Genomic DNA, 288,358 nt, shown 5'->3' on the forward strand with positions numbered 1-288,358 from the left:
CTTTGTAGCCATGAAGATATGTAGGAAATAGATATCCTGACAGTCATACAGCACTGTGAGTGTACTTAATGGCCCCAAATTTGAGTTAGTTCAATTCCACTCTTACTTAAAATAACGACTTACACAGAGTCCTCACTACGAGCCCTTCCTGTCTGAGTACCCCACTGCCACAGGGCAGATGCAGAGACACGGAGTCCTCACCACGAGCTCTCCCTGTCTGAGTACCCCACTGCCACGGGGCGGATGCAGAGGTACTTCCTCTGAGAAGCACAGCAGGGATGCTTCCCACCCTAAACCTCAACCATTATACTGTATTTGAAAAGGTCACAGACCTGGTCAGTCGTCCTCATCAGCTTAGACCACAAAACCCAATACGGACAGAACCGCCATATACGGACTGCCCATGCATGCTTCAGCACTGCCAGGGCGAACATTTCCTTTTCATACATAAGGAATAGCTCTAGCTTTATTTTTATGTGTATTGTATGCCAAATTCTCAAAGAACCTAGCAAAATCCCAGTTTTTCAATACCAAAAATCATCATCTCTTCTGATATGTCCAGATGGATTTCTGATACACCAAGAGCTTATGTTGCTAACTCTGCTCTCGGTTCAGGCAAAGCTGTCACTTCCTTCCGCAGAAGTCTTAGTGGAAACGAGTCTGAGTGATGGAGTGAGACTACATCCAATTGATCCTTACATAAGCTCCAGTGAACATACGCATCATCTGGTAATGTCTTACATTGATATTTAAAAGGTTCTTATTGCTGGGGAGACCCAAACCTTCACACCTCAGGATATACAACAGAAACTCTTTTTACCTTTAACTTGTTCTGCTTCTGTGTGAGAAAGGACGTGTTTTGATGCTTCAGCCTTAACGACAAAAATTATAGTGGATAATTACAAACAAATAATGCACACCAAAGCTCTATTTAATTTTTCTTTTATCAGGAAGCTAGCATTTCACTCTAATGTGCATTCTCATTTAAGCAACATTTTATTTTTCATTACTTCCCGAATTTATTAAATAAAAGGTCGTAAACAATATGAAGATCTTAGCTACACCTGGGATCACCAAGACTACTGAAATAGGCAGACAGTCAAACCACCATTACAAAATTACATTTTAGCTAACTTAATTCTATAGACAAAGTCTAATGGCTCACAGATTTTTCCCCATAGGCCAGCTTTAGTAGCATCCCGTGATAGAATCAGCTGTGGAGATATGTCATGTGTACATGGATTGTTTAGCCTTTCTTTTCCTCCACATTTCTGACCCTAAAAAATGCCAAACTAAATACTTTTCTAAGTAAAGTGGCTCTTACAGTTTCTCGGGTTTTTAAGTGTATATAAAGTTACAGTGATTATGAATTCACAGTCAAAATTTTTATACTATAAAACTCATTGTTGATGAATCTCGAATAAAAACTGAAAATTTCCCTCATCCCATGAATTAAACGTTTTAATTCATCATTAAATCAAATTTTCTGTCAGGACCAGCTAGCATGCCTTATCCATCAACATTTTTCTTAGATTTCCCAAATATTATTTCCAACATACTAAATACAAGCCAGCTGTTATTAAAAAGCAAACTTGATATTTTCTGGAAATAAGAAAGTATTGATAAGGTTTAATCAGCAACTATTCAAAACACTAAATAAACAATTCTCAGGTTATACTGTACCACACCTTCTCCATTTCTTCAGCGAGATTAGGAAAGGACACCAGGGACCACATCTCTGTTTCCTTCGGCTCGGTCGAGTCTAATCCTAGGTACTCTTCAATAAGAGGCAATGCTGTAAATGACTTAAAGAGCTCTGCTGAGAATGCTGGCACGCCTGGGACACGATCGTGACCCTCTAAGGGGCCTACAGCAGGAGCGCTAGGCTGTGTCTTCTCCAAGCTTTAGAGGTACAAAATGTCTAGTGTTAGATGAGGTGGGAAACACTGGGTTTGCAACTGAAGAGACATTTGATTGACAAGGATATCAGGTAAGCAATTATAACGCGTCAAGTGATCAAAGGTGATTCGGATGCAAAACTGATGGCCCACGAGTTGAAGATGGTAATGCATCTTGAGAGATGTGAAGTGGAGACATGAGACGTGCATTTAAAATACTGCAGTAGTCATTCATTATGATAAGAGGGCATACAGCAAGCATCACTGGCTAGGCAAATTGAACGTATGAGAGTCTGGAGCCTTCTGTTTAGTCATATTTACATGAAAAAAAAAACAGCCTCAGAATTTCATTTCAGAATGGAATAGTAACCTCTCCAGAGAAGTTTTGACAATAAAACTTTTTGGTTTTGCTTTTTTTAAAACAACAACAACAACAAAAAACCAAGCCAACTCCAAGTTCAGAGTAAGTTTCCTTTGAGGTAAGGGTTGCAGTGTAAACTGAGGCACAGGCTTTGACAGTGTCCATGTTGCACAGGCACAGCATTTCTATAGCTCATTTAGTGCTGGAAGGACAAATCACTTCCTGGCTGACACCTGTGTTATTCCCCCATGTTGGGACATTGCAACATCTTCACATCGAGTTACCAAGTGATGCTTGCCATCATAGGCACACCATGGACAAAAGCTCCTACTACATGAGCCAACCAGGCAAAACAGAAAACTTCCCTACTTTTTTATTCTCAAGATCCTTCTTTAAAAAAAGGAAAAAAAAGATCCTTCTTAGGATAACTTGCTTAACTTTGTTTTCACACTTTCAAGACACACTCCAGCCATGACCCTCCTCTTTAGGGTAAAAACAAAACTCTCACAGGTGTTTTTGTATACACTCAATTGTAAATTATCAACTCAAATATAGAAGAGCAAATTTGATATTATCTATTGTGATTCAAGATGTATAATAATACAATCTTATGGAAGAAAAATCTAAGCTTCAAAGTGTATAATATATTACAACCTAAGGTATTCTAAAAATGAAATTTATAGAAAATATAAATGTTGAAAATATAAAACTCAATATTTAGAGTTGTCCACGTGTGTGTGTGCACATATACACACATGTGGGCATGTGCGTGGAGGCCAGAGGACAACTATGGTTGACATACTCATAATTGATTCCTACCTCATTTGAAACAGGGTATTTGTGGGCCCAGAGCTCACCAATTAAGCAATTAAGCTAGGTTGGCTAGAAAGAGAGACCAAAGGCCAGTTTCTTTTGCCTCTCCAGTGCTAAGATTTCAGATGTATACCACCATGCCCTGATTCTGTCTTTGTCGCTTCTGAGGACCAAATTCAGGTTTTCCCACTTGCAAGATAAGCACGTTACTAACGGAATATTTCCTTAGTTCTAGTACAAACATTAATAGTTTAAAAATTACAAATGTCATTGGTCAAAATCTTCAGAGTAATGTGTTCTACAACAATTAATTATTCAATTAAAGAGAAGCTCAGAAGGTTTAGTAGTCCACATTATTATAAGACTGCAAAAGCCATAGTTTAAAGATACTTGGATTAATTTTCCTGGAGAAAATATGAGTGGTGGATCACTAAAAAAAGCCTGTGTGTGATAGTTCACACAGGAAGTGTTGACTGTGTACCTAGCTCCACCATTTTAATGATAGACATCATTAAAAATAGAACTTGAGCTATAAGAAAATTATATAAGACAAATCCAAACTATTCTAATAGTGGGAAAATTACTCTTTAGTGTAAATGATCAACAGGGTTTCTCTTCAGTCGTTTCTCTTCACCACTTTATAGCTTGGCCAAGACATGGTCTTCTGTGAATGCCTACAATATTGGACTTGACTGCTTTTCCCATGCACCTTTCCCAGCTCAAGAGTTCTAGAAGTACCTATTTTTTTTATGAACGTATAAATTACTATGTGGACAAGCTCCTTCCCCTCCTATACTTCCTATTATTCATCAGCGGCCCCTAGTAGAAACATATACTGTTGAGATCTATGAGAGCCTAGGGTACTCCATGTGTTTGGCTACTACTTTGTATAAAGTCCTCGATGAAGCTTATTATATAAAGATGTGGTATAGGACTCATTTGGTTATTACTGTTTTTGAACACAGAAGTTTTATGCCACTCTCAAGATGGGAAATGATTCATGTGAAGTCTTATACCACACAAGTGAGTTGCTATGGCCTGTATCTCAGTGACTGTGTTGTAGATAGTTTCAAAAGCTCCACAAAGGACAAATTACTTTGTCAAAGTGGAACCGAAAATTACATAACCACAGATATATGGGACAGAATAACCCGGGAATAACAAAATGGCCATGGAGGTAGAAAGGTTTCTTGAAAACATTGGAGCAGAAGATTTGATAGAGATGTATTCACAAATTGATCGTCAATTCCCAAGTTACAGGCTATTATATAATGTAAAGACCCTTCACTAGGTTGAACTCCAGAGTGACCAGGGTTTGGGTGTGCGGGGAAATCACTATATTAGGAATAAAGAGTTTTATTTGTCTTTTCCCCTTGCTTCAACCACACTGCAAAGTGAGTACAACATATTATTTATTTAAAACATAGACATCATTCTTGCATTAGGATAGCTCTCCTAAATAAACCATTCAATAAAATGGAGTGTCTGCATTATATACCCATGGAGCATTAACAGATGTGTTTGTCAGGCATGCATATTTCTGAGTCTGGGGAATGGTTGGAGAGTATGTCAAGGGAGACAGCAAATATGTTTCTCTTCCAGATAGGGAGCAGACACCCAGAGCAGCTCTCTGTGACTCGTTAAGGATATGGGATCTAGTCTATGTAGCTCCCATGATACTGGATTTCCACCTTCACCTACCACATCTGGTGAACCTGCTAACTGATATCTTCTCTTCTATTGGCCAATACTTAGAAACCAGTTTGTTCAAAGCCAGGTGATGGGGAGAATTATGGTAATGAGAGCCAAGCACAATGGCAAGACACAGCAGAGGCAGTTAGTTCTTCATCTCTGGGTGGCATGGGTGACTCTCTTACTTCCCCTTTCATGACTCGGAAGAGATGACTCCTCAGGAATTCTAGGTGGGATCATGTGTGTGCTGCTCCACCTTCATGCGAATTTTTATAACGAGGCCATTGCCCTGACCAGAAAGTTCTTCCATGTATGTGGTTGACTGGGTATTCCCTATTATCTTCCAATTCCCCTATCATTTGGTAATGGTATGTGAAGAGGGTATGTGAAGAGGGGTTCCCTTTTTGGAACATTTTCAGGGATGAACCCAACTGTGCCACTTTATGTACACATCTCCATAGAATGGTATCTTCCTTCAGGATATTTTACCTCCACTGTTTCTTATAGATTTCTTCTAGAAAACCTCTCTTATGTCTAAGTCACTAGTTATAGACTAAGGCCAATGCAAAGGGCAACAGTTAACTGAATGAATTAGGAAGTCTTCTCTGGAGTCCATAATGGGAATATAAACTTTCACTTGCAGAATTGTAACCAAATAAAATCACTTTGGTTTATTGCATAGTTAGATCTAAATCATCCTTCCCCATGACACATGTCTGGACCGTTGGTGCCCAGATGGTGGATGGTTTGGGATATGAGGTCTGACTGAAGGCAGTGGGTCACTGAAGCTGAGTTTACAGGCCCAGTCAACATGACAGTTCCTGCTGTGACACTGTGGGCTCTGGCGGGCTCTTCCTCCTTTGGGCTGCTTCTTGTGTTTGGTAATAGCGATGAGAATAGTACAGATAGGGATTTTAAAAAATTGTTTTCCCTGTCTTTTCTATTCGATTCTAAAGTCATTGTGTGCATTTGTTTTATTTTGTTTTCCAGACCCTCTCCTGTTTGTATGTAGACATAAGAAAAGGGGTCTATCTGCCTTTGCTGCATATGAATGTCATAACTAGAGAATGACTGGCATTTGGAAGTGGCAAAAATATGTGTTGAGCAAGTGATAAATGAATGAAATAAACTTAGCAGCTAATAATTTATGGAAGAAAACCAGCATAGATTAACACTTTTTCATTCTTGTCATCTTGTGATTTATAATAGGCCTCTGTAGTATTGGGGAGAAAAACTTTCCATGAAAATATTCTGAATAATGAAGGTTGGATGTATAACTCTTAAAAATGAAACACCAAGAAATAGTTTACATTTTCATGCCTTGAAGGTTAAGTTTCAATGTGAAACACTTTATAAAATCTAACAATGCATATGTGTGAGGCAATAAACTATTAAAATCTGTTGTCTGATTAAATATTTATCACTAGCTCATTGCCTAAGCCAAAATAAACTGCTAATCATGCCACATGCAGAAGAATGTTCTTTATTGTAAGCAATGCCATATGTCTGCGGAGGTGGGGTCTCCTTTCGCTCCCATCCACTCTCGGAAGGTCGGGGGGCTTCCAAAGTATTTCACAAATTCTATTTGGATCTAAGGAGCAACCCAAAATGAAGGCTGGTGAATCATACTGTGTGCCATGTGCTTAACAGTTTGAATTTTAAACATATTTAGCAATACTTAAAATACATCTGTTAATAGGCAATTCTATAAGGTATACCAAGCCAAAATGTCATAGTTCTTAGTATTGCCTTTAGCCTATACTCCAAACAGTACAAATCTCTGGGTTTCTCCTTGAGCACTGTAACGGCGTAAATGAATGCAGACAGATTATATATATATATATATATATATATATATATATATATATATATATATATATCTTTAATGGAGAAATAGACTTACAGAACCACCATTCCCGCGGAGACCAGGAAAGCAGAAGCAGCGGCTGGGAGTAAGCTTGCCAAATTTATAGGCAAACATTAGCCCGAGGCGAACACCCCCTAAGGGGCGGGACTTATCCCTACAGAGCACCTTATGCAGAGTCTAAACAGGCTCATGTAGGTCTCACGATCTATCCATATGGGGACATCTTTTATCATATTGCCCTGTAAAGACCAACCCATTGCTTCTGAAATTAAATGCTGTATAATTCTCGGCCTAGTCAAAGGTGGTGCATGGTCTTTAGTGTGCTACACCACATTCAGCTTCTTCTGCGTGGGTCACATCTAACCTGTTCTACTGCTCAGACAGTGAGGGCAATAGTTATTGTTTGTCACCCTTCTGCATCCCTTACACTCCAGCCGAGATTTTGCACAGCATGAGAGTTCCCACAGCAACAATAAACTGAATGGAAATGAATAAAGTAATCTTCTGGGTGCAATGGGCTCTTCCCTGGTAATATGCTTCATATTACCTGCCAGTCCAGTGATCTGCCGTTTCATTCACTAGTCTCCATGGTGAGTCTCAAATCTGACTCACTGATAAAGGTGAATGGGGTGTAACATCTCCTGAGGAATTATTTAAAGGTGTACAGCAGGTGATAAGATTTGCTTTTAAAATTTATTTATTTATTTGAGGCAGGATCTCATTCTGTAGCACTGATGTCTTGGAAATCCCTCTATTGACCAGCCTACCCTTGACCTCACAAGGTCTTTTGGCTTCTCCTTTCTGAGAGCTGGGATTAAAGGCATGCACCATTAAGGCCAGCCTGAGACTGCTTTCTTAATGCCTCCATTGAGATTGCTATAAGATATGGTTTTAAAGTCCATGGCTCTGTTTTCTGAGATGTGGGTTTGTCAACAGCAATATTAAAACAAGTTGAATCAATGCTCATCACTTCCTTCTCAAACAGTACAGAACTTCCAAAGCCTACTCGTCATCGCGTTATTTTAGAGAAGCCATAGAATTATGCCGTACTCCCGACCGCCCCAGCCTGAGTATGACAGCATCCTGCTTGGTTTCTCTTTCCACACAGTTCTTGAGATGGTTAAGCTTCCACCGGGAGTCTAATTATTAGTACTTTTTCTTATGATCTCACTATGTTTATGATGCTGGCTACGCATTTTAAAATCCAAACAGACAAATCAGAAGTCCTTCCCATAGTAAGGTGGCAAAGGGGAAGGGAAAGCAATGTCTAGTGTTTGCTGGAATAGAAAAAGGCACATACTTTGAAGATATATAAAAAAAACATTAAAAAAGGGGCCCAATGCCTGCTAATTGGCTTGGGCCTGTGACCGAGGAAATCTAAAGATGGTAAGAAAGCATAGAAGCACACACTTCCAAGCATTCTCTTCTATTTTCTGCAAGGTGATCAAAGTAAAAACTTTATGTACAAGGCTTTGTATAATTAAGGAATAAATAAATAAACACTTGCAATTTATTTGTACTCAGTAAAAACCTAACTCCCCCAACAGAATGTGCTGTGTGGTAAGAATCCTTGCCTAAGGAACACTGTCCCCGACTGAGCAGGTTTGGTAGTAATCACAGCATGCTAACCAAAGAGACTCAAGGGGGAAAGCTGTATGGTTTCCTTGGGTGACTCGAGCAGGCAGCAAAACGTGAATGGCTGGGACAACGAAAGACAGAGTTGGGTTGAGTTGTTCATAGATCTAGGTCACGTAGTTGATAACTAAATTCAAAGTAAGAGTCAGTTCATTGTTCTAGAAATCCAATCATGCTTTAAACCAGTTCCTTAATATAAAGTTATCCTAAAATTTTGAGTTTTTGGTTGCTCCTAACCTCCATTTTTTGACATCTAAGGTTTCAAACATTTTGTATGTGAAGTTAGTTGTCCAAAGTAATGGCACAGAGCAAGTGATGGTATAAAGACTTGGTTTGCTATTTTAATGCTTACATATATAAACTGATGAAATTGTGAAAAGACAGAACAAACAAGAAATGTTTTACCTTTCATCTACTCACCTTTTGCTTTTCTCAGGTGGCACCTGGAATAAAACAAAATTAAATTTATGTGTAAAAATATGTGTAGGCAATGTTTACAATGAATCGCTTAGAAAAAAATACTCAAAATAATTTTCCTGCCCCTCCCTGTCATTGACACAGATCAAAGTAGCCTTGGCTAGCCTGGAGCTTACTATGCAACCCAGGCTGGTCTTGAATTCATAGAGATCTGCCTGCCTTGGCCTCCCAAATTATGAGATTAAAGGCACTCATCACAATGCATCAAAACAGTTTTCTAATATGACAATCATATAAGGCATATGCTACAAAGGCTGAGAAATTATATTCTGGTATTAGAAGAGATTATGGAAAAACTATCACTGAAACATTTCTTAATTAAGAGCCAATAGTGGTTTTTAAATAATAATATTAGTAGATGAAATTTTTTAAAAGTATCCTTTGCAATATTATTTTAAATGAATGTGCTTTTGTTTATTGTAGTAATGCACTAACATGATGGTCCTTTTAGAATTTCTGTATTTTAAGTGGCCATTGAGTATGCCTACTAGAATACTGATTGAGGTGTTCGATCAGAGTGTAACCTGTGGCCTAACAAATGTGATTTTATTAATAGAAGAATTCCTTTGGGCAAAGTAACGGGCATTTTTCTGTCACATAGACGTTGACACTGGGTTCCATGCCAGGCCTGAAGATCAACTAGTTTTGCTTCTTTCATATGGACATCTTTGCCCACCTGCAGCAAGACTTCTGGAAGTTCATCAAACGGATTCCCTTGTCTTCTTAGACATTTTGCTAGTCTGCATCTCTAAGCTTCCTACAGCTTAAATGTGGCGAGCGGAAAGTTCCTCGGGCCAGCCCTGAGCAGCGAGGCTGAGGGTGGTACCGGCTGCCACTTGCACGATGGTGAAGATTCTATGCGCCAGGACACATGAATGCCCACAGAGAGCTCTCCAACAGATGCTGCCCCTGGTCTGCCCTCAGTGATGAACTGGTATGGTAGAGCCATTTCATGTTTTGTGTCTGTCACAAGAATCAAGCAGCACGCTAATATATCACAATTGATTTTAGTGCAGCCATGCAGAGAATGGTGGCTGAGATAAAAAGCATCAGAAACACATGCAGCAATGCTCAGAAAATACATAAGCAGTTCATGAACATTATGTCATTTTATACTAATTCTTTAAAGTGCTACCATATCCATTGTGGTATCCATTAAAGACTGACAGATGTGCTCAGCTCCTGACAGAAATAATAACAATTTTGTCCTCTTACTAATTTAAGCAATATTGCAAGCCAGCCACTCTTTTTCCCCTCATATTTAAGATCACAGGACAGAAGACAGCACTCAGTAGCAGAGGTGCAATATTTTTCTTTTGTTATTGTTTGGCTTTATATTTTTATCTCCTGACACAGGAGATGACAAGGTATTTACGCGAAATCCAGATCCCAGAACTGATACCCAGTCTCCCACAGCAGACACAGAACTTACTCTGGACAGTAACCATGCCACAGCCAGCCAGGAGTGCTGGCATACCAAGAGAGGGACAAGAACAGAAACAGGGGTAAACTTACTTACCATATACGCAAGGGACTTTAAAACCATGGGCTTAATAAAGGAGAATTATCCACATGTCTTAGCAACTTATCATTTGTTTGCTTTAAAAATACAGGTATTTATACATCACTCCTTTGCCTAAAATCTTTCCATGGTTCTTTCTGTCTTGAGTATCGAAAGCCAAACTGCTCCATTTAGTGCCCAGTTCAGGATGGTCACAATCTCACTCAATCTACTTTTAGCAAACAACCTCTCAAACGCTGGCCACACGCTCATTCCAGTGAAGGACTTCTCTTATGTATGGCCTCGCCCTAACCAAAAGTTCCCTAGGAAACTAAGCCTTTCTGAGGCAGGGGATGTAGTGAGGTGGAGAACTTGTCATTTCCAAGATCAAGCATGACTTGGTGTCTCATCTCTCCCTGACCTTGATTCTGTGTGGCTGTTTCCCTAGCTTCAGGATAGCCTTCTGTGATGGTTTCCTGACCCCATCACAGCCTTCCGGGGTGTGCAGACTGGGAGAGTTAATACCATTTGGGAAAGACAATAGCTTTACAGCTTTATAATTAAAATTAAAAGTTATTTTAAAAAAAATCACCTCTGAGGGCAAGCTTTAATTCCCATGCATTTCTCTAAGTTGTTGGTGTTATAGGATGTAATTATGTAAGAAAAATAAAAACCTGTAGGGGGTGTATGATATTAGAATGGCATACTACAAGCAGGGAAATTAATACCATAGTGTCAAGGAGGGAGTGTTGAAAATCAATTTATTTCTTCTTAAATGAAAACTCAAGGCTTTTTAACTAGAAAGAATAAAACAAAAAGCATAAAATCTCATCACAGAAAGAAAACTCAGTTAATATTTTGAGGTATGAACTTCGAAATGATGTTTAAATATAGCTAGAGTGTACGTGATGCATTCTTGCCTTTTTTTTTTTTAAGGCAAGGCACTGATCCTTAAGACCACAGCCTACCCAGGCCTGAAGTGATAACAAGTACATCCTACTCTATGTGGATCCTAAGGCCAGAGCAGTCAAAGCTGATACTGTGAGTGCCCCCACCCCTAAAGAGACCAAGATCTAGAAGGCCCAGCTAAGGCACACATTTGACCCACAAATCTGAGAGAATCGTGTGTGCTGTCTGGGCCAGGAAGTCCTGTGGGAACTTATTACACAGACAAAGATAACTAATTGGAATGCTACTTTTCATTCTTCACCTGTTTGTTTTTTTAAAAAAAGATTTATTTATTTATTTATTTATTTATTTATTTATTTATTATGTATAAAGTATTCCTCCTGCATGTATGCCTGCTGGCCAGAAGAGGGCACACAGATCTCACTATGGATGGTTGTGAGCCACTATGTGGTTGCTGGGAATTAAACTGGGGTCCTCTGGAAGGGCAGCCTCTGCTCTTAACCCCTCAGTCATCTTCCCTTCTTTTTGTAACAGAAAGATTTTAGAAAACAAGGGAGAAACAAGCAGAAGTGGCAAATTGGGAAAAGCCTAAACATTAGAACACCAACTGTTTCCCACTGACTTCGAGAGAACTTGTTGGCCACGGTGGAAGATGCATGTCAGTGTGCACATGTGAGCGTCGTCATGAGAGCACGCACGAAGACCTGCAGGCTGATCAAGGAAGAGGCTTAGTTCCCAGGAAAGGATTGGGTCCAACAGACCCAGAACAAAGTTCAAGAAAGCATTTCTGGGTCAGGGTTGTGTGTGGGGGGTGAGTTTCTGAATCCACAGTGCAAGAGAAACAAAATAATCTTTAGAATTTTCCTCTATGATTTTGCATTTATATTGAATCTTATCCATTTTAAGCTTGTTATCTTTTTTCTTTAAAACCCTATTTCTTCCTGTTCTCAAATAAATGCTTAAATCATCATCCAAAATTGTTAACTTATAGTTGGTATTTCAGATGGCAATGAATCCATATATCTAAAGAGTAAAAGTAAGAAATCCAAATAAATAAAAGCAATTTATGCAAGTAAAGTACAAAAGGATATGAAAATAGACTTCTTGTAGACTACATACCGACTGCTTAGTTCAGTTTCTCCCTCACCTGGTCATAGTCCTGCTGTTGTCTACCAAGCTGGGCATCTTTCTCCATTGATTGGGAATATTTGGAATCCTCACGCGTACCCTTCGATCTACTAACACCCCATTCCACTTTCGTTTTACTCCTCTCGTCTTTAAGCATCTCCATCTCATGCTGTAGGACGTATTCGAGTTGGTTCTTGTGTTTTTCAGCTTCCTGTTGGTGAGAAAGCAGTTTTGCCATTGGTCCAGCTTCACTTACATCTCCTCGCCAAAGGGCATCGTTCAGGAATCTATGCTCACTGCCACTAATGTTTTCTCTAGTTGACCCGAGGAAGCTGAGTTAAACAACCAGGGGTAATGTGGCAGCTTTACAATTAGCATCAATAGAGCTATGAGGAGGCTGGGAAAAAAGAACAGTAATTTAAAAAAGCTTCCACTTTTATTAAAACAAAGCCCAGGCATTTTTCCAGGTTTTGATTTTAAGGTCATGATGAACAGCAGCAACCAGAAAGTCCTCAACATGGGGGTGCTTTCAGTGTCAAGGATCAGAATTTATTCTACAAAGGAAAAGATGAAAAAGAAAAGTCCTCCCCACATAGAAAAGCCACTCAACATTTATATGGACTCACTGGTAAGTATATGGATATACATTTTGATTTTATGTATACTGTATTATGCTATGCACATATAGTATTTTCATTAAAATGTTGTTTTTTTTACAACAAAATATATTTTCACCAGAACAGATAATAGAATATATTTGGCAACATGCTGTTATTTAATTTGTAAATACCTTACCAGTGCTTTGGTCAATTCAAATCTTTTCCTATTAAAATTCCTTATACCTTAATTGGAATTTTCTGTACATTTTTTCTTTAGAATAAACTTTTAGAAGTGAACTTAATAAATGAAATGGCTTCATTTCCCCCAAGACGTTCACCATTTGTTTCTTTCAAAGAAGTAACAATTCGGCAGATGCAGCGGAGAGGCTCGGCAATCAGGAATAGGCTTTGGGGGACCAGTGCGGCGGCAGACGCAAGCGGCCAGACAGGTGCGCAATAATGAGAGCAGATCGCCCTACTACAATTAAATCAAAGAGGTAGGCCTTTTGTTGGTGAGGTCACTGGCAAACGGGGTCCTGTTCCTGAAGACCCTTCGGAGGGGTGAGAGGGTTCTTGGCCTGCAACAGGAACCAGGAAACAGAGCGAGGGCATTTTGTAAGCAGAGCCCTTGGCCAGCAGGGAAACCTGATCCAGTTTTAAAAGACCCATTAGATAGGATCAATAGGAGGAGATGGGCAGGCGCCAAGGCAAGAATTCACCCAATAATCTGAAAAACAACATGAAAACACCAGAACCCAATGATCTTACAACAAAAGGATTTGAACACCCTAACACAGAAGAAGTGGAAAAAATTGACTTTATGAAAGCAATAGAGTCCCTTAAACAACATGTAAAAAACACCCTTATAGAAATGGATGAGAAGTATAACATAAAGTTTAAAGAAATGAGTAAAAAAATACAAGATACCCTGGGAAACCAAGAAAAAAACAATCAAACAGGTAATGGAAACAGTTCAAGAATTGAAAACTGAAATGAAGGCAAGGAAGAAAACACAAACTGAGGACCAGCTGGATATGGAAAATCTAGGTCAACGAGCAGAGTCTACAGAAACAAGCATAATCAATAGAATACAAGAGATAGAAGAAAGAATCTCAGATTCTGAGGACACCATAGAGAAAATAAACGCACAGATCAAAGAAAATAGCAAAGCCAACAAATTCTCAACACAAAACATTCAGGAAATATGGGACACAATAAAAAGACCAAACCTAAGAATAATAGGAATAGAAGAAGGAGAAGAGTCACAGCTCAAAGGCCCAGAAAATACTTTTAACAAAATTATGGAAGAAAACTTTCCCAACATAAAGAAAGATATTCATTTAAATATTCAAGAAGCATACAGAACACCAAACAGACTGGATTAAAGAAAAACATCTCCTCACCATATAATAATCAAAACACAAAATATACAGGTTAAAGAAAAAATATTAAGAGCTGCAAAGGAAAAAGGGCAAGTAACTTATAAAGGTAAACCGATCCGACTTACACCTGACTTCTCTATGGAAATCATGAAATAAAGAAGGTCCTGGATAGATGTACTGCAGAAGCTAAGAGACCATGGATGCAAACCCAAACTACTATACCCAGCCAAGCTATCGTTCACTATCAATGGAGAAAACAAGACATTCCAGGATAAGAATAAATTTAAACAATATGTAGCCACAAATCCAGCCCTACAGAAAGTAATAGAAGGAAAATTGCAACCCAAGGAATCCAACATTGCCAACACTGCCTACAATAACTCAGGCATCTAGCGACCCTTCACCAGCACATCTCAAAGAAGGGAGACACACAAACTCTACCAAAAACAATAAGAATAACTGGAGTAAACAACCACTGGTCATTAATATAACTTAATATTAATGGGCTCAATTCACCTATAAAAAGGCACAGGCTAAGAGATTGGCTAGGAAAACAGGATCCAACATTCTGCTGTTTGCAAGAAACACATCTCAAACACAAAGACAGGCATCTACTCAGAGTAAAGGGTTGGGAAAAGGTCTTTCAAGCAAATGGTCCTAAGAAAAAAGCAGGTGTGGCCATACTAATTTCTAACAAAACTGACTTCAAACTAAAATCAATCAGGAGAGATCGAGATGGACACTTTATACTCATAAACAGCAGAATGTTGGATCCTGTTTTCGTATCCAATCTCTTAGCCTGTGCCTTTTTATAGGTGAGTTGAGTCCATTGACATTAAGTGATATTAATGACCAGTGGTTGTTAACTCCGGTCATTTTTTTTAGTAGTAGAGTTTGTGTGTTTCCCTTCTTTGATTTGTGTTGATGAAGGGTCTCTAGATGTCTGAGTTATTGTGGTCATTGTTGGACTCCTTGGTTAGTGATTTTCCTTCAATTACTTTCTGTAAGGCTGGATTTGTGGCTGCGTATTGTTTAAATTTGTTTTTATCCTGGAAAATTTTATTTTCTCCATTTATAGTGAACGAAAGCTTGGCTGGGTATAGTAATCTGGGCTTGCATCCATGGTCTCTCAGTTTCTGCAGTACATCTATCCAGGACCTTCTGGCTTTCATGGTTTCCATGGAGAAGTCAGGTGTAAGTCTGATAGGTTTACCTTTGTAAGTAATTTGGCCTTTTTCCTTTGCCGCTCTTAATATTTTTTCCTTATTCTATATGCTTTGTGTTTTGATAATTATATGGCGAGGGGATGTTAAACTTTCGTTATTTGCAGATGATATGATAGTGTACATAAGCGACACCCAAAACTCCACCAAAGAACTTTTACAGCTGATAAACAGCTTTAGTAATGTGGCAGGATACAAGATCAACTCCAAAAAATCAGTCGCCCTCTTATACACAAAGGATATGGAAGCAGAGAGGGAAATCAGAGAAGCTTCACCTTTCACGATAGCCACAAACAGCATAAAATATCTTGGGGTAACTCTAACCAAGGAAGTGAAAGATCTATTTGACATGAACTTTAAGGCATTGAAGAAAGAAACTGAGGAGTATACCAGAAAATGGAAGGACCTCCCTTGCTCTTGGATTGGGAGGATCAACATAGTAAAAATGGCAATTCTACCAAAGGCAATTTATAGATTCAATGCAATCCCCATCAAGGTCCCATCAAAATTCTTCACAGATCTTGAGAGGACAATAATCAACTTTATATGGAAAAACAAAAAACCCAGGATAGCCAAAACAATCCTATACAATAAAGGATTGTCTGGAGGCATTACCATCCCTGACTTCAAACTCTATTACAGAGCTACAGTGATGAAAACAGTGTGGTACTGGCATAAAAACAGAGAAGTCGACCAATGGAATCGTATAGAAGACCCGAATTTTAACCCACAAACCTATGAACACCTCATTTTTGATAAAGGAGGCAAAAGTATACAATGGAAGACAAAAAGCATCTTCAACAAATGGTGCTGTTGAACCTGTAGAAGAATGAAAATAGACCCATATCTATCACCATGCACAAAACTCAAGTCCAAATGGATTAAAGACCTCACTATCAGTCAGAACACACTGAACCTGATAGAAGAGAAAGTGGGAAGTACCCTACATCAGATGGGCACAGGAGATCGCTTCCTATGTGTAACCCCAACAGCTCAGACATTAAGGGCAACATTGAATAAATGGGACCTACTAAAACTGAGAAGCTTCTGTAAAGCAAAGGACACTGTCACCAAGACAAAAAGGCAACCTACTGACTGGGAAAAGATCTTCACCAACCCCACAACAGACAAAGGTCTGATCTCCAAAATATATAGAGAACTCAGGAAACTAGACTTTAAAATGCTAATTAACCCAATTAAAAAATGGGGCACTGATCTGAACAGAGAATTCTCAGCAGAGGAAGTTCAAATGGCCAAAAGACACTTAAGGTCATGCTCAACCTCCTTAGCGATCAGGGAAATGCAAATCAAAACAACCTTGAGATATCATCTTACACCTGTCAGAATGGCTAAAATAAAAAACTCCAATGATAGCCTTTGCTGGAGAGGCTGTGGAGGAAGGGGTGCCCTCATCCATTGCTGGTGGGAATGCAATCTTGTGCAGCCACTTTGGAAATCAGTGTTTCGGTTTCTCAGGAAATTTGGGATCAACCTACCCCTGGACCCAGCAATACCACTCCTGGGAATATACCCAAGAGATGCCCTATATATGACAAGAGCATTTGCTCAACTATGTTCATAGCAGTATTATTTGTAATAGCCAAAAACCTGGAAACAACCTAGATGCCCTTCAATGGAAGAATGGATGAAGAAAGTGTGGAATATCTACACATTAGAGTACTATGCTGCGGTAAAAAACAATGACTTCTCGAATTTTGCATGCAAATGGATGGAAATAGAAAACACTATACTGAGTGAGGTAACCCAGACCCAAAAAGATGAATATGGGATGTACTCACTCATAATTGGTTTCTAGCCATAAACAAGGGACACGGAGCCTACAATTGGTGATCCTAAAGAAGCTAAGTAAGAAGGTGAACCAAAGGAAAAACATATAGTTATCCTCTTGGCTATGGGAAGTAGACAAAGTTGCCGGGGAGAAAATTGAGATCTTGGAGGTGGGGTGGGATGGGGGTAATGGGAGATGGGGAGAGAAAAGGGAGAAGGGGAGGAAGGGGGAACTTGGAGAAAAAGGAGGATTGGGATAAAGGAAGGTTGGATAGGGGAGCACGGAAGCACAACTCTTAGTTAAGGGAGCCACCTTAGGGTTGGCAAGAGATTTGAACCTAGAGTGGCTCCCAGGTGCCCAAGCCGAGGTCCCCAGTTAATTCCTTGGGCAGCTGAGGATAGGGAACCTGAAATGACCCTATCCCATAGCAATACTGATGAATATCTTGCATATCATCATAGAACCTTCATCTGGTGATGGATGGAGATAGAGACAGAGACCCACACTGGAGCACTGGACTGAGCTCCCAAGGTCCCAATGAGGAGCAGAAGGAGGGAGAACAAGAGCAAAGAAGTTGGGACCACGAGGGGTGCACCCACCCACTGAGACAGTGGGGCTGATCTATTGGGAGCTCACCAAGGCCAGCTGGACTGTGACTGAAAAAGCATGGGATAAAACTGGACTCTCTGAACATGGTGAGCAATGAGAGCTGATGAGACGCCAAGGACAATGGCAAGGGGTTTAGATCCTACGTAATGTGCTGGCTTTGTGGGAGCCCACCCAGTTTGGATGTTCACCTTCCTAGATATGGACGGAGGGGGAGGACCTAGGACTTCCCACAGGACATGGAACCCTGACTGCTCTTTGGACTGGAGAGGGAGGGGGAAAGGAGTGGGGGGACGGGGAGAAGGGTGGGAGGAGGGGGAGAAGGGTGGGAGGACGGGGAGGGAAATGGGAGGCTGGGAGGAGGTGGAAACTTTTGTTTTCTCATTTTCTCAATAAAAAAAAAGAAAAAAAAAGAAGGTGAACCCAAAGAAAAACATATAGGCATCCTCCTGGATATTAACCTTCATCAGGCGATGAAAGGAGACAGAGACAGAGACCCACATTGGGGCACCGGACTGAAATCCCAAGGTCCAAATCAGGAGAAGAAGGAGAGAGAGCATGAGCAAGGAACTCAGGACCGCGAGGGGTGCACCCACACACTGAGACAATGGGGATGTTCTATCGGGAACTCACCAAGCCCAGCTGGCCTGGGTCTGAAAAAGCATGGGATAAAACCGGACTTGCTGAACATAGCAGACAATGAGGACTACTGAGAACTCAAGAACAATGGCAATGGGTTTTTGATCCTACTGCACGTACTGGCTTTGGGGGAGCCTAGGCAGTTTGGATGCTCACCTTACTAGACCTGGATGGAGGTGGGCGGTCCTTGGACTTCCCACAGGTCAGGGAACCCTGATTGCTCTTCGAGCTGATGAGGGAGGGGAACTTGGTAGGGGGAGGGGGAGGGAAATGGGAGGAGGTGGCGGGGAGGAGGCAGAAATCCTTAATAAATAAATAAGTTTAAAAAAAAAAGAAGTAACAATTCATGCTGATACAACAGAAACACGGGAAAGATTATTTCTTTTGGCACAGATTAGGTATCTCTGTTCCTTACTTCCTAACAGAACTGCAGGTGGGTAGTGCCGCTTGGGAAAGTGAGATTCAATGATTAGCACCTAACTTTACAACCTACAGTAGCTGTCTTAGGCTCAGCAGTAACCACATCTGCACACACCTGCACATTTCTTTATGCTTATGTGAGAAACATGATGCACAGAAATAATGGTAGCATGAAACTTTCAAGCTGGGAAACTTATGTTTTTTCTCTCTTCATCTATGATCCTTCATAAAAAAAACCCAACTATCTGTACTTTTATTAAATGTTGTCCTAAATCATACTAATTTTTTGTATTACATTTTCTGAATGATGTAGTTCAATAAGTATTTTAGATAAAAATCTATTGATTTTTTTATTATTTCATTATAAAACCTAGTCTCTTTGTTATTAGATACCCTTAAAATTATACAATAAATGAATTTTGTATTTTGATTAAAAAGTTATATAGAATATAGTTATGTGTGTAGCTATTTATATTCTTTCTATGTCCACTTATAGCTGTTTATATATAATTTCAATTTTTCCCTTGGCTAGAATCGAGAAAGAGCAGAAATAGACAATATTCTCATCTCATTACCTTTAATTGGAACCAGGAGTCAGTTCTTCATTCCATTCTTGCCCGTGTGTATGGGCATCTGAGTGTGGGTATGTGCATGTTTGTGTGCAATTTCCTGTGCAGCCCAGTAGAGGGTATCAGATCTGCTGGGGCTGGCTAAAGGCTGTTGTGAGCCATCAGACATGGGCTGGGAACCAGCCTCCAGTACTCAGCAAGAGCAGCATACACTTTTAATTGTGAGCCCTCTCTCCTCTTCTGACAAGAACTTACAAGTAAGTTGCATATTGGCAGTTTGAAAGAGACTTTTTTCTTCATGGGAAAGGGCTTATTTTCCTTCTGAATTGCTGCTTTAGATAAGAATGAACATTGTGTCCTAAATATATTCGCATGCATAAATGACTGTGTGCACCGATGTATTGTGCATATGTGTATGTGCGTGTGTAGTGTGTAAATATAAACTCAGCATGCGTATATATGCATATGCATGTATACAGGATGCACACTTGGTTTTTAAGTCCCACGTTTAGAAAGCTCCTGCTGCGCATCCTCTGGGCTCGCTGTCACTCAGAGGTACTCCCCTCACCTGCAAAGCCCATTTCAGTTGCTCCTGAAGGGCTTTCTTCTCCATCTTCAGCTCTTCTGCTTCTTTCTAGGAAGTAAAAAGAATGACATTCACTCTGGTGCTTTTCAGATTTACTTTCTGTGGTTATGACATGTCTCAAGTTCACTGATTGCCAGTAGGATGGTTTGAACACATCTCGCTAGAAAGCTCTCCTATGCAGTGGTGGATACCACCTGACGCTGTATCTTCCTGTTGATTTCTCAAATGCATGCTAACCTCGAATCTGTAGATTACAACTACTGTAGTTGAAACATTTCCCATTTTCTCCAGGTCTGGCATATTTCCATGGAAATGCTTGAAATGTGACCAGACCAAGAATCTCCAGTTTTAAATTATAGTCCAGGTTTAGCAGAAATAAGTACATCACACATTCAGAAACCCTACGGTGGATATTGTTGAGAACTGTATCTAAAGCCCTGTGTGTGCCTCTTGTGTGTCACGTCAAGCTCCTTGAGGACAATCTAGGCGGCATCTAACCACTGTGCACTCTGCACAAAAGAGAATCACCAACACTGATGTGCGAACAAGAGTAAGTGGTCCATGGAGGGAAAGGAGGCCTGGGTAGGATTCATGCCTTCATGGCCTTTGGTATGGGAGTAAGGCCTACTTGAGTTGTATAAGGTACCCCAGGACTTATAGAAAGCCTTTGTCTTTACAGCTTAAAAACAAGGGCAAAGTTTGGGACAATCCCAACTGTGAAAGACTCAGTGGAAGTCATACAAAGGAGAAAACTGAAGACAAGGGTCCAATAATTTTGCATACAATCTGTCCATCCCTTTTTCTACCCTCTCAACCACACACACACACACACAAAAGACTCAAAACAACCTGAAAAAAAACCCAAAGAATTATATGTCTGGATAGACATATAATTTCTACTCACACTGAATCATGTTCATCAAAAGGACATAGCAGATCTCAGAGTTTCAACACACATTACTCACAATCAATAGTGGACTCACTATTAAGAGAAAAGAAACCAAAAAGAGACCCCAGGACAGTCCTGACTTTAGGATTAGCACAGAACACTTTTAAAGCAGCCATCACGACAGTGCCCAATATGTCTATGAAGGAATTGACACAATAAATGGCCAAATGGCAGCAATGGTAGCATTCACAGTTAATCATGGTTTAAAAACTGAATGTGTGGACAGAACAGCAAGTTGGCTACGACATTGAAAGAGTGAAACCATGTAGACATACCAATGTAAAATATGTAAATACAGAGATAAACCTTTAACAAATGTTTGAGGAGCATATAGAGTGATGTCGGATTTCTGTCACCCAACTGTATCTCTGTACAGGGACAGAAAGAGGTAGAAATGGGTTTGAACCCTTGGCAAATGTTACATCCTCAAGATGGTGTGACAATAACAGTCATGGCCCCACGCAACAAAAATGTTACATCCTCAAGATGGTGTGATAATAACAGTCATGGCCCCACGCAACAAAACCAAGCTGCTGAAAACAATGAAACAGTGACAATAAGAAAGGAAAACACAAACAAACACAAGGCAGGAAATAGACAATGTGAAGGCTGCCTTTTGACAGAAACACTAACATCAAATAAAAATAAAACACTGGGGCTGGAGAGATGGCTCAGTGGTTAAGAGCACTGACTGCTCTCCATGAGGACCTGGGTTCAGTTCACAGCACCCACATGCCCGACACCCACAGCAAAATACAAATGCACATAAAATAAATAAACTTTAAAAAAATAAATAAAAACATCTTAAAAGGGTAAAACAAATACCTGTACATCTCCTTTAATGAAGCAATTGCTTTAATAAAAAGTTTAAAATCTGTATTATTATTCTTATTGAAATCTGAGTGGAAATAACATCTACTAAAACAAAACCATGTAGCAATGGAGGCACAGAGCAAACAAACCTCCCACCACCAATCAGGGATCGCAAGGAAATGGAGACTAGAAACATATGGCAATGAGGCCAGAAATCAAGTCAGGCTTTTAATGTGACTCAGACACCCTCAGAGGAGACTAGAGCTCCAAAAGGGCAAGTGAGCCTCCAAAGTGGGTTCTTAAGAGGCAAAACAGAAGTGACAGGCAGAAGATAATTTTATATGACTTAAATATATAAATTCAGAGAGGGTGTATCTTACTTGGATTAGAACCAGATCAAGTTCTCTGTTTGAAGACTTCCTGTAATTAAAAATATTTAAAAAAATGTATCAAGATATTTGAAAACACACCACTGCTTTGCTTTCCCTAGGACTTTAGACCATTTAAAATCTTAAAAGAAATACATGCCTTTAACAGACACACACACACACATACACAGAGAGAGAGAGAGAGAGAGAATACTCTTGTTCATATCACAGTGTATGCTTGGGGATCAACATTTTTTTAAAGAAAGTAAGAGTTTCTTTTATTTCTAAAGAGTCAGTTCTTCGCTTTTACCTTGTGTTTGGGTCAGGGTCTCTTGTTTCTTCCTTTGCACCGCATATACGGCCTGCTCCTGTCTCCCATCTCCCCCATGAGAGCGCTGGGATTATACACATGCAGTCATGCAGCTTTTTATGTGGGCCCCAGGAATCAAACTCAGGTTGTTGGGCCTATGTAGCAAGTGCTCTTACCTGCTGAGCCATCTCCTCCACCCCTCACACATTAAACTAATCATTAAATCCATGAGACTCAAGTAGTAAATAAAGTAATAACTGTCCTGAAACCAACTTTTCAATGGTACGATCAGAACATGACGTGGCTAAGATTTTGAAAGTGCACTAAATATTTATCTTCCCTGGCCACGATCCTTCAAAGGACAAATTTTGTGTCTAATAGTTTCTTTCCAGAAACTAACACTCTCTGCAAACACTGAATTCATTAAAAAACTTTATTGCAAATAAGGTATACCAAGAAAATTTAAATTACAATCGCCAATTTATAATACATTCACTTAGAAGAACCATGTTACAATAATCCACTCATAAAAATAGGTAATTTTTTTTTATGAAACTGAACATAATTAAAACCTGCCGTGGAAGGAACCGATAACACGTCTCCACGCCTCACCTTTCTGAATCTTTCTCTTTTTTCTTTTCTGACCTTGTGGATCTCTTGGTTCGATCTTCTTTACCTGATGGCTTTGCTTTCTGCACAGTTTTGAACAAGTCAAAGTTAAAATAGTGCATGGGAGTATGTGCTGCTGAGCTTTCCCCTTCACCCTGAGTGAAACCATCTGAACAGAAACAGAGCAAAGTTAATGATATACCTACTGTTCGTATTTGTACTTAACAGAAGAGATAAGGCGGGGCTACTTGCGCATGCCCACACGTGTGCAGGTCAAGGGTCCTCTACTGCTCTCTAGCTTCGCTTTTGAGATGCAGTCTCTCATTGAACATGGAGTTCACCATTTCAGCTGGACTGGCTGGACAGTAAGCTCCTGGAATCTGGCCATTTCTATGCCCCGGTGCTGGGGCTACAGATACACACCACTGCGCCCAGTCTTTGACGTGGGTGCTAGGGATCCACATTCAGCTCATCATGCCTGCGCAGTAAGCTCACTACCGATCCCAGTATCCTTTGGATCCATACATTTGAGTTTTCCAGTTCTGCTATGGTGTGGCCTATGGCTCCTGAAAGTCACCTCATCTGCCATACTTGCAGTAGAGCCAACAGGACATGGAGAAATGTTAGGAGGACATCATACAAAAGACCATTAGTGATACATTTAAAAACTAAGGTAAATGACTCAGAATACACAAGTTTATGGAGAAGACACTGTCCCATGTCCTGAATGTTTCGAAGTTGAACCTGAAGGGAAACAAGGTTATCTAAAACTGCAAAGAAACATGAAAAACCAGGCATAGTTTATGTGAGACTTTGTATCTTTAGAATCATTGAGCTGGCAAAGCTGCCTTCAACTGGTGTTTAGTCTGACGAAATGACACACACGCAGAAGTGAAATTCAAATTATACTAAATTGTGCAACATACTTGGTACAAATTTGTGTCTTAAAACCATCAGTATATCATAGCTGAACATGTGTTAAAGAATTTCCGAGACAGGATCTAAGTTTTCTAGACTGGACATGGGCCCATGATCCTCCTGCCTCAGCTTTCAAATGATAAAATTGCAAGTGAACATCAGCATGCCTGGGCAAAATATTCTTGAATTACTCTGAAGGACCAGACTACTTTATATATGGGTGTAGAGAAAGAATTTTTATCAAGTATTAAAATTATATATAATAAAGACAAATGAAAGCAGCATATGGTTATATTAAAAATTCCAGTGTATACAAATATACTATCATGGTAAACCTATCATAAGATAAACATAGGTGAAATAATTCTTCATAAATAAAAAGTTACAGCCAGGAAGTAGTGGTATACACCTTTAATTTCATTATTCAATATCAGAGGCAGGCAGATCTCTGTGAGTTCAAGTCCAGCTAGGGTTACACAGAGAAACCTTGCCTCAAAAAATTCTGAAAATCACTAACAAATTTATGAAGTTAAATATTTTCCATAGAAATGTCCTTCATGAAATTGAAGAGGATATCAGAAACAAAGAACTCCCACATTCACGGATTGGTAGAATTAACATAGTAAAAGTGGCCATCCTACCAAAAGTGGTCTACAGATACAACACAATTCCCTTCAAAATTCCAACACAATTCTTTACAGACCTAGAAAGAACAATACTTGACTTCATATGGAAAAATAAAAAACCCAAGATAGCTAAAACTATCAGGTATCATCATCCCTGATTGAAAGCTGTACTACAGAGCTATAGTAATAAATACTGTATGATATTGGCATAAAAACAGACACATTGATTAATGGAATTGGATTGAATTCCCAGACTAAACCCACACACCTGTGGACACTTGATTTTTGATAAAGAAGCCAGAAATACATAAAAGAAAAAATAATCTTCAACAAACAGTACTGATCTAACTGGATGTCTGTGTATAGAAGAATGCAAATAGAATCATATTTAACACGCTGCACCACACTCAAGTCCAAGTAGATCAAAGACCTCAACATACAACCAGATACACTGAACCTGGTAGAAAAGAGAGTAGGGAATATCCTTGAACACACTGGAACAGCAGACAACTTCCTAAACAACACTTATAGCACAGGCACTAAGATCAACAATTAGTAAATAGGAACTCATGACACTGAACAGCTTTTGCAAGGCAGTGGACACCGCCAATAGGATGAAATGACAGCCCACAGAATGGGAAACATTGCACCAACTCCACATTTGAGAGAGACTTCATAAACAACTGAAGAAACTAGACATTGACAAACCAAATCATCCAATTAAATATGGGATACAGAACTAAACAGAATTCTCAGTAGAAGACTCTCAGATGGCCGAGAACCACTTAAAGAAATGTTCAACACCCTTAGCCACCAGTGAAATGCAAATCAAAACTCTTTTGAGATTTCATCTTATACCTGTCAGAATGGCTAAGATCAGTAACGTAAGTGAGAGCTCATCCTGGAGAAGACGTAGATCAAGGGGGAACACTCCTCCACTGCTGGTAGGAGTGTAGACTCATCCAGCTACTACAGAAGTCAATATGGTGGTTCCTCAGAAAATTGGAAATCTAGGTACCCCGAGATCCCGATATACCACTTTTGGGTATGTACCCAAAAGATACTCCATCCTACCACAAGGACACTCATTCAGTTATGCTTACAATAGCTTTTATCATCATAACCAGAATCTGGAAACAACCTAGATGTACTTCAACTAAAGAATGGAAAAAGAAAATGTAGTACATTTACACAACGGAGTATTACTCAGCCATTCAATGAAACGACATCATGAAATTTGCGGGCAAATGGATGCAACTAAAAAGAAAATCATCTGGAACAAGGCAACCCAGACCCAGAAAGACAAACATGAGACGTACACACTCATAAGTGGATATTAACTGTTAAATAAAGGATAATCACGCTACAATCCACAGATTCAGAGAGGCCAAGAAATAGAATAGACTTTTGTGAGCAGACTGGGAGTGAGTGGGGATTGGAACAGGAGGGATCAAGTGGGAGAAGAAAGGACTGAAGGAGGGAGTATGATGAGAGACGGGAATAGGAGGATATTTAGGGGACAACGTGGAAACTAAGGGCAGTGGAAGTTTCCTGCAAACAATGAGGGTGATCCTAATGAAGGGTCCGAGTAATGGAGGGTATTGAGCCTGATCAGTCATCTGTAACCAGGCAAGGCTTCCAGTGTTGAGACTGGAACACCAATGCAGTCACAAAACTTATGACCTACAACCTGCCTGAAAGATATGCTGGGACAATGGTGGCTCAGAGCTTGCAGGAGTGACCAATCAGTGATTGGTTTAATTTGGGAGCCCATGCCAGACCCAGCCTGGATGGCCAGGAACTAGAAGCAGGATAGCCCAGATTCCTAGGGTAGAACCAAAAAAAGTCAATGAAATGATTCCTAATGATATTCTGCTATACACATAGGTAGGTGCCTAGCTAGCCCAATTGTCATCAGAGAGGCTTCTTCCTGTAGCTGACAGGGGCAGATGCAGAGTCCCACAGCCTAACATTAGGCAGAACTCAGGGAAACCCACAGAAGAGGGATGGGAAGGCTTATCAGAGCTTAAGGGGTCAAGGACACCATGAGAAAACAGCTCACAGAATCGTGAAGTAGGTGATCACAGAGACTGAAGCAGCAATCTTGGAGCTGCATGAGTCTGCACTAGGTCCTCTGAATATATACTATGGTTGTTCTTGTAGTTTGGGGTGCTTGTGGGGGGGGGGTTCTGACTCTGTTTGCATGTTCTCGGGACCTTTTCCTCCCACTAGGCTGCCTCATCCAACTTTGAGATGAGGACTTGTGCCTAGTCTTATTGCATCTTGTTATGCTATGCTTGGTTGATATCCCTGGGAGGCCTGCTGTTTTCTAGAGGGAAATGGAGGGGCACTAGATCTGGGGGAGAGAAGAGGCAGTGGTGGGAAGTGGAGGGGGGGAGAGGGAAAGGAGGCAGCAGTGGGGATGTATTGTATTAGAGAAGAATATTTAAAAAGAAAAAAATGGTTAAAATGAAAAAAAATGTCTTTCACAATAACTGAGCTGTTTCTGTTTTCGTAGCATCCTTATGGATCTGATAGCTAATACTGAAATTTAGAGTATTAATTTGGGTTTTTAAATCAGCTTCTAAAAATTATGACTATTAGAAACACGTCATAAAAGAAGTAAATGTCACTTTGAGTCCCATGTCTACGGGACTAGGTCTTCTTGGGCATGGCATTTTTATCACTCGTGTGCACCAACCTCCGACTCTCTCATCCTCTGTATTTCACTCTCCAGCAGGGTTTTCTCCAATAATAACATCTGAAAATCAGTTTCCATCTGTTTATATTTCTAAAGATAAATGAAATAGATCTAATTAAAATCAAGCATCTCAGTAAGACTTATTTCAATACCTAGTTATTAATGTAATCCTAACTTTATTGAAGCAAGAAAGAAAAGGAGCCACTAGCATTAATTTCTAAGTTGCCATTGTGACTGATCTGCCTAGAGAAATAGAAGACTCCAGGTTAGTGTTTCAGGAATGCTTCTGAGTGGCAATGATGAATAACAAGTAAAAAGAGCATGCAATGCCTTCTAGTTCAGGAGCTCAGAGAAGCTGGGGGAACTGAGTGAACGCTAACCTCTAATTACAACAGAAAATGGTTGTTTGTGGAGTCTCTTCAAAAATCAAGGACAAAGTACAATATTAAATTAAAAATGTTCTACTTACATTCTCAGCTATACTCTGATCATTTAAAGCTCTGAAAAACAAAAGTAACTATGCTATAATAAATACGTACAAATGTTTTAGTTATGAAGCACAGTAGATTTTTAACAGACTCTCTTGTCTCTTCTCACAACCTCTTCTCGTGCTGTAGCCAACATCTAGACTCCTGCCAGGATCTTCCCTTCACGCATCCACACACACAACTATTTGGGCGGCCGTCACCACACCACACCCCAAAATCCCACATCCTCTTTCTGAGTCAGACTGATGAGTATCTTCCCCATCCCACCGGACCTCGCGTGGATCCCAGCGCTCTGGCCTACTCTGGCCAGCCTTGGAACTATGAAACTGAGAGGAAAGCTGTACAAGTAGAACAGATCAAGTGGAAGACAGAATATCAGGTTTCAGAGACAAAATAGAGGGTCTTGACCAAACAAAAGAGGAACCTGAAAATTTAAACAAAAATAAAATGTAGGAAATGAACACACAGGAAATGTTGGACACTATGGAAAAAAACTACCTCTAAAATATAGTTATACAAGAGGGGGAAAGAATTCCAAATCAATGACATAGAAACCAAAGTCACAGAAAACTCCCCTCAACTCAAGAATGTCTCACCCATACAGATATAAGAAGCACACAGAACACCAAACAGACCAGAAAAGAAAATCCCCATGGCATATCATAGCTAAAACACTAATTATATTCTGAAAATATTTACTGTGACATGCTGTATAATTCAAGGAAATTGTTTAGAAAAACGTATCACCTAATGTCAAACTAACCCATGTTGAGAATTGGTGATTGTATCAGAACTATCTCACAGTAACTAAGATGACTCACTCAGCCAGTCCATTTCTGCACCCTGACCCCGGGAGTGTGATTTTCTTCTCAAAAGCCCCCATGCATCATACAATGCAAAATGTTTATCTGTACACACACCTGCACACAAACACACAACCATGGCTAGTAATTTACACTCAAAATAGTTTTTATTTACTTTGTCCCCCTGTTTTTACCTTTTCCTAGTTTGGAAATATTTAATCAGAACAGAAATGTGTGCACTATATAATACCTAGGAAGGGAAATCCAACATTTATACTCGAGTGGAGAGACTTACAGTATCAGAAGCTTCTGTAAGGGTCTTCTCATAAGCTTATTCTTCCCAGAATTCCATCGTCCTGATTTATACTTATTGCTAGTGTTTCTACTTATACACAGTGTAGGTTAGCGTCATGTGATTACTGAAATCTGCGTCATTGTGTTTAAAACTCCAAGGCTACAGAAAAGCAGCCAGGAGCTACAATGAACTTTTCCACACTTCATTTAAATTTCTACATTTTAGTGTTTTGATATGTTTCCTTTGTGTCTTAATCTCCATGTATGTATATATGACATGTATGTACATGTACATATGTGTGTATATACTTGCTGAACCATTAAAATAAACTCTAGTTTTAAAAAACCACTAAGGATAACATAACAAAAGCTACAAGAGAAAAACACACATCATATATCTATCAGGAAAACTATCAGAATGACGATTTCTCAATGGAAACTTTGAAAACATGGACAGCCTGGAGCAATGTATTTCATGTACTAAAAGACTCTGATAGCCAACCTAAAATAATATATCCAGCCAAAATATATGATATGACTAAAGGATAAATAAAAATTTTCAGGAGATAAGCAACCTACAATAATTATAAACAACCCAACAATCCTAAGGAAAATACAGGAAACATTATTTTGGGCTGAAGAGAAGAGTGAATACAGCATATGACAAGAAGAACAAAGCCATAATTACTAAAATGGCTACGAACACATCAAAAAATTCTCATAATCCCTAGCAATTAAGGGAATGCAAATAAACAACATCGATATTTTATTTTACCTGAGTCAGAATGACAAAGATCAATGGAACAACAGGCCACAAATGCTGGAGGGGATGCCAAGGGCATGGGGCAACCCTCATTCACTGCTAGTACGACTGCAAACTAGTGCAGCCCCCATGGAAATCGGTGTGACCCAGCTACACCACCCCTTGGCCCGTGGTCAAAGGATGCTATGTCATATTTCACAGATACTTGCTCAGCCGTGTTCATTGCTTCTCTACTCACAATAGCTAGGAGATATAAAAACTTTAGTGTCCTACACCTGATGAATGGTATATACAGGAGAAGGTGGGGTGGGGTATAGGGGAATATAGGATACAAGGGATCTGATCGTGGAAATGGGAAAAGGGAGTTCCTTAGGGAGGAAGAGGGAAGTAAATACAGAAGAACATGGGAGGAAGGTAAAGGGTGAATGGTCAGATATAGTTGATCTGATAGAGAAAAGCAATAAGATCAGGCTCTTTTATGGAAGAGGGAGGCAGGTGAATATAGGGGATAAATGTAGTTATGTAAAATAACAATGCTGATGTTGAAAAGAGCCACAAGGAAACACACTATTAACTGCTTACCTTAAAAACTGTAGTGCATATAACACAGTGTATAAATATACATATGTCATTTCCATAAACTTTTCTCATGGGGCAGATGGCACTTCCTCCAAGAGTAAAAGACCATCTAACAATTAACCCCGATACCAGACATGAGAAGACTTATTTTGGAGTTGTTGGCCAGGACTAAGGGACTCCCCAGCATATAACCTTCTCTTGTTGCCCTTGTCGCTTCTCAGAGGGACAATGTAAATTTCCGTTGCTGAGGATACCATGTACTTTAGAAACAAGGCTCAGAGACCCCTGAGATGGGACTGACCTGAATAACCCCTCCCTGAGGACTACCTTTCATGGTAACAAAAGGCACCGTGTGCTTACAAAGGTGAGAAGCAACCAACAATTCCACCCAGTTATGATGTCCAATAACCACATTAATGACCAGCATAGCATGATGAAGTGGTCACATAGGTATCTAGTTGGTTACCAATGGTTTTCTAACTGGACTTAAGACCCACTCAGGATGAGAGAAACCATGCCTGGTACTGGAAAACTAGCTAAATACTCAGTGCTAAGTGAGGCAGTGGTGGCGCATGACTTTAATCCCAGCACTTGGGAGGTAGAGGCAGGCTGATCTCTGTGAGTTCAAGGCCAACCTGGTCTACAAGAGCTAGTTCCAGGACAGGCTCCAAAGCCACAGAAAAAGCCTGTCTTGAAAAACAAAACAACAACAAAAATACTCAGTTCTAGTGAAATCACGGTTATTGGAAAAGAATTTACAATCACTAACTTACTAACCCAGCATTATCCCTAACAACAAGCTATAAACATTTGTATTTATACCACAGATAAGTGTACTCTTCACCCATCATCGAGGAAATTTCTCTTTGCAACCAACAGAGACTATGACAGAAAACCACAGCCAATCAAAATGCAGAGTTGTGGAATTCCTGTCCCAAAGGCTTCATGTACAAAGCACTCTAAAAGTTAAGACTCAGGGACCATTTGGGAAGAAGATGTGGAAAGATCATAAGAGCCAGAGGGTCAGGGAGTTTTCTGTGAGATCATACTTCTCAATAACATCAGAAGCTACACTTGTGAAGTCTCACCAACAGGACAGCCAGACATGGAGTGAACAAGGAGGACACCAATGAACAGGTCAAACTGGTTGGGGAAAAGCCAAGAAGCTCTGTATGTATTAAAGAGTAATTGCTGCTTACTCTGCTCCTCATTCCTTGACAATCATTATTTCACACGCTATAAATGTGACCACCCTAGGTAGCTCCTGTAGGGGAACCATATGCTTTTTGTCTCTTTGTGGCTGGCTTGTTTGATTCAGCAAAATGTGCCCATGTTTTAGTCACATGTGACACCTGTCCATACTTCTTTAAAGACCAATGATCCATTGTGACACATTTTGTTTTTCCAGTCACCCATTGTTGGAAATTTTTGTTTGGATGCTATTAACAGTGCTGAATCAAAAACATGTATATGTGTCTCTTCAAGACCTCAGTGGCATTTTTTAATGTATTCCCAGGAATGGAATTGTTAGATAATGTTTCATTTATACTCACTTCATTTTTTGAGGAATCAGCATATTGTTTTTTTCCATAGCATATTTTTATAACCTGTGTGTTTGTAATTTGAAAATATAAAATTCTACCTATGCATAATTAAAATTATATGCATGCATGTATACATATATATACATATATAGATACATACATACATTTAAGAGGCAGCTTTCGATGAAGACCTTATTTCTTATCCCCAATGCTTCTATTCTATGAACTCAATTTTATAAGGAAAAAAATTATTCTCAAAACTTACCTCTCTAACATATTTGTCTGATTTTCAAACATTTTCATCATCACATTCATCCGTTTAGTCACTGAATAAGGAGCTTCTATTACAAAAAAAACATAAAGGTGTTGTAGCGGCTGAAGTTATACGATCAACCAATTCAGTGATACAGATGGGAAACTAAACCACCATAAGGAGGTGACATGATACTTCCAGCTGCATTTACCTTATTTCATCCTACACATCATCTCTGGCTTCCAAAGGGAAATAGTTATATTACAGGACATACTCAGAGGCAAAACACACACACACGACCTGAAGATAAGCAATTATGAGCACAGAATTCAGATACAGTGGGCATTTTTAAGTTATAGGGCAAGAATTTCAAACAACTAATTAGCAGTATTTATTACCTAGGGAAAAATTGGCAACATACAAGAGCAGATGGCAATATAAGCAGAAACTCTAATAAGTACAAAGAAGTCTTCAAGTTCTACAACAATGAAACAAAGAGTGCCTTGTGACTGATTCGGGCAGTAAATAAAAACAAACAACACAGGAAAATCTCTGCTACTCTTCTAGGAGCACTTGCATTGTGCCAATCACACCAATGTTGTTGTGGGATTTCCCTCTGTATGCTGTGAATATGTTTCATTACTAGTGGTTAATAAAGCAGCTGCTTTGGCCTTTGGCAGGGCAGAATACAGCAAGGTGGGAAATCCAATCAGAGACAGAGGAGGAAAGAAGACAGAGTCAAAGAGACACTATGTAGCTGCCAAAGGAGAAAGACACCAGAACCTTACTGGTAAGCCACAGCCTCGTGGTGCTACATAGACTAATAGAAATGGGTTAATTTAAGATGTAAGAGCTACCTAGGGATATGTCTGAGCCATTGGCCAAACAGTGTTATAATTAATATAGTTTTTTGTGATTATTTGGGTCTGGGTGGCCAAAAAACAAACAACAACAAAAAAAAAACAGTCTCCACTTACAATGTGCTTTAATCTGTGAGGGCTCCTTTAATCATGATAATAATCAAGAAATATTCTACTGTTGTCTAATAAATATGCCTAATCTATATGGCTACTGTCAGGAAAAATGTTATTAAATACTTGGAATACTTTGGAAAACAATCTTCACATTTTTAGATAATTATTAAGGGTGTTTTGCAAACCACTAGAGCAACTCTCTTGAAAAGTCAGCGAGCACAGATGGTGACTGCACAGAGAGAACCAAGAGGTGAGTGACCAGCCCCTCAGTTGGATGATCATTTAAACATACCTATCCACAAATCCAGCCTTACAGAAAGTCCTAGAAGGAAAACTTCAATTAAAGGAAGCTAGTGCACTCACAAAAACACAGGCAACAGATAAGCTCACACCAGCAAACCTCAGAGAAGGGAAACACGCAAACACTACTACCGAAAAATATAGGAATAAACAATCACTGGTCATTAATATCTCTTAATATCAATGGACTCAATCCGCCTATAAAAAGACATAGGCTAACAGAATTGATATGAAAACAGTATCCACCCTTCTGCTGCATACAAGAAATACATCTCAAAGGGGTGGAAATTTTTCCAATCAAATAGACCTAAGAAACCTATCCTAATATCTAACAAAATCAACTTCAAACTAAAATCAATCAAAAGATATGGAGAAGGACACTTTAAACTCATACCAGGAAAAACTCATCACTTTTGCACAGACAACAGAAAGAGCTTCAAGAATTCTGAGCTGCTGTTTGAGGCCAACCTGGGATACATCAGACCCTTTCTTAAGCAAACAAACAAACAAACAAAACCTGATGAAATCTTGAAAGCAGCAAGAATACAGAGGTTTCTTACTATGATAGTCTGAATGAGAATGTCCCCCACAGGCTCATGCACAAAAATGCTTGGTCCCAGTGGGTGAGGATAACTGGGAAGGCTATGCAGTCTTTTGGAGATGTTAGCATGATGGTGCTCAGATGAATGGCCACTTACCTGGCTCAGTTTCAGAAGCAACTTGAGGTTCGTAAGCTGGGTGAGATTTTATGAATTCTGAAAGAGATATACATATCTGCCATTATTCATTTCATATAGCCATCCTATGCATCCATTGGGTTGACAGTCTACATGTTTAATTTTAATGATTTGCCCAAGGGGAAGACGGAACAACTCCATGGGAACAACAGCAAAATCATAACATTCATCTTTTAAGAATATTTATTTTTACTTTATGTGTTCGAGTGTTTTGCCTGATAATGTGTATCTGCATCATATGTGTACAATGCGTGCAGACACCAGAAGAGACAAGCAAATTCCCTGGAACTGGAGTTACAGAAAGGTGTGAGCTGCTACGTGGGTGTCAATCAAACTTGGTTTCTCTGCAAGAGCAGCCAGTGCTCTTAATGAGCCATCTTTTAACTTGGCATTAATCATTTACATTTCCAAAATCCAAACTGTAATAAGAGTTGTATTGAAATAGAAAACTCCCTACTGAACAGTGTATTCCGTTTGCCATTGTGTATTTTTTAATTGCAAAAATTAAGCTTCTAGTATCAAAGTGCTAATATAGTTGGGAAACTGAATAAATTTTAAGCATTCATAAATATTACCTTCGATTTGCTTCTCTATAGCTTCGTGACTTTTCCTTGAATCTGGTAGCATGTCTTTTTCCCTGCCAAGAGTACCAATAAATAAAACTTGTTATACACATCAAGAGTTGTTACACTGCCCAAGGAACTATATTTAACAGATTAGACATATGATGTCAAGCTAACCTATCATTTATCCTTCATTCATAGTTACTAAGATAAATAAATTATAAAGCCATCCTATGCTATAATGGCCAAATTCTGTGAATTGTGCATTCCAGGATATAGTTATATACACTAGTAACATTTAGAACTAAAGTAACAAAACTCAATCTGTAGAAACTGGAGCTCTCTTTTTGCTAATTCTCACTTGGTACCATGCTAAGAGCACAAGGCTGAGAGTGAGACAATCTTCTCCAAACCTCTATGTGGCCTGGAGCCAGTTGCTCTGCCTCTCTCCTTAGATTCTTTATCTGTTAAAACTTACATATGCTAATTCCTTTCTCATAAAGTAGCTATGAGGCTTCCAGGAGAAACTAGAAAAGCACCTTGTGCAAAGAAGACATTTAAAGGTCAAACATAAACACATTCAGAAGCATTCCTGACAGCAAACAGCTCAGGAATGTACAGAAGCCTCCTTACAATACCAGGGTAATAACAGGTCACACAGAAAGCACATGGAGAGACCGCATATGCAGTATTGGTCTCTTCCGACTATGAGAAGTTTTTCTTTTAGCAATATGAAACTGCTTTGTATATACTTGAAAACTAGTGGGTGAAAGTACAATTCTAAACCTGGTTTTAAAGTTAAAAAAAAAGTTGGGTTTGCTACTAGGACTCACTCAATCAAATTCAGACATGTGAGACCCAGAAACACAATGTTCGATCTCACCTGTAATTTCTGGCTCCAAATACTCAGATGTGAGCATATGACATGGAGTCGTGACTAAGAGTAGCAAAGTATAAAGGGACTATAGGCATGGGGGAGGGGCATGAGAAAGGATAGCAGTGTATGGGAGATATGAAATGGGAAATAAAAAAAAAGCATGGAGGGGTTCAACTAGAGAGGAGGGCTGGGAGGTCAATACAGAAAGAGAAAGACAGAGGGGGAACAAATAACACCAAGATTGCTGGATAAAGCCTCAAGAAACCCCATTGCTTATATTTACTTAAATTATACACAATACTGTAGGGTTAAGACAACCCCTCTTGGGGGCGGGGTTTGCCTTGGGCGAATGCCTGCCAATAAATGGACGCGCAGGGAGGCCGCTCGCTCTCTTTTCCTCCCTACCTGTACTACGCTGGAACTTTGGTTCTGTAAGTTTATCATTAAAGTGGTAAATATTCTTTGATATCTGCATTGCATTTATTTTGCGCGGGTACACAATACATATTAGTGTCTATCTATCTACCTATCTATGTATCTATCTATGTATCTATCTACGTATCTACGTATCTATGTATCTATGTATCTATGTATCTATGTATCTATCTATGTATCTATCTATGTATCTATCTATGTATCTATCTATGTATCTATCTATGTATCTATCTATCTATCTATCTATCTATCTATCTATCTATCTATCTATCTATCTATCTATCTATCTATCTTCTTACCTACCTACCAATCTACCTAACACCAAGGAAGTTACACCAATTGGATGACAATGATCCCCATAAAACCCCAAAACTAACAAAGACACCAGTACCAGGAGTGAGAAACTGTCTACTGAATGGTTGATCAGGGTATCTTGAGTGGCTCCTAAAATAATACAGACTATCTATAAACCTTGGTTGCTTCTTAGGAGTTGAGGGTAGAACCCTGAAGAAACTGTATACTTTGGACATGCAGTCAGATGATTTGAGCTGTATCTGACCTGACGGCTTCCTTCCTGCAGTCTAGCTTCTACAGTGCCAAAAGATACTTTGCAGGCTGCCAAACAAGGGAAGAAATTAAACAGTCTGGCCCAGTTGAACTGTGACGATGAACAACGTGGCAAGATCTCCGTATGGTGAAATAGTGGCAATCCCATGTTGTTGGTAGCCAGCCGCTGTCTAACTTAACATAAGGCCCACTCAACAGGAAGGAAATCATGTCTAGTACTGGAAACATAGCTAGTGAGATCATGGACCTCAAAAAAGAATCTACCATCACCAACTTGCTAAGCCTGCATAATACCTAACTATACTCTAAGTCTTATCCTTAATTTCATAGTTAAGTATAACTACGCTTCTCATCAAATTGAAGGCCGTCCTAGAAATCCTCAAGTGGACAGAATACACAGGCCTACAAAGCATGCGGCACCTAGCCCCGACAGATATTTCTACATCGTAGCACCTGCATTGACTTTTCAGAGAATATTTCAGAAAAGGGGATGGAAAGGTTGTAAGAGCCAAAAGACCAGGAAGTCTGGTGTCAAACAGTCTCTCCTAGAAATGCCCGTGCAAACAAGACAAGAGAACACTGGCAGTGTTGATGAAGGTGAAAGTTTTTGCAGAGTCCCACCCCTAGACAAAGAATTACAGACAGTTATTGACTGCTGGGAAATGAATAAGCCTGTCTCAGAGATGATCCCTCTTTATGCGCTGTCCAATGCAAAATGGTCAGGCCTGAAACCATCATACACAAGCAACAAACTCGGCAGGTTGTAATTATGTATTTGTGCATACCTATAATGCATATATACATAGGTGTATGCAATGATAATAAAGAAAAGGGGTTATCAATTTGAGGGATCATGGGAGGGCACCTGGGAAGGGCTGGAGGGAGGAAAGGGGGGTATGATATGATTCTATTTCAACTAGAATATATTTTAAAAGCATTCAGAAACATGTTTACAATCCAGATGTCTTAAAGAGACTACTACCCAGAAGAAATTTTAAATAATAGTTATACATGGCTGTTGAGTAGTTAAAGCATGTTTCGTATGACCCAGAAGCCAATACTAAATCAAATGTGAATAGCCACATGTGACTAATGTCTACTGCACCGAATAACACCATCTCAGACTATTAAAATTTCAAGTCAGATGCCGGGCGGTGGTGGCACACATTTTTAATCCCAGCATTTGGGAGGCAGAGGCAGGTGGATTTCTATGAGTTCGAGGCTAGCCTGGTCTACAAGAGCTAGTTCCAGGACAAGCACCAAAATTGCACAGAGAAACCCTGTCTCGAAAACAAAAACAAAACAAAATAAAACCTTTCAAAATCAGAAAATGTAACTAAACATTCATATATCATTTAGAAGGTTTTTTTTTAAAAGGAGGAACATTGAGTTAGTCTACATCCAATGCTAATTACTGAGTTTAATTCAATTAATCCTTATATTTCACTTACCCATGTTTAGACAGCAGGGATCCCTTGCGCCCTTTCAAGCGAGTTTTCAGATCTTCAAATTTATGTACCAGTTTTACTATTTGTGTGATGTTCAAGTTGAACGTATTTTCATCTGATGGGAGATGTCCTTCTAAAATGCTTTGGTCTGTACCTATCTGAAGTAACAAAATCGGCCAGTTACTAAAGACCCGCTTAATCTCATATTTCAAAAGTATTTCGTTATTTCCTTCATCAATCTGAATAACTTGCATTTAATCTCATCATTGGCCATATCCAAACACTAGTAGAGTAGCTACAAATGCAACGAAGGGGCCCTTCACCATCAGTAGAACTACAGCTCACTCAGGATATATATAAAAATCCAATAACAAATGCAACTCAAGAATATTTAAAAGAACAATTTAAAAGAATATTTAAAATACACCTATTTTTTCTAAGAATACTCTGCTGTAATAAATTATAGACAATGATAAAGCCATGACCCTCCACTACCAAATCCCAGATGTCACTGTGCTTTCATTTTGCATGGGAAAACATTTAGAAACCTTTGGATGTCTCAAGCTTGTGGGAATAAAAACAAAGAGACGTTTCTGAGTGATGATGACATTTTCTGTCTTCCCCTTTAGTTTTATATCCCAAATAACCAGCCCCCATCTCTCTTTAAAAGAGTGTTGAACTAGAGAGGATGATAAGCATAGCGAATGGGTGAAGAAAAATTCTGAACAATCCCTGAAGCTACCTGGGAAGTAATTCTTTCATGCTAGGGGAATACACATAATCTCTTCCAAAAGAGAATTAAAAGTCCTTGAAGACAGAGACCAGTTGCTCTCAATCTAGTGGTTAAAGTATTTGAAAATCTAAAATGCAAAGGATATCATTTTAAAACATTTAAAAAGTCAACATGTGTATATTATGCATATTTTTTTAAGCAGAGGAGAGATTTTTAAGTTGATAAATTCCTATCACTTTTATGTAAATCAAAAAGGAAAAGAGAGTGAAATTTTCATTGCTCTTTAGGAGAAAGAATGATCCAATAATTCCTGTTCTGTCCTGGACTCATGCAGAAAAGTCACATGCAAATTACTGACAAACATCTTCACTAGCAATTATTTTTCAGCATAAATTAAAATATTACTTTAGAATTAATGATTATTGAAATATTTGATGTATATGTTACTTTAGACAGATTTTCAAATGGCTCAAATACTAATGTAACCAATAGTTAAGAAATTTTATATTTTACCTCCTCTATTTGGTTGACTTGTTGCTGAAACCACTTCATAAAAAAGGAATAAAAAGGAGAGAGTTAATATATGTGTCTATGAGCCTGAATCTGCCAAGCACCATTGTTGACACTCTCACACACACACACATCATACAGGGTTCAGAATGGGGTTAGAGCAACGTACAAATGCAAATAGAGACTTAGAAATATCTAGCAGCAACCATGGAAGCCTGCAACTGCAAAACCTAGATCGTCTTTGCTTCCTATGCATTCTTTGTAGTTTAAGCTGTAATGAATTGAAACACATACCTTGAAAAGAGACTCCAAAATCTGGAAAACAAAGTTTTTGTTAGTATATTTAAAGATAAAGTAACTATCATGCAACTCTTAAAATCTTAAATTTTAAATTTGCTAAAATAACTACAAATCTACAGTTTCAAAGCTATAATAATTTTGTAGATATGGCGTGTAGTCCATTGCATACATAACTATTACTTCTATTACTCCATATAATTTTGGAGTCAATTATTCACATCTAATATTTTGTTTGTGAAATATAGTATCCAGAAGAGAGTCATATCTGTGTTATATGTTCTACAAGGGGTGATTAACTTATTTTAACAAAAATGGTTATGGAGATGTGCAACTTCAGAGGGAAATCACCTTGGGCTATCTTAGTTCCTAATAGCCATTTATTGTCTACCTCTGTGTATGACCTAGTACTCTTGTGACTTCTAGACCAATTAGTTTCCAGTGTACAGACAGATCCACAGGTTCCCTCAGCTGAATGGCTAGGAATGCATGAGCTGGCAACCGAGTCCCACAGCAAGGATTTCCCCACTGTTGAACAACCTGCCTACCTGATGTTCCTAAAAAAGTATTTTAAAAAAATGCTTGATTTATAATTATTTTTGTTCTCATAATTTATGCCAAGACAGTTTATATTTTGAGGAGATTGTTAATATTGCTTCCCTGTTTTCTTTCTCTGTTTGCTTGTCATTTGTCAACAGTTAGGCTACTGCGTTTTGTGCCTAAATTTTGTGTCCACTTATTTTACTGAATATATTTATGAGTAGAGTTTTTTGTTTGGTGGAATTGTTAGGGTCTTTTATATAGAGAATCATATCATCTGCAAATAAGGATATTTTGACTTCTTCCTTTCCACCCCAGGTGACTGAATCAGGTAATTAGTGGGGCCAGCAATCAGCTGCTGACTTTAAGTGACAACTTTTTGTTGTTGTTGTTGTTGTTGTTTTGAGACAGGGTTTCTCTGTGTAACAGCCCTAGCTGTTCTGGAATTAGCTCTTGTAGACCAGGCTGGTCTCATACTCACAGAGATCCATCCACCTGCCTCTGTCTCCTGAGTGCTGGGATTAAAGGTGCATGCCACCACCGCCCAGGACACGACTACTTTTCATGCTGAAGTCTGAGGTGAACTAAATTGTGATTAATGGAGCTGGAGTGTAAAGCAAGTATATTAAATGCTTCCTGATGAGAGGATTGCATGCTTGTCTTGATTACTGTTAAAACTGCTGTGGCAAAACATAATGGCAAAGGTAACTTATAAAAGAAAATGTTAGAGGGAGGCCGGAGGACACCCAGCGCAGCCGGCGGGGACCAACTGGGACTGGCTGGGACCTGAGCAGCAGCAGAGGACACAGGCTGCTGGCGGCAGGAACCGTCCCAGCAGCAGAAGCAAGCTGCAGGGACCACGCGCAACACCGAGAACAGATCGCCCCACTACAATTAAACCAAAGAGGTTAAAGAAAGAATACTAAGAGCTGCAAAGGAAAAAGGCCAAGTAACTTATAAAGGTAAACCGATCAGACTTACACCTGATTTCTCTATGGAAACAATGAAAGCCAGAAGGTCCTGGATAGAAGTACTGCAGAAGCTAAGAGACCATGGATGCAAGCCCAGATTACTATACCCAGCCAAGCTTTCATTCACTATAAATGGAGAAATCAAGACATTCCAGGATAAGAACAAATTTAAACAATACATAGCCACGAATGGAGCCCTACAGAAAGTAATAGAAGGAAAACCGCAACCCAAGGAATCCAACATTGCCAACACTGCCTACAATAACTGAGGCATCTAGCGACCCTTCACTAGCACAACTCAAAGAAGGGAGACACACAAATTCTACTTCCAAAAACAATAAGAATATCCGGCGTAAACAACCACTGGTCATTAATATCACTTAATATTAATGGGCTCAATTCACCTATAAAAAGGCACAGGCTAAAAGATTGGCTAGGAAAACAGGATCCAACATTCTGCTGTTTGCAAGAAACACATCTCAAACACAAAGACAGGCATCTACTCAGAGTAAAGGGTTGGGAAAAGGTCTTTCAAGCAAATGGTCCTAAGAAAAAAGCAGGTGTGGCCATATTAATTTCTAACAAAACTGACTTCAAACTAAAATCAATCAGAAGAGATCGAGATGGACACTTTATACTCATAACAGGAACAATTTGTCAGGATGACGTCTCAATCCTGAATATTTACGCCCCTAATAGAAAAGCACCCACGTATGTAAAAGAAATATTACTAAAACTCAAGGCAGACATCAAACCACACACACTAGTAGTAGGAGACTTCAATACACCTCTCTCAGCAATGGAAAGGTCAATCAGACAGAAACCTAATAGAGAAGTAAGAGAACTACTGGAGGTAATGAAGCAAATGGACTTAACAGACATCTATAGAACATTCCACCCAAATAGGAAAGAATATACCTTCTTCTCTGCAGCCCATGGAACCTTCTCGAAAATTGACCACATACTCGGAAACAAAGGAAACCTCCACAGATACAAAAAAATATCAGTGTCCACCTGTGTCTTATCAGATCATCACGGATTAAAGTTAGAATTCAACAACAATCCTACCTCCAGAAAGCCGACAAACACATGGAAACTGAACAGTCAACTACTGAACCACACCTGGGTCAAGGAAGAAATCAAGAAAGAAATTAAAGTCTTCCTTGACTTTAATGAAAATAAAGGGACAACATACTCAAACCTATGGGACACTATGAAAGCCGTGCTAAGAGGAAAGTTCATAGCACTAAGTGCCCACTTAAAGAAAACAGAGAAAGCATACATTGGAGACTTAACAGCACACCTGAAAGCTTTAGAAAAAAAAGAAGCAGACACGCCCAGGAGGAGTAGAAGACTGGAAATAATCAAACTGAGGGCGGAAATCAACAAAATAGAAACGCAGAAAACAGTCCAAAGAATCAATGAAACAAAAAGTTGGTTCTTGGAGAAAATCAACAAGATCGACAAACCCCTATCCAAACTAATTAAACGACAGAGAGAGAACACACAAATAAATAAGATCAGAAATGAAAAGGGGGACATAACCACAGACACAGAGGAAATTCAGAGACTCATTAGATCTTACTACAAAAGCCTGTATGCCACAAAACTAGAAAATGCAAAAGAAATGGACAATTTTTAGATAAGTGCCACATACCAAAGCTAAACCAAAACCAGGTGAACGATCTAAATAGACCTGTTAGTCGCGAAGAACTAGAAGCCGTTATCAATAATCTACCTTCCAAAAAAAGCCCAGGACCAGATGGTTTCAATGCAGAATTCTACCAGAACTTCCAAGAAGAGCTAATACCTATACTCCTTAATGTATTTCACAATATAGAAACAGAAGAGTCATTGCCAAATTCCTTTTATGAAGCTACAGTTACCCTGATACCAAAACCACACAAAGACCCAACCAAGAAAGAAAATTACAGGCCTATCTCACTCATGAATATCGACGCAAAAATTCTCAATAAAATACTGGCAAACCGAATCCAAGAACACATTAGAAAAATTATCCATTATGATCAAGTAGGCTTCATCCCAGAGATGCAGGGCTGGTTCAACATACACAAATCTATCAATGTAATCCATCATATAAATAAACTGAAAGAAAAAAACCATATGATCATTTCATTAGATGCTGAAAAAGCATTTGACAAAATTCAACACCCCTTTATGATAAAAGTCTTGGAGAGATTAGGGATACAAGGATCATACCTAAATATAATAAAAGCTATTTACAGCAAGCCGTCAGCTAACATTAAATTAAATGGAGAAAAACTCAAAGCCATCCCACTAAAATCAGGAACATGACAAGGATGACCACTCTCTCCATACCTCTTCAATATAGTGCTTCAAGTTCTAGCAATAGCAATAAGACAACATAAAGGGATCAAGGGGATTCGTATCGGAAAAGAATAAGTTAAGCTCTCGTTATTTGCAGATGATATGATAGTATACATAAGCGACCCCAAAAACTCTACCAAAGAGCTCCTACAGCTAATAAACACCTTTAGTAATGTGGCAGGATACAAGATCAACTCCAAAAAATCAGTGGCCTTCCTATACACTAAGGATAAGGAAACAGAGAGGGAAATTAGAGAAGCATCACCTTTCACGATAGCCACAAATAGCATAAAATATCTTGGGGTAACTCTGACCAAGGATGTGAAAGTTCTATTTGACAAGAACTTTAAGTCTTTGAAGAAAGAAATTGAAGAGGACACCAGAAAATGGAAAGATCTTCCTTGCTCCTGGATTGGGAGGATCAACATAGTAAAAATGGCAATTCTACCAAAAGCAATCTATAGATTCAATGCAATCCCCATCAAAATCCCATCAAAATTCTTCACAGATCTGGAGAAGACAATAATCAACTTTATATGGAAAAACAAAAAACCCAGGATAGCCAAAACAATCTTATACAACAAAGGAGCGTCTGGAGGCATTACCATCCCTGATTTCAAACTCTACTACAGAGCTACAGTATTGAAAACAGCTTGGTATTGGCATAAAAACAGAGAAGTTGACCAATGGAATCGAATAGAAGACCCTGACATTAACCCACAAACCTATGAACACCTGATTTTCGATAAAGGAGCTAAAAGTATACAATGAAAAAAAGAGCATCTTCAACAAATTGTGCTGGCAAAACTGGATGTCAACCTGTAGAAGAATGAAAATAGATCCATATCTATCACCATGCACAAAACTCAAGTCCAAATGGATTAAAGACCTCAATATCAGTCTGAACACACTGAACCTGATAGAAGAGAAAGTGGGAAGTACTCTACGACACATGGGCACAGGAGACCACTTCTTACGTATAACCCCAGCAGCACAGACATTAAGGACCTCATTGAATAAATGGGACCTCCTGAGACTGAGAAGCTTCTGTAAAGCAAAGGACACTGTTGCTAAGACACAAAGGCAACCCACTAACTGGGAGAAGATCCTCACCAACCCCGCAACTGACAAAGGTCTGATCTCCAAAATATATAAAGATCTCAAGAAACTAGACCGTAAAAGGCTAATCAACCCAATTATAAAATGGGGCATTGAGCTGAACAGAGAATTCTCAACAGAAGAACTTCAAATGGTCAAAAGACACTTAAGGTCCTGCTCAATTTCCTTAGCGATCAGGGAAATGCAAATCAAGACAACTTTTAGATACCATCTTACACCTGTCAGAATGGCTAAAATAAAAAACACCAATGATAGCCTTTGTTGGAGAGGTTGTGGAGAAAGGGGTACACTCATCCATTGCTGGTGGGAATGCAAACTTGTGCAACCACTTTGTAAAGCAGTATGGCGGTTTCTCAGGAAATTCGGGATCAACTTACCCCTGGACCCAGCAATACCACTCTTGGGAATATACCCAAGAGAGGCCTTATCATACAACAAAAGTATATGCTCTACGATGTTCATAGCAGCATTGTTTGTGATAGCCAGAACCTGGAAACAACCTAGATGCCCTTCAATGGAAGAATGGGTGAAGAAAGTATGGAATATATACATATTAGAGTACTACTCAGCAATAAAAAACAAGGACTTCTTGAAATTTGCATGCAAATGGATGGAAATAGAAAACACTATCCTGAGTGAGGTAACCCAGACCCAAAAAGAGGAACATGGGATGTACTCACTCATATTTGGTTTCTAGCCATAAACCAAGGACATTGAGCCTATAATTAGTGATCCTAGAGAAGCTAAATAAGGAGAACCCAAAGAAAAACATATAGGCATCCTCCTGAATATTAACCTTCAGCAAGTGATGAAAGGAGACAGAGACAGAGACCCACATTGGAGCACAGAACTGAAATCTCAAGGTCCAAATCAGGAGCAGAAGGAGAGAGAGCACGAGCAAGGAACTCATGACCGCAAGGGGTGCACCCACACACTGAGACAATGGGGATGTTCTACTGGGAACTCACCAAGACCATCTGGCCTGGGTCTGGAAAAGCCTGGGATAAAACCGGACTCTCTGAACATAGCGGACAATGAGGACTACTGAGAACTCAAGAACAATGGCAATGGGTTTCTGATCCTACTGCACGCACTGGCTTTGTGGGAGCCTAGGCAGTTTGGATGCTCACCTTACTAGACCTGGATGGAGGTGGGGGTTCCTTGGACTTCCCACAGGACAGGGAACCCTGATTGCTTTTCAGGCTGGGGGGGGGACTTAATTGGGAGAGGGGGATGGAAATGGGAGGCGGTGGCGGGGAAGAGACAGAAATCTTTAATAAATAAATAAATTTAAAAAAAATAAAGAAAGTGTTAGAGTCCATGACGATGGAGCAAAGGCGCCGTGGCAGGAGCAGGCTGGAGCTCACACCTTGATCTGAAGTATCAGGCAGAGAAAGCACACTGGGGATGGCCTGAGCTTTTAAAGTTTCAAAGCCACCCCTGTGACACACTTCCTCCAACAAGGCCATACCTCCCAAACAGTTCCACCAACTGGGGACCAGTTTTTAAAATATGATCTATGCAGGCTTCTCTCTCTCATTCAAATGCCCACATTCTACCCTATGGCTACCCTAAAGATGTGTGACCATATCATAACGCAAAATATACTGAGTCCAACTTCAAAAGGCTCTGTCATTTTTCAGTCTCCACACTGTTTCAAAGTCCAACGTTCAGAATCTGTTTTCAGTCTCAAGTCATTCATTTAACTGTTAAAATCAAGATGCACAAGACATACTTTCAACACCCAATGACACAGAACATACATTACTATTACAAAAAGGAAGGAACCCAGTCACTGGACCAAAGCAAGGCAGACACATAGCTGGGCCAAGTCCAAATCCCGTAGCCAAGCTCTGTGTTTGCGCTCCAGCATTCTACCTCTGCTTCCTGCAAGATACATCTTCTCTCTTGGGCTGTTCCACCACCCTAATACAGTCCCCTTGGCCAATATCCTAGGGCTATGGCACCTCTAACATCTTGATGGAGGGGTTGTGCCCCAACACAACCCAGGCTTCCTTGTCACAGCTTCACACAGGGCCTCTCAGGGTCTTTTGCCCTCTCAAGGCCTTCAGGCAGGAAAGTTTGCACCTCAGGCCTTTCTTCAATGTCCATATCACTTTTAGTTGAGACTTTGGTTCCAGCATTAAATTTTCTGAAGCATCTTTTCTCTTGAAACTGTACATTTGTATTGCTTTCTGCTCTTTTTCATTGTAGACCTGCATAAGAATGATTATTAGTAACTATGGGGCAAAGTCATTTATAGGGTGCCTTGAAATCTCTCTCACCAAAGAAAAAAAATTAATTACTTTTTTTTTAATTTTAGGAAACATAATTTTTGAAAATTTTATTTTCATTTTACATTCCAAGTACAGTTTACCCTCCCACCCCTCGTTCTGTCTCCCCTCACCTCTTCCAGCCCATCCACCCCCCATCTATTCCTCCCAATGGGTAAGGGCTCCCATGTGGTATGGGAAGTCCTTCTGTATTTATTGGTTAATGAATAAATAAGCTGCTACAGCCCCTTTGGATATCAGTATGGCAATTTCTCAGAAAATTAGGAAACAATCTTCCTCAAGACCCAGCAATACCACTTTTTGGGTATCTATCCAAAGGATGCTCAATCACACCACAGGAACATGTGCTCAACTATATCATAGCAGCATTGTTTGTCATAACCAGAACTTGCAAACAACCTAAATGCCCCTTGACTGAGTACACAATGGAGCACTACACAGCAGAAAAAGATAACGGCATCTTGAAATTTGCTAGCAAATGGATGGAGCTAGAAACATCATATTGAGTGAGGTAACCCAGACCCAAAAGACAATGATCATATGTACTCAATAATAAGTGGGTTTTAAACATAAAGCAAAGAAAACCAGCCTACAAATAACAATACCAGAGAGCCTAGACAACACTGAGGACCCTACGAGAGACACACATGAATCTAATCTACATGGGAAGTAGAAATAGACAAGATCTCTGGAGTAAATTGAGAGCATGGGGACCATGGGAGAGGGCAGAAGGGGAAGGGTGAGACAAGGAGGAGAGCAGAGAAAAATTTAGAGCTCAATAAAATCAATAAAAAAAAGAAAGCTGGGGGCTCATATATTGACCCAAAAGCAGAAGGCAGGGAAAACACACTGGACATGGTGGGGCCTTTGAAGCCCCAAAGTTTAGCCCATTACACACTTTCGCTAACAAGGTTACACAACTTCCCAAACAGTTACACTCACTGGGAACCAAGTATTCAACCACAGTATATATGAACAACTTTCATTCAAAACACCACAATGTTTAAAGCTGAATTTTCAAAAATGACCTTCAGAAGGTCATGATCTAGGCAAGCACAGTGACTGTAAACACTGTGTGTTTCAACAGCAATGCTTGCAGAGCCAGAGAGATATAGGGCACCACCTGAAGCAAATGTGCCGTCAATGGAGGGATTTAATACAAATGTTGGCTTTAAGACAACCAACATTTCATTCTTGTCTAGTATGTGACATGGTTCAGTCACATTTCTTGGCTTCTACAAACTACTAAAAGAATACAATGTGGGAGTTTTTCTGATATATTTATGAGCTCTTTGTGTTTTTTCATCTTTGAAATACCTTTGTATGTCAGTGACCTATCTTTCACTTTTTGATCCATATTCATAATAATCATGATAGTCTCTTGTCACCTGGACATAATCCAAATGTTTTGCTTGGATGACTTTTTCCTGTCCTTTTCTCTTTGTGGATTTTTTTTAATATAAGAGATTCAGGGTCTAATTTTAATATCGTTGAGTTTATCAGTCTTTCCTAACATGACTTGCATTTCCTTCTAATTATGATTTATATTTTGATGAACCTGGAGCTTAGTGATGGTTTAAACTGGCTGATCAGCGAGCTCCATGGATCCATCCATCTTTATCCCTCATGCCAGTATAAGGGTTACAGACGTATATCAGCCAGCTTTTATGTGGATGCTGGGGTCTATCTCAGGTTCTCATGCTTGGACTCTCAGGCAGGCGCTTTACCAATGGAGCTGTCTCTCTACCCTCTGGGTTCTCTACTGTTTTACATGTCTATTGGTCCACCTTCATCTAATAAAATATTGTTTGGATTACTGAACACTTTGAGAAAGATTTTGAAATATTCTTCTCTGAAATGAGAACTGAATGTAAAAATAATGCTAGAAACATTTAAAAAGGGAAATATTTAATTGGAAAACACAAACAAAAAGTAGTAAGAACATTTGTACAAGATAAAGTAACGTGCAAAAGAGAAGCACAACGTGGAAGAATTAACCATCAAAATAAAATAGTCGTAAGGAATTATAAACAGACGGACAGAGAGGGAGGAAAGGGAAGATGGAGAAACAGCAAAGACAAATGGTTTCGGTTACACATTACAAATCAAGTTGGACATACATATATAGTATAGTAAGGAATATAAAATACACGATATTATATATTATTAACTATATAATGTATATAGAAAAAAAACTAAATATTGCCCCTCACCTATAAATACTGAGTCTATTTTTCAAGCAACACAAGAAAACATCATAAAATAATCAGCTTTAGCCTGCCCCAGTGTCTTGAAAATGTAATCATGATCATGGTGTGTTTTAAAACTCACAGTGAGCAAAACATCATTTCACTTAAGATTTAAAACAATATTTTTATTTTCAATAGGTGTTTTGTCTGCAAGTTCACTCATATAAATTACATGTGTGCCCTGTACCCGCAGAGGTCAGAACCCGTGGGTGTTGGGTCTCCTGGAACTAGAGTTACATAGGGTTGTGAGCCACCAGGTAGTATTAGGAACCAAATACGGGTAATTCGCAAGAGCAACAAGTGTTCTTCACCACTGAGATGTCTATCTAGCCACACATTATTTCATTTTTGAAATATTATATATGAAATAATGATGGAGGAAGGTCATTGGTTAAATAAAAAGAAACTGCTTAGCTCTCATTGGTTAGAAGATAGGTGGGAGGAGTAAACAGAACAGAACGCTGGGAGGAAGAGGAAGTGAGCTCAGACTCCACAGCTCTCCTCTCGGGAGCAGACGCCTCAGAGAGACGCCATGCTCCCAGCTCCCAGGCAGACGCATGCGATGAAGACCTAGAATCTTCCCGGTAAGACCGGTGCTCACCGATTATTAGAGGTAGGTTGATCGGGATATCAGAATTAGCCAGTAAGGGCTAGAGCTAAAGGGCCAAGCAGTGATTAAAAGAATACAGTGTCCGTGTAATTATTTCGGGGCAAAAGCTAGCCGAGCAGGCGGCTGGGGTGTTGGGGACGCAGCCCCGCCGCCCTTATTACTACAAAATAAAGATAATATATAAGGAGAAATAATAATATATAAAGAAAATCAGGGAGTCAGGCAAAGTTGTGCTAATAGTAGTTTTTTTTCATAGTATTCTTTACATATGGGGAAAGAATCCCCATGGTGATACTTGGTTTTCGTTCTTTTCAAACCTGTCTTTGGTTTGAAATTAACATTAATTAGAACATGATTTTGAAAATGCAAACTTATTTTTTAAATGAGAATAAAATATAGAGATCACATTTGAAAGCACATATGACCATATTGCTACTTTATTTAAAGAAAAATGCACAGATATACACGGCCTACATTGAGAATAAACAAATATAAAAAAGATTTTCTAATGACCCCCGTCATCCTCCAAAAGATTGATTCCAGACTAATATGGCTGACTGTAAATCACATTACAGTTTCTACCACCAAAGCAAGTTCCCATAGTTTACACTGGACACCGACTTGGAATACATACGTTATGTTCTTCCTTAACTGCTTCCTCCATCTGAGCTGCAAACTGTGAACAGTACTGCAAGAATGCATTCATATCATCACCAACCTTCCAAAAACAACCACAAAACAGGGTTACTGTCAGTTTTAGAAACCACTTGTATACCCACTTGCTTCTTAATGTGTTTTGAAAGCATTTTAATTTCCATCCCTTCAAACATGGGTGGCAAAAATCCATGTTTCAAATGTTAGCCCAGAAAAACCCTCCTAGAAATAAAACATGAAAGAAAGTACATCCTAGGGAGTGATGAAACACAACACGCTCTTGTTTTTCTGTTGGCTTAGTAGCTGCACCTGAATCTACTGATATTTTCACCATCATCTGAGGGCAACAGCCCCTTTCACACCCCTACTCACAGCAGTCAGTATTGGCGGCTTAGACCATGGTCTCATGGGATTTCTGGTCCCATTGGCTCCAGTTAACACCTGCTAGGCTGCAATTGAGGCTGCCAAACCTAGGTTTTAACTAAGTTTTTATTGTTCTATTTACCAAAAAAGACATGGGAGTCAGATGTTGGGGTGAAAACCTGCTAGGTCAGAGAAGCCAAGAACCAACCAGCTGAATTTCCTCCTTAGCTGGAGACCCAGCAAGAGAAGTGTCTCTCCATTCATCCCAATCAAAAAGATTGTGAATCTCTAAGGCCCTCCCTACTCCTTCCTGTGCCCCCCCCTTTCCTGGGTTCTCTGTACTTTCGATGGCTAATTCTTGTCAACTAGTCATTGACTCCACCTTCTGATCCAAGGTAAATTTCATTAACATAGTTTCACAATGCGATCAAATATCCCACGACAACATCAAGGAAGCTTCTTTTTGTAGCCAATAGGAGACCACCATAGAAACTCACAACTGTCCAGAATGCAAAAACAATTGACCATGGTGTGCTCATCCCCAGTAAATACATCCACAGCACAGCCCACACGGCATAACAATTGATAAATAACAATTAAAAAATGCAGGTGCAAACACATGGGTTGAGTCAAACAAATGTGACCGGCAAGACGGCTCTGCAGTAAAGAGTTTCCGGTGCTCTTGCAAAAGAGCAGAATTCAGGGCTCACAAAGCCCTGCCACTTTTCTCGACTCCAGAGGCACTACCGCTGCATGTGCTCATTCACACATACAGAAAGGCACACGTGCACATAAATACAATTTAGAAGAGACCTTAAAAAGTTAAAACAAGCAAAAAATGAAACTAAACCAAAACAAAAACAACCCACTGAAATGAGAACCACGCTGTTACGTTAATAGCTACATTATAACAAAATGTACAACAAAGATATTTTCTAGGTCTCAAAAACTTTGGGGTTTTTTTCCACTTTAAAAACTAGCAAAGAAGGTATTTTTAATTTCATTTTATTATTTATCTGCGAGGGAAGGGGGTTAAGAGTGACTCATGTTTGCCTGCCACAGAAAACCTGTGGAGGTCAGAGTACAACCTGCAAGAGTTGGCCCTCCCCCTCAGCAAGAGTTGGCCCTCCCCCTCAGCCACCTAGGTCTCAAGGATTAAACTCAAGTTTGTCAGGCTTGGTGGTAGGCACCTTTAGTCACTGCCCCATTTGGCTGGTGCAAGAATACTGTCTTATAGTCAGTACAAGCAAAGTAACCAAGCTCATATTTAAAACTCACCACAGAGGCAAGATTGTAAAAAGCAGACTATAGACAGACAGTGAAGACAGGAGTTGGCAGAGGCTGGAAACACTAACACACGTCTATCAAGTGTGGCAAGAGGATCTCTGTATGGATAGAGTTCATTCAGACAGCGTGTGTTTATTCCAAAGGCAAGGGTTAACCCTTTCAACATTGAATTTATTTCCTTAGCTTATGTAACACGTACAGATAAAGATACGCCTTCCTCTTTAGGTTTCGTCAGTGTTTTTTCTTCATCTTCATCCACAGTTCCATATGTATTTTCCAAAGCAGTAACAACCTTAGAGAAATGCAAATCAGGTTGAATTTGTTGTTGTCAAAAATGCTAAAGTCATCACACCATGATTGTATAGATGTCACTTGACAGCCAGTGGCAGGAGGCTCCACGTTCTACCTTTTGACTCATCACGTATCATTAAGACGATGCCTGCTCAACAGTGCTTAATCCTATTCCCTAGCCATGGGGACAACTCAAAACTCTTCCTTCTCTATGTGAAAAAGTAGCAAAAAGAAAAAAATTATTCACATGCCTGTGAATAGCTGAAGAAAGCAGAGTTTTCCTCAAAGTCTGATTATCTTTTGAATATTGCATTTAAAGAAAAAGAAATATAAAGAGCAGAAAGCAATAAACTTTAAAAGACATTCTCCAAGATGACACACTGACCAGGTATCTTGGAAGCATGATGAACTCTAATTTTTACATTGGTGTCTTCCTTGTTCTCATTTAAAAGAGGATTTACAATTTGACTGACAATCATTATGTAAAAAGGAACTTAGAGAAACATTAAGTACTATGATTTCTGAGGTGCAGACAAGAATGACCGCAGCTGGCATGAGATCTCAAAATGCCTATACAGACAAAGCCCTGCTTGTGAAGAGTGTAGCAGGTTAGCTAGGAATTTTGCTTTTAGGAAGACAGTGTGTTCTATGCTAAACTGCTTTCCTTGAAATTCTGATACATGCTCGATAGAGAATAAGTCCTCAACCCTCTGTGTGCTGTGTTTCTAATGATATCTTCTGTTCCCCATCTACTTAACTTATCACGATTCATTTCCAGAGGAACTAAGCATGTCTCACTCATAGCCCTGGCCCTGTTCTTTCTAATCTCCCTCCTACATGCTGAATGTAATAAATCTTATCATTGATATAATGATATACAGAGTCCATCATAACTGATTCTATTCTTACACAACAGCAATCCCCCCACTAGTGACCATCTTGGGAATTACCTCAATAGGACACACAACGAATCTTACCATCTTCAGGTGTTTGTTAATCCTCCTGACCATTTCATCTTCTGCTATTAATTCCTTTGTCTTACTTGATGGTATTGGCAAGGCATAACGTACAACTGATTCTCCTGTGGGTGGAGACCTTAGGACCATTGGTTCGATCTTATCATATTGTGACTTGGCATTATGTTTTTCTTTTGGCTTAGGCGATGAGTTGAGTAGTCCTTTTTTATAAGGTAATTCTGGAACACTTGTCAATTTCTTATTAATGGTTGATAGGGGCTGTGCCCGTTTCATTTTTGTGGCTGATTTAGCGTCCAAATTACATGTGAAAAATTCAGTACCTCCCTGTGAACAAAACATTAAGAGTTTCAAAGAAAAAAATCCTACTCCATTCACTTAATTAACCAAGAAAATTAAGCTATTCTAATGAAATTCATGTACAATGCATGTTTTATCATTATGGTACGGTAGCAGGCTCCTCAGATGACATTGTTACAGACTGTGGACAGTTCTGGACAGGCTCATGTACTGGGCGCTGGTTTCCCTATTGTGTGAGGTACTTTAAGAGGTGTGGCCTAGCTAAAGGGCACTGACAAGCGAATGCTGACTTTGAAGGTTTACACCTGCTCCCCAATTTCCTGTTTTCTGCTTCTCGTGACCAACCTCATCCTCTACATGTTTTCCCATTGTAAAACTTTGCTTTTCATAGTCTCAAAAGCATGGAGTCAAGTGGCTATAGAATGAACCTTCTGAATCTGTGGGCCAAGGAAGTAATGAGTCATAGAAATGCAAAAACGACATCCACCAGGCCTCTTCTGGGAGGAGCTGCCGTGATATGTTTGGCTACTTTTAATGGCAAGTGAAATAAAACAATGGAAATATTTAAACTCAAGCATGCAACCTAACCATGAAAGAGGCATTATTAAGCTAAAAATGCACCCTTTACACACACCATCCTTCCCATTTTGCATGTGATTAAACTTGAGCTCCGAGAAGCTGGTCACAGGACAACTCAAAAACCTAGGAAGTGTTATAGTTGGAATTTCAATAAAGACCAATTTTTCTGTATATCTTACTTCTTTTCTACCCTACTTGCTCCAAGTGTTACCATTTATTTGTCTTTAAACTTTACAGTATTTTGTATGAGTGAGTGATGAAGTAAGTGAAAAAATTTCAGATTTGAAATTGCAGCAGGATTATCAATGACTCCAGAGAGGGTCAATCTAAAAATCAACTTGGGATTACAAAATAGAGGGGCTAGCCTGACCACAAGCCATGAGAAATTTCGAAAAGTGACCCAAATCTGATTTGTATACGGGAGATCTAGGAAGACAGAAGGCAACAGAGGTAGCAAGACAATGTTCTCAGCGGAACTACAATTCTGCTCTTATTTTCCCTATAAGTCATGTCTCAGTTTTTACCATTCTTCCCAGAGCTACACTGTGGTAAGGAAATACTGTCTAGATAGGCCACACTCTCATTCTCATGCCTCTTTCTTCTCTGAAACCTGTTTAAGACGCAGACCATTGTCTCTCCCAAAGAATGTAAAAACATACCAGATCACAGAGACTGTGGGTAGAGTGGCAAATTGGCTTCATGGCCTGGCACTGCCCATAGGCTGGTGCCCCTGCTGTGGGATGAACTGTCACCCAGAAGACATACCGAAGTTTTAACCCCTGAAAACCCTTAATATGACATCATTTGAAAAGAGGGTCTTTTCAGACATGAAGTTTAGGCGATGTGAACTGGATGAGGTCACTAAACCTAGTGACTGGTCTCAGGGTAAGAAAGGCATGTAGCAAGAGAGGCATATATCAGCAGGGTAACAGGGGTGTCCCTGCAAACTGAGGCGTGTGGAGGATTGCTACCTGCTACTAGAATCTAAATAAGCAATAACGTTTCTTCTTGAGACTCTTCTCTTACACACAAGTTGATTTCAATTCTAGTTAGCTTGTGGTTATAGCTGCCCCACGTCTTTGTCCGAGTTGCTACAATGAAATATCATAAACTAAATGACTTACAAACAATACATGTTTGTCACAGTTATGAAGGCTGGCAAGTCCAATGTCGTGTCACCAGCAGATCTGGTGTCAGATAAACCCCAAACAACAAACTATTGATCCATCTGTCTTCTCTTGATGGTTGACCAGCCAGGAACTTCCCTAGACCTCATTTATACAGTCCCTAGTTCCATTCGTGAACACATTGACCTGATGACCCCATCCATCACCTTTCAAAACTACTAGCTCCTCAGACTATCATCACCTTGGAGGTCAGGATCTCAACACAACAATTCCAGGAGAGAAGGCAACAAACCTTTAGACCATGAGGAAAGTCCAGCACTGAGTGAGAAATATACACATGCATACATGGATCCACATGCATACTCTCCTTGTATTTCCTGAGAAATACATAGAGATTAGATATTAAGACTTTTAACAGTTTCTTAATAACAAACCATCAGGCAAAGTAGCTATTTCACCCTGAGTGCATATAAGCTAACAAGATAAGACAATTTGACATGAGAAAAACACAATCATCAGAGAAGTAAAACCACAGACAGAAAAATGCATCATGTATGAAGATCATACCAGAGAGATAGAAAAATGCTTAACACGGAGAAAGAATACAGGCACTAGAAACAGGGGTAGGTGGTGTTTTAGAAGACCCAGATGGAAATAGTACTGACCACACCGCTGCAGAACGGGTTTGTAGGATGGATGACCAGACCGAGGTGACAGGATAGAGAGCACCATTCAAAAGCAAAGCTACGCAGAGAGAAAGTAGAGAGACGAAGGGTAGGTTGAACAGATGTGCTGAACTTCGCAAATGCCGACAGACAGAGAAGAGAAAGAGAAAGCATAGAGGAAGAAATACTCCAACAAATAATAAAGATCAATTTCTCAGACCTAAAGAGTACCAGAAGGTACAGATCAAAATATTCTCAGAATGCTCATAGGAAACAAACAAAAACACAAAACACATCAGAAAGAAACATAAGCATCTAAAAGGGAAAAATAAAACTTTCAGAGAGAACATGAAACCTAAAAAGGAGGGAAAAATGAATGATACCATTTAATATTTCTCCTCACAAGATTATATATTTTATCAAAATTTCAAACTCATTAAGGATTAAAAAAAACACACAGTTCAAAAAATCAATCAGCAAAAGGAATGAGCTGGGACTAAAGCTATGACCTGGGGCTAGAGTCCAAGTCCCCTGCCACCACCAGCTCAGTCAGAGTAAGTGGTGAAAGAAGACGACCAAGTGGCCTGCGTGGGTCACTGAGCAGTTTCTCATGGCCAGGATGCCTCAAACCAGGAGTGTGGTAGTCACTCCTTATCATCAGGAGTTCAGACCTGTCTAGCGAGGCTAGCCAGGTTCAGGATGGTTCATTTCAGTTGGGTCCTCCAGACTGAGCACTCTTTGAACTTAGGAGATTGGCCACAGAAAGATGATCAGCTCAAATCCTAACCAGTTTCCTCACCCTGTCCTCAGCATTTTCTAGGCACTCATGCAGTGAGGTGTAGTAACTGGGAGCTCTCTCCTGCCACTTGTCAAGCCAGGGAATAGGGAGTTCCCTGCCTGCTCTGCCACAACTCCTCTTGCCCATTCAAAAGCAAGCCTCTTGCCTCTCTCCATGGGAAGTCCCGTCTACATTTCAAAGTGCGTCCTTCCCCAGATCCTGTCCATTCCAGGAAGATGAGACTTTCATTCTTGATTTAGGTCTTTGCTCCTTAGTGGACAACAGTCAATCCTATCCTTTTAATCTCGCACTAAGTGTGTGATCCATTTGGATCGCCAGCTTCTTGACCATCTCCGTGTGATTTCCCCACCCATCTGAGGTCCAGCTTCACTCCAGCTCCCAGGATCCAGTTCAGGATTTTCCCTGCTGGAAGGCAGATCCAAGAAGGCATCTGGTGTGGGAGGTCCTTCTGTCCATGTGTTGCTTTTATTGATTAATGAATAAAGAAACTGGCTTGGCCTATAGCAAGGGAGAAGGAAGGTAGAGTTGGGGAGAATCCATGGAGCTGCTGCCAGAGACAGACCTGCTGAAACTTTGCTGGTAGGTCATGACCTCGTGGTGATGCACAGATTAATAGAAATGGGTTAAATTAATATGCAAGAGTTACCCAATAAGAAGCTAGAGCTAATGGGCCAAGCAGTGATTTAATTAATACAGTTTCTGTGTGATTATTTTGGTTCTGGGTGGCCGGAATGAACAAACAGCCTCTTCCAACAGGCATCTCTACTCACCTTGAACAGGAAGACAAACAAACAAAAATAAAAAACCACAAAGAGCTCACTGCAATCAGTTTGCTGGCAAGAGAGCTGGAGAAGCCCAAGAAAGGCTCAAGCGCCAGGTCTTTCTTTAACACTGAGCCTCCGGACTTAGACTCCGGTACAACTCAGAGGAGCAAGAGGATTCCATGTGATGAGAAACCATTCTTTGTATCAAGCAGGCTTACTTACTGTGCTGCTGCAAGATCTGTTATCCCCTCTGAGCTTTCGTCATCTTGGAGGCAGGGCCTGGACTGTATGTTGTTTTGGCTTGATGGGAACACACTTTACTCTCAAGGAGGATCTGGATTCCCTCAAAGAGGAAGAGTTAGAGCAACAAAATCTAATCAGAAAGGCTCACTCCAGGAAATGCCCAAACCAAATGAAGGACTTGAGCAAAGAAAAACAACTACTTGAGAACGTAAATGAGGACGTGGGCTCTATTCCAGCCTGGACCGACATTGCAGAGTGGAGTAAACAGATCTGTCTGCTGACTTCTGAGGTAAACACCTCGAAACCAGAACCCTCTTAGCTGTGTACTTCACTTGCCTACCACTGTGAGGGACTTCAGAAGAGCGCTGCTCCCACTGGCAACATCTTAAACAGTGTTCATGTTACCATGGAGGCAATCCTGAATGCACAGAATGGAATTACGGCAGAGTGATGTGGAGAGTAATTGAAGTAAACAGATTATCCCATCACCATCAGTCACACCAAAATTTGGCAATAAAACCCCAGGTGACAAGCTAGGTTTGGCCTGGGAGCTGTAAATAATTCTGGGTGGAATTCGCTAGCTCTAGGATTAGATTCGTTGGCTTTTGATTCTTTGTTCCCATTCATTTAATCCCAGTCTGGGAATCACAGAAGTCTTGTTGGGGTTTTTCTCAAATCTCTTTTGGGATTTGATAAGTGTAAGAAGTATTCAGTGGAGAACTACATTTTCCCTTTGAGTGGGTTCCAGTGGTTCTCAACCTTCCTAATGCTGTGACCTTTTAGTACAGTTAGTTCCTCATGTTGTGGGGACCCCCAATGATAAAATTATTCTTGTTGCTACTTCATAACTGTAATTTTGCTACTGTTATGAATTACAAACTAAATATCTACTATGCAGGGCATCTCACATGTGACCCTGTGAAACGTTGAGACTCATTGTGCTGGATTGTTTGCCTACTCCAACTGCACAGAAAGAACGAGAGAAAGCCGTCATGACACAAATGTTTGGTCCAATATCCTGACAGATATGAATGCTGTCTAGTAGTTTTAAGCCTTTCAAGACTGCCATCTTTCTTTATCAGACATTCAATTTGGCTGATTTTCATTAATTTGATGTTTTTCCATGAGAGTGTTTACATTTCTCCTTCTATTTTTTTTTTTGCCTTAATACTGTCTTTGTCTACTGTACTATTTCACTTTGCTGGGGGTTAAAGAATACTTTAAAGTCATCTGGGCACTTTAGGATACATGATGACTCATACTTTTCTGATGCTTTCTACATGACATTCCCATCCTTAATATATGTGTGTGTGTATACCATTTTAGATGTAACAACCAAATAAAGCTCTAACAGTGGACTGAGAATGAAAATAAACAAGTTAAATGTACAAAGATTAGACTAACCATAGTGGCAAATACATGTGATTCCTGTATTCGGAAGGCCGAGGTGGGGGGAATCATGAGTTGGAGGCCACCCTGGGTTACAAACAGTAAAGCAAAACAGTAAAGATGAAGAGGAGGAGGAAGGGGAGGCTGAGGGGAGGGGAGCAGCAGCAGCTGCTGCACAAAAGCTGACACAGATTTACAGCATTTACACTCTGGAACACGTGAGAGTCAATGTTCACACCAGTTTCTAAAAGTGAAAATAACTAGTATAAGGCTAGCAAAATTGGACTCGGTGGTTTTCTATGAAGAGGACACGAGTTAGGGGGTTAGGGAAGGGGAGTTGTATCTGGGAGAAGTTAAAGGGTTGAATATGATCAAAAGGCACTGCATAAAATTCTCAAAAATTAATGCTAATAAAACAACAAAATAAAGAGAAAATTTTATATTAAACATATGTGCAAAATAAAAGGAGAAAATATAAGGATCTATTGGCTAGAACAAAACAAATATGATTCAGGTTTGGGTACCCACTATCTAATATTAAGAAGGTCATTCAACATATTTATAAAAGTGTGGTAAGATTTTTAACTTGTCAGAAATTCTGGAAAAGTTCTTTGTATCTTGCTTACACATTCGTGTGAAATATCACCATCGGTGAACATAGTAAACTATCTTAGCAACTAGAACACGAAATAACAAAAAAATAGCAATGGCATTCAGCTGGACAACATGCAGAGAGTGAGAAACCCTGGGACCTTCATCTTTAATGGGATGTCTCAATCAAATCCCTCCCCTCAGGGCTCAGGGAATCCTACAGAAGAGGAAGCAGAAAGACTTTAAGATCCAGAGGGCATGGAGAACACCGAGAAAACAAGACTTTCTAAACACAGTAGGACTCATGCACATATGAATTCATACAGGTTGAGGCAGCATGCACAAACCTGAGTGTGTCTATGCTAGACGGGACCAGGGCTAACGGTGGATACGAGCCACCTTCACAAATCCAGAAGCTCTCCCTAATTGATAATTGTGCACACATGAAAAACTACTGTTCTCACATAGACTCTCGCCGAGTACACAAACCACTCAAGGGCAGGCCCAATACTAGCAGTAAATGGCCAGTCCAAGAATTCAATGACAGTTTTGGAGGTTCTTTGTCTCATAACATTTTTTGCTCTCTCTCTCTCTCTCTCTCTCTCTCTCTCTCTCTCTCTGTCTCTCTCTCTCTGTCTCTCTGTCTCTCTCTGTCTCTGTCTCTCTGTCTCTCTCTCTCTTTTAGAGATCCTTTGAGTATATACCATGTTTCCAGGTTAGTGTTTTTATGGGATTTCTCTAAGTGTGAATATGTATGTTTCTGTATCAATGCTTTTCTAATGCTTTTTCTTAGGTTCTTTTCTTTTATTAGGCTCTTTTTCTTGTTTGTCCTATTCTACTTATCTTAATTATTCTACTTAATTATATATCTTTTGTAGATGCCTGTTTGTTTCCTAATGAGAGAGAGCAAGAAAGGATGAGGATTTGGGTGGGTGGGAGGTGGGAAGATCTGGGAGGAGTTTGGGGACGGAAAACCATAATCACAGTAAATTGTATGAAGCAAGACCTATTTTCATTAAAATATTAGTGATGGCATAAAATAAACCATTTTAATAATGGTTTTAAAGACCCAATTTCTCAAATACATTGGACATGGTTTCTAATGTCATTGACAAGTGCTTATTGATACAATTGTGGATTTAAAAGGGTCTGCCCTTTCTGAATAGAAATAGAGGAGGAGTGGGTGGATGGAATAGGGATGGGGTGAGAGGAGACAAGGGAGACTGTGGTCAGGATATTAAAACATAAATAAAAATGAAATAGTTTTACTTGCAAGCTTTAATTAGCACTTAAGCCAGCAGCAGACATTTCTGGTAAAAGTCTAAGAGGCTTCTTATAAAAAATTTCACTATGCACATCCAGAGACAGGGATGTAAATTTCAAATATGTGTGAGCACAAACATGGAAGTCCATTGTCTGGAACATGAAAGACTCCAATGCCTACTTGACTTAACTTTCCTAGAGAGCTGTCCGGGAGAAAGTAGAGGGTATAGGAATACAGACACTCTAGAGAAACTTAGCTGTAATGGGACTAAATGCTCTATTCCTAGAGGGAAGAAATGTGGTCAAGGGGAGTTTCCTAATGAGGAGAAGTAAAAGTTTCATCTTGTGAGAGGCTGAAATGTATTCTTATCCAAACGTATCCAGAACCTGTACGTGTGACCGGAAGGTCTACTTGTAGACGTCATCAGTTCGGGTTCATGTTAGACCTGAAGAGACCTCAACTCAAGGGCTTTCTTACACAGAGTGAACACACAATATAAGCACATAAAGAAGAGAATATCCCTGCATGTGGTACAGATACTGGAGCGATATGTCTCCAAGACAAGGGCAGTGATGGCTGCGAACAAGCTCAGAGGTGAGCGGAGCTATACAGTCTCCTTAAGACTCCCCCAGGAGCAACCTGCCCTGGAACCACCTTGACTTTGAGCTTCTAGCTCCAGAACCAGGGCATGATCATCTTTCATTTCAAGCCACAAAATCAGTCCTGCCTTGTTACACTAGCCTCAGACAACACACACACACACACACACACACACACACACACACACACACACAGCGATGGGAATGAACCAATGGGAAACAGGGTCCAAGTGGCAGAGATCCAGCTGCGGAACAAATGCCCTTGAGAAACAAGAAGGGGTCTTAAAGATGGCAACGTGCTTTAGGCAGATATGAAAAAAAAAACTTTCATGGACCAAACATGTGGGTTACTTTAAGTAATAAGTAACAAAAAGGTCACAACACTTAGTGTTCAGAGACAGGCCCTAACAAATGCATCCATGAAGTTCCAATAAATAAAATATGGAGCCCTCCAACAGTCTAGGAGGCGGTTCGGATGTCACCATTTATTCGCTTGTCATTTCCCACCATTATTAACAGTTATTTGGTGATTTATTTCACCAGGTTAATTTTAAGCCTAAAATATTGAGCACAAAAATGTGACTGGGTCGGTAGGGCCATTTTGGGAAAACAATGAACTGTGTTTGATTTGGCAGCCCGAGGAACCAGTGGCTCTGGTGACGGTTGTACATCAGGATGCACTTGCCGTAGTGCCTAACCCGCCCCTCTCTATTTCAAGAAGGCAGCACCTCCCACCGGCTCCCTTTTTAGAGGAGTGTTACCTGCTGATGCTGTTGTGAGTTGTCTTTCTGGGTGGCTTGGCTTCGAGGAGGCAGGCTGTAAGGTGAGAATCTATTTGCCTGAGAAAGTTGTAAAGTCCGAGTCTCCTAGACTTCTTTGGAAGAAGCCAGTAAACTCTCCAGACAACAGCACTGCCCCAATACAAACAGACATTTGTGCTGAAAGGGAAAGGCGGGCCTTTGCGCCCAGGGTGGTAACAACCAACCGCAGGGCGCGAGCCTCGCCTACCACGATCCTTTGCGAACGACTACGGGGCGTGGCACGTGACCCTTGGCTCCTCAGGCACTCTCATGTGTCCACAAAACGCAGCAATGACCTCAGGGCGCAAGTCAGCTCTGCTTCTTAAGCAGCTACAAGAAGTCCTGTAGGTACCAGAGATCATGGGCTCCTAGAACACCTATGCCACACTTTTTTTTTTAACACATATGTTTAAAAAGCAAACAGATGCGGGCGGTGATGGCGCACGCCTTTAATCCCAGCTTTTAGGGGGCAGAGGCAGGCAGATCTGGGTCAGTTCGAGGCCAGCTTGGTCTACAAGAGCTAGTTCCAAGACCGGCTCCAAAGCTACGGAGAAACTCTGTCTCAAAAAACCAAGAAAAAAGAAACGGAGGGGAAAAAAGAAGCCAACAGAAAGCTTGCAGTGCCCTGCTAGCAAACAAGGAGCAGTGGCTTTTCCAGAAAGGAAGAGGAGAGTGACAGTTATAGATTTTCACAGAAAATAAAACAAAGACATAAAAACCAAAGTAAATAAAATGCTTTGGGATGCTAAGGGAGAGGTGTGTCTTTAAGCAATTTCTTGCTCTAATGACTGACATTAGGAGTAGCCCTGAGGTTGCAATGTCATGAGAGTGCTCTAGGTACGTACATTTAATGGTCACTTATTTTCTGGGAATGAAGAGAGGGTTTTGTTTATGTGCAATAGCAAATGAACAGAGCCGGGATTCCTTTGGAATATGCGGTCTGAGGTACCAGCAGGGTCACTGGCTTGGATGATGTGCTGATAAATATCTGTTGCTGCATAAATAAGCAGATATTTATGTCTGCTAAAGTATGTTAGATAAAGAAATACTCAGCTTATTGAAGCTTTTTCCCTGTGTAGAAAGTTTTTACTCTCCAGGAACCTTTGGAAGATCCACAGATGAGTACTGATTGGCAGTCACAAATGTAGCTCTATAGCAGGTTTATCTATTGCTATACAGCTTAGCATATCTGATGATAAACATCACTTGCAAAGCATACTATGAAACACATGAGTTTCTGGGTTTAAAGTCTGGTGGTGAGGGACAGTTAACTTGGCTTTTCTGTGCCTCATTCTGTGGGTGTTAATATGAGAAAGGATGAAAGGAGTTGAATCTGTGTTAGAATAATGTCTAGCAACTGTATAGCAGGTTCTGAGAACGTGAACTCCGGGCATCATTAAGGAAGTCTTTGCCTTGTTAGAACTTCAGCTGTATTTCCTAAAAGAATTTTTTTTTCACAAAAACTTGATTTTGTTGAAAATGACATTAATAAAACATGCTGGCATATTTCCCTCTACTAAATAATGAAAATAGCATAGTTTTTCCTTCTATTTTGACTTATAGAAATTTGTTAGACTCTGGTGGGTGTGATGGTCATACCTTATATTTAAGCTTTCAGAAGGCTGAAACAGGAGAATTTCTATGAGTTTGAGGCTAGCCTTGGCTACATACCAAGTCCAAAGCTAGCATTGGGTAAAGAGATAACCTAATCTCAAAAGACCAAGCCAAGTTTTAAAATTGTCAGCGATGTTAATGGCGATAGTATTTGTTCTGACAGCAGATCTTCACCTCTTGCTCTGCCTCCAAATCCAGTCCTGGAGCAAAGTAACAATGGCACCGTTGTGCAAATTCTAATTGGTTTCAATAATAAAAACCCTGAGGCGGATATGGGGAAAATGTGAAAAGATCAGAGAAACAGAAATGCCAGCCACGACTTCTTACCTCTACCTCAGACCAAAACAATGATTAAGTCTCTACAAATACTCAGACTGAATTCCATGAACTCCTGTATCCTCCTTCATGGATATTTCTCTCTGACTTTCTAACTCCACCTACCTAATATTGGGATTGAAGATGGTAGCTAACACCGCATGGCTCTTTCCTTTTTAGACTTGATCAATTGTGTGCAACCCAGAATGGCCTGGAACTAATAGAGGTATGTTTCCCTCTATCCCCCAAGTGCTTGGATTAAAGGTGTGTGCTGGCCACACTACCCCTCTATGGCTAACTATTTTTGCCATATCACATTTCGCCTTTCTTGTCTAAAATAAAAAGACTATAAGTAAAACAAGGAAAATATATACAATAAGTATAATAAATATATACAATTAATGCAGGTAATACCTACATCAACAATGGCTAGTCCATTAGCATTTAACAAATTCAAAGAAAATATTTCATTACCTAACATATTTTAGCAAGTTCAAAGTTTTTATTTAGCAAGTCCTAATGCAGTTTTGATTCTAACTTGCATTACCATCCAAAACTGTCTTTTGATGTCTCTCAACCCTGTCTTTACACCTCTTTAGTGAGTTTCTTTTCTGAGTCTGGTACACAAGGAAAACTGGAACTATAACCATCTAGTCTTCAACTCCCTCAGCAACCCAAGAAGGAAACAATATTAACTGTGTAAGCAGGAATTGAAAGCAAGTGTCTTTCAAAAAATGTGAGAAATAATGAGACAAAATTTACTGGTCCTACTGGAGTTAGCACCAAACCCTGTGTCATGGCTACCCTGACCAGGCATTCTCACCCACTCATATTATTAACCCAATTAAAAGAACCAGGTAGTACTAGGTGGTGGTGGTATATGCATTTAATTATACCACTTGGCAGACAGATGCTGCTATATCTCTGTAAATTCAAGGCCAGCCTGGTTCGCAGACCTACCTCTATGAAAGCCAAGACTACACAAAGAAATCCTGTCTTGAAATCTCACCAAAAAAGATCCAAGTGAGTTGTCTCTATTATCCTTACCTAATATTTGGGTATACTGGAGACAAACTGGGCAAATCTCTCTGATGTTCTACAAAAACCCAGGCTGTATGGTGAGTTCTAGGCCAGTGAGAGTTCCATAGTGAAAATATTTTATTAAAAAAGAAAACAATAGCCGGGCGGTGGTGGCGCACGCCTTTAATCCCAGCACTTGGGAGGCAGAGGCAGGCGGATCTTTGTGAGTTTGAGACCAGCCTGGTCTACAAGAGCTAGTTCCAGGACAGTCTCCAAAACCACAGAGAAACCCTGTCTTGAAAAACCAAAAAAAAAAAGAAAGAAAGAAAGAAAACAATAAAAATGAAAATGAACAAAGTACTAATTAAAATTGTTTCTATTACTAATCATTTTTATTTAGCTTTTTTCCTAACCATTAGCAATAACTACTTATAACCAATAACCCAAAAAATGACAAATAATCATAACCCACGGAAATTCTAGAAGCCATCCACCTCACCTCTTGAGTATTATGGTGTTATCTTATATATTTACTTCTTGATGTGTGGTGGTGATGGCATCTTCAGGGGATCCTGAAAAGAAAATGTTGGTTAATTGTCAAGTCCTGGAGAGGCAGCTTGTTGCCCAGTCTCTTCATAGTGAGAAAGTATAGGGCTTCTCTCAAGTCATGACCGCAGTAGTCAGTGAGGCTGGGTCATTTCAGCTAGCCATCTTGAAATTGTCCTGAGCAGTTTGTAGTCCAAAGGTGACCTTTAGCCGGTGTTTCTCAGCTTAGGGGTATTATCATAGTCCTGGAGGAATCTTCCTTGTGCGGCCCACATCATCATTTTGGAGATGTCAAAGTTAGTTATTAGGCATAGCTACGGTTGACTGCAGAAAATGAATGGAGGCTCAAACTCGAAATCATTTCCAGGAAGCAAGAGGAAGCCTTTCCTAGAATTAGTTAGTACTCCATATGACCATTAATAGTGGTGTTTGGTTGTATAAAGTACAAGTAGGACATTTCCTTATAATTTACTTGGTTTGTTGCCACATGATATAAAAGACTTTTTTAACTTTCCCATTGAAATATTTTCAAGACAGTCTGTGGGCTCCATCACATTTCCTATAATATCTAATAAATTTCACCATTACCTTTTGTTACAGGACCTGGAAGACCCAAATGGGATGACTCTTTTTCCTTATTACTTCTTGTAACTGAATAAATGATAGATAATGCAAAATCTGTATCATTTGGCATTAATTTAGCAGTTTTAATATGCAAAACAACTTTCTATTTATTGTAAATCAGTAACTATATTGAGAGGTTCTTTCTATAAAATCCATTAATATCCTCGTAATAGCATATAATTCTGACTTTTGGACAGAATTGTAATGTAGTAGGGAGCGGGACCTCCTGTTTGTCCTGCCTGGCTAGGTTACACCCAAAATAATCACACAGAAATTGTATTAATTAAATTACTGCCTAGCCCATTAGCTCTAGCCTCTTATTGGCTAACTCTCACATCTTGATTAACTCATTTCTATTAAATCTGTGTATCACCACGTGACTGTGGCTTACTGGCAATATTCTAACCTACGTCCATATCAGGCCGGAGATTCATGGCATCTGCATGACTCTGCTCTTCTTCCCAGCATTCAGTTCTGTCTTTCCCGCCTACCTAAGTTTCTGCCCTATCAAAAGGCCAAGGCAGTCTCTTTATTCAACCAATAAAAGCAACACATCCTACACAATGTAAGGTGTTTGAACCACCTTACTTAAACTTTCTGATTTATACCTTGTCTTTCCTGACCTATTTACACCAGTATAGTCTTTTCCCACAATCAAATTAGCAGAGAAGTTATAATGTCCTGGTGTCTAGTGCTTCTCTAGTTGTCAACCAAAGGGAGAGAAATTAATGTCTCTTAAAATTTCCTTATTCCTGCCAGGAATGCAGATACCAGATGGAGTTGGTAGTCTTGTGTATGTGTTACTTTTATTGGTTAACAAAGAAGCTGCTTTCAACAAATGGCTTAACAGAATACAGCCAGACTAGAAGAGATGTATGGAGGGAGTAGGAAGAGTCAATGAGAAGCCATGGAGGTGCCAGAGGAGGAAGATGAGAGTTGCCAGCCAGAACCTTGCTGGTAGGCCATGAACCTCATAGTAAAATATAAAATCATAGATGTTGTGCTTTCCTGTCGCTTTAAGGGACAAGCCACATCCCCTCCCATTACCTCTGACCTGCCCGCCGCCATCTTGGGCCCTTCCTTTTCTGCTTCCTTGACGTGCGTGCTCTTTATTATAAGGAAGACCTGGGAATGTTATGGTTTTGGTCCCTTTAAGAGACAAGCCACACCCATTCCCCTCCCCATCCGCTGAGGCAGGCTGATCTTCAGCTTCCGGCCTGAGCTCGCTCTCTTTTCCATCTTCCTCTCGGAGAGGCAGCTTCGCTTCTGCCTCTCTCCCCACTTCTCGGCTTCCCCCCTTCTCTGTCTCTTTCTCCTCTTCTCTCTCTCTCCCCCTCTCTCTCTGTCCCCCTCTTCACCCTTCCTCCTCCATAACTCCCTGAATAAACATTCAACCTCACCCTGCATGTCGTGTCTATCCATGTTTCTGTCTTCTGCCCGCCCGCCATGTGTCTCCCTGCCTGGAACCAGCCATTGCTCAGGGACCAGCAGCCGTCTCTGCCTGGGGCCCACTGCCTGCTGCCACATGGCCCGCCACCACTGCTCTGAGACCAGCAGCCATCTCTGCCTGGGACTGGCTGCTCCCAGGGCCCACTGTCTGCCGCCACATGGCCCGCCACCACCACCACTCAGGCCACCGCTCTGGGACCGGCAGCCATTTCTGCCTGGGACTGGCTGCTCCCAGGCCTGCTGCCTGCCACCACATGGCCTGCCTCCACCATTTGGGACCTACAGCATTTCTGCTGCCTACTGCCGTGGGGATCCTGCAGCATTTTTTTTAAAAAAAGAACAACAATAGATATAAGAGTTAGCTAGCAGTACACTTAAGTTATTGGTCAAGCAGTCATTTAAATAATACAGTTTCTGTTAGATTATTTCTGGAGTCTGGCCAGCCAGGAAATGAACAGCACCCTCAGACTACAACCAGGGATTGATGGGGTAAAGACTTAGGAGCTTTAAGTTTCGAAGTCAGGCTATGCCTACATATGTGAAAGGAAGTATCCTGAGTATATATAGATTGGAGGGGAAAGGTATCATTTTTGAGAAGACATGGTATTCCTGAAGCTGTGTTCTGATGGGGAATATGTCTGCCCATAGGATGTGCCTATCCCATTCTCCAAGTCCAAACAGCTGCATTTTGTTGCACTCTGTTAAGTGAGCTTCGCAGCAGAGATGTCCATTGTTGCTCTGCTCCACTCTCCTAGTGTTTCAAGGGAGAGGGCTGCTTGTTTGTCCAGGCTGCTCAGCTAGCTTAGGCCCGAAATAACCACACAGAAATTGTATTAATTAAATCACTGCTTGGCCCATTATCTCTAGCCTCTTATTGGCTAACTCTCTTCTTCCCAGCATTCAGTTCTGTCTTCTCTACCTATCTATGTTCTGCCCTACCAGGAGCCCAAAGCAGTTTCTTTATTAAACAATGAAAGCAACACAAAGACAGAAGGACCTCCTACATCACACTAGGGATTTTCCCAGCGGTGATGTCCATTTCATCTCAGCTTTGGACCAAATTGTTACTTCTCTGTTTTCACTCTCCTAATGGGGAACACCTATAGAAACCATCTGTTCTGGGCCAAGCAAAATGTCGGTACTTCTGCTCTACTCCCCTGATGGAGTTTCTGAGCAGAGGTGTCCCTTTATCTGTGCTGTGTTCTACTAGTATGTTTCTAAGCAGAGATACTTCTCTGTTCCAGCAAAAGAAAATCTTCATCCAAAACTCATCCAAAAGATTTACTTGGGAGGAAGAAATCCAGGAGATTACCTGTGTCTCCCAGAGTGGAAAAGGACAGTAGTCAACTGAACAGGCACAAGTTTTATATGGGGTTTCTTAGGATTGGAGTTTTTCCAAGGATATTTTTATGGTTGGAATTGCTCAGAAATTCATTGGTTTTCCTGCTTGGAAATTGGTTGAGTTCCCACTCAGTTGCTCAGAGATAGAGAGCATTTCTTTAACTCTGATTCCATGGCCAAAGTGTGGGTTTTTCACTGATTTTGGTTTTTAGCATTGCCATCTGCTTCTTTAACTGACCCTTTCATGTAAAGCATAGGGCTTCATAAATTAATTTTTTTCTATGAATTTCTGGGGTAAACTATAAAGTTTAAACAGATTTTTGCCATTGTCAATTTCTTTCAAATTCTTTTCAATTATTTTTTCAAAATAATATTGTGTAACTGAATGCAAGTGTGTGGTATAAAGATCTTACCAAATACTTTAAAATTATGAGATGTCAGTAATGGCTGGGCAGAAGTAGCACATGCCTTTATCCCTGCACTCAGGAAGAAGAGCTAGGTGAGTCCCTGTGAGTTCGAGGCTAGCTTGGTCTACAAGAGTTAGTTCCAGGACAGCTAGGATTGTTAAACAGGGAAACCCTGTCTCGAAAAAGCAAAAGCAAACCAAGAAAAAGATCTCAGTATTTTTAATACGTATTCAAAGACAATTGTCATATGCAGTCTTTCAAATATTTATTGCACACAAAAAGTTTTACTCTTGTGTAAAGTGCATAACTTTACCACAATGGCTATATTTTTAGGTTTTTCTCTGCAGTATTTCTTTTTGCCATGATTTCAAATTTACTGATAAATGAAAAGGGTTTGCCACACTGATTACATTCATAGGGTTTCTCTCCAGTATGTGTTGTGTTCTTCCTATATTTAAAGATGACTCTTATGTACAAAGGCTTTAACCCATTGATTACATTTAAAGGTTTTTCTTTCTGCTATGTGTTTTTTTGGGGGGGTATTTTTCCCCATGATATTTATTGAGCTCTACATTTTTCTCTGCTCCCCTCCCTGCCTCCCCTCCCTCCCCCCTTCAACCCTCCCCCAAGGTCCCCATGCTCCCAATTTACTCAGGAGATCTTGTCTTTTTATACTTTCTACTTCCCATGTAGATCAGATCTATGCGAGTCTTTCTGTGTCTGGGTTACCTCACTCAAAATAATGTTTTCTAATTCCATCCATTTTCCTGCAAAATTCAAGCTGGCATTATTTTTTCTGCTGTGTAGTACTCCATTGTGTAAATGTACCACATTTTTTAAAATTCATTCTTCGATCGAGGGGCATTTAGGTTATTTCCAGGTTCTGGCTATGACAAAGCTGCTATGAACATAGTTGAGCACATGTCCTTGTGGGACAATTGAGCATCCTTTAGATATATAACCAAAAGTGGTATTACTGGGTCTTGAAGAAGGTTGTTTCCTAATTTTCTGAGAAATAGCCACACTGACGTCCAAACAGGTTGTACCAGCTTGCATTCCCACCAGCAATGCAGAAGTGTTCCCTTTCCCCCACAACCTCTCTAGCATAAGATGTCATTAGTGTTTTTGATCTTGGCCATTCTTACAGGAGTAAGATGTATTCTCAGAGTTGTTTTGATTTGCATTTCTCTGATGATTAAGGATGTTGAACATTTCCTTAAGTGTCTTCCAGCCATTTTAGATTCCTCTGTTGATAGTTCTCTGTTTAGCTCTGTACTCCATTTTTTTTATTGGATTAAGTGATCTTTTGATGTCCAATTTCTTTTCTTTGTATTTTGGAGATCAGACCCCTGTCTGACGCAGGGTTAGTGAAGATCTTTTCCCATTCCGTAGGCTGTCATTTTGTCTTGTTGACCACGTATTTGTTTTACAGAACCTTTCAGTTTCAGGAGGTCCCATTTATTAATTGTTTCTCTCAGTGTCTGTGCTGCTGGGGTTATATTTAGGAAGTGGTTCCCTGTGCCATTGCATTCAAGTGTCCTTCCCACTTTCTCTTCTATAAGGTTCGGAGTGGCTGGCTTTATGTTGAGGTCTTTGATCCATTTGGAATTGAGTTTTGTGCATGGTGACAGACATAGGTCTATTTTCATTCTTCTATATGTTGATATCCAGTTATGCTAGCACCACTTGTTAAATATGCTTTCTTTTTTTCATTTGATATTTTTTTGCTTCTTTATCAAAGATCAGGTGTTCAAAGATGTGTGGATTTATATCCAGGTCTTCTGTTCAGTTCCATTGATCCGCCTGTCTGTTCTTATGCCAATACCAGGCTGTTTTCAGGACTGTAGCTCTGTAGTAGAGTTTGAAGTCAGGGATTGTGATGCCTTCAGAAATTCTTTTATTGTACAGGATTGTTTTGGCTATCCTGGTATTTTTTTTGCTTTTCCATATGAAGTTGAGTACCATTCTTTCTTGGTCTTTGAAGAATTTTGCTGGGATTTTGATGGGCATTGTGTTGAATCTCTAGATTGCTTTTGGTAAGATTGCCATTTTTATTACGTTAATTCTGCCTTCCCAAGAGCGTGGGAGATCCTTCCTCTTTCTGGTGTCTTCTCCCACTTCTTTCTTCAAGTTGTTGTCTTGTTCTTGTCATACAAGTCTTCCACTTGTTTGGTTAGAGATACTCCGAGATATTTTATGCTATTTGTGCCTATTGGGAGCATGTTGATTCTCTGATTTCTTCCGCAGCCCTTTTATCATCTGTGTACAGGAGGGCTACTGTTTTTTTGAGTTAATCTTATATCCTCCTACATTGCTGAAAGTGTTTATGAGTTGTAGAAGTTCCTGGGTAGAATTTTTGGGATTACTTATGTAAACTATCATATCATCAGCAGTGAGAGTTTGACTTCTTCTTTTCCAATTTGTATCCTCTTGACCTCACTTTGGTGTCTTATTGCTCTAACCAGGACCTCAAGAACTATATTGAATAGATTTGGAGAGAGTGGACAACCTTATCTTGTTCCTGATTTCAGTGGAATCACTGGGAGTTTCTTTCCATTTAGTTTGATGTTAGCTGTTGGCTTGCTGTATATTGTCTTTATTATGTTTAGGTATGTTCCTTGTATCCCTGCTCTCTCCAAGATCTTATCATGGAGTGATGTTGCATTTTTTTCAAAAGCTTTTTCGGCATCTAATGAGATGATCATGAGGTTTTTATTTTTCAGCATGTTTACATGGTGGATTACGTTGACAGATTTTTGTATGTTGAACCATCTCTGAATCTGTGGGATGAAGCCGACTTGATCATAATGGATGTTGGTTCTGATGTGTTCTTGGATTCGATTTGCCAGTATTTTATTTAGTATTTTTGCATCAATGCTCATGAGTGAGATTGGTTTGTAATTCTCTTTCTTAGTAATGTCTTTCTGTGGTTTGGTTATCAGGGAAATTGTAGCCTCATAAAAAGAGTTTGGCAATGTTCCCTCTCTTTCTATTGTGTGGAATAATTTGAGGAGTATCGGTATTAGATCTTCTTTGAAAGTCTTGTAGAATTCTAAGCTGAAACCATCTGATCCTGGGCTTTTATTGGTTGGGAGACATTTGATGACTATTTCTATTTCTTCAGCAGTTATAAGTCTGTTTAATTTTCTTATATGGTCTTGATTTAATTTTGGTAAGTGATATTTATCCAGAAAGTTGTCCATTTCCTTTAAGTTTTCCAATTTTGTGGAGTACAGGTTTTCAAAATATGACCTAATGATTCTCTGTATTTGCTCCTTTGTCTGTTGTTATGTCCCACCCTTCATTTCTGATTTTGTTAATTTTGATATTCTCTCTCTGCCTTTTGGTTAGTTTGGATAAAGGCTTGTCTATTTTGTTGATTTTCTCAAAGAACCAATTCTTTGTCTCATTCTTTGTAGTGTTTTATTTGTTTCTATTTTGTTGATTTTGGCTCTCAATTCGATTATTTCCTGCTGTCTAGTTCTCTTAGGTTAGTTTGCTTCTTTTTGTTCTAAACTTTTCAAATGTTCTGTTAATTCACTAATGTGGGATTTTTCCAGCTTCTTTATGTAGGCGTTTACTGCTATGAACTTGCCTCTTAACAATGCTTTCATTGTGTCCCATACATTTGGGTACGTTGTGTGGTCATTTTCATTGAAATTTTGGAAGTGTTTAATTTCCTCCTTTATTTCTTCCTTGACTCATTGATGATTCAGGTGAGCATTGTTTAATTTCCATGTGTTTGTGGGTTTTCTGGAATCAGTATTGTTGTGTACTTCTAGTATTAAACCATGGTGATCTGATAAGGTACATTGGGTTATTTCATTTTTTTGTATTTGTTGAGGTTTGTTTTGTTACTGTGTATATGGGCAATTTTTGAGAAGGTTCTATGAGGTGCTGAGAAGAAGGTATATATCCTTTTTTGTTTGGATGGAATATTCTATAGATGTCTGTTAAGTCCATTTGAGTCATAATAACTGTTAGTTCTCTTATTTCTCTGTTCATTTTTTGTCTGATTGACCTGTCCAATGGTGGGAGGGGAGTGTTGATGTCTCCCATTATTAGTGTGTGGGGTTTAATATATGATTTAAGCTTTAGAAGTGTTTCTTTGACATATGAGAGTACCCTTGTATTTGGGGGCATAGATGTTCAGTATTGAAATTTCCTCTTGATGGATTTTTCCTGTGACTAATATAAAATGACTTTCTTTGTCTCTTTTGACTGATTTTAGCTTGAAGTCTACTTTGTTAGATATTAGGATAGCTACACCCGCTTGTTTCTTAGGTCCATTTGATTGGTATATTTTTCCCAACCCTTTATTCTGAGATGATGTCTGTCTTTGAAGGTGAGATGCATTTCTTGAATGCAGAAGAAGGATGGGTTCTGTTTTTGTAACACATCTGTTAGTCTGTTCCTTTTTATATGTGAGTTGAGTCCATTTACATTAAGGGATATTAATGACCAGTGGTTGCTATCTCCTGTTAATTTAGTTTTCATCGTTGGTGATATTAATTTGTCCATTTTTTTTCTTCTTTGGGATTTGCCATTATGAGATCATCAATTGTCAGGGTTTTTGTTGGTGTAGCAATCTTCCTTGGGTTGGAGTTTTCCTTCTAGTATTTTGTGTAGGGCTGGGTTTGTGGCTAGGTATTGGTGAAATCTAGATTTGTCATAGAATATCTTGTTTTTTCCTTCTATAGTGATCGACAGTTTTGCTGTGTATAGCAGTCTGGGCTGGCATGCAGTGGTCTCTTAATGTCTGCATTATGCTTGACCATAACCTTCTGGCTTTGTCTCCAATGAGAAGTCATGTATAATTCTGATAGGTCTATCTTTATATGTTACTTGGCCTTTTACCTTTGCAGCTCTTAATATTCTTTCTTTACTCTGTATGTTTAATGTTTTAATCATTATGTGGCAAGAGAACTTTTTTTGGGATACAGTCTATTTTGTGTTATGTAAGCTTCTTGTATCTTCATAGGCATATCTTTCTTTAGGTAGGGAAAGTTTTCTTCTATGATTTTGTTAAATAAATTTTCTGTGCCTTTGAGTTGAACTTCTCCTTCTTGTATACCTATTATTCTAAGATTTGGCCCTTTCATGGTGTCCCATATTTCCTGGATATTTTGGGTTAAGCTTTTGTTAGATTTAATGTTTTCTTTAACTGATGAGTCTATTTCCTCTATTATATCTTCAGCGTTGGAGATTCTCTCTTCCATTTCTTGTATTCTGCTGTTCATGGTTTTGTTTGTGGTTCCTGATCTTTTTCTCATGATTTCTGTTTTTATAATACCTTCAGCTTGTGGGGGTTTTTTTTTATTGTTTCTATTTCAGTTTTCAACTTCTGGAAAGTTTCTTTTATATGTTTAATTTCTTTTTCTTGGTTTTCTTTAAGTGATTTGCTGATATCTTCCAATTTTTTGTTTGTCTTTTCCTCCATTTCTTTAAGAGATTTCTCATTTCTTCTTTAAGAGTTTCAAATATTCTCTTGAAGTTATTTTTTAGGTCATTTTCTTCTGGTTCATCCATATTTGCTTGCTCAGGTTTTGCTGTTGTGAGGTCTTTAGGTTTTACTGGTATTGTTTTGCTTTTTGTGCTGTAGCATGTGATCTTACCTTTTCTACTCATCTTTTCCTTTAATTGGTGTGGCTGGAGCTGCCTGATGTTCTGTTGAATAATCTTCTAGGTGCCAGTGAATCCAAAGCTCAGATAGTTGTTCCTCATGGTACAGCCAGGGTCACAGTTTTAGTTATCGCATTGGTTACTCCTGTTCTTGGAGATAGCTCAGAGCTCCTGTGCTTTGCTCTGCTCCCTTAGAGTTTGCTGTCTCAGGCCTACTTTGGCCTAGGTTGCTGGCATTGATGTGTTTCTGGATCCCCTCCTGCAGAAGTCCCTGGCTTGGAGTTGGACCTATTCTGGTAGAGCTCATTGATTCTGGATTTGGTCGCTTGCTCAGTTCTCATCTGCCAGTGTTCTGGGACTGGGTTGGCTCCCAGGACTGAATTTCCTCCTGGCTTCTGCTACTGGTGGAGCTTGTTTTCTCAGGCCCTCTCTGTCCTAGGTGTCTCATTCAGTCCCACTACTGTGGAATTTGTGGCCCAAGATGGAGTTCCTTGCCTCAGGGCAGCTTTGGTCTAGGTTGTCTGCTTTGACCTGTATCTGTAAATCCTGGTCTGGTTTCTCTCCTGCAGAAGTCCCTGGTTTGGAGTTGGACCTGGAAAGGTTTCTGGTTCTGGCCTACTGCTTCAGATGTCCCAGGCTCGGGTGTGCCTAAACCTGCAGAGGACCTGCTTACTTCCTCAGAGGTCCCAGACTCACAATCGGACCTGCAGAGGTTCCAGGTTTCTAACTATTTCCTTTGATGTCCCAGACCAATGCCCTAATGCATAAATGTCCTGGCTCAGGCATACTCTCCGTGAGGTCACGGACTCATGCCTGGTCCTGCCGAGATTTCTGATTCCTGCCTATACCCTCAGAGGATCCATGTTCACTTACACCCAGACTGGCAGAGGTCCTGGCTCAGGCCTAGTTCCTAAAAAGTCCTAGACTTATACCCCCAGAATGTGTTCTTTCATGGCGCTGGAGATGACTCTGTTGTGCAAAGGCTTTACCACACCGATTGCATACAAAGGGTTTCTCTCCAGTATGTGTTCTTTTATGAATTTTAAAATAATTGTGATAGGCAAAGGCTTTCCCACATAGATTACATTCATAAGGTTTTTCTCCAGTATGTATTCCTTTAAAATGCACTTGAAGACTGGAATGACATGTAAAGGCTTTACCACATTGATTACATTCATAAGGTTTTTCTCCAGTATGTGTTCTTTTATGTATTTGAAGACCACTACATCGTGTAAAGGTTTTACCACATTGATTACATTCATAGGGTTTCTCTCCAGTATGTGTTCTTTTGTGTATTTGAAAATTTCTGTAATGTGCAAAGGCTTTACCACATTGATTGCACTCATATGGTTTCTCTCCAGTATGTGATTTTTTATGCCCTTGAAGATGACCACGTTGTGTAAAAGCTTTACCACACTGATTACATTCATAAGGTTTCTCTCCAGTATGTGTTCTTTTATGTATTTGAAGAGAACTGTGATGTGCAAAGGTTTTACCACATTGATCACATTCATAGGTTTTGTCTTCCATATGAGTTCTTTTCTGTATTTGAAGACTACCATGTCGTGCAAAGGCTTTACCACATGGATTACATTCATGTTGTTTCTCTACAGTATGTGTCACTTTAAGATGCATCTGAAGACTGGCATGATGTGCAAAGGCTTTACCACACAGATCACATTCATAAGGTTTCTCTCCAGTATGTATTCTTTTATGTATTTGAAGATAACTGCATTGTGCAAAGGCTTTGCCACACTGATTACATTCATAAGGTTTCTCTCCAGTATGTGTTCTTTTATGCATTTGAAGAGAACTGCATTGTGTAAAAGCTTTACCACAGTGATTACATTCATAGGGCTTTTCTCCAGTATGTGTTCTTTTATGTGTTTGAAGATTACCATGTACTGCAAAGGCTTTACCACATTGATTACATTCATAAGGTTTTTCTCCAGTATGTATTCTTTTATGTCTTTGAAGATGACTGTGTTGTGTAAAGGCTTTACCACATTGATTGCATTCATAGGGTTTCTCTCCAGTATGTGTTCTTCTATGCATTTGAAGATTACGGTGATGTGCAAAGCTTTTACCACATTGATTACATTCATAGGGTTTCTCTCCACTATGACTTCTTTTGTGGCTGCAAAGATAATTGGCACATGTAAAAGCTTTACAACATTTAATACACTGTTGAATCTTTATATGTGTATGAATTAATTTCATGATTTAGTTAAATTGTGAAAAGAATTAAGTTCTTATGGTTTTATTACTGTGTTTGTATTAATGTTGCTCCCCTTTTTAGGGGTTGTTTTGCATTGCTGAAGAGACATCTGATAGTAGGAACCTCTATTACTTGGATTACATTTACAGAATCTTTTTTCTTTCTTTCTTTCTTTCTTTCTTTCTTTCTTTCTTTCTTTCTTTCTTTCTTTCTGTCTGTCTGTCTGTCTTTCTTTCTTTTTTTTTTTTGGTTTTTGGAGACAGGATTTCTCTGTAGCTTTGGTGCCTGTCCCGGAACTAGCTCTTGTAGACCAGGCTGGCCTCGAACTCCCAGAGATCTGCCTGCCTTTGCCTCCAGAGTGCTGGGATTAAAGGCGTGCGCCACCACTGCCCGGCCCAGAATCTTTTTTCCTATATGAGGTTTTTTACATATTTGAAGAGACCTGGAAAAATTCAGGCATTCATATGTGGTATGTTATGTCTGCTAATATCCCTATGGTAATGCGACTTGTATATAGAATAATATATGATGTACCAAGTAATGAATGAATAACAAATAGAAGATTTACACGTTGAATAGCATAGTTTGAATTTCTATTCCTCATAGACATGTAGTATAGGTATTAAGTTCTCAGCAATGACTGCCCCTTGACTCTTGACCCTAACTGACCCATAACTAAATTTAGTACAGTCACAGCAAGCATATGGGTAACACTAGCTTAACTATGCACCATTTGCTTATTAGAAAGTTTTGGAGATGTGCTTATCACATCTTCAACATATATACCTTTCTAAATATGGGTGGTAAGAAACTTAATAGATTGGCAGTTCTATAGCATAGCTCTCATGGAGTTGGGATTCAAAGGGTGAAATCTGTTAAGGCATTTTCTTTCTTGTCTTGTGAGTGCCTTACAAATGAAATTCACCTATCTATGACTAAGAAGTATGGTTTTGTGATAATTTAATAATCATCAATGCACATGAACTTGTGCTTTTTTATATTTGCTTTTGTTTAAGACATCTAGAAGGCATTACAATTTCTTCAGAGGCACATTTGTGCCAGGTTGCACATGATAATTACCTTCCATGAATTCTGAAACTTTGACAACGTTCTTCAATATTATGGTCTTCCCAACTGTATCCTAAAAAATAGTACCAGAAAATATATGGTATATTATTGAAAACTGTACACAATTCAAATTACTACCTTCAGTAAACCTTAGAAACATGCCCGATTTACTTACCTCACTCTTCTTTCCCAATCAGATTGTAGAAGAGCTCAAAAAATGAGGAAAAGCTGTCCCCTTATTTAAAACCTTGAAGGAAGATTTAGTCTTACCTATAGTAATGAGGTTCCTGTAGGTCTCCAGCATCACCTCTTTGTAGAGATTCCTCTGGGAAGGATCCAGCAACTTCCACTCTTCCCAAGTGAAGTCAACATGCACATCATCATAGGTCACTGCATTCTGAAATGTCCATACATGTGTACAACAGGGAGCATGATACTAACAACATGGTAAACGTAGACTTCTCTGACTGTATAGTCATAAGACTCTGGTGGTACCCACACTTATTCCATGACACAGACATTATAATATAATACCCAATATTTTTTTGGAAGGAAACAGAATAGGAGGTTCAACTCTATCATAACTGTACCCTGTAAATGGAATATCACATTGCAAGAGAAATCCCTATTAAAAACATAGAGAGAAAAGTAAACAGATTGACAGTACACATTTGAGAAATTGTATAAAACTTGCAAACTACCAAAAACACAAATGAGATGGCTAGCTTAGCTGTATGTATAGGCTCACACGTTTAACCCCTGCACTCAGAAGTCAGAGGCATGGATATCTGCCTCACAGTTAAATTTCAGCTTAGGCTATGCAGTCAGTTCATGTACAGCCAGAAATACATACTAAGATCCTGTCTCTCATGAAAAAAATCAGTCAAAGAAACAAAAGATAGAAAAAAACTCAGACGTTTTTACTGATGTTTCTACAAAGAGTTCTGTATTTATTTTCCAGAAACCTGAAATGCCCCAATTTAAAGTGTAATATCAATAATAATTTACTAAATGGCACTGTGAGTTTAAATAGCCATGAAGGGACAGGTGAAACATGAGTAATTTAAATGTTGATCATAAATGGTCAACATAGGGAAGAAGAAATGGATCAGTAGTAGAGAGCTCTTGGTGACCTTGAGGTGGCCTCAATAGACAGTACTTATTTAGAGGATCACAACTATCTATTATTTCAAGTTCAGAGTTTCTGAGACCATCTTTTGACCACTGAGGAGGTACCCACATGGTGCATATCCATACATAGAGGTAAAATATTTATATTCATTAACCATTTCAAAACATATTCATCAGGGAGGAAGAAGGTGATACGCTTGCAGTCCAATGACTCAGAAGGCTGAGGCAATATTAATGTTATGAATACACACCACCTTGGTAAACAAAATGATACCTTCTGCCAAATTTGAAAATTCAAGATATGAGCGATGTTCAAAAGAACATGATTGACGTGGACAGATACCTACATTCAAGCTCCAACATACAATGAAATAAAAAGAATAAGGCCAGGAATACAGGCCCACTTTTATTTTATTGTATTTTTTAATTTATTTATTTATTAAATATTTCTGCCTCCTCCCTGACACCACCTCCCATTTCCCTCCCCCTCCCCTGATCAAGTCCCCCTCCCTCATCAGCTCGAAGAGCAATCAGGGTTCCCTGACCTGTGGGAAGTCCAAGGACCGCCCACCTCCATCCAGGTCTAGTAAGGTGAGCATCCAAACTGCCTAGGCTCCCCCAAAGCCAGTGCGTGCAGTACAATGAGGACTACTGAGAACTCAGGCCCACTTTTAATATCAGCAATTTGAAAGCCAGAGTCAAGGGGATCTCTGAGTTACATGCAAATCTCTTGTACAGAGTTGCTTTTAGGACAGTCAGCGCTACACAGACAAAAGGGTGGCAAACCAGCCCAGCAATGAATAGCAATTGCTTCTACTGTATCTTTTATATGATTTATAGGAACTAAACTGAATCAATGAGTCACACCATGCTGACTGGTGGTAGCAGAAAGTTAAAAGCATTCTAATAAAGTATTTCTGAAAAACAATCCACATCTCCTCTTTCTACAACTTTGTAAACTTTTAATAACATAACACAAACCTCAAAGTGGAATGCAATATTCAGAACCTCTAAAAACCAGACCTTCTTTTTCAAATCCATTTTCCTACCATGCACCACAACAATGCCTGTATGGGCACACTGGACAGTGGATATTATAAGCATCATATCCTCCAGGTCAAGGTTGCAGAGCCTTCCCTTCCCCAGGAAATCCCACCCAGGTCATCACAAGGACTAACAAAACCACAGTCTGGCTCATGGTCCATTCAAGTCCCAGCAGAAATGACAGCTCAACTGACCTGCTCTGAGCACCCCACACTCAACATGCAAGGCTTTGGTCTTCCTTACAACTCCCTACAGCTGAAGCAAAGGATTCTGAAAAGAACCTGCAAGCTAGTACATCTGTTCCTATGGCTTGCCAGAGTCCCTCATTATTTAGGGCCCCCCAGCTGAGCCTGATAATATAATAAGCAGTTGCATGAAGGAAAAACGAATTTCATTTCATTCTATTTCAGCTGGACCTCAGCATATAATAAACAGTAGAGATCAAGTGACTCAGGCAGCATAGGCCTCTGCCCTTCCAACCCAGCAGTCAGGGTCATAGTCTGGAAAGTTGGAATTTTAGTACACATTCTTCTATGCTCCCAGAGCACTTCCTGTTCCTTGTCCAGGGCACAGGGTCCTTTGGGCATACATTCCCTTACACACTCAATGTCCAGTGCAGCCAACCCTTTGCTTCTTAGTTTTGAAGTTCAGCAGCCAAACAGGCCACATTTAATCAGTGAGTGTTGTTAAAGCAAAAAAGAGGCCAAGGGTTAGATAACAATGAGAAGCCATGGTAGGACTTGGAGGCAAGAAAGAGACTCCGCATATGATGTAGATTTCATGTCAAATAATTATTTTGAAAAGTTGGAACAGGCTTTAGGGCCATAAGCTCCAGAGAAGAGGGATTTGAACGAGAGCACACCAAGGACTACTGTCACCTTCCTGTCAACCTGTACATCTTGAACCTCAAAAACAACACTCCTGTAAGGCAGGCCCACAACTTTTTATAAAGATCTTCTATTTTGGTTGAACTAATGTAACTCCAGTAATTTGGTTACATGGTAAGGTCAGTCCTTTATCCAGATTCTTGATTGCCCAGGTCTGTGGAGCTGAAGAAATGGCCACTCAGGACATTTCTGGAGCATCTAAAATCGATTACCTGACTCCACACTGCTAACATCAGTTACTGCCAAAGGATCAAAGCTCTTGCCCTCTTTCCTGCCATTTCCTCTCTGTGCAGTGCCTACATCAGATTCAAAGTTGGTGAGTGAACGCAATTCTGGCACAGGCCATTCTTCATTTGTAACTCCCCAGGAAAAGTCAGAGAGATTGGAGGACAGTCATTCACTGTTCTCTTTAGACAGGTCAAGGCTCAGCCTGTGAGGAGTTGTCGGACTGTCTTCCTAGCACTGGGCAGCAGAGGCAGGATTAGGTGAGCAATGCAATTCTCAACTTCATAGCTCCAGGCAAGCTGGGCTACAGAAGATATTGCTCTAAACACATGAAAATAGTGCTTGAGAAAAAAAAGGAATGAAATTATTAATAATCAAGAAACATTGGAGAACAGAAACAAATAGAGACGAGAGCACTAATGAACATAAAGAAAATATTAAAACATGATAACAATAAGTGACTTTTTAAAAAGATAAAAATAACGTACTTTTAAGATTTAAAAAATTAACTATATTTGTTGTTCTTAATTTCTGCCTGGCTGCAGGTTAGAGGGCAAAAACGGTTACGCGAGGAAAAGACAGTCACGCGGCGGTCCCACGTGGGTGCACTTTAATGGGGGAGGGGTAACAGGCAGGTGAGGGTGTGCCAACACAATAGGAAAGGCGGGGGGGGGGGGGAGAAAGGAGAAGAGAGAAGAAGAAGAGAGAGTGGGGTCGTAGGACCCTCGCTTTTTAACGAGGAATACAAAGGCTTCTGGGAAATGTCCGTATCCAGGAGAACGCTGGGAACTGTAGTTCGGCAAAAGAACAACAATATTGACTTTGAAAAAGAGTAGGTTCTTCTCTAGTCGAGGGAAGGCCATTGATAAGAGATTGATTGATTTTGAATATATGCACATGTTGGCAGCTAATATCTCTAACCTGACTCACAGAGTAACAACAATTTCCTGATTTGCAAACATCTAATTTGATGTAAATGTGTGAAGGAGGAGTGGTCAGTAAAGTTTCCTAATTGCAAATTCAGTTATTCTTGGCTTCAAGATAACTTTCTCACATTGTACACCCACCAATCCGGTCTGACTTGAACCACCTGACATGAATTAATACATGCTGGGAAATTACAGCTGAACTCCTCCTTCCACAATGAGGTCCTTTTTTCATAATGGTGACTCCAGCAGCAGGATTGCCCGCCCTGCTTCACTTCTGTGATGTACACCATAAACTATTCCTGCTATTCTGGTCTGGAGGCAGAAGCCATGTTCCACATGCAAATCCTTTTCCTGTAACTGCAATGGACAGCCGACCACACGACTCAATAAATAATTTTAAATCTCTGAGGTGGTACAGTCATTCAATTTACAAATGTTACAGGTGTAATATAGAGAACAACAAGGTCATGCCCTGAAGTACAATAGTCTCAAATCAAGGCCACCTGAGTCAAAAGAAAAGAGCTTGTCTCAGAAACACCTTCCTAAGAGACTGGAAATGCAGATGCTCTAGAATTACTATGTCTTCCCAGGGAGAAATCACTACCCACATTTAGGATAATAATAATAATAATAATAAAACTCTTTATGAGAGCATTCATCTCTCTCTCTGTTTAATCCTCAAAGAGTAGGCAGCCTAGAAAGAATTTGCATTTTGCATATACTATCATCTTTAAGTTTCTTTTAGGGTCATGCACTTTCAACAATTTAAATACAGACAGGAGACTGCAAGTCTAGACACTTAGGCAGGTGGGAGACTTACACTGATGGGGAAAGCCTTGTTAACCAATAATCTTTAAGAGATGGAACCTAGTTTAGGTCTGGCTTTCCGGGACAGGGAGATAAAAACCTGTGTACCACCCAGGTGTGCTCTCTGTGTAGCTTCCCCCACAGTTGTGCAGAGCCTGGATCTTCCATTCCTGTGGCGTGAGTTTTCCCCTAATAATAAATAAAATATATCTGTCTAACTTTAAGCTACTGTGGTTATTTCCATATCTACATAACTTCTACAGGCGGTGCCCAACGTGCTGGATATAAAAATCCCGGTCCTGATGTGTGGGCGCAGGCGGCCCAGTCCCGCTGGAAGCGCATTCTTGCAGGCTGCGGTGTGTGAATGATGGTGCAAGAGCAGTGGCCACTAGTCCCGTAGTCGCACACCACGGAAATTCAGACAGGACACAGGCTTTCCCAGGGCCCCTGAGTGCCCGCAGCAAACCCAGCTTTTTCTGCACTTGCAGAGGCCAAGGGAAAAAAGGCCGAGGAGCTAACGCCCAGAGCTGCCCTCCGCGCATGCGACCGCTCTGCGTCCCCTTCTTGGTCCTAGAGCAGCTGTGGCCCCGGGCTGCCAGTGAGCAGATCAGGTTCGGCTTTAGGTGGGCTCAGCAGTCGAGATGCCCTGGAGACCCAGCCTTCGCTGGTCTGAGCCAGCTGATCGCTGTTTCAAACAACTTGTCTGCTTTTGCTATTCTAGTGCTTGTGTGGTCGCTGACCAGTCAGGGACCTCCGCGGAGCTCACAGTCTGTGATTCGCACTAAGTAATTGTTTTTAATTTGAGCATATTTCAGAATTTAGCGTCAGATTCAGATTCAAGCCAGCCACACAACTGCAAGTGTGCAGCGACACCTACTGGCAGGTAATGGTTATTGCACCTAATCCAGCTAACTAAACCACAGGTAAGATTTAATACTCAAAATATAAATCATAAATTTATAATTTAAAAGGGCAAAATTACGAACAATTCAACCATACAGGGTTTCAATAGACTTTTTACTTATATCATGCATGAGGTTTTGCAAGACTTACATGATTTCCCTCCTACACCACTGTACCTGATTCTGGGGATTAGTTTTGTCTTCCATATTCTTTCCTTAAAAATATGGTTTGATAATAGCGCCAAGAATGAGGCACTTTTAGAAATGGTAAAGTCCTTGCAGACTGATACCACTCTTCTAAAAGAGAAAATCACTACTACGGAGAAGGATAATGTTGAGACATTGTCTGAGAGAATTCGTACTCTTGAATGTATTAATTGGACTCTCTAAAGGATTATGATTGACTGATAGAACGTCTCTCCAGGAAGGTAATATGCATTCTATAAAACTTATGTCCAAGGATGAGACATTATTTCTACTGGACAGATTTCACACCTTGGAATCCTCAATGAGGGCATTAGAACAGAACACTGGATGGAAGATCCAAATTTTTACAAAGGCAGTGGTGAATAGATTTGAAAAGATTGAGGAATTTATCAAATTTGATGACCAGGGACAAAAGGTACAAAGGCAAAATTGAGCCTCATCAGTGTGTAAAAACCTCCAGGATACCTTACCCAGAGTTCTGCCTGCCTTTCCGATAATAGCATCAGAAAGAGCATCTGGCACAAAATGCCCCAAGTTAGTCAAAGAATATACACGAGAATCCATACATATGACTGATCTAAAGGAAATTAAACAAGCAATTGTAGCTTACGGACTACATTCGTCCTTTGTTAGAGAAATGGTCAAAATGTGGGCTTCCAGTAGCAAAGCAAGGCCACAAGTTCTGGACTCAGTTATCTTAGCAGTCCTAGACAGTGGGCCGCAGTTGCTCTGGAGGTGCTGTTTTAGGGAAAAGGCAAAAATTTTAGAGCAACAACAATAAAAAAAGAAAAGAAAAAGGACTTGAGATTTCCCTGAATCAAATTCTGGGCGACGGACTTTACTCTGATCGTCAGGATCAAGCTCTTTATGATAAACACACCTTGTCCCTATGTAGCACAGCAGCTTTTTAATGCTTGGGACAGGATTCAGGAACTAGGAAAGAGTTTAATCATACCTTAGGGTTAAACAGGGCCAGAGAGAACCTTTTAGTGAATTTTTACAAAGATTAACTAAGGCTGTGCAAATAGGGGTAACTGCCCCAGAAGCTAGACATACAATAATTGAATCTTTGGCATATGAGAATTCCAACTTAGAATGAAAAAGGATCCTTGGGCCTTTAAAGATCAGATCAGCACCCATGGATGAATGGGTCTTGCATACAATAAATGTCAAGACACTTGACTATCATTTGGTAAGCATGGGTAATTTCAATGACCTGAAATCCCAACGTTCTCCTGCACTCCAAAGTTCTTCTAATGATTCATGTGCAGACTATGCTGTTTCCTGGGTGCTTTTCTACTTCTCTCGTGACCTTCACACGTAAGATCAATATGACTATGAACGTTATGATTAAATCGGTATTCACTATGTCTGAGTGGATATGCCATGCACACACTCTCACACAGCGCCCCACATTACAAAGCTGTTAGAACATAAGATGTAATTTTCAGCCTCCTTACACATTAGCCCAGAAAGTCTCAATGCGTACCCTTGCTGACTTGCACGTATGTCCCAACATTCCCGTTGTTAGAAGCAGGTCCGGGAGTCACAAGAAAATGGGGCAATACAAAAGTTTTAACTTCTGCAAAATGGTTTATAGTGGTAAGTGAAGTGGATGTGCTAGTAGGTTTTCATTCCTAACACAAAGGGGTCTCGGGCCCTACTTTGAGAAGTCAGAGCCTGGTTTCCCATGCGTATAAGACTGGCTAACTTAAAGCAGTGCAGTTGATAAGCAATGTGAAGCTTTGGGGAACAGAATACAACCTGGAGCACATACTTTAAAAAAAATGCTAACAGGGAAAGGGATTTTTGCCAGATGGCATCCTCACAAATCTCTTTAAAGATGGAACTCCTTTTGTCTCATTTAACCCTTTGAAAGAAAAGATAGTACAATCCATTTACATTTCACACGGGGAAAGTCAGTACAGCCTTAATAAAGAACATTATTTTGTCTTGGTGCTATCTACCCACCCTCCCTAGGGCTGCAATTCTCTAGAACTTCCCTTTAATATTTCCTCTCTCATCTGATCAACACCACCACTCTGCAGCCATTCATTTCCCAAGATATTTTGCCACTCATTCCAACAAATGACATTATTATTACAGCTCAGAGCATGGAGCCTCCCCACGCCTTATAGAGCAGCAATGTATGAACACTCCCATGCGGTGGATGAACTGCACAGGCTTAAAAAAGAGTAGGTGTGAACAATATAAGGCCTTTAAGAAGACGGGTCTAGATTGCTAACGCTAGGTGAGCATCAGTTTCCTCGTTTTTCCTGTTAGTACCTGGATGACCACGCATATTCCTCCCTCCGTTGACTCCTTCACTAAGATCTTGAACTCCTGATAATCCAGTCTTCTCTGCCCTGCTGCGATTACAGGCATGAGTCACACGCCTGGTTTATGTGGGGTAGGGGGACGTTAAAAGAGCCCCAGCTCCCCTTCACTAAAAAAGGATTGAGAATGTTGTTCTCCTCACCTTAAATTCTTTCCAACATTTATCTTGGTTCACGGCGCCAACCCAAGCACAAAATCCATGCATCTGAAACGTAAAACAAGTGTAATCCAAAACGCAGAACACTGCAGCTAATTCGTCCCGATTCGTTAGCCTCTATTCCCAGGCTTATTCTCAAGTGCTCCTCGAGCCTGACAGAACAGGGTGCGCTCCCAACTCAACCCGGAGCTGATTCCAGTATCAGCGACACTCTTGAAATCATCAACCTTCCTCAGACAAGAGGCTGTGCTAAGGCTCCGTGAGGTGGGCGCCCCCTCGTGGCGGCGCCACTAACTACCTCCTGCCGGGACGACTTGGAAGGGGAGGAGCGGAAAGCAGCGCTGCGGTCTTGGCGGCGCCCGTCAGTCCTCATCTTCCGGCGACGAAAATCTTCTTCCAGAGCAGAGGGGAGAGGCGGGGCCGCGGCTAGGGGGCGGGGCCCATCAGAGAGGTGGGGCGGGGCCTGACGGACGCGGGCGGGCGTGAGGCGGGGCCGCGCGCATGGGCGGAGCTGGACGGACGCGGGCGGGCGTGGGGCGGGGCCGCGCGAATGTCGGCTTGCGCGCCGCCTTTCGCCTCTGGCCGCTGGGGGCGCTCCCGCTCCTGCCGCCCTCCTCGGCTATTCCGCGCGTGCTCGCGTGTCCTCGGCGTGAACCGGAACCTCTTGCCGGAGTCGCGGCTGCGAGCCGGGCGCCGAACGAGAGCGCTGTGGGAGGCGGCCTGCGCGGCGCCGCCCGCCATGGCAGCGGCGGGCTGAGCTCTGCCCTGGGCCGCAGTCGCGGACTCAGGCTTCTCTGCCGCGAACCAGGGGCTGAGGCCATAGCAGCGGTAGCCGCCCGCTTGTCGTCGCCGCCCATGGCGAGGCCCCGCCGCCGCCGTCGCTGCTGACCCGGGGCCGGCGCGGCTTCCGTCCTCCGCGGGGCGCGGGCGGCCTGCCTTTGCGCCCGCGACCGCGCCCGCGCCCCGGGGCTACCAGCCGGGCGCTCGACGATGGGGAACACAACCTCGTGCTGCGTGTCGTCCAGCCCCAAGCTCAGGAGGAATGCGCACTCGCGGCTGGAGTCCTACCGGCCCGACACGGACCTCAGCCGTGAGGACACGGGCTGCAACCTGCAGCACATCAGCGACAGGGAAAACATCGACGGTGAGCGGCGCCGCCTCTCCCTCCCCTCCCGAGCGCGGCTTGGAGTCTTGCGGATCCGCTGCCCGGGGCTACTAGGCCCACAGGGAGCGTGGAAACTTTGCTAGCCAAAGGCCTCCAGGCGTGTGGCATGCGTGTACAGGGGCGCGTCTGTATGCATGTGCGTGTGCTGCCTGCCAGGAGGTGACAGGGGAGGCCTCAGGCCGGGTGCTTTTGGAATGTTGCCAGAGTCGTTACGTTTGGGGTGACGGTGATATTTGTCCTTTCCGAGAGGAAGGGAATTGTCACACTGGTGACAGTTTTACCTGGAAGTCTTTACCTGGAGTTGGCCTGTGTTCTATTCCACCCCTGTTCCCTCGAAAACTAATCCAGGCCCAAGGGAGTATACTTGTGACTGTAGATACACAAATGTATACATATGTATGGTAAGTGTACATACAGGCCCCCCCCCCACACACACACACATAAATACTGTATGGGAATGGTTGCAGGGCTGAGGTAAAAGGTTCACCTCAGAATGTTTTTTTAAAAATTATTACCAGGTAGCTGTGGGTTAAGTGATCTAGTTTTTGCATGGGCTAGAATTACAGTCATATGAATTTCAGATTCATCTGGGTGACTTGGATTGTTTATTTTGAAAAAGTATGTATATTTGAAAAAAGTTAAAGGAGTCATTACTACACCTAGTAATGTTTTATCTTAACTGATTTTGCAGTAGCCTTCTGAGTACTGTGTTTCATCATCAAGCTCTAAGTAGTTTGTGCTTGGGGCATAAAATACAGTTTATGTGATTCCCAACTCAAAAGATTAGAATTTGGAAATATATCATTGTACCTTTTTTTAAAACCAAAATCCTCACAGCGTTTATCTAGTTAAACTCACCTGAAATCTTTCTTACGAGAATGAATTAACAACTGGTATTGATTTATTCTTGTCCTCTTTGAAGAGTGGATTGTGCCTTGTAATGTGAAAAGCTACATTTAAATGCTAAAGAAAAGAATTTTGCTATTTTGTGTTAGGATGGCAGCTTTATTAAATGAGTATCATAAGGATACTCATACAGTTTATAATAAATTCTGGTACTACATGATTTTTCTAGTGTTATTTAAGATTTGTTTTTATGTGTATGTGTGTATCGTCATTTGAGATCAGAGGAAGATGTCGTATCTCCTTGATGTGGCGTTACAGGTGGTTGTGAACTTAGGTGCTGGGAACCTATCTCAGATTTTCTGGATGAACAAGAAGCAGTCTTAATCAGAGACATCTCTCTAGCGCTCTATGTGTGTCCATTAGCTTGATCTTCTCTTTAGCTGACTAACATTTACACGTGTTAAGACATGTGGAAAAATATTAAAGTTAGAACTCCTAAACACCACAGTAAAACTGTATTTTAAAGGAAGGAGTGAAGAAATGGATGAGTTCATTGTAGAAGGCTGGTACCAGTCCTGTACATGATTGACAAGTAAAAACACATGGAAGACTTTAATAGCTAAGTCTACAGGATTCCTTTAGGCCCTTTTCATGCAAGTATGTAATGTACTTTGAGTTTATCCTCTATCCTTCACTGCCCTCACATTTCTCATACCTCCCCTTTATTCCCAAACAGCTTTGCTTCTGCTTTCATACCATTTCACATACAGCATTTTATATATCCATTAAATCTGGGACCCATAAGGGAGAGAAATCATGCAGTATTTGCCCTTCTGAGACTGACTTAATTTGCTTTATATAATTATCTCCAGTTGTACCCATTTTACTTAGAATGACATAATTTCATCCTCATGGCAGAATGAATCCATTGTATATAAGCCATATTTTCTTTTTCCATTTCTCGGTTGATGGACAGTGGTGCAGTAAACATTGATATGCAAGTATTTCTCTGTTTTTTGTTGTTGTTATTGTTTTTAACTTTTAGACAATTACCCAGGAGTGGTATAGCTGAGTCATGAGGAATATTTTAGCTTTTTAACACGTTCTGGACTCGTTTCCAGTCTCACCAGGACTGTATAAGGGTGTCCCTTTTGTCTTCATTCTCATCAGCATTTGTTACTTTTTGTTTTAAAAATACCATTCTAAATGAAGTGAGATAAAAATCTCACTGTAGTGTTTAATTTGTGTTTCTTCATGGCTAGTGATGGTAGATATTTTATATCATTTAAATGTTCACTTATTCGTTTAATTACCTATGAGGCAAGATCTCTCTATGTGGAACTTGGTGTGTATATCAGACTGGACTTGGTTGCTCTTACAGAGATCCACCTGCTTCTGCTCCAAATGTTGGAATTAAAGATGTGCTCTGTCATTCTGGGGTCCATACATTTGTTGCCAGTCTGTGATTAGGTAGTTTAGTTTTTTGATCACACTGGTGATCGGGTTTTTGAGTTCTTTTTGTATTCTAGATTTTAACCCTCTGTCAGGTGCATAGTGGTAAAGATTTCTCCTATTCTGTAAGCTGTCTCTTCATGCAGTTATTTTCTTGAGTGTGCACAGATTCATGAAAACTCATTTATCATTGTTGGCACTATTTCTTGAGAGCCTGGAGTTTAGTAATATTTACTTATGCTGGTACCTTAAATGTTTCTTCTGCTTTGTCCTTATTAGTTTTAGGGCTTCAGGTCTTACATTAAGGTCTTTGATCTGTTTAGAGTTGGTTTTTGTATATGGTGAGAGACACTGTTCAAGTTTTATTCTAGTTTGGCCAACAGTATTTGTTGAGGAGGCTATTTGCTCAAATGTGCTTTTTTTCTGATTTTGTAAAAAATCCTGTAGCTGTCTGGGTTTGTAACTGGGTCTCCTGTGCTGCCATTGATTTGTCTCTGCTCTAGTACTATTATTATGATGCTTTTTGTTTTCTTTTTGAGATAGAGTCTTAACTTTGTAGCTCTGGCTGGGCTGGAACTAGTTAAGTAGATTAGGCTGGCCTCAAACTCAGAGATCTAGCTGCCTCTACCCTTGAGTGTTTGGATCAAAAGTGTGTGCCAGTGATGTCTTTATTACCATGTCTCTGTTGTAGTGCAACTTGAAATCAGGTGTGATAACTTCCAGCATTCTTTTTTTGCTCAGGATTGCTTTACGGATTGGGCTTTGGTGTTTCTCTGTGAATTTTCAGCCCCCACTTCCTCCACCATTTGTAAAGAAGAATGGTGTCAAAATTTTGATGAGAATTGCATCTATTGTGTAGATTGTTTTTGATAGTATAGCTTATTTTCATAATATATATTGTTCATATTATGAGCATGGAATGGTTTTCCATCTTATAGTATCTTTGATTTATTTCTTTAGCATTTTAAAGTTTTCACTGTAGAAATTTTTTACTTCCTTGGATAGCTTTATTACAAGGCTTTGGTTTGTTTTTGATGTAATTGTGAATGGGATTATTTTTCTGATTTTTTTTCTCAACGTGTTCATTATTGGTATCTAGGAAAGCTACTGATTTTTATATATTGATTTTGTATCCTGTCTCTTTGCTCTAATAGTTTTCTGGTGGTCTTTAGGGTCTCTTATGTATAGATTATATTATCCGTAAATAAGGTTACTCTGACTTTTTTCCCTGCTTCTATCTTTTTTATTTTCCTTTCATCATATTGTCCTACATAAAACTAAAGACGTAATGTTGAGTAAGAGTGGAGATGGGACATCTTTGTCTTATTTTATTGGAAATGCTTTCAATTTCCCATTAGTATGATGTTAGGTATAGGTTTGTTATATGTGCCTTTTATTATGTTGATACATTCTTTGTATTCCTAGTTTCTCCAACACTTGAATTATGAAGGGTATCTTGTTGAAAGCCTTTTCTGCACCTATTAAGATAATCATGTGCTTTCTGTCTACGAACTAGTTTGTGTGATGCATTGCACAAATCGTTTTTAAAATCATAAATGATATTTTTGATATGTTCTTGAATTCTGTTTGCAGAAGTATTTTTCCTATATGGTGTACACCAATATTTGGTAGAGGTTTTCTGTTTTAAACGAGAGCAGAAAGAACCCATAAAAAGAGAAAAAAAGCCGGGTGGTGGTGGCGCACACCTTTAATCCCAGCACTCGGGAGGCAGAGGCAGGCGGATCTCTGTGAGTTCGAGGCCAGCCTGGTCTACAAGAGCTAGTTCCAGGACAGGAACCAAAAAGGTACGGAGAAACCCTGTCTCGAAAATCCAAAAAAGAAAGACTGACATTTCAGAGAGCCAAGTTGAATATTATGGACTGTAGTAAGGAAATGGAAATAAAGTGGTTGCAATCAGCTATTTAGCACTAGGGCAGTGTCTTAGCTGGGGTTGCTAGTGCTGTGATGAAACACCAAAACCCAAAGCAGCTTAGCAAGGAAAGGGTTCATTTGGCTTCCACATCCAGTCCATGGAGGGAGGCCGAGGCAGGAGCTGATTCAGAGGCCATGGAGGGGTGCTGCTTCCTGGCTTACTCCTCATGACTTGCCTAGATTCCTTCCTGATAGAAAGCAGGCCCACTAGTCCAGAGGTGGCCCCACCCACAGTGGACTGCACCTTCCCATATCAGTCACTAATTAAGAAATGCCAACAGGCTTGACTTATGGAGGCGTTTTCTCAATTGAAGTTCTGTCCTCTTAGATGACACTAGCTCGTATCAAGTTGATATAAAAAAACAACTGGTGCAGCACGGGCTTACAGAAGAATTTTGCCAATGAAGAATGAGGTGGTATAGTGTGTTCTTTTGTTTGAAAGATATCTAAGTTTCATTTGTTAGGCATTTTTTAGAAAAATCTTTGGAAGACTACAAACTTGCTCTGCACACTTACGGTAATTTAGAGCATAAAGCTGTTAGTAAGCTCTCTAATGGAGGCTGTAGTGGCCTCTAGTCCATCTTCTATGGCCATGCTAGTTTACATGTATACTAATTTGTTGTTTAAATAGTATTCTGTCTCCCAGATTCGAGAGATACATCTAGGATTTATCTAACCAGAAGTCTTCAGTATTGGTATCATTTAGAGCAGAAATGTAGGCCTATTCATTAGTATGAATAGGTTTATTTAAAGGTTTCCAAGTAACTCTAAGATGCAGCTGGGCTGACTGACAGTGCAACCTGCTGTTCTAGGGTTATTTTGGTAGCAAATCACATAATAGCAACAGATTTAAGGAAAAGTGTGTATAGATACACTTGTGAGTCTTTACGTACCTGTGTCTGACTATCTCAATTTCTCTGCTACAGTTGGTTTTTGGTGTCTTTGAATTCCATATATATATTTAACTGCTGACCACAAATACTTTTAAACACTTGTGTGTGTACTGAATACATGTAAACTTGTTTTGTATTTGTTCTCTGCACAGGCTAATAACTATTTAAAGAGCAGTTACGTTCAGTATTGTAAGTAATCTAGAGAGGATCTGGGTGTACAAAAGGATGTGCGGCAGCTGTGTGCAAACACTTGCTGTTCTCTAGGAGAGACTTGACTCAGACTCTAGTATCTGATAGGATCCTGGAACAGGTGCCTGCAGTTACTGAAAGATAGCTGTATATTGTTAAATTATTAGTAAGTTTAAAAAATTGCATCTCAAGAGTTCTCTAGTGTGCCATTACTATCTTATATTTTGAAAACTGTCTTTGTCAACTACGAGTATTGAAGCTTATAGTTTATTCATGACTCTTCCCGAATATCTGAGTTTCTCTAAATGGCAGGTATATGCATTTTTCTACCACATCACAAACAGAGAAATGACCAGCATTTGTTCCTGCTGCCATTTAAAGAAACTTGTTTAGCCCTTTTTTACTAGTGTTAGATTATTTGTGGTTTTGAAAGTTGTGCTTGGTTTAACCCACTCCCACTCCCTAAGAGTTATTTTTCATGAAGTCATTCTGATGTCTAGAAACAAGACATATCACTCATATTCCTGTACCTAACACTGCTCAGAGTGTAAATGTAAGGGTAGATATAGTCTTAACGGTTATAAAGGGTGAATAAGACAAGATATAGGAGATGAGGAAGGATGGAGAATGCTGGTAAAGAACACATGGGTCATGGCAGGATATAAAGCTGTTTTTCTAGTTTTAACTGTCTTGAATCCTCTTCACATACAAACACACACACACTTATAGTGGATAAGTATATAAAAATGTAATTCATAGTACACATATAAGATGTAAAGCAAAGCTCCACAGCTTCAGAATAGCTATTGTAACTATATAGAATTTCTCTGAAATATATGAACTTTGGATCTGGGTAAGCACTTGCTTGAGTGGCTGCTAGTTCCCTGATTTCTTCCTTCCTTCCTTCAGTGCTTTACAATAAAGAGGTTTGTATAAAAATAAAATGAACGGGCAGTGGTGGTGCATACCTTTAATCCCAGCACTTGGGAGACAGAGGCAGGTGGATCTCTGTGAATTCGAGGCCAGTCTGGTCTACAAGAGCTAGTTCCAGAACAGGCCCCAAAGCTACAGAGAAACCCTATCTCGAAAAACAAACAAACAAACAGAACAAAAAAGAAAACCTAGATATTTGTATTTCAGAATATTGTGAAGCATCGAGTTTGTTTTGAAATTGTTAAACTATAGGAAAGCAAAAACTTAACTCGTTTTCATAGTGAAGATCAATTAAATGACTTCTACATGAAAGTGAAAGATCTTTATAAGCTGAAAAATGTACTAAATTAACAATAGTTACTTTTTATTTCACATTATACTCTGATAATTTTGAAATTTGTTTTAGGTAAATACAGTTGTACATAACAATCTTAAAATCTGTTCTTTAAGAACTACTATTTAAAAGAAAGTCAATTTAAAATATTTAAGTTTTACTTAAAGCCAGAAAGGCAGTAAAGTCAGTAAGGATTAAAATGATGCTAAAGTGGTTAATAAACTGAAAGTGCTTATGAGTGTGCCATTATGAACATGACACCATTATCTTATTTTTCTTGTGTTAAATGTAAAATGTGCTCCAAGAGCTACAACCAGCTGTTCTTACTATCCCTAGGCAGAGGACCTTGAAACCCAGAACCAAAGCTTACTTTGGGTACATCACGGGTGACAGGGAAAGAGTCACAGCACCGTTCTTTTGCCTGTAGCAGGCTGAGGAGCTCACCAAAGCTTTTAGTGCCTTCAACGTAGCTAGACTGGAATTTGTGAAAGAATTTTAGGACTAGGCAAGAAGCAGGGTAGAGGTCTTATTAAAGGTATTTTATAACATTTAAGCATGAGGATTAAGAAAAAGATGCACATAGAAAGTGAAGAGCGTGGGTGGGCTTTTAAAAGAATAGTCAAATTTCACTGTCTTTACAATGGTTATATATAGGACTTTGGTGTTTTTGAGATTATGATCTTCAAGGAATGGCTAAGGAATCTAAGTGATTCCTTAGGTTTTGTCGAGGGAACTTGACAGGACTAGGTAAATCTGTAGATGCAGCTATGCAGGAACTTAGGATGTCTTCACTAGAAACAAAGGTCAGTAGTCCTGTTTGAACTGCCCAGGGGTATGAAGCTCTACTCAAGGTCATAAACTGTCAAGCCATCAGTCTGGGTTATTGCTATTTTAATGTTAAATTAAGTGTTAATTTATTATATATTAAAATATCTATATACAAAAGAGTATTAATCCCAGGGTAGCAGCAGATGTAAATTTGGTAAAATTCTTGTTACTCAGGTGACAAGAGGTTTGGACTGTGAGGCATTTCTTTAACTTCCAATGCCCCCATAATTTAATTTCCCATGTCCTTTTGTTGTGCCTCAGATAGAACTGGATAGGGTGAGGTTAAAGGCAGCTGTATGACTTCTGAGTGGGAAACTAGTTGGCTTTGGAGTTGGACATAAAAATACCACTCTTGCTCTTTCTAATGTCCCAGTGTGATGAACAATGTAGTCAGCAGGCTTGAAAAAAATTTCCCAGGTACCAATAGGGGGTGGAGTCTACCTAGGCACACTGTGCTACCACAGCCTGTTCAGTCAGATAGAAGCTGAAACCAAGGTTTTATTTTGAGAAAATTATTCTTCAGAGAATGGGGTTTTGAGGGGTGTATAAATACCCTATGTACTAAATGTTTTGCTGTCCTTGGCGGTGAGCATTGGGTGTAAAGAGAAGTTCTATCAGTATTGATCAGGTTGTTAGGGATCTTCTAATATTTCTTCTAGGAGTGAGTCTGACTAGGTCTACAGTTTAATAAAGCTCAGAAAATAAACTACCCTTTCTGAGCTCCCTAAACCACTTGTGTCTGTTGCTGTAGTTCTCTCCCTTTGGAGAAAAGAGGCATGCCATGACAAAACCTGAGCAGTGTGTTTGTCTGACAACTGACAGACGGGCAAGAAGCCCTCACAAGATTCTGCCTGTTAATATCTCAGTAACTTTGACAAGCAAAACCTATTGTTTTATTTGGTGGTTCTGCGTCTTTCCCTAGTTTTTGGTTTCCTGTTAGTGCCTGTAACCAGTGGCTTTAGATTCTCACTGCCATAGCTCTGACATAATAGACCATATCCATTAACCAGGAGCCAGAATCAATTTTTCCTTCTGTAAGTTGGTATAATCAGGTACTCTGACAATAAAAGTAACCCAAGCACATACAAGGGTGACTGAGGGTGAGCCCTTCAGAGCACATCTGGCTTTTTTTTTTTTAATCTTCTTTTTATTTTCCAACATGATCTGGAGTATTGTTTTTGAGTGAACTTGAAGTACAAATGATCCTAGCTCCTTGAATAAAAGGTCTGTCTAGTCTATCTCAAGTGAAGTGTGTTCTTTAGCTTTTTCATGTGGTTTTCAAATGCAGATAATCAAGGTTGTACAAGATGAAAATACGACACTTTATGCTGCAGATATAATGTATGCCTAGCATATTTTAGGAACTGGGAAACATGGGATGTTATGGGATATTTTAAGTTCTTATTTTAAATGTAGGATGCCATTGGGACAAGATTAATAAAAGTGTTTCTCAACTACCTGTGTTTATCAGAGTTCTAGAGGACTAGAATCTATAGGACATATTTATTAAAAGAGGATTATTGAATTGGCTTCTTTCTGTGATCCAGTCTGGTAGTTTAACAGTGACTATCTTTAAAATACCATACCATTATTCTAACAACTAACTGTTTCCAGGTGTTGGGAGCATGATGAGCCCATTGCTACACTTCTCTAGTTATAAAGTGAGTTCCTTGGTCAGAAGCAATGTGTGGAGTATCCTGACAGTGGATAAGACATTGTGTAAGTCCATGGATAGTAGTTTTTGCAAAAGTGTTATGTGCATAACCAGAAAAAGTATTCATTCTAGTAGGGACAAAGCCTTGCCTTTTTCACGGTTGAAGTGGTCCAGTGGAATCAGTTTGCTTCCATGTTTTGGCTGGTCACTCTGGAGAATGGTGTCATGGTGGGTTCAGCCATCAGCTTCTCTGGCTGGGAGATCGGCACTCACAGCAACTATAGTGGATCAGTCTTCTTGAATAGAAATCCATGCCTATAACTATCACCATGGGTACTTGTCATGGGCCCACTGGTAATGACGGGATAGCCAGAAAAAGAGGAAATTGTCCACAAATGGAGCATTCTGTTTATTCAACTACAAGTTGTAACATGAAGGGTCTGCTTGTTGGGGTTTCTGTCCCGCCCAGTACCCCACAGCCGGCAAGTCCCAAAGAAAATCACACACAGGTCTATGTAAGTTATAAACTGATTGGCCCATTAGCTCAGTCTTCTTATTAGCTCTTGTAGCTTATATTAACCCATTATTCTGATCTAGGTTAGCCATGTGTCTCAGTACCTTTCACAGCGGGGCAGATCACATGTTGCCTCTTCGAAGTCTGGGCAGGAGTGGTAGCAATGGTCTTCCTCTTTCCTAGCATTCTCCTTTTCTCATAGCCCCGCCTCTACTTCCTGTCTGGTTGACCCGCCTATACTTCCTGCGTGGCCAATCAGCATTTATTTAAAACATGATTGACAGAATACAGACAATTCTCCCACACCAACAAGTTACCTTTTGATGATGAGAATTTACATGAAGCATAACTGTCTTCATGTCCTTTGTCCACTTGGACCTGCCCACATAGCTCTTCCCAAATATCTTTCTTGTCAGTTTTGCAATTATTCTTCTAAGTTCCTGACCATTTGGTTAAATCGTTGAGGGCTCCACACATGTCTGAGGCAATGTTACTGTACCTGTCCACTATCTTCTCTGGGCTTGGGTATGTGCTGGGCCTCAGCAGTCTGCTAAGAAGTGGTTGACTCCAACTCATCAACCTCCATCCCAACAGTAAAGCTTTTTAACCAATTCCCATATTGTTTTTCTTTTTCGTATTTTAACAGAGTTTTTTCTTAAGAGGACTGGCCTTAAACCAAGACTAACCATCACAGTGTCTTCCAGAACTTCTAGGTTAACAGGTTTAATAACTAATAACTAGGCTATTAAATATTAATGATACTTACAGTGACGTTGAAATCATAATGTCCTAAGAAAAGCCAGTGTTGTGAAGCCATTTTTGCTATACACTTCGGTAACTCACTCAGTTTAGTCATTCTGTATTAGGAGCACTCACTGTGACATAAAGGGATCGTGTTGTATTATTGCTTCTTAGTGTATAAAGATCTAGTAATCTCATATTATTTTAAATGCTTGGCATATTTTAGCTTTGGTTCTCTTGCTTTATTCTATTAAGTGTTTATACATAACATTTCTTGTTTTTTCATTTGAAAATGATGATAATATTGACATTGGGGTCAGTGTGGGTAGGTTGGCTATCCCTACAAAGGAGAATGTAAAATTGTATTTTTAAATCTTTTATCAGAGTTGAAAAATAATGAGTTCTTCAGTTGGAATTCTCGCAATGGATAAAGATGTTAATGCAAGTAGGATGCTAATAGTGTGAGGAGCTAGATAAGATGAGGCTGCTAGTTGAGTTTAGACAAATTGTTATGTTCCTTGTGTGGACATGGTTCTAGTATGTTGTCTCAGTTTCTGTTCTGTTGCTGTAGTAACACACCATACCTGCTGTAGGTAGCTTACAGAGGTGCTCCCACTGAGAAGTATTAAGGGCTTGGTGCCTCCATGGAATTTATGGGTTCTTTTTTCTGTGGGTTCACAAACAATATTCATTTAAATTTTAAATTCCAGGCTTTCTGCTGGAGGTTAGGAACACAATGATCAGTTTCGCCAGAACCTTGTCCTTAAGAACCTAGTCCTCTTCTGCATATGCAAATGAGCATTTACTGTTCTGTGTACAAAGGAAGGAGGAGGGTTGAGTGGTATGGTAAGGGAAAGTTTACGGGCAGTAGGATGAGTAGCAGTTTTAGGAAACCAGTAAATGTGCCTCAGAAAGAGTCGTTGTAGGTAGTCAGGTAGGTTAGATTTGCTAGTGACTCAGTCTCCACATTTCTTGCAAAATGAATTTGGCTCATTCAAAGGATATTTGGTAGAGATTTCATAATGACTGGTGTACATCAGAAACTTGTTTCTTGTATATCTTTCATATATTTTAGATTTTGAAAAGTGATCAAAGTGTCTTGTGGAACATAGTATAGTTCTCTTTAGAAATAACAATGAATATGGTATATTTTGTTGAGAATGAGAAAGTGGCTTTCATGGAATCAGAGAGTTCCTAGCTGCAGGATCCTAGAAACCCTGTTTACATGGAAGACAGCTGAGCTCTTAGTTGCTCCTCAGCACATCACAGAACAGTGTCAGCTGTGTGTCAGGACTCCAAAGCATAAGATTCCCATCTGAAACTTTCATTGAACCCTGCTGCTGCTCTTCTGATCAGTTTGCGCAGTATGACTATAGATCGCAAAGAAAAAAGTGACCCATCGTCTCACAGCTTTAAAAACAAAACAAAACAAAAAACGCACATTAGTTTGAATAAGAATTACTGCCTAGAGAATTGTGTTAGTTTTCAAACTGTATGGCAGCGTGGCATCACCTGATCCTTATAATCTGCCAGGTTTTATAGTTTAGGACCTTGGGTACAGCATATTTTGAATATAAAAAGTTAGGTCTGCTGTCACCTGGACTCATTCTTGTCCCAGGGGCTTAATTCTTTGTTTCCACTTTTCCTCACAGGGCTGTACCTACCGCCAGTGCTCACCAGTGGTTGGATAAAGCATCACTTCCTGCCACATTGGCCTCTGCAGCTAATAATAAAGTGTCTTTCACTCAAAATTATCTCAGGAAAAGCAAGAGAGGTCCCCAAGATGGAAACCATAATATTAGTTTGGTGAACTAATATTTGTTCACATGTGACCAAAGTCCACCACACTCAGGAAATGATACCATATAAAAGTCTGAACACCAGAAGATATATTGTTGTCAACTTTGGAGACTGCCTATGACAAACATTAATTAAAATTCTCAGTTACATTTATCAGAAGTCTGTTGAAATTGACTTGGATAATTCATTTGGCAGAGTGCCTTGCCCAGCATTTACTGGGTTTTAGTCTCCAACCCATATAATGTAGTGGTGTCATGGTACAAGCCTGTAATTCCAACTCCCAGGGGTGGAGGAGGAGGATTAGAAGGAATTCAAGATCATCTTCTACTGGGTAGATTTGAGGCTAGCCTGGGCTACCTTGACTTAAAAACCAACTACTAAAAACTGGCTGGAGTACTTGGGCTGAGGAATTGGGAAGAGAAAACTTACTGTGTATGAGGGCTTTCTATAGAGTTTAAGGGCAAAATATACTGAGTTTCACAAGGATCTGGAATTAGGACTTGGTTGAAGTGATTATTTCCTTCATTAGTCTTTCCCTAATGTCACAGATTTGTTTCTCAAATTCTTTATAAAATAGTTCCCTTTCTCTCTCTCTCTCTCTCTCTCTCTCTCTCTCTCTCTCTCTCTCTCTCTCTTTTTCCTTCTCTCTCTCTGTATGTAATTATCTTCTTCATTAGCCTTTCCCTATGTCACAGATTTATTTCTCATAAAACAGTTCCTTTTCTTTGTGTGTGTATGTATGTATATATATGTGTGTGTGTATATATATGTATGTGTGTATATATATATATATATATAAAATTTGCCACCCATCAATCCTTGCCTTTAGAACTACTAAAAGACTAAGGAGTCTTGTTTCCAGTAGAGAGTAAGGAGTTGACTCAGAACATTCAATGGATGGCTTCTCTGGAATAAAGGATCAAATGAGTGGAGGTACTGCGCTTACTGACTTGTGTTTCTTGACCTTGGCCCTTTAAGGAATACGTAAAGAAACACAGACTTGCTTTAGCTTTCAGTTTGGATTTGTCTGATGTTTCTTCTGGATTGACTTTAGGCCATGCATTTTGTCAGTGATATGGCAGGAGTCACATATCAATCACATCAATAGACTATGTTCCCTGTTAGTGCTCCCTTGTTTTGTGGACTTAGACCCCTGACCAGACTGAGGATCTGTCTGTCTTCCAAGCAGATAGGAGGTAAACCCGGCTTGACCTCCTAAAAGATCCAGGCTCTTGTATTCCAGAAGCATCAACCAGTGTTTTCCTACACAGACAGTTGGGACTTGTGACTTCTCATAGTATGTTAATTAATTCAGGGGATGCAAATCAGTGGTAGAGCAGTTCCAGCTGCCTTCTACTCTGTCAGCTCTGACTGTCAGTCGTCTTCATGATTCGAATCAGCCCTACAACTGACTGATAGGATCTGGTTATTATCGGAGACTTTTCTTGATCTCCCGCTGCCCCACCCTCCCCATTTGGATGCCATTTGTGGTCTAAAGGGAAATTTCCCATGTTTCTCAGATGTCTCTCACTGGCCTAGAGCTCACCAACAAAGTTGGCAAGGCAGTGAACACCAGATATATGTCTGTCTCCTCTTGCCCAGTGCTAGGATTACAAACCACCATGCCTGTTTTGCCCCCTCCCCCCCAAGGTCCCAAGGTCTTCATGGTTGTACTTTAGTGACTGAACAGTCTCCCTAGGCCTCTCTACTATACTTCTTTGTAGATGTCTATTTTTTATTTGTTACTTGTTTACATTTTTGTGGTAAAACATACTATAAAAATGACCACTTAAGTATATTGTTCAGTGGTAGTAAATACATTCATACTGTTTTTTGCCAATTACACCAGCCATGGCTAGAGTGTTTCATTCACCCAAACTTTCACTCTTGTTCAGTTACAGAGCATGGCTCTTCATTCCTCCATTTCCCAGCCCCTATTTGATTTTTATTACTCTGTCTACTTCAAGTAAGTGGGACCTGAAGTATTTGTCCTCTTGTAACAGGCTCAGGTTTAATGTTGTCTGGATTCATCCATTTTGTAGTGTGGTCAGGATAACTTCCCTTTTCAAGGCTGATACATCTCATTGTCTGTGCCACATTTGGTTAATCATTAGCTTGTCATGGACATCCAGATTGCTTCTATCATTCAGCTATTCAGATAGTGTTGCCATAAACAAGATATGTAGATACAACTGTTTGAGCCCTTGCTTTTGATTCTTTGGGGTATATACTCAGAAGTGGAATTTTGCTAGAACTGCTATACTTTGAAACTTTGAATCTTTGGCAAATTTGTAAGAATAAAATTGATCAAGAAGCTGGATCACTGTACCATGTACCATAAATACCAAAATAGATGAGAGCAATTTCCAAAGTCATTCATTTTTTAAAATATTGCTTACCACCTTGCTTATGGAGCTGCATATTGAATGGAAAATTGAGAAAAGAATGTAGAAAGGGATTATTTATATTTCTATCTTACAGAGTAGTGCTTGTTTTTGATATTTTAAAGTAGTATCTTAGTTGACTATGAATATCCTAGTGGGATATCTCCATATGATTATATACAATGTATAACTTGAAGTATGTTTTTATCAGAGAGCAAATTTATTTATTCACTGATTGAATTTTCTCCTCAAATGTATAAAAGTTTTCACATTTATACATGTGGATATAAATGGGACAATACTATGACTATGTACTTCCCTTTTTTTTCTTATTATTAAAGGAAGACCTCTAAGTGCTGTGGAATAAACCTCTTGTACACTATAAAGATTTGTCACTTGAATTGGTTTAACAAAATGCTGATTGGCCAATAGTCAGGCAGGAAGTATAGATGGGTCAACCAAACTAAGGATGATGGGAAGGAGAAGGGCAGAGTCAGAGGTTACCAGCCAGACTTGGAGAGAGCAAGATGGGCACACTGCCATACTGAGAAAAGGTAACACCATGTAAGTCAGAAATATGGGTTAACTTAGCTGGTTAATAATAAGCCTGAGCTATTGGTCGAGCATTTGTAAGTAGTATTAAGCCACTGCATGGTAATTTGGAAAGTGGCTGTCCAGTATTTGTGACCGAGTAACTCCAAAACAGGAAGCTTCCACCTACATCTGAGTGATTATATAAAACATTATTATTAAATATTGTTAATAGCAAGATGTATCAGTTATATAATTATTTTATTTTTGTGATTTTATTTTATTTAGACAGGGTCTCTTGAAGTCCAGGCAAGTCATTAATTTTGTTGTATAGTTGATGGTTACATTGAACTTCTTTTATTCTTGCTTCTGCCTCCCAAGTGCTAGAATCACAGATTTGCACCACCACAGCTGGCTTTTGCAGTTCTGCTGATGAAGCTCAGGCCTTTGTATATACTAGGCAGAAGCACTATGGACTGAGCTGTATCCACAGTACCCATACTTGAAATCGTGAGTGTATTGATCATACTAGACTTGAGTCATTTGATTTAAATTTTTGGTAAGTGCTTTAAAAAAACAAACAGAAAAACCTTTGGTAAATAGTAATATAGTATCTTGTTTGCATTGTTTTGAGGGCCTTTCCTTAGGATATGTTCCTAAAAGTAAGTTTGCTTTCAGGGCTGAGCATTTGGTCAACCGACTGGTGTGTTCTTCCTGGAGAAGACTATATCTTTTGCTCTCAGCATTTGTTAGTATTCTGTGTTTCTTTATGTAGGGTTCAGGCCATGAGGTCTTTCTCCTTTGCACATGTCTCTTGTTTTCCTTGTTCAGCTCTTGTTTAGGTAGTCAGGTTGGTGAGATGATGGGTGTAGCTTCTGACATTACTAGAAAACACTGCAATTTAAAGATACCATTGTCTTAAAAACTAAGGTTTGAGGCTAGAGAGATAGCTCAGTGTCTAAGAGCACTAGTTACTCATGATCTGGGATCAGTTCCCAGCATCCACACCACATGGTGACTCACAGCCATCTTTAACTCATTTTCAGGGGATCCAGTACCTTCTTCTTTGTTACTATGCACATACATGGTTTGCATACATACTTACAGGTAAAAATCCATACACATTAAAAATAAATTTGAACTAACAAAGTTTTGGGGGCTAGTGAAATGGTTCAGCAGGTACTTGTAGTCAAACTTTATGATCTAAATTGGAGATTCACACGGTGAAAAAAGAGAACCAGCATTCACACACACGCATGCACGCACGCACGCACACACAGCTGAGGTTTTTGTCACAATAAAAGTGGTGTAAGTCTATTCTGGGCAATGTTCCTGAGTGAGAATTTGAAATGTGACTCCCTAGATCCAATGCTTTTTTAAGTTGAAGACCTCCTTGTGGGTGCTTTGTAAGCTACTCAGTTAGGGGATGTTTAATTAGTAGTAGGATTAAGTGAATGTATTTGCATCGTTGTTGAACTTGGACATTGGAACTTTGGAAGATGGAAAATCTCAAGTGAACGATTTCTATCATTGGGTTTTTTTTCCTGTCAATCAGCACTGTCTCAAGTGTACCTGTAGGAGGTAATTCCACTGAGCAGGTAGGTGAAGTGTATGAAGTATAAATAAATAACCACCACTGGAAGACATTTGAAGTTGAGAACCTAGGAAAATAATGAACTTCACTGTCAGCTAGTGGAGAATGTTTGCACAGGTTCACTTTCAAATGTTTATGACAGGAAGACTTTTTTCCCCCCTTTTCCCTTTCTTATTTTGAAAGAGTTTACCTGTGGCCCAGGCCCACCTGGAAATTACTATGTATTTCATGCTTGCCTTTGTCTTCTGGGTGCTGGAATTCCAGTTATGAGCCCTCATATCTGGAGAAACTTTTGTTTTTCCTATTAAAAAAAAACTTGCCTTATTTTATATGAAGCTTTAGCATCTTATAGTCAAACAAAACTTAGGTTCATAGATTCTGTGTTTGTCAAATTTGAAAAGGTATTTTGTGTTTTTGCTACCAAATGAAAGCAATGCTGATCATAAAAATAAAAAATACAGGGCTAAAAAGACTCTTTTATGTCTATGTTGCTACTACAGGAGTACCTGCTACAGGATTACTTACTGCAAGTGGAGATGATTTTGCTTAATTTTCCTGGGTTATAAGATTGCTTTTGTTTTCTGTTGTCTCTTACGAATTAAAATTGTCATTTGAAATGTACTACTAGGTAACTAGGAAGTGATTAGAGGTCTAAATCAGTGGATTCTGTTATGTACACTTGGTGCTACATCTTTGCTTTGTTGTTTAGGAAAACATTTAATATTAGAATTGTCAAGTTAGAGGCTTAGCGTGCATTTATTTAGATGTAGGATTTTTGTGGTTCATCTAGCACATTCTAGAAAGGAGGCCCTTCAGCCTCACCTGGAACATACTGTTAGCCCAGCTCAAGATCCTCCTGGCTTGGCATCCATAGTTGCTGGAATTATACATACAGTCCACCATGCTAGAGTGACAGACTTGGAGTCTCAATACCCTTCTCTTTGCCCTTGCCATACTGCTCAGTCATGGAGATTTTGCTTTGAGTAAGTGGTGTGGTTAAGTTGGAATTTGTTGTTTGCTTATTTGCTTTTGAGACAATATGTGCTATGTAATCCAGGCTTTTCTAGACCTTGCATTCCTCCTGTCCCAGCCTCCTGAGTGTTAACATTATAGGCACATACCACTGTACCTGATTCAGCTGTCATTTTAAGGTGATTTTCTGGGTGCTTCTGAGTAGGATATTTTGCAGGAATTGGCAGGGAGATGTAGGGGTCCACTGAAAGCCTAGGGTCTAACCTTGAGTTCACTTGTAGATTAGAATCCTTGCTTCACCATGCAAAAACCTGTTATAGTTAGGGTTTCTGTTGCTGTGATAAAACACCATGATTGTGCTATTAAATATCACCTTTCTACCAAATACCATACAACTTTTGTTTAAGACAAGGAGTTCAAGTCTTTTTATCTTCCCCATCCTGTAAGATTTTATACAAATAATTTAATTCCCCACCCACCCGACACACACTTAGTAAAACCTTTGTTTAGAAAGGCTCCCTGCTGCGTTCTAAGAATTTGATGGCCTGGAACAGTGGCCCTCTGCCCTTTCTCCTTTTTAGCTGGAACTTTTCTGTCCTGCCCACCAGTCCCTCAGCAGCTTATAAAATAATCACCCAGAGGCTTAATATTAATTGGCTGGTGGCTCAGGCTTATTACTAGCTATCTCTTACATTTAAATTAACCCATTTCTATTAATCTATATATTGCCATATGACTGACATTACCTCATTTTCTACATGTTTTGCTTCCTGGCGGCTGCTAGCATATTCTCTCAACTCTGCCTTGTTTCTCCCCGTATCTCTGCTTGGATTTCCTGCCTACTTATATCCTACCCTACCTTAGGCCAAACCAGCTTTATTCTTCAACCAATAAAAGCAACACATATTCACAGCGTACAGAAGGACATCCCACATCACTCATTGATTCCTGTGTGCCAATTTTATTTTAAGACTTGTCCTCATTTTAAGCACACAGCTGAAGGGCTTTGAGTTTAGGAGTGGGGGCACTTTCCTTAATATGTGTTCCTCTGTGGGCTTGAGGCTGTGCCTTGTGTCCAGAGACCTAGGTCCACACCCACATTCTCAGGAAGCTTTTGGCATTAACCAGATGACTGCCTTTCAGGCACAGCTTCAGTTAAGAATAGTCACCTCTAAGAACTCACATGTACACAGTTTGATTGCATGATAGAGAACAGCTGTGTGATACAGGTGTTCTACTCAAATTGGAATGGTACTAATCTAGTTATTTATGTCTTCCATTACTAGAAATAGGTAATGTTTGTGTATATGGACACCTGTGTTTGAGATGAGATTGTGTGGAAGAGATCGACATATGGTATTATTCTGCAGATAGTATATCAATCCTATTGAGTAAGAATAAGACCAGTACCACAATTTTTTGAGTCACTTTTGAAGCAAACTTAATTGAATACTGGCCAGGACTATGGACACTGGTCAGGTCCATACCAGGATTCTCAGAGTATGGCCACGAATTACATTAGTCAGAGACTTATAAAGGCAAAACCCACAAGACTGCAAAGTTCCTGCCTGTGTAACTCCTGTCTGTGTTTGATCAAGCACATCCTGTGCAGTTGGGGCACCCAAGCTTGTTTACAGAAATGAGAACATACGGCTTGTTTTCTATATGAACAGAGCCCCCAGCATTCCAGGATGTCCTTGGGCAAGTGGGGCTTATAGGTTAGAGGCTTTTTGTTCTATAGATCTCTTAAACAAAGTTACTTAAACTTAAAACACTGACTTTAGCCATTACAATTGTCCCACCTTTTTGTTTGTTTGATTTGTTTTTGATACAGAGCCAGTTGGGCCTGGAGTTCACCAAGTAGATTAAGTGTCTCTTCACATCAAGAGAAAAGTAACTAATACAAAGTTGAGGGAAATTTGTTATCTTGAAGAGAGACTTAAAACCCTTGTAGCTTTATTGAAGATGATGATGGAACGAGCAGAAGCTTAATTCTTGTCCCTTTTCTCCCTCCGTATATTTTGAACAAGGTTACACTGTGTAGCTCTGACTCAGGCTAGGTTTCTAACTCTGCCTGTCTCTGCTTTCCAAGTGCTAGGATTTAAGGCATACACAACTTTTTTGGCTTCTTGCTTACCACTTTTGAAGTGAATCACAAACAAATAATTAGTCTTTTACCTTAACCCAGACTCAGAGGTGAGTATACAAACCAATTTTGCCAAGTGTACAGCTTCTTATTAAGAAAAAGAACACACTTCTTGAAGAAGGCTGTGTGCTGCTAGCAGCTCCCATACCTCCAGCACTCATCCAGTGGCAACACTGATTGGGCATTGGTCAGCGGCTTGACAGACCTGGTCAGTGCCTGCTGAGGCTCCCATTTGAATTCTGGGACACTTGGTCCCAAGTCTGAAACTGGTAGCCCCATGTTTCCAGAAATAGGTGTGAAGGCATTCACTGTATTTTCCAACTCGTGTATTGCATTTGGGTGTGTAGGCACCTGCCATTGTTGCCAGCCTGGTGACACCACAGGTTTTATCTGGTTACATGAGGAAGCAGCCACACACAGGGTACAGGCCACAAGATAGGTAGTCCAAGTCAGTGTAAGGAGCTGCAGAAAGCTGGAAAACAACTGTAAACAGAATTAAAAAAAAAAAGACTTTAGCAGAAAACAAGAAGTTGAGGAACAGAGCTTGGAAACAGAAAAATGTAATTCTAAATGTTTTTGCACTAAAGTTGTAAATGATTTTTATATGATTCTTAAGTTAAAAAAGACAGTATAGGAAAAAGGTTGAAGAAACCACTTCAAAATAGAAGTTAAAAGAATGTAATTGTACTATCTTGCCCAGGTGCGTAAAGGAAATCTGACTTTTACGCATTGAAATAGTACAGAACAGCAAAGGAAGGAATCTCCTTTCTGTTCTGTCCTTTAGGAGGATTGAGCTGGAAGGGTGTATGAGAACCACTGGCTAGAGAACAGGTCCAGGTGGAGCCGTGTACAGGTGTCCACTCAGACGTCCATCAGCCATTGCCAGTTTGTATCTTAGCTGGAACCCAGACTGGGGAAAACTGCTTTTAAAATTCCTTGTGTTGTAGATGCTAAGAGAAAGAACACACAATCACAGAAACACTACAGACTAATGAGAAACTGTCAATGGTGGTGTATTTGTTATTTCTACTCTGTTGCTGGTAAAGAATAATGGTGGTGCACAAGGAAACACAGACAAAACCAAAGTCACGCAGCAAGGCAATCTCTTTTTGTAATAAGGTTAGTGGGCTAAAGAACATGCATCATCCCTGACACAGCTGATGACTGTGTCTCATCCCACCAGTAGGTACCTGATTTTACAGTCCTATGCTTCTGGCTAATAGGTGTGAAGTGGGGCGGAGGGTGTGGTAGAGTTTAGGGATGTCTAGGGCTTGGGTAGGCAGACATGTTACCCAAGATGGAGGAGGTTCAGGGAATAGGGGCCCTTTTGGCTAACTGCCTTTGATTTGGGGTGGATGGCATTTCTCACACTGAGCAAGTCCCTGAAGGAAGCAATTTCAGGGAATAATGGTTTATTTTAGCTAAGTTTGAGAGGTTACAGACCAACATGGTGGAAGAGACATGGTTATCAGAGAATGCCTGGTCTGCTGGCAACTTTGGCTACAGGAACTTGAGGTGGCTAGTTACTTCACTTTGGCAGACAGTACACAGAGAGCCCAGCCCACAACCACATGCTAATAACGTGTAGCCCTGCTCTCTAAATCTCAGTATCAGCCAACTATGCTTTTTGTCTAAATAGTTTCTAAATCAGTGTTGCCAACAGGAGACAATGACTTCAAATGCATGAGCTTGAGGGAGTCAGTTTATATTCAGACCATTACACATAGGGAAGAAATGTCACAAGATAAGACAAGAGAGCTTCTGTGTCAGCAGTCTGCTTGTGAAGTTCAGGAAATGTGGACTTCCTGAAAGCTGGTGTCATTTCTGTAGAAGAGATTCTAGGGTAAAATAATACTCAGTTTTGAGAGGATTATTAGAAAGGAGAGCTGTAAAATGTTGGGGAGCTCTGTCAGAATCCCTGAATTCTCTTTCTGAGAAATGTGGTGCACACATTTACATTTCTGCTGACTCCAGGTGACAGTAGTCTGGCTGATCCGAAGTAGTCTGCTGGTGTCTCATAGTACTGGACTCGGGGAAAATGATGAAGCTGGTTGGAAATATTAATGTGTTGGGTGGTCCCTGAGTGATGAAAGTGTAGCCATTGTGCTGCCACCCTTCTAACCTGGACAGATTGTCCTTGATGTTTGCTAGAGTATTCTGCCCTTGACGTGCTTGTGAATGATTCCTTGAAGGACTAGGATAGAAAATGTACCTCTCAGATCTGCAGCTGTACAAAATTAAGAGCCAGAGTTTATATTGTTCAATATAAAAAATACGTGGAACACATGTATGGGCAGTTCATAGAGAAGGCAGGACAAAAGTCCTAAGGGCTCAGGGATTGTTTGAAGAAATTATATAGTGTTGAGGAAACAAGCAGCTCGCACCACAAAGGAATAAAAGATGATGTTTATTCTGTAGAAAAACAGAAAACACAAAATGGGTGTAACTCTGCTGTACGACTTAGATGCTAGCCGATAACATTAACCCTTTGATTGAGAGAAAGTAGGTTTTAAGAATGCTGGTTCCAGGCTTTGTCTATTAGTCCCAGGGTATTAGGTTTGGCAGGGATTTGATCATAAGGTGAAGTATTGGATGGGTAATAACTATTTAGGGGGGGTTAAAGATAGCCCAAGATTATAACTGGACTATGGACCTGCAGTGTCATGAAGGCTTTATAGATGGCAGAATAAAAGAAAGCCATAAAGCAAAGCTCTTAATTTTTTTCCTTAAAAAAGTTTAGTGTTCACTCAGCTTGAACAGAATGTGTTTGGATGGATGTATAACAGAGGTCGACTTTGCTTTTTGAGACAGGTCTCTCATTAGACTCATTAATTATGCTAGGATAACTGGACAGAGAGCTCCACGGATCTGCCTGTCTTACCTCCCAGCACTAGTGTGCTGGGCTTTTTACAGGGGTTCAGAGAATCAAATTCAGGTTGTCATAGTTGCCCAGCAGCCACTTTACTAACTGAGCCATCTCCCCACCTCAAGGAACTTTTCAAATACATTGGAAACTAAAGCAAAGTGGAAAAATCTCTGTTGTGTGGTGACATGCTTAGCTTCTGGGTTTGTAGAAGCTAATGTTTTCTTAATATCTCACAGAACTTGGGGTCAGAAGGATCCAGTGCTTACTTGTTGCTGGAGGGCTGTAGTTGCTGCTGCTTTTGATGCCTTTGGTGCCGTGCTTGTTTCATCCAACTAAGCCCACGAGAGAGTGTGTTGGCTAGATGGGATTCACTATCAGTACAGTGGCACACATGCCCTGTTTTGACTCGAAACAAGTCACAAGTTGACACATGGTGGTTGCCTCTAACTATAAATGCCAGGAGGAAGGAAAGTTGCTTGGGCCTGCATCAGAATATTCCACCCTGGTATAATCCGACTCTGGATTTGTAATCCTGAGAATTGGCAGCCTGCCTTCTGCTTCTTTGGTAGAAAGGAATCTTTCAGTTCTCTGTCAGAAGAGTTCTTTGCAGGGTGATGTGAACTGAACTCTGGATGTGCAGCTCCACAATATCCGTACGCTGAAGGGAGTAGAGGAGGAGCACAGCCCAAGACTAATGCTGCTGCCTAGGCTACACAAACTGAGGAACCAGGACAAAGCTGGGCATTCTTGCCAGAGAGGAACATTTTAGAGACCCTGGAATTTGGCAAAACACATTGTCTTGCAGGGAGTGGGAGGGTAGCAGTTTTGCCTCAAAGTCAGGAGGGAGAGGTGCAGTTGGAATGGTAGATCACACGCCTGCAAAGGAAAGGGGGTGCTTTCAGCCAGAAGGACGTGTTTAGAATTGCTTCCATGGAGTTCCCTGGGGACTGGTGAGGTAAATAGCTGAGACGCTAAGAGGATCCATCAGTTTTTGTTTGGACCTGCCTCATTATCTGTTGACCTAGACAAGGAAAGAAGTAGTGCCCAGGTGGCAAATCTGCTGATTTGTTTTTATACCTGTCACCTCCTCGGGTGTGAATGTAGTGGGAAAGTAGAACACTCAGTGTTTTACAGAACCCCATACAGGAACAGGTACGCTCACTTCCAGTTAGCATTGTAGGCCAACTTCATCTTTCATAACTGAAATAGTGGGCCTCAACCTTCCTGTGAGCCAATCAGGCATAATGCTCTCTCAAGTAGCTTACATTTGCTTCAACCATGGCAGATTTGAGCAGGTGAATTAGAGTGGGTGGGCACAGGTGAAGGCCCAGAGCTATCTGCCTCCATGACCCTGTTGCCCTAGAGCTCACTGGGACTTAAATAAATATCACATTCTAGGAAATTCTAGGAAACTGAGAGAAAAGGCACAGCCTATGTCCAGCAAGAAGTCCCTCCTGGCCCTGTGCCGGGAGTTAGCCAGTCATCAGTGCTGACAGGCTTGGCTTTTGAGTTAACAAGAGCTTACTTCTTGCTTAAAAATTCAGTGAAGGTTCTATGGCCCTCTTCATGTAATGCCTGCCTTTTTCAGGGCCACCTCTGCAAGAGTGATGGCAGAGGCCTGCTTAACTGCCTTACTGAGAAGTGAGTCAGTTGCTTCTGCTTCTCAGTGATCTGACCAGCCTTAAGTCCCCTATCCTGTGTGATCTCTCCTGTCATGATGTATCCTAGAGTCATCTCTGGGTTGGAATAGAAAGGTGTTCTAGCCTACCAGAGCCTCTGGGAGTGAGAGGATGTTGACTCCACAAGCCTTGTGGCTCAGGACATGGGCTGCAGCACTTGCTAAGTTATCTGGGAAAACAAAAGTTACCATCGATGTTCCTTACACTGAACGATTCGGGCTTTTTGACTATGCTCTAACACTTTGGTGTTGATCTCCTGGGGCTCCTTTAATAGATTTGAGGGATCCTTTAATTGTGTTGGTTTATTTTTAAAACTCTCATGTTTAGTAATAATGAAACAGCCAGTTATTGTGGCTGACCACTGTGCACCGAGCAAGAATTGTCCTTCTCACTCCATGCTCTATGAGTCTCTTACCATGTCTCTGGGCCAGTGAAAAGGAAGCTACCAGGAATAGTTCACCTGTCCAGCAATCTTTTCTCTTTGCTCAACAGCTGTTTGTAAAAAGCATTCTGCAAGCTGCTGTTATGACATTCAGTTAATAACCATTTCCAGTCAACTTAAAAGGCTTTAAGCCCATGGCCTTTGGTGCATGTCTCCTTTAAAAGCTCTAGGCTGTGGCACTTACCATATCAAGTGTGGTTTGTGCTGCAAAGAAGTACAACCTCTGAGCTTTAGTGTTTCTGCAGGCCGAGTTGACACCAGAGCCATGGGTACACTCTTGTGTAACAGCACTTGTGGACCTTTGTGGCAGGAAGTCAAGAAAAGGGAAACCGTTTTGTGGCCTAGGTAGGGGTCCCTACCAGTCATACCCATTCAGAATGTTCCGGTACTAGGTTTGCAGTTGGGAAAGGAACAGTGCAGAAATCAAGGAGTCCTTTTGGCTTGCCTACTTATATCAGCCAAGGTAAGCTCTTTGTTCCACATAACTCTTTGGCCAGGAGTAATAGAAGTGCCCAAGATGGAGTATATTATTATTTGATGCCAAGTTGTCAGCCAGTTTTCATTTCAAGTTCAGAGAGCCAGGTGCAAAGGGTAGAATTAAACTTAAGATTACTCTTGTGGATTTTGCTTAAACTCCATTTGGCTATGGTTAGTCTGTGACTATTAAATCTGAATTTTTAATAATTGGTGAAGGCGTTTGTTTAAAAACTCAGAGAACTAACGGTAACTTTGTCAAATGTTCACTGTGCATTCGTGTTAGTGGTCACAGCCCCATAAGAATCAGTGATAAGGGATAAGTGATACTAGACTGCCATAGTAACTCAGAGGGCAAGCACAGTGGAGGTGGGGCGTCTGGAATCTGAAGCCTTTGCTTGCTTACTGAATGCAGGCAGTTGATGATGTCTGTTTCTTCCTCTACAGAAGAGGGATGCTGAGAGTGCAGTGCCTCTTGCCACATGCTTAGGGTTAGTGTCATAGTCCATATGCTGTGCTATGATTTTGAAATTCTTGGTGGACAAGTAGGTGAGAAGTGAGCCCAGTGTCTAATGTGATCATTATGCTGAGTAATTCAGACCTTGCTCTGTGAACAGAGGAATGGTGAGAATGTCACATGACTAGTAGATCTGTTAGTCGAGACTTGAGGTAGCAGGAGAGTCCTGGCAGGAAGGCAGGCTGCTGAGGAACTCACAGTGTGGTTATGGTGCACACCAGTGCATTTGGATTTTCAGATAAGGAGTGGATGACAAGGAAAACCTTCAGCTATCCCTAAATTGAAAGCTACCTGGAATCTTAAATTCTTTTAATTAGTCCTAGCGAAAATACTCAGTATTAGAAAAGGAATATTCAACGTTGTATGTAAATTACAGAAGGTTTCACTGAAGCTATTTCATTTCCTGTAGAAGTCTACATCACGTTTCTCATCTCATTTTTCCCTAAGAGGAAGCAGTAATGCCAAGCGATTCCTTCTCTATGTTTGACAAGCAGAGTGTTTATATAAAGTCCCAGTGTTTCAGTGCACACAGGGATGCTGGGCTGTAGAAACATAGTGCTCCTGGACCCACTCTTATCCTTTTCTATGGTTCCCTTTGTTTCTTGAAGCCCTGGAGGCTGCCATGAACTTTTTGTACCTCTGACTTGGTGTATATAGCGTTTTGGTGACTACCAGTCTTCTTGTGTATCTTCAATATGAGAACTTTAAAATAGGTTTTGATAAGTCCCACTTGTGGTGCAGGTAATTGGCAGAGTGGGAAGCTGAGGATCAGCTTCTTCTCTGGGAGGCTCTCAATCCCCCACCCCCACCTCACTTTAGTCTTATTAGAAAATGACAAGCTCTTCTAAAAAGTCAGAGAAGGAACTTTTCTAGTGTTTTGCTTTGTTTTTCTTGTGCTTAAGACATACACAGATGCTTTGTTTAGCAGTTTTGCCTGTTAAACCTAAGTGAAATGTGAATAGAGACTCATTTCCAACTGCAAACTCGAAGAGTTCATGGAAACAAGTCTGTATTCTTATTTCAACTTTTTACTTGAACTGTTTGTTTGGCTGAGGTGAAAGTGCCATTTGTAGCAAGTCTGATAGAGTCATGGTTGGAGTGTAAATTTGCATGTTTCCATTTATTTCTTAATAACAAACCCTTTCTGACTGAAGGCAGTGCTACTCTTCTCTGAGGCTAGCTCTTAGGTCCAGGGTGAGGAACCGCCAGAGGCCTGGGGATTGCAGCACACAAGGAAGAACAGCTGCCATTCCATGGCTCATGTTTCATGACCTCTTTCATACCTTCTCTTCTCCATACTGTCAGGTGGGTCAAAAGTAGTGTTATACTTAACAAACATGGATGTTTTGCACCAGCTCAGTGAACCTCAGCATCCTGTGTTATTCTGTGTGATTCTGGCTTAACTGCCCCTGCATATTCAACACTGTATTGCTCAGAACTTGGAGAACACTACTGGTCAGCCATCCTTACTTCTCTATTCAGAGCACATTGAGTTCCTTTGCATCCACTTGCATTTAGAAGAGGTGGTGATTTCTGTTGGTCCGTTGGTATTTTTTTCAAAAATGTCCTGACCATCTATCTTTTTGTCTGACATTCTGTCACCTAGACTCTGTGAACCAGGAGCCTTCCCCAAGCCATCCACTGCTCTCCTTTGGGATGCCCATTTTAACAGCTCATCCTGTTAGTTTTCCATTCTTCCCTAGTACATGGAACCAGGCCTATTGAGTCTGAATCACAGCACAGCATTCTCTCCTGATATTATTCCTCACAGTCCACATGGGCAGTTACCTTTGTAGGTCAAGCATTGTTGTTCTCAGTCTCCAGTGGGGTGGAGTTTTTGTTTTATTTTGCAAATGCTGTAAATGGACTCCCCAAGGTCTCCTGAATGATAGGAAAGTGCTTTTGCTCCTGATCCAATGAATGTTTTCTCAGCTAGTATACCTGGCCTTTATGTGATATGAACACCCATGTTGTTCCCATTTTGCAGATAGAGAGCCAAAATAATAGATAACTGCCTTGGGTCTTAGGGTTGTGAGTAAGGAAGTGGGGGATGTCTAGGTGGAAACTCAGAAAATCTGCCAAGCACTGGGAATGTAGCTCAGTAGATAACATTCAGGAAACCCTGGGTTCCGTCTCCAGCAGCACATAAACTGGGATGGTGGTTCATGCCTATAATTCTAGGTTGATGCAGGAGGGTCAGAAGTTTGAGGCCAGTATGGGCTATGTGAGACCCTGTCTCCAAAATCAACCATCATTTCTGCCTCAGAGCCTATTTTTTAAGCAATTTTGTATTTTTACAAAATTGACCTGGGGTACTTGCTGTCTGGGATCTTTTCCATGTAGTCTAGTTGCTCTAGAACGAGTTAACCCTTTACAGGAAATTTAGCCGCTATTTTATTTTATTATTGTGCATATGGGAGTACTGCTGCCCCGTGGACCAGTCAACAGCAGCACAGGACTCAAGGGAATCCACAGAGTCTGTACTTTGACTTTTTTGTCTCTGGGTAGGAGAAAGGACACATTTTTCTTGATGATTTCCTTCTTTATTCGTCTTCCATATTCTCCATTATGTGTTCTCTTATCTATCCAGAAGTGTCCCTTCTGTCTTTTGTTGGTTTCCTTCTCCTCTCTTAATGCTTTCCTCCTAACTCTCAATCTTGATGCTTTCCTTCTCCCCACACCCATTCACACCATGCCAGATACCAGAGAAAGGTGGCAGTGACAGGCACAGCAGAAGAAAAGACATTCTGGAGTCTGGAGTCTTGTGGCCTTATCTATCTGAGATTTAAACATTAGGAATTCAGTTCCTGGTGGGCTAGAACTTCAATTGCTACATGGCCACTGGCATGGGAGGAAGGGTTGTGCATATGCACATTTGTGTGCGTGAATGCATGCGTGTGTTCGTGTATATTTGTGTTTCCTCACATGTGTGTGCATGCTTGTGTGGTGGGGAATCAGAGGACAACTTGTAAAATCAGTTCTTTCCTCCATGTAGGTTCCATGGATATTAAACTCAGGTGTTAGGCTTGGTGGTGAGCTGCTTTACCCACTTATCCAACAGGTCCTCAGCTTCAATTTTATCTAGACATTTGTGGTTCTTGAGGCAAATATTGGGCTTGCAGTTAAATGTTGCGTACTGGCTTGATCATACTTGATTGCAAGCTCTGTAACCTCTGACTCGGGGCCCTTGTCTTGTAGCACTTCTTCAGTTATAGGCTTTTATCAGAGTTAAGTGGAAGTAGCATGATGCATGACACATAAAACATCAAAAAATGGTAGAAATAAGAACTAAAATCTCTTATTAACTTAAAAAAGTACCTATGTATATTATTAGTCAATTGTGGTATATAATTGATAGGGTCAAGAAGAGAAGATTCTTTCAAGCATCATTCTTTGTGGGGGGGAGTCAGAATTTATCAATTTACCTTTTACCCTTAAGCTTTGCCATTCAAGAAAAATGTTTTGGAACTTGTGGGCTAGCTCTTAGTTAAGTGCTTAGTGTCCTTGGGGCTATTGGCTGGATCCCAGCACCCCTGCAGCCAAACCAGAGCAACAGAAAGTCTTTTAGTTATCTACACAAGTGATAATATCTCTCTCAACTGTACACTTTCTTGCTTATTTTTTCTCTAAAATATAAATGATGGTATATCTTGCCTTTAATACCAGCACTCAGGAGACAGAGGTTAGGGGATCTCTAATGCCTAGTCTGCATTGGGAGTTTCAGGTCATCCACATAGAGCTACACAGTGAGATGCTGTCTTAAAAAAAAAAGGAAACAAATATTGTTTAGGTAAAGGCCCTTCTAAGACACTAAAAAATTTTTTGAAATTACTGAATCAGTTGAATTATAAGTTGAGAGTGTTTTGTATGCTTTTCTCCACTTATGCAATAACCAGCTCTCCTTGAATGGCTTAGCTTTTGTTGGTAGTCATTTTTTATAGTGATTCTCTTCTGGAAGGAGCTTGTGTGGGGAGATGTGCATGGAAATGCTGTTATAAGCAGCAGGTTATTTTAGCGTACTGTAGTTGACAATTTATTTGAACACACACCTGTTTTGTTGAATGGTGGCAAATGCCCCAGTTTGGTTTGTATAACTGAGTATCTTTTGGGGGACTTGAGAGCAACAAGAACTTTGGTCTACCTTATAACTGCTTAGGTAAATGATTAAAAACAGCAGAATTCTTCCATAGCCACAGTTTGAAACTTGCTTTTTCTGAACTCCAGTAAGGCTACAGTGAACCAGAGTTCACGTATTCTTCTCTTAGTGGAAATCACGTAATAGACCATTAAGAGGGAGTCCTTCAGATAGCGTCTGGCTTGCTCCCTTCTTTATGGAAATGGGACAGGATGGATATGTTCAGCAAATTCCCATGCCTGTAATAAGGACAGAAGATCAAAGACTGCCTGTGATGTCACATTGCTGGGCTGCTTCTCCTGTCTGCCAGAAGGGTTGCTTTCCAGCTTCCTATGGAAACTATTCCCAGGTCACCACTGGTACTCTGTTCTGGAGCTTTGCACAGTAGCCTATGGTGTTGTAGTTAGACCACTTGTTGCTACTTGCTGCCTCTGAGATCCATGCTCACATCCCCGTTTTTAGGCACACAGCCAGTCTATGTTGCCATTAAACAAGTTGTAGCACTCTACTCACAAACCCTGTAGTAGTTGAAGCGGCGGGCTGCATCCCCGGCACCCGGCCGCCCCCACGGCTAGCTTTACCCGAAATAATTACACCGAAACTGTATTCTTTTAAACACCGCTTGGCCCATTATATCTAGCCTTTTCTCGGCTAACTCTCGCATCTAGACTAGCCCATTTCTAATATCCGTGTAGCTCACGAGCTGGCTTACCAGTAATGATCTTAACCTGCAGCTGCCTGGAGTGGGAGAATCATGGCTACTCTCTGACTCAGCTTCTTTCTCCCAGCCTTCTGTTCTGTTTACTCCTCCCACCTATGTTTTAACCTATGAGGGCCAGCCAAGCAGTTTCTTTATTGCTTAACTAATGAAATGAACAGATTGATATATGACACTCCGCCATCAAAACCCCATTTAAATGCTTAGCCTCCTAAAAGAGCCAGAGGTCATGCTGGCAGCACAGCCCAGAAAAGCCAGCATTTCAAAACACTGCGGCTTTTTTTCTGCTACCACTGAATCAGGAAAAGCTATCTTAAAGGAGTTGTGGCACACTGCCAACAAGCAGAGCCCAGTCGGGGGGAAAATGCAGCTAAACTTTGTTTTTTAGTCTCCAGAATTCCTTTCCAAGCTTTCTTAGATTTTATGTGGATTTTAGTTGGCCATGTGGGTACCAATTTGTTGTAGGGAGACCATTTGTTGGTTCCCTCCTGCTCAGCAGCTCAGCCCTGAAATAACCACACAGATTCTGTATTAATTAAATCACTGCTTGGCCCATTAGCTCTGGCTTTTTATTGGCTAACTCTTACGTATTAATTTAACCCATTTTTATTAATCTGTGTATTGCCATTTAGGCCTAAGTAGCCTGGGGGAGTGGTCAGCCCTTGGCAGGCTGAAAGTTGGAGTCCAAGCCAGGGCAACTGCCAGGCCAGGGGCTTCCAGTCATTCCAGACTTCTTGGATATAGGGCTGTTAGAATGCTGAGGTGATGCCCCCAGCTTAATATTATAGTGTTTAGCAAGTTTAAGTGTTAACACTGCCACTTTGAGCAGGTTGCAGATTTGTGGTAGCCCTCCATAGATCAGTTGAAACGTGTGGGGTCTGGGGAGGAGATGACTCAGTGTGTGAGAGAGTATATGAGAGACTCTACAAGACTGCAGTTCAAATCCCCAGCATTCACATCAAAAAGCACTGGGGAATGTAGGCAGGAATCCTCTAATGAAGTCAGCCAGCTTCTGATTCAGTGAGAGACTCCTATCTCAAGTCAGTATGGTGTGATGAGGTACCTCTCCGAAATCTTTTTGAGATTTTACTGCTGCCAGCTGGGGAGGAACCCAGCCCTATAAACACTTGTTCTGGATTGCAATTCAGAGCTCTGAGGAACTCCAAATAGATCTACACATATCTTGCTGTTAAAATTTTGTGCAAAGGAAAGTTTAAGTAGAAGTTAAAATAGAGTTCTTAGAAGAGCAGTGCCTTTCTGTTGTAAGAGGCCACTTGTTTGTTCCCGGCTGCTCAGCCCTGAAATAATCACAGAAACCAAATTATTTGCAATACTGTTTGGGCAATAGCTTAAGCATATTTCTGGCTAACTCATATCTTAAATTAACACATTTTTATTCATCTATGTATCACCATCAGGCTGTGGCTTACTGGGTAAAGTTTGGACTCCAGCGGGGCTACATGGCTTCTCCTCTCCCTGCCTCCTTTCGCCCAGCATTCAGTTTAGTTTTTCCATTTGGATTTATAAAAAATCCGGTTTTTACTTTTGAGTGTTTAGAATTTTAGGATTATTTAGTAAGAGACTCTTAAATAAATAACATGCTCTTCATAGAAAAGGAATGGAATTCCGTTGTTTTCTTACACTAGTTTTGAAAAATCTAAATACAGTTGCTTCCTATTTCTCATGGTATTTCTTACCAGCATTAGAAGAGCTGATAGTTAGCAGCTGGGGAAGGGTGGGTCCATTCTGAAATCAGCTTGCCCTGATCTCAGCACCCCCTTTCCTGTAGACTGCTTAAAAATTAATTTACTGTAGACATTGTGTTTTTCCTGGGGAATGGCATCTGTACTCCATATATTCCAGAAGATCTTATACATACATATCAGTTTTGGCTTTGTCCTTGCCTCCAGTCCTGAGGTCAGACTTTCTGGAAAGGTTCACCTGGTCTGTTTCAGCTACTCAACTCTGATAGAAGCAACCATAGAAAGAGGGACAGGAGAAAAGGAACCTGCCTGCTTGTTAAGTGTCATTTACAAAACCAGTGGGATTCAACTCCTGCTCCAGACCTTCCTCCTCACTTTACCTATTGATGACTTGCTCCTAGGACCCCAGAACGAGCTTTGAAATTTCTTCAGCACAGGTTTCAGTTGTAACAACAGAGCCTTTTAAACACAGAGGTATTATAACAATTGAGGACCAGCCATTGTCTCTGAATAGATAGATGTAGACTTGACAAAACCACAGCACAATTAATAAAGCCTGGAGTAGACTCCAAGGATGCAGACACATAAGTAGTACTGCTGTCCCTAGATGTCTTCACCCCTATTCATCTTGCCACCCTTTGTGACCGATCCTCTTTACTAATGCTATTAGTGCTTCCTCATCTCACGGATTACCTCAGAGACAGAGATATAGAGTCCATATGGCACTGCTATTTTAAGGCTTCTCTTTCCCCCCACATCTCAGTCTTAACAGTGCTCCTATGCAGCGGTTCAGGGTGGGTCCTCTTATTCCTATTGAGTTTCAAAGGCACTGAGGCTTTGGCAGTTTGTGTGATTTTTGTCTTCAGCAGAGTAATGAAGAGATCATCCTGTATCCTAGCACTTCTGGTCATGCAGGTCCTTTAAGGAGCTAGAATGGTTCCAGGGTGTCTCTGCGGTATTGACAGGTGCTGGGTTGCTTGTTGAGAATACAGCCTTGTTTTATCATGTTGTAGAATGAAGCCATTGTAAGCCAGGAACAAGTTGCCTTTTACACTGTTGTTAGCAGCCTTATTTGGAGATATTTTCAGTTTGGAAGAGACAGTGACAAGACTGACAAGAGCTTTCCCAGATGTTTGGCATCACAGAGTGACAGAGTTTCTTCTGTGTGTCTGTCTACACTGAGTGCACTTCTTGTTTTCTTAATTTCAGTGCTGTTTGAATTTGGCCTTAGTGTAGCATTAGACTTCCCAGTGAAAAGGCCAGAGTGTCTTAGTTTGGCAAACTATTTACCTTTTCCCCCCTCTTGAATAAAATGTGTAAAGAAAGAAAGCAAGCCTTGTAATCTGTAAGAGAATTCCAGTACAGTAAAAACATTTCCATTTATAGGTTAGGTAAGGTGAGAAAGTGTTAAAGAGTTGGATATACTGTTAATAGTTGAGAGGTTCAGGGAAAGCATATGGAGTACTGTATCGGTGAACTGCAAGTTAATTGATCTGCACACCACCTATCTGCAGGCCTGTCTCCCTCTCCTCCAGGGCTGTTGCTGTTATTAATTCCAGGACTGTATTAAAGAGTAGTGGCGAGAGGACGCATCCCTGCAGCACTTCTAGGATTGTCTTAAACTGATCACTTAGTTCTCCATAGACTTTGACTGATTCAAAGGTATCTTTATAAACATTATCTGGTATCCTTATAATTTTCTCTGGGTACCTGTAGAACCTCATTGTTTTCCAAAGTCCTTTCCTCCAAATGCTATCAAATGCATTCTTGAAGTCAATATAACAGACATATAGGTCTTTTCCAAATTCTTCATATTTTTCTGCCAGTTGCCTCAAAGTGAAGATCTGATCAATTATGTTCCTCTTAGCTCTGAATCTGCCCTGGGCCTCTGCTAGGATTTCTTCTGTTCTGCCCTTGATTCTTTGCAGAATAATGGAGGAGAAGATCTTGCTGCTATGGCACAACAAACTAATGCCCTTGTAATTTGAGCAATAAAGATTGTCCTTCTTGTGTATGGGAATTACGACTGAGTGCTTCCATTCTGTGGAAATCACTTCATGTTCCCATATCTTTCTGAAGAGTCTGAGAAGTGCTTCAGCCCCTGAGCCTATTGTAGCTGCCTCCAGCTCCTCCACTGTGATGTCATCCACCCCCGGGACCTTTCTGTGTTTTGTTCTCTTGATAGCTTCCTCTATCTTGATCCTGTCAATATTTAATATTTCCTTATTGTTTCTGGTGTTGGAGTGGCTGCCGAAGGTCATTGTATAGGGTGTCAAAGTATTGTCTCCATCTTTGCTTTATTTTCAACACTTCTGCTGAAAGTCTAAATGAGCTGCAGGCCATGGTAAATAGAGTGGTGGAAGTCAGTGAAAACCTTTGTATGAAAGTGAACATCAAGAAGACTGAGATATAACATATGGGAAGGGCGCACAAAGATTTTAACATGCCTCATCCTCCTTTGCTGTGACTGTCACATCACAGCCCACCTTAGCCTTTCTTAAGTTCCCTCTTAACACTGAGTGGCTGCAACTTCTTCATTCAGCTGGGTAGAGGTGATTCCTGGCCAGTTACCTGTAACACAGTGAGCGTTGTGGCCAGACCTAAGAATTATTATGTATCTTGAAAAGTGACATGTGACAGTCTTGTTTGGTTTTCACCTTTCATAGAAAAGTTCTGAAATACAATTCTTGAAGTAAAAACAGAGTTCCAGTCTGCCTCTGGGCCTCTGGGGAAAGCAGAAGAATGATGGTACACAGGGCCAGCTGCATGTGGAGACTGTGTGTCCCTGCAGTACCCTGAGCTCTCCTACTGCACGTGCACCTTGCTGGTGAGGAGACTAATTTTGGTGGTTGCATGCCAGCCTCCACTGACCATAGAGAAAAGGTCAGTGCCACATCTCTTTAGGAGAACCAGCAATGCTGGAGACAAGGCCCTGGGGGATAAGGCCAGTTCCCCCAGGCCATTGTAAAATAAAATTTTAGCATTATGTTTATAAAGCGTGCTCATTCAGGATAGCAAAAATTGCTCATTTTTACTTTATTTAGAGGAAACCAGGTAATCCTATGAATTGGGTGTTTTCTATGTTTCTGCATATTCTCTAATGTGTCATAATGCCCTGACTGGTGACATAGGTATGTCTGTTTCTATGTCAATATGGCACTCTTGATGGATTTTGGTAGTGCGTAGACATAAACATTGTCTAGGTCGACTGAAACTTAGCATGCATGTGCACTTCTTGGAAGTCCTTTCAGTCAGTGGTGACCCCATTCTTAGTTCTAAGGCAAAGAACCCCTCAAGGACATTCTCTAGGATATAAAAACAAGTTCTCCATTTGACAAGGCCTGGCAGTCCTGTGGTTCTGGCTACCCCTGGGGAAGTATTAGCTGTTTGCTTGTTTTTTTCTGGCAACCCCTCTCTTCTGCTGTATTTTAATGGTAAAGGAGAGGTTTTGATAGTGTCTGGCAGTCATTTGTGTGGCACCTTTGTGTAAACAGTCCTGCCCCTTCTGTTCTCGTTGACAGCTTTCTGTGGTGACTTTGTATGAAGCTTTCTGAAAGTTATTTGTTGTGACTAGGAGTACATATTTGCTGTCTCTCTGTTATGTAGAAGTCCTCATAATATAAACATTAAGCGACACATGTTTGTTACCACCCTCTGCTTTTTTAAACAGTAGCAAGATCCTAACTTGAACAGGAAACCTCCCAGACTACCTTACATCGGGGCTCTATTTAGTTCAGGTTGAAGCAAGTTTGAGAGATTGTGTGAGGTCAGCTGGGGTTTTGGGGACGCAGCCCTGCCACCCCTGTTACTACAATTGTGTCTTCCTTTCCTGTCTTTTTCCCATCGAGCCTCCCTTATGGCATTTACTTGTGAAACTCCAGTGAACTGCAACAGAAGTTAGAGTACCCAAAAGACCATATTGCTTAAGAGTCTAGAGTTGCTTTTGTTTCTTTTACTTGCTTTCATGTGTGTGTGAGCACACTTGTATATGCAGCTGTGCATGTGCATGGGCCTATTGTCTGGGCAGGTGCAAATGTGTGTGCATGCCCATGGTGCCCTGTTCTGTGATCAGTTACACCTTGTTCTTGGAGACAGGATCCTTCAATCAAACCTGTAGCTCACTGATAAACCCTGTCTCCTCCTCCAGAGGCTAAAATTACAGCCGAGTCACCATGCCTGTTCAGCATTTAGGTGGGTTCTGAGAGTTCAAACTATAGCCCTCTTGATTGCCTAGCAAGCACTTTAACTATAAAGACACCTATCTTCTCAGATTTTGTTTCTTTAATCAAATTTGGTGAGCAGTTAGAAACGGCTCATGTGTAAGAACTTGCCTCCCGTTCTTGTTTGCCCAGAACATGTCAGTGCCCGTGTGAATAAGCATTTAGTGTTGTCTCCATCATCTCTTTGACCATCCTGTTTTTCTTTTCTTTCACCTTTAGCTCATTGGCTGTAAAAGCTAAAAACGGGCACTATTTTTATTGGTGTTGATTGGGTTCATGGAAATTTTGTTGGAGTAATTTAATCACAAATAGTTTCTTTCTGGTACTATAAGTGGAGCTGAATACTGTTCAGGCTTTCCAGAAATATTTTCTTCTCTTTCCTGACTGAATTTTATTCTTTTACTTGGATTACCCATTTCTACCCTCTAGAGTAAGACTGTTCTTTTATTATTAACTTTAGACTGGGGAAGTTCATTAGTGGAATACTAAGTTGTTGAGCTAAATGGAGGAGCCTCTGATCCTCAGAGATTGTTCTAAGGCTGGGGCTGCAAAACCAAATGCCCATAGGAATGGGAAGGCAGAAGAGTGACTGTGGAACAAGGGTCTTGTAGTCCCTGTCACATCTGAAAAGTCTAATGCCACCAGATGGTTTGATTCCCCCCCCTTCTCTCTGTGTCTCTCCGTGTGTGTGTCTATGTGCATACGTGTATGTGTGCTCAAGCAATCTTATGATTGCTATATGTTGACATAATTTTTCTTTTCAAGTATGGATCAGATAGTACACCTGCCATGCCCACATCAGAAACCCACATGACCCATATACAGTTTGTCTTTCAAACACTACCTTTCAGCATGATGGTATCAGTGACCTGAGATGACCTCAGATCTCATTTGCTCACTTCTGATGAGCACATTCCCTGACAAAGGTATAGAGCTTACTCAGAATTGTGTGTTATAGTCTTCCCTACCCTTTGGTGACCTCTCTCAGTGCAGAGCAGACTTTTCAAAGGATAGTGGAGTTTCAGGATGCTAGATCTCCTGTGGAACATCTCAGATTGTGCTCCTCTACCCCCAGCCCTGCATACACCAGAGTTTTCAACAGCAGTGTTCTTAACGGAACCAGAAGAATCTACTAAAACAGAAACTGGCTTCCACTGTCATTGAATGTGCTAGCAGTTTAAGATTGAGAAGTTGAAAGCTAATCATTATTCTGCCCAGTTATCGACTTGTTATTTACTTAATTTCTCTTTCTTTCTTTAAAGATTTGAATATGGAATTCAATCCTTCAGACCATCCTCGGGCCAGCACAATATTCCTCAGCAAATCTCAGACAGATGGTAAGTTACTAATTCATTTGCCTTTAAAAATACGGTTAGCCTAAATAGGAACATTGCTGGGATTTGATTTTTCAGTGTATGATAGAGTTCCCTTTAGTGGTCCTGAAGTAGTGTCTGGTGATTCCCTTTGTTTATTCTTTAGTAATGAGTTACAGTTTTAGAATTTTTCATTTGAAATAATTGTCTTCCTTTTGCCAATTAGCTGGGTTGTCTCTGCATATATTCCACATCAAGATTCGAGTCAGAAATTTCCCTTTAGGTCCTAAAGTTTAGGACATGATATTTATATAAGTTCTCAAAGATCAGATGTGTTCACTAGTTAGATAATAAGTAAAATAAAACAAAAATCTAAACAATTGAAAGCCAATTAACTGTCTCAGTCTTGTCACTCAAGAGTTCAAGTGAACCTACATGTGACATAATAGATATATTTATTTATTTACTTATTTATCTGTTGATCTATTTATTTATTTAAGCCAAACTTTGAGTAGTCAACTTATTCTAAAATTGTTAGAACTCTTGCACTCTATCCCAGGTATGTATAGGATTTCTCCTACACTGTGACATTGTCTCTTCTAGTTTACCTAACTGTTCTGGCTTCAAAAGAGAGAGAAGATAAATGCAGATTCAATCTTCATAAATCTTTTTGGACACCTATAGAGTAAGGCATAATGACAAAGTGACCATGGTATGTCTGGCAAAGAGGAAAACTTGCAGAGCTACCCTTGACTCTGGACAGATTGATGGCTCTAATTTAGATCTTGAAGAGACTACAGAGAAGACAAGTATGTCTGTGACAGTAGTGGATGGTAAGAATTGAAAGTGGTGAGCAGTGGTTGGTGCCAGCCTTGGCAGGATACAGTGCTGATGCAGTATGGATGGTTTTCTAGCAGGCCACTTGAAGTCTTTGGCACAGCTGTTGTTGTTGTTTTTTGTTTGTTTGTTTTAAAGTCTCCAAGAGTAAGAAAAGAAAAATCAGTAAGCACCAGACACTTGTGATTAAAATAAAGCCCAACCAAAACTTTTCCTGTGATAAAGGGAAGCTGCTGAGAGGCATGTGAGATATTACAAGCAAAAACAAAGTGGGTGTATGGGTGGGCCTTTGGTGAAAATGGAGATAAAAACTTGATCTTCCTCAAATGCTTAGACAGTGGGGTGAAACAACAGTTATGAAGCTGCCCGGCTCAGTTCAAGTTCTTCCTGTTGAGCTCAGCTGTCTTCCAAACCATGTCCTAGAATTGGCAGAGCGGGGTTGGGGAGGTGGGGGTGGGGTGTCTTGATTGTCCTAGCACAAGGAAATGACCTAACAGAGGAAGGGTTATTCCAGAAATAGGTTAAGGTCAATCTCCTTTCTTCTAGAGTCCCTCTTCCTTCCTTCCTTCCTTTTTTTTTTTTAATAGAACTTCAGATCCTTGTATATTGCTTCAGTTTCTCCTCACTACTAGGGCTTTCCACTCTGCATGTAGACATAATTGAGTTTCATATTACAAACAAAAGAAAAAGTTACCTCTTCCAGTAAGTATACCTCTCTGCTTTTTCCGTTCAGACTGCTGCCTGTGCCTGAGATTCAGGGGGACATTAAACTCCTTTGCCCCTTAGTGCTCAACTTCTTCCTTTCTACAGACAGAGTCATTTGCTGAAGACATTTCTGTGTAATCACTGGTTTTACAAAGTAGCTTTTTAATGCACGTAATAATCTTGGCAACTTTAATGACTTATTTTTGAGTGAAGCAATTGTAAGGGATTTGGTTATTTTATGAACTGACTTTGAACAACTTAGTGCAGAAAACTTAAGGCTACCATTACTCCTCTATTCATAAATGCCAGTCAGGACAGTTGCCCCACATGCTGCCCGACTGTATTGACCTGCTTCCTCCTTAGTTCTCTCTGGGAACCTCCCTCTCTTGAATTTCTGAGTGACTGAGAGAGAATGGTCCTGATGGGAGCCTTTGTTGGTCACAGATATTTATTTATATTATGATTTATAATAGTAGCAAAGTTACAGTTATGAAGTAGCTTTGAAATAATTTTATGGTTGGGAGTCAATACAACATGAGGAACTGTATTAAAGGGTCAAAATGTAAGGAAGATTGAGAACCACTATGCACAGGGCCAGCATATTATGCAGCCTGTATTCAAAGTTGCTGCCTCTCCTCAGCCCTTAATCATACCACTAATTTATAGCCACTTTAGCTCTGAATACCTGAGCTGAAGGACTTTCACTTACTTCCAGCCCTGAGTTACTGTGTCAATATAATTTTTCTAATTTATTTATTCCTTAGCAGTTTTACATATACACACACTCAGTGCACTTAAATTGTCTTCCCCGCTCCATACTTTTTTTTATTTTTTTCCAGATCTTTGTCATGTTGTTCAGGTGGACTTCTAAATCTTGGGCTCTGGTGTTTCTCCCTCTTTGCCTACTAAGTAACTGAAATTGTGGGCAAATGCCACTGGCCCTGGCTTTTTTTTTTTAATTTGATTTCATCTTCATTTAAAACTTCTAAAAGTTGTTGGTATCCATTAGTGTACATCGTTTCGGGGAACAGCATATTTGCCTCTGTGCTATGTACTGGTCAACCTAGGAGTTGTAAGCTGCTAGACATCATCTTACTTCCTTTTTTTTTTGGTCTTAAGAACACTGGCAATCCTCTCTTCTGGCTGTTTTTAATTATACAATACATAATCACTAACTGTATAACAGTTTTTACTAACCATAGTCTCTAACCTGTATTTTTTTTAACTAACCATAATTGCTTATCTGTATAACAGAACAACAGACTTGACCATTTCTGTCTTTGTACCAATAATTGATAACACTCTGTCCCATCTCCCATGTTCCCAGGCCTGTAACTACTGCTGTATGCCCCACTTCTATGAGCAGCTTTTTGAGATTCCATGTATCAAGAGGTCACCCATGTTTTTGTCTTTCTGTGATGACCTTTTATTTCACATTAGATCTCAGATCATTCAGAGTAAACTTTTAGGTTTGTGTTTTTGAGACAAGGTCTCCTTTAGAAATAAACGAAGATCTGCTTACAGTCCAGGCTCCCTTCCTGCAGCCTCAGGAATGACCTCACCAGGATGCCTTGCCCAGTGCTGGGAAGTGTGGCTGACATCCTCCTTCAGTACACTTTGTGTCCTGGTCATTGTGTTCTTGACCCTTGGTCAGGTTCCTAGCTCAACACGGAGGAAGTTTGGTGTACATGCCAAACTAGGACTCACTAGTTCTATTTTGATGTGGGGCTTTTGGTTGCCTGTGTCTGTCTACCTCCCTCCCTCCTCAGGTGCTAAGATTAAAAGCATGTAGTCCCACTCCCGGCAATACTAGCTGCATTTTATCTTAAGTGAAATATCCACTCCTCTACTTTGTGTGCTAAACTCAAATTTGTTCTCTGAAAAAGTACCCAGAACTTTTAATTAGGCTATTTAAAGCCTGCTCTATGCCATTCTCAGAGAAACAAAACTTTGAATTTGAGCCAGGTTTGTTTTTGTTTCTGTTTTGTTTCTTTTGAGACAGGGTCTTTTTCTGTAGCCCCAGCTATTCTGAAACTTGCTCTGTTGTCCAGGCTAGCCTTGAACTCACAGGGATAGAGTGCTAGGATTAAAATTATGTATCATCACTCTTGGCTTCTTTCTGGGTTTTGTTTTGGGTTTGTTTGTTTGTTTGTTTGTTTGAAACAGTCTCAGTGGGTAGCACTGACTAGCCTGTAACTCACTATGTAGCTTCCAAGTTGAGTTCTGTGCAAGGCATGAGATAAGGATCTAATTTCATTCTACAGATGTCTAAACAGTTCAGCCAGCACCATTTATTGAAACTGCTGTTTTTCTCCAATGTTTAGTTTTGACCTGTTTATCACAAATCAGGTGTCTATATGAGTATGGGTTTATATATGGGTGTCCAGTTCTAGTCTATGCCTGTTTATATGAAAGTACCATACTGGTTTTATTACTATAGCTCTGTAATATACTCAAAATCTGGGATGATGATACCTCTACTAGTGTTTTCATAATTCAGGAGCCTTTGGGCTATTTTGAGTCTTTTGTGTTTTCATATTTTAAGGTTTCCTTTTCAGTTTCTGTGAAGAATTGCATTATTTTGAGGCAGGCTTTTACAATATAGCTCTGGCTGACTTCCAGCTCAAGAGATTCACCTGCCTCTGACTCTAGAGTGCTCTGATTAAAGGCATGCACCACCATGCCTGACCGTTCATTGGAGTTTTGGTGGGGATTGTATTGGATATGTTACGGTGTAAATATATAATTTGCTTTTGGTAGGAATGCTATTTTCATAATATTGATCCAATACATGAGCATGGGAGGTCTTTCTGTCTTCTGTTATCTTCAGTTTCTTTCTTTAATGTTTTCATTCACAAGTGTTAAAGAACGAGGTCTCTTTGCTTGCTAAGCCAGGACTCTAGCCCAGCTAGATGTGAGGCACCAAAGATAGATTTCTAGGGAAAAGCAAATGTTTCCTTATGAATCCGAGGTGTATGTGAAGGGTGGGAAACTCCAAGGCTCTGCAACTTTTTAGCGAGAGGCCTTTGATGGTACAGACTTTAGGAGAAACACTTGCTCAGACCACAAGCTGAATTTGCACTGCCTTGAGTTAGTGCCTTCTTTTTGCAGAAACTTGTCCTTCATATCCTCTACAAGGAACTGCTTGGCGAGTTGATGAACTTATGTGAGCCCTGAAGAGCTAGTCTTTAGAAAGGACAACACAAGATTTGGTGACAGTTTATTACAAGGTCTCTGTGTTCTCTGACACCCTTCTGGCTTCTGAGGCTGAAGGGTGTCTGTTGTGACAAAAACTGAGGTTAAAGCCACATACAGTGCAGGCCAGAATGTGCAGACAACAAGGGTGGACACAATATCATTTAATATGGGAAGGTTCACCTGCCTTCCTGAGGGGGAAGCTACAAGTGCCCTTGGAGCCTCCTAAACAAGCTCAGGCCTGTTTCCAGTACCTGTGGCAGGGAGCAAGTGTCTTCCAGTGCAGAGCACGTTGGTTCCACATCACTTGGTCTCCTGTTAGGGATGTCATTGTGGTTACTAATAATTCATTCATATAATGTGGATCCATAACGATCCATTTGGGTTAGAAGTAAATAATTCTCTTAATTATCTTAAACTATTGGATGCATGTAATTTTCGTGAGATTTACTAATACTTCATTTAGGTAATGAAATTTCCTACTCTTCTGTTGACTTCTGTTTATGGTATTGTTTAGGTAGCTGCATATTGACCTCTGTCAGTCAAGTTTAGATCTGCATTTGTGTAGCTTTATTTACACTTAAATTTGGTAAATGAATAACTGAGTTACCTTGGTTGACAGAGAACGATAGGACCATGGCAAATAGGCCCATTCCTCAGCAACCTACAGGGATTGACATGCAAGCATGTAACATTTTTGTCCTGTCTTTTGTCTTCACAGTGAGAGAAAAACGCAAGAGTCTCTTCATTAACCATGTAAGTGAAACTGTCTCCCTGTTTCCTAACGATTGTCTAGACTTCGGTAGGTGAAGAGGCCTTATGTGTTGTGTGGTACTTAGAAGACTATGAGGAGTGATGAAATGCTGATTTGCCAGGCATTGCTTGGGGTTCATTCTCACAGCCATGTCTCCAGATTCCCTGGGACTGGGGGAAGGGAGTGTGCCTGTGGGTAGGACCACAGGGCCACCACAACATCACACAGGTCCAAGCAAAGCAACGGCTTATCGTTTCGAACCTTTCCTTTTTGCTCACACTGAATTCCTGTTTTTTGGGGTTTTGTTTTTAAATTTTGTAGTGCAGTTCCCTTTGAATAAATACATAATTACTTTTAAGAGCAGCTGTCTACTTCCTTTCTCTCTTCTACATAATTGCTGTTTGTGGAACAGGGCCGCACATTGTGTGTGTGTGTGTGTGTGTGTGTGTGTAGTACTCAGAAACAGTTTATATGTGTGGAGTAACTAAACTTGACCCTTTAACTTTAAAAGCATTTTCAAAATTTCCATCTAACAAAATTTCCTTCTAATGCCTTGGCCATTCTGGGCAGTGTATCTCCCCATGGTGGCTGCACAGGATTGGTAACAGGTTCATCTTACCTTCTCCAGCCTTTCCCCACTGCTCCCTGGTAAACTCTGTAGCAGACAAGTTATAACCACACCTCTCGTCTAAACATGTGTCTTGTTCTTTAAGGAAAAAAACTGCTTCTACAAGGTAAGGAGTAAGATAGTTATTTGAACTGCCAGAGTAAATGTGCTGTATACTCTCACTGAAAACTGCAGTATGAGTCTGACATTACAGAGGTTTGGCTCAGGGTTGGTAGACTGCATTTCAGAATTGTAGACTTTGTCTTAGGTAATGATAAAGCTGTGTATTTGAGACTCAAGGCCATTAAAAGGACACATGCTGAGCCCATAAGGAACTGGTGATTCCTCCGCAGCAATCACATTTAATGCATACATATCATTTCCTAGAGGTCAGAGGGTCCATAGGTTCATGTAATTGGAGGCTATGCATTGATTTCCTGGCTGCCCAGATCCGAATAAACACACAGAAACTATATTAATTACCACACTCTTTGGCCAGCGATTCGGGCGTATTTCTAGCTAGCTTTTATATCTTAAACTAATCCATTTTTTTATTATTTTATATTTTACCATCAGACTCATGATTTGTTACCTCTTGCTTCCTGTGCTGTTACATGGCATCTGCCTCCTTTGGCAGCTACATGGTGTCTCCCTGAGTCCCGCCTTCTTTCTCCTTGTATTGTTTAGTTTCCCCCTCCTCCAACACCTCTCCATCTCACCCTCACCCCCTGCCTAGCTCTAGTCTGCCCTGCCATAGACCAAAGCAGCCTCTTTATTCATAGCGTACAGGGGGGAATCCCCCATCAAGATCCTGCCAGGTTTGTTTGTTTGCTTGTTTTATTTTTCTTGCCAAGCTATGTGGATCTGGGTGCTAGGTTGTACGCCCCAACTCATGCTTTTCTATGTGATTTGTCCAGCAGTAGTACAGTGAAGTCAGACAGAGGTTGATCTCTCACATGTCCTTGACCCAAGTAAAGAAAGTCATGTGCTGGGTTTCTTTGTAACAGATGACCTGGATGGAACATGTGATCTTTCACATTGTTTGATTTCTCCCTTGGGTTTCTGAAGAACCTGTGTGGTGTACATTGCTCAGGCATTCTACAAAGAGGATGCTGTTATTCTAGAAATGGTGCTGTAGATGAGCCAGTGAAGAGGAATTGGCAAGGTTCCCTCTGCTTCTAGCTAACTAATAGCAACTGTAGGTGCCTTGGTTACTGTTCTCATTGCTGTGATCAAATACTTGACAAACACAACATAAGGGGAAAAGGATGATCTTGTTTGACAGTGTGAGGGTTCAGCCCATGGTGATGGGAATGTCATGGGAGCAGGAACTTAAGGGAGCTCATTACATTATATTTGCAGTCAGGAAACAGAGAGAAATGGGAGTTGGTGCTCAGCTCACTTTTTCTTCCTTCTATAGCCTGTATCTACACCCCTTGAAATAGTGCAACCCTTGTTGAAAGTGTTATCGTCCCACTTCAGTTACTTAGTCTTGAAAAACTCAGACATGCCCAGAGGCTTGTCTCCTAGGAGATCTTAGATCCTGTCAAGTTGACAATCTCTGTTAACCACCATAGCAGGGAATGGGACCTCCTCCGTATGGGAAGGTTCTTCTGGCTCCTACCTGGAATGCCTCCTGTGAGAATGGAACCACAGGTTGGACAAGGACCAAGAGAGGGTTAAAGGATTAAAATGTCACTACTTCTAAAGATTTACTACAGTGGGACTAGAGTAGTCTGACAGTCCCAAAAGCAATGAAACCACGTGATGTAGAAAGATTAATATTCTAATCAACATTTTTATTTTAGATATGATTAGAATGATCAATTAAAAACGTAATAAGTTATGAAAAATTTAAAACCTTTTCTAAAGGTCTTTATTTAAAATGTCTTTTTTTTATAAATTTGCTGTAGTTTTGTTTTTGCTTTCCTTGAAAGTCAACTACTTCAATATATTTTTAAATAAAATGTGAAAAATCTTCAATGATAAATTACAATGTTGTAGATAATTGTAGTTGGGAATCTTCCAACATCCAAGGAAAATTCATACCGTTTGTGTTCGCCTCATTTTTCTATGACATCCTCCTGCCTCCTAGCAACAGCATATGTAATGTGAATGAATTATTCTAAGATATTTAGTGAAGTTTGGGGAAGTGAGAAGAAGACATTTATAGTGTACAAAGACTATTGCACAGCAGTTCTATATCTTAAGTTACTGAAGTAAAGGGGGAAGTGGGGCAGCCTGTAATATGTTTTTAAAACTCTGAACTTTACTTCTAAGAGATTTGTTTTTATTGGGAGAGAAATATATCAGACAGCTAATGTGATGACATCAATGCAGTATTCTTGGAGTATGCTAAAGAAGATTCAGTGAAATTTCAATTATATAAAGATTTTAGAATCCACTAAGATGAAGGAATGCCAATTAGTTAGAAGTAGTTTCAAATTGAGAGAAAGATTAGAAAATAAAAAAGGAAGGAATGCTGCCAAGCTCTCTTTACAAACCGAATATTACAACAAAAAGATAATGTTACAACAAAAGAAAGAGAATTATTATACAGTTTCCTTGATGGATATCTATGTACAAAAATACTCAATTAAAACATTTGTAAACTGAATTCAAGAACTCTTGAATTATACACCGTGATCATGTTGGTGTCATTCCAGATATTCAGAGATGTTTCAAACGTACACAAATCAATAAATCAGTACATCACATAGATGAACTCAACAGACAACACACAGTCATCTCAGTATATTCAGAAAGCTTGTTTGGTTGTTTTACAAAATCTAACATCCTTCATGATAAAAGGCCCAAGGGACAAGGAGTAAAGAAACATCTAGACATAATTTTAAAAAACAATCTTATACACAAATCCATGCCTAACATTATGTTAAGTAGGGAAAAATAAAGTATATCCACTAAAGTCAGGAACAAGATAAAGGGTTTCTATTTGTCCACTGTTTCTAGTTTTTGTTTTCTCAGTATAGTCCTTCAGTTCTTAGTTACAACACTGAGACAAGAGAAAGAAAAGAAAGAATAGAAATAAGCAAAGTGGGAGTGCCCTTATTTGCAAGTAACAGACGTCCATATACCAGATACCTTAAAGACCACTAGGAAATTCTTAGCAGAGTGGTAAAATCACCATTAAAAAAAGAACCTTCCTACAGTCTAAAGACATTATTTTTTAAAATAATAATAAACCTTTTCACAGTTCAAAAAAATCTTAGAGTACACATCTATAATTAAAACTTAAAAACACTGAAGAAGGAAAATTAAAGACACTAGAAAGTGCAGAGCCATGGCTGTCCTCAATGAGAGAGTCCTGTAACTGAAGTTCTAGCCTTTTATGTGGAACATTGGACACAAATTCTTGGGTCCTCTGCTTTTCTCATTGCTCAGGACTAGGGTGGAGAAGTGGGGTAGTCTGACTCAAGGACACAGGATGTCAGTTGTTCTTCATGCAGACCAGTAGGGCTCTATGTAGTATTTCACCAGCTGCATGGTGACAGCTCATGTTTATGTTCCTGCCTCAGTTTGGCTCTTAGTTGCTCAGTTTGCTTGAGGAGGGATTTTCAGGTAGAAACTGATAGGGAAGAAAGTATATAAGACCATAACCATAGTGCCCTTCATTATTGAAAGGCTTTGGTCCTGCATTTTTGTCTGTATTTTGGCTACAAAGTTAATTTTCCAGTCTTATCTCTCCAGCTGTGTGGGCTAGTTTTATGTCAACTTGACATAGGCTAGAGTCATTTGAAAGGAAGATACTTCATTTGGCAAAATACCTCCACAAAATCCAGCTGTAAAGTATTTTCTTAATTAGTGATTGATGAGAGAAGGACCAGCCCATTGTGGGTGGTCCCATCCCTGGGTTGGTGGTCCTGGGTTCTAGAAGAAAGGAGACTGAGCAAGCCTGTAAGCTGCACTCCTCCATGACCGCTGCATCATCTCCTACCTCCAGGTTCCTGCCCTGTGTGAGTTGCTGTCCTGACTTCCTTTGATGATGAACATTGATATGGAAGTAAAAGCCAAATAAACCCTTTCCTTCCCAAGTTCCTTTGGTTGTGGTGTTTCTTCACAGCAATAGTAATCCTATTAAGATAAGGAAAGCCCTTTCTTCCTAAATGTGTCCATCTGTCTGTTCATTTGCTTAACTATTTGTTCATCTATCTTCAGCATGGATTCATAAGTTTGTTTTTCACTAACACAGAGTTCATTCTTGTGCTTAATTATTTTGTTCTTCAGGTTGACCTAGAGTTGGCAGTTAACACCCAATTTTGAGTCTTTCTGAAGAGTCCAACAGTATAAGGACTATACCTAAATAAACGTCCATATTGTATTGCCCTCCAGCATTTAAAACTGAGTGTGTCTCTGATCCTACCATGCTCTGAAAATCATAACCTAAAACACATGTGATCTGTTTCATTAGAAGACTGCAGCCAGTTGTAGAAAAATGCTATTTTAGATACAAGCTTCCTTTTCTTATGGCTGTAGAGAACTCAAGTAGCAGAATACCCCAGTGGATACTTGAGAATCCTCCTGAGTATATTGTGTCCAGTACCATTGGGATGCCTCTTCCCCACATCATGCCAGTCCTTGTCTGTGTCTTTGGATATTATCTCACTTTTAATACTTATTTTCTTTGGTCCTATCAAGCCCTGAGGTGCAAGACTTTCATTCTCACCAAAAATAGGATCCTAAAACAAGGATTCTGTTGATAGTAACTTAACTGTGTCCTGAACGTAGATGACCACACATCCTTAAAGGCAAGCCTGGGCCCAAGATGGCCATGTATGGCCTAAGCCAGGACAAGATACTCCAGGATAGTAGGGTGAGCTAAGGTGTCTCTTGCAAACAGCTTATGAGAGTTTTTACATGGTTGCACTATGGAGAGATATTGTTAATCATCACTGGCCCCTGGTCTAGCTGCCACTCCTCTTTAGGAACTTGAGCATCTCAATTTAGTAACTATGACTCCTTGGGGGTCTTCCCATACTGAATGTGCTGCCCTTCCTTTCTGGATGGCACAGGCTTGTCTATGAGATCCGAGGTGCCAGTTTGTTACCCTCACACAGTTGGCTCACACACGATCCTGCATTTATCATGGGGAGGCAGACTTCTGTGCTTGGTGGGAGGGCTGTGAACAATGCCAGCCTAAGAAATTGAGCAACTTCTCATCTGGTGACTCAAGAAACCCTGAGTCTGGGCACTAGACGAGTACAGCTGAGTGGATGCAGGTGATGTCAAAGCGTGGTTAGTGTTTTTTAGGTGAGGACACGGTCCCGAAGGGTATAGTATCAAGAAGGCAACCTGAGGAACAGTTCTAAGGGGCAAACCAAACAGGGAAGGAAAATGCCTTCACGGTACATGTGTGCAGTGTTAGACAGGTGACGGGCCCTCCCTCTGATCTGGTAAGTGTGACAGTGGTGAGATACATAGGATGAAGGGTTGGGGTCACTGTGGAAGGTACAGTGAGACTCACCCCTATACACTTTGTGTGTGTGTGTGTGTGTGTGTGTGTGTGTGTGTGTGTGTGTGCGCGCACACACACACACGCATGCTTGTGTAGGCATGCTTGTTTCTTGGACTTAACAGTCATCAGTGTTGGGATTACTAAACTGATAATCTCAGTATCTAAAACTGAAGTTAATAACTGTATTTAGCCTTTTCAGCATGCAGTCCAACAGGTTTTATGTATTAGTGGACCTTGGTGTAAACAGTAAATTATTTTGTACTATGTGCACTCTGTAGAAAGATTGACTTGTTTCAGTATTAGCTCTGCAGTGACCTTGTTTAACATACTCATAATTTACTTTGTAAAATACACATTATTTGAAAGAAAAGTGCTCTTACTGCATTGGAAATAATCCATTCTGGGCTTTTTCCTGATAGGTTTTCACCTGGCTTCTCTTCTAAGCAGAAGTACCATTAGCTAGAAAGTGTCTCCTCTGTCGCTGACTGGGAGTTCTCAGCTGTCTGTGCCATGAAGCCTCTTTTCAAGTAAAGCACTATCATAGGCGTTTTCTTCTGCGTTGTAGGAAGTTGTAAACTTCCGACATCGAAGGCATTCTTGGCATTTTTAAAAACATAGTACTGTGTATAGAAGCAGAGCCTTCTCCATGCCATCCCTCCCCTAACACGAACTTATCAAATACTTCTCATAGTGACCATATGAGGCTCTGTCTGCTATTCTTGCTGCTCTATAAACAAGTTAATACAGCTAGGAAGAGGAAGGCAAAGTAACCAACAGACAGGTGGTTAGTTACCTGGGGCAGACTCAGACTTGGGTTAGAGCTTCTGTGTCCCTCTGTTGTCTTACTTTTAAACATGTATTTTATTCCCATGTGTGAGGATGGTGTCCATGGTTACGTATTTCCATTATTCTCACCTCACAGTCTTCCCCTCCAACTATTCCCTCTCAACTTCATGACATTGTCTTCTTAATTATTTCTCTTTTCTCTCTCCCTTCTTTCTCTCACAGACATATACACACAGAGAGTGTATGATAGAAACATACACTTATATATAAATACAGTCTGCTGAGTCTACTTAGTGTTGCTCATATGTATATGTGTTTAGGGCTGACCACTTGGAATAGGATAACCTGTCATGGAACTTAGCCCTAGAAAAGATTGACTCTCCCTCACTGAGCATTAATTGCCTTTAGCTCTTCATCTAGAGGTAGAACCTTGTGAGATTTATCCCCATCTACCTTGGAATATCAGCTAGTTATATCATTGTGCAGGTCTTGTTTAGGTGGCCATATTGTTAAGATTTCATGGGTGCATTTCTGTGTCATGTATAGCAAACACTGTTTCTCAGCTGATATTCTGGGCCTCTGGGTTTTATAGTTTTTCTTCCTAGAATATCTTCCATGATATTTCCTGAGCCTTAAGTCTAAGGATTGTATTGCAGACATATCAACTATGGATGAGCACCCCACCTTTAGTAGTTCTCTGCATCTTGACCAGGGGTGAATTTCTGTGATGGTCCACTTTTATGGCAAAAAGAGGTTTCTTTGAAGATCAGCGAGAGTTACACTTATCTGTCGATAGAAGGATATTTAGACTGGAGTTGGGAATTATGCTGGTTTAGCCAAGAGGTTTTTTTTATTGATCTGGCCTGAATTATTTGTGTCTCTAAAGTCAACTTTGCATCTAGAGAAATGGGAACAGTGGATTCTCAACTTGATCTTATTACATAAAACTAAGATGCCACCTTCCCTGTGTATATTCACCAATGTCTACTGCATACTGCAGGTTTCCTGTGACCCCATAAAAAGATGGTGACTAGGAGTGGTGGTGATTAGCATGGAAGAGCGAGACACCTCCCATTGTTGCCTAGTACTTCTGCCCTGTTAGCTGTGGTAGATCTCTTGCTAAGACATGTTTCCTTCGTGGTCTGATCTCAGAGAAAGGGGCAATATTGTGTCTCAGCTAGGGTTTCTGTCGCTGTGATCAAATACTATGACCAAAAGCAGCTTGGAGAGGGAAGGGTTTGTTTCAGCTTAAATATTCCACTCATAGTCCATCTCCTAGTGAATTGAGGACAGGAACCAGAGGCCATGGAGGAACACTGTTTACAGACTTATTCCTCATGGCTTACTCAGCTTGCTTTCTTAAAGCACACAGGACTACTAGCCCTGGGGTAGCACCGTCCACAGTTTGTTGGGCCTTCCTATATAGATCACTAATCAAGAAAATGCCCTACAGACTTTGCCACAGAGCAATCTAGTGGAGGCACTTCCTCAACTGAAATTACCTCCCTCCACATGACTTCAGCCCTGTCAGGTTGACAAAAACTAGCTGGCAGACGCTTGGCAGAATTTTCAGTCTTGTGTTACTCTTGTCATCTTGTTTTCTAGCATCCTCCAGGCCAGACATCAAGGAAGTACAGCTCCTGTTCCACCATCTTCCTAGATGACAGCACAGTCAGTCAGCCAAACCTCAAGTACACCATCAAATGGTGGGTATGCAGACTTCTTTTTGGTTTATTTGTTTTGGGGCTGGGGGTTCATTTGTTTTTGTGTTGTTGTTGTTTTGAGACAGGGTCTCTCTAGTCTTGCCTCTCCTGGAACTTCCTATGTAGACTAGGCTGGCCCCGAAATCACAGAGATCTTCCTTCTTCTGCCTCCCAAGTTCTGGGAGACCACTATACCTGGCAAGATTTTTTGTTTTTAAAGTTACTTTTGTTTCATGTGTACGGGTATTTTGCCTGTGTGTATGTTTGTGCACAGTGTGAATACAGTGCCTTTAGAGGCCAGACAGACCCCATATGCCTAGAGTTATAGAGTATTGTAATTGCCACGTGGATGCTGGGCTCCTCTGGAAAAGCAGGCAGTGCTTTTAATCCATGAGCTGTTACTCCAGTCCCCAGGGTGTGCAGACTTCATTATCTTACCAAAAGCTGTTTATAGGTCCTGGGAGAGTCATTACATGAGAATCATATTTTTTTTTAGAAAGTGGTTGTGACAGCTAAGATGTGGGTATTCAGAATATTTGTGCATATTTCTATTTATATAAAGAAACTAGCATTTTACCTTATTTTAAATCTTGATGTCCTAAAATATGTTCTTTTTATCATGTTTAAGTATGTACAAAATTTTCCCTTTCAGTTTTGACTGAAGCCATCCTGGCATAGAGCCAATAGTATTTTGACTTTTAAATGAAACGAGACCTTCCTCCTTCCCGCATGGAGACAGGCTGTGCTGAGAGTAGGGTGGTCTAGCCATGATCCCGTCCGCTGCCGGAGGATTGAGGGAGCATCTTTCTACATTTGGCCTCAGATCCTTTTCTTAAAATGGACTTGAAAGGAAGAAGGGGGAGTCTTTGGGTCACATTTGTGAGTGTGTGTGGGGGGGGGGGATTCACTTTTCTCATGTACAGAGGCAAAGAGCTGATTTTCCCTCTACTGTCCTGTGCCCATCAGCATAATGACAGCAGCCATACCTGCCAGGGATCTCAAAGAACTTTTATATTAGGGCCTGGGTTCAACAGCCTGACTGAAAATCTGGGACATTTTATTTCTGTTTGTTACATTATAACATCTAATAAAAAAACCATATTAGCACATGAAGTACTAAAATTGCTACCTATAAAATGTTCTGTTTTCATGGGCCAAGTTTTCTGAGTTGCAGGCACTGTTTACAGTTGTATGTGACAATCACTGCCTCAATCCAGGTACTGAGGACTGTAACTAGCTCCCATGGTCAAGGAGATGAAGTACTCAAAACCTAAAGGTAGTAACTAACCGGATGAATCCAAACAGCAGCTCTGCATCACAAAACACTTAGAAGGGAAAGAAGAAGCAGAGGGTAGACAAAACAGTCAGCTATGAGCCCCCCCCCTTCATCTAACCTTACCCTCATTTACCAAAAAGGAACATCCCATTCCCTTTCTGATTTTTTTTGTTTGTTTCTCTCAAGTCCAGTACCCTCTTATTCTCATCTTTGTCATTGAATTGAACAATCATTAAAACTATATTTGTTGTGGATATTCTGGATATCTTGGGCATAACATGTATTTCCTAAACCAGCTGCTGTTCTTTTCAGAGAATACTTTTGAGTTCTAAACCATTGACTGTTTCATAAACTGATTTGGTGTGACAGCACCCCTGTAAATTGGGGATTGCTCAAGTTGACAAGAGAATTTGCAAATTTTGCTGGGGCCAGGATGACTGGAGGTTTGGGGGATGATTCTAACAGTGGGAGAAGTGGAAAGGTGGGCTCTACTGGGAGATAGGCTGCAGGGTTAGGGTGAAGCCAATGTAGGGGAAGTGAAATGGTGACTTGCACTTTGAGGGAATAGAGTCTTTACTATATTCCTATATATAATATGCCTATCACTAGTTTAAATGCCAAATCTGTCATATGGAGCTAGACTTACCAATCTCCAGCTCCACAGTCATGCTAAATCCTAGAACTGTCACAAATGGTAGCTAAAGAGGAGCAGAGGGAACCTGAGGAGTCCATTGTATTCCATTGTTCATGCCTCACCAGTGTGGTCCTCTAGGACAGCTGCTTCTTATTGACCACCCACCAGAGATGTTAGGATTGCCATATCCTTGCTCATACAGCTCTGACTAAGGAGAAGGCAGGTGTGTTGCCCACAGTTACAAATCTTTTTTATGTAGCCTATGTCTCTAATGCCATTGCCTTTGTGGGAAGAATGGGGAGCAAGCTATTAATTCTAGTTAATAACTAAACCAGTCATTAGGTTTGAGGTGACTCTCACCACCACATTGTAACTAATTGATAACTAAGCAGTGCTTTTCTTCTCTCTAAAGATGATGTAGTAAAAGAAAAGGTTACAACTTACACAAGTCAGAAATCCTTATCTGCTGTTTGAACCTGATATGTCTTATTTAGAATATAGGGTCTATGGTAGGGCTTTGAATGCACAGGAAGAAACTCTGAAGCCCTTTCACCTAAGTCATAGCCCTCTTCCACCCCCACCCCCACCGCCATCAGCTCAGATGCCTTTAGAGGTTTGAGGAAGAAGGACCTGTTACTGTTACCCCTTGGTCCTAAGTATCTTCACACTTAGTTGAGTTCATGTAAGTCTATGGGTCTGGGAAGAGATGTGAATCAGAATATAAGCCTTTGCTGGGGGCGTCTGGTTCACTCTCAGTAAATGCAGTACACACCCAAGCTTCTTGGAGATCTCAGAGCCTGGCTTAGGTCTCTGTTGCCACCCCTCCCATCATCTTTACCTCTGGTGGTTTCTTGAGGGCCATTTCTGTTCTCTTGAGAACTGGAGCACATTGCAGTCCTGCAAAGGATTTGTTCTTAGAGGCTAAGAAAATAACTTGGAGGCATTTTTCTATATTTTAAAATAAGACAAAAGGAGTAGAAAGAATTTCAGATTTTTTGTTTGGTCAGTTGATTTTTTGTTTTGTTTTGTTTTGTTTTATGAGACAGGGTTTCTCTGTGTGACAGTCTTAGCCTTCCTGGAACTTGCTCTTGTAGTCAAGGCTGGCCTCGAACTCACAGGAACATTATTTTTTTAAGGTAGCCAGTCAACTTGATCATAATCAAAACTATGCCATTTTCTGTTCAGAAGAAAAAGGTTTTATCAAAGTTTTCAAGGTGTTAGTGAATCTGAAGTGAAAGAACACTGGTGAGGAATACATTGATCATGCGCTGGTAAAATACTTAATAGTGTGTATTGGGAGGCCGCAGTTGCATTGTAGGATGCTTTCCTATAGAAATAATAGAACCGTAGATTGCACAGATATTTGTGAACCAGGTTATTATGGTGTGAATTAATTACTGAGCATTACATACAATTTAAATATTCAGTTACGGAGAATGATTATTCAACAATCAAATTAAGAAATATAACTAGCAGCTTTTAAAATCATGTTCATATAGGAATATTTCCTAAGGTGAGAAAAGCATTAACATGGCTAAGTATAGGATGCCAGCCTCTTTGTCACACAAATATAGGTAGAAATAATAACTGTATCTCAGACTGATAGTAGTTATATGGGGGCAAAGAGATTGTTTTCTTTTGTTTTGATATAAAGTTTTTTTGTAACCATGCTGGCCTCTAACTCCATTCTCCTGCTTCCCAAGTGATGGCATTATAGGTGTTTATCATCATTCTTGGCTAAAAGACAATTTTGTTTTGAAATTGCTTTCCCCCTCCCCCCCCAGTACAGGGAATCAAACACAGGACCACACATTTGCTAGGCAAGCACTCTGCCACTGAACTACATCTCAACTCAGATATTTTTTTAAGCTTTCTATATTTCCCAAAATTTCTGTGTTAAATGTATTGTATTTTACGTTAGGAAGAAAATTGAGGGAAATGAATGTTTATTATATTCAGATATTTAAAACGTTTAGACAGTTTTAAGACAGGCCCCAGGTAAGCGACACCACCATCTGAAGAAATGAGTGACTGTGCCACATAGCTGGCCAGGATGGTCAAGGTGGTGTTTGAGGAAAACCAACCACCCTGCTGCTCACTGTTCTTTCTGGTTGTAAACAAACAAACAAACAAACAAACTTATAATCTGCCTAGCCCAGTAGGCAGTGAATTGGAGATTTCTAAATAGGTTTAATTTGTAGCACTTCTATGTAGTACCTGCATTTTAAAAGTGAGGAAAGCTAAAACTCTGATAGAAAAGCTGTAACTTTCCACTGTTGCTGTACTGTTTCCAAAAACAATCTCACAATTCCTGGAAGTGATCACCAGAGTGACTTAGTGTGCAGTATGTTCTGATCAGCACTCTGACTGAAATGGAGCTTTACAGATGGATTGTGTGGCTTTTAATTTAGTGATCTCTGCCTGATAGTGTCTAGTACATGAAATGGTGAGTGTGTTTATGGAACACTGAATTTCTATGTTTTGTTTTACAGTGTAGCTCTTGCAATATATTACCACATCAAAAACAGGTATGTGGACATGTAATTCCGCACTAAAAGTATCACATGTTGTCTTGTTATGTTCTTCTCGTTCCTAACCTTGAATTTATATTGTTAACTCGTGTTTCGATAGACCTTCTACAGGTTAATGCACCAGAGTGCCAGGGAGGAGCAGAGCTCCTCCTGGACCAGGAGCACCACAGCTGGTGACTGGTGCTGTGAGCAGACCGTGTGAGAAGGCTCAGAATTCCTCTTCACTGGTTATTTTCTGTACAACTTAACTAAGAATTCTGTGTTTTACAAAATCCTAGTTTTAGTTTGAATTCAGTGGGAAATTTTGACAAAATATGATAAAAGCTCTTCCTGATAAAAGTGTATCTTGCAATGGTTATAATATAAATTTGCTGAGTCTAGTAAAACTGGATTTTAGATCGTTCTTAAATAGTTAAGTATGAACTTGAGAAGGTGAGTTAGCAGTTTAAGAGTTCTTCTTGTTGCTAAGTCATGAAGACCAGAATTTGGCTCTTAGTCACCCATATTGTACAGCTTGAAAACACCAATAGCTCCAGCTCCAAGGGATATGATGCCCTCTTCTGGCCTCCATGGGGGCAACTCCACATGTGGGCATACTTTCACACACAGGTACACTCACACTTTTTTTAAAGGAGGAAATAGGGTTTGTAGAGAAAATTCACCAGTCAAAAGTGCTCATTGCTTTTGCAGAGGACCTGAGTTTGGTTCCCAGTGCCCACATTGAGCAGCTCACAGCCTCATAGCTCCAGCTCCAAGTGCATATGACACCTTTGACTTCTGTATAGTCGCCTGCACTCACATGCACAGACACACAGACAAATAATTAAAAATAATAAAAATAATTTAAAAGGAAGAAAAATATAATTGATTTGTTTGCTAATTTAATTGTGCTTCATGTCTGGCGCCTTAAGCCGTATCTGTAATTCATCCTTTCCAAACATGTTTTCCCCAGTAGTAAGAAGTTGAACGCTGTCTGCAGAACACTGAGTGTAGATCATTTTAGGTTTTTGTCATGAAATGTACCAAACTTTTTTTCAGTGATTTCCTTTTATTGGACTTTTTCAATGTACCCACTTAATTTTCATAAACACAGAGGCCACTTAACTACAGTCACATTTCAGTAACTAATGTGGTGTGTTTGTAGACATAATATTAAGTGCAAAACTAGTTTGAGAACAGGAAGGGCCACGAAGCAGAGCGAGACAGGCCCCATAACTCCTCAGGCTGTTTGCACATGGGAGAGTTGAGAGGCCATGGAGTGCAGTGTAGATGGCAGTGTCTGGGGAGCAGTGTTAGGGAAGCACAGCTCTGTGAAGCAGACATTTTACATGTAAGACAGGTAGAACAGCTTTGGCATCTAAGCTGGGATATCAGTAGCAGTGCAGATTTTGTCCTATCATTTCTGTGGTACAAATCCAAACTTTGAAAACACTAAAGCTGAAACTATATGTAAGACCAGTGGTGAGATGCAGATGTTCTTTTAAACCAGCTTAGCATCTTTAAGAGATTTCTTTGTTCTTGTTTTGTGGTTGAGAATTGAGCCAAGAGTTCCATGGATGTTAAGCAATGCCCTCTTCAGTGACGTATATCCCAAGCCAGCAGTGATCCAAAGTGCTGTGTAGTTCAAGGCATTATGAGATCAGAAACCAGCCCAAGGTGCTGTGTGGAGCACACACCAGTAACCCAAAGCACTATATGAACCTGAAGCTAACACCACAAAGTACTGTATACCTGAGGTCAGCATCCTAAGGTGCTGTGTGGACCAGAGGCCACAGCCCTATTTGCCACATGTAGACCGATGGCCAGTAGCCTTGTCAACTGTAAGGCCCAGTGCTTCTAAACATTGTTCCCTTCACAGTCCTTCTGTATTACTTTATAAAATTGATACACAAACCACACATGCTGATGAGAAATTTACTACAGTGTGAAATGTAATTTTACCATTTATTAGAAGGAAAACAAACTTGCAGACTTGTGTGATAGATGTCCTTTTTATTTTTACATGAAGAAATCTTAGCTGAATATTTATACTGCAGGGCACAAAGACTTTTGAACGTTTTTCTGGATTTGTTGATACTTTCATAATTTTTAATGGTGCAGATGCTGCTTCACATATATACCCAAGACAAAATAGAAGAAGTGTGTTTAGTACCATTTCAGAAATTGCTGAAAATTCTGTTCTTCTTATACCAGATTTACTGCATGGTAGTTTATGAAATTCAGGTCATCAACTCCTACTGTATTTTCTAAGGTCAGATCTTATAACACACCATAATCCAGAGAGACATTAAGTTTGATGTTGCCATGCTGAGACATGACGTAGGAAAATACTAAAATTCTTTATTTTTCTTAATTAAACCGTTATGCTTCTATAAGGTCAAATACCTTTGTATGTACAGTAAAAATGCTACAGTTCATAATTTCCAGTAGTCTCAAGTCCCAGCTGGGTGATTCAGGCAGTTTCCTTGGCATTGTGGGGCTGCAAGGTACAGTATTTGTACAGTGTGTTCAGAATAAAAGCCATAGTACAATCACGTGATCCAGTACAGGTGAGTGCTGCTAGAAATGTCTCAGGCTCGATTCCTTTATTGCTGGAGTTCTTAGTGTGTCTTGTAAGCATTTAAGACTAATATTCGTTGCCTGCTGCGTACCCCTTTCCCCAAACTGCTTCACATATGGTTACCAACAGTCAGAAAAAATGATGTTAAAATTAGATCATTTTAGATTTGGTTCATTTGAAAATTGTAGGGGATCATGAGAGAGAAGATGGAAAACAGCAGTGGAATACATGAGATTTAAAAAAAAAATAGACAGGAACTGACTAGGGTAGAGGCTGGAGAGATGGCTCAGAGGTTAAGAGCACTGGCTGCTCTTCCAGAGGTCCTGAGTTCAATTCCCAGCAACCACATGGTGGCTCACAACCATCTGAGATCTGGCACCCTCTTCTGGCGTGTGGGCACGCATCGAGGCAGAATGTTGTATACCTAATAAATAAATAAATCTTAAAAAAAAAAAAGAAAAGCAGCCAGAGTTGGAGAGAAAACCTGTGGAAGGGGAATGTGGAACAAGAACAGCATAAGTGACACGTGTGTGAGATCAAGATGAAACCCATCATTACTCTGTATGCTAACCTAAGAAATTGAGAGGGAAAATTTGGAAAAACCAACATTTTTGCTTAATTCGCCTTGAGGTTTTTATCTCTGCGGATTCAACAGCAGCAGCAGCAACAAAAATGATTTAATATTGTACCTGGAAAAAATAACTCCATTATTGACAAATAACCAGCAGTGTTTCTTAAATTTTGCAGTTTCTGTCTGTTGAACTGAAATGTGTTTTGTTTCATTTTGAGTGACATTTATTCTACAGAAAGTAAACTCTGATTTCTATTGCTTTTCCTCACTAGGGACCCAGATGGAAGGATGCTCTTAGATATTTTTGATGAAAACCTCCACCCTCTTTCGGTAATCGCCTTCTTGTGTTTCATGAGATGGTTTAGTGATCTGTTCTTGGTCCTGTCAGGTGGCAGTCATCTGAAAACTTCCTGTTTTCTAGAAATCCGAAGTGCCACCAGATTATGACAAACACAACCCAGAGCAGAAGCAGATTTACCGGTTCGTTCGGACACTGTTCAGTGCTGCTCAGCTGACAGCTGAATGTGCCATTGTCACCCTGGTGAGTGCGACTGTAGAGACCCTGAGTAAACTTGTAGAAGCTTATGTCTTCTGTGAGACTAGAGAATGGATATCTTCAGAGTGTGGAGTGTTTGAAAGTCCCATTCGAAAGTCACGTATGATGTCCCATTCAAAACCTGTCAGTGCTGAGGTTTTCAATGCGGATGACTCCCACGGGGCTGATGTACTATGGACCAAGAACATCCTCACCCAATGTCTGGTTTCTTTTTGTTCACTCCCCACAATAATCTTAATGACAATAGAATGTAGTCAGGCACACATACAAGATGTGGTGAAATGTCAGTGAATTATATGTATCTATGGCCTAGTAACTATGACTAGCTTCTGATTTGTTTTGTATAAATGTGTCTGTTAGACATGCAGATAGTATGGAAACCTGCATTTTAAGGCTCAAGTTAGGAATAAAAAACTATTGCTAGGATGTTAAAACTTCATGTTGTTTAGGAACTAGGTGTAAGAGTGGACCCTCATCATCCCTGACCCTTACACTGCATGTCACTCAGAAGTGAGCTTTCCCTGTTACGGAGCACGCTGGGAGTACAGACTCTGGCTCCCTAGTTTCTGGGGAAACTGTTGTCTAACAGAAGATTTGGTCCCGAGTCTCTCCACACTAGTTTTTATGACCTGGACTAACTCAACAGTTAGCCATTTGCTCATTTATGTATTGGTTCATGATTGTTCACTGCCTGGCTGGCTGCAGGGTGAGACCTGTCCATATAATCCTTACTGATCTAGAATGGCCGTAGGTTCTGAGATCAAACTGGGGAGTACATGCATTGTTTCCTAACAAGAATTTATACTACAAAACAGGAATTCAGCAGTATGGTTTCCAGAAAAGAAGGGCTGAAAAATCAGGAGACCATTGATGAGATTAAGGGTAAAATTTATGCTGTAAGAAAACTGAGTTATTATAAATAATATACAGATTAGTATGTTTCACTGTGACATTTCCATTCATGATAAAAAATACCAACATTGTGAGTTGATCATCTTAAGTGTTCCTCATCTTTCTCCTTCTGTCCTCTCCCTGTTCTCTTTCCCCTCATGGCAGTCTTGGAAGCAGGAAACCTTGAGTTCACTATTGTATATGCCGCTGTCCTGATACCTCATAGATGATTGGGATAGCCTCCAGATCTGCAAAGATTACCTTTAAAGAGCAAAAGATAGAGTGTTCCTCTGATTACAAATTCTAAGAAGTTTGTATGTGTGCTTGTAGGTTTGAGGTTTTCTTAGTAGTCACTCTTAGCTATATAGAAATAGTGTTGGAAGAGCAGAAAGAACCAAGCTTCCAAGTGGGAATCTTAGTTAATGCTTGCTCATCCAGCTTTCAGTAAAAGCTCCAAAGCAACTAAAGCAGTGTTTCCATTTTTACTGTAGGGAACCCTCAAAGACTTTCAGACTTGTTCTATAACAAAGTACTGTGAACTGGTAAAGATTTTATCTGGATTTGGTGGCATGCAGCAAGAATCCTAGATACTTGGGAGACTGAGGCAGGAGGATTACTTGTGCCCTGAAGTTTAATGCCAGCCTATGCAACACAAAAATCCTAGGAAGTAAGGGGTAGGGAGAAATGAGGAAGTGGGAGGGAGAGGCAGGAAGGGGCAATGATGCAGTGCTAGGGATCAAATCGCACAATAGCTCTGTCAGTGAGGTGCCGCCTTGAGTGTGCTGAAAAATATATACATATATATACACATATATGTGTGTGTGTGTGTGTGTATATATATATATATATATATATATATATATATATATAAAACAATATAGCGTCAAGTACTAAAAATCCAAGTGGAAAAGTTTTAGAATTTTATAAACAGGAAGCTATAATTCCCTTAAAATAATTTGTTTCTTGGTCACAAGTTAGAATATGTAGAACATCAGTGAGTGCTGAGAGTTTGGATAATAGTTCTCATGCCCTAACATAGACTGATAATATATGAATTAGAATATAACTGGGAATGGAATGAAGCTGTCAACTTATGTTGCTGACTTGATCTTAGCCTTATTGGAGCCATATCTGTTGGGCTAAACAGAATAGCTATAAGACTACAGGATTAACACCCAAAAAGAAATTGTGTTGTGTTTGAATTCAGACCATATACCTGACCTTGCATAATTTTTTAAATTCATGCTGAAATAATTTTATCTTTGTTGGAGTTGTGTTTATGTGTGTCCTAGATTTGGTGAGTTTGCATTTAATCTCCCATCCCAAAATGCCTTTGAAAACTTTTGTCTGCAGTCGACAGAGTACTCTATAGCTCCAGAGTTGGCACTAAACTGTGTTGTCTAGAGATTCGTTAGGACAGTCTTTCACATGACTGTAGTATGAAGTTTTAATTGAACAGTATCCTGTTAGCACTTTCTGGAGATACTGTCCATAAAAATCAGTTGGATATTACTTTACTTGGTAAAGAATTAAAATATACTAATGGGGACCCCCCTCCCAAATATGATGACAAGTTCTGCTGAATCACATGCTAGTAAGATGTGCTCACTGTAATTGTCTCCTGTGGTGTAACAGCTGCTTTCCTCACATGTAACATGTTATGATGATGTTATAGTGATGTCTCCTTCCTTCATTAAGCCCTAATTGATATGAATCGCATGTCATAAAACATGTTGGTTCTTTTCAGGCAATATCTAGTGTATTACTAGTATCCATCAACTAAGGTAGTTTTAGCTCAAAATTTCATAGCCACCTTTCTCCCTGAGCCAGTGGAAATTATTTTATTACAGAGGCTAACCCAACTCAGGTGCATAGAAACTCTTACCATGATGTGGGGGATGTCACATCCTGCCTCCAGTTTCTATGAATAAGAGACTTAGGTATTCCAGTTTCTGTTTTTTGGAAGAGTCTGTTGTCAAGCTTTGGGAAAGTATAACCCAGGTTCCCTAGGATGCCCAGCTGAAAGTGAAACTGGCCCACCCAGTTATTTATTTTTATACAAATAAAAAGCATGGTCTAAAATACTACCTCACTGCTGATGTTCCAGTACGATAAATACCATCTAAAACTGGGATCTCCAGAAGTTGTTTCTAAATTTTAGAGTAACTTTCATTTGTATAGTCAACACCAGACTCGCATCCTTGTGGCAGATATTCAGAGCCAGCCACAAAGATTCTTGTAAGAGCAGTCCATGCTCTGCCCTGTGATTTCCTGGTCTTCCCTAGATGGCCTCCGATTCTTATGGGTAACTCAGAAGAATGAATTATTTGTTACTCTGAGCTGCCCCTCAAAACCTCATTGCTTTAGCTTGTTCTGTTTGTGCCAGTTCTTTCCTGAATGCCATGGTATATGGTCATTTTCCCCATTAACTTCTGCTGAATCTTTTTGCACTAAGGCTATATTATTCCTGTCCCACCGAGGCAGCTCACAATTCTAAGTATATGCCATCTATGGTTGTCTGATGGGCTTGAGGGTGTGTTAAAAATAGACACTTTGGGAGCATCACTCTGTCCCAGCCTTGTGCAGGGTACCACACACTGGATCTGAGACAAATCTTCTGTCATCAGGAACTTACGAGTTTATTCTAGGAAGAGAGAGGAAAAAGACAAACTATACTGAAATATGTCCAGATTTTTATTACTTCAGTAAGTCCAGAGTCTTTTACACAATTTACTGACTCTTTGGAATCTGAAATGTTAGTTCTTGCTGGGTATGGTGGCACACAACTGTGCCTGTAGTCCCAGCACTGGGGAAGTGGAAACATGAAGATTCAAGTTTGATCTGGGCTCTGGGTATATTCCAAGTCATCATGAGCCACACCGTGAAGCCCTGTGTCCAAGAAGCAGAAAGATGTTTCTTTTCTTAACAGTTTTTCCTTTGTGTTCAGAGTGTGTCCCAGTCCATCCTGCATAACAGATGGTGTCAGAAAGTAGTATATAAAGTAGTATATAAAAATCTACATCTTCAAGATCTTAAAAATTGATATCTATTAGTGAATCACTGAAAACAGAACAGTGATCTATGGGAACAGGGCAACTGTTACTCTGTCTTCTGCACATACCTGGCAAAGCTTGCTTCAGTGGGAAGGGCAGTGGGAAACCCTTGATTTTTCAACAACTTTGGGTAGAACAATTTCCCTATATCTGGCTCAGGGGAAGGAGATGGATGCTATTAGAGGAGCTAGTCCAGGAACCCTACCTCACTGACTTTTGCTTTCCTCAAACAGCCAAGATTTCACTTCTAGAAGGAAATTTTTCTTTTACCTTCTTCCTCCTCATCTCCAACACCCTCACCCCAGCCTTCACTCTTTTTGATTTTTTGAGACAGGGTTTCTCTTTGGAACAGCCCTGGCTGTCCTGGAACTCACTCTGTAGACCAGGCTGGCCTCGAATTAACTGAGATCTGCCTGCCTCTGCCTCCCAAGTGCTGATTAAAGGCGTGCGCCACCACCACCCAGCCAGCCTTCAGTCTTAAGGCTTCCCTATCACTCATCCTGAACTTCTTACTTTTATTTTGTTGGTCACTATGAGAGACAGAAATTCCATTTTCTTCCTGGGTACTTAGAAGTGTGTGAAATAGCCTTTCATTCTCCATACAGGAATGAGCCCAGCAAAGAGAATAAGCCTGTACTCACTCCTCTCCCCACCTGATCCTACCCCATCTTTCTGTCTCCAGCTTCAAACCAGGGAAGGAGTGTCCCTGCCTCTGCTGCTCTTCACCTCAGGCCTTGGATCTGTTCTGCCTGCTCAGCATGCCCACAGCTTAGGGACATCTTTTGATACATCTTAGACACAACATCTGGTCAACTTACATAGCCTCTTCCCTCTGGTACCTCCTCTTTCTAATGACTATGGCATTAGCCAGCTGCACATTCCAGAAGCCTCGGGTGCTTCCAAGGTGGCTGCCATTAATGACTTTGAGGTCATTTCCTGTTGTGGGAGGTCACTTGTTCATTTCCCGGCTGCCCAGACTCCTGAAGTAATTACACAGAAACTATATTATTTACAATACTGCTTATTCAATTAACTTATGCATATTTCTAGCTCACTCTTATCTCTTAAATTAACCTATTTCTATTATTTTATATTTTACCATGAGGTTCATGGCCTACCTGCAAGGTTCTGGCTCCCATCTGTCTCTGGCGGGGCTACATGACTTCTCATGACTTCGCCTTCTTTCTTCCAGAATTCAGTTTCGTTTTCCCCACCTAGCTCTACTCTGCCTTATCACAGGCCAAGCCAGCTTCTTTATTCATTAACCAATAAAAGCAACACAGGTCCAGAAGGACTTCCCATACCAGTTTCCTGTAAGTGGACTATATCAAGAGGGTCCCCACTTTAAGTGCTGCTTCTCTCTGTTCAGCCTGATTCATAGTTTTCCTTCCAATTCCTTCCAATGGCTACTTTCCAGTCAGTGGTATTGCATGGCCCTTCTCTGACCTGAAGTTAGTGCTACCACCTGGAGGCTCATGACCCCCCCCCCCCTTTATGTCTTTGTACATCATTGCATAAATCTCTGTGTATGTCACAGGTTACTTCAGCTAATCTAACTTTGTTGCTATATAGTCCACGTAAATGCCTGAGTGTATACTGGGAAAAGGCTTCTGATCTGTGGCCAACTTTTCTAGCCTACTGAATCTTGGTGACCTTTTTAAGTTTACTTTGTTTAAATTATCTTGTTCCTTATTAAGTGCAGGGGCAAATGTTTATAAATAACTCACAGTCTCATAAAGAGACCTCTGGCTTCATTATGTGTCACAGCATCCAAGGCGTAAGGAAGACCTTCAGGTAGATACGGATATCTCCCTAAAAGTGGGAAGAATAGTATGTTCAAAACTTTCCTGGGGAAGCTTAGAAGCAGTACTCTTTGGAGAAAGAATAAATGAGTCATAAGAAATTTTCTATTAACCTAGTATACCCAAATTATACAAATACTAAAAGTCCCCCAAGTATGCAACAGGCAGAGATCATAACCAAAAGTGGCACATCAGCTAACATGCGGCTCAGCTGTGCTGGGTCTTTGTCAAGCAGCTGTGCTGGCTTTATGCCTTTTGCTTTTCCCATCAAATAGAACCTCTGTAACATCCAGCAAGGTGGCTCAGCAGGTGGAGACACTTGTTGCACAAACCTGGAGATCTGCCTTCCATCCCCAGAGCCCACAGAAAAGTGAAAGGAGAGAGCTGACTGCATAAAGATGTTCTCTCACCTCCACCTATGCAGCGTGGCATACCTTCACACATCATACATACACAAAAGTGATTTTTAAAGATAAAATTACTCTATAGGTCAGTGACTTTTTGGAAATTAACAAGGACTGAGTCTGAAATACCTTGTAGATTAAAAAATGCATAGGTAGCCGGGCGGTGGTGGCGCACGCCTTTAATCCCAGCACTCGGGAGGCAGAGGCAGGCGGATTTCTGTGAGTTCGAGGCCAGCCTGGTCTAGAAGAGCTAGTTCCAGGACAGGCACCAAAAAGCTACAGAGAAACCCTGTCTCGAAAATCAATCAATCAATAAATAAATAAATGAATAAAAAATAAAAAATGCATAGGTTTGTAGCCTTTACATTCTTTATGTGAGAATATATTTTGACCTTTGGCTGTTGGGATTTATACCAGCCTCAATATTTACAAGGTCGGCTACGTTTTCACTGTCACAGCTTGTAACCTCCAGCCTAATCCTAATAAGACTCTCGGGGCCTTCAGCCTTTTAGAAATAAGTATGTCCTGGTGAAACATGATTAATAAAAACCCAGAGACAGAAATTGGGGTTCCAACTGAAGATCTGAAAAGCAGAGCAGCCAGCCACTGACTCTTACCTCTACTTCAGATTGAAATGGCGACCTGCCTCCAGGAATCTCAGAATGAGACTAAGCCTCAGAGGTGTTTCCTCCCATGTTATAATTCTCTCTAGGGCTGGGATTAAAGGCATGTACACCCAGTTTCTGTGGCAACTAGTGTGGCTACTGTGATTAAAGGTGTGTGTTAACACTGCCTTGTCTGTAAGGCTGACCAGTGGGGCTGTTTTACTCTCTGATCTTGAGGGAAGTTTTATTTCCTAAAATACAAATGAAATACCACTGCATCCTGGACAGTTACAGCTTTCAGGTCAGTGTTTTTATGCAGTTCTCGGTGTGCAAAGGAGGAGTTCTTTGTTTCTTTCTTATGCTTTTTCTTGGGCTCCTTTCCTTTTTGTTGTTTGTTTTGTCAATCCCAATATGTGTTTGATTTATCTTACTATAGTTTATAATATTAGTCCTTAGAAGCCTGTTTCTTTTCTAACGAGAGACAGAAAGGGAGAAGATCTGGATGAAATAGGAGGTAGAGAGAAACTGGGAGGAATAGAGGGAGGGAAAACTATAATCAGAATATAGTTTGTGAGAAAAAAAATCTATTTTCAATTAAAGAAAAAATAGAGAAAAAAAGAAAAAATAGATTAAAAATTAAATAGATTATATTTAATTTATATTTTAAGTATGTTCAACAAATTTTTATGTATATATGTATATTTAATATATTTTTGTCTTTGCCCTTGAATTTGTTTGCTCTTATAAATGACATCATTTTCAAGACTTTTTTTTTTAACTGATTACAGCAGATAGTCATATAAAGAAACAAGTATGTCCAGGTAGCCCCTGCCTAAAGGATTGTCGAGGTGGGATTTATGCTGAGTTTACTTTGGTGGAAGAGACAACTTGAAGGCACTTAGCACTGGCTTCCTCATGTCTCCTCAGGTATACCTTGAAAGGCTCTTGACGTATGCAGAGATTGACATCTGTCCAGCCAACTGGAAGCGCATTGTTCTAGGGGCAATCCTGCTGGCCTCTAAGGTGTGGGATGACCAGGCTGTGTGGAATGTAGATTACTGCCAGATCCTGAAAGACATCACAGTGGAGGACATGTAAGTGTGGCCATCACTCTTTCAGGGCTGAGTAGAGGCAGAGCATGCCTCTTGAATGGCCTGTGCAGTCTAACTGCTGGGTCCAGCCTTGGCTTGTATTCAGGTCCTGAGATAGGGAAGGGGTGTTGGATGAAGGAAAATTTCTGACCACCAAGTGAATTGCCCTCAGGTGACCCCACAAAGCTCAAACTGTCTTTATTTATACTTAAACAGACCTTTTCTTACATGGACAGCTTTATTATTGGCTTCTATTTTTGACTTTTAAGAAATACATCATAAACTTTATGAAAGCCCCCATTGTTCCCCTGTATGTTTCCCCAAATATACCTTTCTACCCCCTACAAAATCTTATTCTAGATATAGAGTTCAGTGTTTTTTGCAGGCTTAACCATGTAATGAGCCAGGCACTTCCATCAGCTGGCAGCTATTGTGGTTACAAAGTTAAAAAGTAATAGACATGGGCCACATGCCTTAAGGACAACAATATTCAAAACCGAGCAATTCTTCCTTATCTACAAGATATGCTTTTATACAGTTCCCTTTTTCACAAAAGGGTCTCATGTCTTGATCTCTCTGTAAAAGGCAGACTTTGCTAAGGCACTCTTTCCCATCTTACTATCCCATACTTCTTCCACCAACATAAACTCTGGTGTGTGGCAAAGATGGATCTCTCCATCCCATATTTTACATTGCATTTTCTCCCATTGGATCATACTAGATCCTATCATTAATTCTATATGCTTGATGCCCTGAGAACTTACTCTCAGTGGTTGGCACTGTGTGAATTCCTGAGGCTTTTTCCATAATCTGTGTATGCATGTCTTTCCAGAACTGTGAGACATGGCTAATGTTCCAAGTATTGTTTTCTCACATGTACCTAAGTATCTCTATTGAGTTAGAAAAGTTCCTAAGATTAGGAATTGTAGTTAGCAATTCCAGATAAGAAATTTGAGAAGCACTAGCTGCCTACTGAAACTTAGAGAAAAATATTCAAAAAAGAGCAGAATTTCCAGGGAAAATTACAGCTGTTGCAAGTGTGACTGACAAAGAAAACTATAAGCTGCCCAAAGAATTAACAATATAATGAGAGAGAAAAGAGCGTGCCAATTTTATGAATTTTGCAAATTCCTATCCTGATCCATGGATTTATTGGTCCTTGCCAAATGAGAATCCATTTCCATGGGTGCCTTGCCCAAGGAAACCTTTTAGACAGGTAGTCATATGCTGATCCAAGACTAGGCTACATGGCTCCTGACATAGAGTGAATAAATTTGGCTAAATGTTGTCAGGCTCCGCAGGTAACCTGCCTCTGGACATATAGTGAACTGTATTTCTTGTCATTGTGATCATGAATAGGTGCTGGAAATACTTTCCAGTTTTGTGAAAGTATTTACTGAAACTTTTAACAGGTAAATACTCCTTTGGGGGTTTGTATTTGGACTCCTGTGTCACTTCAGACCAGTAACAAAGCCCATGCTCCTGTGATCAACGAGCCTAACCCAAGAAACTCAGTAGCTAGAATAACATGTGTCCATTTGGCTTTAGAAAGCACATTCCAAGTTTTGGTATATTTGACAAGTTCAAATACTAAAAATCATCCATGTATTCCTGGGGCTTGATGTGCACCAGCATCATCCTTCCATTCTTTTTTTATTTTTGGTTTTTCAAGACAGGGTTTCTCTGTAGAAACCCTTTATGAGGCTGTCCTGGAACTTGCTTTTGCAGAGACCAGGCTGGCCTCGAACTCACAGAGATCTGCCTGCCTCTGCCTCCCGAGTGTTGGGATTAAAGGCGTGCGCCACCACAGCCTGGCTCATCCTTCCATTCTTTCTTCAAGCCCTGTGGAGGTGTCTCCATGTGGGAAGAGCTGTCCACCTGGCTCCAGGGCCATGTGAGGATTTCCTAGCTGACTATGAGAGTTATCAGTTGAGGACCTACACACAGAAGTCTCAGAAGCGCTCAGCTCTCCCAACCACCTGGAGTCAGTTGTAGTTGGTTATCACTTCTGGCATTCTTTGCCTGGCTTAGCTCTTTAGCTAAGCTCCCTGAGGAACTGTCTAACAGGAGGTTACCAGCTGTATCCCAATTGTGCGACATTCTTGAGCCCAATAAGCCTAGAGTGAGAATCTTTATGCAGCCTGTTGGAAAAGTCACCAGGCTATAGGCATATTGACATGCTGGCCTCAGATCTTTACCAGCCTCCCTCACTACTGCCTCCTGCTTCAGTGAAACCTTATTCTTTGATACCCATCAAAGCTCACAGACTCAGCTCTGCTTCTGCGTCTGTGAGCTCTTTCTGTGTCTGATGTTTTGTCACAGTAAGAGGAAGTTATTATTAGCTGATTTCACAGGAGAACAAAGTTCTTTACCATATTTCAGGGTGAGAGAATGAGAGAAGTTTCTAAAGCACTGTCATTCTGACCCACGGGAGACAAGTTCTTAATGCATGCAGTTCTAGCCCAGACTTCTTCTTAGGGATTACTTTTTCATTAGCTCCCTGATAACCTTCAACTCTTTATTGCATGCCAAGGAATGTGTCTGCTTGATGCTTCTTGTTTGTGAGCATGAGTAATGACTTGGGACTTTGTGAGGTAGGGGTGCCTGAGTTCTTTGTACAGTTATATCTATCCACTTAGAATAAAATAGCTACTGAACTGAGACTACCTTAAACATACAGTTATTACTTATAACCCAGATGCTTACAAAAAAGTGAGACAATATAAATGAACAAGGCATTGACTGACATGGCGCGGGGGGAGGGGGGTGCTGTGTATTAGTCTCTAGGCTATGAAGAAGGCCAGAATATTCATTTCTTAATTCATTCTCTCCCTGTCTAAAAATGATGAGAGAGTAAAAATTACATTTACTTTAAAATTCCAGGTATAATGAAGTTTAAAATAATCATGATATGAAAAGCTGCTTTGACTGTATGATGGCAGCATCAACAGTAATATTTCTGCAATTTACTGAATACATCCTAGAGACAAAGGAACAGCTTTTGTATGTTTGTATGTTATTGATGGCTCATGGTTACCCATAAGTGCTGGTATTATCTCCATCGAGATGAATTCAAGGTACCAAGAAATTAAGGATGCCCAAGTCCCTTGACTATTGAGTAGTAAGGTCAGAATTTTGATTTCTTCTCGTGGGAGCAGTTTCTTTCAACTATAATGTTTTTAAATGACTTTTCTTGAAATTCAAGTACTTTTCTACACACACACACACACACACACACACACACACAGAAAATTTGGCCAGTGTTCATTCAGCTGAAATTCGTTGTAAAGAATTGTTTGGGGGCTGGAGATAGAGCTCAAAAGGCCTGCCTCACACATCTAAGATTCTGGGTTGGGCCTCCACTAGTTACAAAAAAGAGATTATTTTGATGACAAAAGAATATCTTTTGGACCCTCAGTATCTTAAGCAGTATACTGCTTAAGATACTGAGGGTCCAAAAGATAATATATAATAATATATTATAATGAATATAAAGTATATTATAATGAGGTTGGAATTTTTTTCCTTGAAGGAAACTGCTTCTTTGTGATTTGAAAGCATTATGGTGCATGTAGTAACAGTACCCTTGCAGAAGTTCTATGTGTTCCATATCTTGTTAAAAGATAAGTAATTGTATTTTACACTGTTTTTTGTCCTTTTTTTTGAGCCCTGTTGCTGACCAAACTCACTCATTGATAGACAAGCCACAAGCTGACACTCATCAGGATATTAGCATTTGCTGGATGGCTTCATGGTGGTGACTGAGCAGGGGGGAAAAGCACATAGGAGCACTTGGTTCTAAAGTGTAGACTGTAATCAGGTTTGGTGACAGAATCTTGCAATCCCCAACATTTGGAGGTAGAGACAGGGAGATCCAGAGTTCATGGCCAGAGTGTCAGTAGTTCTCTTGAAGAAAGTGGAAGGGGACCTCATCCATGGCCTTCTTGCGTCCCCTCACCTGCCTCTGGAGACTCCAAGCCTCCATCAGGCCTGCTCCTTTCTCTCCTGACTATATAGCAATCTTTTTAGGCACTTTTGTGATGATCCCGCCATTTGTTCTGAAAACCAAATTTCCTGTTTTGAATAGGCTGTTAATCTATACTGTGTGTGTGTGTGTGTGTGTGTGTGTGTGTGTGTGTGTGTGTGTGTCACTCATCTTTAATCCTAGCACACAAGAGAAGTCCCAGACCAACCAAATACCAAGACTTACCTCAGAGATAGCAAGGGACAGGTTTCTCTCAACATAATATGTGATTAATACCATTTAAAGTTGTAAGTGTGAACTAGGGCCTGAGTCCCACCATTATGAGTCCGTGTTCTCAGAGTGAGGTTTTAGAGTGTCCCCTTTCCTCATTGAGCTCTATTTCTTTTTGAGTTTGCTCCATCATTAATCTTTTCCTTAAAATTCCCCGTAATAGAAAGCGTGCATACAGACTGGAACTGTAGTGCGAATATCTGGACTACAATAGTGTCACTTATAGCCGGGCGGGAGGCAGAGGCAGGCGGATCTCTGTGAGTTCGAGACCAGCCTGGTCTACAAGAGCTAGTTCCAGGACAGGCTCCAAAAGGCTCCAAAGCTATAGAGACACCCTATCACCAAAAGAAAAAGAAAAAGAAAGTGTCACTTACAAAAACCTCTTCATCTCATTAGCACTCAGTTGATAAGGACAGTATAAAGAGTCAGGTGTGGTGGCACACAGCTATAATCCCATCACTAAGAGATAGTGTAGGAGTATGAATTCCAAACCAGCCTGGACCCTGTCTAAAAAATAAAACAGAAAGTATGAATCTATAAAAGTTAGGAGATAAACTAATCTGGGAAACAGATCTATTAAAGATATTGGTATAGCTGATTTTTCTTTTACTTGTTCATATTTCATGGATGATTGTTACCTAGTGACATAAGTTATTCCTGTTCTCTTACCTTTTATAATAGTCAAAAGGCTATGACATTCTAGGGATTTTGGTATATTGGTATCACTGAATTATTTTGATGTTTTCTTTTTTTTTTCTTTTTTCTTTTTGGTTTTTCGAGACAGGGTTTCTCTGTGGTTTTGGAGCCTGTCCTGGAACTGGCTCTTGTAGACCAGGCTGGTCTCGAACTCACAGAGATCCGCCTGCCTCTGCCTCCTAAGTGCTGGGATTAAAGGCATGCGCCACCACCGCCTGGCCTATTTTGATGTTTTCTTAAGTTACATGCTAAAATTATAGTCATCTGTTAATACAAATTACTTAAAACCACTAGGTATTCCTTTATTTTCCTATTAACTGGTCACTGGAATTATTTGCTTTCTCAACATTAACATTACAGAGTTCCAACTCGGGATGAGGAACCTGCATAAGACTGGATGCATGCCCTGCTCCCCTCCCAAAACAGAATAGAGAAAGAGGCAAAAGCAATATTGTGCTCCTCCTCAGAGGCTGTTGCTGGCCAGTCACCGTTAGCAGACAAAAGTCATAGTTGCAGGGGAAGTCTGGCTTACTCAGCATGCTTGAAGTATTCTTTTTACTGCAGGTAAATGCACATCCCAGCATGAAGACTTGAACCCACACAGAGCTCTGTAACAGATTCTGGCTATTAGCAGCCAAATTAGATCTTCTCAGAGGTCATTCATTAAAGTTTTGACCCATAAAACTGAGGACATATTCATAATTGAAGATACGAGGTTTTAAGGAAGACATAAAGCTAAAATGGGGTCATCAGGATGGGTCCTAATTGTGACAAAAGTAAGCCACTGAGCAAGAAAATTCTCTTGCCTTGACTGCTGACAGTTTGCTATCCAAATGGGACAAGCAGGACACAAAAGAAAGAACTGCCAAATTTTGCCTAGACAAGGTAGAACAGCCCTTCAGTAAATCCTGCTTCACAGATAAGTCTTTCTGACATTCTAGATCTGTAAGGCCAAAGATGGATGCCCAAATGTTTTAGAGGAACCTTGGGTGAACTGTCCAGGAAACCAACTGTTTCTGTCATTTCTCATATTTTTTGGAAGTTGCTTGTTTGTACTTCCTTTCCACTCAGTTAATATTATTTCCTTCTTAGGTCTCTGATGGAGTTAAAGACTTTATAGTTACAGTTTTCCTTTTTACCAAATTCAGAAAAGAAATTCACTAAAGAAGTGTAAAGTATATAAGGTTAAGATACATCGAAAGATAGTTTTGGATGCTAATACAAGTTAGGATAGAAAGTGAATTAAATACAAGACTTTGGCCTCAACAAGTTAGGATAGATACTGGAATATTTTCTTTGAATTTGTCAAATGCAATTGGACTAGACATTCTTGAGGTATTTATTGTCTATATATATTGTACATAGCTATTGTACTTACTGTACATAGTTTTATATTAGTTATGGCCTTTTTTATTTTATACAAAAAAGGGAAAACATGGTAATATTGTGTTTGTGCTTATTATAACAAATAAGATCAGAGGCTAGGCAGTACTGGCACACACCTTTTATCCCTGCCCTTGGGAGGCAGAGGCAGATCTCTGTGAGTTCAAGACCACCCTGGGCTACATGAAATTGATCCAGTCTAAAAGAGAAACAAAGCCAGGTGGTGGTGGTTCACACCTTTTGATCCAAGTACTAAGGAGTCATACACTGTTAATCCCAACACTAGGGAGGTTGACTAGGTGGAGAGAGGAATATATAAGGTGGGACGAGACAGGAACTCAGGCATTCAGTCTGAGGATTCATAGGGACAGGATTGCCCTTTGATCTGAGGATTCAGTAGAACTAAGAACTAGTGACTGGCTGCTCTGCTTCTCTGATCTTTCAGCATTTACCCCTATATCTGACTCCAGGTTTTTATTGTTAAAGCTAATAAGCATTTGCGCTACACCTAATCAAATATGTCTGCTGTCCCTAGAAGAGGATATTAGGCCACAGACAGACAGACAGATGGTGCAGAAAAGGTAGCCATCTGTAGCCGAGGAGAAAGGCCTTAGGAGATACCTTGGTCTTGGCCTTCCATCCTCCAGAACCATGAGAAAACATTTGTTGCTTTGGATACCCAATCTTCCTGGTATTTTGTCCCAGTTACCTGAGTACACTATTGCAGATTTCAGTGTTGGAAAATGTGTTCTCATTTTCTTGAACAAATACCTGAAAATGGAGAAGTAGCTTTGGAACTCAGTTCCAAAGGCATGTTTTCAAAAAGAAAGCTAACCCCTGCTAGAGCTGGAAACAAAGTCTCCAAAGAAATCCCCTTTAACTCAACTAGCTGGACACTGATGCAAATTAAGCACTTTCACCTTCCTCCCAGGCCCATGGGTTACTATGGTTACCATGATGCTGTGTTTCCAGCTGCCAGAGGTAGGAAGCAGAAGTGCTCAAAAAGTGCACAGCACTGCCATGCTTTTCTCCAATTGTTAATCACCAACTTCTGGCTTAACTAGTTACACTTAAGAAAACTTACTAGAATTTTGTACTGGTTTAAAGTCCCATTCTTAATTAATCCTCCCAGTATCTGCCAGAAAGTGTTTTTTTTTATTTATTTATTTATTAAAGATTTCTGTCTCTTCCCCGCCACCGCCTCCCATTTTCCTCCCCCTCCCCCAATCAAGTCCCCCTCCCTCGTCAGCCCAAAGAGCAATCAGGGTTCCCTGCCCTGTGGGAAGTCCAAGGTCTACCAGAAAGTGTTATAGCCACACTACTTCTGAGACGTTAGTTGCCTCCTGTTCCTGTTTTTGTGATTCTGTGAAATTCATGCTTGTTAATTGTCTATATGGGTATATAAACTGGAAACCATGTGGGATAAAAAAGAACAGAGAGGAAGAGCATCAAAAGAGGAACAGCAAACAACAGCAAGACATGGAAAGGAAACCATCAAGAGAGCATTGGAGAGAGCATAGGAAGAATAAATGAAGCTTGATAAAAAGACTTATGTGAGATAATTTATTTAAACCCTCAGATGTCTTAGTAAGTTTTTGCCTACTATAGCCATCCTTCTTAGTCCTGAGAGTTTTAAACTCAGCCCCAAATAAACTTGAATATGTCTGTGTGCTGCTCAGGGTAAAGTCACATAGGGTTTACCTTCCTGCAGCTAACGGTCCTTGAATAATGTCCTCGGGGCTCATCTATTTTATGACCTGTCAGCATTCTCTTTTTAAGACTGAATACTTTTTCGTTTCATACACAGTGCCCCATTTTGTTTACCCACTCACCTGCCAGTAGTCACTTCCCGGTGCTTCCATGTTGTGTAAGTGTGAATCCTAGCTGTGAACACTAGAGATGCCTTCTTGGGACCCTTCAGTCGTGTATTCCCCAAGGGTTGGTGCTACTGAGCTCAGTGCTTTAGAAAGACTGGCAAGGTACCAGCTTATGAAGTAACTCTACTCCACTTCTGAGTCCTGCTTTCAGCTTAACTAAATGTAATCAGTGCAGTTCTGTTTCTGTGCTGTCTTAAACTAGTGTAGCAGTTTCTTTTAAAAGGAGCTTTTATTTATTGACCGGAATGTGTTTCTTATAAATGTTGACACCAGAACTGTAAAGCCTTTTTTTCTTTTGTACCATTATTAGTCTCCTGTTAACACAGTAAGCTTTCGGATCTTAAATTCATTCTGTAGACAGAAAAATCAAAACTGGAAATTTTTTTTTATTTTATGAGTCTTGTTTGAATTTGCTAGGCTGGCCACAGACTCATGATCCTCCTCTGTCAAGTTCCAGAATGCTGGGAATATAGAATGAAGAGATTGGCTTCTTTGAATAAGCTCTGTAGTGATGCCCATTCATCACTAGGGGGCAGTCTGTACCCATAAGCTGTTGCTTCACACTCAATGGGATTACTTTTATTAAATCTCACTTAAATAAAGCATAGTTGCTTGAAGTTTAAAAACAAAAATCCTAAAAACACTAAAGTCCTTAAAAGTATAAAATTCAGAACAGTTTGTTTATTTGGTACATGTGAGCTCTGTTCACAAGAACATACAAAAATAAACAAGATTGTTCTATTTTGTTTTCCAAATAAAAGACCTGAGACAGTGTCGCTTGGAACTCCGTCAACAGCTTCTTAACTTTACTTCCTTTCTTCCTTCCATCTATATGTACTTTGTGTGCTTGCTGGGATTTCAGTTCTTCTCTGCCCAATAGCTGTGGCTCAGATTTTAGCCTCTATCTCAGCTGCTGTGAAGTGTGAGTCTCTGATTGTCACAGCTTCTTACTGCATAATGAAATGGTTCTTAGTGCTGCACTGTTCAGGTCTGAAGAGTGATGTCCAGAGTGGACAGGATCCACCCAAATTCAGCTTCACAACTGGGGAATAGAGGCCAGACTTGGAGCAAGTGGGTTCCTTTGGTGCCAGTTCCCCATTCCCTGGCTGTCCCCTGCCACCAGAGCTCTACCCTCCCTACTTGCATCTGCTTTTTGCTTGTCTAGAAAATTGGCTGGCCTGAAAAGCAGGTGTCCTGGCTGAGACAAGTAGAAGCCAACTACACCAAACAGTTTTAGTGTGCTGTGACAAAAGTTGAGAATCAGGTGCTCCAGGGCATTGACCCCAATATACTGGGTACTTCCTTTCTGGAGAAAAAAACTAGGACCAGCTCCCACAATAGTAACAAGTATGCCTACTTTGAAAGGTAAATGAGATGTTCTCAATACTGACTTTTGAAAATTCACTCCGACTGTTCTTTTTATCAAAATAAAAGTGAGCTGCCTGGATGAACTGAGATATCTCTCTTCTCCCTGTGGAGACCGTCCAGCAGCCAGCTCCACATAGGACCTGTTAGAAAGTCCAGTCTACAGACCAGCCAAGCTGAAGTTGGAGTAGGGGTAGTCTGTCAGCTTCTTTAACATGTTCCCCCTCTCCCAGCTCAATTCCCAGGCTAATGGAATTTCTTTAAGGACTGGAGCTAGAATTGAACCCCTCCCCTAGTCGTTTCCCATAGGAAGCTCCTAAATACTGCACACACACGTTGAGGAGATATAGACCTCAGCTACAGAGGCCGCTTCTCTAGCTATCTTCGGAGACTTGGGCCTGTCCTTACCGTTCTTGATGAATTCATTACAGGTAAGGGAGGGATGAGCATTGTCTGTTTCATGACTTAGAGACACAAATCTCCCTAATGCAGTTCTTATTGATCATCTTTCTGGGCTCCAGCTCATGTAGATTTGCCTCTTAATGCATATTTAACAGTAGTATTTCATAGCTGGTGTTCAACCAAGCAGTTAATTAGATAAATTTTCTTTCTGGAGGACACAGTTTTCTGCAGTCTAGTCTTCAGTGGTTGGCAGTACTAGTAGGCGACTAAGTGCGGCTATTGCTGCTTCTGTTCTGCAGGAATGAGCTGGAGCGACAGTTCCTAGAACTCCTACAGTTCAACATCAATGTTCCTTCCAGCGTGTATGCCAAGTATTATTTTGATCTTCGTTCTCTGGCAGAAGCAAACAACCTGAGCTTTCCCCTGGAGCCCCTAAGCAGGGAGCGTGCCCACAAACTTGAGGTAAGTAGATTCACACTCTGCTGCAGTGCATTGTCCCATTACCACCTCTGTGTCCAACACTGTCTCTCAGAGTGTGGTATGAAATGAACAGGACCCTAGGTGGATAACTAAATACATATGTACTTCATTTTAACAGTCAGATGGCAGTTTTTACTTAATGTACACCAAGTGTATTTTAAAATCAAACATTTTTTAACATCCTTGTGTTTATGATTTTGCTTTGTTTTGTTTTTATGATTATAAGCCCACAAAATAAGTATTTCCCAGCGTGCTTTTTTCCTAAAGTGGGAAGAAGCTGCCAAGTGACCTTAGCAATTAAGAATCCAGAAAAGCTTTTATTATTTTTTTTAAAGGATTCTTTTGTGGTTGGAGTTGAGGCCTGCCTCACTGTTGAGTCTAGGTTGAAGGCTGTTGTTCTAACCTATGACTATTTATCACAGAAACTGTGTGTTTCCACCCATTCGTTACATCTGTGAAAGCAGAGAGAAGGAAGGTAGGAAAGACAAAGTGGTGAGAAGGAACTCTAGTGAGATTCCCCTTCTTCATTTTGTGCCAACCCTGAGCTCATCCCTCTGGACTTCAGCCCCTAGGCAATATAATCTCATCCATAGAGCCTGTTATAGTTTGGTTTCTTTGCTATGATAAAACACTGACCAATACCATCTTGAGTAGGATAGAATTATACTTCTACATCATTGAAAGGGAAGACAAGGTAAGAACCAAAACAGAGGCCCTGAGAGGAATGCCACATAATGGTTTGCTCTCGTGGTTTGCTCAGCATGCTTTATTATACAACTCAGGGCCACCTGCCCAGGAGGGCCAGTCGGATAGAGGCATTTTCTCAGTTAAGGTTTTGTCTTCCCTAATGACTCTAGCTTATGTCAAGTTGACAAAAAAAATAACCAGCACAAAACCTTAAACCACAGGGGAAGATGGGAGAGCCCTTTTCAGACTCATTGAGGCCTGTGGTGTTACCTGCTGCTTGTCCCCCTCTTCAGGGTGGCGCTCTGACAGGGCCAATAGTAGGATACAATCAAGCCAGAGATGGAAAGGGATTTGTTATTGTTGTTTGGTTTTGGTTTCTGTAGAAGTTTCATTTAGTGTGAATTTCCTCCACATTTCTTCTGTTGAACACTATTCTGGTTTCCTAGCTGTGGCTGTATAAAACGTCCTGACAACAGCATGGGAAAGAAAGGATTCATGCTTAAAATTACCATCTTATAGTCTGTTATTTCAAAGAAAGTGAAAGCAGCTAGTAAAGCAGGGGAAGAAGCTGGGCGCCTAGCACTGGATTAAAACAGAACTGCAAGTGTGGATGTCTGTGAGTTTGAGGCCAGCCTGGTCTAGAGAGCAAGTTCCAGAGCAGGCACCAAATCTACACAGAGAAACCCTATCTCAACAAACAAACAAAAAACAAAAAACCAACAGAACTGCAGGGAGATACTGATGTGGCTCTTGACCATGCTGGTTGTGCAGTGCACCTTTACAGGCTGAGTATTGTCTTTTAAAAAAAATTATTCTCGCTGGGCAGTGGTGGTACACGCCTTTAATCCCACCAATCGGGAGACAGACGCAGGCGAATCTCTGTGAGTTCAAGGCCAGCCTGACCTACAGATGTAGTTCTAGTTCTAGAAGCCCTGCCTCAAAAAAACAAGAAAAAAATTACTCTCAGATGGGCTCAGAGTGTTATCTTCTCTGTCTACATGTCAGAGAAAGCTGTTATTACCATATACAGAGAAAGCTGTTATTACCATATACAGAGAGGTTAAGAGGAAATATTGCTATCTGTTGCTATTACGAATTCAGAGATACTTGCTAATCTTAGGAAGTTTACATAAAAGAACTTGATCCAAGAATTCTGATGCCCCTGAACAATCAGACTTGTGTTTTTATTATGTTCACCCATATTGTGTGCACCATGTGAGGGGTAAGGCCTCTCAGCCTGGTAGTCTTCTGCTCTCCACTTGACCATGACTTGCACATGGATGCCTGTCTCTTTTCTCTCCTCCAGGCCTTCTTCTCTGCTGCTGTTGAAGTTGTTTTTCTAAAATGCTGTTTTGAATTTTAACATATTCTCTTAAAAAGTACCGGCAGATTTATGCTGGCTGCAGACTACAAAGTCTTTCCATCCTGGCCCTGTGTGACCCCTCCATCCCTCAGAGTCCATGAGTCTGGCTCACCAACACCCACCATATCAGTTGGCTCCTGGGAAAAACCCTGAACCCTAGGTTTTTCTGCTGCCATCGTTCTTATGGTTGTCCTCATTGTAGTTGTCCCTCACAGTAGAATTGGGCATTCCCTCCCTTCTGCTTCCAAGATCATGAGGACACACACACACCACCACCACCACCCAGTTTTCAAACAGAGTTGGAGTTGTGCCGGGGAGCAAGGCCTATTGAGCCAGCGAAGGCAGACAGCCTTGCAGAGCCCCTGACTAAGGGGTCCCTGTGGGTGCTGGTGTATGTCCTGACCTGCACTGTCTTTCTTTCTCTCAGGCCATCTCTCGTCTCTGTGAGGACAAGTACAAGGACCTGAGAAAACCCACCAGGAAGCGGTCAGCAAGTGCTGACAACCTGATTCTGCCACGGTGGTCCCCTGCCATCATCTCCTAACTGGGGCACCCTTCTGAGGTTATGCCATCCCTTGGTTTCTCCTCCTGTTTGAGAAAAGATGAACTTGGGGTGGTTTGTTCTGTTTTTTTCCCCCTTCTGTTTGAACACAGCCCCGTCAAGGCTGCCTTCACGCCTGCCTCCACACTGCATTCTGCACACTAAGAGGCTTTAGGGGATGTGAAATCAGTGTTCTGGCACCCGGTATCGAGCTTTCCCGGCCGTCATGAACAGCACTTCTTTCATGGAGGAAAAAGACTCTAATCCTGGAGAGGAAATGAAGGAAAGGGAAGTTGTATTGAGGCAGAGAGTACTTGGTAGCTTGACTGTTTCTGGGTCCCTGTCTGGTCATAAATACCAGATGGAGCCAGAGGTAGGTAGCAGAGTTGAGTGCACATCCGAGTCAGGAGTGCCATACTGTGCCCTTGGAATCGGTATGCTCTGTAAGACTTCCTGCGCTCCTTCTTGCTGCTTTCTTGGGATTGGGGTGGGGAGTTGTTTGTTCATTTTTATTCTGGTTTGGTTTTGATCCCACAGAGCAGAGAATATAGTTTGTACCCACCATGGCACAGACATCCAAATAAATAGTACTGATTTGTTTATCTCTGCATCATCTTCTCGAGCTGTCTTCCTCACAAGTGAGATGTGCTTATTGTGTTTCTACACACTTGTTAATATGATTCCCCTCCAACAATAGCCGGATTAACTTAACTGTAGTGCTGAACCAAAAGTCTCCCTCTCCTGCCTCAGTCCAGGAACGTTCTATCTAGATTACATGGGTGCTTGTGCCTTCCAGTTTTCTTGCAGTTGGTTGTTCTTGGTTTTGTTTTTGTCACCCCTCTCCTTCCCCAGTTCTCTTTCTCTGCTAACATGAAGGTGTAATTACAAAACTCAGTCAGACTTTGTGGCTGAAGGCAGTGGTCCTCAGCATAGGCGTCCTGGAGAGAGAAGCATCCGGGGAGCCAGGTTTGCCTGACCTCATTGTGAGGAGCCATGTCCATGTGCTCCCTGCCTGGTCATTCTTCTACTTCCATGTCCATTGTTGCAAGCAATATTCTTCTTGACTTTTATATGTTTACTTTAAATCAAATTCAGTCTATTTGTATACGGTTTTTTTAAAAATCTAAAATTAAAAAAAAAGTGTGGGGGAGGGAGTGGGTGGGTGGGTATTCCAGCGGGAAGATCACTAAAGGGAAAAATGTTACTATTTCCTGAGGTATTTTTCACAGAATGGTTGAATAAAAAAAAAACTCAACTTGCATTTTCATTGTGGGTGCTTGGAGAAGCTACACAAACTGTGAAGGCTCATGCTTCCTTTATTATAACCAACGTTTGTATTTTCTGACTGTTTCTGATTTGCTTTGGGGCTAGATCAGACTCTTCTGTTGAGTAAAATAAAGGGGTTAAAGGTACCCTGTCAATGAGAAAATCTGACCTGAGGTCCAAGAATCCAAGTCACTCACACATAAGTGCTTTGCTTCTGCGCCTTGTAGGTTACAGTGACCAAGGTTTGTAAGTTTTTCATTGTTTGAGACACTTGGGATAAATGCTAGCATTCGGCTTGTTACATCCTCCTCTGTGTGAGCTGGGAAGAGTTTAGAATTGTCTGTTAATTTGTGTTGAATACTCAGAAATCATATGCCTGACCCCAACAGGTCCCTCTCCATGGAACACACTTTGGAAATGAAAAGAACAAAATGTCAGAATCCCAAGAGCATGGAGCCAGAAATGTTACAGTCAGGGTTCAGTGGAGTGTGTTTGCAGTCATGTTCCTAGTCAGAAGTGTGAGCAGTTCTAGCCTACATGTCCAAAACAGGAAGTGAAAAATTAACTACCCTCCTATCGCACCTTTGATGATTTGCTCTAAGTGGGAAACAAAATCAGCTTCTCTCTTCAAGAACCTTAAACAGAGGCTAAAATGTAGGAAAGTGTCATTTCGTATTCTCTCTTCTCTAGAACTCTAAAAGGGACCTATTTTTCTTAGCCAAATATGAATACCTCTTAGATGAGTTCCTTCCTCTCGTGTAAAATACCTTATTTTACCAGCCCGTTTCAGAAAAGAACTGCTGACTTGATTGCAGAAATCTTATTTTTATTCCTTTTATTTGAATGGGAGATTTGGAAATTGACTTCTGTAAATATTTCAATGCACCTGATACTATTTTGTGGAGTTTATTAAACTACTTTAAAAGATTGTACAGTCTATTTATTGTATGTGTGTACACACAGTCTGATACCTGACATCAACAGTGACTCCTTAAAGCCTGGCTCAGTTTTATTCAGACTGATGGCTATTGTGTTTAAGCCTTGTGCACTGGACTCTACCTCTGAATAGGAAACTTCCCTACACATCAGTGAGTGTTAATTTGTATTAATTGATTGTGTTTCTTGCGCTAAGGATTTCATTCAGTTGTACCTTTTAGCCTGAATCACTAGGCATGTAGGTAGAGACCCATTTCATTTTCCTATACAATGTTGAAGACTTTATTTTCTGTTCTCTGGATTGTTCTAAGCTTGCCAAAAGAAAAAGGAGAAAAAACAAAAAATGTAACAGTATGTGTTATTAAATCATAGTGGCTGTAACTTGTTTGCAAAGTAGTTTGGTGTCCAGCAGGTAACAGTGGATGCTGTTCAGGAGTGCTCTCAATGCAGCCTTTAGAGGAGAGCTCGTCACTGAAGGACAAAGAAGGCCACACAGTTTGTTGACTTTTAAATTTGATCTAAACAGCAAATATAATTTGTTGGAGAATAATAAACAACACATCTTGGTAAATTATGTTTTACACTTTCAACTGGGAGAGGAAAGTAGTTGAGTTTAAATGAAGTTTAAAAAGTACTGAGAATCTGAAGGCCCTAGAGGTGCTCTCATGCCTTAATGCTCAGGTGAGACCAGCTAAAGCCTCACACCTCCAGCTGTTGGGGCTAGCTCTTCTGTGTTCCTTCTCCATGGTCTCTGCCTGGGACATCTCCATCTTGGGGTTTCCTTTGGTTCAGGGGATTTTTGCTGCTTAACTGAGCTTCAAGGAAGAATTTAGTGAGTCATGATTTTGCATATTCCTGATACTTTAGGGACTGCAACCTGGGGCCATATTTTAAGTTTTGAGTATATATATATATATATATTCCTAGTTATTTATAAGTATTTAATAAGTTAAATAAATATATATGTACATAGAACAAATAGTGTCTGCCTTCCTGCTGTATTTTTTTTTTTAGTTATGTTGAGATAAAATTGGACAGGTTTTCCAGGGTGGTAGCACTGGCCTGTAAACCCAGTGGACATGGCTGAGACAAGAGGATCTTAATTTTGAGGCTGGCCCAGGCTATCTAGTAAGGTTTTATGGGTGGTGAATAAACTAGTTCTAAGCAGTATGAGAATGTGTGTGAGCCTTAGATGATTGAAAGACTATGAGACCAGACCCACTTGGGACTTGAAGCAGGTAGGACCAAGGTAGAACACATGCTGTCATTAAATAATGTCTCTGTCTTACAAAGCGCTGAGGCTGGGTAGTTCTTAAAAATATGGATGATCTTCTGAAAAGCCAGTCACAGCCAGTGCCTATACTTGTTAACAGAAGAACCAGGAAACAAAGCCTTCAGCAGTGTTGGGGAAAGTGCTTACTTAGGGCTTGAACCCTCCATTTCATGAACAAAGAAAACTCCAGGCCCCCATGGAAATAACAACTCACTGAATGCAGAGCACCGAGCAGCACCTGAATAGCCTTCCCAGGAGCAAACTGCATTAGAAATGAGGTTGTCAGTGGAGCGTGTGCTCAGTGCTGGTGACTTGGCCAAGCCATACTCCTATGCTGCTTGTTAGAGCTTCTTACTGAGTATGTACACGGTAAGGTCATCAGTCTTCTGGTGCCACTTTGACTAGAAATTTCTTCAGAAACCATACAAAATGATTACTTTTATTGACTGTATAAGAGTCACTGGAAGCCGCTTTTGTGTGTGCACTGCTGCAGGGTGAGCTATGTCCAAGCCAAGATTACAAAAAACGGCATAGAGAGTTCTATAAGAATCTATTTATAGTAAAAAATGCCCTCCAACATGTTGTCTGACTGGATGACATTTGGGTTTTACAGGTCCCAGTAAACTATCTTGTATCCTTTTGTGCTTTGTTTGGGGGTAGGGGACTTTATTCCTTTTGAGTACTTTTGTTTATATAAATAAATTATTTCAAATGTGTAATCAAAGAATGTCATCTCAAAATAAATGGAGTTTTGACAAAATTGTTAACCATGACTTGAGCTTATATGTAATATTTTGTTGGTGTTGGTGTTAATCTGTGTTGTAATAGAACCTAGAGTTCCATTCAAAGTCTGAACTTGGACAAACTACCTTCACTTCTGTTCTCAGAGACTCTTGCTAATACATGAAAACACATCCTAAGTGCTTCTTGTGGAATACACCTCTGAATTCTGGTAGGAAAGGGGCGCATAATGTAAAACGAAGCATAAGCCCACCTGAGTTCCCCTGGGGATGCGAGGGTGGTCATTGATAGATGCAGTTCTCACATAAAGGCCACGTTTTTTCCAAAGTCAGTTATGTTCTGTCCTTTCCCAGCTCCTTTGCTGTAGCTGTTGTTGACTTTGTCCTCTAGTAGAGTTCCACTTAATTTAGCCATCGTATTCTTGTCTGGGTTTATAGATAACCGAGAAATATCAGAAAAATGACACGGATATCTGACTTCACCACCACGACCGTGCCAAGTGGAGCTGTTCTAGGAAGAGTGTTGCTTCCCAGGGTTGCAAGCCTGACCTTGTCCTGGAAGTCTAACCTTGAAAAAGGGACTGTGGCTCCTTGTGGCATGTCCTACCTGTCCAGAGATGAATAGACAACCATTTCCAAGCTTCCCACATCTGCACTAAGCACCAGCTACTGAAGTCTGTGTAAAAGTTATTACATTTAGTGGGTACCTGAAAGTTAGGGTAGACTGTAGGGGAAAGACCAATGTTTTTTTTTTTGGAAGGAAAACATTGTGAAGTATTAACTAGTGTGGGGTACCATGTCTGAGGTCTCAGTGGCCACATACATCAGTGGATATTTGACCTGGATACCATATGGGACATCTTGGTGACCTCATACATCAGTGGGTATATGACCTGACAAATGACAAGGATTCCAAATTTCTCTGTCTTTATTCTGGATAATCCCAAAATTGTTCACACTTCTGAGATTTCTGTTTGGGGGAAGGGGAGAGCAGGGATAGGGCAGTAGAAAAGCAGCAGTGTGTCACACACTTGCCAGTCTTGCCCAGTCACTTGCAGTATTCTAGAATATTACCCAGAAAATATGTATTTGTTTAATAAGTCTATTTTAATGTAAACTTTAGATGATATACGTATTATATTCAGAAGCTTTATATTGACCATTTATGGTGCTCGATACTGCTGGTGTTGGGCTCATTGCAGGACATAAAGACAAGGGCTTTGCAGGAGGGCGCCTCAACAAACAGCTACAACTGTATACTTTGAATTGTGGTGTATGGAAATTGGAATGGAAGTGACTTTCTGAGTTGAGATATATGCAAGAGATGTGGGAAAGAGGGTTACTATGGAGAGCTACTGAAATTTCACTATATGGTACTGGACTTCGTTGCCAAGTGTGGCTGTGGTGCTCAGAGAGTAACTGATAAGAAGCACAGCTTCTGCCTTTGTACACAAAAGCCAACAGGAAGAAGAGCTCTGCCTTCCTCACGCATGAAACATTGGCAACAAACTATTAGCCAATTCTTGAAATAATTTGTTGGTACAACTTTTGGGAGGAATTAGCCCTTCCTATGTCTATCATGTTGCTGCAGGTTGTGACTGAAGATACTGGGCCTTGCCTTCAGAACTGCAATATTTGAGTGCTGGATCAATAGTTCAAATGTAGCAATGATGGAAAGTGGATCCACTTTCTCCCTGTAGGCATGAGAATATCTGAACCTGTCTTAGTAACAGATGCACATGAGCCACTCCTGGACATTATTTCTTCCTACAAATGATCTTTTTCTGCCATCTGTTGTTGGGTATCATATACAGCCATGATTTGAGAACCCTAAAACGAATCTGGTTACCACCAAGAAAATCTAAGAGAAAACTAGAAAGATATTAGTACACTTTTAGTAAGGTGGCAGTTAAAGATTCCAGTACAAAACTTGAGAACTTTTTAATTCACTGGCAATAGCCAATGCCTAGGTATGATGGAGAAAAGATGCCATTCAAAATTATAGCATAATCTGAGAAGTGTGGAAGTGATTACAGTGTGTCCAGCACAATAAACTTTTGAGTTACTGAGCTCTCAGGAGGCTGCTGCTATTGGAATGGACGAGGATGCTTGGGTTCAGGCAGGTTGAAACTTGCTCAGTTAGTGGTATGGTAAAGCCTAGAAGACCGGCCACAGCTTTGAGGTCCCTCTTTTATATGTCACTGGTGAGAAGAAAAACTCAAAAAACATGAACAGTATCCACTCAGCTTTTACGCCAAACCAAACCTTATAAATCTAACCTATTTTAGAAATGAGATCTTTGTGGATATATTGCAAATGAAGTCATACCTAATCAAGACTAGCCCTAAATCTACCATCCAGTCCCTTTAAGAAAGGTGGGAATAAAGAGTAAGAACTTTGAATAGACAAATCAAGGAACTGTGCCATCAGAAACTACCAGGAGATGGGCAGGCCTTTTTCCTACAGCTTTTATACCTTGTGCTGATACCTTGACATGATACATCACCTTAAAGCAGGACGAAGGTATATTGGGAGCTATCCAGTGTGAATAAGCTTGTTATTGCAGCCCTTGGAAGCTAGCATGTATACAGTTCCTAAATGAGGAAAATGGGTGTCATCAAAAAGACCTGAAGATAAGAGACACTATCATGCTGCCAACTGGGAAGGTGTGGTGGCATAAAAATGACCGCCAACTTCCCTTTGTTGTACTCAGTACACCAAGCTGTGGTTTAGGCTCTGTCTTGGAGCTGTTAACTCCTGGCATGTTCACACACCTCACAGGTTTTCTCATTGTCATTCACACATCTTTTAATGCCACTTAGTGACACTGTAGAAGGAGGCTGTTTCCCCTTCATGACTCCTTCACTTCTTATGCAGCTCTCATCCCCAGCTACTGTTTCTCTTACCCATTTGTGTATGATCTTCTGGTCACTGGGATGCATCTACTGCATTCCCTGCTGTACAGGGCTCAAACCTGTACCTCTTTGGTGAGCAAAAAGTGTATATTGTGCTGCACAGTTCAGAGAGCTAGAGAAGTGGAGCCATGGCCAAAGTAGGTGAGCAAAGCAGACAGAGGCATCACAGAAGATATCCAGATACGCAGCAGGTGGAGATGGAGACACACACACACACACACACACAAATAAGATCAAGGAAATTAAGTCACTATAATGATATGAGATGCCACTTCACAAACCTGTTAAGTTCCAGAAGATATGTGTTGGTGAAGATGTAGAGAAAAGAGAACCACTGCATTGTTGGAATATAAATTGATAAAGCCACTGTGGAAAAACTGAGCAGGTTCCTCAGAACACAATAGACTATATAACTCAGTAGTTCCTTGTTGACATACAAGAGAGTTCCACAATAGCCCAGAATGGAGTATATAACAAAAGTTTATTTATTTGGGGGTAAACTCAAAGAGTAGCCATCCTCAGTCCTCTGTGTGCACTGGAAACTGGAACCATTAGTGCTTTGCATCTGCATTGATAGAACATGGGAATCTGTTCCACACAGCGCTGTAGGGACCAAGCAGTAGTCAGCACTAGGGCAGAACTCTGAACCATTTCTGTTTGACCAGACTTGGTTTACAACTTTCAAATTTATTTACTCCATTATAATTTTCAGAAAATTGTTGTAGGTGTAGTAATCTTGATTGGCCAGCAGGTATTGCAGTTGCAGCAGTAAGGCAGGCCCTAGATCAGTACTTGAGTCACCTGAGACTTAGAATTACTAACAAATTTAGTTAATTACTTAAGAGCTTCATGCCCACACATGGAGGAGGTTTGAGTTTGGCAGAATATCAAGGAACCCAGAGCTTTTAGGCTGTTGTAAGCCACAAGGTTACTGGACAGAGCTCAGGCCTGGAATTCACAGATCTGAATTCATGGAACACAAGCCTGTGTTCCAGGTGCAGGGCTAGAGCCCCTGTTCCTAGAATCAGAGCTTGACCTGCTCAGAGCAGGCCCAGCAGAAGCCAGAGAAGCCACGGAGGAGTTGTGGTAGAGATCCACAGGTGGCAGACTTAGTAGGTGGGACCAAGTCAAGCTATGTCGGTGTGGGCCATGGGAGGCAGTAACTCAGCTGTTAGTAGGCAGGAATAAGCCACATGGGCATGGAGTGGTGAGAAATTGCCATGTCGGTGGGTCAGCTGAGCCAAACCTTATACAGCTGCCCAGAGGAGTAATTCAACTGCATGAGGTTGGAAGAGTCTGCGAGTGGAAACTGGGAACTGTAAGTGGGAACTGGGACTAAATCCAGTAGCCAAGAGGCCCTCACATGCTTTTTATCTGCACTGAGACTACACAAGACCATGCCCAAAGTGGGCTGGTATCTTAAAGGCTGTTGGCTGAAGGAGTTACCACAGTAATTCCTTTTGGGGGTGTATAGCTGAAGAGATAGAAAACTGCATGGTCTAAGAGAGCCTTGGACTCCTAGGTTCTCTCTAACACTGTCTATAAGAGCTAGTATGTATATCTACATGTCTCCATTGGATGAATACCTAAGGCATGCACTGCGCACACTCAGAACTGGGTATCATTCTTTCAGTTCTCATCTGTGACTGAATCTGCTGGTGGAAACCTCTATGGGTCTGGACAGTCTACTGCATAGGGCATACTCCTTGGTGTGCAGGCATGAGTCGTAGGGACTCTGGAAAGTCAGACTCAGAAGTGGTGACTGCAAGAAGAGGATGATGATGGGGAGGGGAGATGTTGAGCAGAAAAATGGACCATTTCAGTTAGGAAGAGTATGTCTTACCCTCTGTGTGTTGCTTGTATCGGTTAATGAATAAAGAAACGGACTTGGCCTGATAGGGGAGAAGACAGAACTAAATTCTGGGTAGAAGAAAAAAAGTCAGAGAGACACCATGGATCCACCGCCAGAGTAAGGCATGCTGCTGAAACTTAGCTGGTAAGCCACTGCCACCTGGTGATGCACAGATTAATAGAAATGGGTTAAACTAAGATGGAAAAGCCAATAAGAAGTTAGAGCTAATGGGCCAAGCAGTGATTTAATTAACGCAGTTTATGTGTGATTATTTCGGGGCTAAGCTAGCCAGGATAGCCAGGATGAACAAGTAGGCCCCCCTCCTACAATTAACCAATACAAGCAACACACAGGGGCCTCCCACACCAGTGGTCTGCTGGAGAGGCTATAATACAGTATTTATATTTCAAATAATAGAGTTGAGCCATGAGGGCGTGTAAATGAAGAAATGGGCTACCTGGGTGTCTAGAATGTGAATAGATGGGAAGAGAAGGAATACCAGGTGAGAAATGTGTGCGCCTAAGTCATATTTCCCCACATTGTGTCTGCCTTGCTGAAGAGCAGCATTAGGGGCAGCTGGTCTCAGTAGACACATGGCCACAAATATGGAAGACTCTGAACCCACAGGTACCTTCATGGATACACTTTGTTTTTCAGAAATAAAATACTGATCTCTAGTTTGAGACACTTCCAACTGGCAAGCTTTCTTTTTCCCTTTGCAGCTTCCTGATGAAGGGGGAGGCAGATGTGCCCTATTGTATCTGACATGTTGCTGAAGCCTTGGAAAGGCTATATGACTTGGGAAAGGTCATCTCATCCACCATCCTCAGGTCATCAATTTTGTAGCTGTCCTTCCAGCCATGGTAATCCAAGCTACACCTGTCCCCAGGGCCCACTAATTGTGTCCTTCTGGAGTAGAGACAGCTGCAATACTCTAACTTTAAAAAGACTTAGCAAACAGTGTACTTATAAATGCATAATTGCTGCTGGGTGCTTCTGTTATTTTTATAGTTGCTAAATGCAGAAAGCAAACAGATGGTGGGGCTGGCCTGTGGATGGCATTTTATAGAAGCGGTGGCTGGTTTCCGACTTTCTGCCAAGTCCTAGTATAAAAGCTTTGGAGAATCTGGGAATCTAGCACTAAAGGTTGTTTGTTAAAGCTAGTACTACAGTTACTTGACTGTAGTAACAACCAGTCTCTTAGGAGGAAGAAATCTCCTGTGTTCAAGTTGCAGAGATCCATGAAAGTAATGGCCCTTCATCTTTTTTTTTTTTGTACTGGAACTTAGAAAGGTGCCTGCACCACACACCCCATGAACATGCAGGATGAGTGAATAGAAGAAGGCAATGGAGTAAGAAAACTGTAAATGCTGGCAACAATATGTGGGAACAAGAGCATTGTTCACCACCGGTGGGATTGGTGCAGTCTGTGTGGAGGTTTCTCGAATGCCTAAAATAAGAGCTACCATAGAATGAGTTATGCCTCTCCTGGAAGTGTATCTAAGTGTGGGTCTCTACGCATCCCACAAACATGCTTACATGTCATTATCACAGCACTATTCACAATAGCTAAGGTTTGAAGTCAGCCTAAGTGCTGATCAGCAGATGAATGGATACAGAATTGTGGTATGTCTACGCAATAGAACACTCTCATTAGAAAACCCACTCTAAGTACTGATGCACAACGTTAAAACTAACACAGTGCTAGGGAAATGTCTCTGTGTTTTAAAATGCAATTTTTTCTTCCAGAGGATCCCAGGTTGATCCCCAGCACCCGTAGGATGTCTAGCTCACAACTGTCTATAATTCTAGTTCTAGGGATCCAAAACCTGTGTGTATTTTGACCTCTGTGTGTATGAGCTATGAATGAGGTGCACAGACATACACACAGCCAAAACAGCCACATGCATAATAAAAAACGTTAAAATTTTAAAAAAACCCAGCTAACCAGTACAGCAACCTTTTCTAACACCATAGTGAAGTTTCATAGATTACAGTCATAATTGTAGGTTCAAAGGAATCTACTACAAAAGAAGAAAGTTGACAGTAAGGAAACAGTATCACCACTATATCCTCCCCTTCTCTTTCCCTCCCTGCCCACCTGTTCTTCCTTAAAACTTGACTGGCTTCACAGGAAATGAGTGTTCATAACAACCAACTAGCCTAAAACTTACACACCATTTATTTTCCCTGGCCAGGGCCCATAGCTTTTACACAACTTTCCCTGAGTCTCAATGCTCAAATCTCTCACAGCCAAATACTGAGGAAATTTGAGTGCCCCAAGTGGTTGAAATTTCTTTTGCATTTTGTGGCAAGAAGGAACAGGGAATTACAGAAAATTCTCCCAACATAACTAGAGCAACAGAATTTTTCAGCATCATCATTTATTCAAATGCTCAGGACCCATACTCAAGGCTGGCAACTATTGTAGAAAGAAAATTCTAGAATAGCACAGATAAGTGGCCCAGAGTTCAAGCTATGAGCCTTTTAGGAACCAACCCATTTGTGAGAACCGCCTCAGGGAACATCAAAGGTTTTAATGGAGACCGAGTCTTTTGCGGGAAGCACCTCAGGGTAAATCTAGGATCTTTAGACCTCCCATTCTGCCTAGGATGTGGTCCATCCAAAGTAAGATGCCGATTGCTTCTAAGCATCATTCCGGAACTACTAGGTTTCAGGAGGCCCTAAAAGACATGTACAAAAGGAAGAGTGCATCAGGTGAAAATCAGAGACAAATGGAGAAGTACCCTCTTTCACCAAGAGGAAGGAGCCTGGAAATGAGGAGTGTGGAAGTGGCTATGGTAGTCTATTCTGTGTGTGAATGTGAGTGTACTGAAGGACACTCTAAGAACTGTGAACCTTGCACAGTCTTCCTGAGCCCTACTATGTGAAGCATTTGGGCATGAGAGAGACAAAGGTATCTGCAGAAACCACAGTGTAGGTCAGTGTATTGAGTGGCAATAACTCAGCTTGAATGTGGCTGTGTTGTCCAGCAAGCCCATGTGGATGGGTTGCAAAGGTAGAAGGAATATTGACTCTCTCTCTCTTCCTATCACATTTCCCTGGCTGAGGTTTAGGCTGTCACTGTAAACCTCAGGTTTGGGATTCTAAAGTCTTTTAATGAGGACATGCAGTATAGCTCTTATCTGCCTACCATTTACTCATTCTTTTGTTTTCCTGGCTTTGGGGATGGAACCCAGGGCTTCCACATGCCTAACACATCACCACTAAGCTACGCAGGCTCACTCATTCTATTTTAAATGCTTGGCTATTTTTTTTCATACTTAACTTTTTGGCTTTGTCATCTGTCTGTTTGTATGAGGAAACAGCATGGTGGTCATACTGTGGGGTCTGTGGAAGCCCAGGCTAGACCAGCTGCCCTGGATAAACTCAGTGACTCTTCCTGCCTACCTTTTATTTCTACTGCTGAGGAGAAAAAATGTGAATTGACAAGACCTCCTGAGGAGGTTTCAAATTGCCACTATTCAGAGTGTTGTCTCCAGAATGAAGTCACCGTTGTTCTCAGCCTCCAGACACCACTGTGCTATGCTCTGAATAATTCAATGGTGGTGACACACAGGCTAACCACTTGTCCCAAGTCAAAGTGTCTATTAATATTTGGGGAGTTGTGTTTAACAGCTGTGAGTTTTAAAATAGATCCAATGCCATCCCTTACCTTCTAACCTTTCATGGAAGAGAACAGACGGAATCACACAGATGGGGACCGTGAAGTTCCTTGTATAAATTCACATGTAGCCTAGGTAAGTGCAGACCACTGAACCATCGTCAACTTTTTTTTTTCAATTCCAAGTCTCATTATGTTGCACAATCTGTTCTCAAACTCATGGCCTCAAGTGATCACCCTCTTTTACCTCCACCTAGCTGGGTTAACAGGCATGTTCCACCATCCTTGGTTTGGCTTTGCCTCTTAACAAGAATTATTCATGTGACACTGGAATTACTATAATCACATCCAACTATACCTGCCTGCTTTCTTTTGATTTTTTCTCCGCTTCTTACGCGCCACGCACCGCGCCCCCGTGTCTGCGCTCTGTGCGCTGGCACCCAGTTCTCGAGCTTCGGGCAAGGGGGCTGGAGATTAAAATACACAGACACACACAGGCAGAGAGAATTCCCCAAGAATGCCCCCTTTATTGTGTTCAGGGGCAGATTATATAGAGATAGCCATGCTCCAGCCAAACCCACCAGAAACCACTCTCCTGCCATCAGGAACTCCTGAAGGTCTCGTGCTCAGAGCAGCTGTAGGCACTCAGATCAGGGAATTACAAGAAATTCAGGATCTGGGGTCTCACTGCTCCCAACACTTACCCACTCTGTCTCTCTCTGTATGTGCATCTCACTCTCCTTCTTGTCTCCCTTCCTGTGACAACAAGAACCTACAATAGGTATAGTATGTATGTATATATAGTATGTATATATGTAAGTATAGTATTTTAAGTATGTATGTATAGTATGTATGTATGTATTTATAATATAGTAAGTTTATGTAAACATGAAGAATGACAGACTGAATCTTGCTCTTGGAGTCTGTTACAGGGCTATAGCTTACAGAACAGGAAGGTCTTATTCACTGTTGTATGGTATAGTAAGTATGTATGTATGTATAGTATTGTAAGTATGTATAGTAAGTATGTATGTATGTATAGTAAGTTTGTGAACATGAAGAATGACGACGGACTGAATCTTGCTCTTGGAGTCTGTTATAGGGCTATAGCTTACAGAACAGGAAGGTCTTATTCACTGTTGTTTTTGCTTTTCTGTTTATATTTGTTTTAAATAATATTTTGATTCTTTGAGAATTTCATACAACATATTTTGATCCTGTTCACTTCCGCCCCCCCCAACACCTTCTGGATCCACCCCCATCTCCCTACACACCCAATTTTGTATCCTTTAAAAAAAAAAAACAGGGCCTGGAGAGATGGTTCGGAGGTTAAAAGCACTGACTGTTCTTTCAGAGGTCCTGAGTTTGTTTTTCAGAACCCACATGGTGGCTCACAACCATCTGTAATGAGATCTGGTGCCCTCTTCCACATGCAGGCAGAACACTGTATATATAATAAATAAATAAACCTTTTTTTAAAAAACCAAAACCAAAACTCTGCAGTTCAATTTGTGCTGCTCAAATACTCTCTAAAGGTGGGGCATATGCTGGAGCATCTGTCTACCAGAGGTCATAACCTTGGAAAGATCTAGTTCTCTATCTCCCAGCAATTGTTAGTTACCAATAGCTCCTCAGGTACGGGTGGGGCTTTGTGCCCACCTCCCCACTCCATGTTGGGATTTTGTTTGGCTCCAGCTTGTGCATGGTTATCACAACCACTGTGAGTTCACATGTACAACTGCCCTGTTGTTCAGCAAACTGAATTGTTGTGGTCATTCACTGCCTCTGACCCTTACGCACTTTCAACCCATCTTCCATGATGACATCGAGCCTAGGACTTTGTAATATAGATGTTCCATTTAGAGCTGAGTATATGACAGTTTCTTATTCCTGGCGCATTGCCCAGTTGTGCCCAGTTCTATTGCAAAAAGAAGTTTCTCTACCTGGCATTGAGATGTACCATTCTACAGGTGTAACAATAAGTAACAAGGATGCGATTTAACACTCTAATCACTTAGCAGAGTAAATTATAACCACTTAGCCGAGTAAATAGTAGGCTCTCTTAGAGGCCCTATGACCTATCCAGCCTCCCAGTTCTTGGCCTCTATAACTGTCCCATGTTGGGGTTCCATTTTGAGAAATGTACTTTAAGCCCAGTTAGACAGTGGTTGACTCTTCCCACAGTATTTTTGCCACTATTACACCAGTGGCATTTCTGGCCAGGCCAATCATTATTTCAGGGGGTTCACAAAGATGGATGATTACTTTTCTGCTCTAGTAGTGTGGGTAGCACCTGCCAATATTACAAAAGCTAACCATCAGGGAAGAGTCTAAATCAGCACTGGCTTGATCACTCCATGATCTGTGACTCAGGAATGTGGTTTCTTCAGCAATAGAGTCCTAGTTTCAAGCTTTAGAGGATAACCAAGAGCTATGGTAATAGCCTGCAAAGTTTAGAGATCTATGGGACTCTGAAGGCCAACAACTCACCAAGAGGCAACCCTTTCCTTTGGGGGATTTTATTTGGTAACCAGTTATATATAGTGAGGATGCTGGTCCTCATTATTAGACATTGAACTCTTTTTGTGTGTGTATGTGTGTGTGTGTATTTGGAATACTTCTATGGTAGTTGGTTCACATGTAGCTTTTAAAGAGTCTTTTATGTTAGTTATTCGTCCATGTTCTTCCTCCACCACCCTGCCCTCCCATCCCCACCCCATTTAACATTTCCTCTTCTATTTACTTTTTCCTTTAGATCACTGCATTCTATTTTCCTCCCCCTTGAAATCTCCCAACCTCTGTCATGACCCCTTACTAGCTTCCTGACCTGTTTGAGTCTTCCAAATGAGACACGTACCTCTAAAGATTCAAAGCAGCATTCACTCAGGAGAGAAAGTGTGCAGGCTATGCTTTTCTGAGTCCACCTTACCTCACTCAGCATGATTGTATCCAGTTTCAACCCTTTACCTGAAAATTTCATACTTTCATTTTTCTTAACAGCTCAATATTCTTTTGTGTAAATATACAGTATTTTTGTTATCAATTCCTCAGTTAATAAATATCTAGGTTGTTTCAATTTCCTAGCTACATGAATAAAGCAACAATGAACACAGACAATCTCTGCAGTAGAATTTAAAGTCCCTTAGGTATATGCCCAAGGCTGGTACAACTGGATCTCTTGATAGACCTATTTCTAGTTTGCTGAGGAACTCTCAGAATGATTTCCATAGTGCCTGCACCAGTTTTCACTCTGACCAGCAATAAATAAATGTTACCACATCTATGCCAGTATATTTTTATCTTAGTCTTCTGACTGGGGTAAGATGAAATCTTAAAGTAGTTTTGATTTGCATTTCCCTAATTCCTAAACATTTAGAAAATATTTACCATTTCTATTTGATCTTTTGAGAACTTCCTGTTTAGTTCTATGCTGCATTTTTACATTGTTTATTTTTTTCTGCCCTTGATATTTCTTTTTTCTCTTTTTAGTTCTTTGTGTATTCCAGATACTAGTCCTCTGTCACATGTATAGCTGATAAAGGTTTTTACCCATCCTGTAGAGTGTCTCTTCACTCACACGATGCTGTTCTTTGCTGTACGGAAGCTTTGTATATTTCTGTGAGCCCATCTGCCAGTTGTTATTGTGACTGCAGTGCCAGAGTCCTGTTCAGAAAGTCCTTTTCTGTGCCTATGCACTGAAACCTAGCCCCTCCTTTCTACTCTTAGAAAGATTCAGGCTATCAAGTGTTATGCTGAAGACGGCGAGCCAACTGATGTTGAGCTGTGCAGGTCTGAGACATAAAGATCTAATTTTATCCTTCTATATATAGCTGCATGGCCAGCACCATTTGTTAAAGATGCTGCTGTATTTTCTCCAGTGTGTACCTTTGGCCTCTTTGTCAAGACCAGTTGCCTGTAGGAGCATGTGCTTATATCTGGGTCCTCAATTAGATTCCATGGATCAAGTGCCTGCTTATATAGCAATATGCTGTTTTCATTGCTACAGCTCTGCAGTACAGCTTGAAATCAGGGCTAGTGATGCCTCCAGAAGTTCTTTCATTGTTCAGGATTGCTATGATGTGTGTGTGTGTGTGTGTGTGTGTGTGTGTGTGTGTGTGTGTGAACTCGTGTGTGTGCACTTCCATATAAACTTTAATTTTTTTCAATTCTGTGAAGAGTTCCATTGGAATTTTGATGGAAACTGTGTTGAATATGTAGATTGATTTTGGTAGAATGGCAATTTTCACAGTATTACGCCTACCAATCCATGAGCATGGGAGGTCTTTCCATCTTTGGATATCCTTTTCAAGTTCTCTCTTAGTGTCTTAAAGTTATTATACAAGTATTTGACTTCCTTAGTTAAATTTATTCCAAGATTTCTGAAACTATTGTAAATGAGATGGTTTCCCAGATTATTTTTTGATTTGGTGGTTGTTGGTAAATAATCTAGCTACTGATTTTTGTGTTAATTTTTTTTACTGCTACTTTACATAATGTGTTTATTAGTTGTAGGAGTCTTTTGGGGGGGAACCTTTAAGGTATTTTATATATAGAATCATATCACCTTCTCCCTTTTCCTTTTGTAGCCCCTGTGTCTCCTTCATGTGTTTTACTGTTCTGGATAAGGTTTCTTGTACTTTACTGAACAGGAATGGAGAGAGTTGGCATGCTGTCTTTTTCTTCATATTAATGAAAAGTCTTCCAATTTTTCTCCATTTGATATGATGCTGGGTGTAGGCTTGTTTTCTATCTATCTATCTATCTATCTATCTATCTATCTATCTATCTATCTATCTGCTTTATTGTGATGAATTTTATCTTCCATATCCCTAAAGTTTCCTGGAATTTTATTATAAAAGGATGCTGGATTTTGACAAAGGCTTTTTCTGCATCTACTAAGATGATCATCTGTGATTGAGTCTATTGATGTGGTAGATTATATTTATTGATCTACATAAGTTGTGTTGAACATGTCTGTATCTCTGGGATGAAACCATTTTGAACATGGTAAACAATCTTCTTGATGTGCTCTTGAATTCAGCTTACACATGTTTTATTGAGAGTTTCTGCATCTGTGTTCAGCAGAGAGTGGCATATAATATAATTTTATTGGGTCTTTATCTAGTTTCAGTATCAAGATAATACTGGTGCCACAGGAAGAATTTGGGAAGAGTTGCTTCCTTTCCTATCTTATGGAATAATTTGAGTAGTATTGCTATTACTTCTTAGAACATGTAATAGAATTCTACTCTACATCCATCTAGCCCAGGGCTTTTTTTATTTGGGAGATTTTTAATTACTGCTTGTTTTGGGAAATTTGTATATTGTGTGAAGATGTGTCATTGTGATTAGTTTAATAAAGAGCTGAATGGCCAATAGTTAGACAAGAGAGATAGGTGGGATTTCTGGAGAGAAAGGAAGAGGAGGAATCCAGGCATGTAGATTATGCCAGGAAGATGCCAGGAGACTCTGAAGAAGTTTGACATACAGAACAGAGCAGAGGTAACTGAGCCACATGGCAGAATTCAGATTAATAGAGGCTAGTTGATTTAAATTATACGAGCTAGTGGGACAAGCCTAAGCTAATAGTTCAACCATCAAGCATCACGAGGCCTTGACAGAAGGCCTTCAGGCTGCTTCTCAACCATGTTTCTCCTTCTGCGTTGCCTTCTAAGGGCTAGCCTGCCTCTCATCCACCCTTGTCTCTTTTGGTTATTTTTCTCTTCAAGTCCACTTCTGTCCTCATTGTCTTTTTTTCTCTCCATAGCTAGAGTCATTTTTGCTTTCTGAGAAACTGGAACCTCAGTTCTGTCCCACAGAAAATCTCAATAATTAACTTTTTTGGGTTTTTCTATTTTAAGAACACCATCAAGAGCAGCTTGTATGGACAAAAAGACATTCTCATTTACTTGATACTTGCACTGTGGGACTATATATATAAACTGAGTCTTCTCATTACAGAGATGAGGCTGTGGGTAGAGATACAGTGACTTCACTGACGGTAGGGGACTTTTGGGGTTTTGCCGATGAAGATGGCCCAAGTCATAGTCTAGACCTGACACCCACACTGAGGTGCGGATCTGTGCTTACCTCAGTGGTGCAGGAATTAGCAATAAGGCCAAGATCCCTGTAGGCTGTGGGGGTGGTGGTAGTGGTTATACTTCATGAAGTATCACATGCCCCTAGCAATGCTGAAACATGCATGGACAGCCCGTTTGTATTGGGTTTCATGGTCTGAGTTGATGAGGGTGAATGACCAGGTCTCTTCCTCAGGGAACAGGTTTCACCAACATAGGAACTTGGATCGCTGGATTCAGAGTCCAGAGTGTTAACCATTAGGAGCTGGTGCTCGTTATACTGTAGACAGGGCAAAATGAACATTTTAGGACTTCCTTCACAAGTGGCTGTGGACGTGTTTTGAATGAGGAAATGGCTTTGTGTGTTCATGTGTGCATAGATAGATGCCGTGTACATACAAATGCGTGCACATATGTGCATGCACATAGATGTCTGCCATTGTCTCTCCTATTGTCATGATGAAACACCACGACCAAGGAAACTTATAAAAGAAAGTATTTGACCGGGGGCTCACAGTTCCAGAGAACTAGAATCCATGACCATCGTGTCAAGAAGCAGGGCAGCAGGCAGGCAGGCATGTTGCTGGAACCGTAGCTGAGAGCTTACATTCTGATTCACAGGCAGAAAGCAGAGATGGAAAACTAATGGGAGATGGCAAAGGCTTTTGAAGCCCCAAAGCCCACCTGCAGTGAGACACCTGCTTCAACAAGACCACACCTCCTAATCCTTCCCAAACAGTTCCACCAACTAGGGACCAAATATGTGAATCACACGAACTTTTGGGGACTATTACCATCCAAACTATCACAGACATCAACCTTGGATGTCAGCCTCAGGTGCTGCTCGTCTTGATTTTTGAGACAGCATTTCTCATTAAGGCCTGGGGCTCACCAATTAAGTGAGTCTTGCCAGCCAGTGAGCTCTAGTAACAGCACGTGTCTGCCTCCTCAACACTTAGATTAAAAGCGTGCGCCATCATGCTTGGCATTTTATGTGGGTGCTGGGGTTCGAGCTCAGGTCCTCATACTTATGCGGGAAACATTTTACCAACTGAGCCATTTTCCCAACTCCAGTGATAGAAAAAGCCAATAGTTCATTGGCTATTTAACAGAAGTTTTCTTCCTTGGGCTAAAAGTAGTAGCTTCTATTATACCCTAAAGTGCCTGGCTTTTCTGATGGAGACGTCCAAGCACAGCTACAAGACTGGAATGTCCTGTGAGGGTAAGAATAGCCACACAGAGAGACGACTCCTGCTTCTGGGCCCCACAGTTGTCAGGAGTGTCTCATTGGCAAGCAGCTTCAGGCCAAGCATCTCAGTGTGGAGACAGGAGACCTGACCGCCCAGGCCTGGGAGCACATCTTTCTTTCCACAGCTTGGTGCTCACCTTAAAATCTGATGTAGAAAAAAAGAACCATTGATTTTTCTTTAAACATTCTTGGAATACACAGGCCTCTTTCAGCAACCATGGAGAACTTGGACTTGTTGGGGTTCCTCATTATCACCTTAAACTGCAACATGACCATTGTGGGTGAGTCTTGGAGGGGAAATATCCCCCAAATCTTGTTCTGGTTTTGTGTCTTAATCAAATTGACTCCCTTTAAAAAGTTGATTTCAGTTTTCAGTTTGTCTGGCCCACTCCCAGGGAAGGTCAGCATATCACTGTTGGCGTGGGAACCCTGGCTAACTTCACAGGGTCATACCTTGCTCCCATCAACACTGGAGGAGGATGTGGGGGGGGGGTCATGATCAGTCTCAGGAAAGATCTGTTCTCTCAGCTTTTGAGTTCTGAATTTGAAGGCAGAATCAGGTATAATAAATGAGAAAGTAATGCTATGTTGTGCCTCCCCATCTACTTTTTTAGGTTTTATTTTGGAAATTATATTATAATATTGCTAATTTCTCTTAGCACTCTAACACATATCCCAAGTTTAATTTAGTTGTTTATAGTCGTGGGGTTAGAGCTCAGGGCCTCATCCATGAGGTGCTGATACACTAAGGCAAGGTGCTCAAACACTGAGCTCTGTCCCCCGCCCCTTGTGATATATTCATTCCCTCTTCCCAGTTTTCTTTATAGCTCAGGCTGGCCTTGAACTCCTGCCAGAGCTTTCCAAGTGCCGAGTTGCAGTCTTGCATAATAGCCCTAGCTATTCTTTTAACAAAAGAATAATAAAGATACCTGAGATTGATCTGAACAAGTCAGTTTCAGAGAGGCATGGTGTCTGAAAAAAAGAATGAAGAAAAGGTTAAGATTTGCCTGATGTGAAGTTCATAGTTTTTCTTTCACTCTTATTTTGTATAATTAGAATACATAATCCTGGTATTGAAAGGTTAAGCTCATAACTTCATCGCCTCATGATGCTTCTCTCTGGGCTTGACTGCCTTTATAAACGATAGTTATTTCTCTTTTCTTTTGTTTATTCACAGTTTTTGTTAGTATCATTAATAGTGACTGGATTAAGAGGAAAGGAATCTGGAAAGACTAGAAAAGGCAACATTCTTAAAGAAATTCAGTTTCAAGAACCCAAAGTCACAATAGCTACAGGCCCTATGATGATAGGGACCCTATAGGCTGATATCATAAATAAGGGAGACACTAGAATTACCACCTTCTATTTGCTCAGCACAATGGGGGAATATGCTGTCCTTTAAAAAGATTAATCCCTGAGAAGGGTGAGATCGAACCACATAGATTTGCTCAGTCAAAATGCTCTCTGGATCTTTCAGCCCAGACCATGTTGCTGTTTCAGATCTGCTCACTGGAAACATTTTACAAATCAGGGCTGTTCCCAGCACAGCAAAGGTTTAGGAAGTAATCACCCTCAAGGGGTGGTGGAGGGATTCAACGGCAGAGAACTTTCCTTGCATAGCAAGCGACAGGGTTCTGATTTTGATCCTTGCTACCACCAGTGTGTGTGCACGCGTGCATGTGTGTAAATAGTTGTGTGTGCGCGCGTGCGCGCACGTGTAAATAGTTGACCCTATTGCTCTCTGTGTCTTCCCAGGGTGTAGTAGCTAAGCTACTGTGTGGAGGCAGCCTTCTGTACCTTGGACACTGATCCTTGGACACTTTCTCTTGCCTAGGCATGCTCTGGCTGGTCGTGGCGGTCCTGCTGAGGATGCTGGTGGTGGTCTTGGCAGGGTCCCCTATCTACCAGGACGAACAGGAGAGGTTTGTTTGTAACACCCTGCAGCCAGGATGTGCCAACGTTTGCTACGACTTCTTCTCCCCAGTGTCGCCGCTGCGGTTCTGGTTAGTGCAGAGCCTGGCGCTGCTCCTGCCTTCGGCAGTTTTTGGCGCCTACGCTCTGCACCGCGGGGCGAAGCTGGTTGCGGAGGGAGCCTGCAGGCCCCGGGTGCCCAACCTGTCCACCGCCTACCTAGTGCATCTGCTGCTGCGCACGCTGCTGGAGGCGGGATTGGCTTCCCTGCACTACTTGCTCTTTGGCTTCTCTGTGCCCAACCGAATTTCTTGCTCTCGTGTGCCCTGCTCAGGGACTGTGGACTGCTACGTGTCGCGGCCCACGGAGAAGTCCCTCCTGATGCTGTTCGTGTGGGCCATGAGCGCGCTATCCTTCCTGCTCAGTCTGGCGGACCTGCTTTGCAGCTTGCGGAGGTCACGAGGGACCACTCAAGGGGTGAAGGGCGAGGCCAGACCAGTCTGCGGAGTCCCCACACTCCCCCCTTGTCTCTTACAGGACCCTCAGGGTTGTCAAAGCCAGGGTCAGGTGAACCATGAAGGCGGCCAGGAGGAGCAGGGTGTGCCTGAGTTCTTTAGCATGTGCACAGCAGGGCAGGCAGGCGACAGTCACGTTGGTCAGGTCATTGTGTCAGGACTGGTGGAGCATTCAGACCAAGACGATGGTGAGGCCACTTCCTCAGCTGGCGACAGGTTGGTGGTGGCTCACATAGAGCATGAGGTTAGACCCCACAGAGAGACTTCTTCGGACCTAGGGGGCAAAAACACCCGGTCAAGTGAGCTCCCCTTGGCCTCCCAGAGCCACCTGGTTCGGCACTGTTCAGCAAGCCAGCCTCTGGCTCCTAGTCGGCTGGCCACATCGGGCAGTGCCCCCCACCTGAGACCCAAAAAGTCTGAGTGGGTGTGAGGAAAGTCACACAGAACCTACAGACCCTTTCCCCAGCACTGTGCTGCTTTTTGCATTATGACAGGGCAAGACGGTGCAGAAGTCCCTTCATCCATGTTCTTGCTGAGACCGTGTTTAACTAGAAATGTGATCTCCTTGATGGAGAATCCTGTGGAAAACTGCTCAACACTATTCTAGGAACCTGAGGTCAAGACGCCCCAGCAAACACATCTTCAGTTAAACTGCCTGCGGGTGCAGGCCTCCCCTATCCACTTCACTTGGTTAAGCAAAACCTCCCTCTGCGGTTGCAGAGCAAAACACCAAGATGTGATCTTTGCCTTTAAAAAACCTTTACTCTAAAAACTCATTGCTACACTTAGGTCCGAAATACCTAAGTATATTCTCAGCCAGTTGTAATAAAGACTCTCAATTGGCTATAAATTGTGTCTGAGTGGTTATCTCTGGTGCGCCCCCCTCCCACCCCCCCACAATAGGAGCAGGCTGTGTCTATGAAGCCAAAGTCCTACAGTGAGAGATCAGAACCTGAGATTTGCTCTACAAAAGCAACACTCACTTCAGCCACGAGGCAGGTGCCACAAGAGATGGCGATATTCTAGGCAAGGGATCAAAGTTCTCATCTCACTGTCTACCATTGAGCCCCGGCTCCCTTCACTGGTCTGGACTTCCGTTTTCTCTTTGGAGTGACGAGGGAGCTAGACTCTAGTGTTCTTTGTTGCTCTTCAAACTGAAGACCCTGCCAAAGTATGACCATCAGGCATGCTGACATACTAAGGGTGGAAAGCAGTCTGTCCATCTTGCTAACTGCCCAGCATAGGTTTTGGTAGGCTGAGCTATAATAACAAAAAGGTCTGTGTTACTATAAAAAAAAGAATAAATGAAATTTATGCCCTGGCAATACTGAAGCACACATGGGCAACACATATATGGCTGTTCTGTTGAACTTGTCCTTATTGGGTTTTATGATCTAAATGATGAGGACAAGTGACCAGGTCTCTTCCCATTATAACAAAATACCAGAGACAAAATTATAAAGCAAAGATATGTAACTTTTATAGTCACAGAGATTGGGAATTCCAAGGTTAGACTAGAGAAGTCCTTTTAGCTGCTTCATAACACAACAGGGAATTCACAGAGAGGCAGATCAGTGCGCCAACTCGTGTCTCTCTTCTTTTAAAAGGGCTGTGGTGGGCACGCCTTTAATCCCAGAACTTGGGAGGCAGAGGCAGTGAGTTTGAGGCCAGCCTGGTCTATAAAGTGAGTTAGAGGACAACCAGAGCTGTTATACAGAGAAACTCTGTCTTGAAAACAAAAAAGATTCTTATTTATTATTATGTACATGGTGTGTGTGTGAGAGAGGGGGGGGAGAGGGAGAGAGAGAGAGAGGGAGGGAGGGAGGGAGGGAGGGAGAGAGAGAGAAAGAGAGAGATCATGTGTTTGTGGAGGTTGGAGGATGGACTCTTTTTCTACCGTGTATTTCAGAGATTGAACTCAGATTGTCAGACTAGCACAGTATTTGTTATCTCTGGTATTTTATTATAGCAACAAGTAGTGCTGGATGCCTGTGGAGACAAAAGCAAAAGAGATCCTATAAGGATCAACAGGATTATCAAGCAGTCTGTGGGTAGCCAAGGAAGCTTGTACTTATGCACTTAGTAAGTAACCTGCTCTCAGATGCAGCAATCGACACTGGGAACTTCCCTCAAATTTCCTGGGATTCAGTTCCAGGAAAGATGAGAAAAGTGGCACGTTATGGCAAGGAAGGGAGGACTGCAGGACTCCGGTGCAAATCCCGGGGCTCTCACTCCATGCCCACTCCAGGACTGGCTTTGAAGGGCTCTGGTGACTCTTGCTGGCTGTGTGGGGCATAAGTTTGTTTCTCTAGGAATGAAGTAGATGCCAGGCACCCTCCTCTTTGAATTTCAAGTGTGTGTGTGTACATGTGTGTGAGAGTGTGTCTGTGTGTGTGCCTGTGTATGTATTCGTAATTTTCTTGCTCCCAACATCCATACAACAATCCCTTTCTTGGAGAAGTTTAAACTTGATCTCCAGCTCTATTGTTGGTCCCAGAGAGAGATGAGATGCTAGGATTTCATAGCCTTATAAGTTGAACCTAGGTGAAAATCATTTTATAGAGAATTGAGAAAATTAAAGTCAAACGTCAATTGGGTATACCTCAGTGCCACTTGTCCGGTGTGCAGGAGGACATATCTTTGATCCAAACACTGAATAAAACCCGGATTTTAGTAGAAACGATCTCTTTCTTCCCCCAGGGGGGTCGGAATGTGCCCCGTCACATCTCTGGTTACCATCTGCGTCTTCGGCTGAAAGGCCCTGGTGGGTCATCTGTGTGCCACTGGGCAGGTCTCAGGCAGAGCTACTTCTTAACACAGACACACACACACACAGACACAGACACACACACACACACACACACACACACACACACACACTCCTCAGTAGGCTAGCAAACAAGACTTTGAAATCTGTGAAGTCAAGTTAACAAAGCAGCATTTATGGGACATTGGCTCTGCACAGAAGTCTACTTCTGTTCCTTCCCATGAAGCTAGCTCTCCATATGCCACGAGCAGTCAGGAAACTGAAGTGGGCTAAGTCCCAGGGCGCCCGACGTGATGGACTAAACCCACTTTAAAAACCTGAGAAGGCTTAAAAATAAGGGAGAGAGAGTTTAACACAGATTTTTGCTGTTTGTTGGTGGCTTGCTGTAGAGAGATTTCCTGATTCGGCAACAGCAGCAGAAAAAACGCTGTGTCATTTTAAAGCGCAGCTTCTTGGGGTTGTGCTGCCAGCGTGAACTCTGGCTTTAAAACATTTCAATGGATTTTATGGGACTGGATGTTTATGTTCCCACTTGGGATCAGAAGGAGAGTGTTCTGAGACGTGCTGATGGCTCAGCGCTCCCCGCCTGAACCTGGGCAGCCGGCCGAATCAGGCTTAGGCAGGCGGGAGAGCATGGCGGATTCCTGACGGAGACGTGTTTTCAGACTGCGCAGTGCTCTGCGTGTCAGATTTGGATGTAAGGTGGATGAAAAGAATTTCTGTGCTTCATGCTCAGTCCCAGAATTAAAGTGCTGAGTGCTGCTCCTACCTGGCGGCCCCAGAGCTAGCACAAAATGGTAGTCCTCCATTTTGAAATTTTCCTGACTCAGCAGCAGGAAAAAAACCTGTGTTGTTTTAAAATGCCAGCTCTCTGGGCCGTCCTGCCAAGGCAAACTCTGACTGTTTGAGGCAGGAGGGCCGGCTACTGAGAGAGGACTTGAGTGTTGTCTGTTGTATCTCGCTGGCTGGCAGGGACCTTGAAATGCCATAGAGTTGTGGCCATAAACATGGCTGCAGCCTGTATATCTGCCATGAGGCTGGAAAGCTAAGGAATGGACTGGATCTAGCTGGCAAAAGCCACGGCTTTAATCACACCCATATTGCCCAGTAATTTAAAGGCTCTTGTGGTCAGAAAAAGAGAGATATACAGTAAAGAGAGATTCAAAGACAAAGAAAATTTCTAAATGGTTTACTGTGTGTTAAAAATATATGCAAGCTAAAAGTTGAAGTTCTTAAAGTAAAAAAAAGGAAGAGAGTTATTGTGTGTGGTAGTACACACCTTTAATCCCAACACTTGGAAGGCAGAGGGAGATTGACCTCTGTGACTTCAAGGTGTGGTAGCACACGCCTTTAATCCCAGTGCCTAGAAGGCAGAGACAAACAGATCTCTGTGAGTTCAAGGTGTAGTAGGGTACACCTTTAATCCCAATGCCTGGGAGGCAGAGACAGGCGGATCTCTGAGAGTTCGAGGACAGCCTGGTCCACAGAGTTATTCCAGGTCAAAGATACAGAGAACCTGTCTCAAAAAGCAAAAAATAAAAATAAACAAAATAGAGGTTAAAATAAAACGCACAAAGATGGAAAATACACAGAGAATCTTGATACTGTATGCTATTATGTTCTCTTTGAATTGTTTGAATGCTGAGGAAGGAGCAACAGCTGCTAAAAGATATTTATTTATAAATGCTGCTGAACTAATCCAACATAGATATTTTGAAAATGCCTTGAATTTGAAATTTGGATCTAAGGACATGATGCTTTGGAAAGGAGTTTCTTATTTTGTTTTCACAGAGGATGAGACCCTGTTCATTTCTTCTATTCCGATTTGGTATGATGGACCACGCCCTCCTGAAGGGTTGGTGTGAACACCTTCAGAAAATTGCTTCGCTCAACTGCCAACTGAGATGAAACTAGCACACAGGTTATACCATGAAAGACCTAATTAACGATGCCCCCATTCAGCAGGAAGCAGTTTGGAGAGAAAAAACTGCGCCCATGTTCCCAAATATGGTTTATAAATGTTCTTTTACATTTAAAGGGGGATATGATATAGGTATGAATAATTTGCATTAGTGTAGATTTTGCTTTATTGATAGAGACTTAAGGTCAATTTTGTTATATGTATATGCATATTTCTGCTATTGATTAAGATATTGTGATTGTGTATTTCATTATTAAAATGTAATGTATAATTAGGAAATATAGGTTGTTGATGGATAATCATAAATAATCGTCAAGTTTGTAGTCATGTTAGTTAATATTTTCTAGATGTGCGTAGATATATTTTAGATAGGCATTCTTCATATTTTTCAAAGATTATAGAATATGGCATTTTAAATGTTTTAATAACTGAGGGCTTTTCATGACAATGAGACACTCTGCTCCTGGCAGCACAATGTACTTCAAGAGGAAGATGGGCATCGAAGAGGCACCTTATGGAGTTTGATAGCCATTTGGGCAAGAAACTGCTCTTGCCTGGACTATTGCATAAACTGGACACAGAGAACCCACAGAGAGAGGACTCCTGAACTTGCCTAAGGTGAGATGATCTTTCAGGGTTCCTGATTCATGAAAGAGTTTGTGAGACATTCTGCAGGACACAACAGATAGTGACTGAACTGACTTTGAATTTTCCTGCTTTATGGAAATGTCTGCTGGATACCATGGGCCTGAAGGCTGAAGATGGATGCCCCAATGGTACAGAGGAACTTTGGGTGACTGTCCAGGCAGCGAGATGTCTCTGTCATTTCTAGAGTTTGAAAGTTGCTTTTTTCTTGTTTGCTTAGGTAATATTGTATCTTTCTGGAGTCTTTGATGGAGTTAAGAATAGTTAGTTATAGTTATAGTTTTCCTTAGTTATGATAAAGATTATTGTAATTTTTACTTGATAACTGTTTTGTTATATGTAATTTTGCTATGTTAAAGTTAAAGCCTTCCTTTTTTTTGTTTAAACAGAAAAAGGGGAAATGATGGAGGAAGGTCATTGGCTAATAAAGGAACTGCCTTGGCCCATTTTATTGGTTAGAACATAGGTAGGTGGAGTAAACAGAACAGAACGCTGGGAGGAAGAGAAAGTGAGCTCAGACTCCACAGCTCTCCTCTCGGGAGCAGACGCCTCAGAGAGACGCCATGCTCCCCGCTCCCGGGAAGATGCACGCGATGAAGCTCCGAACCAGGATAGACATAGGCTAGAATCTTCCCGGTAAGACTGGTGCTACACAGATGATAAGAAATGGGCTAGTCCAGGTCCGAGAGTTAGCCTAGAAGAGGCTAGATAGAAATGGGCCAAGCAGTGATTAAATGAATACAGTTTGTGTGTTGTTATTTCGGGCATAAGCTAGCCATGCAGGTGGCTGGGGTGCTGGGGACGCAGCCCCGCCGCCCATATTACTACATATAGTCCATCTGGAAATTTAATAGATTGATTTCAGTCAACAATACGATGGGGGACTTGGAACTGAGAAATTAGGGGATAGTGGGAAACTGAACATTCTAGTTTCATAGGAAGGAGTTCATTGGACAAGACAAGAGATTGCCCTTGTGGGCATATGGGTGCATTCTGTAATTCTAGCATGTGGGAGGTAGAGGAAGAAAGATCCAAAGTTCAGAGTCATAAGGACTAGGTGTGACAGTATGAGCCTATAATTCTGACACCATGAAGGTGACAGAAAGATTCCTGGGGCTTCGGAGGCAGCAAGTATAACCTATCTCAAACAAAAGAATGTGATTGAGCAAGATTCCCACCGTTGACTTCTGGCCTCCACTTGCATACATGCACACATATACATAGACTCATGAACCATCATTTCCCCTAAAATATTCAAGGTCATTGTTTGCTATACAGTGGTTTCAAAGCCAGCCTGGGAAACAGACAACCCTGTGTCCAAAAAGCAAAGCAAGACAGAGTAAACAAACAAACATAGAGAGAGCATAATATCTGAGAGAAGATGCAGAAGGTAGAGGTCACACGAAGGAAGGGCACAGGAGGAGAGCTGGAGGGACACCAGGGATGTGCTTCATTCACTTCTCAAACTGGTTCTCACTCCAAGTGCAGTGGTCACCCCTATCTGATGGTGGTGGGGGAGGTTGCAGTGAAAGTAGGCCCAAATGCATGTATGTGGTGGAACAGGCAAGGCAGAGGATGCAGCAACATTGTCCTGTAGTCTCTGGGAAAGCCTTGATCTTATGAGGGAAGTAGCCGACAATCCAGCTGGGATTTGAACCTTTGGTTGCTGCCTTGAGTCTTCTCACCAGAGCTAATGAGTGCTTTACGGTAGGGTTCTGATGAACTTCAGCTGCACCCTGACTTTATGAACTTGGAAACATCTGTGTAGGCCTGCACTACGGCTCTTCAGTCAACATGGGGAGCCGAAGGTCAATGCCCTGTAATCCCTTTTGAGATGGTGTCTTCAATAGTGTAGGGTTTTCCCACAAGGTCCCACCTCTTAAAAACTCACAATGCAGAATAAACACCCATTGATCTTAAGAGTATGTGAGTCATTTTAAACCTACTTCAACTAAGCCATTTCCTTCATATAAGATTCAATTTACCTGCATGAGGTTTGGAGAATTTTCTGGCATGGGGAGTATCAAGCCCAGGATATGGCTGCAGCATTTTTCTGTAACTCTCTGCGTTTTAAGAAAGCTTGCTTTATCTAAGTTTTTGTTCCTTCTTTTTTAGTGGTCTCGAGGGTTGTCCTGGGGCTTGGTGTGTAAGGGGCCAGTGGTTTCCAATCGACCAGTGTCCTCAGCGTCTCATTTTGTAAGAAGAAGTTGTTCATTGAGCCCATCGTCAAAAATGTGAATATCACAGAACTTATCTCTTAAAAGTAGCCCTGAGGAAGTGTGATGGTGCACACCTGCCACGCCCTCGCTGTGGTGAAGGGCAAGCCCACCAGAGCGCAAGGGTAGCCTGGGCTAAGCAGGGAGCTCCTGCTGCACAAAAGAAGCAGGGATGTTAAGATGTAAAAATTTATCTTATACTTAAAAAATACAATAACAGTAAAGCAGCCAGATGTGGTGGTTCACGTCTTTATCCCAGGCAGAGGCTGAAACGCCAGTTCCAGAACTCCTAGGGCTACATAGTAAGACTCTGTGGCAAAAAAGAAACAACAAACAAACAGGGTGGACGTATCTTTGCAGCAAGTGGGGTTTTTGTTAGTGTTTGTTTACTTGTTTTGAGACGGTGTCTCCTGAAACCCAGACCGGCTTCACTATGGAACCCAGAATAGCTTTTAATTCTCCATCCTCCTCTTGCAACTGCCTATACTCTGGAATTACAGGGTGGCACCATCACTGTTCCTGCCTTGCCACCTCTGCCACCCCAGCTTAAGCAGAACTTAGTAATTACCCAGGCTGGCCTTCAACCCTCAGTCCTTCTGTTTCTACCTCCTGGGGCACTACCATTTTAGTTTAATTTTGTTGCTGTTTTTTTTTGTGGGGGGTGGCGGGAGGTGGACACTGAACCCAAGGCCTTGAGCATACTGGGAGTGCTGGACTTGGCAATTTATCAGCAGGCAGAGAGTTCTTTAGGATGGCAATTAGGAGTTTCAAGAAGGCATTGTTCTTCAGGTTTCATTTGTCCTAGAATTCAGTTCCTGCAGCTGCCCTGCAAAGCAAGAACTACTTATCCTTCAGGGGGGAAATGGAGGAGACAGACTAGACAACAGACAGAGGGGCCCAGAATCTACACACCAGCTCCCCCAATTCCCCAGCCTTTCTGCAGTTTACTGAAGATTATTAAAATCAATTCAGTGAAAATGATATTTGAGAAGAATTTTTCAGAAATTTGTTGAGTGACAGCCTTTTCCTGGAGAGAAGCAACATGTAGGATCTACTGACCCAGAAAAGGAACCCAGGGAAAACAAAGAACAGCTGTGCCAAAGTTTAGCTTGGGAAACCTTGAATTTTTATTGAGGTTATTAAAGGGAGCATGGGCTGTGATGTCCGTGGCCCATGGTGATGTGGGAGTGTCATATATCAATCTGTTGATTTCATTGTTTAAGCAATAAAGAAACTGCTAGGCCCATTTGATAGCCCCACCCTTAGGTGGGTGGAGTAAACAGAAGGGAAGGCTGGGAGGAAGAGGAAGTGAGGTCAGACTCCACAGCTCTCCTCTCCGGAGCAGACGCAGGAGAGACGCCATGCTACCTGCTCCAGGGAAGACGCACACCATGCCCCAGCTCCGACCCAGGATGGACTTAGGCTAGAATCTTCCCGGTAAGCGCACCTAGGGGCGCTACACAGATGATTAGAAATGGGCCAGAGCAGTGTTTAAAAGAATACAGTGTCCGTGTAATTATTTTGGGGCATAAGCTAGCCGGGCAGGGGAGGCGGCTGGGGTGTTTGGGGACGCAGTCCTGCCGCCGGCCCTTTTTACAACAAATGACGCCCAGACGTGTGGCTAACTAAACCCACTTAAAAAAACCTGAGAAAGCTTAAAAATAATGGAGAGAGCATTTAACACAGATTTTTGCTGTTTGTTCGTGGCGTGCCGTAGAGAGATTTCCTGATTCAGCAACAGCAGCAGAAAAAAAGCTGCGTTATTTTAAAGTGTGGCTTCCCGGGGCTGTGCCACCAGTGCAAACTCTGGCTTTATGTTTGTGTTCCCGCTTGGGATCGGAAGGAGAGTGCTCTGAGACCGTGACAATGTCTCTGAGCTCCCCGCCTTCTCCTGGGCAGAAGGCAGAATCAGGCTTAGGCAGGCGGAAGAGCATGGCGGATTCCTGCCGCCATTCAGGGACGTGTTTTCAGACTGCGCAGTGCTCTGCGTGTCAGATTTGGATGTAACTTGGATGAAAAGAATTTCTGTGCTGCACGCTCAGTCTCAGAATTAAAGTGCTGAGTGCCGCTCCTACCTGGTAGCCCCAAGAGGCTTCCTGACTCAGCTTTAGCTGCAAAGCCTGCAGCTCATTAAGAGGTCCTGCCACGAAACACTTAAACGGTGTTGACGAAAAGCCGAACGCATGCTTTTCGGTTTTCAGCCGTAGCAGGAAAAAAGCTGCGCCATTTAAAAATGCCGGCTTTCTGGGCCATCCTGCCAGGGCAAACTCTGACTGTTTGAGGCAGGAGGGCCGGCTACCGAGAGAGGACTTGAGTATTGTCTGTTGTAGCTCGCTGGCTGGCAGGGACCTTGAAATGCCATGAGGCTGGAAAGCTAAGGATCCAGCTGTCAAAGCCACGCCTTTAGTCCTACTGATATTGCTTGGTAAATTAAAGACTCATGTGGTCAGAAAAACAGAGAGAGATACAGTAAAGAGAGCGTCAAAGACAAAGAAAAATTTTAAATGATTTACTGTGTGTTAAAAATATACGCAAGCTAAAAGTTAAAGTTCTTAAAGTAAAAAAGAAAAGGAAGAGAGTTGTTGTGTGTACACACCTTTAATCCCAACACTTGGGAGGCACAGGGAGATAGGCCTCTGTGACTTCAAGGTGTGGTAGCACACGCCTTTAATCCCAATGCCTGGAAGGCAGAGACAGGCGGATCTCTGAGAGTTCAAAGACAGCCTGGTTTTCAGATATGCGCTCAAAAAGCAAAAAGTTAACGTAGGAATGTCACAGCTTAGATTCTTAAGTGCCTAGTGATTTAAAGGCGCAAATCAAAAGTGCTCCTGGATAGTAAAAAATTGCAGATTCACAATAAAACAGATTCAGACATAAAGGACCATACTGTTGGATGAATGTACGTAGGCTTGAGAGAGAGAAGAAAAAGAATATAGAGAATAAAGTTAATGGTTTAAAAAGAAAAAAGTAAAAGTAAAGTCTTTAAAGAGACAGAATAAAGTAAAGTGATAGAGTAAAACTAAGCCGCGTAAAAATGAAAAATTCACAAAGAGTCTGGATTATGTACATTGTGTTTTCTTTAAAATTTTTGACTGTGAAGGAGCTAAGTACAGAGAGACATTTCATTACATGGGCTGCCAAGCTAAACCAGAATGGATATAAGGGTATTACGATTTCAGAATTTGGGTCTAAGGATATGATGCTTTGGAGAGAGTCTTCTTTTGTTTTCACAGAGGATGAGACCCTGTTCATTTCTTCTATTCCGATTTGGTATGATGGACCATGTCCTCCTGAAGGGTTGCTGTGAATATCTTCAGAAAATTGCTTCGCTCAACTGCCAACTGAGATGAACCTGGCACACAGGTTATACCATGAAAGACCTAATTAACGACGCCCCCATTCAGCAGGAAGCAGTTTGGAGAGAAAAAACTGCGCCCATGTTCCCAAAATATTGTTTATAAATGTTCTTTTACATTTAAAGGGGGATATGATATAGACATGAATAATTTGCATTAGTATAGATTTTGCTTTATTGATAGAGATTTAAGGTCAATTTTGTTATATGTATAAATGTTTCTGATGTAACTTTTACTTGATAACTGTTTTGTTATATGTAATTTTGCTATGTTAAAGTTAAAGCCTTCCTTTTTTTGTTTAAACAGAAAAAGGGGAAGTGATGTGGGAGTGTCATATATCAATCTGTTGATTTCATTGTTTAAGCAATAAAGAAACTGCTAGGCCCATTTGATAGCCCCACCCTTAGGTGGGTGGAGTAAACAGAAGGGAAGGCTGGGAGGAAGAGGAAGTGAGGTCAGACTCCACAGCTCTCCTCTCCGGAGCAGACGCAGGAGAGACGCCATGCTACCTGCTCCAGGGAAGACGCACACCATGCCCCAGCTCCGACCCAGGATGGACTTAGGCTAGAATCTTCCCGGTAAGCGCACCTAGGGGCGCTACACAGATGATTAGAAATGGGCCAGAGCAGTGTTTAAAAGAATACAGTGTCCGTGTAATTATTTCGGGCCATAAGCTAGCCGGAGCCGGGCGGCTGGGGTATTGGGGACGCAGCCCAGCCGCCGCTCCATATTACTACACCATGGTGTCCCCAAAGGCCACATGGATGTCCAGGGTCTAGGCTGCATCCTGTGGCCATGTTGGTGTCTGAGGGCTATGATGCCACTGGGGCGATGGTATCATCTGGGCCAGGACTGCTGCCTATGGTCATGTTTGCATTCATGGCTCTACCACAGCCAAGGTCTGTGTTGATGATGTCCGTGTCTCCTGATATCATTGAAGCTGATGCCAGGGGTCTGGGATGCCTCGTGTGGCCATATTGGTGTCCAAGGGCCTTGATGCCACGGGGCCGTGCCAATTCAGGTGGCCTGCACAGTCATACAGTGCCAGGCCTGGGCTGCTGCTGTAGGCCTTGTCTGGGTCCGTGGCTTTGGGCTGATGTCCATGGCTCATGTTACCACGGGGAGAGGGGACCATCGTCATAGGAACCATGTGTGTTGAAATCCCAAGGCTGTGCTGAGCCAGCCCTGTTCCTCACTGGCACCAGGATAGCCGGCCCCGCCCCTAGCTGGACACTCCAGCAGAAGAGCTGGCAACACCCCCCACACACGGGAGAGCTGAGCCCAGAACTCTGAAGAGATGGCCTCACCCCTCACAGGCCCCAATGGCATCGGCCTAGAAGAGTTGACTCTGCCTCTCACCTGAGGGGGTGGTCCCAATGGCCCAGTCCGACCAGCTCAGCTACCATCAAGACTCATCTTGGGCCGTAACCTCTGCCCCATCTATGACCTGCTAAAGTGCTTGCAGGAACTGGTCCTGTGGAACAATAAGGGCAGGATCTCCATGACTCTGGGCAACAACGGGACATCTGAGAAGAGTTTCCACGAGGGCCCAGTGGTGGTGATGGACCAGAAGCCAGAGGCCTTGAACCGGACCGGTGACTCAGTGCAATGAACATTTGTGGGTGGGGCTAATTGGACAAAAGGGTAGACTGTGAGACAGACGGCAGCTCCCAATACCACTGGGAAGAATGAAGAGGTGCTGGAAAGATGGAAGATCAACGTAGGTCTTTTGCTCAGTTTATTTTGTCTTTAATTTGAGGGGAGCGCACTGCAGGGGTGAGGGACGGATATAAAGGAACTGGGAGAAAATTGGATTAGGGTGCATGAGGTGAAAATTTCAAAGACTCAACAAAGGTTTTGTTTTGTTTTTTGATGATGGCATCACAGAAACTCCACCGTGGGTTCTCCACACAGCTTGCAGGCTGTTCTTCAGCGGTCAGCATCTCCTCCCCAAACAGTTGTTTACCCTTTTTTAATACTGCTGGGAATGAATCCCATTTGTTCCTTCAAATGTGTGAAAGTTTCCCTTCTCTCCTGGAAGGAAAGTTTTTATTCAGAAGAAAGTGCTATTCAACAATTAGAATGTTGTTCCTTTTTGACAGCAACCACAACAACCAAGTAAAAGCCAGGCACTTCTAATCCTAGCACTAGGGAGGTGGAGGAACGTGGGCACAGCTGCTCAGATTCCCTGGGCTTGCTGTACAGATTTACCTACGACAAGAATTTCAGGCTAGTGAGAGGCCCTGTTTCCAATAAAAAGAAAAAAGAAAAAAATTCCCTAAAGGACTGAGAGCCTCCAAGGCTGTCCTCCACTCTCTACACCCAAATGCACAGACAAAACAAATGGGTGCTTATTTTTATTAAAATATTCTTATTTGACACATAACCGTAACATATTTATAGGGTATGGTGTGACATACAATATGTACTGATCAGATTAGCATTATTGCTGTACCTGTGACTGTCTAAGTCTAATTTACTATAATATGCACCCGATTCAAACAAGTATATAGAAAGAAAATTTTGTTTGGCTCCCAGTTCGGAGATGTCAATCTGTCATCAAACGTTCCTGTTGCACTGGGCCTGTGGTGAGGCAGTGGGTCATGGTAGAGACTTGTGACTGAGCAGAACCACTCATGTGTAGTGGGAAGGAAAAGAGAAGTACAAACCAGGTCCCATGGTCCCCAAACTGGGCACCCCAATGGCCTCAAGACCTTTTAGTAGTTTGCTACTTCCTAGCAGTGCTAAAGTGGAGACCAGACCTCTAACACGTGGGCATTTGGGGACCATTTAAAGTCCAGACTATTAAAAAAATAAAAAAAAATAAAGTCCAGACTATTGTAGTCGGATTAAACATGAAGAGTCTCTTGTTGGAGATTTCTAAGGTCCTCTCTTTAGGGACTTGAAATAGTTAATTGCTGTCACAGTAGCCTGCTGATGTAGGACATCAGCAGAGAGCAATGTCTCAAAAAATCCTGCACCCCCTGGTGGGTTTCTGTAGCCCGGCTTCCTCCCACAGAACTAGCAGGAAGCTTAGCAGTTGAGAAGTGAAAGCAGCCTTGCCATGCAGTTAGTAAAATGCTTGTAAAAGTAAGCCTCACTTTCTGGACCTTCAGTGAAGAGCTCAGAGAAAGAGTGGATTTCTGCACTTTACAGAGCTGTGATGACACCCCATGTTAGATGGGACAGGGAGGTGACGACCCCCCACTCACTGCTGGGCTTGTTCCTGGTCCTGGAGAGTCATGTCACTCCCGGGGCACGGCGCTGGTGGTCACTTCTAGAGGAACGGGCTTCAGTAACTACACATTTACTAAACAACATATTTTCTAGTTAACATATTAAAATTGTATGTTATTCATAGACTCATAAGTTTAACAAAATTACAAATCGTGCGCTCTGTGTGTATAATTCCTTGTTTTATTTATTACAGGTGTGAAATGCTGTAATACATGCCTGCTCTGCATAGTGAACACTAACAGCAAGGCCTGAAATTCCGAAGTTCCACCTTTGTACCAGGTGGGGGCACTCTTGTTTTCTCCCAAATTTACCTCTTAGATGTAGGCGACAAAAAGGGGTAAGGAAGGTGTGTGCATAAGAAATACGATAAAAATGTATTATTTACATGTATGGAAATGTAACAATGAAACCAAATATTGTTAATACATGCTAATAAATAAAGAATTACTTCTCAGTGACAGGAAAATATTACTGTTCTAAGTACCATTAGTTTTCCTTTTCTTGTTTTGTTCTTGAGATTGGTTCTCACTGCATGACCTGGCCTGGAATTCACCAAGTAGACCAGGACAGCCTTGAACCCATGCAGATCCTCCTGTTTCTACTTCCTGGGTGCTAGGACTGAAGGCTTATACCACCACACCAGCTGATAATCTCTACTATGAATATTTTTTTATTCAATCATATCTATTGATTTATTTTCATCAGAGTTGCCAGCAGTAGTTTAAAAAAATGTTTAATTCTCAGATGGGGTCCCTAAAATCAATCTCTAAATTTATTGGTCTAGGATACAGCTTGGACAGCAGTAAGCTATTTTTTTTTCTGTTTGTTTTGAGAAAGGATCCCTGACTTTCCCTCCTGAGTGCTGGGGTTATAGACTCGTGTTGCCATCAAACCCAGACCTTTGTGAATGCTAGACACACAATCTACAAACTGAGTTAGTTCCTCAGCCATATTTTTAGTCTTTTGAACATCCTAGGCTCCGATTCAGTTTCCTGACTGTGGAGACTATAGGCATGTGCCACCACCATGGGCTCTGGCTTCAGGAGTTAAAAAAAAAAAACAACAACACTCCAAGGGCTTCTGACAAGTGAACAGAAATAGGAACTGCTGCTGGGGCATGGTGTAATTAGGAACAGGTTTTATGGGAGCCAAACTGCAGATACAGGCTTTCTAACTTAGTGTATAATTCTCTGGAGGATTAAATAAAGCAATACAAATAACGGTCGTTCCAGAGCTTGCAAAGTCAAGCACAGTAGCTCTTCAGGTCATGCTCATCCCAGCTGTGCTGGGCCTTGGTGCTTTATCTTTGCTCTCTTGCTCCCCATCTTTCCCTGGTTAGTGTCCGTCCTTCCCAGGGACCACTATCCTCTCAACGCACTTCCACGGTGATAGCCTATGACCGCTGTGTGGTCGCCGGCTCCAGCTGTTGCCTGCACATTGGCTCCCCCGCATTCCAGAGCCCTTCTGCCTCACCTCCCGACCCTCTATCACCAAGGAGAAGGGGCTGATCATCACTGCCTTCCTCCCCTGGCCCGCTGAGGCACTCTCTGCAAGGCCTCTGACTCTACTGGCTAGGGCAGTCTTTTCTGTATCTGCCCTTTCTCCCCAGTGAGGTCTCTATTGGGAAGGACAGGATGGCTGTGAACAGGAGTTGTGAGGACTCAGAGAGTACCCTCCGTCAGTCAAAGACCCAAGGGTCAAGCCTTTCAGAGACCAGGTGGAAAGTGTGTGACTCTGAGATACGCTGGTACTGTGAGTCCTGACTCTTCAGTTATGGTTGCCCACAGGTGTGGACTATCGATAGAAGAGTGGGGCAGTGGAAACAGGTACAGAAATGGGAGGGGCAAACAGTCTAGGCCCAGCTCTGTTCTGGATAGAGTGATTTTTACAAGTGCAGCAATTACTTTTTGTTAACCTGTAGCAAGGACTATGTTAGACCGGTGGTAATTTGAACAAGAACGGCTCCCATATGTTTGAATGTTTGGTGCTTAAGTGGTGGAACTATTTGGGAAAGATTAGGAGGTGTAGCCCTGTTGGAAGAGTCATTGGGGGTGAGTTCTGAGGTTCCTAATGCCCACACTGTTCTCTCTCTCTCTCTCTCTCTCTCTCTCTCTCTCTCTCTCTCTCTCTCTCTCTCTCTCTCTCTCTCTCGTGGCTACAGATCAGATATGAACTCTCAGCTACTGCTCTAGTGCCTTGCCTGCTGCCATCCTCCCTGCCATGATGGTCATGGATTCTAATCATCTGGAACCGTGAGTCACCAATCAAATGCTTTCTTGTATGAGTTGTCTTGCCCCTGATGTTTCTATCAGGGTAACAGAAACATAACTGAGATCTCCCCAGGACTTTGTATGCACCGACACATGTGTGAGTGGTTGCCTCCACTGCAGCTTCTGTGAAATCAGGCCTAGACACTGAGTTCTGTGGGTCACACAGGCCTGGTCACTCGTATGTCCTCCTTCCTGGACAGCCAGAGCAAACCAAAGCAGTTGCTCACCCCACCCCATGGCTAGCCTCCTTTTCCAGTGGCGGGTCCTCTCCTCGGTGTGTTCCCTAACACCTGGTGGATGACAACTGAGTGCATCCTTGTGTAACTCTGAAGGACATCCCATGGCCCAGCAGATCTGCCTCTCTCCAAGGAAATTGTAAAACAATACATCATGAAGCAAGAAAATTGTACCCTTTTGCTATGGAAGTGGGGCATTACATTGCCATTCCTTAAATGGCAATTTTTAGAGTTTAATACTTGGGATGTTAACACAGAAGAATTTAATTCAATTGTGGCTAATAAAATTGTGAGTGGCAGGGATCTCTTGTGGCACCTTACCCTGACATAGGTCTGGGGTGTTTTTCTTAAGAAGATGGCTATAGAATTCAGAGTACAAATGCGTGCAGGTCCACCGAGAAATAGAACCAACACTATCAAGATTTTATTTTTTCAGAGTCTTTAGTCCAAGATTGGTTTCAAACTTTATTTGTAGCTGATGATGATTTTGAACTCCTGATGGGGTCACAGACATATGCCGCTGTATTTATCGTATGCAGTGCTGGGGATCGAACCCAGGGCTGTGTGCATGCTATCCAAGCCCTGGAACAACTTAGCACTTGGCCCAGCTCCACCATGGCTTTTTCAATCAAGAAATCAAACTGCTCTCTCCTGCAGTTTCTGGAACCTTGTTGTACCACAAGATGGCAGTACAGCATCAACCTTTTAAATCAATGACAGGCTCCTGGCCCTTGTTTTGAGCCTCCCCAAAATGTTTGCAGGACTCTCACAAATTGATCCTGTTCTGCAATTGGCTCTGTGTGATTCGTTGAGGTGTTGCAGGTGCCCACAGCTCAGTCAGTAAGGAGGGGGAGAAATGAGGCTGCACCGTCTGTTTTTCTATTAACTTTCCCACCTCTGTTTACAGCACTCCCAGGTGGCCTTTCCTACACAGCAAAACCAAAAAGTCCCGCAGCAAGTGACTTCAACAAGCTTTGGCTTCCTGGTGGCGTTAATCACATTAGATTTTATTTACTTTGATCTTCTGGGCACACAACAACCACATTGCCTACCCTCAGTTGATAAGTCTTAACACTTTTTAAATGTTAAGGACAGGCCTATATAGCTTACAGTGGTATCTGAGCAATCACCCTGTCCTTTGTCTGATGTGCATGGGCCTTGAAGGGTCCTTTACTTTTCCTGCCCTCTCAATCAACTTTGGGTATCATTTGGGTGTTGACAACTTTTGTTTCATGTATCGGCTTTCAAAGCCCAGGGCTTCAGTGCCAGCCCAGAACGCAGTCAGTCTGCTGATCACAACAGCAGGCCTTTTCCACAGAACGTCCCTAGAGTGGAAGCAGTGCTTTTTCTTGATTCACAAGTTTGTTAAGTTGTGCACACTTAACGGCCATCTTGTAAAAGTTATCACTTATGGCATTTTATGAGTATATATGGAAAACGAACGAGCTAAGAGCTTCAAAGTATGACAACTCCCCAAAGTCACAGTTGAAAATCATCACCAAGAATACCATTATGTCAGAAAAATCAGCAAGTTAACCGAAAACGTTTAGCTCTTTTCCTTTCTACAGATGATAAAGCCCTGGCCCCAACTTTGACCTTATTACTGAATTTGCAGAGTTCATGGCCAGTTTACACACACACAGCCCCCAAGTCAATAAGTGAGATGGGAGTGCATTTAGGAACCTAGGCCACAAAACAGCAATTATTTAACGAATAAAACTGCTGGCAAGGTGCCCAATTTTTCAAAATAAGATGGGCATGGCAGCTGAAGCTTGTATTTACATTACATGTCTAATTTAAAAAAATCCAGTTAACACAAATCGTGACTTCGGAAGGGAATAGAAAATTAAAAAATAAAACACCCATACTTCTTCAGTGAAGGTCGATAAAATAAGCAGTCTTCTTCTTATGCATTCAGAATTTAGTCACTAAAGGAAAACCAAACTGCTAAGAAGGGCACCCAGGGCCCCTCCCCATCCACAAGGCTGGACTCCAGTTATTAGCAGGGTAGCTGCCAGTTTATCTTGATTGACAGGTTAATAGGGGACCTGGGGCTGTCTTTTCAATATGAACATATAACCTTACCAATTACTTTTAAATTATTGCTAATCTTCCAGAAATTAAAAAAGCCTACAGAAGAAAATTATCTGAAAAATATCTGCTGAAGAAGCATTTCCTGCAAGGGGTTTGAAAGGTCCAGTTCAGAAAATTTACCAGCATTTAGTCAATAGAATTTACTGAGGATTTTTTTTTTTAAAGAAAAACTTGTAGTTTATAATAGTTCATTGGTTCAATTAGGAGTGAAAAAGAAGGGAGTTTTGTAATGCAATTGTCCAGCAAAGGAAACCGCTTTAAATTGGGGGATTATGTGCACAGACCACCTGTGGGGTATTCAGAGCCTTTTCCACAATGCACAACCCAGGCCTAGCTGCCTGCGGGCTGGCTAACAAAGCCCTGGAAAGCTGCTGAAAAGGCCGTGCGCACTTGCGCCTCTGGTCTTCACTAACTGTTACAAGTCTTCGTCTCCTCTCTCCCTCTCCTTTTTAAAGTAAAAGTCCCACATCCCTTTAATGGACGAGCGGTAAGGCTCTGCGGTGGCCAATTGGTCTGCACCAAGAGGAGCCAGGCAGCAGGGAAAGAAACTTCAGACTACACAGCACATTCGGAGAGGAGAAAAGATCAAAGTTTTTCAAACTCAAAAGACCAAGTTCCCTACAGATTAACCCTATTCATTTAGCTCCTCTTAAAGGAATGATGTGCGGAGCCACTGGGCAGACAGGTAAAAAGTTCAACAATTGCCAGCACATTCTTCTGCTGATTCAACAGCCTTCTGTTCAAATAAATTAGCTTAGTCTTGACAGAGGAACAATAGCTTTTTTCTCCAGGAAAAGCAGCACACTTGGAACACACAAGCACGGAGCGCTATTAAGAAGTTAACCCATTCGTTTAATCTGTTAGCTAGCACCTGCCCTGCTACACCAGATTGTGAAGTGACTTACAGAGTAGAGGTGACCCGTGGCTTCAAATACTAACCTCCAAATTTTAGAGTGTGGCCAGGTCTGTAAAAGGTCAGGACTTTCAAAAATCACAGACTGGAGACACTTACATAGGGCTGCTGTTTCAAATTAAGCGACATTATACCAGCCAAATAAACAGGCTGGGTGGAATGGCAGCCTTTGCAAACTGTCCACCCACTCACACAACACATGCCAAGGTGAGCTGTCACTCACAGGTCAGCAAAGACAGACCATGAAAAACACCATCTTTGGGGGAAGGTGCAAAAACGCGATTCTGATTTCAATTCAACAATGACATTTACTTTGCTAACAGTTGAAGAACTAGAGATTAACAGGTAATTGTGTCCATGCCTAAAGTCAGTGCACAGAAGGGCAAGCCAGAAAATGTCCATTTTCCCACATGTCCTCAGCAAGCATAAGGGGGACAGTTCAGAAGACTCGGGGGACAGGGTGGTATTTAAATCATTTATCAAAAGTCATTTTATTGACAAAATAGAATACTTATATTTGTTCTTACAGGGGAAGCCTCTAAACTTTTTACAGATAATGTACACGTTGTATATCTTTGGATATATACATATTTTACACTTTTTCTTTTCTTTTCTTTTTTTTTACAATTTAACAAATAATTATATAAATACATCCTCTAATGTAAGAAACCCGTATTTACTTGGGGTGTATAATTAAGACATCTCTTGTTTATTTAAGGCATCTGCCTGGTCATTAAGAATACCCAAACCGTGCAATCCTACAAGGTAGCAGTCGTCCCTCCTCCAGGGTGTGAGGAGTGAATTTATGCAGGCGGGGTTGAGGGTGAAGCGGTCCCTCGGGTGAAGTCTGCAGCTTGACCTCAAGGCTCAGCCAGGGTACCCAGGAGGTTTCCAACTCTCCTAGCAGACTGAAACCATTGCCTGGGGGAGGCGCTCCGGAGCGTCGGAGGGGAGGGGCTGGGTCTGGGAGGCTTCAATGCCAGGTACTTTGTTCTAAGGGAGTCATTTAAGTCCCAGCGGCTAATGGATACCATTAAGAGTTCATTATCATGCTAATAGCAATCAACACGGTGAAGGGGTGGGAACCCCGGCCTGTCTGGGGTCCCTAAGCCGCCCTCGGGCTCCCCCAACCCCCACCCCTCTCCGCCCCTTCTGGGCGTCCGCTCAGGGTTCAGACCTGGGACAATGGCATCTGTTTAGGGTAAGACATGGAGCTGGCAGTGCCAGATCGCCACGTCAGGCCGGTGCTGACGTCGCTGTAGAGAGATCCCCCGCCTCCGCCGGGTCCCCCACCCCCGCCTGGCCCAGGGCCGCCGCCCCCCGGGCCGCTGCCTCCGGCTCCCGCGCCTACTGCTGCGCCTTTGCTAGCCCAACAGCAGCGGGTGCACAGCGCGCGCCAGGACTCCAGAGTCTTGCCGGACCAGACCCATACGCCCGACGTGATGCCAACCACCAGACACATGAAGTACTTGAGCATGAAGACCGCGTAATCCGGCCTGCGCGCCTGGTCAGGCTGCAAGTCCCTAAGGCATGGGCAGTTGTGAGTGGCCTCCCAGCGAGGACGGTTGTGCTGCTCATAGAAAAGGCAGGCGACAACGACGGCGGCGGGCACCGTGTAGAGCACGGTGAAGAGGCCCAGGCGGATCATGAGCTTCTCTAGCTTGTGCGTCTTGGTTGGGCCTCCTTGCTGCTTGATGACCGAGCGGATTCGGAATAGGGACACGAAACCAGCCAACAGAAACATGGTGCCAATGAAGAGGTAGATGACCAGCGGCGCTAGCACGAAGCCGCGCAGGTTGTCGAGGCTCTGGTTTCCCACGTAGCAGATGCCCGCCACCGGGTCGCCGTCCACGGAGCTGAGCGCCAACACCGCGATGGACTTGACGCTGGGCACTAGCCACGCGGCCAGGTGGAAGTACTGTGAGTAGCCCGCGATGGCCTCGTTGCCCCACTTCATGCCAGCCGCCAGGAACCACGTGAGCGACAGGATTACCCACCAGATGGAGCTGGCCATACCAAAGAAATAAACAAGGAGGAAGACCACCGTGCACAGCGCGGGGCCGGTGGTCTCATAGCGCACGTGCTGCTCCACTGCTCCCAGCTCCTCGTACTCGCCGCGCGCGCCCGGGCCGCTCGCCCCCGCTCCCGCCGCCCCCGCGCCAGCAGCAGCGGCGCCGCCAGCACCCCCAGCTCCTCCCGCACCCGGAGCGCCACCGCTGCAGGCCACTTTCTCGTGCCCTGCCACCAGGCGCACCAGGTAGCCGACCGATACGAAGAGGTAGCAGGCGGAGAGGAAGATGATGGGCCGTTCCGGGTACTTGAAGCGCTCCATATCTATGAGGAAGGTGGAGACTGTGGCGAAGGTGGAGACGAAGCAGAGCACCGACCACAGGCCGATCCAGAAGACGGTGAAGGCGCGCTCATCCTGACTGAAGAAGGGGTTGTGGCAGGGCAGCGCGCAGTTGGCGATCTGACCCGTCTTGACGCGGTTGTAGAGCGGGTGGCGTTCGTTCGACACGCTCACCATCGGCGCGCGGCACTGGCACCCAGGCTCGCAAGGAGCGGCGCCACCACTAGGGGGCCTCGCCTTCCCGCCGCGCGAGGGGGGCACAGCCGCCGTGTCCCCGCCGCCCCTGCCGCCGCCGCCGCCGCCGCGGTGTGGGGGCCTGGCCCCTGGCGGACGGCCGTGGCCGCTGCCTGAGGGCGGCTGCTCGCCGGGCGGCGGCGGCGGCAGGCGGCGCGGTGGGCTGGGCGCGGCCGTGGTGAGGTCGGTGCGGTTGTAGTCCATGCACAGAGTGTCGGGGTTGCCCTGCTCCGGCAGCCGATCGCAGCGCATGCGGTCAGGCCAAGCGAAGCCGTACTGGCGCATGAGCGGCGCGCAGCCGGCCTTGGCGCGTTCGCACACCGAGCGGCAAGGCGGCAGAGGCTTCTTGTAGTCTTCCAGGCAGATGGGCGTGTACATGCTGCACAGAAAGAACTTGAGGTCGGGGGAGCACTGGATCTCCACCAGGGGCCAGAACTGGTGCACTTCCAGGCCCGCCTCATCTTGTGTGTCGTGGTTGAACTGGTTGGGCATGTAGGTGTAGTTGTAGCCGATGCCCTTGCACAGCGGCACCGTGATCTCTTGGCATGCCAGCTCCTTGGCCGAAGCGGCGGCGGCGCCGCTCGAGCGCTGCAGCAGCGCCAAGGCGGCTAGCAGCGAGGTCACTTCCAACAGGTAACCCCACTCCATGCTGCGCGCCGCGGCCCCACGTCCTCTTCCTCTAGACGGCGCGCAGAAGGGCCCTAGAGGACCCAGAGAGGAATCGGAGGAAAGGGAAAGCAGGCGACCAGCGGGTCTTGTGCTGCTTCTCCCTGAGGAGCCGAGAATCTGCCAACAATCTAGCCCTTTCTGGGCAGCGTTTGTGGCAGCAGGGTCGCAAGCCTAGGCAGAAGTCTTCCGGCCCTCCCCCCGTGCCTCTCCTGGGGCAAGGGTGACCGCAGGCGCGCCACAGTTCCACAGGGTCTGTCCTACGCCCTCCGGGTCGCACTCAGCCCTCCCGGAGCAAAGTGGTGGCCCCTGGGTTCATCGTCCAGAGCTCACGCAGGTCCTCCTGCACGCCCAGCCACTTCGCGTGGCGCCCAGCAGCGAAGGCTCAGAGGGCGGCGCGCAGCAAGTTTCCTTTCGGGCCGCAGTCAAGATGGCTGTGCCTGGCCGCTCGCCTCTGGGGTCACACCTAGCGGCCCCTCTCCGAGCCCCGAGGGTTCATGTCCGTCCCAGGCCCCACCGCCACAGCCAGAGTTCCGGGCCCTCCGCTGATCAGGCCGCCGCCGCCTCCTCACTCCCGCGTCGGTCCCAGTCGGTCCTCCTGCATCTGCCGCCAGCGAAAGTCCGCGTTGCGTTCTGGCCACAGTCGGATAGGGTGTGCAGGCTGTGCCTTCTTGCGAGACCAAAAAACAAAAACAGAGCAAAAGGCGGAGGGGACACCTGAGGGCCGTGGTCCGCGCCAGCAGCCGCCTCCACCTCCGCAGGAGCTGCTCCCTTCGCCCAACTTCCCGGCTTCGGTCGGCTTGCGCCTCCAGGCCGGCTCATGAATATTTATACAGCCTGTACTTGATCTCCGCCCCCTTCTGGAATCACCAATCACTGGGCGATAGGGCGGAGTCTATGCGCTCTCAAGGTTCTGCCTTCCTTAAGGAAGTCTGTAGTTTGGCGACTGGTTTTCTGGCTTTGGGCGGGTGGAGAGTTTAGTCACCTTGGGACTGACCGCACCAATTGAGCTTTTACGTAGACTGTCTCCACAGAGCTCTGTGCTTCAGAGATCTTGGTCGCATTTCTCCGAGTCTGTACCTGGGTACTGGGACAGTGTTTTGATAGTGAGTTGCACCTCCCGCGACTCTCCGAACCTGTTAAGATCCAGCTAGTCTCGGTCCATGGACAATACTCGCTGGTTCTGGAGGGCCTTGGAAGCTCAAGGAGGGCTCCAAGGCTGATCCAGACCCGGAGCTGGGGTATTTGGGGAGGGATGCCCTTTTGGAATTCTCATAGCAAGGTCTTTTCAGACTTGGAGAATTGGGAATAGTGCGACTTCTGTTGCAGCTAGGTGATCAGGTTTGGTGAAGGGAGTGTTTAGGAGCCCTGCCTCCGTGCAAAGAACTTAAGTGTTCATTGCTGTGTGAGCTGGGGCATCTCAATTCCTTGCTTAGAAAGTGGGAGTGATCAAAACAGATGTCATTGGGGAGGTTGATCTTTGGTTGAGACAATATATATAAATATATGAGGCACGTGGACCCAGTTCCTCCTTTCAAACACAAACTTACTAATAAGACAGACACACTGACAACTACCACTGCATTCCCACATCGCTTGCTTGCTACTTTTAAGACCATACGCCACCTATCTAAAAACTTAACATGTGTTTGCAAGCGCCTCCTTTTCTGCTGTGAGAGGCGGGGCTGCGCCCTAGCGGGGACGCGGGGACCTTACAGCGCTCAACCCCCAGAATCTGAGGAGCTTTCAGCAGCCGCCAGCGCTTTCAGCGTCCACCTTAAGAAGGGAGGGGGGAGTGAGGGGCCAGGGCTTGGCAGGTTCATTTACGCTTGTTAGGACATCCCAGGGGGTTGTCTTTCTCCTAGAATGGAGTGTTTATTTTTTAATTGATGTGCTGTTTCATTTAGCGCTTGTATGGAACTCATGCTGCGGCTGTAATTACTGTAATCTCGGGAATAAGCATTTCAGATAGCCAGGAGGGTGGCGGTGGCGGGCTCGCGGGCTCTCTCTCTCTCTCTCTCTCTCTCTCTCTCTCTCTCTCTCTCTCTCTCTCTCTCTCTCTCTCTCTCTCTCTCTCTCTCCTCCACTCTCCTTCTTTCTCCTTCCCTTCCTTCTTCCCCGCCTCTTCCTCTCTTCCCTGTCTTTCTCTTCCCCTCTTCCCCATTCCTCTTTTTCTTCCTTTCTTTTTTGTTTCAGGATTTTTGCTCTTTGTCCGATTTCATACCAGGAACAAGTGGAAATAGAGAACAAAAGTTTCGCAGGAGTAGAGACAGAGGCAGACTGCAGGTCCATTCAAGGCCATGCAGGTTCTTTGGGGGTGGACTTGTGGTGGTAGAGTGTGTGTGTGTGTGTGGGGGGGGGAGATGGCAGTTATCTATATAAAAACAACCTTGTGGCAAAACAAACTTAGCGACCTTGGTGTATTGTAAGTTAAAGTACTCTGTCTTCCTCTTGTTCTCTGCGGCTCAGTGCAGCAGACTCTAGGAATAGCGCCTTCTGTAGGCTTGCAGAAACACCGCCTCTGCGGTTTTCAGCAGGATTTTGCCCTCAGCATGCAAGACTGCTCGGTTAATAGGTACACCCCACCATCTTTTTTATTTATCATTTTAAAGTTGAAATCTACTTAGCGTCTTCACGTAGTGAAAGCACATTGCCTACTCTTGGAAACAAGAACTAAATTCTTCTAGAATCCAGAATTCAAAGTGTCTGCGAAGTTAGCTGATTCAGCAGAAAACGGGCCAGAAGAAAAAGCCAAGCCTTTACTTTGTTATTGTTTACTTTTCAGTAGATCCCTCCCTTCTTTGGAGTTCCAGTACCAGAGTGGAAAGCCACCTAGACCTGCATTTTCAGGGTGCCCACAGGGTTGCCCCCCACCGTACTGGGCGCAGGCACTACACGGATCTGGGACCCGGGCTCTTAGGCGAAGGCAGCACCTCTAAAAGACTGCGCAGGCGCAGGAAGCCAGGACCCCCCCCCCCCCCCCCCGCGCGCCAAGACCGCAGGTGGGAGGAGCCAACTTTCCAAAAGCCACTGGCAAAGTTTCTACTGTTTTTCTTCAGCAGAGAAATGTCAAATACTGAAGTTTAGAATTACAGTATATAAATTGAATAGAGTTAGGTAAAACAAACTGACATTTGAAAACTGAGGCTGAAAATCGTTGATTTTGGCTTTCGATTGGCATTTAAATTTTTTTTTTTTAGAGACAAAATGAAGCTTGAGGATGTGGAATGTGGAAAAATTGGGTAAGAATATTAAGTTCACATGAAATAACAAGCAGATAAAAGTTCAGACTTTCCAAAACCATGGGCTGATTTGAGACATCAAGCCACATGTAAAAAAAATGAATGGAAATTTACTTTTAATTGAGAAAATACAATAATAGCATTTAACAATATTATTAAAGGGCTACTTAGTATTTCAGAGTAAGAAGAGTAGTGTCTGGAGCCAGGTGAACATATAAGAAGGCAGGCACAATCAGGGAAACCAAAATCATTACACACACGTGTGTAAGAAAACAATGATTTTTTTAAAAAGTGCAACAGCTGTATTTTAGGGGTAAGAAATAGTTTTAGGAATGACAGAAAATAGAAAGTTTGTTTTCCGTATCCTCCAGCACAGTAACAAATACATTAGCTTTCCACCACCATTGCTGTAGCTGCAGTTTGGGGACAGGGTTTTTAAGTTCCTCAGGTCAATTTCCAGCACTTCAAAACAAAGCAAAAAATGTTTCCATTTAATACTTACCAGAGACAGGAGACAGCCCACTTACAGAAGAAAGGGTTCTCTTGTCCCATAGTTTTGCAGGTTTCTGTCCAGGGCTGACCCCAATAATCTGGTGGCGAATCCACATAACACTGCAGGGAGTGTATGGCAGAACCCATCTCACAGTCGAAATACAAAAGACAGAAAAGAAGGGCCCTTAATAAATTCCCTTTAACCACATGTTCACATTGAGCTGAGAATCTTTAAGGATGCCACTTGGGGCATTTTGTATCCCATGATAGCAAAGTTAAAAGGCACACATCTACATCTGGAGAAGAAAGGCTTAGAAAACATGGACCACTCTGGAGACTTCCAAGAGTGTCCGACTGATGTCTAAGCATTTCTGGGGAAAGGATATAAGAATATTGCTCCATGCTGAAGCACCTGCCTAGCCCTCTCAGCATGCCCTGTTCAATCCCTAATGCCATAAAATGAGGGACTGGATGTATATAATTTCCTTAGCATGCATGTTGCTCTAGACCCACCAGACCCATAATACTAGACACACTCACGCCTGTAGTCTCAGCGTGGGGGAGTCAGAAGACAAGAAATTCAAAATCACCACCGACTGTGTTACAAGTTGGAGCTCAGGTCTGCTACAAGTATTCCCATCTTGAAAACAAAACAAAACATGAGAAAATCCTGATATAAGAGAGATCCTAAAATATATGAATAAAATGATATGTTCCAAAGAGTATATGGAGACTTATTTTATAGCTAACAAAATGTCTGAGGTTATACCTAACATCAATTGTTTTTTTTAAAAGCTTATTTTCCTTCAGAAGAGTGATCAAGCATTATACTGCTAGAGAATATGAAGAGTGAGGTGCCTTGGTATGTTTAAATTCAGTCTTTCTAAGGACATAAGCAGAAGAAAAGTTGGAATGAACTGGTCTTACTTCCACATACGATTAAATGAACAGAGGTGCTGTTATTTGGTCTTCAGTGTGCCCAGACACCTGCACATTAAAGATTTGGACACTACCATGATGTTACTGACAGGCAGTGGAAGCATTAGGAGACTGGACCTGGTAAAAGGAGGTTAGGTCACTGGGGGTGTGGTATTGAGAGGGATATTGAGACCCCAGTGTCGTCTTCTCCTCTCTTTTTGGTACCACTGTGAGGCATTCTGTTCCAGCACATACTCCATGCAGTTCTACGCAGTCTTGCCATATAGGCCCAACCAGTTATGAACTAGAATCTTTGACTCTTAAGTCAAAGTCCATGTGTTGGGGGAGGCTGCACATTCATTTCCTGGCCTCCCAGACCAAAAATAATCACACAGAAACTATATTATTTGCAATACTGTTTGGCCAATAGCTTAAGTGTATTTTCTGGCTAGCTCTTATATTTTTTTTAAAAAGATTTATTTATTTATTATGTATACAACATTCTGCCTCGATGTATGCCCGCAGGCCAGAGGAGGGTGCCAGATCTCAGTACAGATGGTTGTGAGCCCCCATGTGGTTGCTGGGAATTGAACTCAGGACCTCTGGAAGAGCAGGCAGTGCTCTTAACCTCTGAGCCATCTCTCCAGCCCCTAGCTCTTATATCTTAAATGAGCTCATTTCTATTCATCTGTGTATCTCCACATGGCTGTGGCTTACTGGCATGATTCCGGTGTATCTGTCTCCAGTGGCGCGCTATATGGCTTCTCACTGACTCCACTTTCTCTCTCTCTCTCTCTCCTCCAGCCAGGCTATATTCTGTTATGCCATTGGCCAAAAGCAGCTTCTTTATTAGCCAACGAAAGCAACACGTACAGAAGGACTTCCGACACCATCCATGTTTCCTCTTTTTAAATTGTTGATCGCAGATCCATGTTAGTAAAACAAGAAGTGGAGCCCTATAAAAGGCGTTCTTTTTTTTTTATTGAGAAAAAAAAAGTTTCCGCCTCGCATTCTTATTTTTTAAACTTTTCTATTTTCATAAGTTCTACTAGGGACTCCTGTAAGAGGAAGGACTCTCACTGTCTCTGGTGTGACAAGGTCCATGTGAAGAGGGTGTCAATTTCTGGGTGGCACATACACCACTTCAGGTCTGGCACTCACTCTACATAGACCTGCTATGTTTGAAACGGAGATGGCACTGCCCCGAGCAACTTTACAATCACTCTAGGATGTGTCTTAAAAGACAATAAATGATTCTCAGTAGATTGTCCAGATGCATCTTATGAGATGCACCATGCATTAGTTTGGGAGATTTGAGGTATGGTAAAGACCTAAGAAAACTGGCTTTGGCCAAGAGGCAATTAAGATTTCAGTAAATCTCAGTATTAGCTCCTTAAGTCCTTCACAGATGTCAGGCCTGTCACCCAGCTTGTTGGCTTCCCACGGAGTTTATTGTCAAACTTCAGATAACATCAGCCAGAAAAGGAGTTGTAACAAGTACTTGCACTGGGAGCCCCTATCTCCTTAGAAAGAAAAGTCTGCTCCGAAACAGAACTGCTTCTCCTTAGAGTACCCTACTCTGAGTGTGTCAACGCCAGTCTTAGCTGCAAGAGAGGCTTGAGGTGACATTGGGCTCTGGTGACAAAGAAGGAGAAAGGGGAACACTAATAGTGTCGGCTATACATTTGATGTATTAAAATATGAGATTTGAAAGGTGGGGAGATGGCTCAGTTGGTACAGTACCTCCTACACAAACATTAAAATCTGAGTACTATTCCCAGGCACCCAGATAAAAGCTAGGCAGGGGCAGCAGAGAGCAGAGATGGGTGGATCTCTGAAGGCACTGGCCAACCAACTCAGCTAAACTGATGAACTCCAGCTTTGGTGGGAGACATTGTCTCAAAATGTAAGGTGGAGAGACATTGAAGATGTAGTAATAAGGACGGTGGCGGGGCTGCGTCCCCAACACCCCAGCCGCCTGCTCGGCTAGCTTTTGCCCTGAAATAATTACACATAAACTGTATTCATTTAAACACTGCTTTGGCCCATTTCTATCTAGCCTCTTCTAGGCTAATTCTCACATATTAATTTAGCCCATTTCTAATCATCTGTCTAGCACCCCTAGCTGCGCTTACCGGGAAGATTCTAGCCTATGTCCATCCTGGGTCGGAGCTTCATTGCTTGCGTCTGCCTGGGGGCTGGGAGCATGGTGTCTCTCTGAAGGCGCCCCGAGAGGAGAGCTGTCGAGTCTGACCTCACTTCCTCTTCCTCCCAGCGTTTTGTTCTGTTTACTCCTCCCACCTATCTTCTAACCAATGAAATGGGCCAAGGCAGTTCCTTTATTAGCCAATGACCTTCCTCCATCATGAAGAGATACTCAATATTGAACTCCACACATAAATGCATGTATGAGAGCAAGTACATACAGAACACACTTGCAAACACACACACACACAATACACACCCGAGCATGTATGCCCACTTTCTACCTCTCCTCCAACACACAAAGAAATGAACTTCTAAGCATCATCACTGGCCAGTAGCCCTAGTTGTCTAGGATATCTCCCTTAGGGTCATGAATTAAGAATGGCATAAGTTTCTGGGTGCTGATGGCACTCGGTTTTAATCCCAGCACTCGGGAGGCAGAGGCAGGTGAATCTCTGAATTTGAGGCCAGCCTGGTCTACAGAGGTGCACGCATGCACTCATAGTGGGTGTGACTGTGTGCACAAGAAACACACAAGAGCAAACCAGCCAAAATCCCACCACAAGTGGGAGATGTCTGCATGAAATCTTCCCTACAGCTGAGGAGCTATGGGTTGGCTGTTAGGGAAGGGAGAGAGTCGCGACCTCTGACAGGCTGCTGTCTGTGTTCCTGTGGATGTCCTGCAGCCACGGATGTACTGACAGCACTGTTTCAAATGAGTGTGTGATGATGGTGGGAGATTCAGACAAGTTGGACAGGAGAGAATGGGAAGAGGATTTGGGCAAAACATACCAGATCCATATATGAAATTCTCGAACAACACATTTTGAAAGTTGAAAAATATAACAAGCTAAATTTTGTCCTTGGAAAAATTCCTTTATGTTGGATGTTGCCACGTGCCTTTAACCTCAGTGACTGGAAACAGGGACAGGCAGATCACAGGGGCTCATTGGGCAGTCAGTCTAGGCAAAATACTGAGATTCTGGTTTAGTGAAAAAGATCCTAGCTCATCAAATAAAAGGAAAAGAAAAAGGCGTTCTGATATCAATCTCTGGCCTCCACCATGTGTGCAAACAAGGGCACACACCTGCACACATGTAGACACATTCACACACACACATTGTGAAATTTAGTTTAAAATGTATTACATTTGTTTATGCTGTGGAATATGTGTTTAATGATACAAAGATGTGCTTCATTCTTTTATGATGCATTTGTTTAACTCTGTAAAGCTCTGTTACTTTGCCTGCCTAAAACACGTGATTGGCCTTGAGCAAGGCCGGAGAAGGATAGGCAGGGCTTGCAGGCAGAGAGACAAAAGAGAAGGAGGACAAATTTAGGCTCCAGAGATGGGACAGAGAAAAGCGAGGAGCAAGAAAAAGAGGAGAAGGGTATGCAAGGAGCCAGTCACCCAGTCACACAACCTGCCACAGAGTAAGAAGGCAAGAAAGACATATAGAATAAAGAAAGAAGAAAAGACTAGAGGCAAAACATTGATGGAGGAAGGTCATTGGTTAAGTAATAAAGGAACTGCTTGGCCCCATAGGTTAAAACATAGGTGGGAGGAGTAAACAGAACAGAATGCTGGGAGGAAGAGGAAGTGAGCTCAGAGACGCCATGCTCCCCTCTCCAGGGCAGATGCGATAGCTCTGCTCTCTGAGGCAGACACATGAAGCTCAGACCCAGGATGGACATAGGTTAAGATCTTCCCTGGTAAGCCACCTCTTGAGCTACACAGATCATTAGAAATGGGCTAGTCCAGGTGCGAGAGTTAGCCGAGAAGAGGCTAGATATAATGGGCCAAGCAGTGTTTAAAAGAATACAGTTTGTGTGTTGTTATTTCTGGTGTAAAGCTAGCCGTATGGGAGCCAGGCGGGACAAAAAGCAGGCCCGCAGCTCCGTTACAAAACATAGAAGAGGAAACAGGTAATTTATGTTTGAAAAGCTGGCTAGAAGCAAGCAAAGCTATGGCTGGCATTCAGAAGTAAGAATAAATCTCCACGTATTTATTTGGAAGCTGGGTGCTGGGCCCCCAAAGAATAAACACACACACACACGCACACACGCACATACACACACACACCAGAGGAAAAAATTACCTTGCTAACATCTAATGTGTGTTATTTTGTATATTTTTATTTTTCACATTGAGAGAAAGAAATTACCAAAGGGCAGATTATGGCTTAGCTACCTTCCCCTTCATGTGTTATCAGAGATTACTCAGGTATTTTGGCTGCTCCACTTCCTGGTTTATGTCTTTCTCTTTGACTGGGATGACCAAACCCATGGCCCCACAGTGTCCTTCTGATTGAGTACCTGTGGTTTTTGCCAAAAAGAAGGGCTGGGAAAGGAGGATAAGGTCTTGCTTGCAGTTTGGAGGCCACAGAACTAACCTTAAAACTCTCAGTATCCTTGATGGAACAGTCTTCTGGTTTTTTTCTAAGCTGCCCATTCACTACCTGTGACATTAGGTCACCCCGATATTGCATGTCGACACAAAAGTATTAAACTCGTTACAAGCTAAGGAAAGGTGACTGAACAAGACCATGTGTGAGGTAGAGAAGACAATGTACAGGCCAGACAATACCAGAAGAGGCTAGACATGTGGCCAAATCTATTTGCATTAACTATTTTTTCTGTTGCTGTGATAAAACACCATGACTAATGGCAGAAGCAAGGGTTTATTTGCCTTACGGTCCCAGAGGGGTTAGAGTCCCTCCTGGCAGGACAGTAGGACTGCAAGCATCAGACATGGCAGCTGGAGGAGAAGCAGGAAACAATAAACCTAAGCATTCTCAAACAGTGCCTCCAACTCGGTATCAGGCTGGTGCTAAGTGTCACGTGGTTCTGACGTTTTCTTTTACATGGAACTCATGTGGGATGATTGTAGCTATTCAGCTGCAAAGCTGTTGGGTAGTCATTCGCATAGGAAAGATGATAGGAGACAAGTAAATGTTCCTAGAGGCTGAACCAGGGTCAAATCAGGCCTGGCTGCTGCTCAGTCATCGAGGGAGAAGAGGCCCAGGTGTATGGGGGAGTAGCTGAAGATAAACTGGCTTTATCTAGGGTGCTCGTACGATAGCTGTGGTTTTTTTCTGGACAGAAGCACTTGCTTGTGTTTGCACCTGGCTGAGTCTGTGCCCTTGGTTGAGTTGCCTCAGTGAGGAGCTGCCTTGCACAGGAAGACTTGTCTCACCAATGTGTGTTTTAGAAGGATCTGTTGTTTTGAGGGCTAAAAAGAAAGAATTCAAAGTGTCACCTTTTAGGGTCACCTTGTTGATTCTTAGTCATTCTGTTTCCCATTGGAATCCTTGTGATCTCTAGGCTCTTGTCATAAAGTATGCCTTTTCCATGGCTGGGGAGACAGCTCAGGCTATAAAGTCAGGATCTTTATAGACTGAGTTCTATCCATCAACACACACACACACACACACACACACACACACACACACACACACACACACACACACACGTTTTGACTTGGTGGTTTACATTTGTAATTCCAGAACTTGGGAGGTGGAGATACACGGATCCCTGGGCCTCGCTGGCCAGCCATCCTACACTAACTGGTGAGCTCCTGACCAGTGAGAGAACCTGCCTCAAAAAGCAAGGTGGCTGGCTCCTGTCTAAGGTGGTGTGGCCTCTACATGCATACATATACACATGGTGCTTCTTCTTATACTTACTGTGACACAGTTGCCACTCTGACTACAATAGTCTCAAACCTAGCAACATTGTTTCAGATGGCATTTGCTGACAGGTGTGATGGCACTCACCGTGTAAACCATGGAGGCTGTGTATGGGCAACCAAGACTGCAGACCCCTCCTATAGATGTGTCATATGCCAGGGCTGCTGAAATAGCTCAGATTCATTATGTGTTGGATTTTGGATTAATTTTATGGTTGTGTAATCAGAAGCCTTAGAATGTTGTCAAATTTTGGCAACTCTGACATTCAGTGACCCCCTTTGATGAAAGCCACTGACACTTTGGGAAGCTAGCTTTAGACCACAGTGCTTGCACCCAGCAGGACATCATTTTTTAGTGAAACCCTGAAGGTCAAACAAACACATATACACAAAGCAACAAAGTTTAAGTTCAAATTAGGAGACAAATCTCAGAAACCACGGTGGAGCTATTCTGATGGCACAGACCTTTGAACACATCAGCCTGGATGGCATCCATGGCATCTGATATGCTTCTTGGGTCAGAAAGGCTGTCTTTGCTCTGGATGCTTCCTCTTGGAGGTCTCAGAAAACACTCAGCTATCCACAGGCATGGCATAGCTGTTTTATTTGGAAGAATCCCTGCAAATGCCGATCTCTCACCACAAGCCAATGCTGAGGGTTCTGGTTTAGCACAGGGTACATAATTTTGGAGTGCCTCCACCCATCTTCTAGAAGAAACATCTCCGCTGGCATGAGCTCCTGGCAGCTCCCAGCTCTGCTGGTATGGTAGCCTGGGTAGGCTGTGGTTTAGGGAGGAGCCGTTGGCAATGCATTGCCCACTCTGCTCTTCTTCTGGGAGTTCTGTTTGCTCAGAACCAGACACAGCACTGCCAGTGGCCAAGGATAGGCCTGCTCAGTTCTGCAGTCAGAATGAGGGGCTGCACAACCCGCAAATCAAAGCCACATTTTCTAATATTAGCTTCATTGGTTCAAAAAGTTTTTAGTTTTAACAAAAAGTCTATCAGATGCCTTGTATCTTGTTTTACAACCTGGGGTTTATAAAGTCCCTGTTTGTCCTTGCCCTACTCTGTCACAGATTCAAAAATACAAGATTAATGGCATCTAAAGTGGAATTATACCTGAGGTTTATCTTTGGTCACATACCTACTCACATAGTGCTCCTGTAAATACACACATATATAGGATGCAAAATACAACAACTGAAAAGTCACAAACACATGGAAATTATAACAAATTATACAAGTCATATTTAAGCTGTAAATATTTTGACATAGTTGTTTCATATTTATCTTCCTTAACATAAAACTTCACAAGTATGACCAATATCCTGCAATCCTGCCCCTCACTCATTTCCAGACATACGTTCTATTTCAAATACCTTTGGACCTTTGGGTAATTTTGTATATTTATTTGTATATAAACTCTAACCTTGTTTGTCTTTTTTAAATGATGTAAAAAATTATGTGTGTGTATATGAGTCTGTATGTCCACATATGTACAAGAGGTCAAAAGAGGTCATTGCATCCCCTGGATCTAAAGATACAAGCTGTTGTGAGTCACTTGTCCTGGGTGCTGGGGACCTTTTGGGTCCTCTGAAGAAAGCAGCAAGCTCTATTAACTGTGGAGCATCTCTCCAGCCTCCCTATTCTTGGTTCTTTTGTTGATTTGAGAATGGATCCCAGAGCTTCAGGTGTGCTAGGGGAGGCAAGTGTTCTATCTTTCTGCTCTAAGTGATATTGTTTGAAAAGATTTTGAAACATTTACAGGGGATCTCATACCTCTCATTTAATAGACAGCTTTATAAACTCAGTATTAATGTGGATAAAAGCTTACATTGTCATGGTACTCCACACCTAATCTCTGCTCCATGACTGAGGAGGAGTTTCTTCACCCACCCACGCAGACAGGGTGGCAGGGACTCTGTGAACAGACCACCATCCCGAGCTTCAGGAGTATCCCTAAGGAGATACCTAGAGAAAGAATGTCTGCAGTATAATGCGTATTCCCTCTGAAACTCACCAAGTGCTGCCTGGCTGCTCTTCAAGGTGACTGAATCAAATCCCAAGGCTTCTTAAAGATGTCTCAGTGCCTAGGGGACTGTCAGTTCTAAAACCCAAGCTCACTATTGCCTCAGTGGTTGAAGTCCTCTGGGGTTGGGAACAGGGCCCAGCAGCCAGGCCAGGGACTAGTTGGGATGGTGTGGGCCTAGAAAAGGGTCATGAGGGCCAGAATTTAGGGGCAGGTATTTTAAAACTCTTCCAAAGGACTTGGGTTCAATTCTGAGCACCCACATGGCAACTTACAACTGTCTGTAACTCCAGTTCCAGGAGACCCAACACCCTCACACAGACATACATGCAGGCAAAACATTAATGCTAATGCTCATAAAAAGAAAAGTAACGAAGACATTAAATTCTTACTGGATTTGAGGCCTGACCCACAGGAGAAAAACAATACCAGGTACTATAAACATCTTCAAAATCCACAGTCATAGGTCACAGGTGGGTGGGAATGGAATAATATTGTTTAGCTAAATTGATAGCATCAAACTGTCTTCTAAATATCTTACTTATAGACAAATACTAGACTCATTTTTAGTATGAAAAGCCTCCCTTTCCTGAGACTAACAGTCAGTTCAGCGACTCATGGCTCTACAAGATGCTGAGAACACATGACACGTGATGCGTGAGTGCTCGGCCCTAAACAAGACATTTATGTCATCCCCTCTAAGGCTCAGGAATGCTGCAGAAGAAGAGATGGAAAGAATGTTTACTGCACAAAAATAGACCTGTCAGCAGTACGACTTGGGTGGAGAAGGGTTTTGGGAGGCCCTATCTCATGCTCTGAGCTATTTGCTACTGATATATTCAAGGGCAAAGGGAGTCACTGCCTTCAGTTTGGTCATACCAATGGCTCTGGTTAAACTAAATGGGTCACAGAACAAAAAGTCATGAATCTGGGAAGAGGGGAATTGACAGGGAGGGAAGGAGATGAGGGGGGATAATCAGAATAAATTTGTCAAAGAACAAAATTAATTAAAAATAAATCATTATCCATTCTTTCTGTTCAGACTAGCAGCACATTTAAAGATTTTATTTATTTTATTTTAACTTTATTTGAGGCAGGTGCAATGTGTCCAGAGCTGGTTTTGAACTCACTATGTATGGATGATTACCTAATAAGTAATTTCTGATTCTCTAACTCTGCCCCGTGAGTGCTGGAATTACAGCTGTGTGCTACTGTTTTTTTTTTTTTGTCTGCTGCCGGGGATGAACCAAGGTCTTTGTGCATGCTAGGTATCTCTACCAACAGAACTACATCTCCAGTCCCAGAGATTTTTTTTTAAATTAGTATTTTTAGTAGCACACAAAGTGATGGAACTCATTGTGATATTTTTACACACACGCACACACACACACACACACACACACACACACACACACACACACACACCACTTACTTATATTCTCGCAGCAAAGCCTCTGTCCTGTGTTTTACAATCTTTTTTTGCCCCCCTTTCTGCATTGATTTCTGAGCCTTAGGTGCACCTGTCTTGTAGATGTATCAGCTGGAGATGGACACCACACAGAAGACACTGGTACACTGCATTTTGATCACTTGTGGTTTTCTTAAAGATATTTAAATATAGATTTTGCATATGAGAAAAAGTGACTGATATTTGACTTTCAGAGTCTGGCCTGTTTTACTTAACACAATGTCCTCCAGTTGCATCTGATTTCCAATAAGGAGAGGGGTGTTTCTCATTTCTTGTTTACTTAGACAAAAAGACAAAAAAAAAAAAAAAAAAAACCTTTCCAGGTTCTTTCTCCCCACTGGCATGTAGAATAGGCCCACCATAACATCCCTTCTGGTTTGCTTTTTTGGATTCCTGTTTCTCCTTGGCTTCTGGGTGCTGGGGATTTCTCTGTCTTCGGAGTTTAGGTTCACATTCCATTTCCGTCTTGCCCTTTGAGGTGTTGGATAGATTCTATGGATGCTTGGCACTGTCTTGTTCTGTCTCTCTGTGGACTCCCTGAGAATGCTGCAATTTTCTCTTCACAATATGTTTTATAAATATTTAAAGTAGTTGACTGAATTAATATTTAAGATAGAACTATATTAAAAAGTGAAATTCTACTGATTTGTTTTTCAACTTCTTTTTCCATGAAATCCTCGATACCTGTAAAATATGGTTGTCAATTCTATGTGCTAGTGTAGGCCTTGAAGTCCCTGCTAGTGACTGCTCTGGTCTGAGATCCCAGGCCTGCTGTGAATAGCCAGACTGTAGTTAGAAGTTTCCTTTGGTCTCAGAAGTTGGTCTTCATCGCTTATGTCAAGTTCTCCTCCTAGGGTAGCTGTGGCCAAGACACTTGATAGGTGATGGTCTGTAGCTTGGGTGAGGGCAGGAAGAGAAAATGTCCTAAGAAGCAAGAAGAATTCTACAGTTTGCAGAAAACAGAAAACTCTTGGGTCTGTCTGTTGTCTGGTTACATTTGTTTCCTTCGTGTTCAAGGGCGTCACCTGGGGATTTCTCCCTGACATGATGTTAAGGGTACTGACCCTCTCACAGCCTCTTTCTGTGATACTATGGGGTGAATCCGGCTTGACTCTCTTCTTCAGCTAAGACATTAATGTATATAACAGACAACTTCCAAACGTACCCATTTAAAAAACATAACAAAACATAAAACTTCCCATGTCTTACATTGTTAATGAGTGAGCTAAGCATTTCAGGCCAGCTTAGCTGAGGAGGTAGAGTGTGTAATGGTAAAAATAAAACACTGCAGGTCCCTGAGTGGTGGCAGGGATAACGGGTCACCAGGGGCAGTGGGTCCCAGGCAGAGAGCTGCATAGGGATAAGGTACCTTGATGGGTCAGCTGGTCCCATGAGGAACTGTTGCAGGTGAGAGACAGAGATTGATAGATATGCCATGCTGAGTGACGTTGGATATTTATTTAGTAGGAATAAAGAGAAGGAAGAGAAGGGATGGGGAAAGAATTATCATATACAAGGTTTATGTCAGTGTTTCTCTTAATTGTAGAAATTGCTATCATGTGTTGCTGAGGATCCGTAGAACTACAACAAAATACCTGTGTTCCTGAGCACATAAAGTAGAACAGGAGGGACTCCTGCATATGGTCCTACAAAGACTTTAAAAATATTTTTAATATGTTTGTGTGTGTGAGTGTAGGTATGTGAATACAAATGCCTACAGGTGTTGGAGTCCCCTGAAGCTGGAGCTGCAGATAGTTGTTAACTGCCTAACATGGTGTTGGGACTTGAACTATGGTTCTCTGGGACAGTAGTATGTGCTCTCAGCTGTTGAGCAATCTCTGTAGTCTGACTTTATTCTTCAAGTGAAAAAAAAATCCAATTTGAAGTCAGCACATTCCATAGATCCCAAGACATATACAAAACTTGAACGACTCCAGGTTCCTGGGCACACAGTGTTTCACGCAAGGGCAAGGACCAGTGGATGCATTATCAACAGTTCCTTCTTAGAAGGTGCGGGATTAAGTTGGGTATGGGGACACGCACCTTTAATCCCAGAATTTGGGAAGCAGAGTCAGGTGGATCCGTGTAAATTTGAGACCAGCATGGTTTATACATGAGTACCAGAGCAGCCAAGGTTACATAGTAAGAGCCTTTCACAAAAACAAAACAAAACAAACAAAAAAGGAAAATTTTTGGGTTGAGTGACTGTTAAAACCTGTTTGAATTTTTGGTATATTTTTGCAAAAATAAATACAATACATATCATGTGCTTAAATGAAATTTGAACTCAAACTAAAGAAAAGGAAGAACTTGGTTCAATTCTCAGGCTCTGGTTTCGGCCTTTCCTTTAACTGGAGACTGCATTGCACTTGAGCAATGAGTTACATGCACATTACATACAACACTTGAAAGAGTTTTTCAGACATCAGCAAAGTAGATCCCAGTAAGGGTAGGCTTCTGGGATTTACACTGGTAAAAACACAACATTTAGTCCAGCCACTGAAAGACCCAAAAGGCCAACCAGTAGAATTCAAATGTGTTCAGCATCAGCGTCCTGTCTGCTAACACCATGCCAAATAGTGTGGTACCTTTCCCCCCAAATTGTTTTAATACTGCTTGAGTTTGTCATCAACCTCCTTTTTTTTTTTTTGAAAAACCTAGATTCTCCTGGGCTGTAATTTTGAGGTTAACACAAATGCATATAAAATCATTGCTCCTGTTCATTCCAGTCTAAATCTTTCTTTATCTTTCAAAAATTTCAATATGGGAACTGACTGACAGTTTAATTATTATCTTTATGTTTGTACCAACATTTCGTGGTTCTGTGGGAAGGGGATAATGCCAGGCAAAATACCCAAGTTATCTCTTTGCTATGTCCATGTCATTTACAGAAGGCAAGAAGGGCTTCATTATTGAAGTCAAAATAGAAACAGGCACGGGCAGCAAAAACTTTAGCAGAACTGTGCACTTCAGAAAGTCCTAATGCTACTGACGACAACACAATGATCTTGTCTTTACGATACTGGATATCTGTGTCATGTTAATGTGCTTATATACAGTATATTACTATGTCGATATTTCAAAGGGAAAATCTGAAAGTACTGTGCCAAATTTAATGTAAAAGCTCTTGAAGCCCGAACTTTCATGCACAAGCTGCAGCAAACAGTGTCCATCCTTTCAGAGAACCATGCCTGTACTCACAGCTAGCGAGGAACCGACAGATTTGCAAGTTAGTTTTCCCCACTCCAAGGTAGTTCACAGAAGGTAATACCTATGTGCACATGATCTAACTGAATAACTTCTTTCCATGATGGAAAAGGACCATTTTTTCTGGTCTCTGGGGACTGGGTTCTATGGTCTATTAACACATGTTTCTGGGTCTGATCAATTGTTATATAGGTAAAGGAGCCTGCTACCAAGGTTGAGGACCAGAGTTCAACCCCTGGAATTTCATGGTGGAAGGAGATACACACACACACACACACACACACACACACACACACACACAAATACAAACAAAGCAAAACAAAAACCTGTATCTGAGATGTCCTTAGGTTACATTTAAATTCTTTGAAAGCAGGATCTATTGGTTTGTTTACTTTGGCAGTTTTCAACTGGTTATTGTAACAAGAAATACAGCAGGCACTAAAAGATCTTTTCATTATAGACATTTCAAGGAGGAGCTGCCACAGTTCTGTTAAGTCTTGATACTGACTAGTCGACTCTCCACAGTTGTGCAAAGACATTCTTACCTTGATCTGTTCCCAGAAAAAGTCATGGTGACCTCTCTTGAAGCTGCTGTGTCTGCTGGAGCTCCCTAGGGAGGTCAAGCGTTGTGTACCTGAGATTTGTCCAGGGTAGACATACTTACTTTTTCTCAGATTTACCCCCCACATACGACATCAATAAATATGGAAATGAAGGCTTCAAATTCCACTTCTGATGAAACAATATGCTGTCTAAATTCAGTTAATTGTAAGGTACTTGGTGTTAAAAGACAAAGATATGCTAATCTTATTAAAATATGCCTGGTTAAATTTAGCTGTAAATTCTACTCACAGAGAGATTTCTGCTTCCTCCACTGTCATAGTCAAAATGTCTGGAGTGAAAACCACCTACTCTGCAGGGTACAGACTGAATAATTTGGAAAGGTGAAAAGTTTAATTATGAGTCTATCTTCTGGGGAAAAGTAAAACAAGGCTGAATTCTTAATTTTTTTTTGTTTGTTTAGATTAAACCCACCGACGGGCCTTTCCCACTGTTTACATTCGTGCTACTCTGGCGGGAGGAAAAGCTTTTAGCATGACTCTGTGTCACTTGGATTATACAAGCGAGGAAAGGAGCCCTGCCTGGAGTGCGGGTTCAGCACTGTTTACACAGACCAATCTCTAGTTTTCCAGACAAAGAAGATAGCTTTTATGATTTGTGGCCAAAGACTTCAGCCCTGGGCTTTCCCCTCATGTTTTTGTGCAGCTTTTTCTGTGTTCACGAGTGTGTCTGTCATGTATGTACTTTCTGTGTTCACGAGTGTGTCTGTCATGTATGTACTTTCTGTGTTCACGAGTGTGTCTGTCATGTATGTACTTTCTGTGTTCATGAGTGTGTCTGTCATGTATGTACTTTTTCTGTGTTCACGAGTGTGTCTGTCATGTATGTACTTTCTGTGTTCACGAGTGTGTCCGTCATGTATGTACTTTTTCTGTGTTCACGAGTGTGTCCGTCATGTATGTACTTTCTGTGTTCACGAGTGTGTCTGTCATGTATGTACTTTCTGTGTTCACGAGTGTGTCTGTCATGTATGTACTTTCTGTGTTCACGAGTGTGTCTGTCATGTATGTACTTTCTGTGTTCATGAGTGTGTCTGTCATGTATGTACTTTTTCTGTGTTCACGAGTGTGTCTGTCATGTATGTACTTTCTGTGTTCACGAGTGTGTCTGTCATGTATGTACTTTCTGTGTTCACGAGTGTGTCTGTCATGTATGTACTTTCTGTGTTCACGAGTGTGTCTGTCATGTATGTACTTTCTGTGTTCACGAGTGTGTCCGTCATGTATGTACTTTCTGTGTTCACGAGTGTGTCTGTCATGTATGTACTTTTTCTGTGTTCACGAGTGTGTCCGTCATGTATGTACTTTCTGTGTTCACGAGTGTGTCCGTCATGTATGTACTTTCTGTGTTCACGAGTGTGTCCGTCATGTATGTACTTTCTGTGTTCACGAGTGTGTCCGTCATGTATGTACTTTCTGTGTTCACGAGTGTGTCCGTCATGTATGTACTTTCTGTGTTCACGAGTGTGTCTGTCATGTATGTACTTTCTGTGTTCACGAGTGTGTCCGTCATGTATGTTCTTTCTGTGTTCACGAGTGTGTATGTCATGTATGTACTTTCTGTGTTCACGAGTGTGTCTGTCATGTATGTACTTTCTGTGTTCACGAGTGTGTATGTCATGTATGTACTTTCTGTGTTCACGAGTGTGTATGTCATGTATGTACTTTCTGTGTTCACGAGTGTGTCTGTCATGTATGTACTTTCTGTGTTCACGAGTGTGTCCGTCATGTATGTACTTTCTGTGTTCACGAGTGTGTCCGTCATGTATGTACTTTCTGTGTTCACGAGTGTGTCCGTCATGTATGTACTTTCTGTGTTCACGAGTGTGTCTGTCATGTATGTACTTTCTGTGTTCACGAGTGTGTCTGTCATGTATGTACTTTCTGTGTTCACGAGTGTGTCCGTCATGTATGTTCTTTCTGTGTTCACGAGTGTGTCCGTCATGTATGTTCTTTCTGTGTTCACGAGTGTGTCTGTCATGTATGTACTTTCTGTGTTCACGAGTGTGTCTGTCATGTATGTACTTTCTGTGTTCACGAGTGTGTCTGTCATGTATGTACTTTTTCTGTGTTCACGAGTGTGTCCGTCATGTATGTACTTTCTGTGTTCACGAGTGTGTCTGTCATGTATGTACTTTTTCTGTGTTCACGAGTGTGTCTGTCATGTATGTACTTTCTGTGTTCACGAGTGTGTCTGTCATGTATGTACTTTTTCTGTGTTCACGAGTGTGTCTGTCATGTATGTACTTTCTGTGTTCACGAGTGTGTCTGTCATGTATGTACTTTTTCTGTGTTCACGAGTGTGTCTGTCATGTATGTACTTTCTGTGTTCACGAGTGTGTCTGTCATGTATGTTCTTTCATTACATAGAATCCAGAGCAGGACAATAATATAGTTCAAACAAAGCTTTTATTTCTATTCCTAACGAGAAAACAAAACTATTCTTTTTTCTAAAGATCTATTTCTATTTTTAGTTGCGTGCTTGTGTGTGTTTTTGTGTGCATGTGTGTGCACACACACGAGTGCAATGCTCACAAAATCAGAAAAGGGTGTTGGATCTGGAGTTAAAGTTGTTGTGTGCTGGGAGCAAAATTCAGATTCTTTGAAAGAGTGGTATGTGCTCTTAACCGCTGAACCATCTTTTCAGGACCATCTTTTCCTCCCCACCACCCCCATCACCAAATCTATTTTTATAGAACACTTGTATGCAGTCAAACATAACGTTCATAAAGTTTGGGTACACATAACTGTTTATGTATGTATGTATAAAGTATCATGCACAACCCATATACTCAGAGATGAACTGAGGCATTGTATCACGTGACTCCAGAAGGCACTTAACTATCCACAAGGCAGTTCATAGGAAACCAGCTATTCATTAGCAAAAATATGAGCTTCCACAATGCATGTTTTAATAATCATTGTTTATTCAATTACTATATGGTGACCGTCTTCTTGCTTTATCATATATTCTCTCTGTAATGGCAATTAGTTTTGAAACACACTCAACTTATTGAACCAGGACCATAACTGCTGAGTATTTATCTTCCTCTTTCTTTTTGTAGTTTGTTGCATTCTCAAAATGATTGTGTTAATGTGTTTTAAAGGCATGTGCAAATCTCATCAGTGTAATGCTTATTATATGATGGTAAATATATTGGGAATAAAGCTATAGTTTTTGGCCATTTTGTTGTCTTAAAGCTGTATTATTGATCAGTTCAAAATACAGTTATGTGGGCAGATGATTCAATGGGCAAAACGTTTGTTGTGTAAGCATTAAGGACCCGAGTTTGGATCTTTAGCACCCTTGTAAAGTCAGATGTGTTAGTACATGATTGTAATCCCAGAGCTCCTTTGGCAAGACAGGAGGCAGGTACAGGAGACTCCCCAGAAGCCTGTGATTTATGGAGGGATGAACAACAAACAGATCCTGTCTCAAGCAAGGTGGAAGGCGAGAAATGGTATCTGAAATCGACCTTGTATGCATTCTGTGGAACACACCAATGCCACACTCTCACATGAATGACTGTATATACAAATGTGCATGCACATGCACACACACAGAGGCATATATTAAAATAATTTTAACTTTTAAATAGTTTAGAATATTAAAAAATTTAAGATAGTGTTTAGCTATGTACATAGATTGCTGAAAAACCAGACCCTGATAATGGAGGATTAAGAGACAGAATACATTCCCAATCCCTTTCTGAAACAAACAAAACAGATACTTTGCCGTGTGCTCATCCAAAGTCACTTCAAAGTCAATACGCAGGGAAAACACTAAGTTAATCATTATTCTGTGTCACTGGCAAGTGCTGAAATCTGGCATTTGGGCAGGCACAAATGGTCTCCTCTTGAAAGAATAAAAACTTACGTACCTAATGTACTCATGGGTTTATATGCCTTTCAATCCAACTTATTCACATATTTATGTCTATATCTCTTTATGAATGTGAGTGTGCAATGGGTATCTGCTGAATGTCAGTGGTGAAAACAGTATAACACATTTACTGCTTTGTATTTGCAGCCTTAAATATTTACACATTTATAACATTCAGGGAATACCTGCAGTGTTAGAGTTAGGATAAACTGATTAAACTGATTCCATAAGTGACCCCAGCATTACCTTTCCCTGTCTGCAAGCCCTTGGCACAGTGGCCTAGCAGCTACTCAAGCAAAAGATCTGCCCACAATCTCCCCATCTTCAAATCTGGTCTGGGATTTTTACTTTCTCTGGCCAGCAGAGGTAGAGTTGACAGGAGCCACTCCTGGACTGAGGCAGGGGAGGCTGTTTTGGTCTTCCTGGGCTCCTAAGGCCCTCAGCTAGGCTGTGGAGGAGGAGAACCTCCACCTGGCTTAGATCATCTCAGGTAACAAGGCACTACCAGCCAGCATACCCAGAATGTCCCTGAGAGCAGACCAGGCAGCACAGTGTTTAAAGGAGAGGCAGGCTTGCGCCTAAAATGCAATGCCTCTTTTAGATACCTGTGTTTTGTGGTTGTATGGTTGTGGTCATGACTCTAACATTGAACTACACACCTGCCATAGTTGATCACTATGCAGTAGTGTAACTGAAGCACATCTGTACATAGGTAAGGTGATGTCATACTTATCATGGATAAAGGAACAAAACACAGAAGTTGGAATGCAGTCCTACTAGTAGCCACAAGATCCCGATGCCCACAACGATAAAACTAAATAGCAGCCACGACAAGATTTCAGTGGATTCCAATTCTCACGGAGACGCTGAAACAGGTGATGGCTGACTAACAGAATAAAAAGAATCAGTAGAAACCAGTAAGAATAAAAATAGAAAAATGCGTCAATATTATAGTTATTTAAAGAGCAAAAATACAGAATTATTTTCTTTTTCCTTGGATTTTAGGATTGTCACACTTTTTAAGTTTTAGTTGTTTATTTATTTATTCATTTTCTCTCTCTCCCCCCTATTCTCTCTCTCTCTCTTCTCTCTCTCTCTCTCTCTCTCTCTCTCTCTCTCTCTCTCTCTCTCTCTCTCTCTCGTGTGTGTGTGTGTGTGTGTGCATACTCCTGTGTGACTTCATGTGCACTATGTGCCTGTAAAGGCCAGAAGAGGGTAGCAGATCTCTTGAAACTTTAGCTACAGGCAGTTGAGAGCCATTATGTGAGTGCTGAGAACTGAACTCAGGTCCTCTGCAGAGTAGTAGGCACATGTAACTACCGAGTTATCTCTACAACACCCACGGGCTCATCCTTTTAAAAGTAAGTTAGTTAATTATTTCATATGACTTACCAAATCAATGATACTCATTTCAATAGAAGCAGGAATTACTATGTTGTTCCCTTATGCATACTCTGTATCTTGATCATCCATACCTCCAATTCCCTCCTCCTACTTCTTCTAGGTCTTCCCTAACATATCCCCATCCTCCTTTTATTTTGACTTATCCATTATTATACCAGAAGACATCTTGGTTATGCCAAGTGGGCAATTTATGAAAAAGAAATGGCTACAAATGTCTGAATCCTGGTTTTTGTATGAACTTCAGCTTCTGCTTCTCTTGGGTAAATGCTGAGGTGTGTGACTGGGTAGTTTTGTAGGACATTGCTGGGCTATATTCCGGAGGGCTATGTTATTTTGCACCTCCCCCAGCAGTGGTTGGGAGTTTACCTTGCTCTGCATCCACCCCGCACCAGCATCTGGTGCTGACTGCGGTACTCACTGTGTGAGCGAGCATGTCCCATCGCCGTTTGCTATTCCTGACAGGTGTGTGGCTGAACCTCCTCCTCTGTGCCTGGAGTGCACCTTTGTTGTGAGTAATCTGGTCATACTTTTGTTTCCTTTTAATTTGGGCTATCCTTTTTCTCGTTGAGTTTCAAGAATTCTCTGCATATCTTGGATGAATGTCCTTTATCACACGTGCCTTTTACAAATATTTTCTCCCACGGTGTTGATTACCTCATTTTCTAGATGTTGCCTCTCGTGGAGGGAGTACGTAGGGCAGCTTATCAAGTCTTTCTTTTATGGTTGTACCTTTAGTGATTGTGATGACTCATCTTGTCAGCTCGACAGGATTTCCAACCACCGAGGAGGCACACAGCTCTGCATATTTCTGAGAGGGTGTTTCAGAAAGGTTTAAGTGAGGTGGGAAGACTCACCACAATGTGAGAGACACCATCCCATGGGCTAGCAGTTCTGAACAAAATGTAAATGAGAACTTGAGCTGAGTAGCATTATCCTTTTGGTTATTATTATTATTATTTGGCTTTTCGAGACAGGGTTTCTGTGTGTAACAGTCCTAGCTGTCCTGGAACTCACTGTGTAGACCATGTTGGCCTTGAAATGCCTCCCAAGTGCTAGGATTAAAGATGTGTGCCACTACCACCTGGCTTCATTTTGTTTCCTGACTGCTGGTGTACTGTGGTTAACTGCCTCAAAGCGTACTACCACTGTGGACTGTAAGCTCAAACTGTGAGTAAAAGGAAACACCTCCACAAGTTGCTTGACTTCCCCCAGAAATTCCACTATAGTAAGAGAAGCTAACTGATACAATGTTGCTTCTTAAATCTTCTCCATAATTAATGTTTCTAAGGTTGATGCCTATCTTCTTTTTGTGTCTGGTAACAGACTTCTGAAACTGTTTACAATGAAGCAGGATGGAGTGAATTGGCAAGAGATGTGCAATTAGGTAATTGAAACCTGGAGAGTTTGGTTGTGAGTAGCCTATGACTGGCAGCTGTGATGTGGTTTGGTATGCTGATCTGGAGGGAATGTGCTATATGTTCCCTAGAAGGAGAACTGCTGATCTTACTGGGAAGGAACTTCAAGGAGCTTAAAGTGTTTAATCTTTAGAGCCCCCACCCCATTTCACAAATAACATAAGCACAGGAATGTATAGCAGAGGAATTAGTAGGTTCTGATAGGTTCTTGGAGCATTGTTTCCATCCCTTCAGGACACCTACTTCTGGCTATGCGTGTTCCTCCAGACTTGGGACATTCTCTGCCAGTCACCCTGAAATTATTATTGATGTATACTAATGCATCAAAAATATTCTAGACCAGCTTTTCTTCTGGTGATAAACTGTATGCTTTGAGTTAGTGTGTACAGGTAACAAGCTCTGGAAAACAGGGTTTCTACTATTCCATTGTTTCTTTTACTGACTAACCACAATGTATTTTGTCACTTGCTTATTGATGGGTGTATGTGTGGTATATGGCTTTTGACTTCCAGAAACAATGGTAGAAAGAATATCTGTGTACACTCAGAGCGTTGTTTCCTCAGGGAAAAAACTCTCTAAGTGGAACTGCTGGCTTAAACATTCTGTGCATTTTCAGAATTATTGGAACTTACAAAGTTACAAATTACCCTCTACCGTAGTGATTTTTAACCTGGGGGTCGTGACCCCTTTGGGGGTGGTCAAATGACTCCCTTTCACAGGAGTGGCCTTTGACTGTAGGAAAACACAGATATTTACATTATTATCCACAAGACTAGCAAAATTTCAACTATGAGGTAGCAATGAAATTAATTTTATGGTTGAGGGTCACCACAACATGAGGAACTGTATTATAAGATTGCAGCATTAGGAAGGTTGTGAACCATTGCTCTAAAGGCTTACACCAGTCCCATGTACCTGCTTGTTGGTCAACTTGGCTATTATCTGTCTGCTTAAATCAACATGATATAAAATAAACTTACTTTTAAGCTTTATTTGTGTCCTAGCACTATATTATAGAAATTTAAAATAATAATAACACAGTGGAGGATTTCTGGTATTCTTGTTTTAATAAAAATATTGAGATTTGTCATTAGGTATTTTCCTCCTCAGTTCTTCACAAGTGTTGTGATATTTGTCTCTTTTTCTTTTTTAATAAAGCTTTAAAAAGTAAAGTTGGTTAACGTTTTGTGTGCACGTGCTAGAATTTGTGTATGTGGGAGGCAGTGGTCAGAGGCAATCCTCAGTGTCATTCCCCCAGAGCTGTCCTCTTTGGTCTTTTGAGAGAGGGTCTCTCACTGCCCTGAGCCTTGCCGATCCAGCTAGGCTGACTAGCGTGTGAACTTTAAGGGATTCGCCTGGCCCTGTTTCACCTAGCTGGGATTTCAAGCACATGCCCCCTAACTTGAAAATTTATGTGAATTCTGCAGACCTAACATAGGTCTTTGCGCTTCCAGGGCAAGGGCTCCATTGACTGAGCCATCTCTATAGCCCTCAATTGACTTTTTAAAGTTCTCAGATGAGTGTTCCGGTTAGGCTGTCACCTCTCTGTGAGTGCCTGCTGCTAATGAGTCTCCTTGAAAGTGACACTTAGCAGAGCTTAACCTGCTGATGATGTAGGTGACATTCCTTTGGTTATAAAACTGAAGAGATTCTGATGGTGCTGACAAGATGCTGAATATCTGGATGAAGACTGAAGATTCATGGTAATAATCTATACACCACCCGAAAGCATCCCTTTTCCAAAAATTCCCTTTCTTCTTTTGGTATCTGCTGGTCTCTAACTGCTGCACTTTTCTATGTGCTTGGCAGTAAAGAATATATATATATGATTTAGGTTTTGCTAAAATGTCTTTAGATTGCAAGCTTAATTGGAGTCATTGTTTCTTGCTCAGATTGAGTATTTAACATTGCACTTTGAGAGATAATTGAGGTGGGCTAGCATCCCAGCCTATAGGTGGATTTCTTAACAGAGTTCTAACATTGCTTATCCATGAGCTGTGAAAACCAGCTGAATGTATGAAGGTCCCAGATTCTGCAGGGGTCTGTGGGTCACATTGTCCAAGAGATGTACTGCATGTGTGTGTGCGTGTGTGTGTGTGTGTGTGGTCTGTTCTACTCTTCTGTGTGAGTTATTGTTGACAGAAGTTTCTATCTTCTGGTCCTGCAGACGTTCAGTCCCAAAGAAATATACAGAGGTCTACATCAATTATAAACCAATTGACTTAGTAGCTCAGGCTTCTTATTAATTCTTATAACTTATATTAGCCCACAATTCTCATTTGTATTAGCCACGTGGCTTGGTACCTTTTTTGGTGAGGCAGTCACAGCTTGCTTCCTCTGTATCTGTGTCATGACTGCAGACTGAAACTTCCTTCTTCCCAGAATTCTCACGCCCCACCTCTATGCCCCACCTCTACTTCTTGCCTGGCTATTGGCCAATCAGCGTTTATTTAAAATACAAGTGACAGGGTACAGATCATTGTCCCACAGAAAGTTCCTTTGAGTTCTCTGTAGCCACAGCACCATTTTCGTCCAGGTCACGCATATTTTAAAGGCAAGCTAATACTACCTGTAGTGTCCACAGGGAGTTGGAGCCAAGCTTCCATCAGATCCCAGAATCCATGATGGGCAAGGTCCTTACAAGGTGACACAGCATTTGTGTTTAATTTGTGTGCATCTTCTCTCTCTTTCTCTCTCTTCCCCTTTCTTTCTTTCTTTCTTTCTTTCTTTCTTTCTTTCTTTCTTTCTTTCTTTCCGTCTTTCTTTATTTTTATTGAGCTCTACATTTTTCTCTGCTCCCCTCCCTGCCTCTCCCCTCCTTCTTTCAATCCCCCCCAAGGTCCCCATGCTCCCACTTTACTCAGGAGATCTTGTCTTTTTCTAATTCCCATGTAGATTATATCTATGTAAGTTTCTCTTAGTGTCTGCATTGTTGTCTAAATTCTCTGTGATTGTGGTTTGTAGGCTGGCTTTCTTTGCTTTATGTTTAAAAACCACCTATGAGTGAGTACATGTGATAATTGTCTTTCTGTGTCTGGGTTACCTCACTCAAAATAATGTTTTCTAGCTCCATCCATTTTCCTGCAAAATTCAAGCTTGTCGTTATTTTTTTCTGCTGTTTTTCTTATCCATTCTTCGATTGAGGGGCATTTAGGTTGTTTCCAGGTTCTGGCTGTGACAAACAAAGCTGCTATGAACATAGTTGAGCACATGTCCTTGTGGCACGATTGAGCATCTTTTTAATGCCTTCAATCACCTTGGAGTACTCATGATACCCAATACCACATAAATATTATATCAGTAGTTGTTGCACTGTTTGGGGGATGTGGGTTATTGTTGTTTTTTACTTGTTTTTGAGGCACGGTCTCATGTAGGCTAGGCTGGCCTTAAAGTTGTCCTGTAGTAGAGAAGGGTAAGGTTGACCTTGAACTTCTCCTCCTCTAGTCTTTACTCTTTACCAAGAGCTGGGATTGCAGTGTATGCTACTCCCAGCAAAATTCATCAGGCTGAGTTTGACTCACGTGCTCAAGCCCTGCATTTGTTTGAGAGAAGGTTTTGCTAATTATCTTGTACTGGCCTTGAATTTAAGATTATCTTGCTTCTGGCTTCTAAGCCAAGACACCTGGTGTTGTGAAGAGGTCTCTTGTTGGTTCCCAGCTGCCTGGCTAGCTTAGACCATTCCCCTACTCCTGGCCCAGGATGTTGCATCTTTTCCCTGCGACTCAGCAGGCCAGATCCTTCCTTACCTATGTTTTCATCCCCTTTTCCCTTAACTCACTTGTTTGTGCCTTCTTTTATCCCTAAGATCTTTATTAAGCTCCCACAAGGCACATAAGACCACAACCAAGTGCCCTGCAGGTAGAGGGCTTTAGAGAGAAGGGATAAAATCATCTCATCTTTCCTCAAGGAATTTTTCGTCTAGACTGAAACCCAGGAACCTATTCACAGAAAAGCCCTTGCAGTGGCTGATCAGGCGACGGGTGTTTTGGTACGAGTTGGTACAAGCAACATGTGCCTTCAGCATTAGAGGAAAGAAAAAATCCCTTTGGTGAGAGGAAGGGTCTGGCAGGTTTGGGGAAAAGCCAGACTTGAGGCATGGGGTCAAGCTGACAGCAGGGGAGGGGAAAAGAATCCCTAAGGGAGGAAGGCGATAGAGTTGGTGGTCAGCCTGTAGGGACAGAATGACAGATAGAGTCTTGGAGCTGAGGCAGAGCAGAGTGTGTTTAGAGGTGCCTGGCCATGGCTCAGTGGAGTCCCCATTTATCTTCTATGGAAAGACGGTTTAATATTTAATATTATAGTATTATATTATGTTGCTTTATTTTGTTTTCAATACTTGGGATGTACTTGCAACCAGCCCCTACACATACCAAAGAAGTGCTCAGCCACATCTCTGTGGAGACAGCAACTTCCTCTCTTGCCTTCTGGTAAATAAGAGGAAATACAACATATGTATATACAATCACATTTTCCTAAGACTCGGAGGAGTTCTTCCAGGTTAACAAATCTGGTGAAGAATTTTAGAAGAATTGCAAATTAAAGTACGCTGGAGAACTGGGCACAATAATACATGCCTGTAATCCCTGGGAGACTAAGGCAGAAGGATCCCAAGTTGAAAGCTAGCCTGGGCTACATAATGAGTTCCAGGCTAACCTTACTACAAAGTAAAATTTGATCTTAACACACACACACACACACTCACACACACACTCACACACACACACACACACACACACACACACACACACACACACGTGTGTGTGTGTGCTCAATAATTGTCCTAGAGTTTTTGCCCCACTCAAACCTTTAGAAGAAAATATTTTTTTCAATTCTAAAAAGGCTGGTGCAGGAAAAATTCCACCTTTTGCCTTGGTGCCTATGCAAAGAACAACACCCTTTTGGCCATTTGCAATTCTACAAATGTGACAAATTCTGACAAACGTGGCTTTGGTTCTGATGTGCATCAGTCTCCATAGTGAAGAGACATCTGTATTATCTGGGATTTGACTGCAGCTGGACAAACCCATTTCCAGGCGATGACCAGAAAGAAACCTGCTTCTGGGTGGCTCCCCCTCGGAAAGAGGCAGCTGGTTATTGGCTTCCTGTGGTGGGTACAGCAGTGGGCTTGTGTTCATTCTGCTTCCAGAGTCCCCGGTCCATCTGCAGAATACTTCCCCTGCATCCTTTCCTGTTTCTGGGTGAAGACTGAGTTCACGAGTTCTCGAACAGTCCATTCTTCTTCTTCTGTTACCTTTACCTCCGTGGGCCTCATTATAAACCAGCTTCATACAAATACAAAAAAAGATTAAACATAAACCGTTCTGCTTCCTGTGAATGGCTGGCTTTTCTTTTCTCCTCAAAAGTTCTAATTCATTTGGAGTGCTAGCAGTTGGCTGGGTCTGAGGTTTCTGGGAGCTGTAATTGTGTCTCATTAATTCTTACAGTACTGTAGGGTAACTATAAGGAACATGCAATTAGTGGTTTGGTCAATGAACAGAGCAGTTAATCAGCAGACAAAGGCCAAGGCTCGGGACCCATTAGGCTGAAGGGAAGTGTTAGGGCCTTCTCAGCCTTCAGGAATGTGCTTGGATGTGCCTGCCTGTTGGATCTGCTCAGTAGACTAAGTTTGTCTTTTTGCTAAACAGCTCTTTTTTACCCTCCTCCTCCTTTTCCCTCTCCTCCTCCCATTCTTCCTCCTCCTCTTCTTTTTAAATTGGAGTGCTATGTGTTTATTCAAACACTCAAGAGATTCCTGAAGGACCTGCAATAGTACACCACACATTTCTTGCACACTAGCTGGCCAAGGTCTTTACCCCACTGTGCAAATAAAGCCCAATACACACAGGACAAGAAAGCAGGAACAAGCCAAAAACCAACCCCCCCTCAACAATAAAAGGAAGAAAAGCACAGCACTGATTTACTGAGGCGAATTCTAGATAAAGGTCCTTAGCTGACCCTTCTGTCACCAGAGACTGTGGAGACCAATAACATTTAAATAAGCCTTTGTGCTGCCCCACACTCCAAATTCATCTCCACTGAGTGGACCTTTCTACTTCTGAATGGAGGTGCTTTAAGCACATGCAAATGTATGCAGATAAGCATACGAATTTTAAAATGTTGCAAGCCTTAAAGCTACAAGTAACCTCAATTGTGCCATTGCTGTGAGAAAGTCCAGTCCCATTACCTTGGAGCTGGGAATGCCGAAGTGGGCCCAGAAAAACAAGCTTGCTTTCTCTGGGCAAGGCAGACTGGAGCACCCTTGCCTAGGAGACTGGGCGAAGGTTTTAGGTCTTATGGATGCAAACGTGGAGCAATGATTATAAAAGAAAATGGATTTATCAATAATACATTGCCCTGGGGTAATTCTGAGCTTAAGCAAACAGTTCTTCAAATGGAATGACATCTTCACTGCTCGGTAAAGCACATATTTGGCATAAAGAAGGAATGATTACATTGGCTTTTAAAAAATGAAACAGGTTTAATAATTAACTTATTTCCCGAGTCAAGTGTAGGCCTGAAAATAAACTTGGGCTTTTTTCTTTCTTCTTCTAAACCTGCCTGCTGTCTTATCCTTTTGGGATTCACATTGGAAACAAAGAAATAGCCAGGAAAGGAATTCTCTTAGGTATTATAGTTAAGATTCAGTTGTATTTGAATAATTAGCCTCATTTGTTAAATATTTGAAACAGTTTCTACTCTGAGGCAAAGTATAGCAGGGTGAAGAATGAGAGCCAAAAGTATTGTGTATCTTTTAGAAGACTTCCTATCAATTAGTAAGAACCAGTTAGTTTGTTCCATTTCCTTTCTGACTTGTTTACACTTTTTCCTCTAAAGAATAATAACAAAAAGTATCCCCAAATTTCTCATTTCCTTGAGTGACATGCTATCCACTCTTTCAGAAACATGAAGCCTGGTTCTGTAGCAGGCAGGGAAAAGTGTGTTGTTTACCGATCTCGATGCAGCGTGGACAAGACTATGCAGCATGGACTAGACTAGCTAGGCTTAGCCTAGGGAGCTAACTGAACGTGGGCCTTAGTTTCCCCTTCTATGAGGGGAGGATCTTTAATGTAGGTTCTTTTCTAACTTTCCTTTGAGCTGCCCTATGGAATGGTCTTTTGGACCTGTAGTGAAATTATTTCAGGTGTTAGTTAAATGTGGTGTTTATGGTATCATAGTCAACATTGATTTGTGGCAGTCTGTGGTTGTTTCTGAGTCTGCACACTTGGTCTTTGTGTGTAGATGTGTATGTGTCTGCACACTTGGTCTTTGTGTGTAGATGTGTATGTGTCTGCACACTTGTTGGTCTTTGTGCATGTGTGGGGGAGGGTCTGTATGCTTTACTTATGTGTGAAGGCCAGAGGTTGACACTCCGTGTCTTTCTGAGTTGATCTCTACCTTGTTGCTTGAAACATTCTCTCACTGAATCTGGAGCTCATTCCACAGGCTATAAAGACTTTTCTAGTGAGCTCTGGGATCTGTATATTTCTGCCCGCGGTGCTGGGATAACAGACATATGCTGTGAGTGTTAGGGATATGAATTCAAGTCACCATACTTGCAAGGCAAGTCCTTTACCCCTGAAGCATTTTCTTAGCCCCTTAATCTTTGCAAAGGTGAGGTATTTGCCTAAGTGTGTTCTTGGGGGGGGTGTCTTTGGTAGTCTATCTTGCTATGTGCTGCTATTGATGACATTGTAAGTGTCCTCCAAATGTGTTCAAGGCTGGTTACTTAGCTCATAGGAAGAGATAAATATGATAAAATAACAGATAAATCATAACTGTGTGTTGAAATAAAATTATCCCCACTATTCTTATAGCACAGGACCATTATTAAATGACTTGTCATTTGAATAAAAGCCTACAATGTCCAGTCACTGACATGGCTGAGCCCCTACTGGACAGGTAATACATACATTGTGGACACTCTGGACAAATAGGTGATTCATATCCAGGTGGGATGGAGCAGACAGTCTGAGGTGTCATCAGAATACTTGTGAAAGGTATGCAATTAAAAACTTAACTCATTTCTGGAAGTTTTATTTGTTTCTGTGGTTGATCATAGGCAACTGGAACCACAGAAACAAAAGCCCTGGATAAGACGGCTATTGACGAAAACCATGAGGAAGGAAGTGGGCACTGTTGTAGCTGCAAGGAGTGACGGACAGGTGAAGGTCATTGGAGGACACATGCTATGGTTTGGATCTGGGGAATCTGTAGCTATGGCTGCGCTGGGAGGGAGGGGTAGAACTTCAGTGGTAACTCAGCTCCAGAGAAATAGGTTTTTGAGAACTCAGCATCACAAGTGATACACAGTGCCAGGGCAGAGTAGGATCAGCCTGCCTCTGGCTCTGCCTCTTGTCTGCTTCCAATGGCACGTCAGGACTTTAGACTGGAATGTTCTGGGGTGTCATTGATGTAGAGGGACACATTTGCATCCTGTGGGTAGCTCCACCACAGAGTATCTCTATGTTTGGTGTTGGGGGATGGGCAGGGATGGACTTCCTCCTCTGCTGTCCTCCAAAGTGGCTTGTGACCTGTCCCTTCTGCTGGACCACTGGCATTTTTCCATCCTGAGTTTATGAGCTCAGGTCTTGCGCTAGGGACTGCGATTTGTACCAAAGACTCCTTATATTTTCCCTTTTGGTTCCTTGGACAAGGAGATGTGAAGAGAGATGTCCAGTTTTTAAAATACACAGGTCAGGTTTTTTACTTCTTTAATTCTGTGGAGGTGAGTGGAAAGACACGTACGGTCTGATGACCCAAGGACAGTGAGAATGTCACTTAGTGGCACCTGGATTGATTAGACCAGAGACTGATAAAATGCCAGGTGTTTTTTTCCCTCTCTAATCCTCTCCCTGGCCTGTGATAGACTCATATTTAAATGTCATGTAGAAAGCAAAGCATATTAGTGAGTTTTCTGTTGCTGTGATAAAACACTGAGACCAAAGCATAGAAGGAAGGGTTCATTTTGATTTATGGTTCCAGAGGGAGAAGCGGCCATCCTGGCAAAGAAGCCACCATTGTGGTACCTGAGGTGGCAAGCTGAGAGTTCATATCTAGAATGATAAGCAGGAAGCAGAAAGAGTGAGCTGAAAATGGTGCAAGTCTCTAAACTCTCAAAACCTGCTTCTAGTGACATCCATTCTTCAGCCAGGCCACACCCCTTAACCCCCCAAAATGGAACCATTAATTGGGGACCAAGTTTCCAAGTGCCTGAGATTATGAGGGACATTTCTTATTCAAACCAAGCCACCTGGGATTGGTAATTGTGGCAGAACTTGGTTGAATCTCTAGGCCTCCTGGATGCCAAACCTTGCTTTTCCTGTGAAGTAGCTTTGTTTCAAGATCCAGAATGTTCTCCAGATTGGCTTTCCTGACTCCATGCTGGGTGAGCACCCTCCGAAAGCACAGGAGGTACCTGTTCCTTTAAAAGAATTCTGTGAGATGGAGGCTCAGTTAGGAATATGTGACCTCACAGTTTCCCTAAGGTAGTCTGGGGGATCCTGTCACCTGAAGCTCCCAAGAAGAGACAGGACCTGGGGGCGGGGCTTACTCCTTTACTTGGTCATGTGGTCATGTACAGCTAAAGATGGATGTAGCTATGCATCTCAGAAATAATTCCGTCATTCCACTGCCATGTTGTTGGCCATGTCCACGCTTAGAAATTCATCACTTTTGGTTAAAAATCATCTCTAAATACCACTTGATAATAAGTGGTAGGAAACTGGCTAAAATGAAATTCCATTTTGTAATAGCATTTGATAATATTAGCAAAACCTTGGGATCAAACAGAGAAGTAATAGAAGTTAGGCTACTGCCCAGCAAACAGAGCTCAATGAGTAAAAGGCAGGGCTGTGCGAAACAGGATGAGTTGGATGTGGAGTTGAGAGGGTGCCAGGCACAAGAAAGGGGCAAGTAGGGGGATGAAGGCAGGGTGACATAGATAGATCTGTGTGCCTCGGTACACCTCTGCCCCCGTGCCTCGGACACCCCCGCACCCCCCCCCGTGCCTCGGTACGCCTCTGCTCCCGTGCCCGCCCCCCCTCGTGCCTCGGACACCCCCGCCGCCCCCCCCCCGTGCCTCGGTACGCCTCTGCTCCCGTGCCCGCCCCCCCGTGCCTCGGACACCCCCGCCGCCCCCCCCCCCCCCGTGCCTCGGTACACCCCCGCCCGCCGCGCCTCGCTGCACACTGCACGGAGCCCTTCTCTTCATCCCAGCGGAAGTCCTGCAGAGTTCTGTCCAGGACCTGCCTGCTGCAGCCACAATGCTTCCACAGCGTTTGGCTTTCTTCATGAGGCTTTCCTCAGTTACTAAACGTACATGTTTCAGTTAAGACGATTGCAAACACAGGGAGACCAAAGGAAGGAGTATGATGAGATTTACTAAAAACAAGAAAAAATGGGACTTCTTTCTCTGGAAAGCATGAAGCCTTGAGCACCTGAACTCAAATTCTGGGAGAAAAAAAAAATTACAATGGGTTATTCAGAGAGCGTGAAATTTATGTGCACCCGAAGTGGAGAATTATTTAGCTTCCCATATTTCCTGTTTCTAAACACTCCTTTAAATTGAAAATGCTGGGAAAGCTGGGTTAAGTGACACTGCAAACTTCCTTCCTATTTTATTTACGACCAAGAACTACTATTTGCGTCTGCATTATAGAACTGTTTGTTACAGAGACAGAGCAAATGCTAACGGACAAAAGGCATGCACCCCCAGAAAGGAGGCAAAACAAACACAAAGGAACCAGGGAGTGCCCGAAATAGCAGGGGCATAGACATGTGGGACCAGATGAGCCTGGGTCTTTGCAAAAAGGGTCCTACCATATTAGGTAGCACATCTTTGATGCTGATGGACACGATTAACATGGAGCAAGGTGCTGTGTGCAGCAATGGGCTCTGTTCCAGTCTGGATCGTAAGGATTAAGGAGACACCAACTTTTCATGCACCCAGCTAGAATTTTCCAGCATGGGTTCCTGGGGTGGGGAGAGTACCTGATGGTGCCACAGGTACCTTCTTCCATTGCTGCTCCAGGTACCAAGTGTTCATCTGAAGTGTTTCTCTTGGAAGACAGTGTAGGATGTAAGGTGTTGTGGAATAGTAGTTGAAGATGTGCTACATTTGTTTATGCTGGGGAAAATTTGTTTAATGATGCAAAGATGTGTTGCATTCTTTCATGTTGCATTTGTTTAACTCGGAAAAGCTGTGTTACTTTGCCTGTCTTAAACACCCGACTAGTCTAATAAAGAAGTGAACGGCCAATAGCTAGCCAGGAGAGGGCTAGGCAGAGCTGCCAGGCAGAGAGAATAAAGAGGAGAAAAAGAAAGAGGAGGAGCAAGAAAAGGAGAAGGAGAGGAGGATGCCATGGGACAGCCACCTACCCACACAACCATCCATGGAGTAAGAAGGGAAGAAAGATATATAGAATATAAAGAAAGGTTTAAAAACCCAGAGGCAAAACGTGTTTGAAGAAAAACAGGATTATTTAAGTTACAAAAGCTGGCTAGAAACAAGTCAGTCTAAGGCTGGGCATTCATAAGTAAGAATAAGTTTTAAGTAAGAATAAGTTTCCACAGGGTGGGCAGGGGACTGAACGAGGGTCTCCCATGCCACACATCAGAACAGTCTGAATAGCCATAGGCCTACCTTTCCAGTGAGTAAAGTCTTCGGCTGGTTATCACCTGGGGAACAAAACAGACTGGGTCTATTCTTCTGGCAGAAGGCCTTAGGGGTAAGCTGGGAATGCAGTATTTGTTTTTTGCTTGACCAAACTGCAAGTAGGGGCTCCAGTTTAAAGCAAATTACAGTTTGTACTACAACCTTTGGAGAGGCGAGTGAGTGGAGCCCATCCTGGGTGTAGGTTTTCCTTCCCAGGCTCAGGCATAGCCTACCCTCCTCGCTGAGGCTTCGGTGCAAACTTTTGCTTACCCCGTGCTTGGTGAAATCCAGCTGTGCAAGTTTTATGAGGGATTGGATCTATAAATCCAAGGAGGGGCTGGGGACTTAAGAACAGGAGTTCTAATGGAAAGGGGAAGGGAAACTCTGAGTTGTGTGTGCCTGAGTTCCATTTTAATGAGGGACTCTGAGAGACAAGCAAGCTGCAAAAACAATTTATTTTTTCAGATAATACCAGGAACTGCCTGGAAATACACGGAGAAGGAAAACACAGTAATTAATTTGTCACTGAAACCTGAGGGGTTCAGCTCCACTTATAGGTGATAATGAATGTTTTGCATGTAATTAGCAAGAATAATTAGCACGTTCCTGGTAACCAATGGATTGGCTGGTACTCTGCAAACAAAATTAATTGTTGTGCTAACAGAGGCAATTGTGTCTCTTTATCTTCTGACAGTGTCCCCAGCTCACCATCCCGAGTCTGACCTCTCTGGCTTTGTATAGATAGGCGGGTGGAGTGGGATGGGGTCTGACTCTACCTCTTCCGTCTGCTTCTTAGAAACTTCAGGGCCACCAGGGGAACTTGTTTGTCAAAACTCGTTAAGCAATTTGTAATCTTTAACATGTGTTTTACTGTATTGGTGAATGGACCATTCAAATCAACCTACTGGTTAAATAGAGAAAGCCGTTCTCCTCAATCAAATGCTGACATTTTTAAACTCTGAGAGCCCCTTTTGTTTTAACATTCCCTGGGAAAAGGATCTCTGGAGAAAAAATATCTAAAACTAGAATCTAGAAGGGAGACTTTCCTATTTTGTACTCACAGTACATTGAGGTCGTGTCTGCAGCAGCTTTAAGAAGCAAGTCTGGACTTGGAGGCGTGTTACCTTTAATAGCTTGCAAACCCACAGCTTTGAAGACAGATGGAGGTTTAAGCTTGCAGTTCTTTAAACTGTTCAACAGCATGAACGATCTACGCACACAGTAGGCTTCTTTCGAATTTTGAAACATATTAATATATGCACTTTTATTTCTATGCTGCCCAGCAGTTGCACACACTTACCGGGCACCCCATGACTTTTGTATACACGTATGTGATGTGTAATGATCAAGCATGTGATGGAGATCAATGGGAAGAACATTTGTAGCTGGAACATTCAAACCCCCTTTACTAACGCAAGTTTTTCAACGTCTTTAGCTTACAGCATGGACAATAATTGCATTGACCATGGATATCCAGGCGACTCGTCGGCTATCTGCAGAAGCTGTGAACGCTGTGGCTCACTGTGAAGGTAGCCCTCAAACACAGCAACTCCCCTGCTGCTAAAATTGTTGGCTAGGCATAAACATTGAGTTCAGCTTGGTTGTGGCAATGGGACTTCAGCTGCCCACCCCACCATGTAGCTGGCTTAGAACGTGTGTCTTCCTGCCTTGGCCTCCTGAGTGATGGGGCTACATGCATGTGTCTCACACCCAGCTTCCTCAGTTTCTAATAACCAGGTGTATAGCACTCATCAATGTCATAAAACACATGTGGGATTTTACTAGCTAAAATTCCTTTGACTAGTCTCATGTTGTGAGCTGTTCAGTCAGAGTGCTGAATCAGGAAAATGCTTTTTCTTTCCTGCTTGGAGCAAGTTGGGCTTCAAGACAGGTTTCTACTGGATGTTCTGGAAAAGAAAACAGCATGCTGGTGTGTGTGTGTTTACGTGCACACATGTAAGATAGAAAGCATGGGCATTTTTGCCTACAATCCATTTTGCCTAATAAAATCCATCAATTTTTGGTGTCGGGTAGAATGTTGAGCTAAGGAGGCTTCTGGTTTGGTGTTTGACATGCCATTCTGTGTAAACATTCCCATTCTTGAAATAACCACTCCCACCAGTGGCCGCTTGCCTGCTAAGGCTCAAGGTCGTGTCAGCATCCTTTGGTAGGAAGACAGTTTCCGGCTGCTGTGGGTTAGTGGTGCAGTTGAAGGGCTGTTTTCCTGAGAGGATTTTTTGCACTAGTAGGGTAGGAATCTCTTCCACATGCCTTATGGGAATAGAAGCTCCTGTGTTCTGAGCACTAGAAGTTATGGACTCTGGCCAAGGTATGTAAGAGTTACTGGTAGCTGAAGACTCTGCTAGTTTCAATGTTACTAGCATCTTACTTAATAAAGAAATAAAGTGAACACAGATTGTAAAGTAACAAAGAAACTTTATCCAAAGAAAAGTGATAGTACCTATTAGAAAGGAATAAATGGGAAAGATTGACAGGAAGTCATGAGTGAGGGCCCCAACGATCATTTGGAGTTTCCTTTCATGAGGAGGCAGAGTTTAGCTACTAAGGAAGACAGCTTGGGTATTTTGATTGACAGATTATTATATAATATTTTTTCTACTTTTACATTTCTTCCCCCATAATGCATCTTATTTTAATCATATGCATGTCCAATCATAACCCAGATATAAGGTGGTAAATAGAGAATTTTCCCTCAAAGTTTTCACTTACAGGGCACAGTTTGCCTTATTGGGCGTGCATCTGAAACCAGTTCAGGCCGGATCAGCCTTCTTACCTAGACTTAAGCAGGGTACTGAATCGGTCCTGTCTAAATTTGATGGTTGTTAGGGGCAGGAGAAGCCTACTGTTTTTGGGGGTGCATGCTGCTCAGTGCTGATGGGGGTTCTAGGTGACTAGGTGCACTGTGTAAGAGTGGAGTGTGTGCATGGTGTCTGAAGGTAGGGATCTCAGGCTGCCAACTGATTTTTAGATGAGGGTGTGTGCAGAACCCAGAGCAAATGGAGTCTTAGGTCAATAAACTATCTCCATGTGCCTGCCTGGCTCAAGTTCTCCCCTTCAGCCCTCTGAAACTTTTTCTGATGTGGGACCTGCTAAAGGTCATGGAATTGGCCGGACTGTCTTTAATGTGGGTATTATTTTATACTTTCAAACATATTTACACTATGAACAAACCACGTAGTAGCTGAATAGGACATGGAAGTTGGGTTTAGAGGCTAAAGAAACCAGGATGTCAACAGGTCCAAATAATGGGTCAATGTCCTACTCTAGATGGTTATTGATACAAATAGTTCTTTGTGTGTAAGCAATCCAGTCAAAGACGTTAGAGAAAGCAATTCGGGAGAAGCTGCTTTCACAATATTAAAGCCCCTGTTTGGAATGTAACTCAGGTGGTAGAGTACTTGCTTAGTACTTGAAGCCTTCAGTTTGTTCCCAGCACCACATAGAGTAGGTGGGGTAATGTATCCCTGTAATCCCAGTCATACAGAAGGCTCTTCTGTCTTTGTGGGCATATGTATAAGTGTGAGTGTGTATATGTATGTGTGTACCATGTGCATGTGCCCACTGATGGCTTAATCTTAATCTTCTCTTGGTTTTATTGCATGCATGTTAGTAAAAGGTGCCTTCTAGGGGTGGATGTAGCTCAGGTGCTTGCCCTCCTAGCGTTTGTGGTCTTGGATTCCATTCTCAGTACCACAAAAACAAAACCAAGTGGGCTGTTGCTCAGTTAGTAGGATATTGCGTAAGATGTTCAAAACCCCAGATTTGATCCACAGCACTGCATAGCAGCATGTGCCATAATCCAGCATTTGGGAGACGGAGGCAGGAGTATCATCAGTTGATGGTCATTTTGACTACACAGCAGTGTTGAGGCCAGTCTGGAATGTAAGAGAATAAAACCCTGCCTAAAAAACCAGAAAACAAAATGAAGTGAAACAAAATAAGAAAGGATGGAGGGTACAGAGGAAGTATATACTCAAGCTACAGCATGTCTTGTACAGAAACTTAAATATACTTAAAAAATTTCCTGTCCCAATAAAACAATCTTTACAGAAAAAAGCTAAACATAGTTAATTGTCAGCAAGAACACTTGCAATGCTTATACCTCTGATTCTGTGAACCAAGGGAGTTTGGGTCCTTTCTATGCAAGGCACATGGTTTTTCATCATGTGAGCTTGGGGCCACTGTGCTAACTCTCTGTGTCTCCACCTCTCCCAGCCCGAACAGTTAACCAGCAGTCAAGTTTCTTTGAGCCAGAGCAGTGAACTCACAGATACATTCTGAGACTGAGTAATTACCTCTCCAGGTGTTTGACATTTAAACCCTGGCGCTAAGCAGGCATCTGGTCTCTGTATCCAGTTATGATAAATGTCTCTGGAATATTCCACTAAGCACTCAGCTGCTGTCAGTTTGCACTGTAACTGCGAACATCATTATGGAAAAAAAATAAAGCCACGTCTTTTCTTCATTAATAATCGGGAGGTCTTGGGAATGGGAATCAGAATAGCTCTCGTTTGAGCTGAAGTGATTTTATTTCTGCCTTTCTGCTCTTTCCATGTCGGAAAAGAAATGGACAAAACCAATGAAGGCTCAGTTTTTCTGTTCAAGTTGCCCACAGTGCTGATGGTTATCAGACAGCTAGGAGTTTAAGACAGCTCTACTCTGTCGTTGAGTGTGTTTGCAGTAGGTCTGGCCTAGGCTTTCTAATAGGCCACAACAGGGCACTCTGTTTCCTCAGGAATGGACAAGTCCGTTGATGTGCTAAGTGATACACTTTTTGAGCAAGGTTGAATGAGATAAAATATCAGTTACAAGGATGCTTCCATATGATGACTGGTTTGTTTTGTGAAACCTCTGGGAATCAATCTATTTATCAAATTTGGTAAATTTCAACAACCCAAGAAGTCCCTCTCTTGTGGCTGTATTGATGCATTTTCTTTGAATGAGAAAATATTGAGGGCATGGATATTTTCCACATGGGTTTGGGACAATTCTGAGCTTCTGTGCATTCATATATGACAGAATTGAGTTTTGAAGGGAGGGTAAACTTTCCATTCATTGTGACCTGGCTGGTCACGTGTGTGAAGGGCAGGGACAAATTGGAAGGAGTGACTTAAATAGCACCAGGACAAACTTAGAAAGAAAATATTAGGCTGGATATTAAAGGCATGTATGGCAACTCACTAGAGGTTATAGGAATTTCCAAGTTCTCAAGGCTTCATATTCTGTGAAACCCTGAGGAAGGCCATCCCTTCCTCATGTTTTGTTTTTCATGTCTTGTTTTCCAGGTAAGCCCCAGTCAATGGGTAGGCCCTTGGCCTCCTTGCATTGGGGTGGACACAGTCTGAACTTCAAGCACTTTCTCAGGTCTCTGTTTATCACTTTGTGCGGGTACCCCAGGAATTGTTATCTGCATGCAAAAATCACATTGGCACTACCCCTTATGTGGCACTGTCCCATGCAGTGGAGACATCTGTCTGGGTGTCTTGTTTTTTGGCCTCTGATGTTCTTCCAACTGTCGGATTCTTCAGGGAAGCCCCGGTCTGGGCACAGTAAATGGTACCGGGTAGCAAGATGTATTAGGGTTCTCTAAAGGAACAGAACAGATAGAATGAATATGAATATATACATTAAACAGGGATTTATTAGAGTGGCTTTGATATATCTTGGATGGTCTAACAATGGTGGTTTCTAATGGAGAGGTTAAGAACCCAGTAGTTGCTCAACCCACAAGGTCAGGTGCCTCTGTAGTCCCAATTTGGCACTGAAGACCTGGAAGATTCCTGGGGAGCTGGTGGTTTTCAGTCTGTAAGGAAATACTGAAGAAGCTGATTCTAGTATTGGTGGAGGAATGCAGGAGAGATGGAGTTGTGAGCAAGGGCAAGGAGGTAAAAAGCAAAGTTTCCTTTTCCCATGTCCTTTTATCTGGGCTGCCACCAGAAGGTGCCACACACATTTAGTGTGGGTCTTCCCTGCTTCAAATAGTATGAACAAAAAAAATCTCTTACAGGAGTGCCCAGCAATTTGTTTCAGTTGACTCCAGATGTAGCCAAGTTGACTATAAAGATTAGCTATCCCAAGTAGGAATACATATATTCATTCCATTCATGCAACCATCTTGAGAGAAACAGAGCAGATAAGAGGAAGCTGAGGCCCAGGGAGAGGGATGCCTTGCTCACTGCCTGCTTGATGGGCTCAGAACTTAAACTCTGGCTTCCTGGCCCCTGGTACAGGGCCCTCTTAATGCCATTGCTGCTGACAAGACCCATTCTTATCCAGAGTATGAATGATTGGTTGGTCCAAAAAGCTCCCTGGGTGTTCCTGGGAAAGTTCTCAGTTTCATTTGGCTACTTGGTCCACCACTCCCATGGATAACATCATGACACCATGTATGTTCTGAGCAAATGTTTTCTGCACCTGCCTTCAGTATAACTGAAGAGGGTATGCTTGACCATGATCATCATGTTATATACAGAAATAAAATCACAAGGTGAGACAGCTTCACCATATCCAGTAAGGAGCAGAAGAGCTAAGGAGCTCACCAGGCTACCTGCCTCTGGACCCCAGAGCCTGCTTTCCCCTCCTGGGGACAATGCTGTAACCATCACTGTGGTGTGTGGCCTCACCAAATCTGCCCCTTCCTGAAAACAGACCCTTAGCCTGGGTCAGTATGCTCTCTTTGGATGTCCCGAGGCAATAGGCTGCTTTCTACTACCAAATTACCAAGTTCTTGCCCCAAACCACTAACCAGCAACTCTATCATCACCACACAGATATTTCTCTAGTCTCTGTCCAGTAATGGAGGTGCACAGAATCCTGTCTTCTCTACACTTTCCGTCAGTGAGATCAGGCCACCCACCATCCTCATCAACATCGATGAAACAGTATCCCATGATTGCTTCCCTAGCTGGAGTCTGCATCTTTGGCCATCTTAGTTCATTTTCAGAACCCCGGGCATGGCTTCCTCAGGGGACTCATTTTTTTCTGCATCTTCTTGTCTTTGAGTCCCACTTGCAGAGCCTGGTCCCAAGACATTTGGCAGTCCCTTGGCTGAAACCAGTTAAAACTCAGGGTTGCTGTCTCTGCTCTTGGCTATGACCTCTCTACAATTTCAGTTTTGTTTCAGGCTGATGTTTCATATAACATGGCTCAGGGTGGGGACACAGGAACTCTCTGGCCTTGTCTGTTAGATAAGGGTAGGTTTCTTGAAGGATTTTTTTTTTATTTCAAAAAGCCTCAAAATAGGATGACATATATTAAACTTTTGAATTCCATTATGCTTTTGTTGAGCAAATTCTTAGTTAATGTAACATATAAAGTTCACCAATTAAATATAAACCTCTGCAACAAGATTTTTGTTTGGCAAAGAATGTTTGTTATTCATGTGCATGAATTATATATAGTCGGTAGTAGAAACTGAAATACAGTTGCCAGGTTGTGTACTTTCTTGAGCTGACTCACTGAGGACCTATTTCTCACTACACCCACATCCACTCACCCACAAATGAGCACATCGACACATCTGTGATTGACACGTAGATCAACAAATGTACCAACATATGCATGCATGCATGCTAACACACACAGACAAATACATAAACCAGCATGTACCTTCATCCCAATGCATAGCTACTTGAAAATCCAATATTTGAGTACACATGCTCCTCAGTCCACACAGAGATACACATGTACATATACACAATTTGAACAAGTTTCCCCCAAAGTTCAGGGGGAATTACTTCCAAGTCCTTACACAGCTTTGCTTTCTGCCAAAGAAAATGGGCGAAATATTCAGAGGTGAGAAAATTATAGAAAAGACAGAGAATTGTATATTGACATAAAGACAAACAGCAACTCAAAATGTTGTGGTATGTTTTATAAGTGCTGGATTCTTCTGTGCTGCAGATTTCCTGTTCAAGTTTAATAGTATCCAATCAATGATCTACACAGAAATATGTTTTCTATTATATAGCTATAATTTGACCATGAACACAACATAGTAATGTAATAGAACATTTTACTGTCCATTTAGAGAGAATTTTACAGCTATTATATTACAATCGCTCTTCTATTCTCAAGATACAAAAATAAATTCATTACTTGGGGCATATTCAAGCACAGAATACTACTTGAATAATGCAATCCCTTAAGGATATATTTAATTAATCCCGAAATAAGTTTAGTATTGATAGGGATTGCTTTCATGACTCAAATTTTGGGAGTAATACAAGGAATATAAATATAGAATATAAACAAAGCAAGAGTCAGGGCGTTTACCTGTTATTAAATTTAATCCTCAAGTAATTACATTTCTAGGAGGTGTTACTGTACATGCATATGCACACAGTTATGTGTATGTATGTGTATGTGAACTGTGCCTGTAATGAGTATGTCATGTGTGGGTGCAGAGAGCATTGTGTATGTGTATGCATGTCTGTATGCATTGAGCCTGTTCCTACAGGCATGGATGCATTTCTGTGCACAGCGTGTGTGTATGCACACAGCTGCTCTGAGCAGGCTGAGTTTCCCTGATCTTGCTGAGAAGTAGAAGCTATACAGCCTGGGGGCTCCCGAGTGCATGGGCTATATTTTTCTTTTCCGATTTCTCATGTCATTGCTGGGAACACAGCATTAACATTCAAACCCTGAGAACAGATTTTTAACGAGGCGAATGCACACACAGCTGTTTTCAGATACAGGTGTTTTCTCCTGGTGGTCATTGACTTCCAGCTCGACTTCTTGGAGAGACAAGGGGTGAAGAGGAAATGGGATACTAAGGAAGCAGGAACCGTCCCCAGTCAGCCTGCCCTGTCCAGTCCTAGGTCAGTCACACATCCTCTGTGTGGCTTTGTTTATTATGCTCAATACATGGGTCTCAATTTTCTGGCCTTTGTAATAGTTTATGCCCCCTGCCATGGTTCCCATGATTCTTCAAATCTAAAAGCTTCTCTGGATAAAATCTGTGCATAATCAGCACGCAAAAGTCTACACAGTTTCTCTGTGTCCATTAGAGTACAGAGCCTGTGTACCAAGTACTTTGCCCTTGTTCTCAAGGGATCCTCATGGAGCTAGTAAATATGTGGTTATTATTCTCTTAATCTCTTGGTTGCATGTGTGGTATATGTACATATTCATGTTGCACATATTCATATTCATGTACTTATTCATAATATGTACATGTCCATATACATGTGTATATGCATGAGTGCAGAGGCCAGATGAAGGTGTTGGGTGTCTTCTTCCATCTCTCCCACCCTATACTTTGAGACTAGGTCTCTTGAGAAACCTGGGGCTGATTGGCTGGGCTAGCTGTCTGGCTGGCCAACGAGGTCCAAGGACCCGCCTGTTTTCACTACCAAATGCTAGTGTTACAGACATGTTGCAATGCCCAACTTTTTACAGGTAAGCTGGGGATCCACACTCAGGGTTTCATGCTTGCATGGCAGGCAGTGCACCGACTGAGCCATCTCCCCACTCCCTACTGTTATTATCTCAATTGGATTGCTGTGAAAAACAGTGTTGAGGTGAACTCTTTACCTAAATTCATAGAGTACTAAGTGGAGCATGTAGTTTCTGCACAGGGTGCATCTCCTGCTCCCACATAACCTAGCCTTCCTTTCTGTATTAGTTTCCTTTATAGTGCTCTGATGAATATAATAACTGAAAGCAAATTGAGGAAGAAAGGGTTTAGTCCAGCATATAGTCCACCATGAAGAGAAGTCAGGGAAGAAGCCTGGAGGTAGCAGGGATGTGATTTGCTGGCTTGCTCCCCAGGTCTTACTCAGTTTGCTTTCTTATACCACTCAGGACCACTTCCTGGGGACTTCACTGCCTACAGAGGGTTGAGCCCATTACATAAATTATTAATCAAGAAAATGCACCCCCAGACCAATCTGATGGAGGCAACTCCTCAATTGAAATGTGCTCTTTCTCGATATGTCTAAGTTTGTGTAGAGTTGAGAAAAACTGATCAGCGTACTTCCCTCTGCATTGTTATCATCACCTTGCCTCCCCTCCCATCCGCACAGGTTCACCCTCTGTATAGAGATGTGAGTTTTCATTTCCAGCAATGTGGACTGAGCCTTCCTAAGTCCATAGCCTAAAATACTCAGTATCTGAAAAATTTGAAACACTGACATGGTGCCATAAGTGGAGAATTTCACACCAAATCTCATGTGACCATCAGTCCAAAGGCAGACACACCAAAATTACTGCTTGCAATTACTTTCGGGATGTGTATGCAGATGACTATGAAACATATATGAGTCTCATGTTTAGATTTGGTTCTCATTCCCCAAGACATCTCGTTATATTCAAACAGTGAAACATTTGAAAGACCTAGACTTCAGAGACATTTCTGAACTCAAACATTTTATACAAGGGTCATGTCCCCTGAAGTGTTCCTAGCACTCACTCCCCAGGACTACAACCTGTCTGAAGACATTGTGACCATGTCGTGTGTCTCGCTGTTGTTCCCGCACACTTTGAGTTTCATCTATTATTTTATTTAGTTGCTGCGCCCACACTCTTCTTTCCTGAGTGTAAGCATGTACCTGTACCTGCATGCCTAATTTAAGAATGCTTTGATTATCATTTTATTTCTGGAGACTTTTGTTCACTAGTCTGCTCTAGAGAGATAGAAAATGCCCCACTGTGTGAAGACGATCCAGTCTTCCTTTGATAACTGCCGAGAAGTCTGCTGTCTGCTCGATGGCAGGCCATCTAGGTTTTCTCATTGGGAGCTTCTAGAGTTTTTCTCATCCTAACTAACACTGATTTTTAATTTCAGATTGAAAAGTTATTGTATCCTTCCTGTTTACCTGCTTGCTAAACTGTCTTAGGTTTCATGACTTGGGGTCTAGAAAACCACCTACATGTCTCCTGCTCTCTGTGTATCACTCCTTGCTAGACTCCAATTAGACCCACGGGCAGAGCATCTCATGTCTCCTCCATCAGTTTCCCATTCTTCCCTGTGCTCTATCAGAGCCATTTGTTCAGATGTATCTGTGGCACAGGGTTAATTTTCTAGGAGATTCCTCTTTTCCAGCTCTTGTGATCTTGTGATTTCTTCCTTACACTTAAATCTGTGAGCTTCCCTGGCAGGAGTACATGTGTGAGGCTGGGAATGTGGAAACACACACAGCTGCTCTTACTTCAGTATCCAGGCATGTGAACACTAGCCCAGATCTCCATCCTATGCAGCTCCTCAGAACTCTCTCAGGACATGATCCGCATGACTGACTTCCAGCAATACCTCCCTGTTCATCCACAGACCCATCTGTTTCCACGAAGGTTACTACTACAATTGCATCAAAATACCCAGTGTCCAGTCTCACAGGGAGCATGCTGCAATCCTCATCAGTGGTAATTTTCTCTCAGGAAACATCAGGACAGAAAACAAGCTTTTCACAAGCAGCTGCACATGTGATTGCCATTTCTATGCCTCCCTCAGCGAAAGCAGGGACAAGGGTTATGGGTGTTTGAACTGCACATGCCGGAACCAGACCAGGCATTTGCCTGAAGATTAAAAGTTGAAAATATTGAAATAAAAATTTAAAATAGATTAAAAATGTATGTATTTATTATTATCATTGTTTGTGTGTGCGCGCACGTGTGTGCACGCGTGTGCTAGAGAACATGTGTGCAGATGCCAGAGGACAACTTGGTTGACTCCATGCCTCCTACTACTCACTCCAAGCAGAGATGCAGTTTCTGTAGTTTTCACTTTGTGGAATTTCTGAGCTTGCCTCAGGTTGCTGAGTTGCTTGGATATTTCCTTCAGTCAGCTCTGCGTATCTTTCTTCAGCCAATGCATTTGGCTGGAAGTGTTGGAGAGTGGGACTGTGTTTTTTTGGATTTTGCAGACACTGAAAACACAGACATAATCTGATTTTGCAATTTGCAATTCCACTCAGGAGCACAGGGGACTACCACCTTTGGAGGAGCTGTGACCTCCTCTTCTCTCATGACCTGCGGCCATCTGATAAGCCTGGATGCCAATGTGCAGGGCTCTTTCCAGAATTCAGGTTGTTCCGAAGGTCATTCACTCTCATGGTTTTCTTATTCTCAGGATTCACCAGTGCTGTGCACCAGCTCTGCTTCTCAGCTGCTACCCAGTTCCCATGGTTTTAATAACATGTTCATGCTATTGACTTCCAAATATGTCTAAAACTGAATATTGCAAATGATGCACTGGCCTTCCTTACCTTCTTTTAAAAAAATTATGTCAAATTTCACAAGTCCACCGTCAGACTTATCTACTTCTTCAAATTGATGTCTTATCTTAACTTCTGCCCTTCTTTCAGAAGTGATGTCATCCTTTCAAGTTCTCCTGGCAGGGAGTTTTGCAATCATTTCAAATTCTTATCTTTCTTTTGGCCTCTCAGTTTGGGATGATTTAGCTACTGGGTATGACAAGAACAGTACCTGGGACGTGTGCAATTTCAGCAGCCCAAGTAAATGTTTTAATTTCTCCTAAAATAGGAAGGAAAAACTTTACGTCTTTTTTGGGGGAATGTATAAATTAACATATCCACATTTATACCAACACGGTAATAAAATGGGCAACACATCTCTTTTCTTTCTGTGTACGGATGAATGAGCCTGTGAAGGCAGAGGTGCCAAACCATCAGTGACTGGTCATCTTCCAGTTGCTGTCTGCTCTGCTGTGTGAATCCTTTCCCCATCCGTCTCTTTTCTGTCACCTCCTCCCTGCAGCCTCTCCTTGCATCACTTCTCAATATCCATGTGCCTTTGGAGCGTTAAGTACTAAGTACGTGAGTCAGTCAGATGGCTAAAAACTAAGTGCATCTAATTCAGCCTCAAAGAAGCAAGTAAGAATGGAAAGGAGGTTGGAATTGAAGTCAAAAGAACAGGGGTTATATTCTTGTGTGTAGTGTGTTCATATGTGTGAGAGTGCACATGTATGTGCACACATGGGAGTGCATGTACATCTGGAGGCCATAGGACAGCCGTGCTACCCAGGGGTCATCCAACCTGTTCCATTGAGATAGGAGTTCTTACTGGTCTAAAGCCCACCAAGCAGACTAGGTTGTCTGGCTGTAGAACCCCCAGGGATTTGCCCAAATTTGCCTCCTTAGTGCTGTGATTACAAGTGTGTGCCACCACCCTTGGGTGTCTTATGTGGACAGTGGGATGGAATTCAGGTTCTTGTACTTGCAAGACAAACTTTCCTTTCTTCACTTGCTAAGCCATCTCTTTAGACTAGTTGCTATGCCCTGTGTCTCGATTTCCCTAGCTTTAAGTCATTGTAATGTCTGTTCTCCTTTCTTTACAGTGTTATTGTAGAGCTCCAATGAGAATACAGAGTTGAAGAAACTATCTGCAGGCAGTATGGTGTAGTGAGCGCGCTCTGCCTCCCTGATAGAGAGCCTTGGACCACGAACATGAAGGATGCACGCTGACTCTCATTCCTTCTCTTACATGCATAGCCGACTGACTGCAGGTTACATGAGCTTGGTCTTGACCTTCCTCTTCCATTCTACTTTTTACCAGTCTTTGTGAGAACCTCTTGCAGTCCCTCCTGCAGCCACACCTCTAGTTCCAGCCACCCTGTCTTATCATCGCTAGTGCCTTTCCTAACTGCTCCACCTTCTGCTGCCTGCTGCTGGCTGACTCTGTATATTTATCAGCTGAATTCCGTACTCCTCAGGGACGTATTTTACTGTTTACTCCACAGAGCCCGGGGCAGTGCCGTGTGTCTATTTTATGTGATTGCTCAATTCCCATCCTTCATATATATTGTTTCTTCCTCTCTTGGACTTCCCCCAGCTCTCTCAAAAGCCCACTTATTTTCCAGACTCTCACTCAGGGCCTGAATTCTTCATAAAGCCTTTCTGCCCGGGGGACCTCTTCCTTCCCTGAACTTCTGTTGCACTTCCTGAATAGTTTAGCACCTGGTCACACAGCTTGTGCCTTTGTAGATGCGAAAGAAGAGAATGAGCTCAGGCAATAGCCTTCTCCATATTGTTATGGGATTAAGGACATTTGGGACTGGGATCTTTGGAGTCCAGTGTGCATTTTGCATAACTGAGAATGACCAATGTAAGACTGTCTTCATAAGGAAATGAAACAGGGCGGATCTGGGTGTCCTAAAGGCACTTTCAAACAATGCTTTGCTATTTACGGAATAGCAATCCGGGGCTTAGAAAGCCTCCTGAATAAAACTGTGATCATTCAAGGTCTCATTTTTGCCTTCACTCTGCTGGGTGCAATGCATACGTGGTAACCCAGCACTGCTCCCGGAAGCCTCAGGCTACCCTGAACTGGACACTTCCAGTTCCTGCCTAAGTGCTGTGATTAATTTTTGCAGTGGAAACACAATGCTTGGCTCTGTGCTCTAACAGGGACTTGACTCTGAAGGAAGTTCAACTCCCAAATAACTGAAGACATCGGAGTGTGACCTGAAGGTGCTGAGTGAACCCAAGAGCAGCTGAGGGTTTGTGTGGAGAGAGCCGTGTTTCTGGATTCCTGACTCCAGGTCTGCCGTGTGAGCACCTTCCTGTGGTATGAGGGAAATAGCTAATGATGGCAAATTGCTTACTTTGGACTGTTTCTGAACCTGGTTTTGCCATTAGAGAGAAAAACCACATCACATTCGCTACGCAGGAGCCAGACAAGGTATCATATTGCAGTCTGGAGTGCCCACAGCCCAACTCAGGCTGAACCTGAGGGACAGTAGTGACTAACTGTGAGCCACACTGCATGTGCTCCCACAGCAGACATGTGGTATGTTTTGGAGTCACAGGGACTGTGAATTACAAAATGAAGTGGAGGGGGTGAAGGGAACAGAGCCATGGGGCAAAACTGAAATGGCCATGGTTGGTGGAACTCTAGATGACCATTCGGATACCGCAGTCTAGGGACACATGGGCAAACTGGGAGAATAGGAACATAGATGTTACTCCCTTACCTATAAATACTTCCTAAACCAGCAATTTGAGGCCTAGGCCTGTAGCTCCATTGGTAGAGTGCTAAGGTAACATGCAGGTGCCCCTGCTTCAACCCCCAAGCACTGTACCAACAAGTGTGGGTGATGCATGTCTGTGAACTCAGCATTTGGGAGGTAATGGCAACAAGGCCAGAAATTCAAAATCATCAACTACATGGTGAATTTGAACAAGTCTTGCAGGATTTGGGTGCATGAAGGAAGACGAGAGAGAGAGAGAGAGAGAGAGAGAGAGAGAGAGAGAGAGAGAGAGAGAGAGGAAAGAAGACCTAAACTACCTCTTTTCTTTCCTCCCCTCCCTCCATCCCTCTCTTCCTCCTTCCCTCTCTTTATTTCTCCCTCCCTCTATCTCTTCGTCCCTTCTTCTCTCGCTTCCTCCCTCTTCTTTCTCCTTTTTTCAATCTGTGATTCATCTACATGATAAAGGCATTGAGAAACTTCAGTCAAATAACTGCCAATAAGATTAGAACAAAATAAAATCAAACCAAATATAAACAGAGCAAATTGATGACAGCAATCTTGAGAGAGCTATGTACCTCAGCCGACAGACAGCCCCTGTTCCTAAAAGGCACACACATACAGGTCTGCATTCAGATACCAGGACGCACGTGGAGATAGGTTCGTGGGACTTGGGCTTTCCTGTCTCCTGTCAGCTAGGGGTAGTAGTTTGCTCTTGCTTGATCCTGCTTGATATTTTCTTGACCTGGATGTAGGGAGGGGTCTTCCTGCAGGGGAGTCCCTGTTACAAACAGGCTTTCAGCAGTCCTCAACCCACAGCAAGCCTTGTCAGGTCTCAGCTGGGAAACAAGAGACATCCATTTTCCCAATCATAGCTGATGACAAAGGGGGAAAAGTAAAGCAGCTCTGCTCTAAGCAAAACCAGTTTGTAGGTGGGTGAGTCTGGTTCTATCACCAAAACTGCAGTAGCAAAAGCAACAACAACCAACAACCAAACAACAACACATAAAAACCCAGTTTGTACCAACTCATGTCTTTTCCTCTTAAAACATACAGCAACTCAGGAATGACTCCATTACTTTCCTTAGCTAATACAGTGGATCTTCTAGAAGAACTTGAAACTAAGCATGTGTGTATAGCTGGTACCCAAATACCATTCAAAGGGTAATGTTCCCAAAGGCCAGCTGACTTCTCTCTGTGTGTCTGCCTGTCTCTCCCCCACCCCCACCTAGGACAGAAGTCAACATTAGGTATCTTTATATTTTCTTTGATTACACTCCACTTTTTTTTTTTAAAAAACAGCGTCTTACTTTGCAGTCTTGGCTAATCTCAAACACATAGAAATCCACCTACCTCTAACTCTGGAATGCTGGGATTAAAGGCTCACATCATCATGCCTGGCTTCACCATCTTAATTTTTGAGACAGGGTCTTTCAGTGAACCTGGAGTTCTTTGTTTCAGTTAGACTGGCTGACCAGTGAGTTCAGATCCTCCTGTCTGCCTCTTCAGTGCTGGGGTTATAGATAGACACCTTGCGTAACTTTTTTTTAAAAAAAACATTTATTTATTTATTTATTTATGTATACAATATTCTGTCTGTGTGTGTGCCTGCTGGCCAGAAGAGGGCACCCGACCTCATTACAGATGGTTGTGAGCCACCATGTGGTTGCTGGGAATTGAACTCAGGACTTTTGGAAGAGCAGACAATACTCTTAACCTCTGAGCCATCTCTCCAGCCTTTTTTAAAAAACATTTATTTATTTATTTATGTATTAACTTTTATGTGGGCACAAGGGATCAAGTTCAGGTTCTCATGTTTGCATGGAAAGTACTTACTGATGGACTATCTCCAAACTCCCTCATCACCTGCTTATTTTGGATAAAATTTCTGTATCTATGAAGGGAAGGAATGAGTTAAGTGGTTGCCAAGTGAAGTCAAAATTCAAAACATTCAGTTTCTCAATGACTGATCATCTTAATAAAGTTATTTTTCCATTTAATATTGTCAGGTGAAACTGGGCCTTCTATATAAGCTCAAGGTTCCTTAGATTACTGGACATTTTTCCCTAGGGCAATGTGCATGGTCAATCAAATTATCTAGTCCTGCGATCATCACAGTTTTGGGGGACCACATGGGATATTTTACTGTCATAATGGCTGAGATAATTAACCCGAAGGCTGACTATATAGTTACTTATTTTAGGGACTTCCCTCCTCTGATATTCTCTCTCTCATTCTCAGGCTCCATTCATTTCTTCTTCCTTTTTTAACGGATGTGAATGTGTGTGTATAAGTTCATGTGTGTGTCTGTGCACATGTTTTTGTAAGCATGGAAGTAACAGGGCACATGTATTTATGTGCACACGTGGGCAGCCTATAGGACAACCTCGAGTGACATTTCTCAGGAGTGTGAAGCATTGCTGTTTTTATTCCCTGAGACCATATCTCACACACCCTGGAGCTTAGCAATTCTGCTAGACTGACTGACCAGGGGCTCCTGAAATCCAGCTGTCTCTTCCACCCCTTTCTGCCCCCTGTACTGGCACCATGAGTGTATGCCACTGGCGCCTGGGGGAATTCGGGGTCGCAACTCAGGTCCTCATGTTTGAGTGGCATTGTGCTAACTGAGCTATTTTCCCAACCCATTCTCTTCCTTTAATAAGAATACAGAGAAAGTCTAACAGTGGAGCTGTGGAGTATATATGGGGGCAGGGAGAAAGACTCTTTCAAGGCTGGGAAGGATTTGTGCTTTAAACTAACAAAACCATGATGTCTCTCTGTTATTACCAATCTGCTATGAACCCAGAAATATCTTCTGGATTAAAAGGAGATGGAAGATTCTTTCTCCTCTTAATATTTATCTTTTGTTATCTTAATGCTTGTCAACTTCTGGACTTAATGGTAGATCTTTTGTACTATAACAATCTGAATAATTTGCCCAGAGTTTATTCGTGTTGTTTTGTATTTCCATAATTAAATTAAAGAAAATGTCCAAATCTTACAGTTTTCTTGATATGATTATTTAAAACAATAACTCAAAATATAAAAAAATTAAAACTATGAATCTGATTTTGTTTTATGTCTAATTCTATGGTTGTTAATTGGGAATCAACCTGGAAAAATGAATGCAATGCTAAGCTTATTAAGACCTTAGATGAGAATGTTTAAAAGAAAGCAAGAAGATTGAAAGGGTTTTGATTAAATTTTCATAAATATTTGTTCAGAAACCACAATTCCAATATGCAGAAGCCATCAGGACAAAACTTCCCCCTCTTTTTATCCCCAGAACTCCTCAGCACACATTTATACCCCCTTCATTTACTGCTTAGATGGGCAAGCTCTGAGACAAAGGCAGAAAATTAAAGGCAGACTTTATGGCATGATTTTACACATGGGAAGTTATTGGCAGACTCAGTAAAATAGTGGAGTTAAGGGCTGAGCGTCGGCTACCCTGTAACTTCTGCAGGAAGTGGTCAGGACCTCAAGAATTCCAGTGAAAGATGCAAGTGTGGCTTAGTTAGGAGAATAAAAATGACTATTGTGTCACAGTTGCACTTACGTTTCCTAAAAGAATCATAGTGTTTTCCCAGGTAGATTTATTGGGTAAAGCTGCTTCTATTTTGGTTTGACTCTATTGGTTTAAGAGATGTCCTGGGGATGTCAGTTGGGCACTTGTTTTGCCTGGGGCATCTGTGGGCTCAAACCAGACACTGAGATTGTAAGACCCCGTGTTGCAGTTTCCCTCACATGCTCTGGGATCTCTACTCTCAGAAGAGTCAGTCTGGGTCTGGACCCTTGGGTCCTTACTTGAAGGATCAAGGGCTTGAAACATCATGGAGCAGTTTTTTAAGGCTGATCACACCTTAAATGGGCTGATGGTTAAAAGAACTGATTAGAACTCCCATGGGAGGGAGATGTGATAGATGACGGGTTTGTTCCTGGGAGAACCTACATTGTTACTTAGATTAATTTCTTCCTGTGTCATAGTTTCTTCCAGAACTTAGGAAAGCAAGCTATCCGCTTTTCTTGCAAAATCTCCCTTGTCCTTGACATTCTCACAAGGAATTGTAACTGTCACCTTCCAGTTCAATCTTAGGTGTGATGTGGATGAACAATGACAGGTTAGTAGAACGCCCAGGCCACTCTGACATACTGGCTACTATAGCTTCTCGCTAAAGAGATAAACAGTTTGTGGCAAACCATGGCAAGTGTCATGGAATAGAATTTGCAGACTCAAACCACAGTGTTTGTGTTTAGTTCTGAATCCAACTTTGTGATTGGATGAATGAGAGAAAAGGAAATTGTGCTTTCTGTTTGTTCATTGGTTTTCATCTCTCAGCTTTGCCCAGGTCAGGACATTTCACTCCCTTCTGCCTCGGAGAGTTCAGAGTTTTTCATGCTGTTCTCTCAGCCCTCCAAACTCCAGCGATTTCAAAAGCATTTCCAACAAAACAGTTGAAGATTGGCAACTCCAAATCCCTTTCCCCAACCTTCATATTTAATGCAGAAATACAATAGGTGTTCAGTGCTTCTAAAATGTTGATAAAGCATATTTGTGCCTTGGAGAGATGGCTTAGTGGTTAAGAGAACTGATTTCTCTTCCAGAGGACCTGAGTTCTACTCCCAGCACCCATGTCAGGAAGCTCATAACTGTCTGTAACTCCAACTCTAGGGCATCTGATGCCCTCTTTCTGGCCTCCATAGGCATCTGCATACAAACACACATACCTACTCACACACACAGACACAAATCAAGAGACCTATTGCCAAAGACACCATGTACTTCAGACACAAGACCCAGAGTCCCCTGAGCTGGATCTGACCTGAAAGCTTCCTCCCTGAGGACCATCTTTAATTGTACCAGAAGGTGTCATGCAAGTTTCCAAGGGAGGAAAGTACCAATAGTCCTACCCAGCTACGATGCCTATAAATCACAACAGTAATCATTATGACAATAACACTAAGGGTGCAGTAGTGTGTTACATAACTGGGAAGTAACCAACAGCTGTCTAATCAGACTTACAGTTCATTAAACAAGAAGAAAACCATGCCTGGAACTAGAAATGTAGTCAGTGACCCATGGCTAGTGAAGTCACGGTTCTTGGAGAAGAACCTACAACCACCACTTTACTAAACCAGCATAATTCCTAACTACACTCTAAAAGTATGTCCTTATACTCAGATAAGTGTAGTTCTTACCCTTCATCAAGGAAATTTCTCTTTACAACAGATGGAGACTGTTACAAAAACCCACAACCAATCAAAAACCCCTAACAAGAGACTGTATGATGTCTAGTCCCATCTCCATAGTCTACAACACTGTTGCAATGTATTTGATTCCACTGTGAAATTTTGAGATTGTGTTAATAAGATTAACCTTGGATCGGGGGCAGAGTCAGTGACTAGTTGATAGGAATTAGTCATAGAGTTGATAGATGGAGGAGACAGGAATAACCATAGAGAGATGCACAGGAAGAATTAGGGAGGGACTTAAAGATTTGCCATATTTTTGATTTGGGATGAATGAAGAGACATTTGTCTTGCTTGGTCTCTGGCGTATAAACATGCAAGCAACCAAACACTCACACACAAAAAAATAAAACGAATAAATCTGAACTAAAAAAAAAAAGATTAAACATCTCTTACAAGGAATTCCTGGCTATTTGCCTATTACTTGTTTGAAATTCACCATCTCTGAGCAGGCTGCTGGGTACAGCATTCCTGGAGATATTTTGGCACATTTTTTTCCTTTGGAATTTTTATTTTAGAGGTAAATTTGTCCAGTTCCCCCTTTCTCTGTTTCTACTCTCCTTGGAGGTAGTGTGTGTGCTGCAACCGGATATCTACATTTACTGTATGTTTGGAACATACACATTTCCTGAAGCAGACGTTTGCCTCTGGAATTCTATGCATAGTGACAGGGACAGTCTTGTTCTGATTGTTGGTGAACTTGGACAGTCTCACAGCTCCTTGCTTTTGTTATATTTCTTGTATCTGTGTGTGTGTGTTTGAGTGTGTGTATATGTATGTGTGCACATGTGTATTTGAGTGTGTGTATGTGTGTTTGTGTGTGGTTTAGCATGTATAGTGTGTAGGTAGAGGTGAATTTCAGGCCTCCATTATTCCTTGGGAGTTGTGGTGGTTTGAATGCTATTGGGAAGTATGGTCTTATTGGCGTAGGTATGGAGTTGTTAGAGGAAGTTTGTTGACTGAGGTTTCTGTCCCACCTGGTCCTGCAGTTATTCAGTCCTAAAGAAACACACAGAGGCCTACATTAATTATAAACTGATTGGCCTATTAACTCAGACTTCTTATTAACTCTTATAAATTTTATTAGCCCATAATTCTTGTCTGTGTTAGCCATGTGGCTTGCTACCTTTTTCGGCAAGGCAGTCACATCTTGCTTGCTCTGTCTCAGGGTGACAACTGCAGACTGAATATTTCTCTTTCCAGAATTCTCCTGTTCTCATTGCCCCACCTCCACTTCCTGCCTGGTCACCCAGCCTATACTTCCTGCCTGGCTACTGGCCAATCAGTGTTTTATTAAAATATGATTGACAGGGTACAGACCATTGTCCCACAGCAGAAGAGTTTCAGAAGGCCAAGCCAGGCCCAGGAACACTCTCTTTTCTTGCTGCCTGCCAATTCAGATGCAGAACTCTTGTCCCCTCCAACACCATGTCTGCCTGTGTTCCACCATGCTTCCTTCCACAATGATAATGGACTAAACCTCTGAACCTGTATACCTGCTCCAATTAAATGTTTTCTTTTATAAAAGTTGCCAGATCAGCTTTTAATTCCAGCACTTTAATTCCATCACTTGGGAGACAGAGGCAGGTGGATCTCAGTGAGTTTGAGGCCAGACTGATCTCAACAATAAAACCCTTACTAAGACTAATACAGGTGCCATGCATTAGATCTTGCACTCACCAAACAGGCTATGCTTTCTGGCCAATGAGCCATGGGGTTCTGCCAGTACTGATAGTAGAAGCGCATATTGCCATGCCCAAATTTTTCATGTGAGTTTTGGGATCAAGCTCAGGTCCGCATGCTTGCACAGTAAACAGTCAACTGAGCTATTTCCAGTGTTTCTCAGCTTTCTTATAAAGTGGGCAGTGACCTTGGAGGTCCATGGAAAGTTTCTTTCAGAATGAATTCAGCATTGGCCTATGGCTACATGAGCCACAACTTTAATGATGGTGGAAATGCCTTGAATTCACACATAACCATCTGGAATATCCCTGGAATAAAACCCAGAGTGGTCATTACCAACCTCTAAAGAAATGTTTTCACTGTCTAGAAATGGTAAGGTATTCTACAAGGTGTCTAGTCTGGTGTGGTTCTTTTCTGCAGCTATTTCCTCATTGCAGTTAATGGCATGGCTATTCACAGGATCTTTCCAGTACTCAGAACACAACGTTGGAGAAGAAGGTCAGTTAAGTCAACTGCAGGAGCCCAGCCATCACCAAGAAAGTGCATTATCAACACTGCCATGGCAGAAGTCACTAGGATTCATGAATGCTCCATTTAACTGGGGTAGCTGTGTTATTGGTGGGTTTTCTAAATTTGGTAGAATATTAAAGCATTATAAGATTTATTTTTAAAGGCATTTCTCCCTTTTCAATGTGAGGAATTAAATAAATGCCTCACATTTTTGGCTTTACCACCATTGCTGTGTTTGAGCCAAAGATAAGAATACTTCTGTGCATCGACTTTTACCTATTTCTTTTCTCAGGGTGTTAATGCTTAAGGAACTCCCTGAACAGTAAAACTGAATCCTGGAAGATGGAGTCCACTCATTCATTGACGCATTCACACATTCGTTCGTTCATTCATTCATTCAATCATTCATTCATTCAATCAGTCTATAATTATTGGTGGCCTGCAATGTTCCATACACACTGCTAAGTCCCTCAAGGGCCAAAAGCAGGCGTGATCTGGAACCACAGAATGTGTGGTCAGTACCTACAGGAAAAAATAATCAGCCTAATTCACCATGATTTTCAGGAAAACAGAATAAATTAGCATCTAGGAATATCTAGAGAAATGATAGTGTCCAAAAGAATTCCATTAAGAGTGGGGCCATGGTCTGGGGATATGGTGCAATGGATAAAGTGCTTCATGGGTGCTGGAATTTGATCCCTAGACCTCACATCCAGAAACTGGCATGCTGTAGTACTTACAAATCCCAGGCCAATGGCAGAGTTAGCTTCAAAAAAGGAAGGGATGACTGCTGTGGGATAATGCTCTCGTACACTGTAAAGATTTGTCACTTGTATTGGTTTAATAAAATGCTGATTGTCCAGTAGCCAGGCTGGAAGTATAGGCGGTGTGACCATATTAGGAGAATTCTGGGAAGAGGAAAGGCAGAGATGCAGCCACAAGCCAGATGCAGCAGAAGCAAGATGAGAATGCCTTACTGAGAAAATATACCAAGCCACGTGGCTAAACCTAGATAAGAATTATGGGTTAATTTAAGTTGTAAGAGTTAGTAATAAGTCTGAGCAATAGACCAAGCAGATTATAATTAATATAAGCCTCTGTGTGTTTATTTGGGACTGAATGACTGTGGGACTGGGAAGGACAGAAACTTCCATCTACAGATGACATTTGAGAAATGACATATGAGGGGCCCTCTGGCCTACACAGGCATGCTTACACACATGCATGCATGTCTCCCACACACTTTCACCTTCACACACATGAACATGTACCTCTCCACACATAGACATGTAAACAGAAAGAATTGTGAAAAAGGGATTTAAATAAAAGAAAGTCTGTACTTCTCATTGGTGATGGAATCTGAAATGTAGTCAGGACCAGAGCAAAAGGACTTATATGTGATGGTTGCCTCAATGAAGAGTCCTGAGAAGGGTTTATGGCAGCAAAGAGCTCTATCTGGTGACTTTTGGAAAGGTGTGTCCGAGCTGGCAGTGCACCTAAGGAAGGGATTAGGGATGATATGAAACTTAGTGATTAGGTGAGAGGCACTTGGGTGTCAGGAGTGGAGGCAGGTGCTAATGGTGCTGTTGACATGTAGGAGGCACAAGCAGGGGCCATAGGGTTTGCCAGGCAGCCTCAGTGCCAGGCATTGTCCAGGAAGAGTTCAGTGTTGGTAATGATGAGAAAGCAATGCAATATTATATACATGGCTAAGGCTGGTTTGTGTCTGTAGCTGACACCTTCATTAAGAATACTGGGCACTTGACAAACAGGCAGTGGGGATGCCCCTGCTGGGCAGCAGATTCTACACCAGGGCTCAGAGGCCTTAGGGGTTTCCAAGGTTATGAGTAACTGTTGGAGAATATTATTTTAAGATGTTTATGCTATGTAACGTTTGTTTAATGATACAAACGTGTTGCATTCTTTTACCTTGCATTTGTTTAACTCTGCGAAGCTGTGTTACTTTGCCTGTCTGCAACACCTAATGGGTTTAATAAAGAGCTGAACTGCCAATAGCAAGTTAGGAGAAAGGATAGGCAGAGAGAATAAACAGAAGGAGAAATCTGGGAAGAGGGAGTGAGGGAGTGAGAAAAGAAGGGGCCAGCCATCCAGCCACAAAGCCAGACATGGAATAAGAAGGAAAGAAAAGATTTAAAGAAATAGAGAAAGGTAAAAAGCCCAGAGGCAAAATGTAGATGGGATAATTTAAGAAAGCTGGCAAGAAGCATGCCAAGCTAAGACTGGGCATTCATAAGTAAGAATAAGACTCTGTGATTTATTTGGGAGCTGGGTGACAGGCTCCCCCAAAAGCCAAAAGTATAAAACAACCAACAACAGGCATCCATACTTTTAAGCTTTCTCCTCAAAGTCAAATTCTAAATTCTTATGCAAAACCACAAAGAACAGAGAGTAATGATGGACCTGGGCAGCTACTCCAGGAAGTTCCTTGGACAGTTCTAAAATTCCAGTACTATGGTCAACAGTCTGGAAAGTTTGCTAGGCTTACAGTTCCTTAGTCAACCCAAAAGAAACTAGAACCTCAGAGAAGTTAGCAGTTTCTCTAAGATCACAAAGCTGGCCTGAGATAGAACCAAGGTCCGGCTTAATGTTTCTTCATAGCAGGGGAACAAATGTTTAAACGCTTACTGCTTTATTTTCATCTCAACAAACTATGTCTGTAAAGTCTATTGACACACACGTAAAATCACATATGGAAGAATTTGCTAACATTTAAACAAAGTATTCAATCATGTGCATTTAACACATAAACACAGCATTTAAAAGTAATAGGCTATGTTTATAACTATTTTATAAACTATAATAGCTGTGTTTCATATGTACTGTAACATTGTATGTATCATGGATGTATAGATTACAACACAGATGACGTGTATGTGTGCATGTATGTGTAAATGTTTTTCAGGCTACCATGACGAAGTTCCACAGACTGCATGACTTACACTATAGACATTTACATTTTCACAGTTCCAGAGACTAGAAGTTTACCTATGCCAGCGTCTGGTCAGGCTACTTTGCTCTGTGCCTGTCTGACTTGTGTGCATCCACTTTCTCCTTCTAATTTATGTGGTCTTGACTGTCCACTTATTCGAGCTCAAACTTCCTTATTTATTTAGTGTCTTGAGCCCAATTAGTTATTTAGCTAGTTTTGTTGTTGGTTTTATTTATTTACTATTTAGTTTCTTGAGCCCAGTTAGTTATTTAGCTAGTTATTATTATTTAACTAGTTATTTTGTTGTTGTTGTTGGTTTTATTTATTTACTATTTAGCCAAAGATAACATTGAACTTCCTGGGGTTATACCAGTAAATGACACTGTGCCCAGTTTAAATTTTCTCTTCCTATAAAGATACTGGTCAAGTTGGGTGAGGCCCCACTTAGGACTTCATCTTACCACCATCAACTTAGTAATACAATCACCTCCTGAGTTCCTAGGGGTGAGGACTGTGACAGATGGATTTGGGGCAGGATGTAGGAGGACCTCGGTCGATAGCATTATTCAGACATGAATTCTGTGCTTGTTAAAGGTCAGCCATAATTCTGTATGAACAGAAAGCAGGTGCTATGCCTCATTGTGCAAAATGGTTCCTATTGTAAATTAGGGTACAGTTTTAGACCCCTTTCTGATAGGTCTCTGAGAGAGAAAGAAACAGAAAGAATTAGGAAATGCCAATATCAGGAGATGCTCCAACTGTCCTCAGTGTTAGTGTCTTAATAAATCTTGCACCCTGGTGAGCCTGAATGACAACCACAGGGCATTGCTGTTCTTGCCAGGAGCATGCTTATGATGATGTTGAAGGCTCCCGTCCTGCACACTAGGAAACAGAACACTGACCTGAGGAAATGGGGTGAGGGAGATTTGTTCACTTTTGAATTCAGGCATAATGTGAGCTTTGAGATCTTGCACCTGTTGCTTCTGTTCCAAATGAGACTCTGGTATCCAAACACCAGTTTTGAATTTTGGAGAATGATTTCTGGTCTTGGACTCGAATTCTGAAGTCCAGGGTTTTCATGTAAAGCTTCTTTGTTCTGTGATACAGTGTGGGTTTATTCAAAGCAAATGCTGTCTCCCAAATTTGGGACGATTTGCACCTCTAGATTACAGAATTACACAAGAGAAAAAATTGATGACATTCTTTTATCTGTGTCATGAAAGAGGGGCTATTAGGTTAAGATACACATGCGTGTTCATGTCTGTTTTATGTGTCCATGTGCATGTGTATGTGTGTGGGCATGATTGTGTATGCTCATGAGCATGCATGTTTATATGTATATGTTTTTTATGTGATTATGTGTGTTTTATGCATATACATGTGTACATATGATGTATATACATTTATGAATATGTGTTTATGTTCATGTGCATTTATGTGTATATGTGTTAATGTTTGTATATCTGTGTGTATGTGTGCCTTTGTTTATATGTATGTGTTTACTGATGGAGCTATCTCCTAGAAGCCTGGAAATTTAATCTAAATGGACAAAAATGGCTCCTTGAGAAGCAATGGTTGGGATGGATCTCAGAGGGACTTGTCTGCAGTGTCCAGGTGGCTTCCTGTGTGCATTCACTGTTCTGTTGGGGCCTCACCTGCCAAAATCATTGCAGAAGCTCCGATGAGATTCCTGCCAGAGTTCCCATTCCAGGTGCAGATGTTGTGTCCCCCTGGAGACCCTTAGAATGACACCCCACTTGCAGAGACCTGATTGCTCTTCAAATTCTGCTCCCAAGGTTTGACCCTCCCGTACTTGTTCTCCTTGCCTCTGAACTTATGTAAAAGACATAATATCCTTGGCATTGTGGAGCACACATTCAATCCCTGCACAGCAGAGGCGGAGACAGACATATCTCTGTGAGTTCAAGAACAGAAGGATCCCTGGGGCCTCGTGGCTACCCAGACTTGCCTAACTCGAGGAGATATAGGCTAGTGAGAGAGTTTGTCCAAACAAAAGGTGGTACATACCCGAGAAACAATACTCGAGGTTCTCCTCTGGCCTCCACTTAACAGACATATCTGTATGTAGATGCACACACACACACACACACACACACAGAAACAAAGATGTATGCACAGACATACAAAAAACAGAGATGATACACAAACATATTATATATATACACACACATATATATACGTACATATGTACGGTTACCCAAACATATTTATATATACATATGGATACCTAAACACACACACATAGACACCCAAACATACAAACATACATGTACATACAAATTCACACACTAAAGGATATCAGTTTTCCTAAATATCTGGAAATAACTGTACTTTGTTTGAAGGGATTGTTTAGTAGAAAATTTTACCAAATTAGGGTTTTTTTACCTCTGCTCATTTGCTCAATTTTCTTTTGAAGTCTACTATTTTTGAAGTCCAGCTATTTTTCCTCTATATGATTTGCCCTTTCTTGCTTGTGGATTTTATATATTTTCATTACTGTTATTCACTAAAATGTGTCTCTGTGTCCTTTCTCCCTAGTTCATCCTGTTAAATGTTGTGACATGTTTGGTTGCAGTACTAATTTCTGGCAGGTTCTCACCTCTCATTCCCTGGTGTTTCTTTTTCTCTCTGCAATTGTCCTTGAATATGTTCTAGAGCACATGTTTATCAGGAAAGAGTTTTACTTACCAGGTGATATTTGGCAAAGTCTCCAAAAAAAAATCTTTGGTTCTGACAACTAGAAGATGCTACTGCGTCTAGAGAGGAGAGGTCAGGAATGCTGACAAAATCCCAGGAGCCCAGGGCAGCTCCTGACACAAAGAAGCACTTTATTCAACAAGCCAACAGTGCTTATCTGGTGATGTCATCCAAATGCCACACTCAGATATCACAGTTTTACACACACAAACACACACATGAGAGAGAGAAAGAGAGAGAACAGTCTACCACTGAATTTACTCTTAGCCCTGATTTTTTTTCAGATATTGCTTTAAAACAATACTTTTCCTCTCTCCCTCCATTCCCTTCCCTTTCCTCCCTCCCTTTCTTCCTCCCTTTCTCCCTTTCTCCCTTTCTCCCTTTCTCCCTTTCTCCCTCCCTCCCTCCCTCCCTCCCTCCCTCCCTCCCTCCCTCCCTTCTTCCCTCTCTCCTTCCCTTCCTCCCTCCCTTTCTTAATTTTTCTGGCCCTTCCCTCCTCTTCTTTTTCTTTTCTTTTCTCTTCTTCTCTCTTCCTTCCTTCCTTTCTCCATTGTATTTATTACTGGTGTGTGTGTGTGTGTGTGTGTGTGTGTGTGTGTGTGAGAGAGAGAGAGAGAGAGAGAGAGAGAGAGAGAGAGAGAGAGAGAGAGAGAGAGAGAGAGAGACAGCACATATGTGAAGGCCAAGTGACACCTATATGGAGTTCATTCTTTCTTTGTCCTTTACCTGGCTTCTGGAGATAGGACTCGGGTCTTCAGACTTAGATTATCAGGCAGTAAACACCTTTACCCACTGACCCATGCCAGCCTGAGTTTTCTTCCTGAAGCTTTCTTGATTATACTTATGAGGGTTTTTTTGAATATTTTTATAGCTATTCTCAAAAGACCTCCATCTGCAAATATCATCACACTGTGGATTTCAACACCCCAAATTTAGAAAACACATTTGGTGTGTCAAATCACCACTGAAAAATATGGACAGCTTCTTATTTATGTTTGATTTTTAGAGGTAATTTTTCAAATTTGGATTTTTTTCCAGCACATTTTAAGTGCTAAGTTTTAGGTCCATTCCTCCCCCATTCTTTTTCTGTTCTTTCTCTACTCACTCGTTGTCCATTTCCCCTTCAGTGTTTCCTATGGGGTTTCTGGGCTCTAGTCCAGGCCAGGCCGTGTGTGCTGCCCTGGGAATTCCCTTCCCAGTCCATATTAAGGATGCTGCATCTGACGTCCTTGGGTCTGCAGGTGGCTTGCTTAATTTCTGATCATTTGGCTGTGGCTCAGTTTTCCTGCTTTCTAGACTATGACTAGCTGAGATGCCTGTGAGTTCAGGGGAAGCTCAGGGCTGTCCTGTTCCCTGCAGTGCACCCGACATCTCGAGCCTTAAGCCTAACCCAGGTTAACCATGTGACCCAGAACCTTGCTTCACTGAACTCTTAAGGACCAGCCCCTCCCCCCTCCCCATCACCTGCAGCCATGCGATTTGGCTCAGACTCGCTGTTTTGCCTCTTTCCAGTGGCTTTTTTTCTGCTTTCTGAAGGCCATTGCTGTTTCTGACGTCTGATACGGCGTGGGTACGGTTTGGGTGTTGAAGGTCCAGGTGCTGTGTGCTGCGGCGCCGAGTCGGTAGAGCCCTTACGAGATGGGGCCTTGTGACAGAAGGTGGTTAGGCTCTTCGCAGAAATCAGTGTAGTTCTTGAGGGACCCTGGCTAATTCCTGTGAGTATGAGTTGTTATAAAAAGAAAGTCTGACCCCAGAATTTCTCTGTCTCACCATCTAATTTCTCGGTTTCCAGCCACCTGACCTGGGATTTTACCTCTGCCAAACTGCGTGCTATTTGAACCTTTTTCTTTGTGCTGCACCCCCAGGTGTTTGTATAGCAATAGGAAATGGAACAATATAAGTTCTATATTTTATTTACCATTGTTCTGTTTTTGAAAAAGAGAGGGTACTCTGAAGTGTGAATTCACAACAGGAGTGTTATCAGTAGGCTTAAAAAAAATTCAACCCTTTGACGTCCTGTTCTTTTTTTCTGGTGATCTATAGACACAATATCCAGATACTTCAACCTATATCATGTTGGCTAAAATGGAAATAGTGAAAGAAGTGTTCTTAGCATCATACTCTTTAAAAGTCGGAAAGTTTAGATAGGAAAAAAGGTAAGGGGCAAATTCCTCTGTGTTGGGTGGGGTCAAGTGGAGGAAGGGTGGCTTGCTGGAGCAGTGAAAGCTCACAGGGCTGATCTCCTACTGGACTCGGACTCCTCACACTGGTGTGGTAAGTGTCTCAGGACCCTATGCTCACCTCCTCCCCATAGCTGAGGTGATTATAGAAGCAGATAGATGGTTCCACTGGAGCCCCTGAGTAGGAAGAAAGCTGATAGCCATGAAACTTAGAGAAGGAGAGCATGTGTCAACTGGACTATTGATGAGCTGTTTCAAGATATTCGTTTCTTCTTTTAGTAGGAAGAAGGAGGGCCAATTCTGTTTTTTAAGCAAGACCTGTGAGAATGCTGGCAATAACGGGGAATCAGGAACAGACTTTTTCAGGGTGTGAATTCACTGCCTTACCTTTAGAAGCAAGTTTTTGTTTGTGATTAAACAATTTTTTTTAGAGTATCCCACAGGTGTGGGTATTGTGTTTTCTTGCATGTTGCCATGAATCTCAGAAACAGATTCATCAAGCTAAGAATAGAGCCCCGTAATTGAAAGGATTGAAAGGGATGGGCTATTTTTTTTTTATAATCAAGGTATCTGAAGAACCAGGTGACACATGATACCCACCTGCTGGGAGTTTGCAAGTGAGGAGCCCAGACCTCAGAAAATAAGCAATACTGCAGCCAAGATCAGTGGAGAGAGAGAGAGAGAGAGAGAGAGAGAGAGAGAGAGAGAGAGAGAGAGAGAGAGAGAGCGAGCGCTCATGTAGGGCTGAGTCGGGACTGTGGTTGAGCTGCTACCTGACTTCTAGGGTGAGGACGGGAGAAGAGTGCAGGCAGCAGCGAGACCATAGCCAGGAAGGAAACCTGCAATGGGGAAGGAATCATGAGTTACCTAGCTTCTCCAGAACACTGTAGATCCTGGGCAAATATTTTCATCATTGAACATGGAGCCTGTTTGGTCTTTCTGACTCACGCTGGGTTTGGATCCCTCACTTCCTCCCAAGGGCACATCTCCAGCGACTCCTTGAGGAAACTTCGAGAGCTCTGTGGTCCAGAGAGCACCGAGAGGCAAGGGCTCACTCACTCACAGCTCTGGGATCGTTAACTGTACTTGTGTTTCTAGGTTACAGTACACAGTGATCCGGCAGGATTCCAGCTTTCCAAAGAGCGGTTATTACCTAGAACAGGAACTCTGGAAGTGAAAGGAAGTGGACTTTGTTCCTATTGAAAACAACCTCTGCTGGTATCTGACAGCTGAATCCCCAACCCCCATCCCGTGTCTGTGAGCAGCGGTGTCGACGGTCTGTCTGTGTTTGGCTTGTTAATTAGCCTCTTGCTGAGAGGAAAGTGATTTATTATATATGGAGTTAGGGAATTGTTTCACAGTACCAACAGCAGAAGACTGGTTCTCTCTTAAGACATTTGTGTCTTTTTCCCCCCTTAATCCTGCTTTGAACTGTCAGACTTAGGCCTCTCTCTCTCTCCCCACCCCTACCCCCGTGTGTGTGTGTGTGTGTGTGTGTGTGTGTGTGTGTGTGTGTGTGTGTGTTCCAACTTCAGATCATCCCTCTGGTGTCATCCATCTTACTGAGACAGGGTCTTTCACTGGCCCATTGCTGCCCCATAGCTTAGGCCGAGTGCCAGGCCACTGAGTTTCCGGGCTCTGGTGCCTCTACCTTCTTGGCCCTAGGATGACAAACATGCCTCTATACCTGCAATTTTTTTTTTTTTTTGGCCTGGGTTCTGAGGACTGAACCCAGGTCCCTGTGCTTTCATGACAAATGCTTTAAACATTTCTCAGGCCAAATATATGGTTTTCCATAGGCTCAGACTATGAAATGAAGTACAAGGAACAAGCGTAGATCTCAGTTGCTTGCTATGAGACAGTCTGGGTGCCACTACCAAAGTCTTTAGTTTCTCCTATTTCTTCAGGACTGTCTGACTGTGGCCAACCGCTTTTAAGATCAGCTTGCTATATTTTCATTTCACACCTATATTAATTATTTTTATGTAGCTATGACAATTACTTGATGCTAACAATTTAGAAGCAGAAGGTTTTATTTTAACTTGCTGATCCAGAGCTTTCAGTTCATCTCGGCAGCCAGAGTGTAGCAGAACAGAGTGATTCCACCAGGAGACATAGAAAAGAACTGCAGGAAGGGGCCAGGTCAAGGTATCATAGCTTCAGTAGCCTATATCCTCCATCCGGTCCACACTGCCCACTTTTCAAAGTCTCTCAATAATCCTACCATTATCAATCAAGGGTTAACTCATTGATTAGGTAAGAGCAGAAAGACTTAAGTATCACAGACACACCCAGCTACTAATGTTCTGGAAATTTCTCTGTCCAATCAATAGTCAGTACTAAGCATCACATGCCTTGGAACTTTTAGGTTTCAAATAAAATAGAGAGGCTGAGTCTGCTCAAACCCAGGTCACTATAATCCAGAGCATCTTTATAAGAAAAATTGATAGACAGATGCAAGTGACTGTCAGCCAATCAAGGGCTGCACTTTTATGGATGTTGTTAAGTATGTTATTATGTGTGTTGAGGTGAGAAGACCCATTCTGAATGTGGGCAGCATCACTCCAGGACCGGGGTCCTGGATTGACTATAAAGGAGAAAGCCAATTGAGTACCAGCAATAATCACTCTCTGCTTCCTGACCGGATATGCAACATGACAGCTGCCTCTTGCTCATGCTGCCCTGACCTTCCTACCATGCTGAACTAGATTCTGCAACTGTGAGCCAAACTATCATTTCCCTCCTTAAGATGCTGTTTGACACGACATTGATGTGGGATTTGGGTCTGCATGTTATGAATATGTTTTATTTCCATTAGTTAATAAATAAGCTGCTTTGGCCTATGGCAGGGTAGAATATAGCAAGACAGGAAATCCAAGGAGAGATACAGGAGGAACAAAGGCAGAGACAGGGAGATGCCAGTCAGCTCCCAAGGAAACAAGACATGTAGAAAATGAGGTAATGCCACAGCCACGTGACAATACAGAGATAAATGGCAATGGGTTAATTTAAGATGTTAGAACCAGCTAGCAGTATGCTTGAGCCATTGACTAAACAGTGTTGTAATTAATAAAGTTTCTGTGTGATTATTTGTGTCTGGGTGGCGGGGAAACGGTCTCCGTTTACATGGCATCAAGAAAAGCAAGGAATATAACCTGCGTCTAGGAACTTTGGAAAAACATCATAGGTAGTTTGTAGCAAATATGGTGAAATAATCATGTTTGTGGAACAATGACCACAGAAAGCACGAGGAAGGGAGTTGCCATCCTCCTCCCTTGTAATCAGGGCAGTGGGATGCACTTTGCTCTACCTATACTAAGCCAGGACAGACTCAAAGTTGCCAGAATTCTAAGTGGGGAACAACACTTTAACATAGGATCATTGGTCATGATTTCCCTGGACAAGTGGTATTTGAATTTAATTTTTTAAAAAAATTACTTTAAAAACACAGTATGTTTATTCATTGAAAATGGTACATTTTTGAATGACAATATACAGTGAAAAACCAACCAACCAAACAAACAGACTTTAAATTATTTCAAATCCCTAGCCAGTTACTCTGAGATACAGGGACAATAAGTCTGTATTCCCAGGGATTCTCAGAATTTTCAAAATAATAAGTATGTTAAATATACATCTAGCAATCTTCACGCTCTATTATGTGAATAGCTAAAATCCTTGTTCAAGGAATAAGATACACTGCGTTTCATAATACTTAACAAAGAGTCACAGCCCACAGGAATATTCAAACAACAAAAGGCATAATTTAGAATCCAGGTCTCTCAGTACAATAACAGCCCCTCATGGAACCAATCTGAATTTGATTCTTGAAGTAACCATATAATGCAATGATGAAGAGGTCATAGGCTCTGGAGAGTCATGGCAGGGAGCCTCTGAGGCATGGTAGGGTTTAGGAACACAAGCTTCCCTTTCCTATTTCCTATAACCGTGTGGTCATTCCCTGTTATGATAAGGACATCAAGACTTATGTACACTTTGGCTGATGTCTGAGAGGATGCTGGGAGACTCTGATGACACTCTATCTAGCACCAGAGAGCTGCTGCTATGTGATGTCTCTCCTACAACCTCTGTTAGCCCATGCTTTACTCAGTCAGTAAATTACTAAAAGCTGTCTTTGAGGGCTGACTGAAGCCCAAAAGCAGGAAGCTCTGAGTTCATAAATCAGGTGTGTTGGTAATACCGGTAGCCCCAGCACTCCTGAAGCAGAGTCAGGAAGATCAGAAAGTTAAGGCCATCAGTCTTAGTTGGGGTTTCTATTACTGTGACAAAACACCATGACCAAAAGCTAGTTGGAGAGAAAGGGATTTTATTCTGTTTAAACAAAAAGGAAGGGTTTAACATAGTAAAATTACATATAACAGGTATCAAGCAAGAATTAGAGTTACAATATTTTTATTTTCTTTATCTTTTATCATAACTAAGGAAAACTATTACAGATTCAAATTCTTTTCCTGTGCCCATCACTTTCCCTTGTGCCCCCATTGCCACCTCTGAAACTTCCAGGGAAGAATTCCCAGGGTAGTGAAGGGGAGCTAGCACGGGCAGTCATTGGAACCATGCTATGCTCTGGAATGGTTTATTCTGTCCCTTACTTGATACTACAGAAGGAGTGCTGGTCTTGCCCCTCAGGGGAGAGCTGAGCTGGTCTTGCTCCGAGCCTGAAATAGCCCCATCCCTCACCACAGGTGTGCACCTCACCTGGGCAGCACACTAGATCTGACCCTGTGGTGGGGGTGCAGATGAGCCGACCCCTCCCCTTCATCTACTATCCGGTAGCATGGAGGAGGGAAAGATGTCCTTTCCCCTCCACCTCTTGCTATCTGTGTCAATCAAGAGAACTGGCCCTCAGGGTCATGAGAGTGAGAGAATTAGCCCCGCCCTTCACCAGCTGCAGCACACAGGAAAGCAGGCTGGCACCTGTCTGGGCAGCACACCAGCTCTGACCCTGTGTCAGGGATGCAGGTGAGCTGTCTCTGAGGGCATGAGAGCAGGTGAGCTGTCCCTGAGGGCATGAGAGCAGGTGAGCTGACTCCATCCCACCATTCACATGTCTCTACAGTAATTGGGAGAGAGGATCCTGCACCTTGCCTGGGCAGTGTGAGTGTGGTTGAGCCCAATCTGAGGACCTGAGAGAAGGAGAACTGGTCCTGTTCCTTGCTGCAGGCTGCACTGGGTGAGCTAGCAAGCTGAGGCAAAGCTGGAGAGCTTGCCTGGGTAGTACTGGTGAAGGAAAGCTGGAGAAATCACCAATCCAGTTACCATCTAGATCCAGAACCAGGGCTATGAGTTAGTCCACTCTGACATCTCCCTCATCTATGAACTGTTGGAGCATGCGAAGGGAATGAACCTACAGATCCCAAACAGCAGGACCTCATGATATAGGACAAAAACAGGACAGCCAAGAGGATCCCCAGTGAGAGTCGATTACCAGTGGTATAGTGGAAGCCTCAAGCAGGACCAATGACTCCTGGCAATGGACACTTGCAAGTAGACAGATGGACTAAAGGGTAAACTGTGTGACTCAATGGGTCACACTATAGTATCCATGACGAGATTCTCTTCCTTTGTTTAAAACAATAAATGCAGGCAGACATGGTGCTGGAGAAGGAGCCACTACATGTTGATATGCAGGCAACAGGGAGTAGAATGATGCACTGGGCATGACTTAGGCATACATGAGACCTCAAAGCCCACCCCACAGTGACACACTTCCTCTAATAGGCTATACCTACTCCAACTAAGCCACACCTCCTAATAGTGCCACTCTCAAAGAGTTTATGGGGCCAATTAAATTCAAATTACCACACACCTCAAAGACTGTTTCTTGTATAAGAAGCCTTGGCCATGATATCTAAGAACAGCAATAGAAAGATAACTAAGACACTAACCTTGGACGTGGTCCCAAGATGACAGAGAACTTTGGCTTTGTCATTGAGTCAAGGGTTGACATTCAAATACATTGTTCTAAGAAGGATGCCCATGGGCTTCCTAAGTTACCAGTTACTTTGTTTCTGTTGTTTCTTCCAGCCTTACAGTCATTTTGTAAATTAGATCAGTGTATTAAATTCCATGTTCAAAATCCAGTGTTCCTAGGCTTTTGGACCACTGTCCTGACTTCCCAGTGTTCTGGTCTCCTGGTTCTCATTCTCTGTAGCATGGTCAAGGGTCACCATCAGATTCTATGGTTTTGTCTGCGAAATTTAACAACAGTTAGATTTTTTTTCCCTTTTACCTTAGGCCAGTGGCATAGGCTAGTAATCCTATTTGGGAGACCAGGGTGGGAGGATTGTTATTGCAAAGCCAGCCTGGGTGCCTTAGTGGGACACTGTCTCAAATAAAAAGTGAAAAGGGGGCTGGGAAATCAAAGTACAGTGTATGTGTATATATTGAACACATGACATTCAGGTAGTATGTAATTTAACTTTGCACCAACACAAGGATTTATTGTAGTTTTGAGCTGGAAACCCTTAAGTGCCCTTTCTAACTATATTAAACCATATGAATATGTAATAAATTGATGTAAATAGTGGGTACCCCACTGGACCATGAAATACTTGAATTTAGTATTTCAGCGACCAGTATTCAAGTTCCCTCTATACTCTCTTTCCTTCTGTCCTCCCCAGGCCCTACTCACCACTAATCCTTGCTAATGTAGGTTGATTTGCATTTGCTGGTTTCCTGAATGTTGTCCTCTACTTGTTGCATTTATGATTATGTCTAATCAAATTGTTTGCTTATTTTAATTGGATTCTTTTGTTCCTATCATACTGCCTGAGTTCCTCGTGTATTCTGGATATTGGTTCCTTGCCAGGTTAATAGTTTGCAGGCATCTTTCTCTATTCTGTAGATTGTCTGTTTTGTCTGCTGATTCCTTTGCTGTGTGAAAACATTTTTTAATCCCATTTGTCTATTTTTGCTATGCTAATCTGTGCATTAGAATCTTTTCCAAAAAGTTATTAGCCATATCAAGTCTTGGCATATTTCTTTCTTACAGGGATTGTTAGAAATGTGGCAAAGGCTTCATTCAGGGTTTACATGTGAGCCTGGAGCCCAAAAGTAGTTCTCTTTCTCTCTCTCTCTACTTTCTTCCTTCCCTTCTTCCTTCCTCCTTTCCCTCCTTCCTTTTGTAGTCCCTCACAGTCTTCTTAAATGTAGAAACACAGGTTACTTTTTAAGTCAAATCCAGACTTCTAAAATTGAACTTAATTTTGTGTTAGCATGGCATTTTAATAAAACAAAATCTTAGCACAAATCCTGTGCCTAGAGGCTGGAGAGAGTTCAGTCAGTAGAATGTTTTCCTTGAAAGCATGAGGACCATGAAGACCCAAGTTCA

General features: G+C 41.8%; 5 protein-coding genes across 5 annotated transcripts; 2 read left to right on the top strand and 3 right to left on the bottom strand.

Annotated features, from left to right (window-relative positions):
• Positions 1-6,236: 6,236 nt before the first annotated feature.
• Positions 6,237-53,530, bottom strand: Ccdc7 (coiled-coil domain containing 7). Its single transcript, XM_075978024.1, has 17 exons — positions 53,258-53,530; positions 52,189-52,281; positions 50,320-50,403; positions 39,551-39,571; positions 39,260-39,292; positions 38,017-38,171; positions 34,699-34,760; positions 34,085-34,141; positions 32,125-32,200; positions 27,858-27,888; positions 27,389-27,478; positions 23,147-23,226; positions 22,237-22,276; positions 20,077-20,142; positions 12,301-12,492; positions 8,687-8,709; positions 6,237-6,355 (listed from the first exon to the last, which is right to left on the bottom strand). Exons 1-17 carry the CDS (start codon positions 53,528-53,530, stop codon positions 6,346-6,348), a joined length of 1,386 nt encoding a protein of 461 aa, XP_075834139.1. The 3' UTR covers positions 6,237-6,345.
• A 16,799-nt stretch (positions 53,531-70,329) lies between these two features.
• Positions 70,330-87,597, bottom strand: LOC142853118 (uncharacterized). Its single transcript, XM_075978025.1, has 5 exons — positions 87,523-87,597; positions 87,210-87,272; positions 78,869-78,995; positions 78,611-78,671; positions 70,330-77,449 (listed from the first exon to the last, which is right to left on the bottom strand). Exons 1-5 carry the CDS (start codon positions 87,595-87,597, stop codon positions 76,216-76,218), a joined length of 1,560 nt encoding a protein of 519 aa, XP_075834140.1. The 3' UTR covers positions 70,330-76,215.
• Positions 87,598-88,069: 472 nt separating this feature from the next.
• Positions 88,070-171,476, top strand: Ccny (cyclin Y). Its single transcript, XM_075977746.1, has 10 exons — positions 88,070-88,368; positions 126,149-126,223; positions 131,658-131,692; positions 140,162-140,262; positions 144,662-144,697; positions 148,104-148,161; positions 148,253-148,372; positions 156,070-156,236; positions 166,511-166,673; positions 169,169-171,476. The coding sequence occupies exons 1-10, from the start codon at positions 88,215-88,217 to the stop codon at positions 169,283-169,285; spliced, it is 1,026 nt and encodes a 341-aa protein (XP_075833861.1). The 5' UTR covers positions 88,070-88,214; the 3' UTR covers positions 169,286-171,476.
• Positions 171,477-189,432: 17,956 nt separating this feature from the next.
• On the top strand, positions 189,433-192,071 carry Gjd4 (gap junction protein delta 4). The gene is made up of 2 exons (XM_075977977.1): positions 189,433-189,496; positions 191,050-192,071. The coding sequence occupies exons 1-2, from the start codon at positions 189,433-189,435 to the stop codon at positions 192,069-192,071; spliced, it is 1,086 nt and encodes a 361-aa protein (XP_075834092.1).
• Positions 192,072-211,584: 19,513 nt separating this feature from the next.
• Positions 211,585-215,344, bottom strand: Fzd8 (frizzled class receptor 8). The gene has a single exon (XM_075977747.1). The coding sequence runs from the start codon at positions 214,526-214,528 to the stop codon at positions 212,468-212,470; it is 2,061 nt and encodes a 686-aa protein (XP_075833862.1). The 5' UTR covers positions 214,529-215,344; the 3' UTR covers positions 211,585-212,467.
• Between the last annotated feature and the right edge of the window lie 73,014 nt (positions 215,345-288,358).

Source organism: Microtus pennsylvanicus, chromosome 6, assembly GCF_037038515.1.
Source record: "Microtus pennsylvanicus isolate mMicPen1 chromosome 6, mMicPen1.hap1, whole genome shotgun sequence".
Lineage (NCBI taxonomy): Eukaryota > Metazoa > Chordata > Mammalia > Rodentia > Cricetidae > Microtus > Microtus pennsylvanicus.

Bases quoted from the DNA above. Each gene is read 5' to 3' on its own strand.
- Ccdc7 (XM_075978024.1), bottom strand. From the start codon at position 53,530: ATGAAACGGGCACAGCCCCTATCAACCATTAATAAGAAATTGACAAGT. The intron at 39,572-50,319 runs GTATGTATTCCA...TTTGTTTTCCAG, and splicing joins CAGTTAAGGAAGAACATAAC to ATTTTGGAGTCTCTTTTCAA. The intron at 27,479-27,857 runs GTAAGTAGAACA...ATTTATCTTTAG, and splicing joins ATCAGAGTATAGCTGAGAAT to AAATATAAACAGATGGAAAC.
- LOC142853118 (XM_075978025.1), bottom strand. From the start codon at position 87,597: ATGAGGACTGACGGGCGCCGCCAAGACCGCAGCGCTGCTTTCCGCTCC. The intron at 78,996-87,209 runs GTGAGGAGAACA...TGGACATTTCAG, and splicing joins AATGTTGGAAAGAATTTAAG to AATGCAGTGACCTATGATGA. The intron at 77,450-78,610 runs GTAATTATCATG...TTATCTTTGCAG, and splicing joins AGTTTCAGAATTCATGGAAG to CCACAAAAGAAGTCATAGTG.
- Ccny (XM_075977746.1), top strand. From the start codon at position 88,215: ATGGGGAACACAACCTCGTGCTGCGTGTCGTCCAGCCCCAAGCTCAGG. The intron at 148,373-156,069 runs GTGAGTGCGACT...ATGTCTCCTCAG, and splicing joins AATGTGCCATTGTCACCCTG to GTATACCTTGAAAGGCTCTT. The intron at 166,674-169,168 runs GTAAGTAGATTC...TCTTTCTCTCAG, and splicing joins AGCGTGCCCACAAACTTGAG to GCCATCTCTCGTCTCTGTGA.
- Gjd4 (XM_075977977.1), top strand. From the start codon at position 189,433: ATGGAGAACTTGGACTTGTTGGGGTTCCTCATTATCACCTTAAACTGC. The intron at 189,497-191,049 runs GTGAGTCTTGGA...TCTCTTGCCTAG, and splicing joins CTGCAACATGACCATTGTGG to GCATGCTCTGGCTGGTCGTG.
- Fzd8 (XM_075977747.1), bottom strand. From the start codon at position 214,528: ATGGAGTGGGGTTACCTGTTGGAAGTGACCTCGCTGCTAGCCGCCTTG.